This window comes from Pinus tabuliformis, chromosome Q, assembly GCF_031772625.1.
Source record: "Pinus tabuliformis cultivar Carrire ecotype Pingquan chromosome Q, CPIR1, whole genome shotgun sequence".
In the NCBI taxonomy this organism is placed as follows: Eukaryota; Viridiplantae; Streptophyta; class Pinopsida; order Pinales; family Pinaceae; genus Pinus; species Pinus tabuliformis.
Genome location: NC_142296.1, coordinates 87,704,330 through 87,992,687, shown reverse-complemented (window position 1 = coordinate 87,992,687; position 288,358 = coordinate 87,704,330). Strand labels below are relative to the sequence as shown.

At 38.7% G+C, this 288,358-nt stretch overlaps 1 protein-coding gene across 1 annotated transcript; it reads left to right on the top strand.

Annotated features, from left to right (window-relative positions):
- Positions 1 to 98,482: 98,482 nt before the first annotated feature.
- LOC149218380 (AP-2 complex subunit alpha-1-like) lies at positions 98,483 to 284,366 on the top strand. The gene is made up of 27 exons (XM_089383930.1): positions 98,483 to 98,988; positions 126,260 to 126,391; positions 127,569 to 127,694; positions 160,830 to 160,892; positions 160,973 to 161,070; positions 161,181 to 161,388; positions 192,667 to 192,738; positions 192,839 to 192,931; positions 216,181 to 216,282; positions 216,567 to 216,664; positions 218,012 to 218,093; positions 218,263 to 218,351; positions 243,318 to 243,423; positions 243,533 to 243,598; positions 266,884 to 266,990; positions 267,239 to 267,343; positions 267,529 to 267,649; positions 267,817 to 267,990; positions 268,135 to 268,377; positions 273,631 to 273,711; positions 281,954 to 282,118; positions 282,298 to 282,384; positions 282,488 to 282,613; positions 283,055 to 283,135; positions 283,214 to 283,285; positions 283,381 to 283,460; positions 283,570 to 284,366. The coding sequence occupies exons 1-27, from the start codon at positions 98,857 to 98,859 to the stop codon at positions 283,709 to 283,711; spliced, it is 3,051 nt and encodes a 1,016-aa protein (XP_089240056.1). The 5' UTR covers positions 98,483 to 98,856; the 3' UTR covers positions 283,712 to 284,366.
- Positions 284,367 to 288,358: the final 3,992 nt, after the last annotated feature.

Below are 288,358 nucleotides of genomic sequence, written 5' to 3'. Positions count from 1 at the left end.
TACACAATCCCTTATGTTGTTGGGAGGTATAAAGTATATATTCATGGAATAGATTTTCTCGCTCTCTCATATACATTGAACTTGTTTAGTATTAATATTTTTTTTAAAGCATACATTCCAATTCCATAATAAGCATTAAAGAAATTACAAATCTTCCTCATACCTTGAGTTAGAAAGCACACATTAGTGGAATAAGAAATTTAATATTTTATTTACAACCCAAAATGATTTTTTTTACTAAGATTTTTTAAATGCCATGTATCAACTCCATATTAAAAATTAATAATTTACACATCTCCCTCACCATGGAAAGTGAAAATATAAAAAAGTTATATATATATAAATATATCCCCGATTGGGGTGCGAGACAATACATATCAAAAATCCCAATGCATAATGGATTGTGTCTGGATCCCACAACAGATCTCTGCCACCCTCCACATGCTCCACTCGCATGGTATGGTGGCAGTTCGTAGCAAGGTAATTAATTTGAGGAGGAAAGGTGGCAATAAGGCTTCAATGCAGCATGCTCTCGGTCTTTGTGGTGTTCATTCTGGCAAGTTGTCTATTGGTGAATTGGTTCGGTATCAGCGCGACGGAGAGCTTGGTCGGCTTCGACAAGAGGCCGCGTCGGCCCGTTATAGAACTTGGGTTCGCTTTCCGTGGGATTTTCCTAGTTGTCTCGAGTGCTCCGGCAAAGGGCACTCCCTAGCCACTCCCAAGTCCCGGACTTCAGCTCGCTCAAGGCTGCTTGTTAGTCTTTCAGTTAAGTGTTTGCAAGTTGATAGTTAGGTATTTTGAAGTAAACTACATGGCTCGTGCAGCAGCTGGAAAAAGTAGAGGCACCCATGGCTCCAATGGTCATGGGAAACAAGTTAAATCATAACCTTATAATTGAGGTTCCTCCTCTAGTAAACCCCATGGACAGAAGCACGCCTTTCGGATAATTGAGGACACAGCGAGGGCATATCATGCAGGGTCGGCCCCGGTCCGCCAGCTTATAGCTCAATGGGAAGTTGAGCTTAATGAGAAAGCAAGTATTCTTGATCCAAATTTGGAAGAATGGCAGGATTTGGTTCTAGACCCGGGCCACTCCCGGGGTCGCACCTCCCAATACAAGCAGACATTGCACTTGTATTGGATGATGAAAAGCCTCTTGATGAAAGCACTGGAACATATCCCCTCAGGATCAGTCACACAAGCTGCGACAATCCCATATTACAATCAAGATTTTCAGCAGTTAAAATTTCAACTACAACAGCAAAGTGGTTGCCTTAGTCGCATTGAGAGGCACATCCCTTGCATACTACAATCTGAACTCCCCAGATCGACTGCTAAAGATCCGACCCCAATTGATTCTGCAGAAGATGAATAGTCTGATGGTTTAGTTTATAGTATATGCAGTAATTTTTGTATGTCCAGTATTTCCAGTATGTTTATAGTTATCTAGATGTTAGGAAGTTCAAAGACAATCAAACATTGATAGCTTGGATAGATAGACTGATTCTATATTGTTTTTGGATGGCTTATCATGTTGTTAGGTGGCCAACAAATTTGGTTTCCCTCTGGGCAAGTTGAGGCCACCTAACCATTCTGATGATGGATGTATCCTGCCCATTTTTGCGAAAATTAATGAAAAATAAAGGAACTACCAAACTTACAATATGTATATACATATACATATATATATAATGTATATGTATATGTATATTATGAAAAATAAAGGAACTACCAAACTTACAATATGTATATACATATACATATATATATAATGTATATATATATATATATATATATATATATATATACACACACACACACACCATAACGAGAATTTTATGTTAAGTAAAATTTGTGATTTGAGTGCAACAAGCACATCAGAGGTCAAAGTAGGATATAGTTTCCAACTTGGCATGGATAAGAAAGAGCTGCACCCCAAATTGGAACTATAAAATGTCAAATAATCAAAATTATTACATTGCACTGTTCGAAAGTATTAAAAAAAAAAAACACTCAAATTTTTACATACTTTAAACTGCATAAATCCTAAACAACTCGAAAAAACAAACCATCATGGGTTGAGCCCAATTCCATATCCTAAATTGATTCAATTAAATTTGGACCAAGCAATGTGGATAACTGGCTAAAGTGGTGGTTTAAGAGATAATTGAATGCCATTTACCCAATATCACTTGGATTTTCTCCATTGATTAATGAATAACAAATATTTCATCTTCTAATGTCTAAAACTAGGTGTGATACTCAATTAGGACTTCCATGGAGGATGTTATATTGGAAACCATTTTATTATGGTTCAATTGTAAGGAGAGAATTGATTCTTGTATTTGTTGTAACTCATTTTCATTCCCCATGGTTTAAGTGGGGTCTAGCGAGTAATGAAATAGACAAGGGAGAGATAAATACAAATTCATAAGATTGACTAAAGCCTCTAGCCCCTGTAATGCGTCCTCCCACATTTACCCACTTTTACAATCTCTCAAGGGTAAACATGAGATGAGTGTCACTATAATATGACCCGACCTCCAAGTTCAAGTTATGGAAGCGGGGCCGACAAACCAACAACAATTTGACAACATCCCTTAGGGACCACAAACCACTCCATGTGATCAATCCCTAAACTGGAGCCTTTTTCACTGACCTAACTGTATAATCGTGCCCTTAACACTGCCTCCAAGCGGTTGAAACCCTATAACTACACTCACAGGTTTACTTCCATGTAGTTATGACTTAAAATCCCCAGTTCAATGCCAGTGGTTCTGAGATCTAAGCCACTTTTCCAGGCTAGCCTCTAGACCACTGCCCAAAACTACCTATAACTTTCCAGAATGCTATCAAAGGTTATGACAATGCTAATCAATCAAAATCAAGCAAAAACTTGACCTAGAAATGCCTATTCCATGATAGACATTTTGTCAAACATGAAAGCTAAAGGTCATGAATGCATCTATGATCATAAACTGATAGTCTCCAGCTAAGAATAACCAAGAAGCCTCTATTCCTTCTATAGCTAGCTACAATAACACTTATTACACCAAGAAGGCTATATGCCTCTCTAGCTAGCTGATATAACACTTGTTAAACCAAGAAGGCTTTTTGCCCTTTCTAGCTAGTTGCAATAACACTTGTTAGCCCATGTATTCATCAACCATTCAATAACTTATCAAAACATGTTAGGAGCCATAGACAAAATACATCATATAACTAGCATGTAACCAACAAATAACCAGAATAGAAACCATGGTAGATTAGCCATAATATCAACATGTTAACTAGTACAAGCGTTCATAAATCACAATAGGAAAATAGCTCGTATTAACGTATGAAAATGACAACCAAGTCAGGGACTTCCACGTACCACCCAACCATAGATTGGGCTAAACCAAATCTCTCTTTCAGCAAATCACCCTTGCACCATATTCCAAGCATAAATGTGGGATCTCATGGGATGAACTAAGACAAAACCAACGAGGGCTTCCAGAGGCCAAACCACCTCAACCCTCAACCACATGATTCCACCTCCATGGTCCAGAAATCACTAACATCAACTAGATTGATATCTACCCAAGTTGTCCAGGGCTCTAGGAACTAGTAACTCAACCCACAACCTTACAGGGCTCTAGAGCGTTTGTTCCAACCACGGCTCTAGGAACTAGTAACTCAACCTAGTAAGGGATCCAAAGCGTTTTTCCCAACCTACGCCTCCCGGAACTAGTAACTCGACTCAAATTGTAACATAGCTTCTAAAGCATTTATTTCTACGGGAAACCCACAACACCATGGCTATCCAAGAAATGGCAAGACAAGGTTGAAACCACTATCAATCTAGACAAATCTCTATGCTAATGACAAAACATAACCAAGGAACCACGTGCATATATCATGCATCTAAGAATCAACAAGGAAATCACACATGCAACCTATTACCTGCCAAGTATCCCTGTTGTAGTTGTTGATCCAACTATTCCCTTGTGCTCCCTTGATTTCCTTTGCTTTCTTTCTCCCATCCAAGTGAATACTAGAGTGCTCCAAGCATGCTCCAAAAATGTTCTAAGTGTGCAAGAGTCTGAGAGAATGTGAGGATGAAATGAGAGCTCCACTTAAAATTATCAAAAAGGTTGTAACACTGATCAAAAGTTGTGAATTGATTCTCTGAAGCATTTTTATCATTGAGGCCTCTATTTTCTTCATTTTCCTTCATTTTTCCTCTTATTTCCCTTGCATGCAAATATGTATCTCTTCACCTTCCTTTTCTCCTATTTTCCTTTATTTTCATAATTAAAATGTCAATTATTGTCTCTTTGCCTTTTCCAATGCCTTTGTTCATTTCCATAGCCATTATTAATCCACAAGTGATACCCACTATAATGTTTTTCCCACTATTCAGCTTGGAATATGAGTCCCATGACCTTGGTCTTATTTTATTTACATGGAAAATCAACTAGGGGATGTTACAACCCCAAATGCAAGCAAGAGCACAACCAAATATTAACACTCAAAATCACCACAAAAATCAAAACAACTCCCAACTTGCACTTAAGGTTAACAACATAAATCCATATTTGCAAGTGAATTTCCCTAGAGGACTGAGAATGTTTGAATAGTTCTATGAAGGAAAGTCAACCTCTTGTAGAGGAACCAAACTTCACATATTCATCAATTTGTAGCCAATACACAAGAAAACTAATACCATACATTAAAATTAAGGGCACACATGAGACCTGAATTATTGAAGCAGTTTTTCCATCCCATTGATTTTTATTACATATCACACTTCGAAGCTTGAAGTTCCAACTCCAACCTATTAATGATTGAACAATTGCAAATAAGGAGGCATGATAGTAGGCTGAAAAGATAAATTGAGGCTTAGAGAGCCAAAAAACTTCTAAATTTATAACAGAACACAAGAGGGAATTCCCATCCTTGAGAAAGTACAAACTCTAATCCAAAAAGAGCATGGGAACGAAGTTGATTCCATAACTAATTTTGGAATCCTTGACCACACATTTTGATGATCCACTTAAATACTTTGAAAAGCACCATAAAATTATCATCCAATGCATGCATGCCCCTGAAGCTTTACCCCTCAAATTTTCGGTAATGGCGATTAATTACCTCCATCTTATCCACTTGATCTAAGTATAGTCCCACTATAATCCATCCTTGGTGGGGGGGAGATTAACATGAAGGAAAATTCCTGCCAAAATCCCCACTTACCACATTCTCCTTTGCAAAATTGCCATTCAGTTGACCATAAATCAATATCATCGCCTTGCAGATCTCCACATGATTTCTTCCATAAGAACACACCCACCTTCATAATTTCACAATAATGATATGATATCTTGTCCTTGCCCAACCGCAAATTTTCCCTTGATTCCTACATATTATTACTAATGCGAAGGATTTTGCACAAGCCAAGAATTAAGAGAACAAACATAGAAATGACTACCACAGATATCTTTGTACTCCCATCACAAGCAAAAAAGTGGACAACCTTCAAATAATATCTTGATTCCATGTCACATGGTTCATGTTCGAGTTCGGGTTTGGTTTGAGTTCAAATTTTTTTATGAGGTTTACCATTAGGTTCATGTGTATACACGAAGAGCTCTGTTGTACACGAACCTAATGGTAAACCTCATCAAAAAATTCAAACTCAAACCGAACCCGAACTCGAACCTAAACCATGTCGCTCACTAACCAAGACCAGTAAGATAAGAGAATACTTATGTAGGCTATGGGCCACATTGTTGTTAGCCTACATAAGTATTCTCGTATCTTACTGCTCTTGGTTAGTGAGCGACATGGTTCAGGTTCGATTTTGGGTTCAATTTGAGTTCGAAATTTTCTATGAGGTTTACCATTAGGTTAGTGTGTATACCCCAGAGCTATTTGTACTCCCATCACAAGCTCATAGCTCATCTTATCATCCTGAATCTGATGGGAATTTGAGATAGTGAACAAATTTTTGGAAGGATATCTTTGTTTCTTTGTATCTAATAAACATACACAATGGGTCAAGTGGTTGCCTCTGGCTGAATGGTGGTATAACACTTCCTTCCATACTGCAGCAAAAATGACCCCATTTATGGAACTTTATGGATATCATCCACCGTCCATCACATCATCTTTAAAAGAAAATTCTAAGGTTCAAGTATTGGAAGATCACATCGAGCATCAACAACAAGCTCTCAAATTCTTAAAGGATAACCTCACTTTGGCGCAGAATAGAATGAAACAACGGGAAGACCAATATCGTAGCAAAAGAAGTTTTGATGTAGGTGATTGGGTATTTCTATGATTACAACCATACAAACAAATGTCCCTCAAGCAAGCTAAGAATGATAATAAATTATCACCAAAGTATTATGGTTCGTACAAGGTGTTACAAAATATTGGTACTATGGCATACAAATTGGAGCTTCCTTCATCTTCCCGAGTGCACCCAGTTTTCCATATTTCATGCTTAAAGAAGGTTATAGGTGAGAAGATCCTAGTTCAAACAATATTTCCAAAACTTGACGAGGAAGGAAAAATCATATTGGAACTGGAAGCAGTCACAAAAACAAGAAATTGACAGCTACGGAATCGATCAATTTTAGAGTATCTCATCAAGTGGAAGAACTTACCCGCTGAAGATTCCGTAGGGGAGGATGAGAATTTTATACAGAAGCATCCAAAACTACTCAAGCGTTGAGGGCAACACTTTTTGGAGGAGAGGGGCATGTTAGGTCCCTATACTACTAGTGTAACCCCTTATTTTTATTAGTGCAACCCCCTTATTTTATTATTGTGCCCATATAGTCCCCATGTTGTTACTATTATGCCCCATAGAAACCCACTATTGTTATTGTTGTGCCCCTACAATATTATTTGTAACATAATTTATGTTCATAACATTATTGTTATGTAGGCTCTGATTGTATTGGGAGCCCTTAGACTCCTATATATAGAAAGGAGGTCTTGTCCTTTGTATCATCGAATAATTGTCCATTTGTGTAATGTAAAGGAGGTTGCCACTTCGAAGAGGCTGATTTTGAAGTCGTTGATCTATATTTTCTATCTTTTTGTGAGCTGGTTTCATAACATTTTCCCCCTCGAATAAGACTCTAATTATTGGTTTATTATCATTTTTAAGGCAAAAGGATCACAACATTCAGTATCAGAGCTCATGATCCTAGGGTTTTTCTACTTCAAGCAACTCATCGTGGCATTTTTGCTATAATTTTTTCTAGGAGGTTTCAAATGATGAAACTTGACTAAGACTAAGAAGACATCTCAATCACTATCTATCTCAATTTTCAGATCTTTTTTCGCTATTTAGAGATGTGTTCCAAGGAAGTTAGGGTTTTTTAAAGCTCCTAAAATCTATCTCAAACAAGTATGTTCAACATTTTTGCTATAATTTTTTTCTTTTTTGTGGGGCTTCAGACCGTAAAACTTGGACCAAATTGAGGTGCAATCATGGTGAACATCTAGTTCAAGTTATAGATATTGGTTAACTATAATTTCATAGATATGCTCCAAGGAAGTTGTGGTTTATGTATGCTCCATAAATTAGTGTCGAGCAAGTCAGTTTGGCATTTTTTGCTATAAAAAAAAAAAAATGTAAGGTGGTAGAAAGTGAAACTTGGACCATATCTTAGGGAATAGTTGATTCAAATTTCATAATTTGGCTCATAATACTTTCATAGTTATACCCTATGGAAGTTAGGGTTTGTGAACCATCATGAAATAAATTCTAAATGGGCCAGCTTAGTATTTTTGCTATATATTCCTGTCAGGGAATTTCAGACTGTGAAATATTAAGGCTTTTAGAAGACAAATAAAAGTACCTTAGGTAAATTTTCAAAATTATATTTGAAGAAATGGACATGTGAAAAGCTATCCATTTTCAATCGTGGGAGGAGGCTAAAAAATCAACAAGTTTTAGGAAAGTTACTATAACTTTCAGTCGGCACATCAAATTTAGTTCATACTTATAGAATTGCATAAATTCCATATTAGAGTATTATAGAACCATTTTTTGGATCCAAAAGGCCTCAAATATTGGAGATATATCAATAAATCTTTGACCATTACGATATTCTCCAAATTAAGCATTCCTCCAAAGAAAGCTACTACACCAATTAAATCTACTGAAGGCTCATCCTTGACTCATGAAGAAAATGAAGACTTAGAATTTAGGTTATCTCAATTAGAGACGAAAGTTAATGAAATAGATGGTGTTATGTTCAAAAATATGGATTTATCAGGTTCTCAAGAAAATCTTAAAAGATAAATGGAAAAGAAGATGAATGAAAATAAGGAAGGAATAGAAAAGAAGTTGAATGAAAATAAGGAAGAAATGTAAAATTTCAAGGAAAATATACAAAAGTCCAACATGAAAGAAATCAAAGAATTACAAAACAATCTATTAAAAGATATCCCTAAAAGGGATGTGGAAATCCAAGGAAACTAGGAACATAAGGAGAAGCATGGTGTTGAGAATCAATATATTATGGGGAGTATACTATCACAATAGGAGAGCACAAATATTAAATCATAGAACCATAATCATGATTTTTTAATCCAAGATCCACATCATCAGGGCTTCAAGTCAACACCAAGGAACTACTACATTCTGAAGATCGATATGAGGAACTTTGATAGTAATGATCTTGTAACATGGACATTTCAAGTAGAGCAATAATTTGATTTACACTGATTGGCATCCTTACAAAAGGTAAATATTACATCATTGTTTTTAGAACAAGACTAGCATGTACTAAATCAATGGCTTTGTGAAAGGAAAAAGGATTATGTTATAACTTTCTCCATTTTTACAATGGAATTAATAGCACATTGTGGGGATATTAAGAGTAATACATTATTCAATCAATTGGTAAATCTTTGAGAAAGAGGTCCAGTTACAGAGCACATTCAACAATTACAAAAGTTGATTCTCAGAGTAAACCAATTACAAAAGTTGATTCTCAGAGTAAACAATATTTTAGAGTATAATTTGTTAGACATATTTATGGGAACTTTAGGGAAAAGCATCCAACATGAGGTGCATCTCTTTGAACTTAAATCTCTAGAGCGTGCTTTCAATTTGGCATGGAAAGTTGAAAGTAAAAATATGACCACTAGAAAATCACTCACTAGTAAATATAACGAAGATCATGCTTCCTCTCTTAAACCAACAAGGTTGAATCCATGACAAATGGATGAAAGAAGAGAAAATGGATTGTGTTTAAACAATGACAACAAGTGTAGTAAGGGGCGTAAACGCAGTGAGAAGAGATTATTCTATATAGACTGTGAAGATCAAGAAGAGCAAGAAGTGGAATATTCACTGGATCTAAACCTAGAAGAGACCACTCCAACAATTTATTGTCATAAATTGGTCGGCATCACTACTCCACAAACCCTCAAGATATAAGGATATATAAAAAAGTAAAATGTAACAATATTGATTGATTCAAGTAGTGCCCATAACTTCATCAATTAAAAATTTGCCAAAACTTCTCAATTGCTTTGTTTATCCAACAACATAATTTCAATCAATCATTGCAGATGGAGGTAGTGTGGATTGTTCATTGATGATTTGAAAATCGATCGTCCTCTCACACTTTGCAAGTTTTGAGCAATTTGGGTGTTCAAATGGCCACTTATATCAAAACTTCAAGAGTGAATAGCTAATTTTTAAATGAAATTATAGACGAAACAAAATCACATGAAACCCAACATGATGAAAGAGAAGAAGAGAATTACCAAGTGATAACGGAGTTCGCCGAATGTGGAATATTTCTCCAAGCCCTGCACCAATGTCTAGGTCTCTTTATTGATCTCAACAACAAAAGAGTACATTACAAATAATTTACTCATAGAGTAAACCTCCTTCTAGAGTGGCATGTTTCTCCTTCAGAGAACTCTCACTCACAAGTTAATTCACTTTAGCAAAGAAATGATGGTGCCAAAAGAAAAGGACTCTCTCACTAAATGTGGTAATAGTTCCTATTACTCATATTGAAATCAAGAAGCAAAAATTCAACTACTTCAAAATGAAGTGTTGAAATGGTCTTTTTCCACAATCATATTGAGAATAGACTAAAACTAGTTGCTCTAATGAGGAAACAGATGCTGCAGTTGCGTCCAGAAGGCTTGAAAATCTCTGTCTAGGCTCTTTCCGTGCTCAAAACAGTCTCCACATGGCTTCAAAATAGTCTTAATCTACAACACAAAAGGACTTGGCTTTGCAAATTGTTCAACGTGCAATGTTCAACGTGCAATGTTCAAATCACAAAAATAATGTTTCCATTATGTCTAGAACACCTAAAAATCTCATTGTGGAGGCTCTTCTTGGGTTCAAATAAACTGAAAAATGGCCAAGCTAGCCCTCCTTGAACATTTCTTTGCTATATGTCCTGTAAATTGGCAAAAATGGCTAACCAAGCAATGAAATTCACCTTTGACATAACTACCAGCCAATAAATACTCTCGGGATCAATATTGATTCTGCTGCAAATGGTGTAAATTTTTTAACACTCAATTATGCCAATAAGACCTTAAGCGTTGATTTTTAAGCCCTAGTGTCAGTTATATGGAGGCTCATGTGACCAAAGGCCACACACCCACCAACACTCTGCCCTTGGTCATGTTAAAATCCATGTGGCTTGGGGATGGGCCACGCGCCCACCGGCACTCCACCCTTGGTCCTGTTAAAATCCATGTGGCTCGGGGGTGGGCCACGCACCCGCACTAGCCTCTAGAATCCCTGTCATCTGTTGTGCCAAGGTCGTGTACATTCAACATAGAACCTGGGCCAGGGCTAACTGATCAACTCCCACCGCTCCCCCCCCCACCCCCCAACTTTTGCTTCTCCCATGATATTATGGTATGACATGTGACCCAAGGCCAGAGCTAACACCTAGCACCTTTTCCTTGGAACTCAGTCATGATGCACGACATGTGATCTGGGGTTGGGTCCATGTGTCCCATCCCCTCTACCAACTCTCCAAAAACTTGATTTTAAATATATTTGGGCCTCGTGATATAACAAGAACCAATGTTGTGGAGTGGCGGTAAGCCTATTAGTTAATTATGGAGAGGTCATGGGTTCGACCTCAGGGGGGTCGGTTGGTCGACCCAACAAACTTTTGGCATAGAACCCTAGGGTCACATACAGCCCTCCCATTGGGCCATGTGGTGCCTCCTAATTGGGCCATCTCAAAACATAGCAACCAATCACAAATCACCAAATGTCCTCATACAACTGGGTCACGTGTCAACACGTGATTGGCCCATATTTTTGTCGTACTACCCAGTCACCCACTGACATCAGTGCCCCGTCACCTATACGACCTGCCTAGTTAGCATCCCAGTCAACTCTACAAGTTGGCTTTTTAACATTTTGCCAAAAACTTTAGAACGTGATAACTTCAGTCAACCCTACAAGTTGACTTTTTAACTATTTGCAAAAAACTTCAGAACGTGATAACTTTCACATATTGTGTTAGATTGAGGCAATTCAAGTGTCGTTGAAATCAGAATGATGAGATCTATGATTTGGCACCAGTTTCAATGTGATTCTGAGAAATTTTTATGTTTGAGCATATTTTGATCTCCTGGATCATTCCTCCCAACTAGGAACTTTTGGACCACCAAAATTCTGTTTTTACTTAGCAAGTAAGTGAGAGTACAACTCCCTTACTTTCCCGATAACAATCCACCTTGCTTTAATTGGATTGGTACCTTTGAGCCCCACTTGAAGATACTCCACATTTCCTATGCTTGAAGTCCTGATTCTCCCGTCAAGAATTGAGTCTTCCTGCAATTCAGATAAATATTCAGTAGTAAAATATTCAATAGATGGAATATGAACATTCTCTTCATGACCATCTTTCCTTGGCAGCTCATACAATCTTCACCTTGAAGTTTTTCCTTGCTGATATACAACCAAACTTGATCTCCCACTTGGAAATCATGATCAATTTGATGCTTGCCATGCCTTGCTTTGCACTTTGCTTTGCTTTTCTCACGCTGCACTTGTACTCTTTGATGCACTAGCTGCATTTTTTCAATTAAATGCTTGGATTTTTCCACATCACTATGACAGTCTACTGCAAAATCTCTACCAAAGATGAAATACAAAGGAAACTTTAACAAATAACCCAAACAAGCTTCGAATGGAAATACGTGCCTAGATAAGTGCTTGGCACAATTGTAGGCATGCCGAATGTAACAAAAATGCTCGTCCCAAGGTTAAGGATTCTTACCACAATACCCACAAAGTAAATGCATTTTTTTTTACAATATGTAATAAATCTGACTCTTAAATTCCCATACAAATGGACTCATCAACAAGCCAAAATAACATCAAATGTCAAAGAAAACACCATTGCATATAAGTAATTTATTCACAACATCATTTTTACAAAATACCCAGCTGTGGGGATATGAAACATGTGTAATACAAAAGAAATGTAGTATTTAACTAGACAAATAGTCCAACCATTTCTTACCCAACCAGGCTAGGGAGTTTTCTTTCTACATTTTTCTTTCTTCTGGAATTGCTTAGGGAATGGTTATGGTGTACCTTGCATGTTCTTCTAACTTCTCTTTCTCAGGTGATTTCATGACCTGTTTTTCCTTCTTTGGATGAATATGTGGATGCAACTTCCAACATTTCTCGATCCAATGCCCACTTATATTGCAATGAGTACAAATTTTTTTGTGAGCATTTCTTGGCAAAAATGTCTTTGAACTTGGAAGTGGATTTTCCTTCCTAATCTCACTTCCAATCGACATATTAATTTTCTTAACTAATGCTTTCATTTTTTTTCACTTGGATACACAATGGTTAGGTGCATGACAAAAAGTGCAAGGAAACACATTCCACAACATTTTATTCAAATCATCATGTTTCTTATAGTCATAGAAGGATTTTGAATAATCAAGATGTTTATACCTTTTATGATTGTCCTTTGGATTATGAGTCTAGCGAGGAGAACTTGATTGACGAGGACAATTGACTTAATTATTCCTTTGAAGCACTCATCTCTCTTTGGGAATGTTTTGCCATCAATTTCATCGTTATGATATGATACTCCTTCAACTTGGAGTTCTTTCTTCACGAATTTCACACTTGAAGAATTCCTTGACTTTGCAATTTTGGAGCATTCTCCAACTTCTTCTTGAACATATCCCAATCCTTCATGCCGAGGTTGTGGTCTCACCTCAATAGGATTAATGATTATGTGACTATGGATTCCAAGAACCTTACCATTGTATCCCATTTTGGTCAAAAATTTCATACCAATAATCTTGGTGTGTTTCTCAAATGATGCAAAAGAATCATTATCATTATTGAGAGAATGGTTTGAACATAAAGTATCTTTTATCTCCTTTCCTGCTTGCAACTCTTGGTCCTCTTCCTGAAGCTTAGCCATCTCCTCCTTCTTCTCTTTTGTAGATGAAGTGGTAGATGAAGATTCAAGAAAACCACTCTTTTGATTTAACATATAAGCAGTGTTCTTAAATTGACAAAGGGTATAAGCATCAGTCATCCCATGACCACAAACTTGTTGAGTCTTTGGGGAAGCTTCGGTAGTTGAACATTCCCTAGTTTTCTCTTCATTTACATTCTGCAACATCAAGCGCAATTTCTTCTTCTCGTCCTCTATTGCCTCAAGCAATCTTCTTAGTTCCATGTTCTCCACTTGGAGAGAAGAATTCATTTCTTCCAATTCTAGGATCCTTTCATGCTGCAAAATTTCGCCCATGCTTGCAATCTGGTCAGAACCTACTCTGATACCAGTGATTTGAAAATCGATCGTCCTATGACACTTTGCAAGTTTTGATAAATTTGGGTCTTCAAACAATCACTTAAATCATAACTTATTCAAGAGTTAATAGTTAAGTTTTAAATGAACTTAAAGATGAAACACAATCACATGAAACCTAACATGATGAAAGAGAATAAGAGAATAACCAAGTGATAACGGAGTTTATCCAATGTGGACTATGTCTCTGGGCCATGCACCAATGTCTAAGTTGCTTTATTGATCTCAACAACAAAAGAGTACATTAAAAATGTTTGGCTCATAGTGTAAACCTCCTTCTAGAGTGGTGTGTTTCTCCTTCAAAGAACTCTCACTCACAAGTTGACTCACTTTAGCAAAGAAAGGATGACACCAAAAGAAAAGGACTCTCTCACTGAATGTGGCAACAAGTCTTCGTACTCATGTTGAGATCAAAAAGCACAAATCCTACTACTTCAAAAAGAAGTGTTGAAATGGTCTTTTCCCACAATCATATTGAGAATAGACTGAAATTGGCTGCTCTAATGAAGAAACATATGTTGCAGTTGTGTATGGAAGGCTTCAAAATCCTTGTCTAGTCTCTTTTCGTGCTCAAAACGGTCTCCATATGGCCTCAAAACAATCTTTGTCTGCAACACAAAAGGACTTGGATTTGCAAATTTTTCAGCATTCAATGCTCAAATCACAAAAATAATGCTTTCATTGTGTCCAGAACACCCAAAACCCCTGTGTAGGCTCTTCTTGGGCTCAAAAATACTAAAAAATGGCCAAGTTAGGCCTCTTGGAACATTTATTTGTTATTTATCCTACAAATTGGAAAAACTTCCTAACTAGGCAACGAAATTCACCTTTGAACGAACCTCAAGGTGACAAATCTGTTTGGGATCAGTGTTGATTCTTTCGCAAACGATGCAAATTGTCAAACACTTAACCACACAACCTTAAGTGTCGATTTTTAAGCTATGGTGTTGGTTATATGGAGGCTCATGTGGCGAGGGGTACAGGCTAGAGGGCATGCATTCGTCAGCACTCCACCCTTAGTCACGTTCAAATCCATGTGGCCCCATTCTAGGCCACAAGCCCTGTTGTTTGTTGTGCCAAGGTCATGTACATTCAACATATAACCGAAGCCAGGGCTAACCGCTGGCCCCGCTGCTTCCATCTCTTCCACGGTCTTGTGGTATGACATGCGAGCCTGGCCCAGGGCTAACCGCCCGGCCCCGCCTCCTGTTGCTCAGTCATGTTGCATGACATATGATCTAGGGCTGGGGTCATGTGCCCCACCCCTCTGCCAATGCTCCAAAAACTTGATTTTAAATATATACAGCGCTGTGTTATAACAAGAACCAAATTTGTGGCATGGCAGTAAGTCTATCAGTTAATTGTGGAGAGGTCGTGGATTCGATCCCGACAGGGTCGGATGATCAACCCAACAAACTTTTTCCACAAAACCCATGGGCAACATGGCGCCCTTCCATTGGGCCAAGTGGCACCTCCTAATTGGGCCACCTTAAACCATAGCAACCAATCACAAATCGCCAAATGTCCTTGTACGATTGAGCCATGTGTCAAAACATGACTGGCCCATTTATTTTTTGTACTGCCCAGCCACCTGTTGATGTCAGTGCCACGTCACATGTACGACCTACCCAGTCAACCCTGCAATTTAACTTTTTAGTTGTTTTCCAAAAACTTCAAAACATAATAACTTTCACATACGATGTCAGATTGAGGCGATTCAAGCATCGTTAGAATGAGAACAACGAGATCTACAATTTGGCACTAGTTTCAGGAAATTTTGAGCACTTTAATTTTTGAGAATATTTTGATCCTTTAGATCAATTGAAGTGCCATAGTATTAAGCTCAAAATGGGGGAGTATTTGTTGGACAATCGAATGATTGCAATACAAATGGGTGGTTCTCATGTTGTATTAGGTGTCCAATGGTTACAATTATCTAGAACAATGACTTTTAACTTTCAAAATATGTTCATAAGATTTACTTCAGAAGGAAAGGAAATTGAGTTAGAGGTATCCAAGGAAAACCATATAAAGTGATAATATCTAATGGAATGACAGTACTAAAGAAGGGGAAGAAAGCAGTAATGGAACAATTATATCCACTAAATGTTCTAACATCAATACCATCTATGTTAGGAGATCTCCTTAAATCTATCAACAATCATCCCAAGGTATTTAGATTAATGCCTAAGGGTCTTCCACCCAATCATGATCATGACCATATTGATTTACATTTGGGAAGTTTACCAGAGATAAATGAAGAAGGGAAAATTATACTAGAAGTAAGCAATCCTTGAAACAAGGATTAAGGAATCGAGTGACCCAATAATTGTGGAACACATCATCAAACCAAAAAAATTATCAATGGAAGACATGACATGAGAAGATGACTTATTCTTGCAAAATAACTAGCAGTTGGGAAACTATTTAGGAAAAAACATGTTTGAGGCGAAGGGGCATGTTAATCCATATACAAGCCCCATGTTAACCATATAACCTTTTATTAAGCCCTAGATATTGAGTGATTACATTGCTACCCCTCATGATCCCATTTTATTATAATTATACCCTTGTATCTTATATATATAAAGGAGACCTAGTCTTAGAATCATCAATTGTTGTATTGTACATTGTATTCATTGTAAAAAGAGGTTCCCCTCTCGAAGAGGATTGTAATTATTTGTTTCTTATCATTTTTAACGCATAATGATCGTAACATATTTGTGACTGACACTAAAATGTTTTTTTGTTACACACACACACACACACTACATGTCAATTAAACACAAAATGAATTACACATCTCCTTCATACTCAATTTTAATATTAGTATTCCCCAATGGGGGTGAGATCCCAGGATCGCGTGGCTCCTCGTGGCCCATGTCAGTAGTCATGCGGCAAGTAGAAGGGGGATAGGCCCCTTAGTCCCCTCACTTCATTAAGCGATCAAAGGTGAGTAATGTTGAGCGTAAGATACAACCCAGCGCCTCGTCGAGTGTGCGAGGAGATGTTCTAAGGCAATGGATGGGTAATTTGAATGACATTCGTATTAAGGTGGTGGTTCAGCTTCATGCATCTGAGTGGCTTTATGCGCAGCAGCGAAGTCAAAGGAGTCTGGAATTTTGGTTTTGGAGGCATTCAAAGCATTTTCTCTTCAGGTTCGAGCGAGGTTGTCTAGTCCTGTGCTTGTCCCTTGAAGGGTTCCCCTGGATTTTCTGGTCTGGTGCAACGCAGATTGAGGTAACAATAACCACCTAAATTTTTTGGTTCAACTTGAATTTGGAAGGTGTGGGATTCTAGTTCTCTGGTGGGCGTAGAAAGTGGGTGCGCGGGCAAAGTCTCTAGTGGGTTGAGTGGAGCCAAAACATGTGGCTCTTGTGGTTTTCGATACATATTGGGGTAAGGAGAGCTACTCTCTTACAATTCACTGGGTTTGAGTGTCGAAATATTTAGCGATAAGGGTGTTGATGTGATTTGGTTGGGGTGGGGTTCATCTGGACCACTCTGAGCCTGGAATTCGACCACCTTGGCGCTTTATGCAACCACTTCCGCGATGGAACCAATTGGTGGAGTGGTGATGGGTGGCGGGAAACAAGGTGCTTCTCCAGGAGAGGTATTGGTAGTTCACATTCTTTCTCAAATGACAGGAGGGTTTGTATTTCGAAGAGGAGACGGTGGTGGTTCAGAGCCGAGATCGCCTGGTCAATGGGTGGGTGCTCTGGCTTTCCTGTTTGTAGTGACTGTTGTGGTATCGCAAGCCCCTTCAGGATGAGGCCACCCCCGTGACGTGGTCGGTCTTTGCTCCCTGCAAAGCATAGTCAGTGATACATTGTTGGGTGTGTGCTATATTCTTTCCACGACTAACCCCACGCGCGTGGGGGTCACGGGGGGTGATAGCCCCCATGTTCGTTGCGTCGGGCATAGCTGGGGGGTGGCAGCCCCCCCTGTCGGGAGGTTTGAGGGGGGCGATAGCCCCCTCTATGGGGTATGGGGCAGCACCCTGGGAAAAAAAAATAAATAAATAAAAATAAAAAAATTGGACCTTATCTTAGGTAGGTGGACCTACCTATGGTTTTGTGTGTGGTTTTCGCACATGGTTTTGGGCACGATGGTTTTTTTCCCATGGTATTTTGTAGATCCGATCAAGGGAACTATGGTTATGTTCTAATCCAAGGTTAATGGATTGGGGTTTATGGATGCTTTGACATGTATATATATGTATTGTAACATTGAAAGGAATATAATGAAAAATCAATCTGGTCCTGGTTTTGGGATCAAGGGGAAAATCTTTGTGTATATATGTTTTATGTTCTCTGCTCTCGCCAATGTTTATTTTCTGTTTTTAGAATTCATATGCAGGTAACTTTTGTACGGGTTTAAAACATACATTTGGTATCGAAGTTGTTTTGGATTCAAGGGGATGCCTTTGCTGCTAAAGGGTTTTGCTCAGGCCTGTGGTAGACCCTGTTCAGTGGGATATCTACGGGATTGATTCTAGTGGTGAAAGAATATGGCAAGCAATGGAAAGATAAAGATTGAGAAATTTAATGGTCAGAGTTTTTAGTTGTGGAAACTTGAGATGCAGGATCTGCTGGTGGATAAAGATCAGTGGATTGCAGTAGATCCGGGCACTAAACCAACGATAATATCAGTTGAAGACTGAGTGAAGTTCGATCGGAAGGCAAAGAGAAAAATACAGTTGTGTATCTCAGATTCAATATTGTTGAATGTATCATGGGAAGCTTCGGTGAAGGATTTATGGGGCAAGTTAGGGACTTTGTACTAATCTAATTCTATAGCGAATAAATTGTTCCTACGAAAAAGGTTGTATAAGCTGAGGATGATGGATGGAGACTCGGTGACAGCGCATATGAACGCCTTTAATACTGTGGTAAGCCAGTTGTTATCTATTGATATAAAAATTTCATATGAAGATAAGTGCATTAGTTTGTTGTGTTCTCTACCAGATTCGTGGGATATATGGTTGTTGCAATAGGTAGCAATGTGACTGCCTTGTAATTTGATGAAATAATCGCATTCTTGTTGTCAGAGAAGATGAGACAGAAACATACGGAGGGCCAGAATGGTGATGCCTTGTTTGTACGAGGACAATCCCAAGACAAAAAGAAAAATAAATCCTTGAGTGGGAGATCTAAATCTCCAAGAAAACTTGTAAAGGTATGCTAGAAATGCAGAAAGGAAGGGAACTTCAAAAAGGATTGTAGATCTAAATCTCCTGAGAAAGGAAAAGGATATGATTAGGCTCCTTCTGCAAAGGCGAAAACCACCTTAGATGAAGACGGGGATGTGTACTTGGCTTCTTCTTCAAGTACACATGTAGATCATGAGGCATGGTTGATTGAATCAAGTGCATCCTTTCACTTCACTCCCTACAAGGAGTGGTTCTACGAGTATGATAAATAAGATGGTGGTGATGTCTTCTTAGGGAATGACAGGAAGGATAGAATCGTTGGTCGTGGAAAAGTCAAGTTAAAGTTACAAGGTGGAAGGATTAGAACACTTTTAGGTGTTTTGCATATTCCTGCATTGGCCAGAAATCTGATTTTTATAAGCAAGCTTGATGATGCAAGTGTAAAAATAGTGTTTGAGAAAGATGTCTGCAAGATGGTTCGAGGAGCACTAGTATTTATGTGGGGAGTTCGGATTGGAACTGTGTACAGGCTTCAGGGTAGCACTATTATTTATGGGTGCAACAATTATGTGGTTCCTGAAAGTGGAGCAGAAAATCTAGTGGTCTCTGGAGAAAAGACCATGCTATGGCATCAAAGGCTTGGACATATTGGAGAGAAGGGCCTTCGAATACTTCATGGTAATGGTATGGTAGAATGTGTGTATAATTGTTCTCTAGATTTTGATTTATTTGAAAATTGTGTATATGCGAAGCAGAATAGGGTGAGTTTCCCCTCTGGTGCTAAGAGGGCAAAACAGATATTGGAGCTTGTGCACAGTGATGTGTTTGGACCTATATCGGTACCATAACTGGGTAATTTTGTGTACTATGTATCATTTACAGATGACTTCTCAAGGAATACATGGATATATTTCCTTAGGAAGAATTCTGAAGTCTTTGTCAGGTTTAAAGAATTTAAGGCTCTCGTGGAAAACCAGACAGAGAAGAAGATAAAGGTGTTGAAGACAAATAATGGTTGATAGTTTTGCAAGAAGGAATTTGAAGAGTTATGTAAGAAGTGTAGTATAGCATGGTAGAAGACTACTCCATACACACCTCAGCAAAATGGAGTTGCGGAAAGAATGAACAGGACATTGATGGAAAAGGCAAAAAGCATGCTCAGTGGTGCCAGGTTAGGACAAGAATTCTTGACAAAGGCAGTGGAGACTGCATGTTACCTGGTCAACATATCACCTTCATCATCGTTGGAGGATAAGACTCCATACGAGGATCTGTTGGTGGATAAATATCAGTGGATCGCAGTAGATCCGGGTACTAAACTAACGGGAGTGTCTGATGAAGAATGGAAGACGTTGGACCGGAAGGCAAAGAGAACAATACGATTGTGTGTCTTAGATTCAGTATTGTTGAATGTATCAGGGAAAGCTGCGGCCAAGGCTTTGTGGGAAAATTTAGGGACTTTTTACCAATCTAAATCTCTGGTGAATAAACCGTTCCTACAGAAAAAGTTGTATAACCTGAGGATGAAAGATGGAGACTCGGCGACAGAGCATCTGAACGCATTTAATATTGCGGTAAGTTAGTTATTATCTGTTGATATTAAAATTTCAGATGAAGATAAGTGCATCAGTTTGTTGTGTTCTCTACCAAAGTCGTGGGATAGTCTGGTTATCGTAATAGGTAATAATGCAATTGCCTTGCAGTTTGATGAAACAGTCTCATCCTTAGTGACGGAGGAGATGAGACGTAAAAATATGGAGAGCCATAATGGTGATGCCTTATTTGTACAAGGAAGGTCCCAGAATAGAAACAAAAATAAGTCATCGAGTGGGAGATCTAAATCTAGAGGTAGATCTAAATCTCCAGGAAAACCTGTAAAGGTGTGTTGGAAATGCGGAAAGGAAGGGCACTACAAAAGGGACTGTAAATCTAAAGCTCTTGACAAAGGAAAGGGATCTGATGATGCTCCTTCTGAAGAGGCGAAAACCACCTCAGATGAAGGTGGGGATGTGTACTTGGCTTCTTCAAGTACACATGTAGATCAAGAGGCATGGTTGATTGACTCAGGTGCATCCTTTCACTTCACTCCCCATAGAGAGTGGTTTTGCGAGTATGATAAATATGATGGTAGTGATGTCTTCTTGGGGGATGATAGGAAGGCTAGAATCATTGGTCACGGAAAAATTAAGTTGAATTTGCAAGGTGGAAGGATTAGAACACTTCTGGGTGCTCTACATATTCCTGCATTGGCCAGAAATCTGATTTTTGTAAGCAAGTTGGATGATGCAGGTGTAAAAACAATGTTCTAGAAGGATACCTGCGAGATGGTTCGGGGAGCACTGGTATTGATGCAGGGAGTTCGGATTGGAACTCTGTACAAGCTACAAGGTAGCACTATTGTTGATGGGTGCAACAGTTATGTGGTTCCTGAAAGTGGAGCAAAAAATCTAGTGGTCTCTAGAGAAAATACCATGCTATGGAATTAAAGGCTTGGACATATTGGAGATAAGGACCTTCGAATACTTCATAGTAAAGGTATGGTAGAAGGTATGACTAATAGCTTTTTGGATTTTGATTTCTGTGAAAATTGTGTATATGGGAAGCAGAATCAGGTGAGTTTCCCCTCTAGTGGTAAGAGGGTGAAACAAATATTAGAACTTGTGCATAGCGATGTGTGTGGATTTGTGAAGGTTCAATCACTGGGTAAGTATGTGTACTATGTATCATTTATAAATGACTTCTCAAGGAATACATGGATATATTTCCTTAAGAAGAAATCTGAAGTCTTTAACAAGTTTAAGGAATTTAAGGCTCTGGTGGAAAACCAGACATAGAATAAGATAAAGGTGTTGAGGACAGATAATGGTGGAGAGTTTTGCAAGAAGGAATTTGAAGAATTATGTAAGAAGTGTGGTATAGCATAGAAAAAGACTACTCCATACACACCTGAGAAAAATGGAGTTGTAGAAAGAATGAACAAGACGTTGATGGAAAGGGCAAGAAGCATGCTCAGTGTTGTCGGGTTAGGACAGGAATTCTAGGTAGAGGCAGTGGAGATAGCATGTTACCTGGTCAACAGATCACCTTCATCAACGTTGGAGGATAAGACTCCATAAGAGGTATGGACTGGTAAGAAACCCTCTCTTTCACATCTAAGGGTATTTGGATCTGATGCATATGTACATGTTCCAAAGGAGAAAAGAACAAAGTTGGATAGTAAATCTGAAAAGTGCATCTTTATTGGGTATAAGGATGGTTTAAAGGGTTATAAACTTTGGAACCCAGTAACAAGGAAGGTTGTGTACAACCGAGATGTGGTGTTCAGAGAGGTGAAAGATGTTATTAAACGTGAAGTCCAACCAAAGGAACCTGAGAAGATAGAGTTTGAGCTAAAGGAGGAAGAATCAAACTCTACAACATAAGAGGAATCAGAAGATGAACATCCAAAAACTCTGGTTGTGAGAAAAGAAATTCTAGAAAGAAGGCAACCAGAAAGGTATAGTCCATCTACTTTCTGTTCAAATTTTGCTTTATCTATTACTGATGAGGATCCCAAAACTGTGAAGGAAGCAGTAGATTCAAAGGATGGAAAACTCTGGAAAGAGGCCATGGTTGATGAAATGGCATCTTTGCACAAAAATGAGGCTTGGGATCTGGTGGAGTTGTCAGCTAGAAGGAAACCCATTAGCAGCAAATGGGTGTTCAGAAGAAGACAAATGTAGAAGGAAAGGTGGAGAAATACAAAGCTCAGTTGGTAGAAAAAGGTTATTCCTAGGTGTCGGGAATTGATTTTGGTGACTCCTGTTGCCAAGGTAGCTTCTATTAGATTACTTTTATCTGTTGCTGCTGCTTTTGATTTTGAGGTAGAACAGATGGATATGAAGACATCATTTCTTCATGGGGATCTAGAAGAGGAGATCTACATGAAGCAACCTAAAGGCTTTGTGGTGAAGGGTAAGAAAGAACTGGTATGCAAGTTAAAAAAGTCTATGTATGGGTTAAAGCAGTCACCAAGGATGTGGTATCATAAACTTGATACATTTATATGGGGACTTGGCTTCATCGGAAGCAAAGCATATCACTGTGTGTATTTTAAATTAATTGGTGACCGTGTTATTTATCTGGTCTTGTATGTGGATGATATGTTGCTAGTTGGAAATGTCAAGAAATTATCCAGGATTTGAAGACCCAAATGTCCTCCAAATTCGACATGAAAGATATTGGTGCTACAAACTATATTTTGAGCATGGAAATTAAAAGAGATCTAGCAAAGAGGAAGGTCTAGTTAAACCAAAGGAAGTATGTCGAGACAATATTGCATAGGTTTAATATGCAAGACAGTAAACCGATGAAGGTTCCTATTCCTGTAGGTGTAAAGTTATTTGTTGAACAGTGTCCCAAGACACAAGAAGAGGAAGAGGACATGTCCCGTGTTCCATATGCAAGTGCAGTTGGTAGCCTGATGTATGTGATGGTCTGTACTAGACCAAACATTGAACATGCAGTGGGAGTATTGAGCAGGTTTATGTCAAAACCAGGGAAGGAGCATTGGACAGTAGTGAAACGGGTTTTCAAGTATTTGCGTGGCACTACTGATTATGGTTTGTGCTACCAAGGAAGACCAGGATTGGACAGTGTTGGATATTCATGGCTTTGTTGATGCAGACTGGGCAGGAGATCTGGATTAGAGAATATCTACAAGTGGGTATGTGTTTAACCTATTTGGAGGTGCAGTCAGTTGGATGAGTAAGAATCAACTACAGAGGCAAAATACATGGCAGCCACTCATGCAAACAAGGAAGCAGTCTGGTTGTAGAGATTGTGTTCAAGTATGGGGTTAGCACAGGGAGTTATAAGAATAGACTATGATAGTCAAAGTGCAATTTTCTTGGCAAAGAACCTTGCTTACCATTCAAAGACAAAACACTTTGATGTTCAATATCACTTTGTGAGGGATATGATAGAAGACAAAAAGTTGTTGCTGGTAAAGGTAGACACTTTGAAGAATAATGCAGATGCATTGACAAAATTTGTGAGCTTTGAGAAGTTCTCTTGGTGTAGAGAAACAATGGGCGTTGCAGGACTGGATAAATGACTAAGCTCTCTTGTGACCCCTTGTGGAAAGAAAACAACAAGTGGGAGAATGTTGGGATGTGTTATATTATTTCCACAACTAGCTCCCCTAGTTAATCGGGGGGTTTAGGAGGGGGGGAGCCCCCCCCTTAATTGCACAGCGGGGGGGTCACAGAGGGTTTGAGGGGGGCAGTTAGCCCCCCTCTACAGGGTTTGGGGCAGCACCCCGGGGATTTTTTTTTTGGACCCTATATTAGGTAGCCAGACCTACCTATGGTTTTGTGCATGGTTTTTGCGCATGGTTTTGGGTGCGATGGTTTTCGGTCCATGGTATTGGATGCTTCGGAATGTATATATATGTATTGTAACATTGAAAGAAATATAATGAAAAATCAAGCTGGTAGTCCCGGTTTTGGGATCTTGGGGAAAATCTTTGTGTATATGTGTTTTATGTGTTATGCTCTCGCATTGTTTATTTTCTGTTCTTAGAATTAGTATGCAGGTTATTTATGTATGGGGTTAAAACCTACACAAAGGATAAAAGAACCAAGTTGGATAGTAAATCTGAAAGGTGCCTCTTTATTGTGTATAAGGATGGTTTAAAAGGTTATAAGCTTTGAAACCCAAAAACAAGGTAGGTTGTGTATAGTCGCGATGTGTTGTTTAGAGAGGTGAAATATGTTATTAAACATGAAGTCCTACCAAAAGAACCTAAGAAGATAGAGTTTGAATTAAAGGAGGAGGAATCAAACTTTACAGCAGAAACTCCAAACTCCAGCTGTGAGAAGATTAGTTCGAGAAAGAAGGCAACCACAAAAGTATAGTCCATCTGCTTTACGTAAAAATTTTGCTTTATCTATTACTAATGATGATCTCAGAACTGTCAGGGAAGCAGTAGATTCAGAGGATGGCAAACTATGGAAAGAGGCCATGGTTGATGAAATGGAATCTTTGCACAAAAATGAGGCTTGGGATCTGGTGGAGTTGTCGACTGGAAGGAAACCCATTGGTAGCAAATGGGTGTTTAAGAAGAATATGAATGCACAAGGCAAGGTGGAGAAACACAAAGCTTGGTTGGTAGCAAAAGGTTATTCCTAGGTGTTGAGAATTGATTTTGGTGATATTTTTTCTCATGTTTCCAAGGTAGCTTCTATTATATTACTTTTATTTGTTGTTGTTGCTTTTGATTTTGAGATAGAATAGATGGATGTGAAGACAAAACTTCTTTACGGGCTTATGGAAGAAGAGATCTACATGAAGCAACCTGAAGGCTTTGCGGTGAAGGGTAAGAAAGAACTCGTATGCAGGTTAAAAAAGTCTTTCTATGGGTTAAAACATTCACTGAGGATGTGGTATCATAAATTTGATACATATATACAGGGACTTGGCTTCACCAGAAGCAAAGTAGATCATTGTGTGTATTTTAAATTAATTGGTGAACATGTTACTTATTTGGTCTTGTATGTGGATGATATATTGTTGATTGGAAATAACAAAGAAATTATCCAGGAATTGAAGACCCAATTGTCCTCCAAATTTGACATGAAATCTCTTGGCGTTGCAAACTATATTTTGGGCATGGAAATTAAATGGCATCGGGCAAAAATGAAACTTTGGTTAAACCAGAGGAAGTATGTCGAGACAATATTGCAGAGGTTTAATATGCAAGATAGTAAACCGGTGAAGCTTCATATTCTTGTCGATGTAAATTTATCTACTAAATAGTGTCCCAAGACACAAGAAGAGGAAGAGGACATGTCTTGTGTTCCATACGCAAGTGCAGTCAGTAGCCTGATTTATACATTGTACTAGACCAAATATTGCACATGCAATGGGAGTATTGAGCAGGTTTATGTCAAAACCAAGGAAGGAGCATTGGACATCAGTGAAGCGAATTTTCAAGTATTTGTGTGGCACTAGTGATTATGGTATTTGCTACCAAGAAAGATCGGGATTTGATAGATTTTTGGACATTTGTGGATTTGTTGATGCAAACTACGCTGGAGATCTGGATCAGAGAAGATCTACAAGTGCGTATGTATTTAACGTGTTTGGAGGTGCAATCAATTGGATCAGAAAGAGACAGTCTGTAGTGGCACTTTAAACTACAGAGGCAGAATACATGGCAACCAATCATGCAAGCAAGGAAGCAGGCTGGTTGCAGAGATTGTGTTCAAGTATGGGATTGGTACAATGAGCTATAAGGATAGACCGTGACAGCCAAAGTGCAATTTTCTTGGCAAAGAACCCTGCTTATCATTCAAAGACAAAGCATATTGATGTTCAATATCACTTTGTGAGAGATATGATTGAGGACAAAAAGGTGTTTCTGGTAAAGGTGGACACTTTGAAGAATGTTGCAGATGCATTGACGAAGTCTGTGAGCACTAAGAAGTTTTCTTAGTGTAGAGAAACAATGGGTGTTGCAAGGTTGGACCAATGACTAAGCTCTCCTATGGCCCCCTATGGAAAGAAAACAACAAGTGGGGAGAATGTTTGGTGTGTGTTATATTCTTTCCACAACTAGCCCCATGCGCAAGGGGGTCACAGGGGGGGGCTATCACTGATCTGTATATGTACGTGCTTGAGGATTATGTAATTGCAAGTAAATGAAATGAGTTTTAATGGCTATTTAAGTTAAAGTCATACACACATTAAAACATGTATTTAATTCATGAATTGCAGAAAATAGAAGACAATACAACCATAACAGTAACCACAAAACAACAAGTGATGAAAGAGTTCACCCCTACTAGGCTAAGTCTCCTGGTCCAGCTTCCAATGCTTGGCCCTATATCATTATGCTCAATAAAATGGTTATTACAATGAGTTATATTGCTCAAATGGCTTCAAAACTTGCTCCAACAACTTAAGAGCTATCAAAAACCCTTGTCTAGCCTCTTTTTGCTCCCAAAAATCCAAAAAACTGAGAAATTTATGCCTCTTTCTCTCTTTTCCCCAATTCTATAGCTAATCTCCCCATAATTTGGTCCAAACCTGGCATGAACGCCCTAATCGTGGAAACTGCCCACTAAACCTGGCACGATTCTCACTCGACGGGTGAAATTATAGGACAAATAAGGGCACCTCTAAGTCCCCAGTCCCAAGAATTTCGGCCACATGGAGGCCATGTGATTGGGTTAAGCGTTTAAATTTGGAGGCTATGTCTAACCCTTGTTTCCTTCCGCGCTCTTGGTCATGTGGGGTCCCCATGGGACCTGGGGCTAGCCCCCTAAACTCAACTACGTTGGCGGTCATGCTAACTGTTAGGACCTGTCACATGGTAGGTAGCACTGGTGGTTTTGGGCATCGTCTGGTTAACCTGGCAGGTAGCGGCAAGCGGTTCGGGCAGTGTTCACATGCAACGGTTAAGGAAAATGTTGTGTGGGCTGGCAGTTATGGTTATTGTTGTGTGGGCCAAGGTTATATGGTCACTTGGTAGCGGTTAACACAACAGATTTATGGGTGGTGGTTGTGGTTTAATGCCACGGGGGTGGTTATGATACATATGCCCTTGGTCTATTGTGGTTGCCACGTGGGTCGAGCTATGGTCCAACCCCCCGCCCACCCCACCCACGGTCGCGTGGCGCTGGGGTGGCTAGGGGCTAGGCCTTAGCCCGGCCCCCATGCCATATACACCAACCATATACATTAAATATAGTTTTTCGACATTGTTTTAACAAGTCCGACATGTGGTGCAATGGTTAACAGGGCGGTTTGTGTATATGAGGTCGATGGTTCGAATCCGTAGGTCAATCTGACCCTAACCCAATTTTTGTGGCTACCGAGGTGCCACGTGGTAGCCTCTAGTTGGTCCACATCATCACACCACAAACCAAAAAATAACCAATGAAATTTGACCCAGTAAACACCACTGAGAAAATGCCACTTGTCGTGCTACCATTGGCTCCTAAAACCCAGTCACCTTGCATAGTCTGTTAGGTCCCTATAATATTAGTGATTCCCCCATTACTATTGTCATTGTATCCCTTATTATTATTGTTGTGCCCCTATTGTCCCCATATTGTTATTATTGTGCCCCATGGAATCCCTCTATTGTTATTTTTGTGCCTTTATATTATTATTGTCAGGTCGGCTTGGTTATCTTGTGACCCCTTAGACTCTTATATATAGAAAGGAGGTTTTTTCATTTGAATCATCTAAGAATTTTTCATTTGTGTAATGTAAAGGAGGTTGCCCCCTCAAAGAGGCTTATTTCTAAGGCGTTGATCTATCTTTTCTATCTTTTTGTGAGCTAGTTTCATAACAAGTCAGTTGTACACAATGTTGATTGGGCAACCTACACAATATTTGTCTATTTGACAAATCTATCAAAACTCGTTTCTGGGAGAATACGATTTCCATTATCCTCGAAATGAGTTGCAACGGATTCAAAATGACAAGCTCTATTCAACCGTTCCATTTTTGAGCCGTTCCGGCAACTTTCATTTTTGAGCATATTTTTGAGCACTGGATCACTCCTCCCCATTCGAAGCTTTTGTACCCCAAAAGATCTTTATTACCGAACAATTAGATGAGGGTACAACCCCCTCACCCTTTTAGTCTCAATCCATTGGAATTTGCCTGAATTCAACAATTTGAGCTTTTCATGAAAACTGATATTTTTCCTTGATTCTGGAGACCCTGTCTTGCTGTTGTAGATACCATCTTGCTACAATTTCCCAGAATTTGTAGAACAACAAATTGTCCTTGAAGGAACAAACATATTCCTTCCTCAGTCATCAATCAAAGGAAACTTAAACAACTTGAAATTCTTCTCATCTCGAACACTGTCGACATGACGATGTTTAGCTTGTCTTGCCTTGTACTTGGCTCGACTCTTGACCAAGTGTTTTTGCCATTGCCATGCACCATTTTGAAAACCCCAAGAAGAACTTGTGCAACCTATGCCTTCTTTGTCAAATTTCTTTGGAACTTTCTCTTTGACCTTTGCACTCTTTAGCACCGGCATCTTGTTCACATCACTATTCAACAATGATGTATGCTGCTACAATTTTTCCTCATCTTGTTTACCTCTTTTAGGAGGCAACATGTTAGAACCTTGAAAAAACTTATTACAATCATTAGAAACTTCAATGAAATCAAATTGTTCATTTGATGCATCTCCTTAAAAGGCCTCATTCACAGCATTTCTATGCTTGAATATTAACAAAGCAAAATTTTGACTTGCATTCACAACTCTCTTCATTTGTCCTGCATGCATAAGAGACAAACTCATCTTGTTCCTATGTGCTCTAAATATGCACTCACTTCCATTCTTGAACAAGTGGTACTTATTCTCATGGCGATAAAATATTTCTCTCCTATCATAAAGATATGGGCTTCCCAAAACAATACCTGAAATCTCAAGCAGAACTACATCAAGTTCAACTTCGTCAAGAAAGTTTGCATTGATTTCAAATCTTAGGATACACTTCCTTGTCACCTGCAGATTTGCATTTTGACATATCCAGCCTAAAGGATAAGGTCTTGGATGTGCAACGGTTTCTGGATTTAACTTGTTGAAATACTTGGATGTGCAACAGTTTCCAGATTTAACTTCTTGACTAAGTCTTCAAAGATTAAATTTTCTTGAGAACCACTATCAAATAGTGTGTCTATTTTGGTATGCCTTGAAACAACTCTAATATGGACAAGTTCAATTCTTGTTTCATCATCTTGAATATCATTCAAACAACATGAAGAACTAGTGCTTGCTATGTTCTTACCTTTCAAACCCATCGTTGTAACCTTGGTTTCATGTCCTGAATCTGAACCTAAGTCATGTTCTATAATTGCAGTTGTTTTTTCCTTCTCTTTGTTTGTAAGTTTGTTGGGTTTCAACTCTAGATGGAGTTTCCAACAACAGCCTTCGTCATGGCCATTTTTCAAACAATGTTTGCATGTGAGTTTTTCTTTTTCCATTTTAATAGAAGCATTTTTCTTCCCTTTTCCCTTAAACTTACCCTTTCCTTTTTCTCCATACTCAAGGGAACTCTCACTTTTCTCATCTGAGATATTTTTCTCTCTTGCTTCTAGATGTGTGGCTTGAACACAAATGTAGTCTAAATTTGTGGGATTTAACATGAGAATAATGTGCCTAAGATAGTTGTGTAAACCTCCAATATATTTTAACAAAGTGTCTTGAGATGACAAATTTACACCCAATACTAGTGCTCTTATCCTAAAATCTTGAGTATAATGTTGAACACTTTGTCCTTTTCCTTGTCTAAAATTCTTCGAGTCCATAATTGTTTTTTGCATATAAGCTAATGGATAAAACTGTATTCTAAGTGAAATAATAAAATCAATCCAAGAGGTTGAGACCTTACCATATTTTTTCATTTCCTCTTATGTTTTGGCATCCCACCAAATCAATGCAACACTCTCCAACCTTAATAAAGTCAGTTGAATCGTTGTTTCATCATCCTTGATGTTTTGAATCCTGCAATATACTTCAAGTTGACGAACCCAATTATCTAGTCTTTCAGCATTAACCTCACCATTATACATAAGCAATTCGAATTTAATATCAAGTCTCAACAAGGGAGTTTTACCATGTCCCTTTGGAGATTGTGGAGGTGTTTGTGAAGGGGTGGTTGTGGAAGAGGATGAAGATGATTGTGAAGATGAAGGTGAAGATGATGGTGGAGAAGATGGTGATTTGTCACCATTCCCTTTTGAAGGCTTGGAGCTCTCACCCTACAATCTTGTGTTTCTATCTTCATAAAGAACTTTCACCATATCAATCATGTCAAAGAATGGTTTTATGAAAGCCTTCTAATCCTCTAACATATTATCAAGCCCTCCTTCATGTGACATGCTTAGTGAAGCTTCAGGTACAACTTGAGGTGAAACTTGTGGTGGAGACTGTGGCAAATGTGCTCTCCTTTTCCTTGTCCCAACTTGAGAACCTACACCCACAATATTTCCTTCTCCTATCTTGAGCTTCAACCTTGTAAGCATCATAGACACTTGCAAACAATTAAATCCTCACAACAACAAAGAGAACCAATGCTCTGATACCAAACTTGATCTGTATATGTATGTGCTTGAGGATTATGTAAATTGCAAGTAAATGAAATGAGTTTTAATGGTTGTCTAAGTTGAATTCACACGCACACTAAAACATGAATTTAACTCATAAATTCCAGAAAATAGCAGACAATACAACCATAACAGTAACCACAAAACAACAAGTGATGAAGGATTTCACTCCTCCTGGGTTACGTCTCCTGGTCCAACTTCCAATGCTTGATCCTATATTATTATGCTCAATAAAATGGTTATTATAATGAGTTATAGTGCTCAAATGGCTTCAAAACCTGCTCCAACAACTTCACAGCTATCAAAAACCCATGTCTAGCCTCTTTTTGCTTCCAAAAAGCCGAAAAAATGAGAAATCTATGCCTCTTTCTCTCTTTTCCTCAATTATGTAGCTAATCTCCCCACAATTCAGCCCAAACTTGGCACGAGCGCCCCAAACATGGAAATTGCCCAATAAACCTCGCACGATTCCCGCGAGGCAGGTGAAATTATAGGACAGATAAGGGTGCCTTTAAGTCTCCAGTCCCGAAAATTTCGGCCACATCGAGGCCATGTGACCAGGTTAGGTGCCTAAATTTGGGGGCTCTGTCTAGCCCCTGTTTCCTTCTATGCTCCTAGTCATGTGGGGTCCCCATGGGACCTGGGACTGGCCCCCTAAAACCAACTGCGTCGACGGTCATGCTAACTATGAGGATCTGTCACATGGCAGGTAGCACTACGGTTTTGGGTGCGGTTTGGTTAACTTGGCGGGTAGAAGCAGGCAGTTTGGGTGATGTTCACATGAAATTGTTAAGGAAAATGTTGTGTGGGTCGGCAGTTACGATTATTGCCGTGTGGGTCTCGGTTATATGGTCACATGGTAGTGGTTAACACCACGGGTTTATGGGCGGCGGTTGTGGTTTAATGCCACGGGGGCGGTTATGATACATAGGCCCCGGGTCTATTGTGGTTGCCACGTGGGCTGGCCTAAGGTCCAGAACCCCCCCCCGCCCGCAGTTCCGTGGCGCTGGGGTGGCCAGGGGATAGGCCCTAGACCAACCCCCATGCCATATTCACCAACTGTATACAATAAGTATAGTTTTTCGGCATTGTTTTAACAAGTCTGACGTGTGGTGCAATGGTTAACTACTCGGTTTGCGTATATGAGGTCAATGGTTCGAATTCGGCAGAGGTCAATACAACCCTAACCCAATTTTTGTGGCTACTGAGGTGCCACGTGGCAGCCTCTTGCTCGGCCATGTGACAGCCTCCAGTTGGTCCACATCATCATACCACAAACCAAAAATTGACCAATGAAATTTGACCTAGTCAGCACCACTGAGAAAACACCACTTGTCGCGCTGCCACTAGCTTCTGAAGCCCAATCAGCTTATACAGTCAGTAGGCCCAATCAGCTGTACAGACTGTTGACTGGGCAGGTTACACAAGTTTTTTCCCATTTTTGCCTGTTTGACAAATCGATTAGAACTCGTTTCTAGGAGAATACTATGTCCATTTTTTCGCGAAATAAGTTGCGCCAGATTCAGAATGACGAACTCTATTCAGTTGTTCCATTTTCGAGCCATTCCGACAACTTTCATTTTTTAGCACTGGATCAATCCCCCACTCTCCCCCATCGGGGGGTTTGAGGGAAGTGGTAACTTGACGCTACGGGGTCTGTGGTAGCACCCCGGGGAAAAAAAAATTGGACCCTATATTAGGTAGGTGGACCTACCTATGGTTTTGTGCATGGTTTTCACAAACAGTTTTGGGCATGACGGTTTTCCATCCATGGTATTTTGAGATTCGGTCAAGGGAACTACGGTTATGTTCTAATCTAAGGTTAATGGATTGGGTTTTAAGGATGCTTCTTTGGCATTTATATATATGTATTATAACATTGAAAGGAATATAATGAAAAACCAATCTGGTAGTCCCGGTTTTGGGTTCCCAGGGAAAATCTTTGTGTAAATATGTTTTATGCTCTCGTCATTGTTTATTTTCGGTTTTTAGAATTCGTATATAGGTAATTTTTGTACGGGGTTAAAACCTACAGACGTGAAGACCCAGAATTGGTCATCCCACCAGTGAATTCAGGGCAGGAGGGTGTTGGGTCGAGTCGGAGAGGCAAGGTTGCAGGACGTTCCAGGTGGTCGGTTGTTGGTTTGCGAGGGGGACACGGAGGTTGAGGGCAGGCGACGATGAAAGGTGGGCGACCTCCACAAGCTCAGGGGCGAGGAGGAATGAAGCGTGGTGGGAAGAGGAGTCATGGGTCTAGAAACTAGTTGGAAACCAACCCGCAGGAAATTCAACACTATTGCCTGGAGAATTTACGAGAATTAATCTAGCCTTTACTAGATCGGATGGAAACAGCTGAGAGAATCAGAAGGGAGGAACATACAAAGCTGGTAGCCACCCTGGATAGAATGCAGTACTTCCAGTGCTAGGTTTGCGAGCAAGTAGTGGTGGTTTGGCATGGCTAGAACCTGCTCTCCGGAAAGGTGGAAAAGTTGGATTCATGGATGGCTCACCTCAAAGGGCATGTCCAATGTGCCATTCATCCACTGCTTCCTCCAGGAACAACCCCGGATATCCCAGCTTCCATCACTTCTGATGAATAGCATGATCGCAGGTGCCCTCTTGGTATTACTTGTTTTTTGGAGTCGCTGGCCCTCTCGGGTTGGGACTATGTCTCTAACATCCTTTTTGTATTTTTGTCACCTCTTGCATACGGTGGTCAACAAACCTGGTTGAGGTGAGGCCACCTGTTTTTTGAAACTTCGAATGTATATATTTTATGCTAGTTGAATAGAATATATATATATATATATATATATATATATATATATATATATATATATATATATATATATATACATATACATATACATATATATATATATATGAGTGCTAATTTTAGATGTCGCTTGTCAAATCCAAATTGAGTAGTAAAGGAATTGCACCTCCTCTGTACTAAAAAGTAGAAAGCAATTATAAACTTTTTTTTTAATTACTTTATCTCTCTATATAAAGTTGATGTAAAATTAAGGTGGAAATTGAGATATTTTATTTGTGTCCAACATTGAAAGTTTTTTTCATTAATGCAAATATTGTTTTATTATTTTTAAATGCAACGTTACACGACAACATCTACTCCGTATTGGGTTCTAAAGCGCCTCTCAATGCAACTAGGTGCACCATGCCTCCCTCGGATGTGGATACGAATTGATTGGGGGGATTGAACCAAGGACCTCATAATATTTTACATAACATGTTGACATGCTTTGCTAAGTGAGCTACTCGTGGGGACTAATATCGTATTAAAATAATTTAATAAAAAAAAAAAAAAAAAGAAGAAGATAAAATTTAACACATCATAAAATTATATATAAATTATTATAAAATTTAATTTAGAAAGGTTATAGTTAAATTTGACAACTCATTAATACAAAAATTGAGTAGAGAGATTGTTATTTGTAAACCACATTTTTTTTTTCCATCGAAGAATTGAGAGGAGTAGATTCAACATTTTTTCCTATTGCGATACTCACAAAATTTCAAGCACATGAATAAATTCTTAAATATTACTTGCATAATAAAATGTAGAAACAAGCCCGGTGGACAAGTTGAACCATTCTTTTCATGGAGTCTCAAGCAAGTTACCAATAACGAACCAGAGGCTTATGCTCTATTTCAAGCGTTGCTCCAATCCATCTCACTCAATGTCCACAATATAATCATACTAGTGGACTCCAATATTATAATTTGGCATCTTCGTCTTAGTTACACTCCAACATCTTTCAAGCTCAACATCTTATTGAAAAGGATTTGATCCCATTTTAAAATTTTGAATGAGTTCATAATGGTGCATGCTTCGTAGCATAATAATGTGTTGAAAAATGCAACAAGAAATTCTCAATTTGATTTTTCCTTGAATAAATTGAGAAAATTCGAATTTCCACATCAGTTGACGACTTGAATGTAGTTAACTTGTGTGACATAGGTTGTGTCACCCAGTTTACTCAATAAATTCGAGTTGGGGGAGTTAGAGTTCAATTAAGCTTGTGTGATTGCTAATTTGTAGCAATCAAGGTAAGTTATTTCAAGTTGTTTTCAGTTAAACTAATTCTAATTGTTGGAGGAACTAGTGGAAGGTCAGTTGTGTAGTGAGACTTCAGTCTAACTCAGTGATCATCCAGTTAACTGATCAATTAGCCCAAAATACCTAGTGCATGCAAATAATTTGAGTTTCCCAGCTGGGGTGGAGATTCCAAGGCAATGTAACATCAGTTGTAAACTAGTATTGAGTGTACAGGTATTGCATGCAATTAGATGACAAACCTTGGGAATTACACAATCAATTTGAGGAATTTCCTAAATGATAAGGGCCTAATTTCTCAAGGAATTGCGCAAGGAAATAGGGGATTGACTAAGTTTGGGTAAAAGCTTCTCAGTGAACAGATAGATAGGTTATTCACTTGCATGTTGTGCTCAATTGAGCAAAGCAATTGTAATACATCTCTATTCATCATATTAATGCAAGCAGGCATAGGGGTTTTTAGCAGTTGCTTTCCTCTGGAAAAAAATATTGTGTGCATGTGTATCATTTCTCATTGCATGTTTGTGATTGATGTTCTAAATTGTGAATTGAATTCAGTAGAGCAATATAGTAGGTTTGTGTCTTGTGATTTTGATTCAAAATTCATGAGTAATTGCAAATCTACACCATAGTTTCTACATGGTATAAGAGGAGGATTTAGATTAGAGCGGGAATTTCAAAGTTGTTTCTTTGATCTAGGTGGATGTTGGTGGCCACCCACCTATCCCATTTGGACCCCCACAACTGTCTCTTTCAGTCTTTTCAGTTTCCTAAATTGTAGCACAGTTTACTATTTTTAGCAGTTTTTTGGGTCCTAAACTTTCAGAGCCGTTTTGAGGCCCTAAACAATGTTTTTTGGCCCCAAAGTGGTAGTGCTCGGATAGATCTTTCTAACGAGCTATCGTACACATCAAACGGAGATCGTATGCCAAAGTTACGACCTCGGGAAATTGATGTACCAATTTACCCAAACGGGGCCCACAATTTGGTGTTTCATCTTCTAGGGTTAGGTTTTGGGATGTGAAGGGTTTTCCATTGTTTCTCAACAATAAATAGGCCTTCGAGCCTCATTGTAACACAGTTCAAAGGGATGTAGCCACCACATCTCTTCTCAGAGATAAGCTACCATCGCCCTAGCTGGTTTATTTCCATTACTGTTTGTAAGCATATTTCAGTATTTTACATTAATGAAATGAAGTATTATTTCCGCTGCATATATGTGTTTATGGTTATCTCTGTAATTTGTTGCGTTCTTGTTTAAGTCTGGAAAGTGGTATCAGAGCAGTCTGCTTTTTCTCTGTTTTTCTCGGCATGTCCTCAACGAGGTCGGGATATAAGGAGTTAGGGCTTGAACTGGTCGAACCTTTGCAAGACCAGCCTCGCAAATCCCGACGGCCTCCCATGGTGGATGAGAAGAAAGACGAGGGGGCAGGGGATCCTATCAAAATCTTGCTCGAAGAAGCCCTCGAGCGACAACGGAATGCGATGATGGACAGCTTTGCCCAGATCCTTCAGCGGCTACCCAGAAGCGACGCATCGGCTTCCAGCAGCTACTCTGGAAACGCCACGCCCTTTAAGGTACAAGTTAATTTTGAAATCCCCATATTCGAGGGTCAGATAGACGCAGATGTTGTAGATAAATGGTTAAATCTACTAGAGGGTTATTTTTCTATTCATGAATTTTCGAGTCGGGAAAAGATTGTTTTCGCTCTTCTCAAAGCAGCCCCCCATGTCAAGGATTGGTGGGAAACCTACTGTGAGCAGAAGAATGAAAGTACTAGCTCACTATTTTCAGCCGCACCCACTTGGGATTCATTCCGAGATGCCACACCCGCAGCCATACAGTATCGGGTGGCTTCATGAAGGAAGAGATCTCAAAGTTCGCCAGTAGTGCCGCCTTCCCTACAGCATCAAGCCCTTCACAGACGAGGTATTGTGTGTTGTTACACCTTTGGATGTTTGTGATGTACTTTTAAGCCAGCCATACTTGTGGAGGCAACATGGTGTGTATGAGTCAAGGCCTCGCGCTGTCATTATTTCTTTGGGTGATTCATTATACAAGATACCAGAGGTAGCCCCACCTACCGCCACCTCTTTGATCACTACTAAGAAAGGCAGCAAGCTCATCTCCCAGACTACGAAATTCATTTTCTGTCTGGTTCGCTCCCAAAGTAAGGGGAAGATCGTTGCTACATCCATGACCCCCGCAAAGGGTTCCTCCACGCAGCAGCAACAACAAAGGGATACGTCATGACAGAACACAGGAAAAACTTCTCCTCACCCACAGGGGTACCACACAAGTTTCAGGTGGGCGACAGAGTTTGGTTACATCTGCAGAGATAACGCCTTACCAGAGCCCATCAGAAACTCAGACCACTCCGACATGGTCCTTACAGCAGTACCAAGGCTGCAGGCAACAATGCGTTGAAGCATAGCATTCCTCCATTCCTTCGCTTGCACCGAGTGTTCAATGTGGACCGTCGTCGACCATGCTTCCCATCATTTTTGGACACATCAGAGATTGCAGAACAGCTCACCAGAGATCCAGCTCAACAGAATCTTCCTCATCTCAGGAAGGAACTCAACGCAATGGGGACCATTGCTTCCTAACGGGGGAGGAACGATCCAGGTGGATGTTGGTGGCCACCCACCTATCCCATTTGGACCCGCACAACTGTCTCTTTCAGTCTTTTAAGTTCCCAAATTGTAGCACAGTTTACTATTTTTAGTAGTTTTTCGGGTCCTGAACTTCCGGAGCCGTTTTGAGGCCCTAAACGATGTTTTTTGGGAAATCTGGGGGCAACATCGGTGCACCCATGGATCGATGTTGCCCTTCTCAAAGTGGTAGTGCTCAGATAGATCTTTCTAACGAGCTACCGTACGCGTCAAACGAAGATTGTATGCCAAAGTTACGACCTCGGAAAATTGATGTACCAATTTACCCAAACGGGGCCCACAATTCGGTGTTTCATCTTCTAGGGTTATATTTTGGGATGTGAAGGGTTTTCCATTGTTTCTCAACAATAAATAGGCCTTCGAGCCTCATTGTAAGATAGTTCAGAGGGATGTAGCCACCACATCTCTTCTCAGAGATAAGCTACCATCGCCCTAGCTGGTTTATTTCCATTACTGTTTGTAAGCATATTTCAGTGTTTTACATTAATGAAATGAAGTATTATTTCCGTTGCATATCTGTGTTTATGGTTATCTCTGTAATTTGTTGCGTTGTTGTTTAAGTCCGGAAAGTGGTATCAGAGGAGTCTGCTTTTTCTCTATTTTTCTTTGCATGTCCCCAACGAGGTCAGGATATAAGGAGTTAGGGCTTAAACTGGTCGAACCTTTGCAAGACCAGACTCGCAAATCCCGACAGCCTCCCATGGCGGATGAGAAGAAAGACGAGAGGACAGGAGATCCTATCAAAATCTTGCTCGAAGAAGCCCTCGAGCGACAACGGAACACGATGATGGTCAACTTTGCCCAGATCCTTCAGCGACTACCCAGAAGCGACGCATCGGCTTCCAGCAGCTACTCTGGAAACGCCACGCCCTTTAAGGTACAAGTTAATTTTGAAATCCCCATATTCAAGGGTTAGATAGACGCAGATGTCGTAGATAAATGGTTAAATCTGCTAGAGGGTTATTTTTCTATTCATGAATTTTCGAGTCGGGAAAAGATTGTTTTCGCTCTTCTCAAAGTGGCCCCCCACGTCAAGGATTGGTGGGAAACCTACTGTGAGCAGAAGAATGAAAGTATTGGCTCACTATTTTCAGTCGCACCCACTTGGGATTCATTCCGAGATGCCGTCAAGGAGCAGTACTACCCTATCAAAAGCTATGAGGACAAATACATCAAATGGACCACACTGCGGCAAGGACGAGACCAAGATGTGCCAGAGTTCACAAACATTTTTCATACCCTTTGCACACAATTGGGTATCAAAGATTATGAGCTGCATCTGGTACTCAAATACCGCGGCTGCCTACACAGATACATCCAGGAAGAGATGGATTTCCTGAACATCTCCTCGCTCGGCACGGCGTACCGATACGCTGTCAAAATCGAGCAAAAGTTCAAACAGAAAAAGCGAGACTTTGGATCTACAAATCTGAAGCCCAAAGGACAAATCCAAGGCGGGGTGACCCAAGAAAACCCATCGAAGCCACAAGAAAATAACAACACCACAAAGTCGAAGAAGGACACGGGAAAGTGGTGTGAGTTCCACAAGAGCCCCACTCACAACACAAGTGAGTGTCGGACCAAGCAGTCATTGGTGGCTGAGTTGAAGGCTTCTGAATCAGATGCATGTTCCGACCCTGAGCCAGAACCTGACAAGGGGAATGGCAAAGGGAAGCATATCATTGATGCGGATCCCAGCGCCACTGTTGCGACCGCCAAGATCCAAAAAAATGAGCCCGAAAATCCAAAGGAAGGGGAGCGTCTTTTCCACTCACAGATGTGGGTGAAGGGCTTGCCGCTGCAATTCATTGTCGACAGTGGCAGCCAAAAGATCCTCATTTCAGCAGAGGTCATGAAGCGGTTGGGCCTACCAACTACACCATACCCGCAGCCATACAGTATCGGGTGGCTTCATGAAGGACGAGATCTCAAAGTTCGCAAGCAGTGCCGCCTTCCCTACAGCATCAAGCCCTTCACAGACGAGGTATTATGTGATGTTACACCTTTAGATGTTTGTGATGTACTATTAGGCTAGCCATACGTGTGGAGGCGACATGTTGTGTATGAGTCAAGGCCTCGCGCTGTCATTATTTCTTTGGGTGATTCATTATACAAGATACCAGAGGTAGCCCCACCTACCACCACCTCTTTGATCCTTGCTAAGAAAGGCAGCGAGCTCATCTCCCAGACTAGGAAATTCATTTTCTGTCTGGTTCGCTCCCAAAGTAAGGGGAAGATCGTTGCTACATCCATGCCCCCGCAAAGGGTTCCTCCACGCAGCAGCAAAAACAAAGGGATACGGTCATGACAGAACACAGGAACAACTTCTCCTCACCCACAGGGGTAACACACAAGTTTCAGGTGGGCGACAAAGTTTGGTTACATCTTTAGAGAGAACGCCTTACCAGAACTTATCAGAAACTCAGACCACTCCGACATGGTCCTTACAGCAGTACCAAGGCTGCGGGCAACAATGCTTTGAAGCATAGCATTCCTCCATTCCTTCGCTTGCACCGAGTGTTCAATGTGGACCATCGTCGACCATTCTTCCCATCATTTTTGGACACATCAGAGATTACAGAACAGCTCACCAGAGACCCAACTCAGCAGAAGCTTCCTCATCTCAGAAAGGAACTGAACGTAATGGGGACCATTGCTTATTAAGGGGGAGGTATGATCCAAGTGGATGTTGGTGGCCACCCACCTATCCCATTTGGACCCCCACAACTGTCTCTTTCAGTCTTTTCAGTTTCCTAAATTGTAGCACAATTTACTATTTTTAGCAGTTTTTCGGGTCCTGAACTTCCGGAGCCATTTTGAGGCCCTAAACAACGTTTTTTGGGAAATCGAGGGGCAACATCAGTGCATGGATCGAAGTTGCCCTTCCCAAAGTGGTAGTGCTCGGATATATATTTCTAACGAGCTATCGTACGCGTCAAACGGAGATCGTATTCCAAAGTTACGACCCCGGGAAATTAATGTACCAATTTACCCAAACGGGGCCCACAATTTGGCGTTTCATCTTCTAGGGTTAGGTTTTGGGATGTGAAGGGTTTTACATTGTTTCTCAAAAATAAATAGGCCTTCGAGCCTCATTGTAAGACAGTTCAGAGGGATGTAGCCACCGCATCTCTTCTCAGAGATAAGCTACCATCGCCCTAGCTGGTTTATTTCCATTACTGTTTGTAAGCATATTTCAATATTTTACATTAATGAAATGAAATATTATTTCCGTTGCATATCTGTGTTTACGGTTATCTCTATAATTTTTTGCGTTCCTGTTTAAGTCTGGATCATTCTTAGGAGGTACGAATATGCAGTTCAATGTAGCAGGATCTCTTTAGAGTTGGGAATATGAACTTCAATGGACTGAGATTAGAGTATGCCTTGGAAGGAAACTCTAATTTCATGGCATGGAGGTGGTGCTTGATGACAATTGCTTGTTAGAATACATCAAGAGAGATATTGCAAAACCAGCAAAATCTGACGCCTATAACCTAACTGAATGGAAGAAAGATGTAGCCAAGGAAAGGAGAATAAACTTGGAGGGAGTGTGATACCATAATGTCAGAAATATCCAGGGGAAAGAAACTCCTTATGCAATGTGGTAGGGGCTGACAAATCTATTCTAGAATAGCAGCGACCATAGGAAACTGGCGCTCAAGGATAAACATTGAAATATCAAGATGCAAAAGAATGACATTATTTAGCATTATCTGATTAGGTTCACACAAGTTTGTGATGAGATTGCAGGAGTTGGTCTTATTATTTCATATGATGACTTAGTAAGCCTAGCCCTTCTAGGTCTTCCCAAGATTTGGCATAACTACCCTAATTCAGTGAATGGGAGGGAGAAACTATCGATTTGGGAATGCTTATGGTATGATTTGGTACAAGAGGAAATATGGCAGAATACCAAAGATGGAACTTCATCCAAGGGTGAGGATGAATAAAAATTTTCATTGGTTGGAGAACATTATTGTTTGATGATAACCTCGGGAAACATGCACCATTAGTCTTTGTACATTCATCTACAAAATTTGTCATGCCATATGTATCAAAATCTATGAACAAATTTATGCCAAAATAGAAAAATCATCTTCATTCTCTAGAAAAAGCCTTATGACACTCCCATACAAAATAAACACAATCAATATACCATCTTTCACCTCGTCTGCAAAAGCAAGTAGATAATTGTGGAGGCTGTGAAGGATGGCTTCTCTGTCAAATTGCAAGGAGTCAATGTTCGTGAACAACAACATAGGAAAACCGCTAAACTACTTTCAAGGGTGGAGCACATCATGACAATTTTCAACAGATTCTAATGCAGAACTTTGCCTAATGTTATGTACTCTTTTTCAAAGCTCCTCTCTCTGTCTTCATTGTCTCGACTTGTGAACACCTCAATGGAAACAATCTTGCTTCTTGGTAAATTTCCCTTATAAACCAATGTGCAGCTTGCATAGGTGGCATCTTCATAAACCAATTCTTCACACCCTCAATAGACTCCTTCGTCCCTATAAAATAGGTGTTTTTAAAAGCAATGTGATCTAATATTAGATTGAATATCTTCATTCATGTTGATCTATTGTTACTATTAATCATGGATGACCTTCAAATGTAAGGAGAAATTAGTGTCACATAGACGAAGAAGCGATATTTTTCAGTGTGTGGCAAAAGAGGTTGAAAAGGCCATCAAGATGAATTAATTGGGGGAGATAGCATCAATGCAACAATTTATGATTTTAATGATTAAGCATGGTCTCATTTTAGGTTTATCTCTAAGATCCTCACAACATGTGAAATAGAGTACTTCCACGCAAACATGGCACTTACACACACCTACACTAACCTATGTCTACAGCAAGTTAATCTCACATCTCTCTCATAGTCTTATGCCCTTCCATGAGGGAGTTACACCTAGAGCTACCAGATCTAATAGCAAATTAGAGTTATTGCACACAAAAACTATATTACGTATTTTTTATTCAATCAATAATATTAGATATAATTACATTAAGAATTGCTTAAGATAGATAAATTCTCTTAGCTATACAATCCATTTAGTTGAGATAATATCTCAACTGTACACTAATATAGGAGCTAAATCCAATTAACTATCTTATTTTAAAATAATGAAAATTACACAATAACTACAATACAAGTAGGAGATAATTTCTCCAACATTATGTGGAAATTATTGTGTATATTTGCAATTGCTCATGAAGTTTTAATCAAAATCATAAGACACAAACCTACTCTACTACTCTACGAAATTCAATTCACAATTTAGAACATCAATCACAAATATGCAATGAGAAATAATACACATGCACATAGTATTTTTTCCAGGGGAAAGCAATATGCTAAAATCTCCTATGTCTGTTTACATTAATCCGATGAATAGAGATGTATTACAATTTCTTTTCTCAATTGAGCACAATTTACAAATCAATAACCTGCCTCTCTTCTCACTAAGAAACTCTTACCAAGACTTAGTCAATTATTCCTCTGCTTGAGCCCCTATTTCCTTGCACAATTCCTAGAGAAATTATGCCCCTATTATTTAGGAAATTCCTCAAATTGATTGTGTAATTTGCAAGGTTGATCACCTAACTGCATGCAACACCTGTGCAGTCAAGACTAGTCTACAACTGATGTTACACTGCATTGGAATCTCCACCACAATTGGGGAACTTGAATTCTCTGCATGCACTAGCTATTTTGGGTTGATTGATCAGTTAATTGGATGATCATTGAGTTAGATTGAAGTCTCACTACACAACTGACCTTCCACTAGTTCCTCCAATAGTTAGAACTAGTTTAACTGAAAACAACTTGAAATAACTTACCTTGATTGCTACAAATTAGCAATCACACATGCTTAATTGAACTCTAACTCCTCCAACTTGAATTTACTGAGTAAACTGGGTGACACAAGCCATGTCACACAAGCTAACTGCATCCAAGTTGTTCGTTGATGTGGAAATTTAAAATTTTCTCAATTTAGTCAAGGCAAAATCAAATTGAGAATTTCTTGTTGCATTTTTCGACACTCACTCTCAACAAGAAATGGATTATCAACCACCCCTATCATGCACCTGTGGAACTCAAACTTCCCTTTTGACAAGGCCTTTGTCAAAATGTCAGCATCTTGTTCCTCTGTCGGAATATATTGTAGCAACATTATCCACCTATGCACACAATCCCACAAATGGTGATACCAAATATCTATATGCTTGGATCAACCATGAAATACAAGATTCTTAGGGAGCTTGATGCAACTTTGGTTATCATAGTAGATCACAGTTGGATCCATCATCTTACCAAATATTCCTACAAGTATCTTTCTCATCCAAATCGCCTCACATTATGCTTGAATTGTAGCCATGTACTATGTTTCTTTCGAACCAAGTGCCATAGATCCTTGCTTCCTATTTACCAAGAAATCGTTGCAGACCCAACACTAAAAATTCCACCTAATGTACTCTTTCGGTCAGATGGACTCCCTACCCAATCTGCATCTGTGCAGGCACACAACTTCACTCCCTCTGCCCGTTTGTACCATAGTCCAAACTGGGTAGTGCCTCTGAGGTACCGTAAAACATGCTTAACTGCCTTCCAAAATAATTTGGTTGACCTAACCATAGCTTGGCTCAATTGGTTGACTACATAGCACATATCTGGTTGTGTGTTCACAAGATACATTAGTGAACCGACTAACGACCGATAAATAGCAGCATCCACTTCCTCACCTGAAGTGGCATTCTGCTTCCTTTAGTTGGTCGCTAAAGGTGTCTCCATCGATTTACAACTCTCCATGTGGAATTTCTATAATATCTCATTTGCATACTTTCCTTGAGACACAAATAGTTCCCCATCGCCTTGCCATACTTCCAACCTGAGGTATTAGTGCATGAGACCCATGTTCTTCATTTCAAATTCCCTTACAAGATCTGAGCAACTACTCATCACTAATCAAAATCAAATCATCAACATATAAGACAATAATAAGTAATTTACCTTCTACCAAGATGTGATAGAGGTTTGCATCCACTTCACTTTTGTTGAAGCCCAAACTAGTGAGATAATTGTCGATCCTGGTGTACCAAGCACAAGGTGCTTGTTTGAGACCATAGAACGCTTGCTTGAGTCTGCACACATAAGACTCTCTATCAAATGTCTCAAATCATTTTGGTTGCTCGATTTACACCTCCTCTTCAATAACCCCATTGAGAAATGTTATTTTTACATCCATCTGTTGGATCTTCCACCCCATATGCGCAATTGGAGCAAGAATTTCCCTGATGGATGAAAACCTTGCTACAGGAGAAAAGGTATCTTCATAGTCAATTCCCTCAACTTAGGAGAATCCTTTGGCCAAAATTCTGTCCTTATACTTTTCTATGCTTCCATCTACTGCATACTTTACTTTCAAGATCCATCTCGAATGATCCGAATGGAAAATGGCATCCACCCATGGTACTCATCCACCCATGGAATTTACCCATGGTATTGTAAGTGGCATCCACTTATGGTATTCATCTACCCATGGTATTTATCCACCCATGGAATTTACCCATGGTATTGTAAGTGGCATCCACCCATGCTATTTATCCATGGTATTGTAAGTGGAATCCACCAATGGTATTTATCCACCCATGGTATTATAAGTGGCATCCACCCATGCAATTCATTCACCCATGGTATTTACCCACCCATGGAATTTACTTGTGGTATTGTAACTAAAAAAGGTTATAAGTAACAAGTCACATTTTATAAAAGGACAGATTGTCCACCACAATGTAGCGTTTACAATTATTCTCTGTTTTAATTAAAAAAAAAAGTTTCTTTGTGGTTTTGTTTACTGTGTTTGTTCATCTTTTTCTGGCATTTCAAATTATTATTTTTTATCTTGGGGGGGCCTCCCCCTCAATATCTTGGTCAATGGTATCAGAGCATATTACAGCTCAATGGGAATGAGGATTTGAAGCACAATGATGGATGAAACACAAAGCAAAAAAATTCATGCAAGTTCCACGACCTCCATAAATCATTTCAGAAGGTGTAAAATATCTCATTTGAAAGTATTTTCTGTTAGCTCAAATGGGTTTTTTACATAATTTGATTTCGTTTCCCGGTTTGAGAGATATGAGCAATTGAAGTTACATATGTCTAGACCATTTCGTGATCGTGTGTACCATGAGTTTCAGGAATCATTTTCTCACTCCACGGGTCATCAAAGTTTAAGTATCTTATTTCAATGGAAAGATCTCTTCAATACCCCAAACGAGTTTCTGATAGAATTTGATTTCATCACCTGTAGCATAAGTTATCAACAAAGTTGCATCAAGAGTTCTATTGCTAGAAAAAAAAATGTGAAAGAAGCATTTACAACATCTCCTTATATAGGAGAATCTACCAGAAAATCCACCATACTGTTACAGGCAGACTGACAAGCATCACAGTTATGGGTCACCCACAAACCCAAGGTTATGGGTCAACTGCACAATACCCTTGTCATTGAAGTCCATTTGCTAGGCCACACACTGTTAGTATCATAGTTGGTCACAAGCATTACAAGGTATCTCTATCCTCAAATATTCATTTGTCATGGTTATGAGTCATCCACAAACCCACACTTCATCGAAGTCCATTTGCTAGGATGCACACTATTGATATCACAGTTGGTCACAAGCATTACAGGGTATCTCTATCCTCGAATCTTCGTTCATCAAGGTTATTAGTTAACCACACAGAACCCTTCTCTTTAGTGGCTCTTCATACTCAACAAAGGGGCCCCATCAAGGCTCAAGGCTCGAGGAGGGGCCCATAATTAGGAGACCTTGCCTATAAGGAAAGTCAGAAACTCAAGGATGGATCGAAGATCAAGGAAGGCTCAAGGCTTGGGGGCCCCATCAAGGCTTCAACCCGTCGGGAAAGTTCCTTGAGCCTTGGCTTCAACCCATCGGGAAAGTTCCTTGAGCCTTGAGCCTTGATGGGGCCCCAAAGAGCATCCTAATGAGGGGCCTTGATGGGACCCCCAAGCCTTGAGCCTTCCTTGATCTTTGATCCATCCTTGAGTTTCTGACTTTCCTTGTAGGGAGGGTCTCCTAATGAGGGGCCCCTCCTTGAGCCTTGACCCTTGATGGGGCCCCTTTCTAAAGGGTCACAGAAATGTACTTTTTTTAATTGGGTTGCAGGTGCTCAATTCCTCAATCAAATCCAAATTATCTACAATGCATTGTAGCTTACAGATTCTACCCTTAACAGACCTCCCATCAATACCTTCAATATCAAGATCTTGCATTTGAATTGCATGCGGGACAAGTTTAGAATCAGAATTTTGTTGTTGTTGTGTGACAACCAACGTTTTTCCATTGGAGGTCCACAGGATTTCAAGGGACTCTGTAAGCTCATTATGATCCGAATGAGAAACAAGATAAGCTATTTCTTCTTCTTTTTTCATATTCCCAAATGGATTCGGATTTTGAGTGGTCTTCTTCTCTAGTTTTCATATACCCACTTTGATTATCCTTCTCATCACAATCGTTGTTGAGATCATTTTCGTCTTCATCATTATCAACATTTGGATTGAATTCTTCTTCTTTTTCTTCTTCCACATTTCCCTCTTCATCATGTTGATCTGCATTAGCTCCATCTTCAACATTATAATTATCTAATGCTTCACCTTGTTTCGTTCCTTCACTATTGCTACGTCTTCCTCTGCATAACTTTTATTTAGACATGCTAAAACTTTTGCACATGATTTTTCTAATCGCTAAAATGCTTCTTGAATTTTACTAAACTGCTCAACGCATTCAGGATGTGAACATAATGGCACATTTTGCGGCGAACAACGTTCAAAGACCCGCATGATTATATTGTGTGCCATGGATCTGATACCACTGAAGCATAAAAACTGATAGCTTGTAGACTTGAATGTATAAATACACAAGAGGTATTTGTAATAATAATTTATTATATATATATAAATGTATAAGTGATGTTTGTTACAATGAGGACCCGCATATATATCCCTAAATATGTGTCCTTTCGTGACTGGGCATGTCTTTTAGACATGCCTTTTCACTTAACTTAATGACTATTTAACCTAATCAATATTTGATTATTTACTATTTACATTTATTTTATTTATTTTAGTTTTTATGAATTATATTGATAACACAAGAATTCAACTCAAGAGTTACACCTTTACAAAGGTTAGGAGATAGCTTGATGGAGTTCAATCCACAAGATTTGAAAATGATTAGAGATGTTGATCAAGACTCAACGAGACAAAAGACCAAGACAAGTGATCATTAAGGGAGGGTGTTGGAGGTATTAAATCCTACTTGTCTTGTAGTTATTGTATAATATTCATCATTTTAGAATAATATTGTTAGTTAGTTGGATTTAGCTCCTATATTAGTGTATAGTTAAGATATTCTCTCAATTGAATGGATTGTGTAACTAAGATAGTTTATATAACTTAAGAAAATCTTAATGTGTTTATATCTAATATTATTGATTGGATAAAAATAAATAATATAGTTGTTGTGTGCAATAATTTTAAATAATAACTCTATAACAAACCAATTAACAAACAAGGTGACATAATTAGAAATTGGCACCCTCCTTGTAAATGAGATGGTGAGTCACTTGCTAATTTTGTAATATCATGGCATGTGGAGGTGAGCATTGGGGTTGATAAACCATCAAGGAAGTGACATTTGTGTATATGTGAACAACTCCTTTAATGGAGCTATTGAATTTCCAGGCATAAGAATACCAAAATACTAAGACTTAACACTACATGCAAAGTTAGATTTTGTTTCATATCAAGGTTGTATTGGAGAATTTACATTACTAGGATATATAGTATGGAAGTCTTGTTGTTAAAATCAAGATATGATACAGGCTTTTGAACAGCTGGATGCTAATAGCCTAAAATTTTACTTTTTATATCTCTAATGTATTGTCATGCTCTCACGCACAAATTTCTTAACATAATTTTTTAATTACAAAAAAAATAATAATAAAAATAAAGAAATAAATAAAATTAAATAAAATGTAGAAAAAAATACGTAATTGTTGCCTTTGAGGAGTTAGCAACTCCGCCCTTAAATATAAGAGAGTCAATGTTTGGCTAATACCCCTAGTATATTTCTAATCTCTCTCTTTTTTTTCTCTATAATCCTAGCTGGATTTCCATCTCAAATTATTGTGTTTCATTAAAGTAGTGGTGAAATAAAGTGACTCAAATTTATTGAAGAAATGAGAAGAGACACTGAAATGAAAGGAAATTGCGTTGAGGGTTTAGTAGGAGGAACTTGTTCCACTACCTCCTTCGCTTCTATTTATGCTTTTGCTTCATCCTCCTTTGAATTTTCCCTTGATTCCTCTTCTTTCATGTGACATCCCTTGCAAGTTAATTCCCCTTGTAAGCATTGTAAGAAAATCCATGTAATTAGGTAATTATAAATTAAAATGGTTGAGAGAAAGGGACACAGATTCCAAAGTTTGAGGAAGGGAGATTCCTTAAGGAGTCGGTTGTTTTAAATAGCATCCATGTCTTGATGGAGAGGTTATAATGGACCTTACTTTTATTAAATTACATTGAAAGCAAGGACAAGCCCATGTTCATGTTGGGCAAGGAATACAAGCAAAGGAAAAGGACAAAATTAAATGACCAAGTTGTGCTGTCAAGGATGGTTGGTCTGCGTAGACCACTGGGAAAAGGGAAAGAACCATCATGGCCGAGAAGAGGGGGGCACACTCCTTCATTCAACAATAATGACGACAAGAGAAGGGGGGCTACTATTGAAAAAGGCAGAAGAGGTCGAAAGGTTTGGGGAAAGGACATATGTTTCATGTGCATAAGAAAAATACTTTGTGCATGTAGAGGAAACAATTGGAGGTTTAAAGGCTCTCGATGAAGTGATTGGAGGTCGAGAGGCTCCTATTGAAGTTATTGGAGGTCGAGGGGCTCTTGGTAATATTCTTCCATTCATAAGGGGTAGCGTCAACTCAGGGGAAAGAAAGAAAGAAATTCCTCATGAAGAAGGAAGAGATGAGGAAAAAGAAACTTGATAGAATGGGAGAACTCAAACTAAAAAAAAAACTAGCTTGAGAAGCCAAGAGGGTTTACTAGTGAAGGATAGAGAGTAGTAGCTTGTCAAGGACTTATGAAGCCACCGAGAGTGGTTTTCCTTGGACTATAGAAACCACTAGGAGGGTTGTAGACTAATGAAGCTATTGGCCAGGAGAAGGAGTTACTCAGGCACTTGGGGTGGCTGAGGAAACACCAGGTGTGGCCCTAGGCTGGGAATACTGGTGCTAGCACACTAAAGAAAAACCTAACATGGGTTATTTTTGTACTCCCATGATAGTTTTTCCAGTTGAGGAACCTTTCCATGTTGAACTTCCACCCCTATGGTAGCGTGAGGACTAAAGTAAAAACATAGTGTGGCCTTCCTTGGGAACCACTAGGAAGCTAGTGATTTGAAGAACCTATTGATTTATCAGTAGCTTGCCACTGAAGAACCTTCACATATATGCATATTGAGACCTCCTCCTCTTGTAATGGAGCGGTGGCTTGTTTAGGGCTGGAGAAACCACCATGAGTGGCTTGCCCTAGCACTGAAGAAACCACTAAGAAGCTTGTGGTTTTAAGAACCTATTGATTCATCATTAGCTTGCCAGTGAAGAACCTTCCCATGTTATAAGTAAGATTATTCTCATGGCTTAGATATGTGATTCTCTGTGATATAAAAGACCCATGTGGTGAAGCAAACTACGTTCAAGCCCTTTGTCATGACAACGGGAAGTTGTTGAGAATAGTTTAGGGAAGTGAGTCCCTGTGCATTTGGTTATCTGATTGGATGGTGAGTAAAGGTAAGTTACCTTGGAGGCCCCATTTCAGCTGGAATTATTGACTTTACATGGTTTACCACTCCATCCTCAAGCTTTGGAATTTGGCTCTGCGTGACAGTTGCAAGAAAGACTTGGTTGCAGTTTGTCTAAGGTTGGGTGGAGAGATGGAGTCCCACTCTTAGTTGGAAAATTGTTTTGTTGCATAAGATAAGTATCCAATTGTGTTTTATTTTGTTCAAATGTTTTATACATGTGATTTGTATTGGTTTAATGTTGTATTCATAATATGAATCTGGGACATCAATCGTAGATGGGGAATACCAATACTTCGTGCAAAGTTTCTTGAGGAAAGATTTGTTTTCATTTGATTAGTTATGGACTTGATAGTAGTCTTGATAACTGAGTAAAATGTATGAGCAATTCCTTGTCATTAAAATGTTTTATGTGTAAATTTGAGCTTGGGATTTGAGTCCTATGGCGTGTATGTGGATTATCATGTGTATTTACATGTATCTATTATCACTCGGGGTCTAAAATGCTTCCTAAGTCTCTTGAGTCTTTTCTTTTATGCATATGCATAAGAGTACATGTATGTATGTGTGTGTGCGCACAAGGGATGTATTGGCGAGGTTTCCATATGCTTAGGAAGGATAACTCTGAGGAGTTGTGCCAACTAAATTTACATGTATTCATTTATGTTTGTGTGGGTGAAGCCTTAGCACCTTAGAGGAATGGCTTAAACCCCTTTCCAATCCCATGACCAGGCGCAGTGACCAAGTGCTTAGGTAGGAGAAATATGAGTCGTCGAAGAGAAAGCACTTGTAGTGTTGGATGACCTTGATACTTTTTCCCTAGTGTTTTCAAAGAAAGACCCCAAACGAAAATCCCGAGATTTTACTCCCAAGGTGATTTGGTGCAGTGGGATCGGTTGAACACTCAACGCAAATCAACGGAGGAAAATCCTTAATCAAATGTTAATAAGAAAACTCTTGATCACAGGATGGTCGAGCATACGCATGCGCCAAGTGTATTGGTCCATGTGATGGAATGAGATTCATCCTTGGGAGTTATGTTGTCAATAGGCATAGGTGTGATGTCACCCCAGAGGATTTCCTATAGGCGTCTAACAATAATATCATATGGGAAAACAAATTCTAAGAAAGAATAAAGTGCTAGGAGATAGGAAGATGTGTGAAAATTGTCATGGAGATTTTCCCGTCCCGAGTCCTTCTCCCCGAGAGTTTCAAAGGGAGGCACATAAAAAAACCTATATATATATATATATATATATGAATGATAGACCCTGGAGGTTTCAAGTGAAGGAATTGTGGAAAACTCTGAGGATTTTATCTCTAGGAGGACATGGAAAGGGGCCAATGGACACATTTTCATGGCACAAGCAAGCCTCGTAGGCTCTCCGCATCACCCCGAAAGTTAAAAGGGGCTAGGTCACCCCTACAATGTGAATTGCGGCAAAAAGGAAATGATCGAGGGGTAGTATAGAATGTTGGGTCAAGCGAAGGATTAAGACATGTTGGAAGTGGGGTCCACGAGGATCCATACGGTTCTGAAAGGTTTACCCCAAAAGAACTTTCAAGAGACTACAAGAGAAATTCCCGAGAATTTATCTTCGAGATAAAGTGACAGTGAGAGGGTCTGCACTTCATACTACACATGTAATATATGCATATTATCTAATTGGACTTGTTACAGGGTTGCAACTTGGTATGAGTGAGTTGACAACTGCCACATGGGTGATGATGTGGCATATGGATTAGGTATCCACGTGGCTAGATAGATGACGTGGTATTATATGATATGTCAATCTTTGAATGGCCATATCTTTTGATCTGAGAGTCAGATTGGAACAAATTTTATATCATTGGAAAGGTCTTGATGAGACAAATGCAATGATGTCATTGGTTATAAGTTTTGAAAAAGTCAAAAAGGGTCAAAAAATTGAGACCCCATTTCCATGACATGACAATGGGAGTCGGGTCATCATAATAACTACCTCCTTCTACCCTTACTGAGGTTAGGGTTAGTAGAGGGTACGTTACATTTCACCTCTTCTCATTTGCTTCCTCCTCCTATATTCCCACTAAAATAATATTATCTAACTTCACACGGGCCTTTGAAGGTTCAACACCTCCTTTATTTGGAGTTTTTTTAGATTTGTTCCCTTCTTTCTCTACTCCTTTAGTTTTCTTCTTTGTGTCTTTCAGATTTTCAAATATTTGTTTTAGTAGATTTTGCTCAAGGTTAATTTTTTTGAGCCTATTTTAAAACCCTTTTTTTGATGGGGGGTGGTGGGTCCGCTATTTTTCTCCAGACATTGGGAATTTTTTTTGCAAAATATCTATACATGATAGAACTTGCATTTGAAGGGAAATTGCTAGTAATATAAATCTTGCAAGTGGATCCACGCCTCCAAATTGACTTGGAATGCCCTTGGGAGGCCCTTTTCTTGGTTTACTTCCACACATATTCATGCACATGTGAATATATATCCTTTAAGCTTTTCTTTGTCAATGAATTGTCTAAACTTATTCCCAATTTCTCCAAGGGAACTTTCATGCCAAAATATTAGAGTTATATGGGGCAACCTAACCTAAACTTGGGTTGTTGTAATCTCCCTTTTTGAGTTAAAATCAAGAGAATAGGGTGATAAGTAGAATCCCCTAGATCCCATGAAGTATGGTCCAAATTGAAAGATTAAATCACTTGTCCCCTTTTTGGAAAAAGAAATACAAAATAGCCTCTACTTGTTGTAAACATTGAAAATTGGCTTTCTATCATAGGTGTTCAATGCTCTTGTGTCTATGTTTCTATGGCTTTGAGGTTGGGCTACACATCTATAAGCTTCCTAATCAAACCTCTCTCAAACAAAATAAAGACTTTTCTCCTTAATTCTAGGGATGGAAGATCCATCTAAGGTACTTCTTCCAATCATGTGATGAATCTCATTTATTGAGTTGGGGTTTTTGTGGTCGACTTTCAAGAGCTAACAAAAGCCTTGAATGCCTCTATGTTTGAGAGTATTTCAACTTCCATTGTTGGCTTATCAAAATGATGTTTCAAAATAGAAAATTAAAACCCTCATTTATTCCTTAATTTCTTGAACTCGTCAAACTATAATTAGTTGAGAAGGCTACCAATGTGACATATAAGGAAACCCTAAATTCAAAAATTATGCACATCACAAAACAATTTCATTAACTTAGCATTTTGTTATTTCCATGTTAAATAACAATATGGTAATTAGAGTTTGGAGCTTTCTGTGGTGAGTATTTTGATTATGAGAATTCAGAACTTCCACAGTTTTCATTTTGAGTTTTTGATGTTTTGAGTAAATACCATGACCCATCATAAGGAAAAAAACCCGGAGAGAAGAAATGAGAAATGGAGGGATAAATAGGAGAAGGAAGAGAAAAAGATAAAAGAGTCGACCAACACAGTGAAATAAGTTATCTATTGAATATTTCAATTATTTTATTTCTATTTTTAATTTAATAATGATAAATTTAGAAATAAGTCTTTCGGATTAATCACATTGCTAAGATTTGGTCAATGTTTCAAACCAACTAATGTGGTTCATCCTCATTAGTTGGTTTGTAATTGTTAGCCATGCTATGTAACTATGGTTTTGAAGGCCAGAGATAAGCTTGGTCGTAGTGATTATGCTCAAAAGGAGCTCATAGCGGCCATCTTCCTTCTTCTCCTTTATCCTGCTTACTCCCTTTCACCTCCGCTGCCTCTGTTTTTCCTCTAAAACCTAGCATAAACCCCTGTTTCCTCAAGCCCCGAGCGCAAAGCTTAAGCCCCCATAAATCTGTATCCACATGACCCCGCGCTTTGAATAACCCATCGTCACCTTCAATTACAGCCATCGATTGTCGCACACCGATCTAACGGTTCCCCGTCGCACCCGATAGAAAACCTGCACGATTAAATCCCCACCACCCGATCATCTCCACCAGAGATCCAACGACATTCGCTCTTCTCGCACCCACAAACCGATGGAACGATAACATGCGATGGAGAGTGGTTTCCTCTCTCCTCTGCCGCCACGCGTCATGCGCCGAGTGGAATCGCGTGCGTCTGTCCTTTTAACGCGTTATGCCCTAAAGCGGTGTGATCAATACCGCTTACCGCTCCACCTCATGACCCCGCCCGATATCCGCCGTGCACTTTCGCCGCCTGACCATCATTGGATCTGTCCGCCTGAGATCCAACGGCCCATGATCATTCCGCTCCCGCTTCTTCCAATACCCTCCGCCAAGTCATGCCCGCCGTCCATTCTCCCGATCTGATGGCCAATCTTGCCCCTTCATCCGACTTGTCCACTCGCTATGCAGTCCACGTCCCTTGACTGTTTCGTGCACCCGAAGGACGAAGGTGACCGGTCTTCCAGTACCATTTGCAGTTGCTCCTCAACAACCGCATTCAACAGACAGTATGGTCGAGAAGGAAAAGGACAAAGCATGAGCATGTAGCTACATTTAGCAGTTATGGAACTTCATGGATAAGGACACTCCAGCTGCCTAAGAGGACAGCAGAGCACCTGAGGAGATCAAATTCACTCACAGAGACAAGTAAACGCACTCAGAGACTCCATCAAGCAGTTAAATGAAGTTGGTTGTCAGTTATGACCCCTCCATACCTAAAATGGCCAAGTGCCTTTGTAATGAAACTCTATATATACCCAGAAACTAGATGTAATCAGGGTTAATGGTTGACGTTTTGATGTAAGGTTCAACTTCTGGAGACTGTAACTATTTTGACACTTGCAGCGTCTCGTCTTCATTTTTAGCTAATACAAGCTTCTTTTGCTATTAATTGCTCACTTTCCATTTATCTTCTCTTCCAAGTTGTGCCTGATATGCTATATTCCTGAACTCTTGATGTTTAGCATTAGAGTAGCTTTCATCCTATCTCTGTGTTAAAGTCTTGTATGTATCATTGAATGAGTTATTCAGGTTTCTCTTCTTCTGGTGCCAGAGAGCTGTCATCCTGTTTGTGCATTGGTAGATTAGATTTGTAGACTTCTTTACTAGTTGCAGGTGGCCATCACATGGTCTTGTGCATCTGCTGGTGTGGTCAATATTCTCCATATTCACCCAATCTTAAACTGTGAGTAGTTGGTGGTCTAAAGCCTTGTAGTTTGAGGGTGTTCACGCATGTCTGGAGTTAAGCAAAGTAGAAGTGGTTATCTGGCTTGGACAAGCATCATTTCTTCCATTCATCCATTTGCAACAATAAGTTGAATTTATATGTTACCAGGCATCTCCGAGCTACAACCTAGGAGATTTTCTTGGAATCCTAACATAATTGGCGCCGTTTCTGGGGAGAGGAGATTGAAGCTCAACTTCCCTGGGAGAATGACACAGTTCCAGCTTTGATGATAGACAAAGTTTGGACACATTTCTGGTTGTAATCATCTATCTGGTGACTCTACTGGAGGACCAACCTTTGGCGACTCCACATCACAGTTCTGGCTCAGTTTGTGAGGCATACTCAGAGAAATCCTCAGAAATCACCAGCTGACCCTGAGAAGATTGTCAAGCAAAGAAAAGCATCACAGAAAGGATCATCAGGATCAGGTAAGCCTAAACAATCTTATGTATCTCTGCAAGAGGGGCGTATAGCTGAGAATGTATGTGTTGAAGATATAGAGCCTAGCATTGTTAGTGAATAAATACCCTCAAAGATTCATAAATCTCCTCGTTCATTTAGTTCCCCTTTGGATCTCAGTCCAAAGAAAACCTCCCATACAATCCATCATTTTCCTTTGTCTCTGTCATCTATTTCACTGCTCCCTACTGTTCAAACTGCCAATATCCTTCTACCCACCCCAGTCATGGTAGGCCAACAAGCACTCTTAAAGATGGAAAGAATCATAGTTGTTAGGTATGGACCCCTGGTCTTGCCTATTCCTTTGAATGCCATGCCTGCAGGAGAATATAAGAAATACATGCCTAAGTTCACTGGTACAAAGGGAGTAACTGCTGAAGAACACCATGAGTCTTTTTATAGTTATGCTGATAACCTAGATATCAGTGAGGATGATGTGTGGATGAGAGTATTTGTCCAAAGCCTCGATGGAGAGGCTAGAAAGTGGTTCAAAGAACTGGATCCTAGGTCTATAGCAGACATTGAAGCATTAGATGATGTGTTTTTGAAGCATTGGGGAGATAAAAAAGACGTGCTATATTATCATACTAAGTTTGGTAACCTTAAGAGGGAAAATGGGGAATCATTGTCTGATTTCAATAAAATATTCAATCATATGTATAGTAAGATACCGGCTGAGGTAAAGCCTACTCCCACCTATGCCAATGCTTTTGACTCTGATTTCTGCCTGCTTTTGAGAGAAAGAAGATGTGCCACTCTAGCTGAGATGCAAGATGTAGCTTTAGAGGTGGAATCTAATATCATGGCTACAGAGAAAATCAAGGGTCATGCTGATAGAAGGAGGCGGAGAGGTGAGGCTTCTTCTTCCTCTGCTTCATCTTCAGAACCTAAGTTAGACAAAATGACTAAAATGATAGAGTCATTAGCTGTTGAAATATCTAAGCTGAAGGATGAGCAGAGCTCTGGAAAGGCAAGGCTTTCAAACACATTTGCTACAAGAAATCCAATCCATTCAGAAGAGCAAATGGACAATTGCAGACCATTCAGAGGGGTAAAGAGGCCCATGAAGAACAAAGAGTTAAGGCTCCTTTCCAAAATGTAGTCATGGAGGAGGAGCAGTTTGAAGAAGAGGCTGAGATTCATTACATGGAAGATAAGGGCAGTGCTGCCTTTTTGACATTGGTTGCCTATGAAGAATCATTACTCTAGGACCAAACCAGTCAAGAGTGGGAAAGAGAGGTTGTTCTACAGACTAATGAACAACAAAGATATAACCTGAGGTCAAGATCAAGCAATGTCAAGGAGAACCCTGTCTAAAGAGCTGTTGTCCCCACAAAGCACCAGAATATCAAACAGAAAAGGCCAGCAGCTGACCCAGTCATCCTCAAAGCACCAGCTCAAGAGGTAAGAGGTCCTAACAAGGCCCCTTCCCCTTTCAACTTTGAATCAGAAATCCAAAAGTTAAAAATATCTGTGCCTCTGATAAAACTTGCAAGGAGCGAAGTTTTTAGGAAGCCTATCCTTGATGCCCTTGAGCTGAAAGCCACACAAGCCTCTCATGACTATGTAAATTTGCAAGATGATAAGCCTGCAGTTGTGCTTAGCCCAATGACTGAACCCTCTGATAATAGCTCCCCATCATTCTATGTCTCCTTGACCATTCATGACAAAATCCTCCATAACTGCCTGCTGGACACGGGGGCTAGCCACAATCTGATACCAAAAGATTTCATGGAAGAGTTAGGCCTTGATATCACCAAATCATATCATGATTTATTCTCATTTGATTCAAGAAAGGTAAAATGCCTAGGATTAATCAAAGACTTGGCCATTACCCTAACTCAGTTGCCCATGAAGAGCATGATGATGGATATTGTGGTGACAGATGTTCCCCCTAAGTTTGGTATGCTATTGTGCAGAGGATGGATTAAGAGACTAGGTGGGACATTACAGAATGACTTATCTTATGCTACTGTCCCAGTCTTTAGGGGAGAGAGCAGAGATTGTACAGAGAAGCACAACTGGCATACATCATCAGTGATGAGAAGAACCCTTCTAATCATCCCATATATGCTGTGGATACTGATTTTGGAGCATGTATTCTCCAAATTGAAGAATCTCAGAAGGCTTCAATGCAGATCAAGAAACCAGTGAATCAGGATGTGGAAGGAGAACACAGGTTTGGGAGATGTTATTTGATGGAGCATGTTCAAGGGAGACTGCAGGAGCAGGGGTGGTGTTGATATATCCAAAACAAGAAAGCACACATTTGTCTTTTAAGCTCGCTTTCCAAGTCACCAACAATATAGCAGAGTATGAGGCTCTAATATTGGGCCTTAATGCAGCTAAAGACAGAGGAATCAAAAACATAAAAGTGTTTGGAGATGTTGATATCATCATTCAGCAAGTGAACAAAATGTTTCAAGCAAAGCACCCAAGGCTGAAAGCATATAGAGATGAGGTATGGAGACTCAAAGATTCTTTTGATAATTTTTGTATCTCGCACATCCCTAGAGTCAAAAATCAGCTTGTTGATTCCCTTGTTGTGTCTGCTAGCATGTTTATCCCTACCATGCCTCCCAGACTAATTCATGAAGTTCAGATGAAATATAGACCATCCTTGCCTGATAATGTCCAGCATTGGAAAGTTTTTGAAGATGATAATGAAGTGAATAGGTTTCTGCAAGTTGTTGATGAATTCTCTGAAATGCAAATTGATCAAAAGAATGAAGCCTTAGAAGAAAGTTGCCAGTCCCAGCTTAGAGATAAAATTGGCAAAAATAGCATTGTCCAACTACCCAGCAATCACATACCTAAAGGCCTAGTTCCTTTAGAAAAGTTGTTTGACCAAAATGATGCGCCTTATAAGGCTGCCCAAAAAAAAAATCAATCTGCAGTCCATAGGCATAACATAGGGAGTCCAAAACATCCAAGATATGTAAATCTTTCCACCCATCTATCTGCTGCCCAAAGTTCTGAGTACTGCAATTTAATGAAGCAATTTGCTGATGTTTTTGCCTCGGAATATGGCGACCTGAAAACTTATGACAAGAAGATCATCTAGCATAAAATTCCTTTAGATAAAGACACCATCCCTTTCAAGTAGAAGTTGAGACCCATAAACCCTTTGCTCCTCCCTCTGTTTGAAAAAGAAATCAAGAAGTTACTGGCTGCCAAAATCATAGTCCCCCTGAGATATTCAAAGTGGGTAGCCAATTTGGTTGTGGTGAGGAAAAAGAGTGGAGAAATCAGACTCTGTGCTGATTTCAGAAATCTGAACAAGTGTTCCAAAAAGGATAATTATCCTTTGCCTAAGATGGAGCATTTGTTGAAGAAAGTCTCAAGAGCCAAAGTGATGTCTTTCTTGGATGGATTTTCAGGGTATAATCAAGTTGCTTCACATCCAGATGACCAAGAGAAGACTGCATTCACCACTCCTTGGGGCACTTTTATGTATTCCAAGATGCCTTTTGGGCTAATGAATGTTGAAGCCACCTTTCAGAGAGCTATGGATATAGCATTTGTAGGAGAGAAGGATAAGTTTGTTCATGTCTACCTTGATGATATAACAGTGTACTCCAGCAGCCATCAAAACCATTTGCAGCATTTGAAGAAAGTGTTTCTGAAGTGCAGAGGGTTTGGGATTCCAGTCAATCCTAAAAAGTCACAGTTTGCTTTAGAAGAAGGCAAGTTGTTAGGACACATTGTTTCTACTGCAGGTGTCAAAATTGACCCAGAGAGAGTAAGAGCAATACAGACCTTGTCTGTCCCGAGGTCAAAGAAGGATATCCAGTCCTTTCTGGGCAAGATAAATTTTGTAAGGAGGTTTATTCCTAATTTTGCAGAACTTGTAAAACACATTACCTCCATGTTGAAAAAGGGGTCAAAAATCAAATGGACTGATGCAGCAAGAAGATCTTTTGAATCCATCAAGAGAGCTATTATGGAAGCTCCTACTTTGATCAGCCCAGATTATAGCAAGGAGTTCCATATATTTTCGTTTGCCTCTGATGACACCCTTGCAGCAGTTTTGATGCAAGCAAATGAGGAAGGTTCAGAACATCCAGTGGCATTTTTCAGCAAAACATTAAGGGATGCTGAGCTGAGGTATGATATCATTGAAAAACAGGCATATGCTCTTATCAAATCTTTGAAAGCTTTCAGAACTTACATTCTGCATTCCAAGGTAATTGCATATGTTCCCTCTGCTTCAATTAAAGTTATCCTAACGTAGCCATACGCTGATGGAAGAAGAGCTAAATGGATTGCAAAACTGATTGAATATTGAATTCAATATAGAATTGAAGCCCACCAAGCTAGTCAGAGGTCAGGGCCTTGCTAGAATGCTGGACATGAATTTGATGAGCACAAATTCAGAAGATGGTCAGACAGAAGAGGAAACAGTTGAACCAAGGAAAAACCAGTCATTGGCAGAAAATCTAGCTTCTTGTGAATGGTATTCTAACATAGCTCAATTCTTGTTGAAGCTAGAAGTTCCTCCAAGCCTTAATTCAAGCCAAGCTAGAACTATCAAGCTTAGGGCAGCCAAATACTGCATTCATGAGAATCTGCTCTATTGGAGGGATCCCTCTGGGATTCTTTTGAGATGCCTGGACAAAGAACAATCCATGGAGGTTATGTAGCAGTTTCATTCCAGCTTATGCGGAGGGCATCACTATTGGAAAACTACAGCCCACAAGATCCTCAAGGCTGGGTATTATTGGCCCACCTTGTTTGCTAATGTCTTTTCATTTGTTAAATCTTGTGACACGTGCCAAAGATTTGAATGGAAGCAGCAATTGAAGTCCCTGCCCTTAAAGCCAATAAATGCTAGTGGCCCATTTCAGCAGTGGGGTTTGGATTTCATAGGAGAAATCAATCCAAATTCCAGTGGCCAGCACAGATGGATTTTAGTGGCCACTGATTACTTCACTAAATGGATTGAAGCCATTCCTACTAAGAAAGTTGATCACCATGTGGTCATGAAGTTCTTAACAGAGAATATCTTCACTAGATTTGGTTGCCCACATAAATTAGTCACAGAAAATGCAGTAGCCTTCAGAGAAAAATAATTGGTGGACATGTGTGACTCAATGGGCATTGAGCTAGTTCATTCCACCTCATACTACCCTCAAGGCAATGGTCTAGAAGAATCTTCCAACAAAAGCCTGATAAGGATAATTAAAAAGCTGTTGGAAGACAATAAAAAGAATTGGGATTCTAAGCTCAAGTATGCACTGTGGGCTGACAAAGTGACCACCAAGAAATCCACAGGGAATTCTCCATTCAAGCTGGTATATGGCACTGAGGTTGTATTCCCAATTCAGTTGACTCTCCATGTGGAAAAGTTCTTGCAAGAAGAGAAAAATGAGGTAGAGGACATGGCAAAAAGAATCACTGATTTAGTAGAGGTACATCAAATCAGAGAATAGATGGTTGAGAAGTCTACAACAAACCAAAAGAGAATTAAGGAAGCCTTTGATAGGAAGGCAAAGACAGACAATTTTTAGGTTGAAGACTTGATTCTTAAGTGGGATGCACTGAAAGAGAAGAAAGGCAACCACGGGAAGTTTGATGCTCTGTGGACGGGACCTTTTGTCATCACTCAAATCCAAGGGAACAATACTTTCATGCTGCAAAGTATGGAAGGAGAGACAGTTTTTTAATGGCCCAGTAAATGGGCAATTTTTGAAAAATTATATTATTTAAGGTCTTCAGGCCTTAAAGTTAATTACGATCGTCGATTGCCGCACGCCGATCTAACGGTTCCCCGTCACGCCCGATAGAAAACTTGCACGATTAAATCCCCACCGCTCGATCATCTCCGCCGAAGATCCAATGGCATTCGCTCTTCTCGCGCCGACAAACCGATGGAATGATAACGCGCAATGGAGAGTGGTTTCCTCTCTCCTCTGCCGCCACGTGTCATGCGCCGAGTGGAATCGCGCGCATCCGTCCTTTTACCGCCTTATGCCCTAAAGCGGTGCGATCAATACTACTTACCGCTCCACCTCATGACCCCGCCCAATATCCGTCGTGCACTTTCATCACCCGACCACCAATGGATCTGTCCGCCTGAGATCTAACAGCCCACAAACATTCCGCTCCCGCTTCTTCTGATACCCTCTGCCAAGTCATCCCCGCCGTCCATCCTCCCGATCCGACTGCCAATCTTGCCCCTTCATCCGACTCGTCCACTCGCTATGCAGTCCACGTCCCTTGATTGTTCCATGCACCCAAAGGACGAAGGTGACTGTTCTTCCAGTACCATTTGCAGTCGCTCCTTAACAACCGCATTCAACAGACAGTATGGCTGAGAAGGAAAAGGACAAAGCATAAGCATGTAGCTGCATTTAGTAGTTATGGAACTTCATGGATAAGGACACTCCAGCTGCCTGAGAGGACAACAGAGCACCCGAGGAGATCAAATTCACTCACAGAGATAAGTAAACGCACTGAGAGACTCCATCAAGCAGTTAAATGCAGTTGGTGGTCAGTTATGACCCCTCCATACCTAAAATGGCCAAGTGCCTTTGTAATGAAACTCTATATATACCCAAAAACTAGATAAAAGCAGGGTTGATGGTTGATGTTTTGATGTAAGGTTCAACTTCTGGAGACTGTAACTATTCTGACACTTGCAGCGTCTCATCTTCATTTACAGCTAATACAAGCTTCTTTTGTTGTTAATTGCTCACTTTCCATTTATCTTCTCTTCCAAGCTGTGCCTGATATGCTGTATTCCTGAAATCTTGATGTTTAGCATTAGAGTAGCTATCATCCTATCTCTGTGTTAAAGTCTTGTATGTATCATTGAATGAGTTATTCAGGTTTCTCTTCTCCTGGTGCCAGAGAGTTGTCATCCTATTTGTGCATTGGTAGATTAGATTTGCAGACTTCTTTACTGGCTGCAGTCGGCCATCACATGGTATTGTGCATCTGCTGGTGTGGTCAGTATTCTCCATATTCACCCAATCTTAAACTGTGAGTAGTTGGTGGTCTAAAGCCTTGTAGTCTAAGGGTGTTCACGCATGTCTGGAGTTAAGCAAAGTAGAAGTGGTTATCTAGCTTGGACAAGCATCATTTCTTCCATTCATCCATTTACAACAATAAGTTGAATTTATATGTTACCAGGCATCTCCGAGCTATAGCCTAGGAGAGTTTCTTGGAATCCTAACAGAAACGTCGAGCAAATCCTAGCAATGTGATTAATCCAAAAGACTTATTTCTACATTATGGATCACAAAAATCTTAGATCTAACAATGATAAATTTATTTATAAAGTAAATTATTTTATTAAAGCTTAAACTAACTATTTTTATTATAATTTAATAATAAATTCCATATTACTTTTATAATTTAATGATCTAATTACAATAATATTATTATGAATAATAAATCAATTCCATTTTGCTATTATAATTTAATGACCAACATATTAGATAAATTTTTAATCTTATCAATAATATTAATGTGAATAGAGAGGAGTGCTTTAATTTATTTATTTAGTTACTAGGACACTCCTACCTATATAAGAATGAATCTAATAATTTTAAAGGTATATCTTAATTAATCATCTTATGATATAAAAATACCTAGAGCTAATCTTTATATTAATATTCTTAATGCATTATTATAATAGTTAATAAGATAGATAATAAGTTAATAAGCTGCTTTGTTTTTAATATGTGGGGATTTTGGATAAATAAATTGACAAGGGGAGTTTTACTAAATTAGAGGTATTATTAATACGAGGAGGTTTTATTATGATTAATACGAGTTGCTGGTGGTTAGACTACTCTGCTCTGTTTTTGCGGGAACCACGTTTCATACTTGGCTTCTCTCCCCTGTTTTCTCGGACGGCAGTTTTACTGTCGGTTCCCGATGGATGCGGAGGACCTCGTGGACTACGAGGAGGACCCATCTCCCGACCAAGTCATATGGGCATATCAACCTGGCCCCGACAATGGTCCCCGGTCTGTCAATACTCAACAACTAACAGATGCACAATTGATGCCCATCCACCCACGCTCCTTTAGCAAAACGCCCCCACCTGATGTTCATTTTAAAGACCTCCCTGGCTTGGACTGCCCTCCACTTTCTCTGGCTACCCTCAACCTGCTTGGCACCAGCCTTCAATCCTCCCCCACTTTCAACTCACCTTTGGTTTTGCCTCCGCCTCCTTCCATGCCATTGAATGTACCCTCATCCTCCTGTGCTCCGGCTGGACCCTCAATCCCCATAAACCCGGCACATTCTTTCGCCCATCTGGGGTCCTGCAGTTTAAACCCTAACTCTCTGATCCGCTCCGGGTGTTTTAGCTCACCCATCCCAAACCCTAAATCCGCCCAGTCAACCCCCCGCAGCTCCTCTGAGGCATGCAGAAGCCTTCTGAGGGAGCACCCCATGGGCCGGCGCACAGACAAGCAAAAAAGGGAAGGTGCCTCAAGGTCGTGGATACAGACATTAATCTGACCTTCGGTGAGGACGTACCGATGGGAGATGTGGCTGATACGGCGAGGAAGGTTTTAGTTGGGCGTGTGCGTGGAAGAAACTACTCGGTTGAGTGTCTGCGCCATTGGACTATGGAGATTTGGGGTTCACTGTTAAAAGAACTCCCCATCATTAGGGTTTTGGCTCGTGGTTGGTTTGCCCTACGTTTTCACCAAGAGGAGTATACGGATTGGATTCTCTCTCGCTACTGGCACCTTGAGATGGCATCTGTGCTTCTCAAGCGATGGGATCCATTATTTGATCCGGAACGTGAACAGCTGGGAGCGGGACCAATCTGGGTCCGACTGCCAGGGTTACCCATGCAATTTTGGATCCCTCAGGTTTTCAAGCGCATTAGCGACTTACCTTGAACACGATTAGTCCTACGAAAAAATTGGCATCATGACCATGGCCAAGATCCTGGTTCACCTTGATACTAGAGAGGGGCTAGAAGAGAAAATTACACTCCAGTGGAGGCACTTCTCTCGCAAGCAGATCCTAGACTACGAAGGGGTCCCCTTCTGCTGTAGAAGATGCCACAAAGTGGGGCACCTGTACAAAGATTGCCCACTTCTCTCATCTCCGACTTCGGAGACTGCACGAGGGGTCAAACATCGCCGTTTGGAAGAAAGGAACATGAACGATCAGCTACAAGGACAAGCCCCTTCAAAGGATGTTGATGGTGTGTCGACACAGCAGACCAAAGTACCAATAAATTCCTCTCCATCACCTCCTCAGACGCGCTCCAAGTCTGCCATTGGAACGACACCTTCCCTGGGTAATGACTCTATTCCAATAAACTCTGTTATTCTTTCAAATGATATTCCTTCTTCTCTGGTTTTTCCCTCTCCCCCCTACCTCTACTCCGTGCTCTCTCCCCACCATAACATGTAACATCGTCAATCCCCCCCCCCCCCCTCCCCCCCCCCCCTCCATCCCTCCTCCTCCTCCCCCCCCATTCCTCCCCCCCCCCCCCACTACATCGGGGTCCCATACCTACGACCTCCAATCTAGATCATTGCTCATTTCTCCACAGCTTGGTTTGGGTATACCCCCCATCTGCTGATACCAAACCCTCCAGAGGTCGACCATCTAAGATTGCAAAATCCATCAGGTCTGCAGTGGCTGATGTAGCACAGGGTCGACAATCCACTATTGAAAGGGCACTTAGAGCATCTGAGCCCTCTGTATCTGTTCCTCCATGATCTGGCTATCCTTCAACTATAGGGGACTAGCCAACCCCAAAAAGAGATTGGCTCTCAAGCGTTTACTGAACAATTCCAACTGCGACATTCTCTTCCTCCAGGAAACTCTTGGACCTTCCGAACTTATAACCAGAACCCTTCTCTCCCTACTCCCGGGCTGGTATTTCCATGGTTTAGATGATGTGGGTAGATCAGGGGGTCTTGCCTTGGGTATCAACCCCAAATCGATAAAAGCTATTTCTACCTGGGGTGGGAGGGGTTTCTTAAGCATGGATGTTTTTGTGAGAGACCTGGGGATTCATATTTGAGTTATAAACATATATGCACCAAACCAGAATAGGCTCGAATTTTGGCACTCCATTCTGGACAGTCCACTCATTACGGGCTCCACCATCATCAGAGGCGATCTAAATTTTTCTCTTGGGAATGAGGAATCCTGGGGTCATCACTCTCAAATTGACCCTGTGACATATCAGATGGGCTTTCTCCTAGAGAACCATAGACTCATTGATGTCCCCATGTACAAGAAATTACCTACGTGGCACAATAGGAGAACTGGTGATGCAGCCCTAGGAAGGAGGCTGGATAGATTTCTAATTCATGAAGATCTCCTCCGATCCCTCACACTATTCAGACAATGGGTTGGATCGGGAGGACTATCAGATCATTCACCCATTTTTCTACAAGTGTCGGGCCCTTCCAACAAGCCTCATGCTCCATTCAAATTCAACTTTGGCTTCTTAAAAGACCCGGACTATAGCAAACTTGTCTCAGATTTTTGGATTGCTCAACCCCCTCTCGGGGAGCAGATAAAGGCTATTGATTTCTGTGGGCGCCTAAACAAGCTCAGAACTCTTACTATGGATTAGTCAAAAAGGAAAAAAGAAAGGGATGAGCAAACCCTCAAGGATTTAGAAGATCATATTGCCTCCCTAACTGATGAAAAGGGGCTTGGTTTCCTCTCAAGTGATACAAAACTTCATTTAGTTAATCTGGAAACACAGAAAGCAAAGATCTTATTGGAAAAAGAAGAACTATGGAGGCTTAGAAGTAGAGCTATTTGGCTTCAATCTAGTGATGGCAACGCAAAAAAATTTCACAACTTCGCCAATGGTAGGAAAGCTACAAACACCATCTGGCAGCTGCCCATGGAACGGGAAGGCTGGGCTTCCACCCACCCCCAGTTGGCAAGGTTAGATATATCACATTTCAAATATCAGTTCACAACCCCCTCTACCACCACACTACCTGATATCATTAATCTGGTAGGCCACTTCCCTAGATTTGTGGATCCTGATGGCACTGAAAATCTTTTAAAGCCTGTCTCTATGGGGGAGCTAGAGGGCACCCTTAAATGCTTAAAGAAAGACAAAAGTTTAGGCCCAGATGGCTGGCCTGTTGAATTTTACACTGCATTTCTGGATATTTTGGGGCAGGATTTACTTGAGGTCATTGAAGAAAGTAGGCTCTTGGGCCATATCTATACCCCTCTAAATTTTACCTACTTAGCTCTGATCCCTAAGTCCAACTCTCCCGCTTCCTTCAATTACTTCCGACCTATTTCTCTTCGCAATTGTCTATATAAAATCATATCCAAAATTATTGCTAATCGCATCAAGCCCATCCTATATGAGCACATATCCTAGGAACAATTTGCATTTCTTCATCACAAACATATCCAAGAAGCTATTGGCTCGGCCGAGGAAGACCTACATTCAATTAAACTCAAGAAGCTCAAAGGACTGACTCTTAAAATAGATTTAACAAAAGCTTTCGACAAAGTCAGTTGGTTATATATTAGAATGATTTTCACACTTTTGGGATTTCCCCTGGTCTTCACAAACTGGATCATGGGATGCATATCTTCAGTATCATTTGCTATTCTCATCAATGGATCAGTCACTCCCTCCTTCCATATCAATAGGTGCATAAGACAGGGTTGCCCACTATCCCCTCTACTCTTTCTCCTGGTTATGGAAGGCCTGAGTAGATTGATTGATTCTGAAAAGCGAATGGGGAGGCTTAGGGGATTAAAGATCACTGAAAATTTCAATCTAACACACCTCCTCTTTGTGGACGACATCCTCATTTTCCTAAGTGGAGGTGTATAGGACACTACTACCATGAATGAGGTACTAAATCTTTTCAGCAAAGCCACTGGGATGGAGATCAATAGGGGAAATTCTACCATCTCTTTCTCGGAATGCTCTCAGCAGGAAATTCAGCTCTCACTACAAAAATTTCCTTTTCAAGAAAATGATTTAAAGGATGGACTAAAGTTTTTAGGCTTTAGACTCAAGCCTGATGGATACAAAATAGCAGATTGGAATTGGCTTATCACCAAGGTGGAGAAAAGAATTAATATATGGTGTCACCAGTTCCTCTCAAGGGTAGGAAGATTGATTCTCATCAAATTAGTTGTGGAAGCCACACCAGTGTTTTGGATGTCTTTGGCTTGGATTCCGAGGGGAATCCTACACAAAATACAACAAGCTTGCTGCCGATTCCTTTGGAAGGGAAGAAAGGAGGGGAAGCCCTTTGCCTGGGTTAAGTGGAGCAGAATCGCCACTCCCAAAAAATGGGGAGGCTGGGGACTAAAACCATTACCTGCTTTTGCAAAAGCATTGGCGGAAAAACAGGGTTGGCTATTGTTAAAGCACAAAAGCCTCTGGTCAGAGGTTATCACCCATAAATACATTTGGCCCATATCTATCAATGATTGGATAAGATGACCCTCCTGGAGCAAGAAAGGCATCTCTGTCATATGGAGGGCCATCCTCAATACTATGCCCATTATAAAGGATGGACTCATATGGAAAATAGGAAATGGAGCTTCAGTTCCTATTGGGATAGACCCCTGGATCGGAAGTGGGAACTCATATCAACTCCCATCTGAGCTAATAAATCATTTAAACAGCAGAGGCATCAGATTTATTGAACAACTCGACGATCAACAAAACTCTACTTTTCTTTATCAGGCCTGGCACTCTAGGGAGAACTGGAACGTTCCTATGGAATGGGACAGGACATGGCAAATCTTCCTACAAGCCCTTACAGAATCTCATGTCAGATTAAATAATGAAGATGATGAATTTATATGGGGGTTCTCAAAAAAGGGCCAATACTCCTCCAAACATGGCTATGATATCATTATAGCTGATTCAAAACTGGAAAGCATAAAAAGCTGGTGGAAGCCCCTCTGGAAATTGAAAGCTCCACTGCGCACAAGACTACTTGTGTGGAACATTATTGAAAACAAAATCCCCACGGGAACCTATCTCAGAAAGAGGGCTTTTATTGGTCCTACCTGGTGTGTACTCTGTCATCAAGAGGAGGAATCGACTCTGCATCTCTTCCTCTCTTGTCCCATTACAAGATCAATATGGACGCAAGTACTTACAACCTTAAATATGAACAAGAGTTGGCATGGAAATGAGTTACCAGCTGCATGGGATACTTGGTGGGAAGAAGCAATTGAACCAAAGATTAGAAACTTGCCCCTTCTGGTCTCATGGCATATCTGGCTGAAGCGCAATCTCATAATTTTTCAAGACAAACCGGTAAACTGGAATCTGGTCCCTCCGAAAATATGCTCAGCTTATGAGGAATTACCTACGGAAGAAAATACCAATAGACCCAGGATTATAACACAGGAGCAGATTGACAAGTCAATACCTTGGGCCTATTTTGATGGGGCTGCTCAAGCACATGGCTGTGGGGGTGGCATCCTTTTCCATCTCACCGAATCACATTCCTTCCAGATTAGTATGGGTTTGGGCCATGGAACAAATAATCATGCCGAACTGATATCTCTTCGACACCTGATATACTTTGCCATACTTCAACAATGTAGAAATTTACAAATCTATGGGGACTCAAAGAATGTGGTTGACTGGTTTAACAACACTTCCACTTGCAATGCTTATACACTGAGAACTATTATGGATGAAATTGTTTTTTTTTAAACATATTTTGATCATATTTCTTGCTCTCACATCTACAGGGAGCGAAATGAAAGGGCGGACAAGCTTTCGAAAGAAGCGACGAATCGTCCTCTAGGAGAATGGCTGATTATAGAACATACACCAGCAAGAACTTATCAGTACTTCCACAGGCCATACATAGACAGAGAACTACAGAGGGGGGACAGCCCCTAATTTTATCAGAAATTTTTGTTTATAATTTTGTTCATTATACTGGCTGCTAAGTCGTTTGTATATAACAGTTTACACAGTCATCACCTATGGGTGACATTTTGATTTCTTTTTTTTTGAACAAGCACAGTACACCCCTCGGGGTCTTATTGTAATATTTCTATTTTTCAACAGTGGACTTCGGCCACAGTACAACACATGCCCATGGGCATCTACAACATGTAATTTCACCTATAATGAAATTATGATTTTTCTTCTCGGGAAAAAGATTAATATGGGTTTATTAATAAGTGGTGTTATTATAATTATTAATAATTTGACAAGGGAAGCTCAAATAAGGATGATGAGAATAAAGGGGTTGGGGGGGGGGGGGGAACACAAAAGACAGGGGCATTTAAGATGAGTTTAGGGAAGAAATAAGAAAGGGAACCAGCTGTAAGAAGGGAGGGTTATTAAATACTAGTGCAGGGACTAGCGTAGGACTAGGATGATGAGAATAAAGGGGAGGCGAGGGCAGGGTCGTGGATTAGGGGAGGATTGAGAACAACAGGTGTATTAGGGAAGGATAGAGAGGAGGAGAGGGGAAGGGTGAAGAGGGTCAATGGAGAAGGGAATGAGTCGGTATCTGCTCCTAAGGGAGTAAGGGAAACCAACTTCTGCTAACTTCTAAACCCCCATCCCTGTTGAGATTGTGTAGATGTTTTATAATTTCAAGGGCTTCTCGAATTTTTTGCTTGTACTTATGGTTCTCATTGGTGATAATCTTGGTGTCTTCGAGAGAGATATGGTGACAAGTTTTTTCTGAATGTTTTGCTAGGGCTGAGGATTGAGTTCTACCATTTTTGATGTCTGCGCCATGTTCTTTTAGTCTAATTTTAAAAGATCTTCCAGTCTCCCCAATATAACATTTTCCACAAGAACATATGATCTTATAGACTCCCTTCTGCTGGAGGTGATCAGGGCTATCTTTGACTAATTTCATTCTTTGCCTAATGGTTGACAGGGGTTTGAAGGAGGTTTCAATATCCTTCTTTCTGAGTACCCTAGCCAGCTTGTCTGTGACTCCCTGAATGTACAGAAGATGCGCTTTTTTGCTAGCCACATGGGGGCTTGGAACGATATGCTTATCTTTATTTCCGGCTTTTGCTCTTTTTATGTTCTTGATGATGTCTAACTTTTTATATCCTAAGCTAGCAAACACTTTCTTTAAATATTTGATTTCTTCTTTTGTGTGAGCGGAGTCTGATATTCTGAACGCCCTAGTGAACAGAGTCTTGAGAACCCCCATCTTCTGAGCTGGGTGATGGTGAGAGTCAGCATGAAGATAGTTATCAGTGTGTGCTTTCTTTCTGAATACTTTGTGCCCACTATGTCGGTCAACTCTTTTCTCTTTTTCTCATCCTTCTCCTATTTATCCCTCCATTTCTCTTTTCTTCTCTCCAGGTTTCTTCCTTATGATGGGTCATGGTATTGACTCAAAATGTCAAAAACTCAAAATGAAAATTGTGGAAGTTCTGAATTCTCGTAATCAAAATATGGTAATTACTATATTACAATGCAATGAAACAACTAAAAAAAAAATGTTGATGGGAAAGGTAAACCTTGTATAACTTTTACAGGTTGCAATACATATTTCCTTACCCCTATCCTTGATGAAAATCCTTGGGGTTTGATATTAAACTTCTTTAGAAGAAATATCGAAGGGTTGAAAGGAAGGAGGAATGAGTGTAACTGCTAGAATTGTTGCTTATTTGTAAGTCAAGGTTATTATTTAGCTATATATTTATTCTTATTTTCCAATGGTTATGTTAATGTATACAACAATCAAGTAGAAATTGGAGTACATGAGTGTTTGTTTACATAAACTTAGTAAAAAAATGTGCAGCTAAATAATGTCAATTAATTTAGGAAATTTTTAGTCCTTAATCAAAAGGATTTTGTATTGTCGAAAAAAGGAAAAAGAGTTTTGACCTAAATCAAAATAAATTATTATTATAATATTATTTATAATGTATTAATGAAATTCATGAGAAATTATAATTATGAAAAATAATAAAATTATGTAATTTGAAAATATACAAATGTGTATTGAAATTATATAGAAAATTTGATTAAAATTTTAAATTATTAAACAAAAATATCATCATAAAAAAGAAGTTTTATTAGGCATGAAGTTAAGTAAAATTGGGGGTAGTATTTGGTCTCGTGTATGTGATTAGAGCTAGATGTTACTAGAAAGCACATGACCACACAAATGATAGCCTCAGTGATGACAAGAAGGGATACTTATTTTCTCATAGATATTATCTAGGCTGAAATTGTCTTTTGGTTCTAGAGTAGGACATAAAAGTTTTGATTGGCTAAGAGCTTCTCTTACTCATAAAGAAATAGCTTAATAGCATAAAACCCAAAGGCATCTAGTAAGAGTGAAACTATATCTCCTTATATTCCACTAGTGGATCATTTCTATTGAGAAACGAAGCACAATAGAGATAAATGCTTGATTCCTCTTCTTGATAATTACTTGTGAATGTTAGTTCCCTTCTTATCACTTGTTATGTCTTTTTCATCAAGAAATTCTACAAATATACAAAACAAAAAGACCACAAAGAGACAAGAGACACCAAAATTTAGGCAGCTAGGGTGAAACCCCAAGGGGGAAAACCCAACAATCCTTCTCTTATAGAATCAGATCAAAATGAGATATCCAAGACCAAGACCAAAACCAAGTCAACCATAAAGATTCCAAGTCAAAACCTCCTCCAAGCCCCTCCAATAGTCAAAGTCAACGCTGGTTAACCTACTCCAAATATGGTAAAAACAAATAATTTCGGCCTTGTAATAGAGGTTGAATTTTTGCCTTGCAATACCTCATAAATTTTGCATGTGTGAGCTGAAATAGATCAGAAAACTTTGATTTCTTTCTCTCATTTGACTTCCTTCTCTCTCCTTTGACTTTGACCTTCTTCCTCCTATCTAGGTGTAGAAGTAGATGACATGTTGAATGAATGAATTGAATCCAAGAGGTTGAAATTGACTTTTATATATAGTTGTCCTAGAGGGTCGAATAGGTGCCACTGGGACGACCTGTCCAAAGAGGGCCGACTTGAAGATCTCATGGGCTTATGACACATAAATAAATTTGATTTCTTTTTCTTTCAAATGTCCAAATGGGACATGACTCACATAAATATTCTTTTGACTCAAAATAAATCATTTTTACTCTTTTAACTCTAAGCACTAAGAGCATGCTTTAAAATATAAATAAATGAATATATTAAATATAATAAATACAACAATGATAACTTTATATTATGATGACTAACTCTAATTCAAATTTTCAACAATTTCAAGCGACACGGTTTTGCTTAAATGACAATGATGAGGTGACTTGCATTCATAGAATGCGACGAGTGATAATTGTCCTCGCTACTAATTAACAACTTAATTGTCATATGTTTTACCTCGTTAAATATATGCTAAAAAACCCTTTATAATAATTAAAATTAAATTACTTACATGGATGGGGTGATGCATGGGAGACAAGTGGGGGTGCGCCTTGCCACTGTCCCACCCTGAAATTATGGGATGAGATGTGGCAAGATGCCCCCAATGTGTATTAATCACTCCACCACATTATAACGTACTATAACATGAATGCTCAACATCGTTTAGCAACAATTGCCTTGGGATAGGTCACATAATTAATGACTAAATGTTATTGGGGACTAGAAAATCCATGGTTTGCATTCATGTAGAGTCCAAGCCATTGGATGGCCCTATCTTTATTGCCCTCCCCATGCTTGATTATCATTCCATGAGGCTCTCAAATTCAATTTGGCATAAAGGATTCAACCCACAATTGGGTTGTAGACTTTTGTTGGCTTATAATGCACTTGAAATTGAATTATGGCATCGTATGGAAAAAGTCTGCTTGGTTCGAGGCACTTCTGGACATGTATTTTACTAGAAACATTATCTTTCTCACTCTCTTTAGTATGTTTCATCTTTAGTTATCCTAAACCCTTAGCCTCTCTACGAGAATCTCCTTTTCACTTTGGTTTTTCTCCTCTATGGGCTGCATAGTGTTCAACTTTTTCCTCCCTCCCCATATCCCCCCTTTGCCTGCTCCTAGCTTTCTGGATATTTCCTTCAAATTTCAAAGCTTCTCCTCCTTTGGTTCGAATTACAGCCTTTGTTTGTTATCCCTTACCCTCTCACTTTCCCACTTCCATTTTGGTCCCTACCCGTCTTTATTTTCAATCTCTCTAACTTATAACTCCTCGTTCATTGTCTCACTCTCTCCTCAAGCTAACCATGGCTCACCAACAAGCCCGTGTTCATCATGACACTACTTACTTGAGATACACCAAATTTTCCTAACACAATAGGGATCACAACTATCAACCCATCTAAGAAAAGATGGGTTGATTATTAGGGGACATGAGACTATTAGGGGACGACATTGTTTGATCGACAGAGAGATCTTGACTGATGTGGGTGACTAGGTACTTGACATGGATCATACCTCTAGCAGGTACAACCAATATATGTATATTGTTGACATTTATTAGCATATTAAACTTATGATGGGAAGTGTTCTATTAGACTACAGCAAGGCCAAAGAAGACATATTGTTGATGTTGGACAACATGCAACTTACCATACAGTCTCTGGATCATAGACTTGGCCACAACGAAGCACAATTGGGCATCCCTGCAGACTCTAATTGCTCACTCTAGGAGTAGCTAAGAGCATATTGTAGTTGAGGCCTCTGAATCTGATAAGTGTAAATGAAGGTATTTCTTCAATTTTATACTTTTAATTTTCTATTTCAATATATAGTTTATACATTAGATTATGGTCGCTATAAACTATATATATATATATATATATATATATATATATATATATATATATATATATATATATATATATATATATATTGTAAACATTGTAGATATCTATGTATTAACTATTTTCAAAAGTTTTTTACATCCATATTCTCCAAGTAGTCACCTGCCCAAAGGAAACTAGGTGACCACTAGTTAGCGTTAAAACCATTCCAAAATTTGAATAAGTTCATGATAATCCATCCATTATTTCTATGTTGACTGTCTCTACTATTATCGTTGAAGATCAAAACAGACATGCTTATTTCCTTCATCAAATTCAAAATTCAAAAAACAAAACTATCTGGATCTCTAGATTAATCTTCATCAGAGGATGCTATCGGAACGAATGCCTTTGCACTGGGGCCTGGCATCTCGCGTCTATGTTCCAGTTTCCACTTTATCACTGTCAGGGTCTGTTCAATCCTTCCCAGGGCAAGATTGTGCCAGTAAGTCTGTATCTGTATGGTTGCTATTTCCTTGAGAAGTTCTGCACGGACTGGGTCCTTCTCCTTTCTACTTTCCTGTTTATCAAATACTTCTCCTTCCATGTGTTCGTGGTGGAGAGTCATGGCCTGAGCCACGACGTGTTTCACGATCTAGTACTGTTGTAGGGTCTTTTTGAACAACGATTCCCTTCCATTCATTGTCCCAGGGTCCTGCAACATTCCTTCCCATTCTTCCATGGGTATGTCTATGTATCTAAGGTTGTCTCTTAGATCTTGCTCCCAACTGTGAATCTAGTCCCTAACTTCCTTCGGATTTCCTTCCATGTATGAGTCAATGATTGTCTTCATTTGATCTCCGTCAGGTTTCCTGCCCCTTTTCTTTCCCTGGCTGCTAGTTCTTTCTTCTTTCTTGACTATCCTCTTGCTTCTCCTGGGAGCCATTCTTCTTTCAGCTTGGCCTTTAATGACTTTTCCCTTTGCTCTTTGTCCTGTTTCACACTCTTGCCCTATTCTGTTGTGATACCTATCACATAATCAACACATATGTAAGTTGTATCATTTATGTTTATTTTTCGTGGGTCCCCCCCCAACCTCTGGTTTCCCAGCCTCTGGGTTTCTGGCCTCTCGCTTCCCACCCTACTAATTTTGGCTTTGGCTTTGATAATTCTTTGGGTCATGGGGTAACAGTGGTTACTTTTCTTTTCCTAGCCCATGCAGGGATCCCACTCCTACTTGTTTTGCTTATTCTCACCCGAGAGCTCACCCATGGTGTGAGTTAGGCTACTGAGGCCTCCCCTTAGCTTGGTTTTCTCAAGTTTGACGGCAGGGTTTCTACTAGCTGAGTTTTCTACCCTCCCCCTAGGATGCAGCTCCATCCCCCAAGGGTTCTGGCATTTTCTTTCCCAACTTCCCTCATCTAGGGCTATAGGAATTCTTCCTTTTCCTAGTATGTAGTGTGCCAGGAACTCTATTCTAAGGTGGGGGTCGGTAGAATTTGGTTCAGACAGGCCCTTGTTCTCATATTGATTGCCATCTCTCTTAACTGTCTCTCTGTCCCGAGCAGCCGGGAACTCTTCGGAATGTTTTCCTTTCAAACCTTTGAGATTGCTATTACAATTGAAGTGATAATACCAAGTATGCTTACCATACTGCATTCCTGACCTGCTTCTCAAACAATTTACGCTATCAGAGTTTAAGGCTAGAGATATCACATACCCTCTTACCGAGCTTCGTCTTGCTTCCTCCTTCTGCTTCTTCTCGCTGCTTGCTCTTCCTTTCTTGTCACCTTTCTTCGTTCTCGTCTACATGCATATTACCTCTTTCCCCTTTTCCTTGGACTTTATTCCTTTTTCATTCCCTCCTCTTGTCTTTACCGCCAGTTGTCTTGTTTTTTCCTTGGCACGCCTCCCTTCCCTCTTGCCTTGGGATGTTGTCCTCTTGTCCTGTCCACCATCCTGCATTAACTTCTTTCCTCTCCCGGCTGCTCTTGCCATCGAGTCACTGACTCTGCCTTGCCACTTATCATTATTTCGCTTCCCATCCTTGATTTTTTTGTCCTGACCTCTCCTCTACCATTCCTTTCCATCTCTGCCCCCGTACTCTCGGGATTGTCCTTCCTCTACCCTCCTCCGTCATCCTAGCGAACACCGATCTTACCCTGTCCTGCTCCACCTTTGTCCTATAATGTTCCTCGTGTGTCTGTCCTTTTCCCCCTCTGCTTCGGTCTTTTCCGGGGGAATTCTCCAGATGCTCGCTCTTAATCCTGTCTTGTTCTATCATTTGGATCAATTGCTCCATATCCTCTTTTTGGTGGAGATCTTTCGCACTTGCATCTAGTTGCTGATCTCCTTTCATACATCCCCAGTTCGCAAGGCAATCTGCATGAGCATTTCCTTTTCATCTCACATGGGAAGGTATTATGTAGGCTATCCTTCTCAATTGTTGGCTTATTTCTTTAATTATCCATGCGATCTGCCAACTTTGACTCAACTTCTCTATTGGTGCTTTGTGCTGTAATTGTTTGAGTGTGTCTACCACGAGCTTCGAATCTCCTTCTATCTGGAGTTTTTGATACCCTTCTCGGATAGCTATTTCTAAACCCCTGTTCAGCACATGGAATTTTGTCTCATTATTTGATGTGTTTCCACAGTCCATCGCATAAACCCATCGTGTTCTACCTCTGTCATCCCTGAATATTCCTCCTATACCCGCCTCCCCTGGATTCCCTTTTGCCGCTCTGTCAAAGTTTAATTTTGTGAATCCCTGTGGCGGGTTCCTGTAGTGCTCATCTTCTCCAGCTTTTCCAGCCTTATGTTTTCTTCCAGCCATGTCTGTGGTACTTATTTTGATTTGCAAGCGGTTCAGAATACGTGTCTCCATTTGGTCTGCCTTCCAGTCTTCGTCGTTCCACTTCTCGAGGATTATGGTTTCTCTTATGTTCTGTACTGTTTGGCTCCATATTTCCTTCTTAGCTTTTCCGTCTTCCTTGAATATCAACCGATTTCTTGCTTTCCATATGTTCCACAGGAAGAACCCTATGGATATATTCCAAGCTCTATTCAAGATTGCATTATGTACAGTTTACTCCTCCATTTCTCTATAGTTGTAGTTATGCTACTTGTATCTCTGTCTGTAATATCGAAGAGTTGTTGGTGGTTTTGCCACGGGCTATTGCTGCGACAGGAGTTGTTCAGGTGTTCCATTATTTCTTCTTGTTCCTGGCATAGGACGCAGCGCGATGGACCTTGCGTCCCCTTCCTTCTCAACTGGTCCCAGGTTAAGGCTCGCCCATGGGACATTATCCAGGTAAATAACGCTATCTTTGGCCAAGTTTTCATTTTCCAGATTCTATCCCATTTTTTGATTTCCGGGTTGCTGGTGCTACTAGCCTTTATGTAATATCCTTCTGTTGTCATAAAATTCCTTTGATGCGTTTTCCCCATCTTATAATATCCATTCCTTCTTTGACTGCAATTTTCCTTGTCTCCATCTCCTTTTTGTAATTTGCCCACTGTTCTGTTTCTAGTGCTTCTTGCCAGTCCTTTTTCATTTTCCATTTTCTCCAGTATTCGTCCCTTTCAGGCAACCAGTAGTTCCTGGCTGCGTCTTCCTCCATTTGGGTGATTAACTAATGAATATCTTAGAGTTGAGGTTGTTGATGGAGGGTTTCTCTCTGTTGCCATGCCTCATTCCAGAAGTTTGCTTTGTCGCCCTCCCTGATTTCCCAGAAACTATGTTATCTTATCAGGTCCCTATTTGACCTCGTTAAGTTCCAAATTGCGAAGCCTTTCTTTTTTGATTGGCTTCTCAATTTTCCTTCAGGGGATCTGGCCATCTCATATTTCTTTTCCCACAATGTCTTCCATAGATCTTCTCCTCCTTGTATCCATCTCCACCACAGTTTTGCACCCATTACTTGGTTTAGGATATATGGATCTCGCAACCCTAATCCTCCTTTTGTTAGAGATTTGCTCAGCCATTTCCATGAAAGCAACACCCATTTTTTAGTTTTGTTTGTTCCTTGAAATAGAATTTTTTTGAAAATTTCCACCATTTTTTGGCATATTGTTTTTGGAATAGCTTGGCCGGTCATTTGGTATATTGGCATTGATTGGAGGACCGACTTAAGGAGAATGAGGCGACTCGGGGTGTTCAGAGTTCTAAATGTCCAATTGTCCATTTCTTTTTTAATTTTCCCTGTTAAACCTCCCCAGTTAGCAATTCTATTTTTCTTATCACTAAGCTGGACACCTAGATATTTGGTGGGGAACTTCCCTATTTGGAACCCCATTGTTCTAGCTAGGAATGATTGGGAAATCATTGGGGTATTGAAGAAGAAGATTTCTGTTTTATCTTTATTTATCTCTGTACATGATGCTTTTGTAAAATCTCCAAGGATTTCCAATAATTGCTTTGCTTCCTTGAGATTGGCTTGTCCATACATCATGACATCATCTACGACTTGTTGATGTGTAATGGGTAGTTCTTCTCCCCACAATCTAAGGCCTTTTAGCTTTCCAGTATTCACTTTTGCTTTTATTAGTCTACCCAGACCATCAGCAGCTATTTTGAACGAGAATGGGGAAAGAGGGTCCCCTTGTCTAATCCCTCTAGACGGTTTAAAAGTTTTTGTAGGGGTCCCATTTAGCATTATGGACATACTTGGAGTGGTGATCACAGACATTACCCATTATATCCATCTATCATCGAAACCGTAAGCTTTTAGGATTTCTGGAGATATTCCTAGCTTAGCTTGTCGTAAGCTTTAGCTAGGTCGAGTTTGATCATCATTCTTTTGTGTCTTGAATTCTTCAGTGAATGGATCACCTCTTGTGTAACTATGATTCCGTCCACTATCTGTCTCCCTTTCACGAACCCTATTTGTTCCTCGGAAATCAATTCTGGAAGGATAGATTTTAATCTATTCACCATTGTGGTGGCTATGATTTCGTAAATTACATTACATAATGTTATTGGTCTAAAACCTTGAGGTTCATCAGCCTTTTCTATCTTTGGGATCAATGATAAGAAGGTTGCATTCCAAGTTGGGTGCATTCTTTTCGTACATCTCGATTCTTCCACGGCATTTACAATGTCTTGCTTCATAAAGCTCTAGGTTGCTTGGAAGAATTCTGCTGTGTATCCGTCCGGTCCTGGGGATTTGTTCTTTGCCATTGTCTTCACTGTCTCTTCTACCTCTTTTTAAGTTATCACCCTTAGGAGTGCCATGTTCTGTTCTCGATTCACCCTTATGGGTATATATTGACTTATTTTTGTTGTCTCCTCTTCTCTATTTCTTTGCGTCTCAGTCAGGATTCCTTTAAAGTGCTATATCAACAACCTCTCCATCTCCTCTTTCATAGTTAACCTGTTGCCTTGGTTATCTTTTAGAGAAAATATTCTATTATGTTGTCTGTGCTGCTGCATGGCTCTATGGAAGAATTTCGTGTTTCTTTGCCCCTCTTTCAGCGATTGTATTCTTGACTTCTGTCTCCATAAAATTTCCTCTTGTTTTCTTCTTTCCTCCAGCCTATTTAGTACAACTCCTTCTTCCTAAGCTAGTTCCTCTGTTCTCCCATATTCTATTATTTTCTATTGTATTATTTTCATGTCTGTCTGAAGCTTTTCTTGATCTTTTTGAATGTTGCCAAATTCGTCTCTATTCCATTTCTTTATTTTGCCTTTTAGATCCTTTAATCTTAATTGGAGGGTGTGCATCTTGTTCCTTCCTTTTCTTTCAATCTCATTGTTCTGCCACCACTGCTCCATTTTTTCTATGAAGGTTGGTTCTCGCAACCAAAAAGCTTCAAACCTGAAGGGTCTGTTCTTATTTTGACTGTTCATGGCGATTTCTAGTTTTATGGGCCAAAGGTCTGATCCTTGGCATGGAAGGATTGTCGCTTCATAGAAAATGTCTCTCCCTATAAAGTTTTCTATTGATAGAAACCTGTCAAGCCTGGAGGCTATCTTCTTACTTCCTCCTTTGCAGTTGTTCCAAGTGAATTTTCCATTAATGGTATGTATATCAATCATTTTTAGTGTTGACTGTGTTTCTCTAAATCTCTCCATGTCTGGTTCTTCCCTTTGCAATCCCCCTTTATTTTCCTCCTTTGAAGTTGTCATATTAAAATCACCTACTATCAGCGACAATTTTTTTGTGTGCATGTTTCCTAACTATTGCATTTGGAGGAGGAAGTTTCCTCTTTCCACTGTTATATGGGGTCCATAAACTGCCGAGACCAAGAACCAGTCTCTGTGGCCTATAAGTCTAAATCTCCCTGAAAGGATCCTTTTCATTCCTACCCAATAATCTACTGTGACTTCCGCGGGGTTCCATAGGATTGCAATTCCCCCCGCACTACCTTTTGCATCAATTGTCATACATTCATATGTAGGTTTGATTTTTTTTAGAATATCCTCCATTTTCCCCCCTATTATTTTTATTTTTTGTAACAGCATAATTTGGGGTTTTTCTCTTTTGATCCTTTCTGCTAGGTATCTCTGCTTACCTTTGCTATTAAGACCCCAAATGTTCCAGGATGTAATTATCAGTGGTTGGTTGGGGTTGTTTGGTGGAAGACCACTGAGAGCGGTACTACTCTTCCTGTATTAACTAGCATTTCTCCCATAACCTGTATTGACTCCTGAAGGTTTCTTCTACCTCTTTTTTTCCCTCCTTTCGCTTTACTTAGTTGATCTTGGTTATTTTCAGGTTGTATGCTTAGTTGCTCATTTATTCTTGTGTTTCCCTGATCTTGTTTTTCTTTATATGTTTGGAAGGTTTCCCTGTATAATTTTTTATCCTCTTCTGGGATGAACCTTTCGTCCAAGTGTCTCCATTTGTCCAGAAGTTTCCTCAGGATTTCTTCTTCTATCATTGTATCTTCCCCTTTACTGATATCTATTTCCATTACTTCATTTTCCCGGTTCTCCTCCTTTTCCTTTCCTACCTTTTTCGCTGTTTCGCTTTAGGTTTTTCGCTGTGTGCTGTTTGTGTCTTGGCTTGGCCTGCCTTCCTGTTCTCTTTCCTCCTGATAATCCATTACTCGGATCTCTTGATATTCTTCTTCTACATGTAGGATTTCAAACCTGTTTTCCTTATTTGTTTTGGCTGGTTGTTCTTTTCTTCCTTCCTTAGAGGTTTCCTTTGTGGGTTTTTTCCTATATTTATCTCCTAAAACCCTTCATTATCTTCTTGATATTTCATCTGTTGCTTGCTCTTCCGTTCTTCCTCTTTTGCGTTAAGGGGGCATTCCTTGTAAAGGTGCCCATATTCATGGCATTTCTGCATCGGAAAGGGATGTGCTCGTAGTCCAGTGCCTGTTGCCACACCTCCTCATGGTATTCTAGCTCCATTGCCCCTGGAATAGGGTTCACTATGTTCATATAGACACAGATTATTGCATAAGAGGTATATATTCCCTTCTTTTTTGATTCAACTATTTTGACAAAGCTTCCTATGGTATTACCTATTCCTTCTAGAATCTCAGGGTCCCAGAAATCCATTAGTAATCCAAACAATGTTACCCACACTAGAGCTCCTAAGAATTTCTCTTTATCAGGGTCAATAGTTTTTTTTTGAGAGCGTGGAGACCTGGAGCGATGGTGTGCCCATGAAGACCTAGTCTTCTGCCTGCACCTCGACACCTCTGTTATGTGCCCTTAGTCCCCCTGCCCTGTGGCCCCGCGGCCCTGGGCCCTCTGTCTTGCTGCGTTTGTTCCTAAGCTTCTTAGTTGAGAGTCTGCGCTTCTGTGTGGCTCATATGCTGCTGGGAGGGGTTTGAGCTAGGGTTTTCCCACATGGAGGTCTCAGGCTCGCCCTAGGCAGGCCCCCTCCCCCCCGGGCCTTCATCTACTGAAGCCTTCTCTCAGCTCTTGGCCGGTTTGCCGCAGAAGAAAAAGAGTGAAGCAGCCAAGTTTGTCAAGAGGCTCGAGGATATTCTTGAAATCTCCCTGCTGCCAGAGACCCCGATCAAAGTCGCCCTGTCCTTGGCTGAGCGGGCACTCATTGGCCAGTTCACCAGACTATAGCCTTCTCCTAAGTCCACTGAGAACTGGGTCAACAAGAACTGGGTTCCATTGATCAAGAATAACGTCACTTCTTATTTCTTAGGATGAGGGTTTTTCCTCTTCAAATTCACCTCTAAGGACGACAAGGATCTAATCTTCTAGAATGGCCCCCATTTCATGGGCCCGAGGGTCTTTATCTCAACAAATGGACACCGGATTTCGACCTTACAGTCGACGTTCCCACGGCTATCCCGGTGTGGGTCAGGCTTCCAAATTTTCCAGTGCATTGCTGGAACTGGGACTCGCTGAAACACATCAGCAACGCCCTCAGGAAATTCATAGATAGGGCAAACAACAAAGATCAATATGACTGTGCCCGAATCTGCGTAGAAGTAGATCTAGAGGTGGGACTTCCGGAAGCCATCAAAATCAAAGTAGGAAGCTGGACCCATTTGCAGAAGCTAGATTATGAGCAGTTGCCCTTCAAATGCCGAAAATGCCATGTCTACAGTCACTTCGCTAGAGGATGCCCATCCAATGCTGAATCAGATAAGGGTAAATAAGAAGGTTGGAACCAAGTCAAGCAAGCCAAGAAAACCAAAAAGAATGTCGATCCAAATGGAAGAGGCCCCCAGCAGGGCCCTCCTCAGCAACCCCCTTCCATAATGGAGCAAGAAAATAAATTCGCCCCTATAAGCTCGCAAATAGAGGAAACACAGGAAGCAGATATCCAAAAATCGTCCCCCCTCGCAAAAGGTACCCCCTCTCCCAAGGGGGCAAGCCTTACTGAGAGCTCCAAAGGAAACACTATAGAAATCGAGGAAGTTGAGCAAGAATCTGATGGCTCAGAGGAAGAAGGCAAAATAGGAGAATCCCAAGCTTTAGTAAGGAGATCCACAAGAGGCCGCAAAACAAATTGGGAAAAAAGAGAGCAGGAAAATTTCAAAGATAAGCTCCAAGGCAGTGAACCAACTCTAGAAAAACTATTAGCGTCAAAACCAAAGATGGTGAGAAACCAACCCCAAGGCTCCAAGGGAGCCAACCAGAAATACAAATGATGAAGATTGTCTCCTGGAACTGTAGAGGTATGGGGAGCAGAATCAAAGAAGAAGCCATCAGAAGTTTAATAAGGACAGAAGCTCCTGACATACTCCTCATCCAGGAGACCAAACTGGAGGACTCTGTCTTCCTTCAGGTAAGTAAGAAACTCTGGAATAAATGTGAGGCGAAAGCAATCTTAGCCCGAGGGGCTTCCGGTGGGTTGGGCACTCTCTGGAATGCAAGCAAATTCTCAGTCATTTCTGAGACCCTCAATACTCACTGGCTGTTCTTAAAATTGCAGCACTTAGACTCAAAAGAGATTTTTAGTCTCTTCAATGTGTATGTCCCTGTGAACGCTGGGGAAAAAGGCCTGCTGGGAATCCATAAGAAACCAAGCAGACCTCATTAATCTTGAGAATACCATCATTGCCGGAGATCTTAATCTCACTCTCCTGTCAGCAGACAAGAGAGGAGGCAACATTGTTCGCGATCCGGCAAGGGAATGGGCAGAGGACCTTATGCAGGACTAGGATCTGCTGGACATTAAGCCAATTTCTGGCAAGTACACTTGGACTAATAAAAGAATTGGACCCAGTCACATCGCTGCCAGGTTGGACAGATTCTTTCTTCAAAGCTCTTTTCTTCTGCTTGGATTAGAGGCTAGAGTCCACATTCTCCCATGCAACACTTCTGATCATAAACCCATCAAGCTGGAACTCGTGTCTCAACTTGATCTCAGTCCTATTCCCTTCAGATTTAGCCCGCTCTGGGCTAAGGAATTTGACTTCATGCAATTAGTTAAGGGCATTTGGTTGCAGCAGGTCAAAGGCTCCCCCTTTTTCGTCTAGGAGGAGAAGCTCAGAAGCGTGAAAAGGGATTTGAAAAGTTAGGCCAAATCTCTACCCAATCCAGCCAACGAAAGGAAAAAAATTCAACGCACACTGGAAATTCACCATCTCCAGGCTGAAAAAGCTGACATAACAAAAGAGATTCTAGATAAAGAAGCCCAGCTCCAGCAAAACTATCACAAGGCTTGTCTAGCTGAGGAAGAATACTGGAGGCTTAAGTCACGTAGCCTCTGGCTTAAAGCAGGGGACAAGAACTCTTCCTTCTTTCACAAACAAGCTCAGGCAAGGAAATGTACCAACTCCATCTCCAAAATCAAAGATGGCACTACCATCCACAAGGATAATACAAACATAAAAAAAGCAGCCTCCTTTCATTTTAAAAGTCTGTATAGTGAAGATATAAATCTTGACCAAAACTCTGATATGATGGATGTGGTCCCCTCCTTGATTACTGCTGAAATGAACCATCTCCTCGAAGCTAAAGTCACCAAGAATGAAGTCAAGGATGCCCTCTTTTCCATGGACCCAAACAAAGCCCCTGGGCCGGATGGATTCTCAGCTAGATTCCTCCAAATTTGTTGGTCGATTGTGGAAAAAGATCTTTACAAAATGGTTCTAAAGTCCCAAGTTTTCTAGAAAATCGGAGGTAGCACGAACTCCGCTTTTCTTGCTCTCATCCCCAAAGAGAAAGGAGCCAACTCCTTCAACAGGTTTCGCCCTATTTCGCTTTGTAATATTGGTTACAAATTGATTACCAAAGTTATCGCTAATAGATTGAAGCTCATCCTCCCCAAAATCATTCTGGAAAGCCAAGGAGGCTTCATTCAAGGTAGATAGATTGTGGACAATTTCATTCTGGTCCAAGAGGCAATCCACTCAAGTTTGAGCCGCAATGAAAAAGGTATGGTTGTCAAACTTGATTTAGCAAATGCATTTGATCGAGTTAGGCATAGTTTTCTGTTGAAAGTCTTACATAAGCTTGGATTTGGCGAGAAATTTATAAACTGGATTTGGGCTTTCATTTCGGAGCCTTGGATTGCCCCGTTAGTAAATGGCAGAGCTGCTGATTTTTTCAAAGCCACAAGAGGGCTCAGGTAGGGGTGCCCTCTCTCACCACTTTTATTTGTTCTTCAAGCCTCAATCCTCAGTTTTTATTTAGACAAAAAAAATGATGGATTAGGAAATCGCTGGGCTCTTCATAGCAAGAGGCGTTAAAAACATAAATCATGCCCTCTTTGTGGATGACACCTTGTTATTAGGAGTTGCTTCTGTGCTCATGGCCTCCAGATTTAAAGGAGTTCTGGATGAGTTTTGTATGGTCTCGGGAAGCAGTCTAAACTATGGCAAATGTCATATCTATTGCTGGAACACCACTCCCAGCTTGCTCAACTCCATTTCCAGAACCTTTGGCTTCACAGCTTCCTCAAATTGGACTTCCTTCAAGTACTTGGGCCTCCCTGTTTTTCTCAAAAGAGCCTACAGCAGAGATTGGCTCCCCCAATTGGAGAAATTCAAGATCAAATTGCTTGCTTGGGGCTTTTCCTGGCTTAACATTGCTGGTAAGTCTGTTCTCATAAAATCTATTCTTAACAGCCTTCCCTTATTTCAGTTTTCTGTCCTTCTTGCTCCCACTGGCATTCTCAGAAAAATGGAGGAGATCACTCGAAATTTTTTTTGGAAGGGGGGTAAGCAGAATGAGAAAAAGATTCCGCTAGTCAACTGGGAATCCATCTCCAAACCTCTATTGGAAGGAGGCTTGAATTTCAAAAATCTTGGCATCCATAATATTGCAATGGGAGCTAAATTAATCTGGAGAATTATTGCTCCTAACCCTGGCTGGGCGCAATTAGCTCTTTGGAAAAAATATTTCAAAGGCCAGCGCTCCCGCTGCCTAGATCACCCTCAGACGCATCCAAATACGCCCTTTCTGAAGCTCTGTATCAAAACCTGCCCTCTCATCAATGCTCATGCCTACTGGATTCCCGGTAATGGAAAAAGGATCAACCTCTGGACAGACAGGATAATGAATAATGAGCCGTTGGGAGACTGTAGCTCACTCCAAGCGCTGCGCAGATGGATGAACGAGACAGGAATGCGTTCCCTGTGGGACATTTCCGTCTGGAAAGATTCACGTTGGGCTGGCTGGAATCTTCAAACGCCCCCAGAATTGTTTATGGAGCGCGAGATCCTGTTATCCAAGCTCCACGGCTTGGCTCCAACGCTGGCACGAAATCGTGACTCAAGAGGATGGGGTGCGCAGGCTGGTGGATACACAGTAGCTCATGGTTACGCCAAGCTATGTGAGTGCCCTCATGTGGCCATGAACCCAGAACCATGGAAAGGGATATGGCATAATCCCTCCTTGCCAAAAATCGACTTCTTCAACTGGCTGCTATGCCACTCAAAAATTTTGACTGATGATAATCTTAAGAAGCGAGGTTTCCACAGCGCTTCAAGGTGCAGCCTTTGTAAGGAAAACCAGGAGAGCATAACTCACCTGATGCTTGAATGCACTTTCACAATGCATATTTGGACCGAGCTGCTGGGATGTTTGAGCTCCAGCTTTGCTTTACCTTCCTCCATTCCTGATCTTTTTGCTAAATGGCTGCAAAGGTATCCTAGTCCCCCTCCAAAAAATAAAACTATCAGAGCTGCTTGGTCTATTCTTCCTAAAATTATCTATTGGCAGGTTTGGCTTGAGCGAAATAAAAGGATCTTCAGAAACCACGATTAGGATGCCAAGCTCGTGGTAGTTAAGATTAAATCCCAGTTAAAAGAGTGCCTGAGAGAGTATAAAGATGATTTAAGCCTAAGCCAACAAGATATAAATTGGGGCTCTTCTCTTGATCTTCAGTTCCAAAAAATTGCAAATAGTATCTCCCTCCCCAAAGATTGGCAAATAAGAGTTACATCAAAAGAGTTTCAGGGATGGATTACAAATCAGTCGAGACACTCTCTGTTTTTCGATGGGGCCGCAAAGGGAAATCCTGGAAGAGCTGGCGCTGGAGGTGTCATATTGAATCCAAATGGTATAAGGATCCACAGTTTCGCCTGGGGTCTGGGCATCACTTCTAGCATTCAAGCTAAGGCTTTGTCTCTTTTCCCAGGGCTCAAGCTTTTGAAAGTGCTGAACATCAGGGAGGCTAATGTAATTAGGGACTCTCAAGTTATCATTAACACTATGGTGACACATGCTAAGCCAACGAAACCTAAGGCTTGCAAGGCTGATTTTCAAAATAACAGATCTCGGAGACTCATTCCAGAAATTGAATTTCTACCACGTGTTGAGAGCTAATAACAAGGAGGCAGACATCGAAGCCAACAAAGCAGCCCTTCTTATGGTTGGAGCTTTGCTTAGAGGTAGATAGGAAACATGGGAATCAATTCCTTAATTTAGAGAGCTATTATGTTTTACTGCCTATTGTTAAATCAATATGTATGTATCCACAAACTTGGGAAAATTTCTGAAATTAACCACATAGTAGCAACTAAAAAGAGATATGAGCTAAGCATAAATAGCATGGCCTTGCAAGGTTGTGCGGTACTCGTGGAATTAGGCTCTCCTTTTGTAATCCGCTTTTTGGCATTAAGGCCAAGTATCTAATATATCCACTATCCGTTTCTGTGAAAAAAAACATTCCTCCCAATACCTCATGAATAAACCTGCATTATTATGAAAATATGGACCATTTTCAAACACTCTTTCTTTATCTTGCAAGGTTGAGAAGATTACCATAAAGAAGCCTCGTGCGCCTAGCTTCAACTCTATGTGGCCTTAGGGTTGCCATTTCTGTTGTATCCATCTTGTTAGGTCTTTTTCTGACGGCCATACGCCGATGAACTTGCATATTAATGCGTGGTCCTTCATATAGCTTCTATAGCGCTCAAGTTTATTCATGGGAATAACAAATCTCGGTTTTTCCGCTGCACACGGTAAGCATTTGCCTTTACTTCCTGCCTGCCATCTTGCTCCGAGGACAGGTCCTTGTGTCTTTATTTCCTCCTCCAGTTTGTTGTTGCTCGTTCCTTCTCCTGCCGCTGCATCTCTATAGGAGGGGATCTCTCCCCTCCTGTCTTCCTCTGTCATTACTGTGCTCTCTTGGTTTCAATGCCGCTTATCTCCCTGTTTTCGAGGTTTTCCGCGCCGCCTACCTCATGGCCGCATGACCATTCATGGTGCAGAGCTCAAAAAACCTCATGTGTTCTAATACTTCTATGATTGTTATAAACTATATATTGAATTAGAAAACTAAAAGCATAAAATTGAAGAAATACTCTAATTGCTAACCCTAGGAATAGCTAAGAGCATATTGCAGTTAAGGCCTCTAAATCTGATAAATGTAAATAAAATTCTTACATAACCTAATTACACACCAGTTTCTTTTGTAAATTATTAGATATCAATAAACTATTTAAATAATTTCTTTTCAAATTTCAATTTTGTATATGATCATTAAAAAAAAACTAACCATAATTATTTATTCTATAATTATAATTATAATTTTGTCATGGTTAATAAAAACTAGTAAAAATTTAGAAAATGTTTCATAGTGAAAAAAAAACCAATGCAAGTACCACGGAGGGATGGGAATCGTAACGTATGGGCACAACCTTTTCTCAATACCAAAATCAAAGGGGTGGGTAGACATAAATGTGTCGTTTAATGTTAAAGTGGTTACAAAGTCGAACATGTATTTGAAAGTATGATGTTTGTCAATTCCACCTTTTAGTGATAGGCATTTGAATTGACTATTTTTTTGATTTTGTGCGACAGCCAATATATACGTTAACCATGAACATATTATATAATGTGTATGGAATAGATGATGTTGTATTTTTATTTGTTAATAAATAAATAAAAAGATTAATGCAATGAAAATATTTTTATTTGGTCAAAATAAAATAATAATAAAAATAACTTTATTGTGTTGAGAGGCGTTATAGAGATGTAATATAATGTTTAACATTTTGACTAAGTCAAATAAAATTAAATAAAAATATTAATATAATGTAATGTAATCATTTTAACTCCGTAAAAAAACATAACCCTATAAACATAAAATAATAATAAAAATAAAAATAACCCATGGTATTAGCTCATTGTATTCATGTGGAATATAGCTTATTTAAAGAGGGAAATTAACCAACCTAGATCCATCTTAACTCTTGATCTAACAAATGTCTAGAGGGATCTCTTGAGATACAAACCTTTTTTAGAATGAAAAGAGATTTGATCCCTCTCTGAGCTTGGTAGGTCAGGAGTAAAACAATAATAAAAATAAAATTAACTCATGTTATTCATGTGGAATATAGTGAAAATAAAAAGGTAAACAAAAAAAAAAACTTTAGAAAGAAAGAGCAGGGATCCAATACCTACTAATACTCTAGCTATCGTCTCTATTAAGGTTAACATGCCTCTTTTCAATTTCTAAGGCCGCTCTAAATTTACAATGATGAAAATGGTCAATCCTAGCAATAACCTTAGCCTCTTCTATGCAAATGTGATGATTGGTCTTTTCTGCATGTTTTGCCAAAGCGGAGGAACGAGACCTCCCATGCTTGATGTCCGCGACATGCTCACAAATCCTTTGATTTATTTATCGACCAATGTCACCAATATAAGGAGTCTCGCAGGAACAAAGAATGACATAAACACCCTTCCCATCCTTGGGGTTAACCGGGTCCTTAACAGAACAAAGCAAACTCTAAATAGTGTTAAAGGGCCTAAAAGAAGAAGGAATCTTATGTTCTTTCAAGATCCTTGTGATTTTATCCATGGTCCCCTGAATAAAATGAAGATGAAAACTGGAAAACTGATCTTTGGGATCAATCTTATTCTTAGGACCCTTTTTAGCATTAAGGAAAGCTCTGAGACCTTGGGACCTGCTATAACCATTCCTATTAAAAACTTTAAGGAGGTGGGGTTTTTCATCTTCGAGGTGATTTTCATCAGAAACTCGCAACGTCTGAGTGGCTAAGATGCTGAGAACAACTAGTTTTTGAGCAGGGAAATGATGGGAACTAACATGAATATATTGCTTTGTGTGAGTTTTCTTCTGAAAAACCCGATGAGAGAAAGAATTGTCATCCTCTTTTGAAATAAGAACATCAAGAAAAGGTAGGTTGCCATCAACTTCAAATTCCATGGTTAACTTTATGGAATTCGATCGATTATTAAGATGGTGGTGAAACTACTCCAACTTTTCTTTACCATGAGACCAGACAACACAAGTGTCATCCACAAACCTTTTCCAAAGTATGGGTTGGTATAGAGCAGATGACAAGGCCTTGGATTCAAAATCCTCCATGAAGAGATTGGTCACAATGGGGGAAAGGGGAGAACCCATAGCAGCAACACAGGTTTGTTCATAAAATTCACAGTCGAAACTAAAGAAAGTAGAGGTGAGACAAATTTTAACTAAAAAGGCAGTATGAAGATCCGTAATGTGATTGATAACATCAATGGCCTCATTAATAGGGATATTAGTGAATAAGAAGACCAAATTGAAACTCACCAGCTTATCATTTAGATCAATTCTAAAACCCTTTAACTCGTTAATAAACGATGATGAATCTTTAACAAAGGATTCAGTCTGGCCAACAAGAGGTTTGAGCTTATTAGCAAGATATTTCACGAGAAGATAAGTCGACCCTCCTATAGTGTTGACTATGGGGCATAGGGGGACCCCTTCCTTATGGATCTTGGGGAGACCATAGATCCTAGGAGTGAGAGGGTTGCTCCTAATAAGCTTCTTACTAAGGGAGTTAACATCGCTACTAGATTTTATGGTTAGAGCAACTATTTTTTAAATCTTTTTTAAGGGATTCTTAACAAGATTTTTGTAGCTCCTGCTATTACATAGGTGACCTAACATCTTTTCTCGATAATCCTCCTTGTTAAGGATGATAGCCGCACCCGCTTTGTCAGCTTTTAGAAGACTATGTCCTTGTTGTGGTTCAAGGCTTTGAGAGCTTCAAACTCAGGTTTGCTAAGGTTGTTATTAGGGGTTTAGCCTTTCTCAGGATAACTGCGCAATCTTGCCTAATAATATCTTTATTAATATCCGGTAAATCCTTAATCCTGAATTCAATGTCACAGATAATATCATGCACACGAATTTTTCTCAGAGCTACAACAAAGTTTAAACCCTTTACAAAAGGATGAGGAGGGTGTAATGCTAAGACTTCCTGGGAGGTCACCCATCCGAGTACTACTCTAGCCCAAGCGCACTTAACTGCAAAGTTTTGATGGGATCCAATGCATGAACGCTAGCATGTTACATTTTGATTTAGTCAAAATAAAATAAAATAAAAATAAAAATATATTTTAAAGATGATAATTATAATTGGAATTATCAATAAAACATTTTACTGGTCAAATTATATAAAATTAAAAATGAAAAAAAAGAGCATAAAATTAATAATTATTTATATTTATAATTATAATTAATAAGTAAACCAGTCTAGATTCATCTTAACTCTAAACCTATCAAGAGCCGAGAGGGATCAAATCTCTTTTCACTCTAAAAAATTTGCATTTCAAGAGATTTAATTCCTCTCAACACATGGTAAATCGAGAGTTAAGATGGATCTAGACTAAGTAAAAATGATTATTCAATGTAGAAAAATAAATGTTTTTCATTGGTTTAAATTTGAAACTGGAATATTTAATTTAAATAACACTAAATAACATAGCAATCACAAATTAAATTGTCACTAGCTAAAAAAATTTATTAATAAAATTTAAAATTTAAAATAAAATTATTAATATTAAAATTTATAAATAAAATTAATAATATTATAATAACACAATATAATAATAATTTTCAAATTTAAAATAATAATAATAATAATAATAAGAAATATAAAAAATATATATATAAAATTAATAATGAGAGATTAAAAAAAATTATATATATATATATTAATTTAAATGAAAAATATATTTTTATTTAAAATATGTAAATAAATAGTCATTTTAAATTTATAAATTTTATTTTAATTATATATTAATAAAAAATACGTATTACCTTACACTTATCTATTCTATAGGTTAATAAGCAATTTTCGTACTAGGTGATGTGGATGATGCTCAATTGATTCCATTCTTGATGTATTCTGACTTTTAACTTTGTATTTTTCAATGAGAACTTTAAACATCACAACGTTAATCATTATAAATTTTTTGATATGCATAAATTGGTGGTATTCTTAAAAATTTATTTGTAATATTTTTATGTCATAATTTTTTTTGGTTGAGTCACGACGATTTTGAATCTTGAATTTCATGTTTTATATAATATTTTATAACATAAATTATAATTTATTTGTTTTTTATGGATAATTTTATACTATAAGTATAAATATTTATTTTTAATAACAATAAATATTATAGTAATTACAAAGGTTAGTTTAGTTGATTGATTCCTTGTTGTTAAAACATATTTGCTATTGAGAGGTTACAGGTTTAATTTTTTCAACATTCTCAGAGTTAGGCTTTATCGCTGAGCCGACAAGAAGTGATCCTTTCAAGTAGATCTATCGGGTACAATTATTTTGTGGACGTAGTGGTCACCGATCTTCGAGGACTGTGAATGATATGGGATAAGGGATCACTCTCTATGTAACAATTTGGTTGCTAAAGTCTATGAAGGTGTACATACTCTACCCTCTTTAGATTTGAACTTATAACCTTTTAGAGAAAACACACATTCTTAATCATCAAATCCATTTAAGTGGTAAGTGGTACGCATGCTCTTCTTGAATTAAATATGTGATTTATGAGAATAATCACATGTTAACTATTAGGTTCACTCATGCATATCATTCTAACAAAGTATAATGAGATAAAAATAAAGTCCAACAAACCATTTCTAACCATATGTTGGGAATCAAACCTTGGTTAATAGTAGAAAGTCCCATCAATCAATAATTGGACCTTAGTTAAGTTGATAGAAAATATGGTCATGACAAAGTGTAACAATTGTTGAAAATGGTTGTTATTGATGTTAAAGGTTGTATAAATGAAAGAGAAACATACATAGTCGAATTGCGTATTTCGAGACATGTTCAACGATATATGGCACACCTTTTGGAAACATTGTTTTTGGATTTTTTTATGCCCCATTTAGATACCCTATCTTTGAATGCATTTTTACTCCAATTACCTAGCTCAAATGAGAGCATAATATATATGGTTGGAAAGATTATTCCGAGACCTTTCCAACAATATATGGCACTCCCTCTAACTCCTCACGGTTGAGGAGAAATGATTTTTGAATATTCATTATACATTTTTCTAGTCGCATAACTTAGCCTAGCCAGTAGACAAGTCGACCCAGTCTAGACCCCAAATGCACTATAAATAGGCATGAGAAGGAGCATTTCTAGCCACTCACTCGAGAAAATCAGTTTTGTTTTAAGGTAGTGAAGGAGCAGGTATGACATTCATGTCTGATGAACCAAAGGGAAAATAAGTGAAGCCGAGTTTTAGTTGAGTTGGAGGAATTTTTGTGGGATATATTTATGGCCCTACTTGGTCTATAAAATGGTTTTTGGCACACTTTTTGAGAAGGTTTTTGGTTATGGTTTGAATGAGGCCAAATTTTTCAGTGGAGGAGGTCGAATTTTGGTATGATCTATAGGTTGAGTTTTAGCCCTATTGAAGATTGAAGTTGCAGTCTTGTTATAGACCAATTCCTAGTCTGGTCTTTGAGGTGGGCAACTATGTTGGAGAACTATTACAAGGATCTTTGGATGTTAAGTTTGGTTGGCTAAGGCAGTGTCAAGGGAGTTATTAGCTAAAGTAGTTGAGATGATGATAAGACCGAACCTATTGTGGGCAGAGGTGCAGTAAGAATAGGGCTATCATGGACAATTTTTGTGATAGGCCTATGAGATGCATAAGGTGAGTCTTTAGTGCAAACATTTATAGGCCATAGGAAACATACCTTCAAGGTTGAAATGGCATATTTTGGTTCCAAGTGTGTCGGAAAGCCTTGTGTATCAGAAATAAATCTATAGTGTTTAGTATAAGCTGTGAGGTGGCTAGACTTTCTCATTGAGCATATAATAAGCCTAAGTAGTGACAGTTGAACAATGAACAACAATGGTTGAGGACATTGAAGTGTCAGATAGGAAGACATATTTTTTATCAAATGCAAATAAATGACATGTAGGAAATCAAGTATAAGAAGCCTAGTTAAAGAGCATAAAGTTAAGGTGTATGGGTCAAGTGGTTATGATCAAGCTTGAAGGCACAAACCTGAGAGTTGCATGGTTAGATGGCATCTCACTAAAGAATTTGTTGAGGACCATAAGTTATTAATGGTAGATCTAAGGAACAACTTGAAGACGTAGTTTGATGCCTACAATTTGTTGTGTTTGTGCTTAGTTGGGGGGATTGGTGTATCCTATGGGTTGGTGCCTACATTTGTTGAGTTGGTGCTTAGCTAGGGAAATGAAATCCATTGTAGGTTGGTGCTTACTAAAGTTGTAAGTTGGTGCTTGCTTTGTACAAGGAAGTTTACACAATATTTACAAAGAAAAATTGTATGTGTGTTTCTTATGTAAATATCCGTGTTTCATGACTTGTGTGCATCAAATGTTTTAAAAGATAAAAATAGCTAAAAATAATGAAATATTTATTCACCCCCCCATAAGTATTTCCAACAACAATTAGTGTTCAATCTTGAGGATGACAAAAAAGTGGTTTTTGATTTGCTTATGTGTATACAAGTAGTGCGATGCAAACTTCAACAATCGACAACCACATTTGAGTGCCCTATTGACAACCTTAGGAGCTAGAGGAACTCATGATAATTGAACCTTGGCCATTGGTGAAAACCTCTAATTCCTCAAAACTAGTGGATCCAACCCGTCTTGTTGAAATGAGTTCAATAGCGTACACAAAAGAAGCATACTTAAAGGAGAATGTGTCTCGGCTTTAAATTTAGGACAAAAAATCTAACCCATAGGTGCAATTTTGATGCTATCATATTCAAGATTTCAAAGAAGAAAGGTCTCACTCATGTTGATTTTTCAAAGGTCTTCTAGCTGATAATTACTTCCAATGATACTCACGTTAAAAACCTTTCATATTCACATTAATCATTAAGTAATTACATAGAAGATCTTTGATAATAAACAATAGGATCATAAAGAGACAACAAAACAGAAAACACAAGATATTTTACCCTAGGAAAACCCACATGGGGGAAAAACCCAGTAACGTTTTTTTAGAGAAACTGTTCATATCAACAAGAGATACATCTAAACCTTCAAGTCAAATTGATTAGTAACATAACCCTGGTCACACCTAGTCAAACAACCCTGGTCTCTCCTCCATAATTCAACCTCCTACCCAGAATTCGACCTTTTGTCTAACATAGATCCGCATCAAATAAATCATCTACTTGAGAGATACTTTAATCTGCCTCATAAAACTTCTTCTATTACAGGAACTTGGGTTCCCTCCTGCTCCTTCACTAATGTACAAAGGATCCGAATTTTGTTGCCAAGAGGAGAGATGAATGACACACACACACACACACACATATAGTGATCTTGATGACTAAATGGGTGTCTCTTTAGCTTGGGCTTGATTTGACTATGGGAGGGCTGACTTGATCTGTTTGGAGCCAAAATCCAAATTTCAAAAATCATTTCTTTTGAAACCGACATGAAGAACATGTCTTTTACTTATTTTCATATATTTTAAGGGCTAGAATATTAATATGAAAACCAGCTGTAGCTACAAAATTCAACAACCCAAAGCACTGGATAGTTTCCCATTCATATTATGTATATGAAATATTATCATGTTCAATTGTTGAAGATAATTTAACATTGTAAGTGCCAATTAATGTCTGCGTTCTTGTTATGCCATGTGTTGCAAGAATGCATGGGAAATAATGCTCATGGTAATGGTTGACATCAGTGGTGTGTGTACAAGGCACAAAGGTGAACATATATAGCCTATTGAAGTGAAATGTGTTCACTATTGAAGTGTGCATGTGCATGTTATTGTAGCGTGTGTACAAAGTTGTCAAACATGGCACATAATGTTAAAATTTGATGTACCAATGTCAAGGCTTGATGTGCATGGTGGTTGCCTCTCAATCTCGTTGGAGCCACCAAGGGCACTATGATTTTGCTAGAGTAAAGGTAGTATTTGTTAAAGAAGGCCAACATGGCAAATAACCACTTTTTGGGACATATGATGTTTTGAATTAAATACTCATACACAAATAATGCAATACAAGCCTCACATATTCAACTACTGCCTTTAGGTGTTCCATGGCAACCTTGGGGGTCATAAACCCTCATAAGAATTGGACCTTTTTCATTGGTGGAAAACTCCTAATTCCTCCCCACTAGTCTCCCTTACCCCTCTTGGTGAAACACATTCACTGTCACAAGTAAAATATAAGTAAAATTGAGGATAAATATGTGTTGGCTCTACATTCAAGACAAAAGTTCTCGCTTAGTAGGTACAAATTATGTGTTGATTTATTCAATATTTCAGAAAGGAAAGGGCTCACTCAAAGCATTAGATGGTTCACACTCATATTATGTGCATCGTAAATGATCATGTGCAATTATTTAATACAATATAATGTCTTGAGTGTAAATAATTGTTCACCTTCTTGGTGCACATGCATTGTTGTCAATATGCAAGCATAACTATCATCATGTTAATGATTGATATAATCGGTGGTTGCATATAATGTAGAGGTGGGCGTACACAATGTGCCAAAGTGTACATGTGCCATTGTTGAAATGTGCATGTAGACACTATTGAACATTGTACACACAATTAAAACTTGATGTGCCAAACACTTTGGAGGTTTCATGGGCATTGAGGTTGCCTTTGGAACCAATTAAGGCCACTAAGGCATTGTGATGTTGGGAGCACATGTATTGGCTTGATCAAAGAAGACCAAGGGGGTGGGTGAACATTTTTGGCATACATTGACATTTGTGTGAAATACTTAGATGTCCAAAAGGCTTTGAATTCAATGGTGAAAAGTGATGAGTTTTTCAATGGATAAAGATCCACTATGGTGTGCCTCATAATGCCTTAGCCCTAGCTAAATCACAAAAACCTGGCCTAAATTACTATAGTGAATTACCACTTCATATAGGTTAAAAAAAAAAAAAAGAGATCACTCGAAAAGGAAAGATGAATTAAGGAGTTGATACCTTCGATAATGGAAAAATACAATATTTCGCTAAAGGATATCGTTTAATGTTTTCTCTGGCGTCAAAAAAAGAATGATTAGAACAGCGAAAATTAAAAAGGTATTGGCCCGATCATTCGCAACGGCCTTTAATTTAATTCGTGGCGGTCCCGGGTTCAACACCGCGGCCCGCCCCAAAGACTAAGGTCACATGAACAAAAGAATCCCTTTAAAGCCACGGCGGCTGCGGGGCCTTTGACAACCTTGATACAGTCAAAAACATCTCCCCTATTCCGCTAATATATAGCTACAGGGCCGTCCTTATAGCTATGGTAATTACCGTCTTCCTCCTGCGAGCTCACCTAACTCGAGAGTTAATACATGAATAATAATAACAATAACCGGGTCATGACGAAATACACAAAAAGGGCTAAGGGCGAAAAAAATTGAAAACACCCAATTGGCAAAAAGTCTTCTTTCCCATGGTTGCAGACTCTTCTTCTTCATAGGAGGGAGGGCGGAGTGGAGACGAATGCAATCGGTTAGGGCATTGGATGATGATGACAATGATGTTCTGGTAGGAAAATCCATGGTATTATGCGGTTTTACCTTCGGATCTGAGGAGCAGCTGTCGGGTGTTCATTAATCCCTACTATAGAGAATTGCTTGATTGATCTGTGGATTGGATCGGCCGGGTGAAGATGGCTCTGTCCGGGATGAGAGGGCTGTCGGTCTTTATAAGCGATGTAAGGAACTGTCAGAACAAGGAGCAGGAGCGCCAGAGAGTTGACAAAGAGCTGGGCAACATCAGGACTCGGTTCAAAAATGAACGGGTAAGTCTTTGTGTTTCTCGATTCCTCTCATTTTCTATTTCAATTGAAATATTGTTAGGTTTTCGTTTCCTGCGAAATGCCAAAATCTCCGCCGATCTAGGGGAAATCCACACTCAAAGCACAGGGGAAATTGCGTTCAAAGCCATCGGATGGGGTTTAATTTGTTTATTTTATTTATTTTAAGCAGTGTGATTTCTGAGCTAGGGCCATTATCATGTTCATTATGTAAAAAGAAAGCGATGCAAAGGACAAAAGGCTAGGGCGACTTTCAACAGATTTATATCTTAAAAGTAGTTTTAATGCTTCATCAATTTAAATCAGGGTATCGGTGTGCAAGTACATTAAGTGACAAACTGTCTGAACCCATAGAAACTGACCGAAATGTAGCTTAGGATGGCAGTTTGAAGAAATCTTGTTGCGTCAAGAGAATCAGGGTGATCTACATACCAGCTCTGCGTGGCCGAATCCGTCAATGCTTTGAGTAATTGTGCGTTGGATTTAAACTTTACGCTGGGTGCATTGAATACGGACACTAGCACAAACCCATCTAAACCCGAACATAGGTTTGATATGCTGCTTGAGGTTGTGAAGCCATGAGATGCATATCTCAAGTTCACACAAATTCATATGTATCAAATATTGGAATTCAACCTCAACACATGCGTGCCTTGAAGATGGAGTCTGGACACCAGCACAAAACTATCTAGACCTGAACCCAGACTTGATATGCAGCTTGAGCTTGTGAAGCTATGGAGATGAATATATCAAGTCCAAACAAATTTTTGTAGCAAATATTAGAATTCAACCTCTGTAGTTGGGTGCTTTGGATTCACGTAGTATGTAGGATGCGTTGAGTATGGACACTAGTACAGACCCATCTAGATTCTAAACCCATACCCAGGTTTGGTATGCAGATTGAGGTTGTAAAGTCACGGAGATTCATATCTTAAGTTCACACAAATTCCTAAGAATCAAATAATGGAACTTAACCTCAATATTTGGCTACTTTGGATTCAAATGGTACGTTGGGTGCGTTGAATGGGACACCAGCACAAACTTATCTAAACCCGAACCCAAGTTTTGATATGCAGCTTGAGGTTGCAAAGCTATGATGATGCATATCTCAAGTTCACACAATTATCAAATATTGGAATTCAACCTTAATGTGCATATCGGATTCAAGTTTAGATGGGTCTATGCTAGTTGAAATTTGGTGCAAAGTTTTTGAACTTGATCTGGGTATATGTTGGGACAGAGCTCCGTTAGGTGCTGTAGAAGTTGAGTGAAACATGGATCGAAGTTAGTTATTCTGAACATTAATGAATCATTTATAGCATAGGGACGTCTGAAATTGGTTAGTGCATATGTTGGGTTGAATGGAACCACAACCATTTTCTCTATAAATGCATGGATTCTTGTTGTGTTTGACAATTGAGGATCCCTTGTACTGCAGTTGCAATTGTGCACTGATTTAGTCATTATGTTGCTGCTTCCTTCACGGTTAATTCCTTAGACACCTTCCAGGCTTAAGCACTTAATTTCAAAATATATAGTAATTATATGGATGGTAACCATGCCAGTTGTTTTGGTGCAATACTAGGTGACATGTTCAAACACATACATTGTCCAGAGCTGGTTCTTCAAAGGTGATTTATTACAATATTTTACAGTGTGGTTCATTGTTTTCACTTTGATTTCACTATAAAGCATGTGGACTAAGAGATCTGGTTGGGTTGTTTAAAGGCTTCCCTTTGTGTTTTGGTGTGTCAACATCTATGCTCATTGCCACTATGTAGACAGAAAGAGCAAGTAATGCTAAAAACCAGTTCTTGTAATGGTTGGTCAAAATTTCAACAACATATAATCCACATTGCAAAGCAAACCGACTTTATAGGTCCAGCATGAATGACATAAAACTATGTTTTTCAAAATTGGAAGGGCTCAATAAAGCTGCCTTCCCATCTTTGTAAGCGTATTTTTTCCATGGATAATCAATCTAGCCTTGGTTACATGCTTCTTATTAATGGAATTATTGGCCAAGCTTTTAAGGGAAGACTTCCCTATATTGACCACGGGAATTGTTTTGTTACTTCAGAACTTGTGACGTTGGATGCAATTTGTTATCTTATCACTTTCAACTTTCAAGGGCTCTTCTTTTGATAAGCTCCATTTTGTGGTCGAGTTTCGGTTGAATTTTATTTGCTTTGATTTTTTTGTGTTACATGGGGACACTCCCCCAAAGTTGAGGACACATTCCCTGTGCCTATGAGATGCTGGGACACCTTTTGAAACATTTCCTATTGTCCTCCAAGTTGTGAAACATTAAGTGAAATGTTTTTCCAAGAATGAGGGATGTTTCACATGGGAGTGGGGTCACCTAAGTTCTCCCCAATGAAAAGCAGGACATGTGGGCACCCCCACAATTTACTCCTTCAATTTTTTTGAAAAAAAGATAAAAATTGGAAAAAAAGAGAAACCTAAACCTAATCCTATAATAACCTATGACCAATTTCCCCATGTCTATTTTTCATTTGAATTTACAATGGTGAATCAGTATTGGTGAACTTCAATCACAATTAAGCTTTAGATGTATCATTAATCATTTTATGTTTTCATATATTTTGATTTTCTTAATAAATTTTACAAATGGGTCACCTGTGTTAGGGACCTTAATGCCCCCCATGTGCCCCACATGTTGCACCCTATAACTCAAGGGTGTCTCCACATGTCCAGTGTATTCCCCCGTTCTCGTGTCCCCATGTCTTGAGAACTTCTTGGGACATTGGAATTTTTTAATTTATGGGCCAACATTGTTGGTAGCATTGTTGATGCACATCCCCTTAATGTTTCACTTTATAAGAAGAACTCAAGCAACATGTCTTTACTACTATGTATAAAATTATCTTGAGAATTCATAATTTCCCAAATAGAATGAAAGCATGACCCTAAATGGTCCAAATTGGTAGCAAAGCAACATGGTCCACTTAAGTTGGTAGTGATGCAACTGGCTCGCGATTTTTTGGCCTAGCTGACGTTTGTCGATTTTTACTGATATTTTGATGGTATCTTGATTTTGCAGATGTGTTCCAATTTTTGCTGATATTTTCCTGAGTTTTTGGTTTTCCGGACCCTTGTCGATTTATCCTGATGCCGATGTTCACAACGTTGATTACTAGAGAATTAGTCCATTTTTTAATAAATTTTACAAATGGGTTCCTCGTGTTAGGGACCTTGATTGCCCGCCTTATGCCCCACATGGTGCACACTAAAATTGTGGGGTGTTGTTGAATTTTGTAGCCATGGTTGGTCTTCATAATATTCTTAGCCCTTGATGTATTTGTAATGATAAATATAAAACATGTTCTTCATGGCATTGTCAAAAGAGAAATTTTAAGGCATGTTCTTCATATCCTTTTCAAAAGAGAATTTGAATTTTGAAAATCGAATTTTTTGCTCCAAAGAGGCCAAGTCTACCCTCCTCCTAGTCAAGTCGACATAGTCAAAGAGACACCCATTTGGCTAGCTAGAAAGGCACTCAACCTCCTCTCCATGGCACGATTCAGATCACACACAAGAAGATATCTTTGTTCATTCAAGCGAAGGAGGAGGCTAGGAGGACAAAGAAGTATGAAGATCTCTCTCTCATTTGACTTCACACGTGTGGTATTCTCTCTGCTGTTATCCTCGCATGTGTGGTATTCTCTCTGCTGTTGTCCTCGCACGTGTGGTATTCTCTCTGCTGTTGTCCTCGCACATGTGGAATAAAAGGATTGAATTTTTGAAGTATGTCAGAGCAACAAGACTGCAAATCTTGGGTGTAGAAGAAAGCCAAATTTCTTCCCTAACAAATTAGATTAGGCTGAGGTTCTTGGGCAGTTGTTTGACTTGACTAGGAGGGAGTTGGACCAGGTTTGACCAAGTCTACTTTGTCGGTTAGTTTGATCTTGTGTATGACTAGGAGATCTAGGTGTGTCTCTTGTTGAACTGAACAATTTCTTTAAGGAAAAGGTTGTTGGGTTTTTCCCCCATGTGGATTTTCCCAGGGTAAAATGTTTGTGTTCTTGTATGGCTGTCTTTTTATGATCCTATTGGCATTCGGTTTCAAGCATCTACTTGAGATCTTTTGTGTAATTGCTCTATGATGAATATGAATGCAAGATAAGAGTAACTAAAGAAATCAGAAGAAGTAATTATCAGTTTAGAAGATCCTATGAAAAATCAACAAGTGTCTCCACATGCCCAATATATTTCGTCGTTCTCATGTTCCCATGTCTTGAAAACTTGTTGGGACATTGGATTTTTTTAATTTATGGGCCATCATTGTTGGTAGCATTGTTAATGCACACCCACTTAACGATTCACTTTATAAAAAGAACTCAAGCGTCATGTTTTTATTACTATGTATAAGATTATCTTGAGAATTTAGAAATTTTCAAATAGATTGAAGGCATGACCCTAAATGGTCCAAAATGGTAGCAAGGAAACATGGTCCAAGTGGGTAGTGATGCAACTGGTGGGGGGGGGAATGGTTATGACATGCTATTAGATTTATTACGACATAATTACTCCATAGGCTCAAAGAAAAGATACACAATTATTAAGTCTACTAGAGAGATCATGTTTATCATCAACAAGGCCTTGCCCTTGATTTTTGATATTACCTTCTTTTCCATCTCCTACTAATTTTAATTCATTCGAAGAAAGATTCTCAAGGGTATGACGTGTAGGGCATAGTTTTTTCCTTCTTTTTCTTATGCAAATTGTTTTGGGAGAGTAGTGGACACGCCATAAAACTAATAACTTTACATTTCTCTGGGGTTGAAATAGGTGACAATCATTTTACGGGGGACATCATTAAAGACCTCTAACTAATAGTTTGTATAGCATAATTTTGCCCCTTTTTAGAGGTAGCAAGACTTTTCCAACGCTATTAAGTTTTCCATTTAGAAAGTAGATATTCCTTAGCCCTAGTATATCGAAGTAGTGAAAAATAAAACCAAAACTTCTACTATACTCTTGAGAAATGTCTCTAAGGGGTTTTCAATTGCCATTGATTAAAGTCAAACACGAAATTCAATCTATGTAAAATAAAAATCTTTTTGCGATAATTGGTTAAAATGCTTCTTTCTTATGCAAACTCCAAGAGATTGTTAATTTTCAAGGATGTTTTGAAACTGTTTGCACTGTGCTTGGAGTACTTCATGAGATTTGTGGTACATGGTGTATGTTCAGCCCCTACATGCTTCGAGATGGAGTAGCACATGAGAGATAGTCCTAGATGAATTTTCATGGTTGAGATAGCTTGCTGAGTGGATTCTTGACTTCAAATGGTTGGTTGCTTAGTATTCTTCCCTTAGGAATTGGAGTTCTCTTGATAGTTTGGTGGATGCCCCTTATTGGGGCCCCATGAAGGATCCACTTGCTTGGAGAACACCGTACATAGGATGAGGAGCATTATGTAGTGTGGAGGAGGGCATTAGTGCCTAGTTGGCATTTGGCAACTTTGATTCTTGTTTGGAGTATTGGAAATGTCCCAGAGATGCTTAGGACTTCGATAATGGTTGTTAGCTTAGTATTCTTTCCTTAGGCGTTGGAGTTCTCTTGACAATTTGGTGGACACCCTTTATTGGGGCGCCATGAAGGATCCCCTTGGAGAATGCCCTACATGGGATGAGGAGCATTGTGTAATGTTGAGGAGGGAATTAGCACCTAGTTGGCATGTGCTAGCTTTGATTCTTGTTTGGAGTATTGAAGATGCCTTGGGGATGCTTTGGACTTTGACAATGTATTGTAGCCAACCATATTTATGAGAGGAATCATTAATAAAGGAAACAAAATATGGACTACTTGTTAACGAACTAGATGACATAGGCTCACAACCATGGGAGTGTATGAACTCATGAATTTCTCTTGACCTCCACTCTTGATCTAAGTTTATTTAATGGCTTGGAGAATTTCGACACAATCCATTGACTAAGACTACGAACTCGAAGGGGGAATGCATACAACCCTTACCATTCCAGTTATTTGATACAAAAACTAAATCTCCTTGAGGTTGTTGCAATGAAGTCCTAAATTAACTTATCGAAGGCTTTGTGGATATCTGATTACATGAAAAGCGCTGGCCTTCTTTCCACTTTGGCAAAGTTCATGGCTTCATGCACTTATGATGAAACTAGTTGACATTAGCTACAATTTTTCTCTTTAAAGAAACCCCTAGTACTCTTTCCAATAAACACATTTGCGCCCATTTACTATTAGATTGTAATATCCCAAGGGTATTTTTTCCCTTTGGGTTCTAATGTGACTAGGGTTTTTCCACAAATTAAATTATGCAACAACAATGGACATCCATATATTCTTTTAACAATAGGTATGCATGAATGATATAAAGACTCAACAACAATATGGTTCTCATAAACCACAATAAATTAGGGTTGATCTTCCAATGAATAGTCCACCAATATAGTCGCAATCTGCAATATCAATAAATTTAGTAAACAACAACAATAACAATCCTACACCACTTGATAGGGAAATGAAGCTAGGGTTTGCGGGAGTTCTAAAAATGGCTAAACCAATGAAGGAACACGATATCAATGAATTGTCTGTGAGATTGTATTGCGAGGCAAATGAAGCGAGTCTTTGTTGGGACAACGATGCCAAAGTTCAGAGTGCAATTTTTTTTGTGGTGTAGCATTGTCGAAGATTGTTGTGCCAGATTTGCCATTTTGTGATCGCATGGAGGCCTCTTGTGCGAAGCTAGATTTGACTGTCTCCGGTTGCGAGAGATGCATTGACGGTAGTCGCACAAAGAGTGATGGTGTTGTTGATGAGGAAAATGATGCCCAAAACCAAGTGGTTTCGCATGCCACCAGCTACTTGGGACTGCCTCTTAGTTGTTCTTCTACCGATCAAGAAGAGGAATTGTTTGGCGATGATCGACACAACAAGCCCCCTTTCGAAAGCCCTTAGGGCTGTGAGTTTAGATCAATGCGCACATAGCCTCGACTACTCTTTGGATGCCGCAAATCTATCCGAAAAAACCTCTTCTTATCGGTTTGGTTTGAGTGGAGGGTTAGAAGAGTTGGAACAGGGGGAAGGCTTTCATATTTTATTAAGACCCTCAACAGGAAGTCCCTCCTTTTTCAGATCTCTAGCTTGGACTATGTGGTGAATCTCAAGCAAAGTATAGAGAATTGGTTGGGCTAGCCGGCAGATATACAACATCTTCTTCACAAAGGGAAGCAACTTCAGGATCTATCCTAGCTGTAGGATTACAACATCTCAAGAAATTCTACGATTGCCTTGACTTAAGGTTGCGTGGGGGTGCTTCAGGATCTAGGAACCGAGGAGTTTCGGTCTCCTATAAAGATGTGATGCGGGGCAAGGGATCTATTCCATCAGATCTGTCACAATACAATCCTGGACCTTACATTGTTGAACAACAACAACAAGTGTTTGCCATGGAGGTAAACCTAATAGAGGTAAATCAACTTTTTTTTGTTCTTCAATCCAGGGCAGTGATTTGCAGATTGAATGGTTTTTGGTCCAGGTCTGATGCTTTGCATCAACGAGGTTTTACAACCTAGACAAGCAACTGTGACATATACCTATGCTCAAAAGGCTTCTTCATTTTGTTGAAAATAGTAGCGAGTGAACATCTTCTCTGGTTTGTGCCTTAACCAGAAAGACCCCGATCTGCCTTCCCTTGATCATGGATGAGTTCTTGGAGATTGTGAATTCATTCATAGCGTTGGAGGAACAATTATGTGGACCTTCTTCAGTTTGACTACAGGTTCGAGTTTGGAAGAGGACGAGTTGGGAGGTTCAGTCTTGATTGAAGCAAGGACAAGTTAGAGAACCAATTAGACTCAGTTAACTAGTTAATCACAACTCAACTTCTAAATTTGTAACTTGTCCAATTTTAGCGTGGATCGAATTGATAGAAGGAGGACAAAGGCACAAATTGTATTCATTATTGTATCTGCGAATTTGTGTGTGAGAGATATTTGTTGTGGTAGCGTATCTCGGAGGAGCCAATACACAAGATTGAAGAGAGCCTTTCTTGTGGTAGAATTGCACTAGGAAATAAGGCAATTTATGGGCTAGGAAATAGGAGCGAACCCTAAATAAATAATAGGAACCTCTGCGCTAGGAAATAGGGAGACTTGTGCGCAAGGAAATAGTGTTGTCTCAGTGCAAGGAAGTAGGAGCAAGGGTCGAGTGTTTGCAGGGTGTGTCCAGTTAGTACAACAGAGGACAAATGTGTTCTCAGGGTGACAGTTTTCCTTGTAAGAGATTAGATTGCTCAAACTCTATCAATAAAATACTACAACAAAGAAGAGGGTTTTCCCAAGACAAATAATTGTGTGACTGCATTTTTATCTTTATGTTTAATTTCGTTGCTTATAAGTATTAAGAAATTATGTCTTGGTGAAAGAAAGTAGTTTCAAAATATTCATCTAAGCAATTGCAAAATTTCGTGGAAAATTAACACATTGTTTAGTTTGATACCCAAGAAGATTTTGAGAGAATATTGAAAGAAGGGCCCTAGTTTTGGGGAAATGCAGGGCTCTTCATTACCCCTTGGTTCCAAGATTTTGATGCCACAACAATGGTGGTCTCAACAATGCCAGTATGGGTGAGGCTACCAAATCTTCCCCTTCCATTCTGGCATCATAAGGTCCACCAGGAAATTGGAAACACTCTGGGGTCATTCAAAAAGATGGACAACAAGAGAACAGAGAAAGGGTTATTTAAATTTGTTAGAATTTGTGTAGAAATAGACCTACGTCAATGTCCATGTGATCGCATTCAGCGGAAACATAAAAACTTCTAGGGGACACAACTTTTGGATTATGAAAATACGACATTCAGATGCCAATCATGTTACCAAATAGGACACTTGCAGGACACATGCCCTCAGGCAAAAAAGCTCCCAAAAAAGAAAAAGGGGTAGGCTCGTAAAACAAGAGGTTGGCAACCTTCCGATTCCTACCTCACGGAGGAATAAGAAGGGGAAATTATAGAGAACCATCCAAACCAAGAAAATGGGGGTTCGTAGGTCCAGAATGGCAACACAACCCACACGCAGAATGTTACAGAATCATAAGTGATCAAAGAATCAGAACAACAGAAAAATGAGGCACACGAAGAGGATGGAATGGTGGGCACAAAGAGAGCCCATGCTTCGGAAAGTTTCGACTTAGACAATGAACACCCACTAAAGACAATTGTGAATGATTTGGCAATCATTCATGTGGACCATTTTGCAGGAGGATGGCAGAAGGTCCAGAAAAAGAAAGGAAAGAAAGGGAAGATAAGTGATTTTTATATCACCTAATCTTCTCCTTTATATTTTCTATCTTCAGCTTTTCTCTTTGTTTCTGAGCCGTAAGGATGGTCATATTGAATGCTTTTAGCATCTGCAAAATGTAATTTTGTTCCTTCTCATCAAAAGTTGAAACGAAATTATGCGTTTTTTCCAATGTTGCACTAATCGTTATCGGGATTAAATCGTCGTGGGGAAAAATCGGAAAAATTTGTAAAAATCGGGAAAAAATCGGTAAAAATCGGGAAAAAATCGTAACATGCAAAAATATTCATTTTTTTTTTCAATTTTTTTAATATCTAAAACATCTAGAACATAAAATAAATACATTGACACATAAATATGATAAAAGAACTAATATATAAGATGTTTAATATCATTCTAGTGCCACATCACACATAACAGTGAATCATGTCCTGAATAGTAAGTCCCGACTCATGACTCCCAACTCAGCCTCAAAATATCAACAAAAAATATAATAGTGTATCTCATATCATGAGTCATAATGTCATATACAATGAAATGAACCAAATAATTAAAGTCTAATACTACTGATTTCCTTTGCCCCTCTAGATGTGGATGTTGGTGGAGTTGGCAGTAGACTCTGCTGTGCTCTAGAAGCTGAAAAACTAGGAGCTATAGGAGGTAGACCACGTCCTCTACTAGTGACAGGGGTAGCTTGGGTCACCTCCTCCTCCTCATAATATTTTTTTTTTTTGGTTTGTTTGTTTGTTTTCCCAAAATATCGCGATTTTTCATAAAAATCGGGCAAATTTTTTTATTATTATTTTATTTAATTGGCCGATAATATCGCGAAATTTAAAAAATTGCGATTTTACGATTTTATCGCAATAAAATCGCGATTAGTGCAACACTGGTTTTTTCCTTTTGGAAAAAAGAAACAATCCTACACCACTTCAATCAACTTGCATATGAAATTACTACTTGATTTAAGCCTGGTAGTGCCCAAACTTGCCGAAGATCAGTCAATTAATGATTGGTTTGATGTGTTGTCCTTAGAAATACACCAGAGGAACTTTACTGTCCGCCAAGCTTGAAATGGGACTGGCCGCGGGCAGTCTATGCCCTAAATCATCCTCACGAGGGTCTGGCTTGCTCTGTTGTAGATGACCGCAATCATAGAAAATGACAACCCTGGAAGCTGGCTTCAGATTCATCCTAGATACCATGTTGACCTCAGATGGAGAGTGAATTCTTGCTTTGACCCTTGGTTGAAGTTTCTATACTTCGCTGCTCCAAGAACCTCAGAGTGTCATGGGAAACCTCACTGTCGCAGGGAAAGAACCTTCTTTGGTCTATGGGTGCCCTAGCAGGCCGCTACAGGGAGTTTGATAGGATGTCTGGGTGCCCTAATGCTGCCATAGAGGAACTTACTTGTTGCACAAACAACCCTGACTCACATTCAAATTGGGCTCTTTACTGCCACTGTTATCACTTAATACCTTTGTTGTCAACTTGAAGGGTTAATTTGGAAGGGTTTCCTCAGGGATGAACCTTCGTTGGTCTTGAAGTAGTGCTAGTTGATCTAGAAATTACCCACAGAAAACTTGACATTGTTAGCCAGACAGATCCAAGTGTTTTCCAAGAAGAGATGCCATGCCAGAACAAAGAAAAGAGGTGTCTAGGTAGGGTGGGATCAACTCCTCTGAAACTAAACGGGATTTGCTAGGGTGGGATCACATGCACTGAAACTAATCAAGAAGAAGGGATCTTACTCAGAGCCTCAGGCTCGAGAAATACAAAGACAATTCAATCCAATTCAATGTTGAAAAGTGATTCCAACTCCCCTTTATTTATAGATTTCCTCATAGGGTTTTCTCCTCCTTAATCAATTGTGAGTGGTTCATGTGCAACCTCCAATATGGGCTTTTTGCCCCAGCTATCCAAAAATTTACCCATTGTTGCCCCAAAACATTGGATAATTGGGTTTTCCCCTTTATCAAAGACTATAGCCTACAGGGTTGGATAGGCTATTCCATCCTCCCGCAGACAATTAATCCATAGGGGACATTACAGTCTCCCCTTCCTGAGATTTCTTGTCCCCAAGCAATGGCAAACCTGGGTGCTGCAAAATTTGCCCTTCTATCTCTAGGAATGGGAATTCCTCTTCAATTTTTACAGCATCCTTCCTTAGTTTTTGCAGCCCAATAATTAACATGCTGGTGGGGGATGTTATCAGGGCATAGCCACTGATTTCACTTGCCAAATCACAGGTGAAAAGTGTGCAGCTGTGTGCTACTACTGAAGTGATTTTGATTTCATACTAAGTTCCTACCCCTGGCATAGTAGCAATCTTTAATGGTTTTAGAAATAAATTGCAGGAAGTCGATCCTCTTTCTGGTGGTAATAAGTTCACATTAGTTTCCATCAGTTGTCTATGCTTTTCTGTTGCCCCCACATCACTTGAAAGTGACCCACTTCCATTTTTAAAGTGCTGTTGTCTGACCATGTTAAGAATGATTTGGCAGCCTGTAGTACAATCATAGCTCCCTTCTTCTTCGAGATAAACTGAGAATTCACTTCACTTTTACGGACCAGATTTCCCGTTTTCATAGATTCTGCTATCATAAGATAATTGCCAGCACAATGAACTGCATCAATATTGTAAACATTGAGTGCAATAACAGTTCCATAACATAATTTGGTACGTAGTTCAAGGGTATGATGCCCTTTTAGAAAATCAACAGCTTTTGCCACCAGGTTCTGTAAACAATGGCTTTTACACAAAACAGAAAATTTGTGCTGATAGAACTTAGCATTTTCCCTATTTATTTATGTTGCCACATAACTTTTCCCTTGCTTTTTACGGTGCTTCTTACAGTCAGTATGTCTTGTGTTCCCCCCTTTTATAAGAATGCCATCAACTTATAGAGAATCTGCTGCTGTGATCAGATTTTGTTTGGGTTCTTTGTCATTAGTCACTGACCTGTTTTTGCCAACTGTCTTTTCCATATTTGTGCAATCCCTGATCTGTCCTGTGTAGTTCCAATGAGCTTTTCCCTGAGTGCAGATTCGGGACAAAATATATCTGATCTTCACAGAAGATGATCTCATCTTCTACCATGTACCTATCATCATGGATGAATCCGTCCAACAATTCGCAGGCAAACTTATTTTTGGGGCACTCTACTAAGAGGTGGGCTCTCCAATCTCTCAAGAATGTGCATATGTCATGTTCAACATCTTCTTTGCATTCCGGCTCATAAGCTTGAAAGCTGCTACTTGACAATCTGGGGCTTGTACTACTACAAGCTGCCATGCAAATTACTTTGTCCTGCTTACATATGACCTCCATTTGCTTGGTTGTCACAACTCGGGAGCCATCATTGGTCATGCCTCTTAGTACTACCTTGCTGCCATTTGGCTCTTGGAATTCCATTTCCATTGCTTGATAATTCTTTACGAATCTTCCTAGAGTGTACAACCATTGTCCTCCCAACACCACATTATCTACTAATTCTATCACATAAAAATCATCAGTAAGTGTATACTTACCTAATGTGACGCCCAAACGTGGAACTGCCTGTGTGCATGTCATATTGTACCTCCCATCAACTGCCCTCTCTTCGAAACCTTCAAATTCTTGGGTAGGGATGCCTCTCCTTACCACCATGGCTGCATCAATGAAGTTGTACGTTGCTCCACCATCAATCAATGCTATGATTCGTTGTCCTCATATGACAACCTTGATTTTGAAGGTGTGATATTTAGCGACTCTTGAGAGAGTGATGATATTACCTCCTTCAATTTTTGGATGCGGCTTTCCCTTAGCCTCTTGCAGGGGCAGTTGTTCTTAAAAAATGCTAGGCTCCTTACTTTGTGCCAGTGTCGTGTCATTTTCATTGTTGATATCAGACACTACTTCAATGTAGTGAATCTTTCCCTTTCCCAGACATCGATGACCAGGCTCCCATGGCTCTGTAGGGATTTACAAAGTAAGTTCCTCAGACAGAACACCAAAGGACACCGCTCACAAACAGATCACAGATCAATACACCAATATTCTTGACGTGGTTAAAACCCTCAAATAGGGAAACAGTCCACGACCTGAGCCAACGCGGCCACTTCAGGCAATTTATTAATAAAAGAATGAAAATTTACATAAGCTTCTCTCATGAACAGTTACCCTACAAATGACCCTCCATGCTCTTTAAATAGAGATCATGGACCAATCGGGTGTTTAGCCACAGATCAAGTGTCGGTAATACCGAGGAGAGAATGAACCGTCAGATCACTACATATCGTGACTGTCGGATTGTAAGTTATAAAAGTACATAGTAAAGAAACACACTTTACCTAACTCCACACTAGACCAAATTGTAGTTAACTATTTCCTATGTGTCGGAATATCCTAACAGGCTCCTTGCAAGTGAAACAAAGCTTCTTCCTTCTAATCTTGTTTCAAGTTTCTTCCTCCAACCGAAACTTCTTGGTTTCGTCTTTCTGATATGTCTTTTTGTCCTTGGCCATTGGAGGGATTTGAGGTATGGATGGAGTCTTCGCTTTTGGTGCAACACCTCCCATATCTTGAGTCTTGGTGATGGCCTCCGACAGGGTAGTGGCTTGAAGGCCTTGACCCAACCATGTAGGTGTTTGGCTAACCCTTCCGAGAAAAGCATAATTAATCATTGTTCGGATATGTTTGTCACCATGACTGCTATTCATACGAATTTTGCGATGTAAGTCTTTGGTGTTCTGATTTGTTTGAGTTGTGCTAACTCTCTAAAATGTATATCAAGATCCTTCCGATCAAATCGTTCTATCAAAATTTGGGTAAATTCCACATAAGAGGTTATCTCAGAGTGCCCCAAGGTGACCAGTCCATGATACCACCATTCACGTGCCTCCCCTTCCAAGTGTAATGTGGCAAATTGGATAGCGTCTGCTTCTTGCATGGGATTTAGTTCGAAATATGTGTCCAATTTTTGCACCCAAGTCGTTGTTGAACATTTGGTTGATCCATCGAAGTAGGGAATGTGAAAATTCCTTGAAATGCAACCACTGGAATTAATTCTGCTAACTGATTATTCAGTTTATTAATTTAGTGATTAATATCGAATTAATCACACTGCGATTTCTTCACAAAATAAATAAACATCACAGAAATAAAAATGCTGGTGTTATCCATGATAACCCCTATAAATAATTTGTTAGTTTGATTAATTATTTGTATCTTTCCACTGCTTTTCCGAAAGAGGTTGCTGTGTTTTGCAAATTGGAGATTAAAGAAGGAAGGACAGATCCAGTCTAATTTGTTTTGGAGAAATTCCCATATTCTCTAAAAAACCCATTTCTTTCACAAACCCCATTTTTTTGTTTGTATATCCTTCTAGTTGCAAATCCATTTAATATTTCAACTCTAGCCGAAATCCATTTAATATTTCAACTCTAGCCCTGTTCCCCATTCACTTTTATTTGTTTTTCATAAATCATGCCCCATTCTTTTTATTATATATATTGCATTATATATAATATAAACCCTGCACCACTTCCGCTGCAAATAAACTGGACTCGCAGGCCAGGTGTCAGCATATCGCACAAATCATAAGTCCCTCCTCCGCCGATATCGCAAAGTTCTATCTCCCCTCTCCGATTGCGATATCGCATAAGTCTCGTCACTACTCCTCCTCTGATATCGCAAGTTCATCCTGTTGATTGCGATATCGTAAGTCACAAGGTCCTCCTTTGCCGAACTCCCTTCCGACTTGCGAATGTGATGGACTCGAAAAGTTATGCATTATGGTTGTGTGAAATTTCAGTTCCGACATATTGGGAAATCACCATAAATCAATGTTAACACCGCTTCTTCCTTCCCAATGGAGATATGTGAAGTCCTGGTTCTGGATGCGATATGATATGTGTTGAGCTTTATTAGAGTTTCGTGTCCGGACAATCGGTGAACACTATGGAATATGGTAAAAGGCCCCCCTCCTGTATTGCGATTGTGATAACAACAGGCTCGGATCAACGACCTAGATTGAATCAGCTCGGAACAATGACCCAGATCAATGAAAATTAAAATATCCATTTCGCTTCCACTCAGTGGGATAGCGAGGGTGTTTTTCGGCATATATCCAGTAACATGGTCATCAAACAGAATGCAGAGAAAAGAGGACAGTGAGACACAGAGGAGAGTGAAGGAACTTTCAAACACGTTTTAATCAACAAACAACACGCCTACCAACAGGACAAACAATATTACTCATTTAAAGGCCCAAAAGCAACACTGCAGGATTTGAAATGCCGAATGTTCTGAATTTCCACAAATACAGTGCCAACATTACAAACAGTTGCAATTTTTTTCCTAAATTATTGTAACAGTTAGATAAATTTTGTTTAGATGCGACTCCTATTTGTATTCAAACTTTGTTAAAACAGAAAATCTCTATGAAAACTTTGTTAGTTAAAAAAAGCAGGAACAAGTCTCTAGAACAATGAGTTGAATTTGGCCCAAGTGACAAGATATGTAAAGAGATCTTTTCTCTATAAATAAGTAGATTTTCGACTCTGAGAGGGGATGGAGAATGTGAGGAATTGACCTTCTATAATATTTTGATCTTTTAATAGAAAATTTGTAGCAACTCTGTTTTTGTACCTGAGATTCATGTCATGGCTTTTATGGGTTTTTATCATATTGTTTGAAGTTTTACATAGTATTTTGATTACTTGGAAATCTGTCAAACTGCTCCAATTTCCTTCATTTACTGTGTATGACTGTGGGTGTTTATTTGTATCATTTTCAAAGCCATAGATGCCTCAACTTCCATTAAACACTGTTGTTGATCATAATTTGTTTTAATTTGACTCCATGCCCAATGGTGGCAGTCATCACATTTTTCTTCACCTACAAAATCATAAAAAGAGATCAGAGTTAGTCATCTGAATTTTGAGTTTATCACAATCATTTATAAATATTTTGAGAGAGCCTTCTTATGTAAAAATCTCTGTTTTCCCACCCCGGTTTTCAGTTTCTCCTTATTTCTCCCATGTAGTTAAATGCCCATTCCCATAACCATACATTTAACAGACTGAAAAAAATAAATATTGCTGAAAACACAAATTCTGGAAATTTTTCAGAATGCTGGAAATTGCAGAATTAAAAATCAGCAATCAAAAACAGCCATTAAAACACATTAAAACACTGATATTTTTGGTCAACTTGACCCTGGAAAAACCCCCTACAACTCTTGGGGAAAACCAGTTTGAGAGCTCTTCTTTATTTCTGAAAATTGCCTTTTTACAGTGAGAATTATTCAGCAAAAAATCAGCAAGCAAATTTACAACTTATCTCCTTTCCCATGCCTCACAGCAATCTGGAAATTACAGCAAACATGACAGCAATAAATGCTGTACGGCCTCCGTTTTGTGTGCAGAAAAATCAGCAAACTGCTCCTCGATTTTTGTGCAAAAATTTGCCTTTCACTATGTGCTGAATCAGCTGTACAAATCTGCTCAACTGCTGCCTTGGAATGTGTGCCAAGCTGCTGTCTCCTTCTCCTCCCTGCTCAGAAATCTCTCTTGCTCTCTTGCTCTCCTTCTCCCAATCTGCTCATGAAAGAATGAATGACCTTTTCCTCCTTTAATATAACTCCAAGTGACTTTTGGGTGATCCAAGTGACTTTTGGGTGATCTCTAAATCCAATGGCTGAAATAGATTTAGATCAATGGTTGAGATTAAATGCTCATTTAAATCTCACTTTCTATTTTTTAATTCACCCCACTTTAATAAAGACCCACTTAGTCATTTATTTCCAAAGTCACTTTTCCTTTCTAATTTTTCATTTACTTTAAAATTAGACTTAGTAACTTTATCACTTAAAGTCACTTTTAAATTAGATTTAACTTTATAAAATTATAAAGTCACTTTAGGAGAAAAATTAAATTCTTTTGGACACTTTTCCCTAGGCCAAAGATCAAAGCCTAAGGGAACCACCTGTTCTCCGGTACCAAATTTCAACACTCCCTCTTACCGAGGAAGGTGTTCCTCACCACACCCATCTTGTCTCTGAAGTAGACATGCTTGCCCCGTGGTAAGGCTTTGGTAAGGATATCTGCAACCTGCTCATCAGTGGAAATATACTCAAGCTTCACAGCTCCCTTCTGAACATAGTCTCTGATGAAACGATATCTGATCCCGATATGCTTTGACCTGTCATGAAATACTGGATTCTCCGTGAGTTTAATGCAACTCTGATTATCACAGTAAATCACTGAAGGTCTCAACGGCTGACCAAATAAGCCAAACAACATCTTGCGAAGCTAGATAGCCTCACAACTAGCTAGACTGGCTGCCATATACTCTACTTCCGCTGAACTCAGTGCTACTGACTGCTGCTTCCGGCTGAACCATGACACTACTGCTGAACCCAACCCAAAACAACACCCTGAAGTGCTCTTCCTATCAGAAGCACAACCTGCCCAATCAGAATCAGTGTACGCTGCCAATCTCACTCCATCTCCCTGCCTGTAGTCCAGACCATAATCCACTGTCCCCTGCAAGTACCGCAAAATGTGTTTTGCAGCCACCCAGTGAACCTTCCTAGGCTCACACATAAACTGACTCATCGTGTTGACTGCAAAACAGATATCTGGTCTAGTGTTGACCAAATACATCAAGGAACCAATCCGCTGCCTGTACAATGTGGGATCCACCAACTCGGAATCTGAAGCATGAAGCTTCTTCCAGTTGGTGATCATCGGTGTCGACATGGGTCTACAATCCTCCATGTGGAATCTGCTAAGGATGTCCACAATATACTTCCCTTGCCCCAGGAAGAAATGCCCCTCCTCCTGCCACACCTCCAAACCCAAAAAGTAATGCATCAAGCCGATGTCCTTCATCTCAAACTCCGCCGCAAGATCTCTCTTACAGTGCTCTATGAGTCTCTCTGCACCTGTAATGATCAAGTCATCCACATACAGCATCAGAATGAGAGGCTCCTCACCAATCACAATAAAGTAAAGGTTCGGATCTGCCTCACTCTTTGTGAAACCCATCCCCTGCAAGTATGCATCTATCCTGGAGTACCAAGCTCTGGGAGCTTGCTTCAGGCCATAAAGGGCCTTCTTCAATCTGCACACATGGGACTCCTTCCCATGCACCTCAAAGCCCTGTGGCTGCTCAATGTACACCTCCTCCTGTATAAAGCCATTGAGAAATGCGGTCTTCACATCCATCTGGTGGATCTTCCAACCCATCTCTGCTGCTATCGATATAATGGAGCGGATCGAAGTATATCGAGCCACGGGAGCGAAGGTCTCCTCATAATCAACTCCCTCTACCTGGGAGAACCCTGTAGCCACAAACCTCGCTTTGAATTTCTCAATGCTGCCATCTGCAGCATGCTTTACCTTGTAAAGCCATCTGGAAGTAACCACGGATTTGCCCTCAGGCCTCGGCACCACCTCCCAAACATCATTCTTCATGATAGAAGAATAATGATATTCATATCAATGATTATGCTTTGCAACTTTTCAATTCAAACCCAATTGTCATAGTGGACTCAATTTAGAAATTATATTTTATATTTATAAGTTTTTAAGACCCTGACATCCCCACATGTTTCCTAAAAATTGGTGGGGAGCTTTTGCATCGGTCGCTCCCGCATATCCTCACTACCTCGCCCCCTCGTCCCGGAACCTTGATGGAACATTGTCCTTTCCAGCCTAGTGGTAACAACGAGAAACTGAGAAATGCTAGCACACACACAAAAATTGTGATACCATTATTTTTGGACAAAAGTCCCTGGAGAAACCCAATTTGGGAGAACTGGTGCAATAGTGAGGGTTTTTATTATTATGCAACAACGAAAAATTCTGAGCATAACTGGATGCCCAAATTGGCAATCCTCTACAAGATAAACTGACTATAAAAATTAGTGACACAAAGTTTGTCTCACCTGACACTGATCCAGCTCCAAAATTGGCACTAATTGGGCTTCACGAAACCTCTGCGTCACCCCTACTCAGGCATTAGAACGCTCTGCCTGGAAACTGCAACTGATCTAGCCGTCTACTCAACTCAACTTTTGAGAATGATTCGTTGGCTCCTTCTAGAAATTCTCGCTACCTCCAATAACTAAATCAACCCTCTGACTGGCCAAATCGAGCTCTACCTCTTAAGCTTCTATGCAGCCCCTACGTAACCCCACTGAAGAAACTCAGCCTTTCTGTAGCTGACTCTCCGGAATTGGAAAACTTCCTTCGGACTCACTGTCTCTGCCCCTTTGATACCTACTACTTGATCTCCCCTCCTAAATCACTTGCACTGGAAAATCGAACTGTTTAGATCACTGAGTATCTGCAACTGGTGTATTCTCCATCTACCCATCGACCTCTTCTTATAATCTCTAGTTCGGACTCCAATGACCACGATTAAATCTTAATTTATGGTTGAGATCATCTTCAAGTCGATTTGTGTGAGTTTCTAGAGAATTCTCACATTTCTCAATTAATTGCTATTAATTAATCGATTTCCCTAAATTAGACATAGGAATTTTTAATTATCAATCAATTAATTTAATTGAGTTGTTTCTAGATGGAATTTCCAAAAATGATTTCTGGGTTTTGGAGAACTCTCGTGTTTTAGCCTCTCCGTAAAGTCTCGAGACTAGAACATCATCCGATGCTACAAAAACTAACAGGGAATAGCTAACTTCTCCATTTTGTTCGTTAGATCCTAATTTTGTTATGCTTTGGGCTTATTCCTGTTCTTAATATTGCTGTATTCGTTGAACGTCATGTGTGCTTGAACATCTTCTCCCAATGCTCCATATTGTCGAAAATATTCTATAAAGTCATTTTGTTCTGATGCGCCTTGGTTTGCTGTCACTTGATTATCCAAGAACTGAGGCAGTAGGGCCTATGGTTACTTCCATTGGTTGCCCTTGTGTTGTATTGTGCAAAAGAGCCAGGATTATGGCTACTGCTCCTTTCAACACCAATCTTGTTACCAAATTAGCAGCGTTGTTGCCAATGTTGTTCAGATTTCCCAAAGCTATAATGAGTTGCCTTATTTGCTGTTGTTGTTGGGCTATTTGTTGCTGCCCTTGCATTAATCACTGTAGGCTATTTGCTGTTGTTCTTGAATCATCACATGCAAAAAATCTCTAGGATCTTGTTCTTCTTGACCTTTGTTATCCCCCATAGCTGAATTGTGGGTGATCCTCCTTCTTACTATAATGTTGTTTGTATCTTTTGGAAGCATACAAGGTTCATACTCTCACAAGCTGGCAGGATGCACAACTTTTATACCACTGTAATATCCTAGGGGTATTTTTCCCTTAGGGTTCTAGTGTGACTAGGGTTTTTCCACAAATTAAATTATGCAATACCAATGGACATTCATTTATTCTTTTAATAGTGGGCATGCATGAATGAGGTAAGGACTATCAATTGCAATATGATTCTCACAAACCACAATAAATTAGGGTTGATCACCCAAAGAACAGTATGTCTAACCAATCCACTTGGTCCACCAATAACTTCTCTTGAATGGCGTGCAACGCACACTATTAAATGTTGTTCGTACTTTACCTTTTTCTTGCACCATTAAATCACTCTTTCAGCTTGCTGCAACAAATTTCTCCTTCAGATTTTTTCTCCAACTCTCAGCTTCCTTTCTCCAATCTGCTCATGAAGAATGAATGCAGTCTCTCTTTTCTTTTCCCCCTTTTGTTTCCCTAAATGACTTTTGGGCAACCCTAAGATCTTATGGCTCAAATTCATTTAGATTAAGGGATGAGAATAAATGTGCGTTTAATTCTCACTTTCTATTTTTTAACCCACCCATTAAATAAAGTACCCACATTGTACTTTATGTCTAAAGTCACTTTTCACTTTATAATTTAACATTGACTTTACCACTTATAAAGTCACATTCACTTTATAAAGTTACACTTAGGAAAATAATTATTTTGGACACTTTTCCCTAGGTAGAGACTAACGCATGGGAAACCACTTGTCTAAGGTACATTAAAAATCAACACCCCCTCTTACCGAGGAAAGTGTTTCTCACCACACCCATCTTGTCCTTGAAATGGACATGCTTGCCTCTTGGCAAGGACTTCATGAGAACATTGGCCACCTGCTCATCTGTCGATATATACTCCAGCTTCACTGCCCCCTTCTGAACATAGTCCCTGATGAAATGATATTAGATGTCAATGTGTTTTGATCTATCATGAAACACTGGATTCTCCGTGAGTTTAATGCGACTCTGATTATCAGAGTGAATAACCGTCAGTCTCAACTCTTGATCAAATAGGCCATACAACAACTTGCAAAGCCAAATGACCTCACAACTAGCCTGGCTAGCAGCCATATACTCAGCCTCAGAAGAGCTCAAAGCAACTGACTTTTGCTTTTGACTGAACCACAACACAACTGTCGAACCCAATTCGAAGCAACAACTTGAAGTGCTTTTCTTGTCAGAAGCACACCCTGCCCAATCTGAATTTGTGTAACTTGCCAACCTCACTCCATCTCCTCGCCTATAGTCTAGACCATAATCAACAGTCCCCTACATGTAGCTAAGAATGTGCTTTGCAGCTAACCAGTGCACCCTCCTGGGCTCAACCATGAACTAGCTAAGTGTGTTCACTGCAAAGCATATGTTTGGCCTAGTGTTGACCAGATACATCAAGGACCCAATAAGCTGCCTATACAATGGGGGATGCACCAAACTAGAATCTGAAGCATGAAGCTTCTTCTAGTTGGTGATCATAGGTGTAGACACGGGTCTACAGTTTGCCATGTGAAATCTGCGCAACGCATCCACAACACACTACCCTTGCCCCAGAAAGGTATGCCCCTCCTCCTGCCACACCAATAGCTATCAAATCATCACGTACGTGTTTGACCCTGCCAAGATAATGAACTACACTTTCAGCCTTTGTCATCTTGATGTTCTTCAATTGTTCTTTGAGTGCCATCTTCCTGCTCACATTGGTACTTTGATAGAGAGTGGTTAGAGTTGTCCACATCTGATATGCATATGTGTTTCCTCTCACCTGAGGAACCACATGATCCTTCAGACTGTCCATCAAAATCTTTTTTGCCTTTGCATTATTTTTTGTGAATTCAACAAGTTCATCTGCAGCAGTAGGAATTACAACCACTTGCCACACTATGTCCCAAATTGCTGCCTCCTCAAACACTGTTTGAATTCTGTCCTTCCAAACGACATAGTTGGATATCCCATCCAGTCTGTCCTCTATCCTTAAGAACATGGCCATGACTGCTACCTAAAATTTACAAAACCAAGAAAATGGAGAAATGAACTTTCCAGCGCCTTGCTGTCCCAAAAGTTCAATGTGCGTGAAATTCCACCTTGTTGTCCCAAAAATTCAGTTTGCTGTCCAAAAATTCAGTTTGTTGTCCAAACCATTGTTCTCTGTCCCAAATTACTGTCTGCTATTTAAACTGCGATTTTCAGCGTGTAGCTCTGATACCATGTTGAAATTTGTTGACAAAAACTCTGTGTGTATTTTTATGTGTGTTGCTGGTTTGTTTATGTCCATATTTATTTTCAGCATGTGTTGACAGTGCCATGTGTTTTAATCTGGAAATTTCATTTCTAGAATTCTATATGTTGAATGTATGTTTATGGAAAAGGGCATTTAACTGAATGGGAGTGATAAGGTGAAACTAAAACCGGGTTGGAATTGCAGGAAACTTTTTAGTCATCAAATTTCAACATCAATTAATGATTGGTTTGATGTGCTGTGCTTAGAAATACACTAGGGAAACTTTGCCGTCCACCAAGCTTGAAATGGGACTGGTTGTAGGCAGTTTATGCCCTAAATCATCCTCAGGAGGGCCCGAATTTCTCTGCTGTAGATGACCGCAATCATAAAAGAGGATGACCCTAGAAGCTAGCTTCAAATTTGTCCTAGATACCACATTCATGACCTTGGAAGGTGGACTCTTGCTTTGGCCCTTGGTTCCGCACTTCACTGATCTGAGAACCTCAAATGGCCGTGGGAAACCTCACTGTCGTAGGGAAAGAACCTTGTCTAGTTTGGGAGTGCCCTAGCAGGCTACTGCAGGGAGTTTGATAAGAGGTCCGGGTGCCTACTATTGCCATAGAAGAACTTACTTGTTGCACAAACAACCCTGGCTCGCATTCAAATTGGGCTTTGTACTACCGCTGTTATCACAAAATACCTTTGACATCAACTTGAAGGGTTAATTCAGAAGGGTTCCCTCAGGGACGAACCTCCACTGGGCTTGAAGTAGTGTTGGTTGATCTAGAAATTACCCACAAAAAACTTTACTCTATTAGCCAGAGAGATCTAAGTGGTTTCCAAGAAGAGATGCTGTGCCAGAACAAAGAAAAGAGGTGTCTTGTTAGGGTGGGATCAATTCCACCGAAACTAGAAGGGATTAACTAGGGTGGGATCACCTCCACCAAAACTAATCAAGGAGGGTTCTTAAAACCCTCAGAGCCTCAGGGTCAAGAAATATATAGAAAATCCAATCCAATTCGATGAGGACAAAATGATTCCAACTCCCATTTATTTGTAGATTTCTTAGATTTCTTCATGGGGTTTTCTCCTCCTTAATCAAATGTGAGGGGTTCAGGTGCAACCCCACAATTTTGGCATTTTGCCCTAGCTACCCCAAAATTTACCCAATGTTGTCCCAAAACATTGGATAATGGGGTTTCCACCTTTATCAAAGACTATAGCTTACAGGGTTGGATAGGCTATTCTGTTCTCCTTCGGGCAATTAATCCATAGGACCATAGGGGACATTACATAGGTCTGGTACTGTTAAATTATGGTATGTTCTATGCTTAGAGTAGTTTACTTCTTTTCTTCTTATTAGCCACAGATTAGCGATCACATATACGTTAAGTAGAATGCAGATAGAACATTAAACGATCAACAGAAAACAAGCCAAGACAAAAGACACAAGATGTGGCGGCTAGCCAAGGACAAACCCCAATGCGGGGAAATCCTTTGATCAAATCTTCTTTTCTCTTCAATAGTTCAGTAGAGAGAAATAGTACAAAATCAGAATTCTGTAATTTTGTATCAGCAGCAACAAACCCTAGATCAGCAAAGTCAAACTTGGTCAAACGAGTTGAAATTGACCTCCAATATGCTTGGTCAATTTCCAGTCAGCTAGCCTTCGAACAGCTTGAAGAAACAGCCCTTGAACAGCCCCAAAAACACAGTCAAACTGCTGTTGACTGAGGTCAACCTGCTGCCCAAAACTAGGGCAGTCAACGCTGGTCAAACCTGTGGATGGATTGCCTTGATTTTTGTGCCCAAAACTGTGGCCTGCCTAGGAGAGGCAGCCACACCAAAACCGCACCCTTGATGAGTCAACGCAGGTCAAAGATGCCTTCAGCTGCCTCAGTGAAACTCGGTCAACGCAGTCAACAATTTCTGCCTCCTCTTTCAGCTTGCATCTTCTTGCTTCCCACGTGTGAGATATCCTCTTCCTTGTGCATACCCAATCATACAAGGAGAGAGAAGAATGAGAGATGATGAGATGATTTGAAATGAATCAATCTCACTTGTATTTATATGATTTGTGCCACACATTTAGTTGCTGGCCGACCTTGACAATTTGTCAAGTAGTTACAAATAAATCCATATCTCCATAAATATTTGTCGGGATTGGATGATCTTTAGATCAATCCTACACCTCTCGACAAGAGGAATCTAGGAAAAATATCAGCTGCCATAAATGAGGTGACCCACATGGAGTTTGGCTCTAGTTGCCAATTTTAACGGGTAAGATCTTATTATTTGCATTATTGGTGCACACACAATGAAAGATAAGTTTCTTAGTGGCCAACAAATGACCACAAAAGTAGGTCAATGGGACTAAAATAGTACATCTAGTGTAAGTACAAAGAGGGAGTGCCAAAGCAACTCCTATATCCATGCTATCAAAAGCAAAAAGATAGGTATCTAAGTATTAAGCTAACCAAAAGAAAATATAAGAGAAGACTGAAGTACAAGAGATGCTAAATGTAGAAACTAGGTGCAGTACAAAAGAGAGGATATTCCATGTTGCATGTCTCTATCCTCATTTTTATGTGGTTCCAATGGAGAATACATGGTCATCAAAGTCATTTTCAAAAGATTGTCTAACTAGCCACTGTCATTTATATGATAACTTATTAATTACTAGTGAGCGATTCTTCCATCCAAACAACTCATAGATAATGTCCATATGGTCCCTGTGCATAGGTGACCCACATGGAGTTTGGCTCTAGTTGCCAATTTTAACGGGTAAGATCTTATTATTTGCATTATTGGTGTACACACAATGAAAGATAAGTTTCTTAGTGGCCAACAAATGACCACAAAAGTAGGTCAATGGGACTAAAATAGTACATCTAGTGTAAGTACAAAGAGGGAGTGCCAAAGCAACTCCTATATCCATGCTATCAAAAGCAAAAAGATAGGTATCTAAGTATCTAGCTAACCAAAAGAAAATATAAGAGAAGACTGAAGTACAAGAGATGCTAAATGTAGAAACTAGGTGCAGTACAAAAGAGAGGATATTCCATGTTGCATGTCTCTATCCTCATTTTTATGTGGTTCCAATGGAGAATACATGGTCATCAAAGTCATTTTCAAAAGATTGTCTAACTAGCCACTGTCATTTATATGATAACTTATTAATTACTAGTGAGCGATTCTTCCATCCAAACAACTCATAGATAATGTCCATATGGTCCCTGTGCATTCCAGTGCAAGAATATGAAATTTTACTCATCAATGGAAGCTTGTTCAAGATATAACGACCTCAAGTGTTGGGGGAGTTGTCATGGACTGTCATTGCTTGCTCATGATCTTACATCATTTTCCCCTTAGTTTGGGGTTCTCTCCTGATGTGATTATTAGATATTGTATTGGATGCTTCTTTTTGATTGAGGAGTGCTCTTGTTCTTCCCCTCTTACAATCATGGGTCCATGCAACTACGTTTGTGTACACTACAATTATGTTCTGATATTGACCGGTATCTATCCTAACTATTGAGAGCTTCACCCTCATGAATCAACACTAAATGTCGAGTTAAGTGCCACAAGGACTTTTCCTGATTGCTTGGATCCCTATATGTCCTTGACTATGTTTTCTAATTGATGTTCTAAGTAGCATGTAGAAAATTAATTTTCTTCCCTATTCAATACTACCTGCTTGAAAGCCTAAATCGTGACTTGCGTCATCTGTCTCTCGTTGTGACTCTCTGACATAATTCTGCAGTTTTTCTGCAACATCTAGTTGATTTTAACCTTTTTTATGGAATTGGCTCCATTAGGAAATTTTCAAATTACTCTTCTTTTCCCATCCTTATTTTCATGTTTCTTGTTTATCCCTATAAGTTTATTATTCTATGGATTTTTTCCTAAACTTCCATCTTATGAGAAAAAATGGTGTTTTGATGTTGCTTTAGTCAGTAAACCTTGGATTTTTGTCTCCAATATATTTCCTCTCTAGTGAAGACTTGATCTATGCTAGAAAAAACGTATTTCTCCTCTTGAAAGGTCCTGTGTAGTTTCTTACCTCATTATACTTTCCTAAATGCCGACCAATTTTGCTTCCATATTTTTGTTCTCCTAAGGATATTGCAAAAGGTGTGGTTTTACAAAACCTTTAACTTTGCTTTTAATCTTATGTACAACTTTATACACTTTTGTTGCCCTTTTTTGTTCTTCTTTCCTCGACTTGGTTGCAACATTAGACATGAAGTCAAGGCATGTTGTTTTTGCAATTAACTCGTTATTCCAAATTGCATAAATCATGCATGAAGTGATGGTATCCTGTGGCAAACATAACGTTGATGTGGATTACAAGGTGAAAAGTAGATCATGTTACAATTCAATTTGTTTGTAAATTTGCAATAGTCATTAAATGCACGTTATTAATCTTAATGTGTATGCTTTCTGGCAGGGTTTGACACCATATGACAAGAAGAAATATGTCTGGAAGATGCTTTACATTTATATGCTTGGTTATGATGTAGACTTTGGTCATATGGGGAATGTTTCACTTATATCTGCTCCTAAATATCTAGAGAAACAGGTATTGCTATCCCTTTTTTCTTAATGAATTTTTTGTCCTCTGTGGCCTCCTACAAGTTGGTTTCAGTCAACTTATCTTATCTTTTATACTGATATCATTGTGTTTTGGATTTTTTTCTTTTTGCTTTTCACTGCTTGCACTTAAATCCATATTACTGGAAATAAGAAGTGCAGGCAGAATGCAAATGCCAAATGCAAATTTTCCAGGCTTGAAAATAATAGATTTTTGTGGATAGGAAATACAAATATGGAAGCTATAAAGTTGCTAGAAATATTTCATAATTTGAGACCGAACATAGAATTACGCTTTCATTAAAGGTCAAGACCTCAAAAGCAGACAAGAAAGAATTGGTGGTTTGACTGTGGTTTCCTTGTGTAAAGGCAGTTATAGCCTTAATGTGAAAGGCTGTGGCAAATAAATAGACCAAAAAGTGTCTACAAATGCATTTTGCATATTGGACATATGCAGAATGCATACTGCATCTGCATTGTAATATCTGGTGACAAAGGTCTATGCATGTCTAGTCACTTAGAATGAATACTCTGACATTGAAAAGAATCTAATGCTCATCTCATAAATGTCCACGAAGTTGAGAAACAAGTGATTTGTCATCCTGGCATTTATGTCAAATTTAATTTAAACTTCAGAGTATCTTGCTTACTTTATAGTTCAGTATAACAGGGCAGACCAAAGTAATCTGTGAGATTAATGGCAGTTTTTTGTTAAGTGTCCAGCTTGATAATTCTTGGGGCATAACTACATTGACATATAAGATCAATGAATGGTTTTTCCAATTCCACTGCCTGTTAATTCCTTGATGTACATAATTGATAACTATAAATTTTTTGGGATTAATTCATGGCACACCATTCATGTACCCTCTACCTAAAAGCTATTCACTTCAAGCTATTGTAAAAAATATTAATAATTTATTTCTCCTTAGTCATTTCAGCATTACAAAGGATAACTTGGCATACCCACAGTAATGAGCTTGTTTGTCTTCTCGGTGACAATGATATTTTGTAGGCTACGTCTTCAATTGCAACTAAAGATAGCAGTACAACTATTGGACTTCTATAATTTCATATATTGCCAATATGTTCATTTATATATGATTAACTAACATCCACGTACTTTGCAAGCTATTCATGACTTTAATGGATATGCATTTTTACAGGTTGGATACATTGTGACTTCATGCTTATTAAATGAGAATCATGACTTCTTACGATTGGTTATCAATACTGTCCGCAATGATATCATTGGGCGGAATGAGATGTTTCAGTGTTTGGCACTTACAATGGTAAGATCTTGTCTTGGAAGCCCTATTTTTAAATAAATTAAGTTGCTAGGCAGGAAAATATTTGACCTCTATTCATTTGTATTTGGAGTAAGCTACAAAATCAATGTTTGACCATTATCTTAAAAATTTATAACAAGGATAGATAGTTGTGTTGCCTAAAGGTCGAGTTTTGATTGAGGATAATAACCTTGGTTTGGGTATTGATTTCAAAGAGGGTTCTTTACCCTACTAAAGGATTTATTAACATCTTGCTTAAACTAATTTGGTTTATCAGACATGTTAAGCCCCTTTGGGAGAGGGAAACCAACTACATGACAGTATTCAATCAAATTCTTCTAGCCTTTCTGTATTACTCTGTTTGGGTAAGGAAGATTTGGTGGAGGGTAGTCAGAAAGGTGAAGCAGAGCTGCAAAGGCACTATAATGGAGTTGGAACAAGATAATCAGCGCAGAAGGATTTATTAGCGTCTTGCTTAAACTAATTTGGTTTATTGGACATGTTAAGCCCCTTTGGGGGAGGGAAACCAACTACTAGACATTATTCAATCAAATTTCTTCTAGCTTTTCTGTATTACTCTGTTTGTGTAAGGAAGATTTGGTGGAGGGTAGTCAGAAAGGTGAAGCAGAGCTGCAAAGGCACTATAATAGAGTTGGAACAAGATAATCAGAGCAGAAGGGATTGGTTGCAAGTCATCTAGGGCTTGTTCCAGTTCATTGTGATTCTCCTCTTTACATTTCTTACAGTATTTTGAAGTCTACCTGTAGTCTACTTTAAGGAAAATATAATGGTGTAGATATTTCTTCTAATCTACTAGAATCATTTATGTGTTCCGGAGTTTCATAAAAGTTTCTCTTTAAAAGGAGTGCAATTCGTCTTTTTGTTTTTTTTGTTGGTTCCTTCAAAAAATAATGTAATTTTGTTAAGAAAAATAACTGTCCTTTTACATTTTTACATATAAATATCCTAAATTATATGTCCCTGCATTGACTGAAATAAGTATGAAGATATTCAATGGAATGTTCTTACACCTGCTCCTGTATAATCTAAGCTCTTTCTTCCATGAGGAGTCCTCCTTTTGAAAGATCATCAACTACCTTGTTCCTTTTTATGTAGGCATGGTAAAATGACTGTGAATTAAAAGTTATCCAAACCAGCTGAATCTCCTCATAAATAGGCTACATATTAAATTCTACAAAGAATTTGTCCCATTCATCTGGTTTACCACAATGAGAGTTTTGCCAAAGATTTGTAATTTTTGGGTACCTTTATCAGCTGACAGACTGACAATATTAGCAGCAGCTTTAAAGTCATCAGCTCAAACTTATTGTTTGTTACTAGCTTTAAAATATACAACATGATGCTCATCTAGATGTATAACTGTGTCAGCTCCACAAACAGAGGATCCCCTTGACAAGCCCAATAGAAATAAGCCTATTCACCACCCTTATCAATCTGTTCCTCAGATACTTGGCTTTGGGATTTGTCCTTTGTAATCTGTGGAAAACTACTGAAATAGACATACTCTGTACTGCACACTGAATAGGAGACATCATGCTACCTGCAAAAGTCTGTACGACGTGTGATGACCAGAAACTCCAGGAACATATCAAACGCAATGTTTGGACTTTTTAACAGCAGAGTTATTACACCTCTTATTCTAAGTTACCAGGATTCGGATATGGATACGGATCTAGATCTGAATTCGCTAGATTTTTGAAAATTTAGGATCCGGATGTGACAAGGATACGTCAAGTACAAAAAATATAATAATATTTTTAAAAAACCGCTTTTAGAGTTAAAAAATCAAATCCATTTATAAATCACAACATTTAGATCTGAAATCATTAGATATATTATAAATATGAAGACTGAAACATGAAATGATACATCCTCCCTCATACAAAAAAGATAATAGTAAGTACAAAAATGAGTGTCTCATCCATGATCACTCTACTAATATGATAATGTGCATGTGTAGTAGGTTTAACTACATATCCTGAAATGGATCTACATTCTCTTCTGCATATTGCATCTCTACATCATGAATTGATGATGGGGGTTCTGGAATGTAGAAAGTTGCATCGGTAAGCTAGACTGGTGGTAGAACAATATCCTCAAGTAGGTTGAGATGAGTCATGGCATTCAATGTCATGTTCAAGTTAGAGATCTCAGGCTTCACATCCCACATCTTGCTCAAACCTTTTTTATACTCTGGTTCAACATGTGATAGAACACAGAGTTTGGAATGAACATACACAAGAACCTCAGCCTTTGCCACTTCCAACTTGTTTCTCTTCACTTAATGGATGAAGCCATATATACTCCAATTCCTCTCAGTTGATGAGAAACTAACAACCTAGTGGCTAGAGTCGAGAGATGAATGCAATCTCCACTATGGAAGCCCCACCAAGTAATAGGAGCAAGATGCCCGCAATCATCCATAGCTACTGGATCTGAGAAGCTACCGTTAAATTGTACAAACCCTTCAAATTCTTGACGTACCTCCATTGCAAGTCCCACATCTCTAGACATTTCCCTCAAAGTTGTTTTGTAATCTTGTACCACTTCAGGATCCTTGTTTGGCGTTGTTCTACCAGGTAAAGACAAAATTTTGGAATGATAATATTTGAGGTGCATTGCATAGGCTAAAATGTGTAATGGTGTGTTCATTTTGTTCCACTTTTTGGTAACTATGTCCTTCACTTCATAATAAAATGTTTCACAAGGGTCATTTTCACTTGCCTTGATAATTTCCCTTATCCTCTGTAGCATACTATCAATGTTTTCATAAACTTTTTCCAAGCAAGGTTTATCTGTGTCAAATGACCTGATCAAGGTCAAGATTGGTTCAATAAACTATAGAAGGTATTGGATCTTGTCCCACCATGCATTATCAAGAATGATAGACTTTATTTTTTGCCTTTTATCAGAAGTGAAAGTCCTCTATGATTCCCAAAGAGGGTCAATGACCATTGCTTGCAATGCTTGTTTGACATCCACAAACCTCTTTATGATAAGAGTATGGGAGGCAAAACGGGTTTCAACAACCTACAAGTTTAAAAAAGTCAAATCTCAAATGAGAAATCATATCTAAATTTTTAATAAAATTAAGAATTTCCAATACAAATAATATTGATTAAAAAAATAGTACCTTTAGTAGCTCCAACTTTGCAAAACCTCGATATATGGCTTGAGACATTAAATGATTGGTTATGAATATTTGGATTTCTTTTCCTGCTACATATATTTCATTAATCCATTCAATCTCACCAATATTGGTAAAAGCATAAGGTTCAATGAATGTACTGCACATAGAGTCCAAAATATGTGATCATATTGACCCTCCACAATCAAATATGCAACTTTACAAACCTGTGCGTTGTCTGTAATGACTTGGACAACATTATGTGGCCCCACACTTTTTATTTCGTCAATAAGAATTGTGGATATGAAAGATGCATCTTTTTTCATTTCACTGCAATCAACAACCTTCAAAAACATTGCCCCTTTGGGGCATATTGCAATAACATTAATTAATGGGCAATTTCTTTGGTCTCTCCATCAATAAAAAATGATGGACACCCTTCTTTCTGCTCTTGGATCCTGGATTGATTGTAGTTGTCTATCCACGGATTGTCTCTCTGATGCCAACAAAGTAGTGCGGACCTTTTTATATCCAGGGATTTTGTACCCTTTTGATGCTTCATTAACGCCTCAATCATTTGTTGACAATATGGGAAATGCACCAAATTGAATGCTAGCTCATTTGCATAGATGCAACGAGCTACATGTTGATCGACTGTATCTCTACTTCGATTTTTGAGAGCTGCTTCAAGAGGGCCTTTTATTAGTTGTGGCAATAGGCCTAGATAGAAATGGAGGCCTAGTTGTAGAGCTTTGCAAGGGTGTTTTGCCTTAGCAAGCTTCCTATCAACAATATCTTGCAAAGATACATACAATTTATTTTTTGCAGGACTCAAACCTTGGTCAGGTTTGCCATTTGCATCTTTTGGCCCAGTGCATACTTGCACCCCTGTGTTAGTTTGTCCTGTCAGATGGGCCTATACTCTGGTATATGAACCATTTTTGATATATTGGCATTCATTGCACTTCCATTTATATGAACCGCCTCCGCGATTTTTTCCAATAATCTCCACATACTGCCATAAAGGAGATTTTGGGTCTGTTTTGATGATTTCCCTTTCACTTTGCAGCGATGGTTCCATTTCTATAGGTTGTAGGCTATAATGTGTGAACGCATATATGAGAAAATCCAAAATTCAAACTATTATGGATACACAAAATAAAAAATTAAAATTCATAAAAATAAAAAACAAAAATAAATAAAATTGAAAATTAAATTACATAAAGATTATTTTAATTAAAATGCACATTATAATTAAATTATACACATATACGAAGTGTGATAGATGAATCCGGGGCACATAAGGTCTGCAACTTGAGCTAGGGTTGGTGTTGGCATTAGGGTTTTGACTTTGGGTACCATGGCGAGACGCGCAAGGGGAGTGCTGCTCCCTCCTACAGTCAGGTAGTTACAGATAGAAGTAAGGAGGCGGGAAAGCAACGTTTCAAAAAACCTCAGGAGAAGGAAATAGGGGCAAGAAGCACGGGAACATTGGGAAGAAACAGACTTTAGGCACAGGAAGGGGATTAGCAGGAAACAAGTAAGGAGAAGGAGAATGAAGGTAGTAGTGAAAAACCTACTTCCATAAGGACAACTGGGGCCTGCAAACCCAAGTCGAGCATAATCCTCCAGGTCATCTTGAGCGATCTAGCGCTTCAAGCGCATAGGGATCATATGACATAACATGCGATCATATGCAAATTTATGGGGATGTGGCCAACGGAGAGGGCGTTGCACGTGTGGATAAGCAGCCATTGGAAACCAAAGGGGGAAATACATCTCCATCTGGGATCTAAGGGCTTCTTCACAGTGGTGTTCATGAGCCTAGAGGATAAAGATAGTGTTCGAAGGGGGACCATATTTCTACGCTGCTGTAGGACTCTACATGCAACCATGGATGATGAACTTTCTCCTAGAATGCGAAACATTCACATCGATACCGGTATGGATTAGACCATACTCACGTCCTCTGGATTATTGGCTACCAGAATCTCTGAAAACAATAGGCAACAAGCTGGGGCATTTTCTAAAGATATCAGAGGCGACTCTGAAAGGAAAATATATCTCCTTCGCCCGAATATGTGTGGAAATGGACTTATTTGGAGCCCTTCTGGAAACGATAATTTTAGAAGTTTATGATGAAGAATGGGTGCAAACAGTGGACTATGAGCATATCCCATTTAGGTGCCGCAAATGCCATGAACATGGGCATTTATTCAGAGACTGCCCAACAAACATCATGGAAGGAAATGTGAAAACTACTGCGGATAAAAATCACGAGGGTTTCACCAAGGTTGGGGGCAAAGGGAAAGGTGGAAAGCGTTCACAAAAGAAGATCAATGAGGATAGACATACAAGACACAATAGCTTCAAGATCCTAGAGGAAGAAGAGGGGAACAAAGAAACAATCCAGGATATGGAGAACACAATCAATGAGAAGGAAAAGGAAGCTGACATGGAGGATATCACAGTAAACAACCAGCAAAAGGATGATATGCCAAGTAGTATGGAGATAAGTAGGGACCATGAGATGACTCCAAGTGAAGCGGGAACAGAGGACCATGAACTGTAGGAGATTCTAGATAGGGAAAATCTAGATCTAGAATTTTTTTTGGAACAAGGGATGACCATAGGAGTGGACTCCCTGCCAAAAGAGGATTATGACAGAGTTCAACAGCTCTTTCTATGGAGATCACAATCGAAGGGAGCTGGAGTCAAAAGAAATCATGAAAGCCAGGAGCACAGTGGGGTCAAAATGATGGAGAATATACAGGCACAATCTCCAAAGAACTCAGGTAGGAAAAGAGGAAGAAAAAGACAGAATGAGTTGCTGAACGAATGTGGGAAACTCTTGATTAACTCAGGTAAGATGAAAGATCTCACCAGTTATTCCTTTACAAACCTTTCTTGATGAAGCTCACAACCTAGAATATTAGAGGCATAGGAAATAGAAGGAAGCAAAGAAATCTCAGTAATAGAATAAAAGAAGAAAAACCAGATATGGTCTTTATTCAAGAGACAAAATGTTCGATGGATAAGATAAGGAAAATTCATAATAAATGGTTAATCAAGTATGAGTATCTGGAGGTTAAAGCAAACAACTCAGCGGGAGGGATTCTCACGCTGTGGGATCCCCAAAAATTTGGAATCCTGGATGCTGAAGCATCCAGGAACTATCTCTCTTTGGTATGTCAACCTTTAGGGGATCAGAAGATATACATGATCACAAATGTCTATGGACCTCAAAAGCAAGAAGACAAACTCAAGCTTCTCACCTCCCTTGAGGATCTAAGAGCAAGACACCTCAATATGCCCTGGATAGTGGCAGGGGATTTCAATATGATAATATCTCTTACAGAGAAAAAGGGCGGTATTAGACAGCTTGGCAGAGATTCCATGGCCTTCCAGAACTTCATAATGAACATGGGGCTAGTGGACACTGAAACATTGAATGGGACCTTCACCTGGAACAACAAGAGGGGAGGGGTTTCACAAGTAGCCTCTAAACTAGACAGATTCATTATTTTAGAGGACCTCTTTCTCTCAGGCCCTGCCATAACAACTTCTATTCTCCCCTTTGGAGGTTCGGACCATTGGCCTGTTTAGTTGGAAGCCTCTTTTATGGGTACATCAAGAAACAAACTTTTTAGGTTTGAAAATACCTGGCTCTCTCACCCTGAATTCACTAGCAATATTGAAAAATGGTGGAAAGAGGATTTGAACATTCAAGGCACTAGAATGTTCCTGCTCCAACAGAGACTTAAACATATCAAATCTAGGCTTAAAGACTGGAACAAGAAGGAATTTGGCAATATCTTCAAAGCCAAAACAGACGCTGAGAAGAAACTACAGGAGATTAATTAGATCTGCATCATAGAGGGCTTTACTGAGGAACAAAAAAAGCTAGTTGAATCTCTGCAGGAAGAGTGGGAAGACCGGTGCTTGCAAGAGGAGATTTTCTTGAGACAAAAATCAAGGGTGCAGTGGATTGGAGAGGGAGAAAGAAATACGAAGTTCTTTTATAAATCCACCATGGATAACAGGGCACACAACAAAATCACAAAGCTCAAATATTCTCAAGGGATAGAACTCGTCTCTCACAAAGATAAGGAATCAGTTCTTGCACAACACTTCATTAGTATAGCAGAGGAGCCTCTCGAGGATAGATCCAGATACATCAACCTTTTCACAACAAAATCACAAAGCTCAAAGATTCTCAAGGGATAGAACTCGTCTCTCACAAAGACATGGAATCAGTTCTTGTACAACACTTCATTAGTATAGCAGAGGAGCCTCTTGAGGATAGATCCAAATATATCAACCTTTTCACTCAGTATATTCCTCAGCTGGTTACCAGAGAGGACAACCACAATCTTAACAAACCAGTGTTGGAAGAGGAAGTTAGTGAAGTGATCAATGAAATGCAGAATGGAAAAGCCCTAGGCCCGGATGGGTTCAATGTTGACTTCTTCAAAGCCTGCTGGAAAACAGTCAAACAGGACATCCTTGAGGTGGTGGAAGACTCAAGAAAGTCCAAAAGAGTTCTGAAGGCTCTTAATGCTTCCTTCATAGCTCTGATCCCAAAACAGGAAAAATCTATGACTCCGGATGCTTTCAGACCCATAGCCTTATGTAATGTGGTGTATAAAATTATTTCGAAGGTGATTGCTAATAGACTCAAGCCCCTTTTACCAGCTCTCATCTCAGAGGAGCAAATGGGCTATGTGGAAGGAAGACAAATCCTCAACAACATTATACAAGCTCATGAGGTGGTACATTCTCTCAAAAGCAACAAACAAGCAGGTATGATCATTCAGCTGGACCTAGCGAAAGCTTACGATAAAATAAGTTGGTCTTATATAAGGGCAGTTCTAAAAGCCTTTGGCTTCGACCAAAACTGGATAAGATGGGTTATGGCACTAGTTACCACAACCAATTTTTCCATCCTGCTTAATGGCGCTCCTTCAAGAACCTTCACACCCTCCAGAGGTCTTAGACAAGGGGATCCGCTCTCACCCTTCCTCTTTGTTCTCATGATGGAAGGGCTAGGCAGAGGGATCAAAATGGCAAATGTTGAAGGAAGAATTCAGGGTATTAGACTCACCTTGGATGGAGCGGCAAATACTCATCAACAATTTGTGGATGATACAATGTTGCAGGGCACACCCACAGTCAGGGAAGCAAGAGCGATCAAACATATCTTGAATGATTTTGCTATGGCAGCCGGCATAGAGGTAAGCCTCAACAAATCAAAAGTTTTTTCTTTAACACTGACCTTGCTATTCAGAGAAACATCACCAGAATTCTTGGATTTCAAAGGGGCCAGCTACCTTCCAAGTATCTGGGCATACCTCTTACAGATAAACCTCTAAGTAAGGGAGTGTGGGAGCCAATTATAAATAAAATTCAGGACAAGATCAGGAAATGGACATGCAGGTCTTGAAATTTGGCAGGCTGCCTTGTGCTCACATAGGCTGTCTTGCAGGCAATTCCCGTTTTCATGTTCACATCTCTTCCTGCTCCTAAAGGAGTCAAGCAGCAAATCAGGAGCATACAAAGGGATTTTCTATGGGGCAGAGGAGAAGAGAAAAAGAAATGGGCTTTAGTGGCGTGGGACAAGATCTGCAAACCCAAGAGCCACGGTGGTTTGGGGCTTCATGACCCTGAAACCATTAGCAGAGTTTCAGGAGCCAAACTCTGGTGGAGATGGATCAAGGGCTAAGCTTTGGAAACAAAAATATGCCAAGCATTGGCAAGAGAAGGATCACATTCGAATGTCTGGGAATATTAAGGGCTCCCACATTTGGAACCTTGCCTGGGAAAATAAAGGTATTTTTCAACAACATAGTTTCTGGGAGATTCGAGCTGGGAACCTTGCGCGATTTTGGGAGGATAACTGGCAGCAGGAACCCAACTTGTATAAGGATGAGTTAGCAGCTCTCAAGAATGATACTGATAACAAAGGTCTACTTTTGGTAAATGACTTCTGGGATCTGGGAAGGATCAATGGAAAATGGAGAATATGGAAGGATCTAGGCTATAGTGAAGAGAGCCATCTGAAGGCCCAGGCAGACTCTCTCGCTCAGGATCTAGAGCATAGAAGGATTCTGGTATCCTCCTTGCCTGACCAACTAAGATGGGGAAGGAACACTGAAGGAAACTTTAACCTCAAAGAAGCTAAACAAATAGTCACAGGATTTAACTACCAAAACACTGACCTAGGTTGGAAGAATCTTTGGAGAAGCCCCCACTAGATGAAAATAAAGTTATTTATTTGGCTAGTTCATCAAAGGAAAATTTTAACTTGGGAGAATCTCATAAAAAAAGGTTTCACTGGACTATCCAAATGTTACCTTTATGGCTCTCAAGAGGAAACGATGGGTCACCTTCTCAATCTCTGCCCTTTCACCTCAATCGTGTGGGAGTGGGTGGCTTCAATCTTCAAGCAAACTGATCGGGACAGACTCAGCATATCCAACACTTTGAAGAATTGGAGGAAAAACTTCTCAGGGAATGAAATCATTAATAAACCCTGGAATCTGGTTCCAGGCTTTGTCATCTGGGACGTTTGGAAAGAACGCAATAGTCGAATCTTCAAGAACAAAGCTAGCAAACCCCAGAACATAATTGATCAAATCTTAAGGCAGCTCAAAGACACAGTCAAAAGCTTGCTGAGGAATCTTCTTAAGGACCCTCCTCTGCCCCAAGATGCGTGCATACTACTACATCTGGGTCTCCAATCTATAAGCCCACAGAGCATACTCAAGCGGGTGAACCAAGTAAATGAAGATACAAATATTTGGAAACCTCCTCCACATGGCTTTTTAAAAGTCAATATAGATGAAGCTTCTAAGGGCAACCTAGGGTTAGTTGGTTTTGGGGGTGTTATAAGAGATGAATAGGGACGAATAAGGGAAATTTTTCATGGCCACTTAGGGAAATGCACCAACAACATGGTGGAACTCATGGCCTTAGAGCAATGGCTGGAAATCTTGGTGAACTCAAATTCACACAGTGTCATCATGGAAGCAGATTCATAATTGATTATCAGAGCAGCCAAGAAATTATGCAATGGAACATCACCAGACAAAGTTTTGAAACACTGGAGGCTTTCTCAGGTCTTTCACCGTATTTATACCCACCTGCAAACCTTAAAAACGATAAACTTTGTCCATGTGAAAAGAAAAGCTAACATGTTAGCAGATCTTCTGGCGAATGAAGGAGTGATTAGTAAGGACAGGGACACTCGGCACGTTTGGGAGCTCTTACCCCCGGGAAAACTGTTCGAGGATTGTCTCCGTCAGGCTGCCAAAGATAGCGATCGATGGAACGACAGGATGGACTGCTGAGGCTTAGGAGACAGGCAGAAGCGCAGGAAGGCTTAGGGAGATAGGCGGAAGTCCTCAGTTTGCTTGGTGATTGGCAGCAATCCACTGACTGCACTGATACTAGCATTCCAGCGGAGTTGAATGGATGGTTGAGGACAGAGGAGGAAGATCAAGGACATAATGGCATGAAGACTGATTTTGGACAATTAGATCTTGATTGCAATAGATCTACGATGGTCGGGCGAGGAAGATACCCGAAGGTTAACGAGCAGAAGTAGGTTAATGAAACCCACAAGTGGATTTTGGGCGAGGAAAATACTGTAAACGATATTTCTCCGTTGGCTCCGACTCCACTCACATAGTGACACGTAGCCACAAGGTGAGAGTTGGAAACCGCTTTATCGGGTGTATTTGGTGTGCGCAAGTTGGTCGTGCGAAATTCATGTGAGTCGTCAGATCTGGGAGAGCGAGATCAACGGTAGATGTACGAGGCGCAAGTTCCAAAGGTGGGAAGGTTTGTGACCGTTGATTAGGATATAGATCCACGGTGGAGAAGTGTCATAGATTCTTCGGTGGGGCAAATCTCAACCTTTATTGAAAACTCTGGTTTGTAGTGTTTTGAGATCCGGTTGGTCAATAGCGGTTACAGAAGAACCGCGAGTGGATTTAGGGCGGAGGAAAGGAACAACTTTTCGGGCAGATTTGGAGTGCGCAATTTAATCGTGCAAAATCGATATAAGCTGTTCGATCTAGGGGACAATGATTGACGGCTGACAGTTGAGAGCTTGTTCCGCAGTCAGGAAGTGCTTTGATAGTTGGATCCTATTTTGATCAACGGTTTAGAATGGCCGAAGTTTGCTCAGTTGGGCGGACGTCAAACATGTTTAACTGAGGTTTTAGGCACCGTCGGGTCCAGAGCAGTGGTCTGAAGCTTAGTGGAAGCCTTTCAGTGGTTAGTGGTTGATTGAGAGACCTTTGGAGTTTATTACTCCTTCCTGTTTTATAGGTTTTGTAAGCCCGAGGATTTTGGTTTGTTTCCTGTTGTTGGCAGTCCCACAATAGACTGGTTCCTGTGCTGGTCTATGCTTTTGCATAGGCGTGTAATATATGTATTGTACGAGAACGGTTAATAAAAGGATTCACTCTTACTTGACAAAAAATAAAAATAAAAATTATACACATTATAGTCATTTAAATTATGTGATTAAATTAAATTAAATTATACACATTAAAATATACATGATAATATATATCATTATATCTAGGAAGTCGATTGATTAAAAAAGCCTTGGATTATGTCAAAAATATCGTTATATCTAGAAGCCGAGTTCGTTATACTATGGTGTTCAATCAAGTTCCTTTCACAAGTTCATGTTCTTCTACAGGATTCTGGTGTGTACTATCTGAAACGTTGCAAATTCTTTATGGTAAGGTCGAACCCAGTCAGCATGCCATCTCTGTGGAACATACGTTGTCAAAGATGAATTAAGTTTGTGGTTTCTCAGAACATAGAGCTTCTGGAATGAATGGTTTCTCAGAACACAGAGCTTCAATAGAACAACTCAGCTGGTAAGTATTGCCCACTGATATGTTGAGCCTTGGATGGTTTATAATTACCTCTACTCGTCTTTCAGTGTTGAGCCTTATGGTTACAACCCTCAATGTTGGTAAGGTTGGATTCCCTGTAGTGGTTATCATTTGGGTGGGGTGGTCTATGGTCTTGCTTTTTACCAAAGCTAATTTTTATATCAATCGAATACCAGTAGGCGGGGATAGAGTCGAAGTTGTTGACAAAGTTATGCAAACACAGTCTCCTGAATAATTAGGTCGGTTCTAACTTCTAAAAACAAACAAAAGTCAACAATTCTAAAGTTCCAAACCTGAGTGGGTTGTTGACTAGTGAATGCTTCTCAGTTGCGTTGTTGTTGACTCTTGCTATCCTTGTGTGGCTGACAAAAGAGCGTTGTTGATATCTAGTATCTGTTGCTATTTGTTGTTGGTTGACAAACTCGTGGAACAAGACAAAGAGGGACTACAAATCGAATTAAGAAAAAAAACCTAAAAACAAAAAACCGTAGTGCAATTAACATTCAAATCTGAGCTTACTTTAAACGGGATCTGTTTCCAACCTAAAGGATATGTTTCCAACTTATGGGGATCCACCAAGTTGCCGTTTCCTAGACGAATCAAAGCGGATCCGGATCTAATTCGTGGATCCGCGGATCTTAGACCCCAAGTTGTCGGGTCCGGTAACTTAGCTCTTATGTAATCCTTCTTCAATTCTATTGCCATCCCATACCATCCTTATACCAATTATTTTCTCTAGTTCTTTCCACACCTGCTCTTATATATGAGCAAGACATTAGCTTATGATTAATAGTCTCATTGATTCCTTACATAGGATGCACCATCCTGGACCATGTATGCCTCCTTTTCGCAATTATTTTTAGGGCTAACCGCATAGATATCCATGCCTTTAGTGGGTGTTTAAATTTTCAAATGACCCTCCACCATTAGGCCTGATCCCTCCAATCTTCTGTCGTTCATATGGTCTAATAATTTAATTTATTAGTGACCCCTCTTGCAGGGCCTTGCCCCCTAGATGATCTCACATCATCCCTCACTCAAGCATGACTAGATCTAAGAGCGAACACATCTTTCACATTCTTTAATATCTTTCCCTTCCAAGCCTGGAATGTCGACTTGTATCCATCCTTGCCTCCAAATTGTGATTAATACTATATGTGCTACTTGATGAAGAAAAAAATAGATACTTCATGTGGGGAACCTTAATCAAACCCTAAGACGGTTTGAAATTTTCATTACAACCTCCCTGTGGTTCTGTGACAATCCACAGTCTCATCCTATTCCCTATCCTCCTTGATAACCATTGACCAATTATTGGGAATGATAGTTTTATACCCCGTTCTAGATAATTGAAGATTGCTACCTTTTGTTTGGAGACCTGATCCTGTTAAACGATGTTAGAGGAGGAAGGGTTCAACTAAATTTAGTAGGTGCACTAAATTTGGCAGACGAACCCACAAGTGGGCCAAAGGCGTAGTTTTACTTTTTCTCTTTATTTTAACTTAAGAAAATTTTAATGTTCCTATAGTCAAGAAGTAAAATGATCTTAGCCATCCTTTGAGATTTAATCTCACCTATTCATGGAGATGGTGGGCCTAGGTTGACTTCAAAGGAGGGAAAAGGGTGCGTGCTTGGCTCATTATCAACTAGATAGCTTGTGTGTTTAGCTCAAGAGGGAGAACGGTGTTGAGTTCAACGCTTAGGGTTTTCATATCAACACACTAGGCTAGAAAGAGAGGCCAAAATACTTAACAATATTTTCCAGCCAGCGTACACTTCAATGAGAGTTGCATTCAACTGAGGAGAAGGGCCATACAAGCCTGTACGAGTCCATACAATGCACATGCAGGGAGGCGGAGTAGGAAAGAAGTGTGCAATTCAGTTGTGTTATGGGTTAACAGAGTGAAGGGAAGTTTTCCCTTATACTTGTAATCAATTTCTAATATTTTGCTAAGCATAATAAGAGCAACACACAAGTTTTGCAGGTTCCCCCATTTGGGGTTTCCCTGGTAAAAATTTTGGTTTTAAATTTCTGAATGTGCTTGTGTCTTCAATTTTATTTTTCCGCTACAAATAGTTCAATTAGGAAACTCGGTATATTTGATGAATGTATGTTGAAAGTTCAATTTCAGTTCTTTTCACTTCAGAAAATTCATTGAATTAGTTGTCAGGTTTAAAAATTCTTACATGTTATTAGAGCGAGTCTCTGATTGAAGACCAGAAGTGTGTTTATTTCCTAGGAGCAACTTAAAAGGCAGAAAAGGGCATAGTTATCAGAGGGACTTGCACTAGGGTTTACTAGAACCAACTCTACGCAAGACCCTCAATAGCTGGCCCAACACAATAAGGATGCAAAGGCTAGAAGAATTATCCTTGAAGGAGTCAAGGATCACATCATACCTCACCTGTTTGGAAAAAAGACAACTTAGGCTACGTGGACAACTATTTTAGGGCTGTACCAGGGTTCGAGTGAGGCCGAAAAGCTGGTACTTAGAGATAAACTCAAAAATATCAAAATGGCGAAGTCTGAGTACGTGGACTCATATCTCACCAGATTCACCCATGTGAGGGATGAGTTAACTGGAGGTGGGGTGATAGTCTCAGACAAATACCTTGTTAGCTTTGCTCTATTGGGTTTTCGCAAGTCATGGGAAAACTTCACTGATGCAGTAAGTGGTAGAGAGAAGCTTCTAGATTAGGAGCGACTATGGAGTGATTGCGTGCAAGAGGAGACCCAAAAGCAGACAAAATTTGGGTCTCATACGTAGACTGAGGAAGAGGAAAACTTTGCCCTAGTTGGAAAAAGGGGGCAAGGCCAAGGGCAAGAAAAATGCAGGAGGGGTCGAGTCCATTTCAAGAGGCAAGAAGAAGAAAGACCTTAGCAAAATAAAGTGCTTCTCTTGTCATCAGTTTGGGCACTATTCGACCAAGTGTCCAAACATGAAGAAGGGGTTCAAGAAGGACGATGTGGCAGCATTAACAGAGGTGGAGGAGTTCACCTCTCAGTTTGAGAGGGATTTCTCACTCACAACTTGCATGGAAAGCTCAGTGACCAGTAGCGTATGGCATATTGATAGTGGAGCATCCTATCATATAACTGGGAACAAGGGATATTTCAGCTAGTTGACAGAGAAGGACATGTAATTTTTCATAGAGATGGGAGATCATGGCAGGTACATAGCCAAGGGCGTGGGTACTGCCAAGTTTGAGAGGGAGTCAAGAAATCATCTCTACCTTAGAGATGTCATCTATGCCCTAGGGTTGAAGAAAAACCTTGTTTTAATCTCAACCTTGGAGAACAAGGCTTATGAGGTTATCTTCAGCAAAGGAAAGGCCTTTATCAAGCCTTTCAACTTCGGAGTAGCTAAGTAGATTGGAGTTAGGGTGAAGAACCTCTACAGGCTACAGTTTGAGACAACCACGACCTTGAGTAACAGAGGAGTTAGTGAGCAAAGCTGTGACCTAGGGGAGCTTTGGCATAGGCGTATGGGTCACTTACACCATGGAGTGCTGAAGATCTTGAGAGAGATTGCCACAAGGCTGCCACAATGCAACGTAGATCAACATGACGTGTGCAAGGGCATCACACTTGGTAAGTATGCCAAGACGTCCTTCTCCAACAGAGACAACAGGGCCAAGAGTATTTTAGAGCTGGTACATTTAGATTTTGTGGACCATTTTCCTCTCCATCCCTCATGGGATATAGAAACTTTGTTAGCTTCATTGATGACCACTTGAGAAAGACGTGGATCTTATTCATGAAGAAGAAAGATCAGACCTTCTCGAAGTTCGTGGAGTTCAAAACCTTGGCCGAAAACCAGACTAGTAGGAAGATCAAGGCGCCGAGGTTGGACAATGGTGGAGAGTACATCTCCAACGCTTTAAATGACTTGTGTGCCATGGAGGGCAACAGGAGAGATCTCATCGCACCTCATAGCCCTCAATAGAATGGAGTGGCTGAGCACAAGAACCAGAGCATTGTTGGAGCGGCTAGGGCCATGTTGCATGACCAGGGGTTGCTAATATTTCTATGGGTAGAGGCATGCAACACTGCAGTCTTTTTGTAGAACAGGAGTCCACACATGGCGCTAGGCAAAGTCACACTAGAGGAGGCTTTTATGGGCAAGAAGCTTGACTTGTCTCACTTCTGAATCTTTGGCAGCCTTGTTGACTGCCATTTGTCTTTTGATAACCGAAAGAAGCTAGAGCCCACCACAAAAAAGGAATTTTCATGGGCTACAACAAGACATCTAAGGCATACAGGGTGTATATTCCAGCACTCAAGAAGATAGTGATCAGGTGTGATGTGAGATTTGAGGAGGAAAGGGCTCTTAGGAAGTCCTTGGGAGCGTGAGCGAGGTGTAGCACAGGGGGAGGAGCAACAGGCTCCCAAGCAGGAGGCTCAACCAGCCCCTTAGACTTCATCATAACCAGTTATTGGGCAGGACGAGAAGCACACAGATGAGGAGAAAGTACAAGAATAGGAGGAGAGAGTAGAGCTAGAGGGGCCCACTCAGCCAGTGACTCCCAGTGCAGGGAGAGGACGAGCGAGGTGGGCAAATCAATAGATTAGGGAGGCTTGGGAGAGAGTTGAAGCCCCCAACTCCACATTCGGACAAAGTAAACAACCACAGAGATATACGAGGTACATGGCACTTACGATTGAAGTGATAGACTCAGAGCCTTCTTGCTATAAGGAGGCAACTTCTCAGCAGACATGGCGAGATGCCATGGTGGAGGAGTATTCCTCTAACATGCATAATGATGTTTGGGAGATTGTGACAATACTAGTTGGCAAATCAGTGGTTGGCGGACGTTGGGTATACAAGATTAAGCACAAAATAGATCAGAGTGTAGAGAAGTGTAAGGTTAGATTCGTGGCCAAAGGGTTCTTCTATGGCGAAGGGAAAGAATATGACAAGACATTCGCACTAGTGGCCCGATACTCGTCCATTAAGACCATTTTGGCGATTGCAACGCAGATGGGGTGGAAGGTCCACCAAATGGACGTGAATACTACCTCCCTTAATGGAATTGTTGAGGAAGAGATATATGTTGAGCAGCCTGAGGGGTTCGACAATAGAGACACACATGTTTGTTGGTCGAAGAGAGCTCTTTCTGGGCCCAACAAGCACAGAGGGCCATGGTATGCTAGGATTAGGCTTTGCCAAGAGTGAAGCTTGTTGGAAATACTAAGAGGGGGGTGAATCAATATTTCTTAACAATTAACACTTTATTAATCTTTTTCAGAGCATTAGTTAATCTTCAGTTATTATTATTATTATTGTTCAGTGAGAGCAGTAAACAACAATGCAAAAATAGAGACAGTAGGCACAAGATTTTTAGGTGGAAAACCCCTTCCGGGTCAAAAACCACGGAACACTTTTTTAATAAGTTCTTTAATCTCCAGCCCCAACTGAAAAGAAGGCTACAACTTCCTAGAACTCTAGAAAAGAATTCTTCTCCAGCTCCCACTAGAAGGATGCCCCAATGTCCTGGTTTTATTAGCAGTCAGTTGCAAGGATGCCCCAACACCCTAGTGAGCCACAACTCACCCTAGCACTACCCTAACACCCTGAAGTGTTTATAGGCCCTAACCTGAAGGTGACTTCATTCACTTGCCTAGCACCACCCTACTGCCCTATAAAGACAAAAAATAAATACAAAAGTGTGGACTCCCGTGCCAGGGGCAATGATCCACATTACACCGATATTACAATGATTTCCTTTGACTAGCTGACACACTAGGACCTAAACCCCTGACCCAACAGACTAAGAACCCTTGTCCCAACTACAAACCAAATCCCTTTTCCCAAAACAAATTTGCCTTCTTCTACTCTAGGCAATGCTACAAACTTTTATAATTACATTGATGTACACTGTTTGACTTCAATTGACAAAAGGACTCTATCTACAAAGCTTACAAGGCTTGACAACTGCTGATCAGATTATCCTTGATGCTGATGATGAATCTTGCTGCTGTTCTGACTTGTTCTTGTATTGTTGTTACTGCTTCTGCCTTTTACTGCTTTTTTATGTTGATCCCTTTGCTATGTCCCTTGAATGTTGTTCCTTGGACTGCTATCCTTAAGGGTCTGCTGCAACTTGGATGTCTTGAGCCAATTTTACCTGCAAAAGGAGTAGCGCCAAGACGAATCTGAATACCCAAAAGGAAATAAAAGCATATGACCCCTTAACCAAACCTTACCTTTGCCTGCAAAAGAGAATATCAAGTGGATCCTATGATAGAGCAAAAACTATATTATAAATAGACCTTCAATGCAAAAGCAAAACACTTGTGGCATTTTTTCTCAACAGTTATGAACTTCTGAAAAATGTAAAGTAAGGTTGCAAATGTGTCCTAGAAGTGAATCAAAAGAGGTACAGCAGAATCTAATTAACACCTACCAAATGTGACAAGGAAACAGTAATACCTTACGGACTGAATATTAATGGAAATCTAAAACAACAACAAAAAACACCCTAATTTGAACCCAAGAAAGTTGCCAAAACAAGTGTCAAATGAGAAATTTACCTGGATATTTTACTGCTACATTTATTTATAATTCTGAACTGAAGCTTGATTGTTCATCCATCATAAGTTGGGTAATCCTTGCTTCCTGTCAACTGTAAATGTATTGCTGTAGCTTTGACTTCTTGGTAAACAGTTCTCAAACTTAATTCTTTTGATCAGTGACCGAACTGCTAGCTCTATAAAGTCGGCTTGATTTCTAGGCAGAGCTCATCTATTAATATGTCCAAAACTCATGTTCAGAGATTGTTTTACACAAATCTAGAATGAACCTTGTTTATCTTGTAACTTAAGATTGTAGGCTGCATGATAATCTCCTTCTTCGGTGGTTTAGAATCATCAAGAAATCAACTTATGTGTATAGTGGTAATGCCCTAGGTGAGAGGCCTGATCTCAACAAAGATTGCAGACTATACCTTAATAGATTGACCGCAGAAATGAAAGCTACTCTTAATCAAAGCCTTGCAATGGATGGAGTCCCCAAATTCTTTGCTGCCCTGATCTCTTTACCAAAATTTATTGCTCATATATATTGCAGATATCGTTGACATGGTTAAGATGTCATAATAGTCTTCGTTGTTAGAGATTAAGCCTTTCCATGTTTAAATCAAAGTCTTTACCTTTGCTGTCCAGCAATAGATGCCCTAATGAAAGGGCTGAAGTCACAGGGATGCCAAAAACATTGTGCACAATCAACCTTAGTCCTTTGTTTTGATTTGATGCTTGGACTGGACCAGACTTTAACTTCACTGTCTTTACTGTGAGGAAACTAGGAAGATACAGAGTCATAGGTCTACAACGTAATCCTGCAATAGCTGACACATGAACCTCCAAGGCTAGTACCTTCGCTCTTCAACAGGTTACCAATGTAGATGACACACGAAAGTCTGCTCCTGCAATAAAAAATGCCCGATGAATCACCCAAACTGAACCCCAGCCCTCCTAAAGATGTCTGCGATAATGCTGCTTAGGGTATCCAAAAATTGCAGAGTGTGTACTCAACAGATCATATCGTTATTGCTTATAAGTTATCATTGATGGTGTATTAGACTCCTTTTTATAGAAAGAAGGTGAGTTAAGGAGGGTATCAAAAGTGAAAGTTGGAGGCTTCATAAGATCTTGAAACAATTAAAATTTAAATAATAAGCACCTTATGTACTAAGGAAAGAGGGCCGCTGGCCATGAGGAGGATGATTAAAATATTCTTCCTTATTTAAAATAATAAGGGACACTCCCTATGGATGAATAAACATTTTAATACTCTATCAAACTAATATAATTTCATTAATATCAATAAATAATAATAACTAACCCTTAAGAACTCTATTCAATATTCCACTAGAAATTTGAAATCAATGATTGACTTAGTGCATGTGTTCCTACCAAGATTGTGAAGTCAATGATTGGGTTATTGCCTTTGGATCTTGAAGATATTCAACTTATACACAATGAGATTGCGACAAGAATCATTGTCATATATTGACAACCGTAGGTGAATAAGGTGTCATGTCACTACCCCCTGGGGTTTTAGCCCACAAAACTAGGTTTTCAACTTCAAACTCAATTTTCTCTCAAACTAGAAGGAACCACAGGCCATACCATATATCAACAACATCTCGTCGAGGAGAAGTTGTTTAGAAGGATCATGACACGATATTCCATGCATTGCCATGTCAAATTTGCCATTGAAGATCAGGGTAGCTCTTGGTGCTGCTTGGGTTGACATCAATGACAACCACCTATCAACAACCCTAACTTGTATTATATCGTGGTTGGGGTGCAACCTCTCATTCTTATGGTGTATGTTGATGACTTGAAAGTTGACACTGACAAGGGATGAGAAGCTCATCAGTGACTGCAAGAAGGGATCTTGCAAAGGAGTTTGAGATGAAGGATATAGGGCTAATGCACAATTTCCTTGGGTTGGAGGTATGGCAGGGTGATGGGGATTTCTTCTTGGGATAGGGCAGGTACATGCAAGAGATTCTCAAGAAGTTCCACATGCAGGAGTGTAGGCCCATGACCACACCTCTAGTCACAAACTGGAGGGGAAGGTGGATGCTATCGGAGCAGAGCAAGTTGATTCTACACTTTACAGGCAACTCATAGGGTCGTTGATGTATCCGGTGAACACACGACCAAACATTTGCTTTGTAGTCAACCAATTGAGCTGGTTCATGGTTGAGCCAACCAAAGTGAATTGGGTTGCTGCCAAGCACGTGTTGAGGTATCTCATGGGCACAATAGATTATGAGTTGTTGTACAGGCAGGGTGATGGTGTGAGGCTTCAGGGCTTCATAGAGGCAGAGGGGGTTCGACAGACAGGAAGAGCACTTCAGGTTGTACCTTTAGTGTTGGATCAACAACTGTTTCCTGGTTCAGTAGGAAGCAAAGATGGAATTGAGCTCAACCGAGGCTGAGTATATGGTTGTTAGCCTGACAACTTGTGAGGCCATATGGTTGAGCAAGCAATTTGTTGGGTTGTTCAGTCAGAAATGGGGCCCACAGTCATACATTGTCATAATTAGCGCTGCATCAAGCTCTCTGAAAAAATTCTAGTGTTTCATGACCATGCCAAGCACATTGAGATGCGGTACCTCCATATTAGGGATTGTGTTCAGTGAGGTAAAGTTAGGCTCCAGTACATGCCTACAGACGAGCAACCAACTGTGATTTTGACCAAGGCATTGGCAAGGGGCAGATTTGTCTACTTCAGAGATAAATTTGTTGTAGTACAAAACACCTTCTGTTCTAACAGGGAGTGTTAAATGGATCCAGAGGAGGAAGGGTTCAACTAAATTTATCAGGTGCACTAAATTTGTTAGACGGACCCATAGGTGGGCTAAAGGCACAATTTTACTTTTTCTCTTTATTTTGACTTAGTAAAATTTTAAAATTTTCATATAGTCAAAAAGCGAAATGATCTTGGCCATCCATTGAGATTCAATCTCAGCCATTTGTGGAGATGGTGGGCCCAGGTCGACTTCAAAGGAGGGAAAAGGTTGTAGACTTGGTTCATTATGCACTAGACAACTTGTGTTTTCAGCTCGACAGAGAAGGGTGTTCATTTCAGCGCCCAGGGTTTTCAGATCAGTGCACTAAGGTAGAAAGAGAGGCCGAACAACCTCAGAGTATTTTCCAGCGAGTGTACACTTCAACCAGGGCTGCATTCAGCTGCGCAAAAGGGAGGCACAACCTTTACGAGTCTGTACAATGCACACATAGGGAGGCTGAGTAGGAAAGAAGTGCGCAGTTTAGTTGTGTGTGGGTTAGCAGGGTGAAGAGAAATTTTCCTTCATACTTGTAATCAATTTCTGAAGATTTTGCAGAGCATACTAAGAAGAACACATAGGTTTGCATGTTTTCCTAGTTGGGGTTTCCTGGGTAAAATTTCTGGTGTTAAATTTTTGAATGTGCTTGTGTCTTCAATTTTATTTTTCCGCAGCAAATAACTCAGTTAGTAAACTTAGTATATTTGATGAATGTATGTTGAAAGTTCAGCTTCAGTTCTTTTCACTTCAGAAAATTCATTGAATTAGTTGTTGGGTTTTAAAAGTCTAATAGATCCATTCAAAAAGTGGCATAATTCTTTAGTGATCTTGAAGGGCTATGAATTGATCATTCTCAATAATTGGTCAATGGTTATTATGGAGGATGGGAATGGAGGGGAGTGCAAATTATCTTGAAATTTACATCCCAGGCAACCATAAAAGCATTAGCATACAACAATTAGCTTCTATCAAACTATGGAATTTATTCAGGATTGGCTTTTTTGAAGATGAGGATAAAATGAATCAAATAAGTACCATGTTGGAGTTACATATCATCATTATTGTTTGGAAGGAAACAATCTTTATTCATGTCAGGCCATGAGGTAACTCCTCAAATCAATTGTTGCTTATTCATTAGGATTCCTCATATTTATATACACAAGGGAGTGACTCTTGGGTTTCACCTCCAGATGACTATTCATTTTCCATTATTTACTATTTACATTATTTACAAATGTTCACCCAATCTCCATGATTAGGTGTCAATATTCCCCTCATTAATCTGAAGGGATGTTGGTGACTCCAAGCATCGTTATGAATCTTTCAAGCTTTTCTCTTCCAAGCGCTTTGGTGAAGATGTCTTCAATCTGCTCATTAGTAGAACAATGGCGTAGATGGATTGTCTTGGCCTCAACATGATGTCGAATTAGATGGTATTTTGTATTTATGTGCTTCGTTCGATCATCGAACTTTGTGTTCTTGGCCAACTTTATTGCAGAGGTGTTGTCAATCATGAGTGGAGTTGAATGTACTTGTTTTACTTGCAAATCATCCAAAATTTTCCTGAGCCACACAACTTCTTTTGTTGCCAAAGCTACTGCCACATATTTTGCCTTTGTTGTGGAATCTACTGGAACTGATTGTTTGCGTGATCTCCAGGAGACAACTCCTGATCCAAGACTCATAGCATAACTAGAAGTAGATACCTCAGTTTCTTTGTCTCCCTCGAAGTCTGAATTAGAGTATCCAATTAGGCTGAAGTTGCCCACCTGTGTATACTTGAGTCCAAAGTCTTGAGTTCCCTTCAAGTACTTTAGGACTCTTTTTGTAGCAGACCAATGTCCCTTACAAGGCTTTTGCATAAACCTAGAGAGGATTCGAACAACAAACGAAATGTCTGGTCTGGTAGTAGTCAGGTAGTTGAGACTTCCTACAAGTTGTATATACTTTGTTGCATCCTCAAATTCTATTCCTTCAATGGATGTGAGCTTTAAGTTTTGTTCTATTAGAGTAGTTAGAGGATCACACTCAGCCATGCCAAACCTGTTCAATAGATCTCCACTGTACTTCTTTTGAGAGAGGATATAGACTTCGGATGTTGAGTTACTTCAATACCAAGATAGTAGTGAACATAGCCCAAGTCAATCATTTCAAAACCTTTCCTCAATTCCTTCTTTATAGATGCAATGTAGCTCTCATTGTTCGCTGTCTAAGTTGCACGAAACGGGGAAACGGGTACGAGTTTCTAAAACGGGAAGCGATACGAAACGCGACCTCCCCAAATTTTGGAAACGGGGAAACACGAATATATATATATATATATATATATATGAAAATATATATATATATGTGTGTGTGTGTGTGTGTGCAATCATAAAGCATAAATGATACATTATAATTTAATACACTTAAACATTAAGATTTAATTTACATCACATTTACTCATGAATGATCACATAATGAAAATAAAAATATCGGAATATGCAAAAGCGACGTTTATTATATATCCAAATCTCAAAATTAGCCTTTATTTATATTAATATATGAGGCTGCAAGTACAATAAAGACTATAAGGCTGCAAGAGAGAGATCCAAATCAGGATTTTTTGCATCCACATCCCATTCTTTAGAAGGACCACTGTTGTATTGGGAGTCTCCTCCTACATAGTCGAACGACCTTAGTGCTCTTGATTAAATACACGTTTCATACCCTAGTACCTTACATGATCTTGATTATTGGGAGTTTCCCCTGCATAGAGGGCTTGATTCTCTTGATTAAATACAAGTTCCATACCTTAGTACATGATAAAATCCAATGGAAACATTGCAATCCCCCCAATCCTGAAATCCTGAAAAACAAATAAGTCTGCTGGATTTTGAGTGAGATCTAAAATTCTACTTTCTCCATATGAAATCCAATGAGGGCGAAACCACTCTCAAACATCCTGAGTCATTTCATGGTAATGTTAAAAATTTAAGTAAAAGGATGAAAATGAAAAATAAAGGAGAATATCACTTTTACTTTAAGAATTTAACATTACCATGAACTGCATATGCCTCAAACTTCCTGATGAACTGCAACACTAGGGCAAAAATTCACTTTTATAACTTTAGACACACATATAAAAGTCACTAACATACCCTAAAAGTAAATTAGAAAACAAATAAAAAAAATAAAAAAAAAAACACAAGTTAATGAGGAAACGTGGGTCGTACGGCCTTGAAACGCGTTTCCGGCCGTACTGGCCACGTTTTCGTTTCGGGAAACATGGCAGTACGGCCGGAAACGCGTTTCACGGCCGTACCAAACGCGTTTCCGCATTTCGTACCCGTTTCCGTACGGAAACGGACCTCTATGCCACGTTTCCTGCAACATAGTTCGCTGTCATCAAAAGTTCATCTGCGTATATGTTAATTTTAGGTATGTTCTATGCTAGAGTAATTTATTTTCATAGTTAGCTCAATATCTTTTCCAGATTAGCAATCATATCAACATTAAAGTAAACTGCAGATAGAACATAAATATAAATCGCAGAAGACAAGCCAAGACAAGAGGACACAAGATGTGGTGCTAGCCAGGGAAAAACCCCAATGTGGGGAAACCCTTGATAAATTCTTCTTCTATGTTCTTTAATAGTTCAGCAGAGAAAGAGAGAGAGATAGTACATTTACAACAGAAGTCAACACTTTGACTTTCTATATCTACATGAGATCAGTTGAAGACATGCTGCTTCAACTGATTCTCCAAGGTGACTGCTTCACCTATCATAGTGTTGCATTTCGTCACTGTGCTGCACCTAGTCACTGAGCTGCTCCCATCACCATGCTGCAATTGATCATCATGCTGCACTTTATTATGTTGTTCTTCATCGTCTTAGTGCTGCACCCAAATATCACTGAGTTGTTCTCAACATCATGGATCTGCACCCAAAGTTGTACTCATCGCTGATGTGTACTCAATGATTGCTATGTTGTATTTCATCATTAGTTGTACCACTGTGATGATCATAACTGCACCTTACTATACTATATGATTATGATCCTAGTCTCTTTGATGAGACTGACACTCTTTACTGAGGTGATCACTGTTTCTTTCATCACTGCATATTGGAACATCATTTGATACTCCACGTCACTGCTGTACAAGATGTTTGTATTGCCATAAGGATTTCACCGAGATCTATATCTTAGGACTGCTGTGTGAGATAACACAGTCCCTTCGTCCGAGATTTTCATCCAGCTGAGATCCTTACAAGTATGTCGAGGCCATGTGATATACCTATACAGATATGAATGTTAAGACATAGATGTTGGGATGTTACCCTTGTCACTTCTTGTAATTCAGATCACTGTTTGTATTATGCAATAGATACGTTACTTGGATCATCTTCATACTGCTATCCAATATGCTTAAGTAGCTACAGAAGAACCACTGAGATCTGGTGTCAAGACTGCTTCTTTCCATAAACAACCTTGGATTTTACCACGCTGTCACCTACAGCTACGTGGCATTAACACAGATCCTTCACGCTGTAGTATAACTTCTTTGCTGTGGTTAGGTCCAACCTTCTAGCTGTTACTTAGGGTCCCTTTCAAGCTGAGATTAGGTCTCTTCTAACTGCGGTTTTAGGCTTCCTTTTAGGGCCTCACAAATTGCAGCTAGGTGTGCTGTGTAAGGCCTTTTTATGACAATAAATAGAAGCCTCTAAGAACTGCATATGTGACTCTCTTGACAACATATTTTGTCTCGTCCTGAAGCTGCGTATTAGGGTCTAATAGACTGTGGATTTAGTCCTCTTAGAGCAGCTGATAAGAGTCTCTTCTTTAGCTGCGATTAGGGCTTCTCCTTACAGCGGATTAGGGTCTCTTCTAGACCTGTGGCTAGGGGACTTTAGGACTATGGCTAGGGTAACAACTACTGCGGCTAAGGCATCAGCTACTGCGGCTATGGCATCATTTACTTAGCCCAGCGTACTCTTAGTGTCTCTCCTTCACCAAAGACCCAAAGACGTGGAGAGGAGGAGATCACATGAAGAGTGTGTCACCTCAAATGACTTCAAGTCCCCTTCTATTTATACTAGAACGTAGATGATGAATAGACATGACTATTGGGCTTCTGAGCCTACATAAGATGCTGGACGACTTGACAATTTGTTTTATAACACAAATAAATTCATAACTCCATGAATACTTATCGGAATTGGATGATCTTTAGATCAATCCTACACCTGTCGATGAGAGGGATCCAAGAAAAATATCAGCTTCCATTAATAAGATGACCCACATGGAGTTTGGCCCTAGTTGCCAATTTTAACACTCCCTCTCAACTAGGGAGAACTCCATCCGCTGATCCATATGTCCAACGTACTATCTCTGCCATTAGTACCCTGCACTGCTCAACTCCGCTCTACGAAGCTCTGCTCTGCTCAACTCTGCTCGGCTTAGCTCTGCTCGGCTCAGCTCTGAACTATGAAGAAGAAGAAGAAGAAGAAGAAGAAGAAGTAGAAGAAGAAGTGATTGAGGATGTATCATACCATCCTCCACGGACCCGAAGTCAGTCTCAGAGTGTGTACCACTGGTCCCAGACCAGTCTTCTACCGACTCTAAGTCAGTGTCATAGTGAGTACCACTCTCACTGGTCCCAGACTAGTATCATTGATCCCAGATCAATGAAGGTAATCTTAGCATATGGAGTACGGTAGATACGACGATGCGTCCATCGATAGATCTACTATGGTCCCTATCCTCATTTCCCTGCTCATTGATCAGATGAGAGGTACTTCCCATGAGTCCCGGACTGCATGGGTAGGATGCCTCAACAGGAGAACTAATCATCCTGTCCACAGGAGAACGAATCATCCTGTCCAGTGGATGCCACAAAGAACTAATCATCCTGGCCTACAGGAGAACGAATCATCCTGATCCACAATCGCCAAGGAGAACGAATCATCCTATCCAGTGGATGCCACAGAGAACTAATCATCCTGGCCTACAGGAGAACGAATCATCCTGATCCACAATCGCCATGGAGAACGAATCATCCAGGTCCACAGGAGAACTAATCATCCTGTTCCATAGTCGCCACAGGGTGTCACAGGGGAAGGTTGAATCTGTCATCCTGTACATAGTGCACCACCAGGGGAGGGTGAGTTGCCCAGTTGTCATATGTTTCTCCAGTAAGTACCCCAAGCCCCCCAGAGCTCAATGCATGCAACATGCAGGACCCTTATAAGAAGGTCTCTCAACAACTTCAAGTCGTTCGGGAAAGTCACAGATTTGACCTTTCCCCGGGGCTTTGACAAAATGTCTGTGACCTGTACATTAGTCTCAATGCGATGGAGCCTCCTTGCTCATCGACTTACCATATCCCATATAAGGCAGTATATGATGTCTATTTGCTAGAGCAATCATCAAATACGGGATTCCTCCAACCTCTGGTTGTCACAAAGAATCACAGTGCACATTGTTTTTGTGTAGTGGGATTTGGCAGTATGGTGCATCAGGGTCTCAGATTTGAGGACAGATTGGATGGAGTATCCAACTTCTGTTCATGGTGTGAGAGGATAACAGTGGCCGAGGAGGAGCAAGGGGTGTGGGAGTTTGTTGATAATGTCCTAGATGCACCCATTGACCCTAAGCAATTGTCTCAGCATAACAAGAAGGATACCGAGGCATGAAGAATCATCTTGGAGGGAGTCAAAGACCACATTATTCCTCACCTAACTAGGAAGAAGACAACCAAAGCCATGTGGACAATTGTCATTGGTCTTTACGGGGTTCGAGCGAGCTAGGAAGTTGGTATTGAAGGACGAGCTCAGGAACATTAAACTGTCCAAGTCAGATTCTATGGTGTCTTACCTCATCAAATTTATCGAAGTAAGGGAAGAGCTGGCAGGTGTGGGCGAGACAATTCTAGATAGAGATTTGGTGAATTTTGCTCTGTTGGGTTTCACCAAATCGTGGCAAGCCTTCACGGTTGGGATCTATGCTAGAGAAAAACTTCTAGATTGGGAGCGATTATGGAGTGACTGTGTCCAAGAGAAGATTTGCAGACAAGCTCAATCTGGGTCACGTGTTAAGATCTAGGAAGATGAAGAAATTTTTTCCCTTGCCAGCAAAGGGGGCGAGAAAAAGAAAAAGGATCTCAACAAGATCAAGTGCTTTTTGTGCCACCAGTTTGGGCATCATGCTATTGAATGCCCTAACAAGAATAAGGGGTCCAAGAAGGACCAAGTAGCATCCTTTGCAGAGATATATGAGTTCTCTTCTCATTTTGAGAAGAAGTTTTCACTCATTGCTTGCATGGCAAGCTCAGTGGCTACCAGTTTATGGTATGCAGACAACAATGCATCTTGTCATATGACGCGTAACAAGAAGTATTTCTGCAAATTGTTAGAAAGGGACATGTAGTTCGACATTGAGATGGGAGATGATGTGAAGTACTGGGTCGAGGGTATTGGTATAGTTCGATTTGAGAGGGAGTCTGGAAACTCTTTGAATCTCAGAGATGTCCTTTAAGTACATTGGGCTCAAGAAGAATCTCATTTTAGTTTCAACATTGGAAGATAAGCGGTACGAGGTGACCTTCAAACAAGGTAGGGTTTTTATAAAACCCTTAGACACCAATGTGGCTAAGCAGATTGGGGTTAGGCATAAGAGCCTGTACAAATTGCAGTTTGAGACAACTGCAACATTAACCAACAGAGGGAGCCATGACTCAAGTAGGGAGCTTGGGGAGTTGTGGCATAAGTGCATGGGGCATCTGCATAATAGTGCGCTGAAGATTCTCAAGGAGATAATGATAGGGCTGCCACAATGAAACATGGATTAGTATGAGGTGCGCAAGGTTGCACACTTGGCAAGTATGCTAAAACCTCTTTTCCTAGCAAAGATAACAAGGCCAAGGGTATCTTGGACCTCGTTCATTCAAATGTTTGTGGTCTTTTCTCTACAATATTACTCAATGGGTACAAGTATTATGTCACCTTCATGATCACTCAAGAAAGACCTAGATATTTTTCATGAAAAAGAAGGATGAAATCTTCTCGAAGTTTCTAGAGTATAAGGCCCTGGTTGAGAGCCATACTGTTAAGACAATCAAGGCATTGAGGTTTGATAATGGTTGAGTGTACACCTTGAATGCATTCAAAGAGTTGTGTGCCAAGGAGGGCATCATGAGGGAGTTGACTACACCATATAATCCTCAGCAGAACAGGGTGGCAAAGAGCAAGAACAAGACCATAGTTGGAGTAGCCAAAGCTATGTTGCATGATCAGGGGCTACCCAAGTTTCTTTTGGTTGAGGCATGCCATACAACGATTTTCTTGTAGAATCAAAGCCCACACAGAGTGTTGGGGCGAGTTACACCAGAGGAGGCATTTACAGGGAAGAAACCATATGTGTCACTTTTCTAGATATTTGGTAGCCTAGTGTACTGCCATGTACCAATAGAGAAAAGGAAGAAGTTGGAGCCCACAACAGAGAAGGGCATCTTCGTGGGCTACAACGATATATCCAAGGCATATAGGGTGTATATACCAACACTCAAGAAGACAATCATCAGGAGAGATGTAAATTTTGAGGGCTGAAGGGCTTTGAGCAAGTCCTTAGAGTGTGAGAAAGCTACAATACAAGAGGAGTAGGAGGTTCAACCAACACCTTAAACTACAACTGTACATGTTGATAAGTAGGCCGTGTAGCATGAGGATGAGGGGGCCACGTAGTTGGAGGAGAGAGTGGAGCTTGCTAAGGAAATGACTCCTAGCACATGGAGAAGGAGAGTGAGATGGGTAGATGAACTAATATAGGAGGCGTAGAAACAAGTTGGCGCTCCTAGTAGATCAGTTCGACGAAGCAGACAACCACAAAGGTACACATGATATATGGCACTTATGATGGAGTTGTTGGATGCTGAGCCTTACAGTTATCAAGAGGCAGCCACTCAACATGTGTGGAGAGATTCCATGGTGGAGTATGCCTCCATCATGAAGAATGATGTTTGGGAGGTGGTGTTGAGGCCATCTGTGGTGGGCTCTCGCTGGGTCTACAAGATCAAGCATAGGGCTGATGGGAGCATCGAGAAATATAAGATAAGATTTGTGGCAAAGGGTTTCTCGCAGGTAGAGGGGATCGATTATGATGAGAGCTTTGCCCTAGTGGCTAGATATTTGTCTATTAGGGCTATTGCAATTCGTATGGGGTGGAAGATCCACCAGATGGATGTCAAAATAACATTCCTCAATGGGGTTGTTGAGGAAGAGATTTATATTGAACAATTGGAGGGGTTTGAGACATGCAACAAGGATACTCATGTTTGTAGACTAAAGAGAGCCTTGTATGGGCTCAAACAGGCTCCAAGGGCATGGTATGCTTGGATTCACAATTACCTTCAAGGATTGGGCTTTACCAAGAGTGAAGCGAACCCCAACCTCTTCTACATTGTTGTTAGAGGTGAGCTGCTTATTTTGGTGTTATAGGAGGACGGTATGATTTTAATAGGCACATATAAGCTCATCTAGGAGTGCAAGAGAGATCTTGTAGGCGAGTTTGAGATGGAGGATATGGAGCTGATGCACTACTTCCTTGGGCTCGAGGTTTGGCGGGGTGATGGGAAGATCTTCTTGGGACAAGGGAAATATGCCTTGAAGTTTCTGAGGAGATTTCACATGCAGGGTTGTAGGCCCATGACCATACCTCTAGTCACAAAATGGAGGAAGTTGGATACATCCAGATTGGAGCGAGTAGGTCCTTTACTTTACTGACAGTAAGTAGGGTTGCTTAAGTATTTGGTAAACACGCGGCCAAACATATGTTTTGCAGTTAACTCTTTGAGCCAGTTTATGGTCGAGCCTACTAGAGCGCATTGGGTTGCTTCCAAGCACGTATTGAGATATCTTAGGGGGACAGTAGAGTATGGATTGTGGTATAGATAGGTTGATGGGGTGAGGCTTGAGGGCTTCATTGAAGTAGATTGGGCAGGGAGCTCCTCAAATGGGAAGAGCACATCGGGATGCACATTCAATGTTGGATCAACAACTGTTTTTTGGTTCAGCCGGAAGCAGAGATCAATTGCATTGTGCTCCGTTGAGGCCGAGCATGGTTGCCAGTTTGGCAGGGTGTGAAGCTATGTGGTTGAGGAAGCTTCTCATGGGCTTATTTGGGATAGAGTTGGAGCCCACCGTGATCCATTGTGACAAGCGGAGCTGCATTAAGCTCTCCGAAAATACAGTGTTTCATGATCGCCCAAAGCACATCGACATACATTATCATCACATCAGGGATATTGTTCGGAGAGGTATAGTTACACTCCAATACATACCAACAAAGGAGCAGACAACAAACATTCTTACCAAGGCATTCCTAGGGAACAGATTTGTTTAACTCAAAGATAAGTTGGGTGTAGTGCAAAACACCTTTCTCTCTAAGAGGGAGTGTTGATTGGAGTAGAGAAGTAAGGGTTCTGCTTCCCTAGGTGCTAAGGTTAGTAGAGGGACCCACAAGTTGGACTTAGGAAAATTTAAAAATCGTAAGTTAACTTATGATTTAATCTCAGCCCTTTATCAAGATCTAATCTCAGCCGTTGAGAGTGAAGGAGGGGCTTGGGTCAAAATTATAAGAGGAGATAGAGTGAGTAAGTGGCTAGTTAGTTGAGCACAAGCAGTGTGTCAGGTCAGGGAAGGGAGAGAATAGGGTTTTAGCAGATCGCTTAGCTTCAATGACCAAGAAGGAGATTGAGTGAGGGATGAGCTGCTCTTATAGCCTTAGTGCAGTGATTTCATTCTCATGTGTACGCAGGAAGGGAGATCTGCGCATCCTACAGCTTGCATGTGTTTGCAGACAGGCAGATCTGTGCGGCCATTTGGCAGATCGAGTGCGCAGTAGGGAGATCAATCTATCTTGGAAGCAGATTGGTTGTTTTCCTGTGGTGAAAGGGAAGTTTTCCCTTGCTGTAAATTTTCTAAAGATTGCTGTCTTGTTGAAGATAATAAAAGACACAAAGTTTGCAGGTTTTCCCCGAAGTTGGGGTTTCCTGCGTATATCTTGTGTTCGATGTGTTGAATGTGTTTGTCTTCTGATTTATTTATTTTTCTTTGTGCATTTTAAGTTAGAAAACTCAATTTAAGTTTCCGGAACGACTGTTGTTTGTATTTCTGGTTTTATACTTAGAAAATTGTGAATCAGTTACTGGGTGTTAAGGAAATCTAACAAGGTTCATTGAAGTGAATGAAATATCATTAATTTTCAGTAATCTAAAGATTATAAATTATACAGGCATTTATGGTTTCATCGGATGTTCTCAGCATGGAATATTGAATTACATGTATTCAAGTAGTCTCTAAATGGGATATTCTTCATGAGATGCAAGGTTATAATGGGTAACAGGTCTAATTGCATTGATGCTGATATTCATGGGGTGGATGCAGAGGTTATAATTGCATTTTGAGGTCAAACCCGTGAGGAGATCTGTCATGGGTGTACTAGTCAAATTGAAACCTACTCTCTTAAGCAAAAGTATATTCATATATGTTTGTCATGTTAAGATCAGATATATGATATTGCCCCAGCTTAGAGAATGGAGCAAGTATCTGACTTTTGTTTATGTTTAGAAAATTAGATGTTTAGCAGTTGATTGATGTTTCACTTAATGAACTTCTGTGCAAATCACTGCACGCTTGATGGTGGGAGAAAGTTTTGGTATAGTGATGTCACTCTAGCTTGCTTGTAAATTGATTTCTGCATATGAATCCCTAATGTATCTATGCTCTTATTGCAGGTGGGAAATATTGGTGGGAAAGAGTTTGCCGAGTCATTAGCTCCTGATGTTCAAAAATTACTGGTAAATTAAGCTGTTATGACTATAACACAATTTGTTCTGGCTAGATGGCAATAATGTGAGATACTTTGCATATTTGTCAGATTTCAAATGGCCCCAGGCCACTTGTCAGGAAGAAAGCTGCTCTTTGTCTTCTACGCTTGTACAGAAAGAATCCAGATGTTGTCAATGTAGAGGGTTGGTGAGTTAAAAGACTTTTGAAATACTTAAATCTAAATTTCAGACTACATCCCTTTTGCATGGAATCCATTTGTGTTCTAATCTGACCACACCTCTATGATATGCAAGCAGGTCAGATCGCATGGCACAGCTGCTTGATGAGCGTGATCTTGGCGTTCTTACTGCTGTGACGAGTCTTCTTGTAGCTTTAGTTTCAAACAACCATGATAGTTACTGGAGCTGTGTACCAAAATGTGTGAAAGTTTTAGAAAGACTTGCAAGAAGCCAAGATATTCCACAGGAGTATACTTACTATGGAATACCAAGCCCATGGCTGCAGGTTTGATCCTAAAACTCATGTATTATTATTTGTCATTACTGAACAGAAAGTATAATGACATTGCATTATCTTAATACGAATCTCCTATCAGATCGATTTTTACTTGTTTCATGCCTGGTAGGTACTGATATCAATTTTTGTTAAGTTACAATAAGTTTTGAAGATCTAAGAGATTTAGAATCAAGAACAATCATGGTTCAAAAACTTATGTTGAAAATTCAAATTTAAGTATCATGAATTCTGAAATCAGATGTACAATATTAATATTAAAACAAATAGCAATTCATTGTATCTGAAATAAGTCTTCTGTTAATGTGTATTTTTTATTATAATTTTTTGTTTCCGTCAGGTTTCAATGCATGTATTTTTTGTATGTTTCTACAGCCCGTTAGCGGATAGTGGGATTCGTTTGTATCTCTCATAATGTAATTTGGCACCAAAATGGTACTGGAGGTTGTCCCATCTATTCCTCTCTGTGTGTGTAATGCATGTGAATTCTCTGAATGGTTCCATGTGTATCTGAAAGAGTATCCTTGACACTGCAATAGATATTCAAATATGTAATTAGACTCTGAGATGCAAGTCCACTGGTTGATGTTCTTGCAAATATCCCCTTCAAATGCTAACTTGTAAATTATCAAGAATGTGCCTCTTGTTTATGATTTGAATGTTCTGATCATTTCATGGATGATGCGCATGTAAGTATTTTGGACATGTCTATTAATAATATGTTTTCCAATAACTTTCATTGTTAATATTCTTAGCATTCCGTGATCACCCACTTGTGTCCTGGTAGATCTGCTGTGAATTCCATGGCCTTTGTCAAATGCTTAAAAGTGCTTGCAAGATTTTGATATGCATGTCCTTAGGCTAATTTACGAGTGCCCCTCCCTTTATTTGCACAGTTATATTGTGAACCGTTACATGTTTTTGTCGATAAATTTATATTGTTTGATTGAAGATTTTGCAAAAAATTTCCATGGGTCATATTCTTGGTTCCCTATCAACTTTTAAAGAGACATTATCTCAAGATATGGTCAACTTTTGGTACATTGCTAAACTTGTATTAGAAATTACACTTAAAAGAGTAGCATCTAATATTTGGACTTGAATATGTATATGGTACACATTGGGAAGTATCTTATCATATATATTATGGATATTTACAGGATAATATATTTATGTGGATAGGTGTTTTTTTATGATTTTTTTTAGCGGACAATAGTCTGGTTACTCCAGGTCTTTGATTTAATCTTGCTTAAAAACCGCCCAAATCACTTTCCATCTGTCAGCTGTAGTGACATTTTAAATACTGATATACTTTACATGTTTGCCAGCCGCTCATTTTTGCATGATGACTTTTTGTTCTCTAGGTCAGGTTTCTCCATGACATTAGAAAGGCCAACATCTGCTAGTGTTTCAAAGTTCAATAGTCAGTGTTGATGTTTTGATTCATCTTCCTACTCGATGGAGGTTGGAATCTAAATTCTTCATACTTGATGCGAAGACAACCATCTGCCAAAAGTTTAATAGCCTTTCAGATCACCATCAAGTTGTCACTCTCTTGCTTGCTTTGGACCTACGCGTTGGTTCATCCTGAAGATATCTAATCTTCATTTTGACAATGAATGGTGGATTTCATTGTTTCCAACACACAGGAAATAATTAAGTATAACTTAGTCTAGTGCATAGTTCGGTAAAGTGTGTTTCTTTAGTATGTACTTTTTGTAACTTACAATCTGATAGTCACGATATGTTCTAGACATGAAGTGATCTGACGGTTCATTCTCTCCTCGGTATTACCAACATTTGATCCGTGACTTAACACTCGATTGGTCCATGATATCTATGTAAAGAACACGGAGGGTCATTTGTTAGGTGACCGTTCATGAGAGAAGCTTATGTAAATTTTCTTTCTTTTATATTAGTAAATTGCCTGAAGTGGCCACATTGGCTCAGGCCGTGGACTATTTCCCTCTTTGAGGGTTTTAATCACGTCAAAAATACTGGTGTACTGATCTGTGATCTATACGTGAATGATGTACTTATCTAAGGAACTTACCCTGTAAATTCCTACAGAGTATCAAAGCTATTCGAGGGCCGCATCCTTTTGTCATCCAAATCCGAAGCCGATAAACTGCATCCGACTGTCGTTTCCTAGATCCACTGTTTTTGACCGCTTGTGGGCTGAGAGGACTGCTCTATTGTGTTAGGAGCATTTGTTATATTGAAGAACCCCTTTCGTTTCATGCGAAAAAGTTTCTGGTAGCGCTAACTACGTCAGCTTTAAGATCTGGAGGTATATAATCTTTATTTGCAGTTATAGTCATTTATCTCTCTGTTTATTTCGGTCTATAGTCATCTATATTTTTTTTTTATATTACCGGATCTATATCTTTTATTTCTACATATGCTCTTTGCCTCGTGACTCTATGCGATCTGGGGAAACCAGAAATTGAAAGAAAAGATTTTTCTCATGCTTATACTCTTTTTTGCTGCGCCTTAGTGTGATCTTGGAAAATCAGAAACATTGAGGAAAATATCTAGTTTCCGGCCAAATCTAACTTTAAGCCATAAGGTTTGGATACTTTTGCGTGTTCGTTTGGTTTGTGTGGGCTTTTTTCTTGTTTTGCAGGCAAAAGGAGTTTTACAAGTAAGCACGCACCCCAAAGCTTCAGTGAGCAACCCCCCCCGCCTTTCCTCCTTTCCAAAAATGACTAACCTTTTAAACTAGCTCACTTGGTCTAAAGTTACTTTATGAGAATAGAGGTCTTGGGTTCAAGTCTTTTTTTTCGTTGAGTTACTTTTTCAAAAAACACATGTAACTTATGTTTTAAAGTTACTTTATGTAAAAGTGTTCTCACCCATTATAAAAATTGAGTTACGTATAATTCTAAAGTCACTTCATCTTTTATTTAAGTTACAATTTAGTGGATAATTCATAAAGTATCATTGTAAAATGACTTTCACTTGTTTATAAAAGTGGGTCACATAAAGTAATTTTTTTTTTTTAAGTGAGCTAATTAATTAGATTAAGCTGGCGGGGGGGGGGGGGGGGGTTTAATATAACATGATCATCCACTTTTGAACATTCACATGGTTTGTTGGCATCTTCAACAAATTTCTTCAAAAAGCCATAACTTCTTCATCGGGAAGCCATTTTCAGAGCCGTTTTTTTGAATTGGTCTAATTTTTCGAGATCTTTCCATTGGAACACTTAGTTTCAACATATACTACAATTTATTTTAAAATGAAAAGTCCATGCCTAGTTATTTTTGGCGGCACCAACTACCTCCAATGGCTATCCTATATCGTGGATTTACTGAGAAGTAAAGGTCTTTATAGAATAGCCTCAGACCAAGAGTCTAAACCTAAAGATGAAGATAAGCAAGCCAAATGGGAAAATAAGGAAGATCAAGCATGTGGGTTGATAGGAATGTCTATTTCTCTAGACTTTTGATTCCACATAAATTGATATCCCCGATAAAGCAATGAAATAACTCAATAAAGTTTTTGGAATTAAAAATGAAATTAGAGCCCATCAACTCGAAAATAAGTTGCTTACGTTGGACCCCAATAATGTTTCTTGCATTGAAGATTTTTTGTCCAAGTTCAAGACCCGTAGACTTCTCTTGGAAGGTGTTAAGGTTAAGAAAGAAGATGGTAGCCTTATCTATTCCATTCTTACTAAGTTAGGACTAGCCTACTTTGTGTTTGTTTCCACCTTACATTCTACTAGAGAAGCCTTTATTTCTCAAGGACAAGACTACAGGTCCCCCTCTTTTGATGTCTTTTGTGATTCTTTAATAAGGGAGCAAGAAAAACTTTTACATCTTGGTCTTCTTAAAATTGGAAACTCTTCTAAGAAAGCCTTAGCAACATAGCAACAACCAAGTTCAAAGAATCCTAAGAAGCAACTTCCTAAAATGAATGGTCCTAGACTTGTTGAAAAATCTTGGGCATTTAGAAATTAATGTGATTCTTCTTAACATGATAACAGTTTGTGAAGTTCTTTTGCAATTTTATCTTAGCTTGATCTTCATATCATTATTAGTGTGTGTTTGCTTCATCAAATTGCTATCAAAATAAAAGAGACGAACACAAAATATATGGCTTTCTGCCACAGCAAAAACCTCTCCCTCTTGGAGAGGAAAACCCACACAAAATTCTTCTTATAGAGATTCCAATTGACGAATACCAATAGCATGACCCTTGACACATTTTGCCACTCCAAGACCAAGCCATCAATCCTCTTCTCTGTCACTGCTGAGATCATCATGATTGCTGCACCATTGAAGCTATTACTGCTGCATCACTGAAATATTCACTGCTTCTTCTTCATCATGTCACTGAAATCTCTTGTCTTCATTGAGATCATGACCTTCAAGACCGGGATCATAACTGAGATAGGATCATGACTGTACATGTGCCACTATGAGATCCTTTTCATCATCATGTTGAAACTGTGATGATCCTTGTCATTCCTTCTCATTATAATGAGACTGATCTTCCTTGTCACTGCTTCTCCTAATTATGCTAAGACTATGGTATTACTCCTTCTCATTATGAAGACACCGTGATACTGCTCTTCCTCATTGCACCGAGGTTGTGATAGTCACTGAGATTAGCACTGTGTCTGTACTTTCACCAAGGCTAAGATCTCCTTGCACTGAGATCTACTTTAGTGATGCCGAGACTGTATCATGTAGGAATTTACAGGGGAGAAGGTTTCAGTGTAGTCAATTCCTTCAACTTGTGAAAAACCTTTAGCAACAAGACGAGCTTTATGTTTATCAACTTTCCCATCTGGTCCATACTTGGTTCTGTAAACCCATTTGCATCTAACAAGTTTTTGTCCCTTTGGTAGAGGAACAAGATCCCATGTATCATTTGCCAATAATGAATGATATTCTTCATTCATAGCTGCTTCCCAATCTGGATGGCCTGAAGCTTCCGCAAAGGTGTCAGGATCATAATTTACTGGAGCTTGAGCCAGTAAAGAAGAGGCTCTGTCAAACTGAGAACGTGTGCGTCGCTGATCTGTAGGATCACCGACAAGATCACCTGCTGCATCTCGAGTAGCACGAACCCATTTTGGAAGCTGAGGAGCTGAAGGAGGATCCTGAAATGGTGGGGGAGGATTTTCATCCTCGCTTTCATCATCTGAAGAAGAAATATTTTCAAAAGTAGAAGAGATAGGGAGAGGTGGCACATCCGCCGGACTAGGCTCGCAGGCCGATATATTTTCATCAAATTTTACATCTCTTCTAATGATAACATTTTTGGACTTAAATGGAATAAGTCTATAGCCTTTGACATCTTCAGAATATCCAACAAAAGTACATTTTTCACTCTTAGGTTCTAAAGCTTTATGCTTTTCATCTAGAATATGGGCCCACGCTTCACTTCCAAAAACACGAAAGTGACTTACATCTGGTTTGATTGAGCTCCATGCTTCTTCTGGAGTGATATTCTTTAAAGCCTTAGTAGGAGTGCGATTTATTATGTAATTTGCACAGTTAATTGCTTCTGCCCAAAAACTAAGACCAAGTCCTTTAGATTGTAGCATACAATTAGCCATTTCCTTTAAGGTGCGATTCTTCCTTTAAGCTACACCATTTTGTTGTGGAGTATAGGGAACAGTATGTTGCATTTGAATTCCATTCTCAGTGCAAAAGTTGATGAATGTGTTTTTAACATATTCTCCGCCATTATCAGATCTTAGCTTAAGAATTTGATGTCCAGATTGTTTTTCAACAAAGGCCTTGAAGGCCAAAAATGTGTTAAATACTTCACTCTTGAGTTTTAAGAAGTATACCCAAGTGCGTTTGGAGAAATCATCTATAAAAGTTAAGAAATACTTGCAGCCAGAGAATGAAACAACTGGAAGTGGACCACATAAATCACTATGCACAAGCTGTAAAGGTGCTGAGGCGTGCCAAGAGGCACTTTTTTCAAAACTGTCCCGATGATGTTTTCCGAGTACACATTCGGAACAAACACCATCTCTGCAAGATACCATAGGAAGACCTGTCACCATATTTTCTTTACATAGATGTTGAAGGGAGCGATAGTTTAAGTGACCAAATCGCTCATGCCAAAGTTTGCTCACTTCATCGTTATGAGCAACAAATACTGAGGGAAGATTTGATGACCCAAAGTTGTGAAACTTATACAACCTTGTAGAATCATCAGCGATGCCAGTAGCTAAAATTTGTTTAGGATCTCTTAGGTCCTTGATTACACATCATGAGGTGAAAATTCAACGATTTTACCTTCACCTGAATGAGTTATCTGATATACAGATAGAAGGTTGCAGGATAAGGTTGGAACACATAATACATCATTAAATTGACCATTCTCTAGATGAACAGTTCCAGTCCCTACAACACAAAGAGATCTATCATCACCAACATATATTTTTGGTGTTACAATCATTTAAAGAAGAAAACATGGCTTTGTTTTTGGCCATGTGATAAGAAGCTCCAGAATCAATGAGCCACTCATGAGAATGAGAAGAAGAAGATACATTTAGTGCATAGCCAGACCGAGATGCTTGACAAAAGTGCCATTCCTGAAGATGAAGTTGAAGTTGAAGATTGCTCCAAATGGATGTTATGTTTCTTCATCGCTGCTTCCAAGGCTTCCATCTTCTTAAAGCATTTGGATTCTAAGTGGCCATCTCGATTACAAAAGTTGCAATGTCTATCAGTGTTCTTCCATTTGTTTTTATTTGTCTTATCATTTTGTTGAAATGATTTTTCATTTTGAGGCTGAGATTGCTTAGGACCCTTGTTTGGTTTAGGACCATTCTTTTTAGGATATGACTTCTTAGGATTCTTTGAATTTGGTTGCTGCTGGGCGGCTAATGCTTTCTTGGAAGAGTTTCCAAGATTAAGAAGACCAAGGTGTAAGAGTTTTTCTTGTTCTCTTATTAAAGAATCACAAAAAGAGTCAAAGGAAGGAGACTTGTAGTCTGTTCCTTGAGAAATGAAGGCTTCTCTTGTAGAATGGAAGGTGGAAACAAACACAGAGTAGGCTGGTCCCAACTTAGTAAGAATGGAATAGATAAGGTTACTATCTTCTTTCTTAACCTTAACACCTTCCAAGAGATATCTAAGGGTCTTGAACTTGGACAAGAAATCTTCAATGCAAGAGAAATTATTAGGGTCCAATGTAAGCAACTCATTTTCAAGTTGATGGGCTCTAAGTTCATTTTTAATCCCAAAAACTTTATTGATTTGTTTCATTGCTTCATCAGGAGTATCAAGTTCTGCAATATGGAATCTAAGATCTGGAGAAATAGACATCCCTATCAATCCACGTGCTTGATCTTGCCTATTTTCCCATTTAGCAGCCTTATCTTCATCCTTCGGTTTCTTTTCTTGGCCTGAGGCTATTTTGTAGAGACCTTTACTTCTAAGTAAATCCTCAATGTAGGACAACCATTGGAAGTAGTTGGTGCTGTCAAGGGTAACTTGGTATTGACTTTCCATTTCAACGGAAACTGAAGCTAAAGATGTTGAAACTAAGTGTTCCAATGGATAGATCTCGAAAAATTAGGCTGTTTTAAAAAAAACGGCTCTGAAAATGGCTTCCGGATGAAGAAGTTATGGCTTTTGGAAAAAAAGTTGTTGAAGATGCCGACGAAGTGCGGGAATGTGCGGAAATGAAAAATCCGCCCTCACAAAAAGGAGATTTGAACCCAAGACCTCTACTCTCTTAAAATAGCTTTGAACCAATTGAGCTATACAAAAAATTTGAGAGAGAGAGAGAGAGGGGGGGGGGGGTGCTTTGGGTTGCGTACTTGCTTTGAGAAAGCTCTTTTTTCCTACAAAACAAAAAAACACAAAACCCAACACGGACATGCAAAGAAAACGAACCTTACGGCTCGAAGTTAGTTTTACCCGAAAACTAAATATTTTCAAAAATGAACCTTGCGGCTCAAAGTTAGCTTTAGCCAGAAACTAAATATTTTCCTCAATGTTTCTGATTTTCCGAGATCACACTAAGGCGCAGGGAAAAGAGCATACGCATGAGAAAAATCCTTCCTTTCTGTTTCTGATTTGCCCAGATCGCATAGAGTCGCAGGGCAAAGAGCATACGCAGAAATGAAAGGTATAGATCCGGTAATAAAAAAGGCTAAATAAACCGAAACCGAAATAAACAGAGAGAAAATAACTGTAAACTGCAAATAAACACTGTATACCTCCAGATCTAAAAAATGATGCAGCTAGGGCTACCGAAAACCTTTTTGCGTGAAACGAAAGGGGTTCCTCACTGGAACAGATGCTCCCAACACAATAGAGCAGTCCTCTCGGCCCGAAAGCAGTCAGAAACAGTAGATCTAGGAAACGGCAGTCGGATGCAGTGCTACCGACTTCAGATTTGGATCACCAACGGACGCGGCGCTCAAATAGCTCTGATACCATGTAGGAATTTACAGGGTAAGTTCCTCAGACAGAACACCAAAGGACACCGCTCACAACCAGATCACAGATCAATACACCAGTATTTTTGACGTGGTTAAAACCCTCAAAGAGGGAAACAGTCCACGGCCTGAGCCAACGCGGCCACTTCAGGCAATTTATTAATAAAAGAATGAAAATTTACATATGCTTCTCTCATAGACGGATTACCCTACAAATGACCCTCCATGCGCTTTAAATAGAAATCATGGACCAATCGGGTGTCAAGCCACGGATCAAGTGTCGGTAATACTGAGGAGAGAATGAACCGTCGGATCACTACATATCGTGACCGTCGGATTGTAAGTTACAAAATGTACAAGGTAAAGAAACACACTTTACCTAACTCTATACCTAACTCTATACTAGACCAAGTTGTATTTAACTATTTCCTATGTGTCGGAATATCCTAACATATCATCTCCTCACAATGATGCCTAGACTGTGACTGCGTATGGAATAAGTGCCTAGATAATGCACTATTGTGAGAGCATCGAGATACATGTAATACTCTTCACTGTAATGCCGAGGCTATACCTCTATTTACCTATGCGAAAATTACAGTGATACCATTCCATTCGTGGTCCCGATCTACTGTCTTCCTATAATGCGAGGTCTCCTTCCTACTCCTATCCATGGAGACCTAGTCTACCTGCACCTTATACCCATCCGAGGTGCAGTCAGACCCTTAAACACTTGCCCTAATGCAATGCGGATATGCTCCTTCTGTACATACGAAATCTCAGAGAGAAATGTGAGTTTTATCCTTAGCATTAACGGATACCCTAGATGGGTATTTATAGTTGTTTGTGCCTCTATATTGAGCCGACTTGAACTTGTGAACCGACATGTCTTTTATCCAAGGCGACATGACTGCCATTTATGTATTTAATTTAATATTGAAGCCGACTTGAAGAGTTTCTTATCAATTTGCTTGTAGACTTCTTGAGCTTGCCAATGGAGGATTGTTCTTGGTCTTGGAGGGCTGCTTTAGCTTGAATACATTTTACATAAGCTCATGAAGAGCTTCTTCATACATGACTTAGCTGACCTATTTGAAGCATATTTCAGGAGCATATAGGAACCCTAACTTCCTCAGAGCATATCTCATAAATTATAGCAATCCGGAGTTTGAAATTTCTACCACAGGTACATGAAGATCTTGCCTCCATCGTCTCCAAGTTTAATGCTCTGAAACACCCCAAAAGAAAAGTTATAGCAAAAATGTCATGCTAACTTGTTTGAAGCAGATTTCAGGAGCATTCATGAAGCCTAACTTCCTCAGAGCATATTTATGAAATTATAGCAAATCAAATTTTGAAATTTCTACGACAGGTATACAAAGATCTTGCCTCCATTTCGTCCAAGATTCGCAGTTTGAAACATCATAGAAGAAAAGTTATAGTGAAAAATTCCAAGATGATTCACTCACTTCACAAATCACATTTTTAACTCTATCTCTAAGACTCCAAGTGTATTCCTTAGCTTTTGTTGTGCACCTTAGATCTCTTCTTGCTTTGATGATATTCAAATGCACTCACCCATCCTTTATTTATAGTGTTTCTACGTTCACTTATGGGGTTGATTTGTAAAATTGGCTGGGCTGACCTGTACTTTATGGTTGTACTGACTTGACGAAATCTTTCATATCTCCTCATTTCTATTGAGTTAGGGGGAGTGCCATATATTGTTGGAAAGGTCTCAAAATAAGCTATTCAACCATATATCTTATGCTCCCATTTGAGTTAGGTATGTAGAGTAAAATTGCCTCCAAAGGTAGGGTATCCAAATTGGGAATCAAGAAAATGTTAGGTATCCAAACAATAGTTCCAACATTTTTCATATTGCAATCTTTATCTTGGACATATGTAGTCTCCCCCCATCTTTGACATCAATCATAATAATATTTCCAACAAAGTTGTTAATTAGATTTTCGAAAACTGAATTCTCACTTCATTTTCTACTCTTGCATGCAAATCATTAGTCACTTGCACTTCATTCATAGACCCAGCAGGCCTACATACTTTTTTCGGAGATGTCTTTCCATATGTGTTTTTATTTACTTTCATTTATCAAATTACCAATGATTTTCCCATTATGTGAACCCAAAAAGGTTGTGTGTATAATATATTTCTTATTCCTGTTTGTTTTTATGAGATCATACCATGACGGTGATATTCAATAGTCACCATGCAATCTCATGCATTCTCAATGGATTGAATGTCCATTGGTGTATTCTTAATGGATTGAGTTACACATTTCCATGGACAATGGTTGCGATATTGGGTTGAATCCTACATTTCAAAGCCTTGCCTCAACTTGATAAGGACCGCCGAGTCATAAGCGAAGTTGAGTTAATAGTCTACCATATGGATGATGTATTTTATCAGGCACTATATAGAAGTATGGGCCTCTATCCTGAGAAGTTTGATTGATGAGTCCCTTTAGGTACTAGGGAAATGGAAGTTGAGTTAAGATTACCTTGTATGATATTGATGATATTTTCCTTGATGAGATCCAAAAAAATTATAAAATTTTGTTTAAAAACAATCAAGCCTTGGTCATTTGTCCAGATGGAAATTAAGGATGGCATTATTTAACTTCTTTTTAATCTCCATTATTTGGCTTTTGTATGGGATCAAGAATGATGGAAAGGAGAGCTTCTTGGGCTTTTTCTTTGTTAACTAAGGGTTCATACATCAAATATCTTGAATGCTCATACACTACATTTAGGATTTCATGGAAGGTCGAAACAACAATGCCATTGAGAAGAGTGATCTTTGTCAAAATGATTTGAGTTCCTCCTTTTCTTTGTCTTAAGATGGAAAGACTTGGAGTTTCTATGTTTGTTCTTGAGTGATATGCTTTTATGATTTTATCTAGTATCTTTTCTTGATATGAGGCTATTCATAGTTGGACATTGTCATTCCTCTTCTCTTGAAGAAGGGATTATATGTGCCTTGCTTAATCTATCCTGATTCAAGCTGCAACTAACTTTGACTTTGCTTTCTTTCTTAATCTATCCTGATTCAAGCTGCAACTAACTTTGACTTTGCTTTCTTTCTTTTTGAATGTAGATCAAATAATATGATTTTTTTACCATAACTTAATATCACTATTGAGATGCTTACTCTTGGGTTCCCATTTGTAAGAGTAGGATTGTTATTTTTTTAAGAAGTTGCCCATGATTCCGTAATTGTTTTGATGAATATTTCATTTTCAAGCTAGAGGGGTTAGATCTTGAAAGGAATTAAACCCATAGTGTTGGGAGAGGATAAAATGAGAAATGGGCGAGTAGGTAGATGAGAAAGGGACGATAAAAGAAGAAATTGAGAGATTTGTGTGAGAGGTGTCATCCTAGACCAGGAACCTATCAAGCCTTTCAACGTTGAAACTTGGATAGACAATTTTTTTTTTTCATGTAAATTTCCCCCTTTTTGGCTTGACGTTAGAGAAATACATTGTATTGAATTATATCCTAGACATATTCATTATAAGGATCCTAATTCTTGAATAATAGATCCCCATTATTTTTCTTTGAATCTAAGATGTATATTGAAATCACCAACTATAACTTTGTTGAGAAGAGGGGAAAAGGAGAGAGACCCCAAAAGGAGATCAATCATCTTTTTGAGGTAGTTATTTGTTTTAAAGCATTTATTATTTGGAAAGGGAGGGAAGATTTGGTTAACTTGTGATTAGAGCTAGACCTCAAGCAGACCCTCTTAATTAAAGGATATCTCTTTGAAAATTTTCACGAAAATTGCCTTCAATTTTATTATCTCTTACCAAACTTGATTATATTTTTTGGGGAAGAATCACAAACATTTTCTCTTTTCTTCTTTGGGGTTTCCCAACCTCTATAGTTCCATGATTGAAACTTTATTATTTTGTAGGTTTTGATGTCTTACTTGTTTCAAATGTTTGGCTCAAGGACATTTGTTTCTTGAGAGGCTTATATTTAACTATCTTGATTTGTCTTTCTTCATTTTAGCTCTTTTGACTATATTTTCTTTTGACATTTTTTATTAATGTAAAAAAGTGCGCCATGACAACAACCATCACAAGCTAAGGTCTGTGGGCAAAGAAGCCCCACCTAGGTAAACTTTTCCATGTAGAGCAACAAAGAAAACATAATGAAACACAATAAACATGTCTACTAGCCAAAGGGAGATGTCATATTCGTGAGTTACCTACATTAGGAGGGGGTAGGGCCTTTGTCCTCAGAGGCAGTCTCGATCCATAAATTGTAGGCAGAAGATTGGTTGGAGGGGACTTCTGTCTATAATCACCCTGTGTTGGCCTTTTAGATCACTCTAGTCCAAAGATGGTCAATTAGATTTTTAGAAACTTGACTAATCAAAGGACTCTTAAGCTTGTAGTGAAACTTAGTTGCTTTTCTTTTATTGACCTCAACAAACTACTTTACTTGCCCTATGTCGAGGTCGATGAACATTAGAAGTTTTAGAGCGAGCGTAATGTACTCACTGGTGTTCCTCTCGAGGGCTTTGCTCATAGTATAGGTTGTGCATGTCTAATTGTCTATAAGTTCATGCAATGTACCGTGTCTAGTGATGCTCCTTAGGAGTATACCTTGTTTAAGGCAATTTTGTTGAAAATTTCGCAGCTCAGGGATGAATTCCTAAAAACAGCAAGTCTCAAGTTTGAATTTCCAAAAATAGTAAATCACTTTGCATTAATTTGTAATCAGGGATTGTTGATGGAAAATCCCTTCTGATCATCAATCAATCCTAATAGTTCAATTTCAATTTAATCATCAATATTATCATTAATATTATTGCTATTATTTTTATGATACTACTATATTATTATTAAAAAGAAATTCATGTCTCTCAATCATGGCTCTCAATAATGTTCTCTTGCACTCTCATTAATTCTCCTATTTGCTATTGAAAGCATAACCAAAATCAGAGTACTTTCTTGTTTTTCCCTTTCTAGTCCGTCTCTTGCAGATTCTTGTGCCAACTGGTTGGTTGATAGTGGTGCTTCAAGGCACTTTACTGGTTATAAAGAAGTGCTCTCAAATCTGGTTGAGAGGGAGAATAATCTGAAAATTATACTTGGAGATAATTCTACATATCGTATAAAGGGATCTTGTTCTGTTTCTTTTTATTTGGATCAAGAAGTTTTGTATGTACCTGGTTTAAAATTAAGGTGTTGCATGTGTTTGATAATTATGTTTTTGATATTTGTTGATGCATGTAAAATGAAAGAATAGTTTTACTTTTGTTTATGGATGTGCAAGAAAGTGTTGTCTTGAAAAGAAGTATAATGCATAGAAGGTTATGAAAGGATAGCTGATAGAAATTGAATGTTTAAGACAAATTGATTTTTATTCTCTCGCATTATATGGGAAATGACATAATCTTATGGGTTTTGGTAATTTTGATATTAGAGTTTATTGACAATAGTGGTTGGAGGTACAGATCATGACTTTTGCAAAAGATGGAATGACTGTTTCCTAAACTAACCTATTTTGTAGTGAACAAAGATGGATTATAACTAATATCATCGCAGGCAATGAAGTCAATTTTTATAATTATTATTACATACGTTCACTCAGGGATCAAGATTTGAAGATTTATATAAAATCAATGAAAGACCTATCCATGCATTTATTCATGATATGTAATCATTAATATAGACCGTGGCACCAAAAGTTCACTCATCTTCACTATTAAGCAATACCTCATGTGAGAAAGATGGTTTCCGAAATACCTGAGATTAGAGTGGATCATGATGGAGTTTTCCATGTGGTGTTCAACAAGATGTGTTTCTTCTGTTAATGACACGTGTCTGATGAACAATGGTAACTTATAGAGGCCAAATTAAGAGGGAGCTAACAACTTCCTTCAATCCCCATTAAAAAAAGTATTTGCAAGTTGTATGTTGTTTATTTGTGTCACTGCTCTTCTTTAGATTTATCTTTATAGATCTTTGATTATTCTTCTTGCATGAGTATTTGAATGATTCTTTCACTAACTTCTTGATGAGGATGCGATCAAGAAAAACAAATTCTGAAGATCATCAGGGTGCAGAATGTTGAAGAATCTAGGGCAATTAGAGTTAATGAGATTCCTCTAGCATGATAACTACTTATGAAGTAATTTAATTTTTCTTTTTAGCAAATTCTTCACTTTTTCTTATTAGAGTGTGTCTTCTTATATTCATCAAATAGTTACCAAAGACAAAAGAGACAAGAACACACAATGTTGGCTTATTGCCAGGGCCAAAACCTCTCACTCTTTGAGAGGAAAACAAGCACAAAATTCTTCTTATAGAGATTCCAATTGACAAATTCCAAGCCCATGACCCTTGACCTATTAAGCCACTCCAAGACGAAGACACCAATCCTCTTCTTTGTCACTGTTGAGATCGTCATCATCACTGTTGCTTCATTGAGGTCATTATTATTGCACCACAAAGGTCATTTGTTATGAATATAATTCATAATAAGTAAATAAATAAAATAAATGTAAATATTAAATAATCAAATATTGATTATGTTAAATGGTCATTAAGTTAAGTGAAAAGACATGTCTAAAAGACATGCCCAGTCACGAAAGGACACCTTTAGGTATATATATGCAGGTCCTCATTGTAACATTCATCACTTGTATAATTTTTATATATTAATAAATTATTAATTCAAATATCTTCATGTATTTTTACGTTTAAGTCAACAAGTTATCAGTTTTTATGCTTCAGTGGTATCAGAGCCATGGCGCACAATATAATCATGCAGGTCTTTGAACGTTGTTCGCCGCACAATGTGCCATTACGTTCACGTCTTGAATGTGTTGAACAATTTAGTAAAATTCAAGAAGCATTTTAGCATTTAGAAAAATCATTTGCAGAAGTTAAAGCATGTCTAAAGGAAATCGATAATAAGGAAGATAATAGCAGTAGTGAAGAGTTTGATGTAGACATTATGTGTGATGATGATAAGTCTGACAATGAAGTTGAGACCATGAAGGATCTCAGTGATTCTAAACTAACCCCCTCCCATATTGACAGAGACGAGTTTGGTGAAAACTATAAGCAGAAGGTGATGATTGAACAAAAAAATAGTGGGCAACCCCCATAGTCACCAAGGAACTTAGAAGATATTGATGTTTCTGATGATATAGTTGAGGGAGAAGAGATCAACAAAATCGCCCAACATTACATTGGAAAGATAACATCTGATGGTGAAGATGACACTGACATGGCTGTAGATATTGATTTGATACATTGTGAGGGAGAAATCAAATCACCTGAAGGGAAAATAACCATTTCTGCGGAACATCGTAAAAGAGAAGATATTCTTAGTTCGATGGTTGTTCCAGGATCCAACAATGCACCTCTGGATGAAAACAATTCGTCAAAGGAGAATCCAATTGGCAAGACTCTGCAAAAATCTGAAAAGATGCCTAAAACCATTTCTAAGCATGGTCGTGATAGTAATCAAAGTCAGATAGGATCTGAAAAGTATAGCTCAAGACAGGATAACATAATTTGAGCAGAAAAGAAGGATGAGTTGGATTTAGATATGAGAAGAAATCGAGATGTCACCTTATCTCAATCCCTCTTTGAATCTCTTGCTAGACTTGAAATTACCTCTAATAGAAGAGATCTTGAGACACGATAGGTTGCAAAAGTGATGAACAAAGAAAGGTTTACAAATGCTAACTCTGAAAGGGCTTTTGAACATGCAACTCTTGTGGGAAGCTCTGCCCATGATGAAGATACCTTCAAGGGACATGCTTCTACGAGGGCTCAGATTGCTTTTGCTAAAGATTTGGATGATGCTGAAAGTTTTGATCAACATCTTGATGGACATCAGTCATATCAAAGTCCTTTTGATTCTAATTCAAGAACAAAGGTTCCAGATGTTATGTAGGGTTCTGGGAGGTATGCCGACTATTTAAATAAAGTAGGTAAACTAAATGACAGAGCATCAAGACCAGCGAATGAAAGCGACATCTCCACTGCCAAAAGCTCTAGTATGGAAGACAAAAATTCAAGATATGAAATGACACTCAAGACTGCACCAGATGATGATGTAGTGGCTAAAGAAAAATTCAATAATTCCAATTTTTCAAAGGAGAGTGAAAATGCAGAAAGATACAAGCCCATTGATTCACAATGCAAACGGCCTGTGGACCTAAGTGGGAGAAAGGATGCAAGATCATTGGGATTATCAGTTATGCGCAATGCATCAAAGGACACCAAGAATGTTGAGATTAAGAAACCACCACCTTCAGCTCTAAGAGCGAGTGTAGCAGCTGCTTTAGTATTCAAAACAATAGTAAAGACTGAGCTAAGAGTTGCTGTAATATCTGATTATGATGGAGGAGATTCTAATGAACAGTTGCAGGCTGCTATTGCAGCAAGAGATGAGCGATTAAGTTCATTTGCTTTGATTGGTATACCTTTTCTTGCAATGATGTTTTCTGAAAGATGTTCATTGCTTAATCAGAGCAGAGGTGTACGCGCTGATCCCACTCCTATTCTAGAGGACCTTCATTGGCTTCTACTAATATCTGGGCATGTCCATGCTAACTCTGGTGATGGAGAGACTCCATTGGTTCCAGAGACAATACAAGTTCAATTTTTGGATTTAAGAGAACAAAGAATCATCCAGTAGTGGATCTATCTCGATGTATTATTGATTTGGCAGAACAAAGTTTGGATTCAAATATGCGAGAAGCAATTTTCAGTCCTCGGCTAATGGAGGCAGTGGTATGGTTTTTTGCAAGGTGGACTGGTACATATTTAATGCCACGTGATGCTGGTAGGGAACCATATTGTACGCCTGGTCAGGAAGGTGAAAGGCATCCTGAAATGTAGCTTGGAAGGAGTGGCCTTCTAAAGGTATTTGGAGAAGAAAAGCAAGGGAAAGTTTTGCTTGAACTCTTATTCCCATTGCCATTATGACATTGACCTTATGGCCTGGAGAGCGAAACCTGTAGGAAATCACATGTTTCCAGCTTCTACCTGCCTTGGTTCGACGACGAAATATATGTGTTCACCATGTAATACTGGATCCATGGAAAGAACTTTCAAAAGCCCTTGCAAATGAAAGAAACCTGTTTCAGTTACAACACGCCTTCAACGACCACTTGTAGAGATTCTTTGCAGCTCTGCTTGGGGAATGGATGGTATTAGGCTATATCGATTTTATGCTTCCCCTCATTGCAGAGCAACCACGCAAGTGCCAACCGTTTTTGTGTTGCCGCCGGTTAATCGGAAGGCCTCGACCCCGACATCGGACAAAATCACCAACCATTTTTGTGTTGCCGCAGGTCAACAGGCAGGCCTCGGCCCACTCTCCACTTCCCGTTCGAGCTGCCAAACAACCCTGTCAGTTTATTTGTTCCCATAGGCTGATAGCCCATTCCACGTCGAAAAATTCCGTTGTTCCCTATTCCATTGTTCCTCTCCTTTTAATAGTTGACTGTCGCTGTTTTAATATTTGTGGTTTCCACCGTCACCGTGTTGCTCTCTCCAACGAGAAAAGTATTCCGCTCAACTGTCATGCCAATTGCATGATTTCGTTCGAAGTTTGCTGAATTGGTTGCTGTTGCCTTTTCTAACAGCCTTTTCACACTTCTAGCTAGACATTAGTTTGACCAAACGGCAAGGCACCACATCAATTCGATTATTAATGGTTAATTATTATATATTTATAATATATAGCTATATTACATTACAAATATTTAAAAAATTTATTAGAGTTATAAAAAAATTAGAGTTATATAAAAAAATTAGAATTATTACAAAAAAAATTAGAGTTATATATAAAGTAAAAAAAAATAGTTATTAAAAAATATGATAACCTTGGATTCAGGACAGTGTTACCAAGCGAATTATATAGGCAGAGGTGCCAATGGAGTCGAGTTATTTATGCCGAGATGACAAATGCAAATTGAAGGCAACTGTTGACAATAAACTTTGAAGACAAAGCTTTTGAAGAAAGGGGCTATGTTATGAATATAATTCATAACAAGTAAATAAATAAAATAAATGTAAATATTAAATAATCAAATATTGATTATGTTAAATAGTCATTAAGTTAAGTGAAAAGGCATGTCTAAAAGACATGCTCAGTCACAAAAGGACACCTGCTTAGGTATATATATGCAGGTCCTCATTGTAACATTCATCACTTGTATAATTTTTACGTTTAAGTCAACAAGTTATTAGTTTTTATGCTTCATCATTACAATTGTATTGTTGTTGTACCTCCACCTATATCATTGCTGCACTCTCACTGAGATCATCACCATGTCAACTTGGTCTCTATACTGACCTTGTCTTCATCGAGATCATGACTGTGTTTACATGAGCACTTCTATGCTGAGAATATAGTTGCACCAAGACAAAGAGTATCACTGTATGATCACCGAGATCCTTATCATTACAATGAGACTGTGACTGGGAGCATGCCGAGAGTGTATTATCCTCTTCATAACAAGTATGTTGAGACTGTGTATGCTACTGTGGGATCATTGTGATACTCCTTCCACAAACAAGCCGAGACAGGAATAGTGAGATTACATTTAGAATGTATGTCGAAACAATGAGGATTATCGAGCTCCTTCTCATCACATATATGCAAAGACAGTTGATATCCACTGGGACTGTGATAGTATTCTTCCTGCATCGAGATCTTTCCTACACCGAGATTGTTTCAGAGACATCCAAAATTGTGTCCTCCTATAATGCGGATTGCAGACCCTTGTACATGTCCGAGATTTCAGAGATCCGAGATACTGTACATATCCGAAGTTGCAAAGATGTTCGAAATTATCTGATTGTAATTCTGAACTTACACGCCTATGTATAGTGGTTTGACCCACATATTAAGTCGACATAACATAGTGAACTGTTGTGTCTCATTTTTGAGCCGACATGACTGCTTTTACATCGTTTTGCTGACCGACTTCTTGAAGAGGATTGTGCTTGTCTTGGAGCGATGATCTAGACACTGTTTATGACTCAAATATATTTTTCTCATGCTCAAGAAGAGATGCTTCATACATGAAATTGATCTTTTGACATATTAATAAATCCTAAGGCTCTCAATGGGAGCCACTAATAAATAAACCTCTTGCTCATGAAACCCATGTAGCAAGGCATACAAAAATAATTTTGTTCTCTTTATTGCATCATTTACAAAGATCATGTAAAAGGGAGTTAGCTTGTAAATTTGAAATGAAATATCTTCATTTGATGCACTACTTTATGGGTGTTGAAATATGGTAAAAGCCTGGTGAGATTTTCTTTTCTCAAGGAAAATATGTTGTCAAGTTGCTATAAAGATTTGGTTTGACAGAACGTAAATGCATGAATACTCCAATGGAGGTGAACTTCAAAAAGATGTGTGGTAAAACTACAGGCCCTTATTTGGCAAATCCTTCTGATTATCGACAACTGATTGGGCATTGATGTTCTTAGTGAACACTAGACCAGTCATATGTTTTACGGTCAATATTCTGAGCCAAAATACGATTAAGCCATTACATGCCCACTGGATTGTTGCAAAGCATGTGTTGAGATACCTACAAGGGACTATCAATCTTGGATTGAGATAGTCCCTTGTGGCTAAAAGTGTAAGACTTTCATGGATATACTGATGTTAATTGGGCTGGTAACTCTATTGATAGAAAGAGCACTTCTAGGTGCTGCTTTAGCTTGGGATCTGCCATGATCTCTTGGACGAGCAGAAAATAGAACTCTGTTGCATTGATTACAACTGAAGCTGAGTACATTGTTGCTAGCATGGCTACCTGTGAGGCAGTTTGACTAAGAAATCTTTTTGGGGAACTATTTGAGCAAGTTCCAGACACGACAATTATATTTTGTGACAATAAGAGTGGGATTTGTCTTGCATACAATCCTGTGTTCCTTGACAAGTCCAAGCACATTGAGATCAAATATCATTATATCTTGGACATGGTGCAAAGAGGAGCAATGAAGCTCCATCATATTTTGAATGATGATCAAATAGCTGACATTCTTACGAAGCCTTTACCGAAAGGAAAGTTCTTGGTTTTTAGAGAGCAGCTTGGACTTATGGTCGTGACCCTTTCGAGAAGCAGTCACAACTGTTCGAGAACACTGAGCTGCCGTCCCCCCTGTCAAAGCTCACAGGATTAGGGAATGATGCCAGAAAGCTCATGAGGATGCGAGACCTCTTGTGTAGTGTGTGTGTGCCACAAGAGTAAGCCTTAGTATGCAATTGAGCCACACTCTTGGACGTGGGAAGAGCCACTTATCTGGCCAATTGGTGTAGTGAGACGTGTTTGTGTGACTTGTCTAGGATGCAGGTGTTCCACCACTTGACATTTAATGAAACTTGGTTGTGCGAGATCCTTGTCTTGTGTTTACAAGTGGATCCCCCCAAGCAGAGATGAGACCTTGTTGTGCGAGATCCTTGTCATGTGTTGACAAGTGGACCTCTCCAAATAGAGATGAGACTTGGTTGTGCGAGATCCTTGTCATGTGTGGACATGTGGATCCCCCCAATTAGAGATGAGACTTGATTGTGCGAGATCCTTGTCATACGTTGGCAAATGGCAACCCCCTAAAGTGAATATAGGGTGATAGATTAGTCTCCTCTATTGTCTGTGGATATAGGGTGGTAGTTGGAGCTCCCTTGTGATGATTCTTCTTCATTAGAGTGAGACATCATTGTTCCCGATGATATAGAGTAGAGATGAACAAAGATGAACAAAGAAAGCATAGACCTTTTGTTGGAGAAAGAAATTCCTACCGAGATGAGAGGGAGTGTTGAAAATTTGGTAGCTTAGGGATGAATTTCTAAAACTAGAAAGTGTCAAGTATTACTTTCCAAAAACAGTAAATCACCTTGCATTAATTTGTAATCACATATTGTTGATGGAAAATCCCTTCTGATCATCATTCAATCCTAATAGTTCAATTTCGACTTAATCATCAATATTATCATTAATATTATTATTATTCTTATGATACTATTATATTATTATCAAAAAGAAATTCAAGTCTCTCAATAATGTTCTCTTATAATCTCATTAATGTTCTTACCTCTCTTACTTCCATTAAAAAACTTGTCATAAAATATTCCTCTTACGCATGTCATAAAAGATTCCTCTTACAAGGATGACATGTAAGATTTCTCTTACACAATCATTAAAGGCATGTCATAAAAGATTCCTCTCACCGTCTCATTTAAGGCATGTGTTGCCTCCATAATGGAATTCTAATTGTCTCTCCTTAATGGCATGAGTTACTCTTCCCTTAAAGGCAAATGTAGATCCTCCTCAAGGCATGTGTATTGCTCCTCCTTTATGTCAATAATTCATTGCTCCTCTTATATATGTGGGTCTCATATCAGCTCACCTCACTTACTTGTGCATTGTGAATTCAAACTTTAGAGAGTTTTGACTATTGGAGAGACATGAAGGAGATTACGACAGAGGGAGACTTGGAGAGTAAGAGTAGAACTTGGTGAGCCAAGGTTGATTATGTGTTTGCTTCATTTGCTGCTACCAGTGATTTCATGTTACAACTTGTTCATATTTTGGTGAACTTTTTCATTCTCTTGATCTCTCATTGTACTTTGTATCTCTGCTGAACTATTGATATCTAATAGAAGAAGAATCTGGATGGGTTTTCCCCTTGTGGGTTTTGCCCTGGTCATTGGACCTAAATTCTTTGTGTCTCATTGTGTTCTTGGTTGTCTTCTATTGTGCATATGGTTTATGTTTTATCTACGATTGCTTAACTAATATTGCAACATAAAGAAGTTTTTTAATAAGTGGTTGTTACAACATAGTGATAGAACATCAGAATTTCAACATGGTATCGGAGCTTTGGTGAAGACAAGCTCAAAAAGACAAACTCCATTTGCAGCTCTTTTTCTGCTGGAATATCTCTTGCTGTCCTCTCCATTTACAATTTATTATTATTATTATTATTTATTTATTTATCAAATTCTGTTGGAATATCTCTTGTTATCTCTTCTACTTGCAACTCATTTTTCCGCTGAAATATCCCTTTTCATTTGCTGCTAAAATATCACTTGTTGCCCCTTCTTTCTTACTGCTGAAGATCTTATTTGTTGCTCCTTGCTACTGAAATAATATCTTATTTGTTGTCATATTTGCTACTGAAAGTAGAACCAACATCATAGTACTTTCTTGTTTCTGCTCTTTCTAGTTAGTCTCCTACAGATTCTTGTGACAACTGGTTGGTTGATAGTGGTGCTTCAAGGCACTTTACTTGTTATAAAGAAGTTCTCTCAAATCTGGTTGAGAGGGAGACAAATCTGAAAATTATGCATGGAGATAATTCTACATATCGTATAAAGGGATTTGGTTCTGTTTCTTTTTATCTGGATCAATAAGTTTTGTATGTACTTAGTTTAAAAGTAAGGTGTTGCATGTGTTTGATAATTATGGTTTTGGTATTTATTGGTGCATGTAAAAGTAAACAATAGAAGTGGCTCACTATTCCTTGGAGAAGTGGATCCCATTGCAACTTAATCTAGGCTTCCATGGTTTTTTGACTTGGCTAGTAGCCATTAAACTTTCGTATCGAAGTGTTCTCATAGAAAAATCATGCTATGGAGATGGGAGATCCAAGTTTACATTTAATTTCATTTTGCCATCTCTTTTCTTTGGAAATGTAGAATTAGCGATGTTTCTTTCATGCTTGGATTTTTTGCAACATCCTCTACAAGGGATTTGAAAGCATAAGCAACTTGTTCTAAAGGATGTGACTAACATCCTTTGATTTGTCTCTCCTAGAAGTGGAGCATCCTTTGATTCTTCCTTATTAGACTCCCCAACACCATGCTCCAGCCTCCAACAACTCTTGTGCATCCTCCATGATAGGCATCTCTGTCTCCACCCTCCATGAACTCGTTCTGTGAATCATATCCAATGAAATGGCATTTGTGTCAGGTACTTTGTTTATATGCCTCACCCACAACTTGAGATTGGAGTAGACATAGCACATATCATTGAGGTGGTGGACATCTAACCTGCATGAGGACTATTTTGTAATTGGAGGATGCGGTCCCATGGACATATACCATAAATTAAATCAATGAAATTATAAAAAAATTAAAATTTAATTTGAATATTTCCAAGCTGTTGCACTTCTTGGAGTGTATCTTCTCAAAGACACTCCAGTTGCACTCAGATATTGAAGAATTGCAGGTTTGACCCAACACCCGAATGACAAGTTTTTACAACTTTAGGACTCTTCTGCCATAGTTTGCTCGCCAAACATCTACAAGAAATAAATGCAAAGGATTCAAGGGAAAGACGAGACTTATATTTCCATTGAGTAACAAATAGATTGAAAGGATATACATTGAAATTTGAAACAAATTTTACTTATAGCTTGGCATCTGAGCAGTCTTATCTTGGATAACCATATCATACCCAATTGTCCCAACACTTAGTTATATATCTCAATTTGTTAATGAAATGTCTAAATGTTCAGTGCAAATCAACACCATATTCTGAACGCATCAGAAAAATCCATGCATAACCTCTGCATGAAACCTAAATCTTCATGCATGAGTATGTGGGCTTGAAGCAGAGCCCTATTGCATCGAATGAATGATAGAGGGTGTTGTTCCATGGCACATCAATCACATCCCATATCTTGTCTCGTGTATTGAATCCCTCTTTGTCCTTTGTCATCATAGTACTAATGGATAGCTTCCATGGCGTCATACAAGTAACCCATTGTGGGCTTCTCACAATCAAGATTTGAAGAACCTTTACCATGTTGAAGTTTTTAGCTGGGACCAGTGTCTTCCACATTGACTTGGTGTCTAGCATATGGGAGAATGTCCAAAAGTGGTCCCTAAGACATTAACTTTATTTTATAAAATTAAAGTGACTCTTGTGCATTATTAATGAATGAAATGTTTTTGAAATGATTCAAGTTGTGATAATGAGAGATTATATCACAACCATAGATCTCATTCGCCAAGGATTTAATTTGAGCCATTAGATCTTAGGGTTAGGTAAAATTCGTTATGATGAGACATAAAAGGAGTTTCTAGGGAAAGACACAATATTATTCAATTCATTTTTTGAATGAGAGAGAGAGCAAAGAAGAGCAGTAGAAAGAGGAGAGGAGCAACAAGGAGCACACAAACCAAGGAGAACACACAACATTTATTGCAGTCATTGCACAAATTTCAAGGCAGTGTTTTTGCACAAAAATCGAGGAAGCTTGGCACATATTTTGAGGCATATTTCTGTACAGAAATTAAGGGTTTTGGCACAGATTACGAGGCTATATTTTCTGCATAGAAATCAAGGGTTTTGACACAAATTTCAAGGTAGTCCCTTCTGCACAGAAATAGTCTTGGCACAAATTTTGAGGTGGTGAAATGGCTCAAAATTTGAGATAAGTACAATGAATTGTTACTGAAAATGAAATTCGCTGTAAACTCATTTTATTTTTTCTGGTGGCTCATTATAAAAATTCTCTCTTTACTGGTTTTCCCTTCAGGGTTTTCTTAGGGGCATTGCCTGGAAATTTCTGTCATTTAATGTGCTTATTTTCCCTATTTTCTTCTCAGCATTTGCAGTAAATGATTCAATGTCTATCCATTCATAAGTTCAGTTTTTGAATGCATTTGTGTATGAGAATTAAATGCTAGCATCAAGAAACTGAGAAACTTATTGAGATAGGAAACCGTGATTGGGTCAAATTAAAATTTACATACCAAAGGTTCCTTGATAGAAAACAACTCCATGCACATCTGAAAACTTTGATTTTGTCTCACATGTTGCACTATGGCTTGCGCATCCACTTTAGTGCCATAGACACAAGCATTCCACTCATTTGAGAGAAACATCCTATACGAATCCAGCATAAAATTGTGGAGAGATTGAAGAGAAATGAAGCTAGTTGTGGCATGCGTGATAGTAGGATAGAGCAACTTCTTACCCCTTGTGAACTGTCTCATGAGTGTCAGAACAAATGTATGATTGTATATATATTTAGCAACACTCTTAGCTGGCCCAATAATTTCCTTGATCCAAGGAATTTTGCCCATGTCCTCTAGCATCAAATCAATGCAATGGGCGATAAAAGGAGTCCAATATAAGCTCAGATACATCTCCATGAACATTCTTGCTAGCAACAACATAATTAGTAGCATTGTCCCTAATGACTTAGACAACATACTACAGAGCTATCTCCTAGATGAGGTTATCCAATAACTCCCATGTTAAATGCATATCTTTAACATATGCAGGTGCATCAATAGATTTGATAAATGTTGCCCCTTGGGATAATTAACTAAGAAATTGACAATGGACCTGCCCTTCCCAACTATGCAGCCATCTGACATAATTGTACATCTTGTTGTCTCCTATGATTCCTTTAGCTCGCCCAAACACTCTATGCTATCAAGCTTCTCCCCTTGAAGGAGAGGCCCTCTCAAGTCATTATAAGAAAGGCCCTGGTACCCTAGACCAAGAATGGTAGAAACTTCAAATGTGGAATGGGTTGTTCTTGGCAATGTTGAATGGTATGTCACTCCATAGATAACATTTTACCACAATTTTTTTAGCCTCCTCCTTTGATTTCACCATTGATTGAATAGAAAGTTGTCCCCTAGGCACGAACCTTCGCACAAAGAAAGGTGAGGACACCAAGGGGCTAGGCATTTTGGAATCTGAGCCTAAGAATTGGCTTTCCCCCACTCTTGAGAAGCTTGTAGATCTATTTGCAAGTGCAAGCCTCATTTCTTCCCTTTGATCTCTCTTCTTTGCATTTCAAAAATGGATGGATTTGCAATGTGGACAATTTTTGGGGTGGATGCTGGGAAAATCAACACTACATTCACTGGGATTTCGGCAAGGTGGAATTTAGCCTCATTCTTACAAATGCTTAGATGGTGTCAATGAGAACTATAGATTTCCCCTTGTTTTCTTGACGCAAAATGGTCATGCTAGCCTTCCCCTTAGCAAATACACAAATGAACTTCAAAACACTGAACCAATGCTTTAAATTGTGTTTGAAAAGAGTAGGGCTATAATTTCGGTTTGACTCACGATAGATACAAAATTACTGTGATAATTTGAAAGCGGAAAATTATTGCGATTATTAATGATGATATTATCGTCGACTTGAAATTTATCATCATTATCTTGATAATTCTGATGCATGTGCGATAAATGCAACACTGGTATTCACAACTTCTAAGAGATTGTTGAAGTTATCCATATTTCCTTCACACTTTTATTGTCCATGGGACAATGAATTAGATCTAGCTCAATAGTCAGAGTGATCAACATGGGGGCTGATGGATGAGGTTTTATTAGATACATCCATAAACCCTTGGTTCGAAGAAGGCCATTAATTTGGTTTGCCCAAACATCATAATTAGCCCCATTCAATTAGGCAGTAGGCCATTTTCAGTTCACCAGATTCCAAAAACAACAAAGAAGCTTATGTAGAGTCTTCAAAAAATCACTTTGATAGGCACAAGAAAAGAGAGGTACCAACAACTCCAGGGAACTAAATTTGTAGCAAAAGAGGAGAGTGAACTGGTAGGAAAAGAGGGGTTTAAACTTTAAACCCTAGAGAAACTCAAGGTTTTTCAGAAAACAAATACGCAGCAAAAGAGTGGAGTGTATAGGCTTTAAAAGAGGTTTTTACACCCTTGGAAAACCCTAGAAAGATGTATTGGCCTTAAAAAATTGAGGTTGAATTGAATCAATGTTATCAGAACTGGACTAGTAGGCACCCCAAAATGAAACTGTATAGAAACTAGAAACAAAATGGAACACAAAACCGTTCGACCAATATGTGTGTGTGTATGTGTGCATCCATTTGAATCCAAAGTTCAAATTATCATACATAAATATGCAATGTTTCTTATGTATATAGTAGGTAAGGGTGTATATAACCAAAATATCATTGATATCAAGTTGAGATTCACAAATGAATCGAACTGAACAATAACCAACACAATTTTTGCAATGAAGAAAGAGATAAACAACACTAGGGCAGCCAAAAGAGGCACAACCCTAGAGAGATAGATCTACCAAAAATGGAGAGTACAATGCTTTATGGTTCGACAAAATAGTTGGAAATGTAACTAGTTTCGGTCTTCATAATTGTTATTGTGCTCATTTCAATATGTATCTTATGTAACGAACAAAAGAAGAAAGAAAAAGTTACTATTTTAAAGCATGGGTTTCATGCTTATTATTGATGGTCTTCTAGGTAAAAGCATGTTATTCATGCTACTAGGGTTTGTTAGGTCATAAGATTTATTGTCGTGAGTCAAGAGATTCAACAACATGATTATAAGACCCTTTCGGGTAAGATGTAACTCGTAAAAGAATTTATTTTGAGTCTAGAAGGTCCTAGAAACCTCCAAAGTGTAAGTTGGCCCTGGCAGCTTCAAGTCGCCCAAAAGGAGGGAATTCGACCCCTTGGAAAGGCTATAAATGCAGGGGGCTTCAATTTCATTTGACACACTCACTCACACAAGTTCGATCTCTCAAGAAGAAGTTTAAACTGAAGCTGTGAGAAGCAAGAGAGGAAGAGCGAAGGTCTAGAAGACAAGGAGAATCGATGAAGAAGGAAAGTCTATTTTTGGGCTCTATCTCTCTCATACGTACGAAATCTAGGGTTTTTGCAACTTCTAGGAAGGTTGAAATTGCAGGTCCGAATTGTAGGAGATCAAGTTGCAGGATCGATTTGCTGGAAGAGCGAATGTACTGATTTGACTTCGTTGTTCTTGGGAAACATCATATTGCTCAAGTAAGACCTCTTAAAGAACTGTCTTAGGGGTTCTGCAACATCAACAAAGCCGAAGTTGCAGTTAGAAGCTGGCTGATGCAGGATTGAACCTTGTTGATCTGATCTTATTGGAAGGGTTTCTTGAAGGGCTAACTTGGTACTTGGAGGAAGGACTTAGTCTAGGGTTTGGGTCTTGGTTTTCTCATTTGAAGCAGATTCTACACGAAGAGGAGATTATTCTGGGTTTTCCCCTTGGAGGGGTTTTACCTTGGCTTGGATCCTAATTTTTGTGTCCATTGTTTTTACTATTTGTTCTTGATAGTTGTTTGGTGAAGAATAACCAATAAAGAAAACACAAGACAATAAATAAAGTTCACAAGCAATTATTAAGGTTAAGGAAAATATGAATTGATAGCTGCCATAGTGCATTTTCCAACATAAACAACTTGTATAAGAATCAAAAAATGATAACAATATGTGAAAATATAAACATGAGTTGTGTACGGAAAACTAAAGAGGTAGGGGGCTTTCCCCCAGGAGGGGTTATGGATCTACATTGAATTAAATAGGTTGTGTATAACCAAACCTAGAAATATAATAGAGATGTACAAATAATGTTGGCCATGGTCAAATGTGAAAATATTGTTGGAATTTGGGTAGGTCAGAAGGTTTTTCTAAGAGAAGGAAACCCACCGAAAGTGAGTTGGTTGGGCAAGTTACCCAATTGGTTGGGGTTTTGACCCAAATTTGTGGGTTTGGATCCAAGTCAATTAATTATTTATTCTAATTTATGGTTAAACGGTTGAGTGGGAATAACCTTAAAGGGCCAATGGTTCCCCAAATAACCTAAAGGAAAACTATAAATAGGAGGCCAAAGGACTTTCACTTGTGGAGAGAGGGAGGCTAAAGGACCTAGCTGCAAATCTGCCTTACAGGAGCTGCAGTAGCAAGGAGGCCGAGTTTCTCCATGATCTGATCAGCTAAAGGAGCCGCTACCAAAAGGGAGGAGGCTGAGTAGGAGGATCTAGCCACAGTGCTGGAAGGTCATATCTGCAAGGAGAAAGTCAGATTTGATTGCTGGAAGGTCATAACTGCAAGGAGAAAGTCAGATTTTGAGTGTTGGAAGGTCATATCTGCAAGGATAAAGTCAGATTTGAGTGCTGGAAGGTCATATCTGCAAGGAGAAAGTCAGATTTGAGTGCTAGAAGGTCAGATCAGTGTTATTGAAACCAAACCAGAATTAGCAGAACTGGCCGGTAAGATCAGTATGGGTTCAAAATTGGCCTGGTTCGGGATCAGTTTTGTGTGGTTTGTATCTGTGCAGGCCAACATAAAAATTTTGCCTTTTATTTTTTTATTTTTTCATTACGTTGGCCCACTTCTAATTCTGCCTAGGGTCCTCAACCTAATAGTAAAAGTGTCATTTTCCTTCATCTTTCATTTTCATCTTTTTACTTAAATTTTTAACATTACCATGAAATGACTTAGCATTTTTGAGAGTGGTTTCAACCTCATTGGATTTCATATGGAGAAATTAGAAGTTTAGATCTCACTCAAAATCCATCAAATTTAATAGTTTTTCAGGATTTCAAGATCCCAGTATTGCAACGTCATAGATGTCCATATTGGGATCTTCATCATTAATATGACCCTCTAGGCATTAAAATAAGAGAAAAAATGTCGCATGTAAAGTCAATATTTTGTTTGAGTGGGATACATTTTTAGTAGAGTCATGATAGAGGAGTTTGACAACCAATGCCACTAACATCAAAGTACAACTAAGTGGACTTGATTGTGGGGGAAAACTCCACAGTTAAGCGCGCTTGAGCCAGAGGCGATTTGGGATGGGTGACCTCCCAGGAAGTCCTGGTTACCGGGTGCAAACCCCGGAAGTGATGATTGACGCTATGTGATTCATTTCACTAGTTTCAATCCCACTTCTTCACCTCTGTGAGCATCACCCGATGCAATGAGTGCTAAGTGGACTATTCAAAAATCATGAGAAATCAGTCAGTTACGACTACCTCTCATGGAAATGGTCATAGATGAATGACTTACTTAACGCTGTTGAATCCCAAAATGATATCTAACATTTTATATTTTTCGTTGTCCAATTATGTCTATATCGTGTTGGCCAAGTGCATAACCTATTCTATTGAAAACAATAAACTCTGAGGTTAGGCTGGATGATATATGGATGTGCAGAAGGCAATTTTTTGGACAGTGGACTCAAATTTCTATTTGAGACTACTAAACCACTAATTTCTTGTACTTGAAGCTGTCATGCTTTTTCCCTCAATTTGATGAGGCTTTTGCATTATTTCAGACGGAAAAATCTGCATTTGTATTAGTAAAATTAAACTACATTCCTCATATGCTATTACATGCCCTTTTTTCCCTACTGCTAAAAAATGTTCATAGTGTCTATCCACTTGACCATTGACTCTGACTGTTGAAAGTTTTAAACTGATTACTGACTGTATATATTTGACCTGATAAAAAAGTTACATTTACATTACTATAACTTTTAATATGACAAAAAACTTAAAAAGCTTTAGCCACCACTGAAGCCCTTTAAGGCCACAAATTTTGTTGAGATTTAAGAGTCTTGCCGTCTCTGACTTCCACCAGCTGAACTTCACCCAAAGGCACATTTGAACCTCTGCCTGCTGATTCAGTCAGCTCTCTAGAGGTATGGCAAATAGAAAAGGATTCAAAGACTGAAGCTAACTCTTTTAGATTTGTTGCCAGATCCATTAAGTCCAGATTATAAATCTGCTGCTTACTAGTCATCCAGTTTACCATTACTGATAAGTCCCTATAAACTTGTATTATTTGTAATGAGTTTTTTTCATTATTACAATCACTTTGTTCTTTATTCTACTTCTTCAATTTTCCAACTTGTTTAAGTACCATTAATTTTTATTATCTGGATTTGTTGGTTCCTTTCAATGGCTCCATTTTTAAAGTGTGATGTTTAATGACTAGATAATCTATTCATGATGACACACTTGACAAAATGACTGAACAGGTTAAGACAATGAGGGCACTTCAGTATTTTCCAACGATTGAGGATCCCAACATCAGAAGGTCATTATTTGAGGTTAGTATTGGAGAAACAAAGGCTTGAATTTCTTCATTGTAATACTGTTGTTATATCTTGATATTTTTACTAATTTTATCAATATTTTTGACTGCTTCAGGTTCTTCAGCGCATTTTGATGGGCACAGATGTTGTGAAGAATGTAAACAAAAATAATGCATCACATGCTGTGCTGTTTGAGGCCCTTGCTTTGGTATGCCTCGACACTGATTATTATTTTGGAATTTTTGTCTAATAAGTTTTTAATCTTTAACAGATAAAGTGGGCAAATGCCAACAACAAAACTATGAAGAGAGTAGTATAGCAATGGAATGGATCCAAAAAGGAAGGATTCCTTACTATATGGAGATATAGTTAAATCACTTTCATTCAGTTTCTTGCATTAGCATATTCTATCTATGCTTTTGTTGCTTACTTAAAAATTAGTTGAGACAGATGTTGAGACAATCTGTAATGTAATCACTAAAATTGGACATTTCTGTGAGTGCAATGAGACATTTGAGAGAACACTACTTCATTGATACAACACTAATTTTACAAGGAGAACCTATGTTTGACATATAGAATTATACGTAGATGCACAACAGTAACGCATTGCTTCAATTTCTTGAAGGGATCCTGTTCATAGCCATGAACTTCATGATAGTTGGAGTCAATTGCCAACAAACCCTTTGTCATCTTGTCCTAATCAATCATGGGTGATCTCATGAAAGCAAAATGCACATAATTGTAATTACAATACCAATAAGATAAGTAACAAATGGAACCGTTTAACAATAGAGAAACCAAAGTTGATCTTCAGAATGATAGGTAAAGGCCCAATATAACGACGACACCTCATTATTTCTAGTGGAGACTGTTCATAGCTATGAACTTCATGATTGTTGGAGTTAACTGTCAACCACTCCTCCTGATGCAATTGTAGTCAAACTTTGGAGGTCTAATTACAGAATGACGTGCATAGATTCTAATTACAATGCTAATAATGTTAAATTTTGAATACCAGAAAGATTTATTTTCTCACAACAATTTATTTTACCCCTAACAATTTATTTATTTACCCAAATAAACACTGAATCACCAAAGAATAAAATCACTAGTATTTTTAACTTCTAGAAATAAATATATGCAGCAGAAATAAACCAGAGAGATCAATCACAGATTGCAAAGTAATTCACCCACAACAATTCTCTGTCATTTAATTATCTATAAGATTTGGGTTTTCCGACCCATAGAGATACAAGGAAAAACGCAAAATCTTGGAACCTGTGACATGGCTTCCTTATAATGAATTCATCCCAAAGAACTCGACCTCTAGGAAATCATCTTCTAGATGCAATCGGCGTGGAGAACTCTGCCCAAGTACTCAACCAACAACTCGACTTGCGGCCTCCTTGCATGCCACTAATGTGCACTAGGGAAAACTCGGCCTTCCAACAACTCGGCTTCCTCTAGATAAAATCGATCTCTTCCAACAACTCGACCCTGCAATCTCCTCCTACTCGGCCTCCTGGATTTGCCCCAATCCGATGACACTTCTCCTTCTCTGCGCTCCTGGTCCATAGAGCCACTTGCACTTAGAAAAAATCACTTTTTCTGAATGTGACTCACTCACACAACTTGTGTCTTCACCTCCTCGCTGGCTCCCTTGATAATCTTCATTAAGTCCAAATCCCTAACCTAATCTCCCTATTAGAATCATCTTGGAGATCAATGGTTGAGTCTTGGGCACAAAAAATTACAAAATCATTACATATGCTCATTTACATCTCATGACCATGCACCCCTCACCTCTTTGCTTTGATTATGTATCTCATGATCATGCACGCCTCTTTGCTTTAACTCTTTAAATAAAGTCTTTCTTGAAGTGAATAATCTGAACTTTAATAAATTCTTAATTCATGCACATTTGATATGCAAAACCTTAAAATAATTGATGCAGGTCCACTAGCGTTGGAATTTTACCGTCACATTTAATTCCAGGCTTAAATAATTTCAGAATTAACCACTTTTACTTTTCCCATTTCACTTCTCTTTCACCATTTTCTTTAACTTAATTGATAAAAAAACATTTCAGTTTTTTCTTTTTTTCTTTTCTTCCATTTCTTTTATAAAGCATTGAGAAATATTTATTTTTATTTGTTTTCAATAAGAAAAAACACAGCTTTCATTGATAAAATTTGTTTCATTTACATTGTTCTTCATCTATTTCCATCAAAATTCACTACATGCCACCTTATATTTACAGCCTGTCCAATCTATAATCTTTTCTTTACAGGCTATATTTACAGCCTGAAATATTTTCTTTACCAATTCCAATATAATTCTTTAAATACCTTTCATATTCCACCACAATTTGATGCAATTGTCATTCACTTGATGCTTACCAACTTCTTGCACATTCTTCCTCTTGGAAATTTTGTGACGAGGGTTTTCCTCTTATTAGATTTGACGTTTCTTTGTTTCTCCTCTTCATGATCACCTTTCTCTTGGTTTTCCATTGTACTTATTCCCAGACACAAAGCTACTCGTTGTGGAGTTAATATAAAAAATCAAGGAAATATACTCACCTTGCTAGTCAAGATACTGTATTCCGTAAAATGTCTTTATTGCCCATTTCCACTTAAATTTTACAAATCCTTGTACAGAGTTAAAAAACCCCATGATTTTTTTTTTACAAATACTTCAAAACCTTAAACATGAGAGTTAAATCCTGGGCAATCTTGGCTGCTTTTAAAGTTTGAACCAACAATCTCTCACTAAATTAACATTCTTTATATTTAATTTTACTACAATCTTTCTCATCTTACATTAAGATCCTGTTACAACAAGATTTAATTATTTTTTTTACAGTTTTCAACATGTTTCAGTCAATGCCCAAACTCATGTACCTCAAAATGCTCCATTCTCCACGAGCAAATTTTTTTATGTGCATATTCTTCTTCACTAAAGAGCATCCATGTGCAATCGAGGTTCAAAAATTTTTGCAGTCAAGATCAAAACTCCCCACTTGCAGATCTTTGATAGGCATCTTCTTGAATCTTCAATCTCAAATTTGCACACCCTTTGATACCACTGTTGGAAGTGAATTCAACTTTTATTAAGAATGATGTACATATAAATACAACATACAAACTGTTGGATTCAACTTCCAAGGTTTCCTGGACATGCAGTAACTGTCCACTAGAACCCTAACAGATTAGGTGTCCAACAGAAGACAAGAAGACAATGAGCCCAAACAGAAGAACAAGTCATCTATCTTCCCTTGTTCAAGTGACTACAGAATCCTGAGATCAATCCGAGTTTCTGTGTTGATTTTCTGAGGTGGAATCTGAAGTTTCTAAGGTAAAGTGCAAGCTTTCTGTGGCAGAGAAAGAGGCTGAAATTTGGCCCTAGTACAGACCTGTAGTAGACCTTGACCAAGAGCATTTGTGGACATTTTTACTTGGAATTTTGTGGAGGGTCGACTTGGCACTTGTTGGACTATCATCTTTCTATCATGCTGGTCAGTTTGTCTATGACTTTGATATCTCTTGTTGAATTAATTCTCTAAGGCAAGATTTGCTGGTTTTTACCCGAAGTGGGTTTTCACCCCAAGTAGGTTTTCCTAGGGTAAAACATTATGTTGATTCTGTGATCTTTACTTTTCTTATTTTTTTATGGTTGAAGTTCTGAAGTATAATTGCTTGATGAAGAAGTTGTAAATGCTAAAAGAAGATACATAATCATCACAAATAATTATCACTGTTCAGAAATAAGTGCTAGTCTACATTGCACTTGATTCTTTAACATGGTATTAGAGCTTTGGTGAAGAAAGAAAAATGAAGATTACACCTTGTTGAATGTCTCTCTCTCGATATCTCTTATCTCAATGCCCAAGAATTCTGAGCAAATGGTTCCCTCTTACAAGGAAGGAAACAAACTTGAAGGAGCATCAAGCTTCAAAGCATGGGGGAAAATGATTGATCTTGTCCTAGAAGAACATGAAGTTTTCCAATATGTCCAAGGCAAAGTACCTCAGCCAAATGAAAATGACGCTGCAGGGAAAGCGAAGTTTAGGAAGGGTGAGGTCAAGGCTCAAAGAATTCTATTTGAGTCTCTCAAGGACCATTTAATCCCCGTCATTTCAGAATTGGCCACATCAAAGGAAGTATATGATTAATTTGTACTCAATCAACAACATTGGTCAAAAGATGTCCTTAAGGAATCAACTCCATGATACTAAGATGTCAAAAGATGAATCTGTGGCCTCCTACTTCATGAAGATAACACACATAAAAGATCAGCGCCAAAGCATTGGTGAAGTCATTTATGAATCTGAATTGATCACTACAACAATCAATGGATTACCAGAATTATAGGATGCATTTGCCATTGGCATCTGTGCTAGAAAGGATACTCCAAGTTTTGAAGAATTGTGGACCTCTTGTTCTCAAGAGGAATCTAGGCTTATAGCTAAAGGAAAGATCCAAAGTCCCGATGAAGAAGAATCTCAATCTTTTGCTGCAAGATCTAGAAGGAATAATGGAAGGAAGAAGTTTGGCTCTCAAAATAAAAATGCAGATAGAAGACCCAATTCACAAGGAAAGAGAGACTTGTCAAAAGTCCAATGTTTTGGATGTCACAAATTTGGACATTATAGAAATAATTGTCCTAATGCATCGAACGATAAGAAGAGGTAGGGTAGCGATGATGATGAACATCCTTATCAGAAGAAATCCAAGAATGATACTACAAAAGCTTTAGCTGCTAATGATAAGGACTTCTTTTACTAGAATTGCTGCAGGTAGCCTAGGAGCAAGAGGGCGCTGAAGGGGTCTCTCACATAAAAAGAGAAGTCATGTGGCTTATGCTATGAGCCCTTCTTAGAAGTAATTTTTAAACCCTAGAAATCCAAAATTCTTGATAAGAAAGCCCTAGGGCTTGTGGATAAAACCCTAAAACTAGACCTAGGTCAACGTTTCTACTGAAAGAAGTAACCCTAGCTCGTGAAAGGAAGGAATGACATCATAAGAACCTACTTGCAAGAAATATTAGATGAAGAGGGAGCTGACATTTTCTTTTCCAAAAGATAAGTATTTTTTATCTTTCTTCCTTAATTATTAATGTTGTTTTTACTAGCAGTTGGCCTCTTGTCTTTGTATCTTTTGCGTGTTTATAATTGTTCCTCCATGGCCTCCTACTGAGGATTGTAGGTACGTGTTGAAGGTTGCCGATGCTCTGACAGGAGATGGAAGAATGAAGCAAAGCATGCGATAAGAGGACTTTGCCAGAATCATGGTTTATGTTGAGCAATATTGTATTAGATGAATTTTGAGCCCAAAAGAAGCAAACATATTAGCAAAGGTTGAAGTATGCCCTTGATGTAAGTTGAAAAGAAGTCAATGATGACTTCCAAGTCAAGTATTACAGGGCATTACACACATATGTCTATTCTATAGCGAAGGAAGACGAGAAGATAAGGAGCCCAAAAAGAAGAAGGTCAAGTCATTTATCTGCCCTCGCTCAGGTGACTACATAAGGCCGAGATCAGTCTGAGTTTATGTGTTGATTTTTTGAGGTCGAATCCGAAGTTTATAAGGTAAAGTGCGAGCTTTCTGTGGCATAGAGAGAGGCAAAAAATCGGCCCTAGTACGAACCTATGGCAGACCTTGACCAAGAACACTTGTGGACAATTTGTGGACATTTTGACTTGGATTTTTGTGGAGGGGCGAGTTGGCACTTCTTGGACTATCATCTTGCTATCATGCTCGTCAGTTTGTGTATGGATTTGATATCTCTTGTTGAATTAATTCTCTAAGGAAAGAATTGCTAGGCTTTTACCCCAAGTGGGTTTTCCCAGGGTAAAACATTGTGATGAGTCTGTGCATTGTGATCTCTACTTTCCTTATTCTTGTATGGTTGAAGTTTTGAAGTATAATTGTTTGATGAAGAAGTTGTAAATGCTAAAAGAAGATACACAATCATCACAAGTAAGTATAATTGTTTGATGAAGAAGTTGTAAATGCTAAAAGAAGATACATAATCATCACAAGTAATTATCACTGTTAAGAAATAAGTGTTAGTCTACATTGCACTTGATTCTTCAACATAGTATTAGAGCTTTAATGAAGAAAGAAAGTTGAAGATGACACCTTGTTGAATCTCTCTCTCTCAAGGAAGATATCTCTTATATCTGTGTCCAAGAATTGTGAGCAAATGGTTGCCTCTTACAAGGAAGGAAGCAAACTTGAAAGAGCATCAAACTTCAAAGCAAGGGGGAAGAGGATTTATATTGTTCTAGAAGGACATAAAGTTTTGCATTATGTCCGAGGCAAAGTACCTCAACCAAATGAAAATGAAGCTACAGGGAAAGCGAAGTTTAGGAAAGGTGAGGTGAAGGCTCAAAGAATTCTATTTGAATTTCTCAAGGACCATTTATTCCCATTCGTTTCAAAATTGGCCACATCAAAGGAATTATATGATACTCTTGTTAATTTGTACTCAATCAACAACATTGGTCAAAAGATGTGCTTAAGGAATCAACCCATCTGGTGCAAGTAAGAATCAATCCGTGAATACCACTCTCTCGGTTCATTCTTCAGCCCATACAAGGCCTTCTTCAATCTGCTTACATTTGAATCTCTTTGATGCACCTCAAATCCCTGTGGCTCCCCGATATATACCTCCGCCTGTATGATCCCATTGAGAAAAACGATCTTCATATCCATCTGGTGGATCTTCCAAACCATCTCTGCTGTAATGCGGATCACTGCTCTAATCACAGTGTATTGAGCCAATGGTGCGAATGTCTTGTCATAGTCAACTCTCTCTACTTATGAGAATCCTGGAGCCGCAAAACAAGCTTTGTACTTCTTGATGCTGCATTCACAACATATTTGACCCTGTAAAGTCATCTTGAAGTCACCGCTGATTTTCCCTCAGCCGTAGGCACAATCTCCTACTCATCATTTTTCGTGATGGAAGCAATACTCTTCCACCATGGCATCTCTTGAGACTTGATGGCCTGCAACCTCCTCATAACTTTAATGCTTGGACTCCACAATGCTACTCACCATAGCCGAATAGCCACCAAACCTCTCTGGTGGTTTGCTGTCCCTAACTGACCACTTGGGATTTTCCACTGTCTCCTGGCCTTCCTGCAAGGTTTCACGAAGCCATTTAGACTTCCTCTTCCATGAGGTAGCCTCTTGAACTGGGGTGGGTATATCCTCCTCTGTAATTGGTAACCTTGATGATGATGCCCTTGTGGTCTGTGGTGAACCTATACTTTGGGAACTTGTGCCCTATGATCCAGTAATTGTTGATTTGGGGTAGAATTGGATGCATTTTAGCCACGAAATTTGGTGGAGAGGTTGGGACACATGAGATCTCCAATACCTAGAAAGGGTTTGGGCAGATTCTAAACAGATAAGGAGATATTAAAATAATTAATATTTTTAATGGAGTCTCGAAGTCTAAACTTAGGGAAAATAAAATATTAATGTGTATTAATATGAATCTGTGTTATAATGGTCCAAAAAGACATGGATCAAGCTAGATCTAATCTTAGCCATTGATTAGGGACTTAATCTCGGTCGTTGAAATGTCAACAGAAAAAGTATAAGAGGAGGCTTGAGGGGCACTTGGAGAACATACCGAGGGAGACCAGTCAGTTCAATTTTTGGAGCAGGGTTTGTTGAGAAATTGAACCAGTGGTCTGGAGAGCAGTCAGGAGGCAGCAAGTGCCAAGTACGAAACTGAGAGACGGGAGATCAGTGCAGAAGAGGCAGATGTAGAGCTAGGGGAAGCCACGCAGAGGCAGCAGAGACTACGCAGAAGGGCCTGCGTCATCCATGCAGATGCTGCAGGAGTGACACAGAAGCCGAGAGAGGCTGCGCAGAGCCTCAGTAGGCTGACACAGAGGGTTTCAGGCTGACGCAGAGGGTTTCAGGTTGACGCAAAGGGTTTTAGGCTATAGCAGAGGTCAGTAGGGCCTACGCTAGGTTTAGGAAAGTGCTGGAAGTTTGTCTATCTATGGGTAAGCCAGTTTGGCACCCTGTTGTACAAGAAAATTGCTGAATAATAAAATCCCCCCTTGTTGCACCGGTTTTCCCACATTGGGTTTTTCCAGGGACATTAGTCCAAAATAACTGTCTCAGTGTGTGCATCTTTTTGTTTCTGTATTACGATGTGATATCTGCAACAATATTTATTTTAATGTTTGTTGAAGTAATTTCATGAATAACTTATGATGAAATAAGTAGGAGAAGTAAATCAGTTGCTGTAGTGATAGAATTTTCACATGGTACCAGAGCAAGTAATCAGAGACAGAAAGGGAAAACCAGTTATGGGTTGAGACCACGATGTAGAGGCATCCACCTCAAGGGACTCACGCAGATTTTCAGAAGATTGCATAAGAGAGAGAGATTTCGATTTCTCTATGTTGGCTTCCAGGTTGGAAGAAGAAGTGGCGTGCATGACTAGTGCTGCATTATCAGAAGTATGGTATATAGATAGTGGAGCCTCGTGGCATATGACGGGAATCGGGGAGTGTTTCTTAGAATATCGAGAAGAGAAGATGAACTTTCAGTTCACCATGGGGAACAAGGCAAAGTGTACTCCAGTAGGAAAGGGTACCATAGTTTTCAGACAGAATTGGGAGAGCAGTTCCATGCCACAAATGTGCTGCATGTGCTAGGGTTGGGGATGAACTTACATTCCGTGTCACAACTACAAGGCAAAGGCTATGACGTCTACTTCATCAAGGAAAAGGTATACGTCAAACACCCGAGCTGGAAAAAGAAAGTGCAGATTGGGATCAGAAGTAATCGGTTGTACAAATTACAACTAGAATCTCTAATGGCACTAATAGGCAGTCATGGGGACAAAGACTTGAAAATCTATGGCACAGAAGGATGGGTCACTGCACCATGGAGCTCTGAGAATTCTCAGGAGCACTGTAATAGGAGTTCCAGATTTGAGTATGGAACGAGATGATGTATGCAGGGGATGCACTCTAGGAAAGTATGCCAAGGCGACATTTCCTAGGAGCAACCACAGGGCCAAGAGTGTACTAGGATTGATACACTCAGATATCTGCGGACCTATGTTCGTCAAAGCTCTCAGCGGTGCCGAGTATTTCCTTACTTTCATTGATGACCACTCGAGGAAAACTTGGATCTATTTTTTGAAAACCAAGGGTGAGGTTTTCAGTCGATTCAATGAGTTCAAGGCTCTAGTGGAGAATCTGATAGGTAAGAAAATAAAAGTCTTGCGCTCAGATAATGGTGGATAATGTCGATAAGGACTTCACTGATTTTTGCGCTAAGGAGGGCATTAGAAGAGAGTGGACAACTCCCTACAATCCAGAGCAGAATGGGGAGGCAGAAAGGAAAAACAGGACTATTGTAGAAGCAGCTAGGGCCATGCTATATGATCAGGATATGCCAAAATTCCTGTGGGTAGAAGCATGCAACACAACTGTCTACGTTCAGAACAGGCTTCCTCATCGGGCATTGGGCAAGATTACTCCAGAGAAAGTCTTCACTGGGAAGACACCTGAAGTCGGTCATTTCAGGATATTTGGGAGTTTTGCATATTGTCGCATACTCGAAGAAAAGAGGTAGAAGCTGGATCACATTGCAGAAAAGGGGTATCTGGAAAGATATAGCGAGAACACTAAGGCATACAGGATCTATCTTCCAGGGAGCAGGAAGGTAGTAGTATGACAAGATGTAAAGTTCATGGAGGATAGAACTTTCAGAAGATCTCGCGAAATGCCTTTCAAGGAGCAGTCGAAGGAGGATCCATTGGTCATGCCTCTTCAACCAACGGAAGTGAAGAATCCTTCCTCAGATCAGGAAGATTCTTAGGATGAGGAAGAGGAGCAAACAAAAGAAGTTGTTGGTAGAGGAAGAACCAACAGGGAACTTCGTCAGATTATGCGTGATGCAGAGAACTTCATCAGAGAGCTAAGAAACAATAAAAGGGAGTGAAAATAGCCAGACATGTATCAGGCGTTAGTAGCTCAGGATGGAGAGCGTACCAGCTTCAAGGAGGCAACTCAACATCAGGTCTGGCTAGATGTGATGGTGGAGTATAACTCTGTAATGGTAAACGATGTTTAGGAGGTGGTGTCAAGGCCTCATGATAGATCTGTGGTAGGTTCAAGATGGATCTACAAGATCAAATATGCTGCGGATGGCAGTATTGAAAAATACAAGGTCAGGTTTGTGGTTAAGGGGTATGCTCAAAAGGAAGGGATTGACTATGAGGAAACCTTCGCCCTAGTAGCCAGGTATACATCTATTAGGACTGTGATATCTCTTGCAGCCTAGATGGGATGGGAGATCCATTAGATGGATGTCAAGATGACATTTTTGAACGGGGTAATAGAAGAAGAAGTACACATTGAACAACCAGAGGGCTTTGAAACTCATGAGAAGAAGTCTCATGTATGCAGACTGAAGAAAACCTTGTATGGGCTGAAGCGGGCACTAAGAGCGTGGTATGGTTGAATAGATGGCTACTTGCAAAGGATGGGGTTTGTCAAGAGTGATGCGGATCCGAATCTCTACTGTCTGGTCATAGAGAGTGAGCCACTTATCTTAGTATTATATGTGGATGATCTCTTCTTGAGAGGATCATCTAGACACATTGAATACTGCAAGAAGAATCTAGCCATAGAGTTCGATATGAAGGATTTGGGACGAATGCACTATTTTCTGGGGTTGGAAGTTTGGCAGTAGAAAGGAGAAATCTTCCTTAGGCAAGGAAGGTATGCTACAAAAATTCTAAAAATGTTCGGGATGGGAGACTGTAGACCTATTGCTACGACAATGATCACCCACTGGAAGAAGATTGATGCATCAGAAGCCAAGGATGTCGATTCCACCCTATACCGATAGCTCATAGGGTCCCTGATGTATCTAGTCAATACCAGGCCGGATATTTGCTACGCTGTCAACACCCTCAGTGAGTTCATGGTGGAACCAAAGAGGGCTCACTGGGCAACAGCCAAGCACGTTCTTAGGTATTTACAGGGAACAATTGATTATGGGCTCTTGTACAACAAGGGGAAGGATATCAGGTTGAGTGGATTTAATGATGCTGATTGGGCAGGAAGTTTAGTGGATCGGAAAAGTACCTCTCGGTACTGTTTCAACATTGGATCAGGAATAACGTCCTAGTGCCAGTAGGAAACAAAAGTTCTTGGCTCTGATCTCGTCTGAGGCAGAATATATGGCAGCAAGCACAACTTCGTGTGAGGGCATATGGCTTAGAAAACTGCTTGTAAACCTATTCAGAAAAAATATGGAGGCAACCAGGATCATGTGTGATAATCAGAGTTGCATCAAACTCTCTGAGAATCCAATATTTCATGATAGGTCAAAGCATATTGATATCCGGTGTCACTTTGTTAGAGATTGTGTCCAACGTGGAGCTATACAGTTGGGCTACACTCCTACAGGGGAACAAGTGGCAGATATCCTCACCAAGGCCCTTGGAAAATCAAAATTTGACTACTTCAGGGAAAAGATGGGGATGGTAAAGAACCCCTTTCAGAAGTAGTGTGTTAGCAACACGAATGAAGAGGGAGTTGCAGTGCAGATGTATTGTTGGGAGAAAGGACCAACAACATCACAGATGCAGATGGAGTTGCAATGTAGATGCAGTGTTGGGAGAAAGGACCAACAACAACACAGATACAGAGGAAGGTGCAGTGCTGGGAGAAAGGACCAGCAGCAACACGGATGCAGAGGGAGTTGTCGTATAGATGCAGCGGTGGCAGTGGAAGAACCATGGGTAGCAGTACAGGGTGTAACAGTGCAGAGGATGTTGGGTAGGGAGGCCTAGCATCAGCATAGGTACCGATGCCGGATGATCAGAGTAATACTCAGTGAGGAGTATTGCTAGAGCACAGTCCTCGCTAAGAGGGAGTGTTGATTTGGTGTAGCATTGGATGTGCTCTAGCCACGAAATTTGGTGGAGAGGTTTGGGAACATGAGATCTCCAATACCCAGAAAGGGTTTGGGCAGATTCTAAACAGATCAGGAGATATTAAAATAATTAATATTTTTAATGGAGTCCCTAAGTCTAAACGTAGGGAAAATAAAATATTAATGTGTAATAATATGAATCTGTGTTGGAATGGTCCAAAAAGACATGGATAAAGCTAGATCTAATCTTAGTTGTTGATTAGGGACTTAATCTCTGTCGTTGAAATGTCAATAGAAAAAGTATAAGAGGAGGCTTGAGGGGCACTTAGAGAACATACTGAGGGAGACCAGTCAGTTCAATTTCTGGAGCAGGGTTTGTTGAGAAATTGAACCAGTGATCTGGAGAGCAGTCAGGACGCAGCAAGTATGGAACAGAGAGACGGGAGATCAACGCAGAAGAGGCAGACACAGAGCCAGATGAAGCCACACAGAGGCAACAAAGACTGCGTAGAGTTAGAAGGGCCTGCGTCATCCACGCAAAAGCTGGAAGAGTGATGCAGAAGCCTAGAGAGGATGCAGACAGCCTCAGTAGGCTGACGTAGAGGGTTTCAGGCTGTAGCCGAGGTCAGTAGGGCCTACGTTGGGTTTAGGAAAGTGCTGGAAGTTTGTCTATCTATGGGTAAGCCAGTTTGGCACCCTGTTGTACAAGAAAATTGCTGAATAATAAAATCCTCCCTTGCTGCACCGGTTTTCCCACATTGGGTTTTTCTGGGGACATTTGTCCAAAATAATTGTGTCAATGTGTGCATCTTTTTGTTTATGTATTACAATGTGATATCTACAACAATACTTATTTTAATGTTTGTTGAAGTAATTTTATGAATAACTTATAATGAAATAAGTAGGAAAAGTAAATCAGTTGCTGCAGTGATAGAATTTTCACAGTAACCTGTGGATTTGTCATCCCTGAAGTCTGTGAACCACTAGACCCCTGTGATCGTGCCCTTGTGGTGAACCTCGTTGTTGCGCACAACTCTACTGTGTACCTTGCTGTTCTACATGATCCGAATCTTTCGACTGTGTCAAGGCTCACCTCCTCGAACCTCACATCATACCTTACCACCACCTTCCTCAAGGCTAGAATATAGATTTGATAAGCCTTTGAGGTCTTGTTGTACCTAGCAAAAATGCCCTTTTTTTTTTTTTTTTTCCGTGGGCATATATGAATATGTAAGGCACACAAAAATCCTAATGTGCCCTACCTCTGACTTCCTTCTAGTGAAAGCCTCCTTAGGAGTCTTGCTTCCCAAAACTGTGTGGACTCCTGTTCTGTAGATATACTGTAGTGTTGCAAGCCTCTTTCCATAAGAAAAATGGTAACCCCTAATCATGTAACATGGCTCTCGCAGCCCAAACTATGGCCCCTTTCTTCCTCTCAGCAACCCCATTTTGCTGTGGGGTGGAAGGAATTCTCCACTCTCTCCTGATGCCTGCACTAGCACAAAAATCTCTGAATTTATGGGAGGTGTTCTCACCCCCAATATTAGACCTCAAGATCTTGATCTTTACTCCCCTTCTGGTTCTCCATGAGAGCTCTGAACTCTCGAAACCTCCTAAAGACCTCATCTTTGGTCTTCAAGAAAAAGATCTAGGCCTTCTTAGGGTAGTCATCAATGAAAGTGATATAATACTAATAACCATTCAAAGAAGATGAAGACATAGGACCACATATATCTGAATGAATCAAGTCTAGGATACTGCTCACCTTGATGTCACTACTTCGAAAGGTTGTCTTGGTGTCCTTTCCCAATGCACACCCACTGCACAGATCATGATGCTTCGTGCCAAATACCGGTACACTTGTAACCTCCCTCAGAATGCGCAAAGCCCCATGATGCAAGTGTGCCATCCTCTTGTGCCATAGATCACATAAATCACTATTGTTGGTAGTGGATATCAATGCTCTTGTCAGCTGAAACTTAAGTCTGTACAACTTCTCAAAGCAGACTCCAATCGCTTTCGCCAAAGTGATGCTGGATCCCTTGGGATACACGAGGATTTTACCATCATGGAGCACCACAACGTATCTCCTGTCCTCAATAGTAGATATAGAAATGAGCTTCTTCTTCAGCCCTGAACCATACAAGACCTCTATCACTTTCAAGTTTCAAGGGAGTTTGTGACTCCCTTTGAAAGGATATGATCCCCACACCAACTGCTCTAATTGTAGAGTCATCACCCAACACTGCCTCCTGATCGCTGTATCTCACAACCAAATTTGTGAAGTGCTCTTTGACATCCATCATGTGGCATGAAGCTCCATTGTCTAAGTACCACACTTGAAGGTTAAGTCTATGACAAGGCTCAAACTATCTGACAAACTCATCTATCTCCACAGAAGATAACGTTCTTCTTCTTTCCCTTCTTGTTGGGACATTGAAAGGCATAGTGCCCCATTTTATGGCAAGCAAAACATCTCACTTTGTTCATGTCCTTCTCTTGTGTCTTTTATTTCACTTTTTGCTTGGTGTTGGTTCGTGTAGCTCAGACAGGTGTTCTAGACTTGGATGGTGTCTCCAATACCTAGAAAAAGTTTTTAAGGGAAATTTTCTTAATTATAATTAATTAGCCAGTTTAATTATTTTCCTAAGTCTAACTTAGGAACAATGGTTAATTAATTGGGATTAATTGAGGCAAGTCGATTTTCCTCTAGTGACTTCTAAAAAAGTCATTTGACGGTGTCAAGATGATCTTAGCCATCGATTGGGATTAGATCATGGCCGTTGATTACTGAACGAGAGATTATAAGAGAAGATTGATGGGCATTTGGAGAATACATTCGTGTGACAGATTTGCAGTGATGGCAAGGGCGTAGTGACTCAGTGATAACGTGGAGGACACCAACAATATGTTTTTAACAAGAGAAATTGAGGAGAGAATTTTCAAAGAAATTCTTCACAGAGATTCTAGTTTTCCGATAGAAGGAAGGAGGCCGAATTATTCTACAAGAGGGAGATTGATTGAGCTAGTGCAAATTGCCAGTTTATCTAGTGTGAGTGGCTGGAGCTATAGATCGATTTCTAGTTGTCAGAGATAGTTGTTGAAGGAAGTGCAAGTGGCTTTAGTGTGTTGTTGGAGGTAGTATATTTGTCGGAATAATTTTAGAGTGGCTGAGCGAGTTCCAGGAGGACACTGTGCGCATTTCCAGTCTGCCAATGCAAATTTCTGGAGGAGGTGCGAATTGCATAAAGAGGGCCAAGTTGGTTTACAAAAAGGAAATCGTTGATTTCCAATTCGATTTTGCTAGTAGAAGTGAAGGAAAAACATTGCTGGAGCTTTGCAAGTGTTAGGCAAGTAGTTGATGTAATCCTTGATTTGTTGAAGAATTAATAGTATAAACACTCATCTGCAGAACTGGTTTTCCCCACATTTGTCCAAAATATCGATGCATATTATTTTATGTGTGTGTTATTTTTTCAGTTCCTGTGATTTAGTTTTGGTGAAGTTGCAATGGTGTTATATTCAATATTTTCTGCATAAAATTTGTAGAAGACGAATAATCTATTTTACAGATAGTTGAAAATAATAACTAGTAACTGCGACCATATTAAAAATTTCACATAGTATCAAAGCAGATCTGAGGGCAGAAGAAGCTCAACGCAAGCACATGTTGTGAGCTGTGTTGGATCTATTAGTACAACTCACAACATATAGGAAGGAAGATGCTAAAGTGAGAAGAATAATATTTGATGGTGTTAGGGACCATATTGTTTCGCATATTGTAGAATTAGATACAACGAAGAAGATGTGGGATGCCATCCTGAATCTATACTAGAATTCTACCACAATCAGGAGGTTGATTCTCAGAGAAAAGTTAAGAAGCACCTGGAGGAATAAGGGTTTAGAGTCTAGACGTTGTTTCCTACCTCACCAGGCTTAGACTTGTCAGGGATAAGTTAGCTTGTCAGGGATGACGAGCTACTATGAGTAGCCTTGAATGAGTTTACTAAGCAGTGGTATGTCTTCGTTCAAGTCATCAATGGACAAGACACCTTACCGTGTTGGGATTTACAATGGAGTGATTTCACTCGGGAGGATCTTAGACTAAGTCTTGTCAGTAGTAGCAATAGTAAAACTCAGAAGAGTGAGGTGGAAAATGAAAACATGGCACTGTAAGTTTTACTTGATTCATGTTTCTTTGTAGAAATCCTTAAACTTGTTGGAGGTATACTCGCCCCCATTGTCTGATCTTAGGACCTTGACCTTCTTCCCAATCTTGTTCTCCACAAGAGCTTTGAACTCCTGAAATCCACTTAAGACCTCATCCTTGGCCTTCAGGGAGTCAATCCATGTCCTCCAAGAATAGTCATATATGAATATGATAAAATAGTTGTTGCTTGAGATAGACTCCATTGACATAGGACCATAGATGTCAGAATGCACCAATTCCAACACACCCTTGCACCTGGTCTCACGGCAGAAATGCTGCCTTGGACTACTTGCCAAGCAAATATCCCTTACACACACCATCATGATCTATACAAAACTTTGAAAAACCAATGACCATCTCCCATAACAATGGTAGAGCCTTGTAGTGTAGATGTCCTGTCTTCCTATGCCAATTCTCACTCTGGTTGTCATTGCTATGTACTAGAGCTTTCGTTGGCTGTCCTCTCAACAAATACAGGTTATTCTCCCTACTGCCCATAACTCGCCTCACGCTAGGATTAGCCCCTTTCAGCTTGACAACTACCTCAACTCTCGTGAAATTGACCTTGAGTCTTCTGCCCTCCATGGCCAAAACTGAGAGTAAATTCTTTTCCAACACAAGTACATACATTACTTCCTCCACTTCCATTAGACTCCTTGAGTCTAGCTGGAATTGTATGCTACCAATGCCCTCCACTGCGTACTTGGTGTTGTCACATAGCTCCACATGTAGACCTCTATGCTCCTTGGCCATATTGGTGAAGGTATCACGAGATCTCATCATTTGACGAGATGCTTCACTATCCACAAATGACACACCTCTTATATTAGTGCTAGAAAGTGTAGAAGTTTTAAGTTTCCTGTAGACCTCCCCAATTTCAGTTGCTTTGCATATGGTTTAGTGCCCATAATCTCAGATCATGCTTATATATATATATATATAAACTTAATGCAAATTTAAAAGAAACATTAAATGACTACTCTACTTTTCTTTCACGTTTAACTTAACAACTGGTAAAAACATTTAACAAGCACACACATAAATGAGACACTATGATTTTCGGTCAATTTCTGACCTAATTTTACAATGCTCAACTCAAACAGCATAGCCTATCAGAGATAAAATATGCACTTCTCTATTTTGTAATTGATTGAAATGCTGAACAATTGTTAACCCTGTTGAAAGTTGGAAAAACACTAATTTCTACTTTATTCATGGGAGGTTCCATGGGTCAGAGTTCATGACCAAACATCTGGTCACATAGTATTTGTTCTAGGTGTTGATTTTCTCCGGAGCGTAGATCAGTCGTATTAGTTGTTTTCTTGGTCATTGGTGCTGTTGAAAACGTAGATGAGTTATGTTGATAACAAAGTTTTCAACTATTGTTGTTGGGATTTGAGATGAGTAAAATCATCCTTTCATGAAGTTTATTGTTTAGGACAATTGCTTGGTCGTAAAGTCTAGAGCAAATGTTCTGAGGAGACTGTGGGCAACTTCTGCATGCCTAGACACATAGGGCTATGCAGAATTACCTGCCCAAGCTACAAACATTAACAATAGTTTGGGCATCCATTATACTAGTTAGTGCACATGCAAGAGGGCAAGTAATGGAGTCAACTTGCTATTGTAATGAGAATGATTTTGAGTTTCGAATGGTGAATAAATGGACCACAGAGGTTGTGGAGTTACTAGGTCCTTTGCTAGAGGAGCCATTGTTCGGTGTCCTTAAGAGTAGTGTTTTAAAATTTGGCCGAGCCGACCGAGCTGGACCCCTGGCCGGGCTAGCTCGGTAGAAAAACTGGTTCAGTGGCCGGTTTGTTACCGAACCGATCGAGTCGGACCACTGGCCTGTTTGTTACATTGTTTTAAGATTCGGTCGGCTCGGAACCGATTCGGCTGAGTTGGCCCGAGTCAAGGCCTCACCGGGTCGACTCGGCCAATGAACTGGTTCGGTCGCCCGGGTTATTACCGAGCTGGCCGAGTCCGAGCCTACTCGACCAGGTTGGATGACAGTGGCCCGTGAATTAAAAAACAATGATTTTTTTTAATTTTTTTGCTTTTGGGGTACTCCAAGGTTTTCACGATGATACCTTATGGTTTTTTGTCCCTAAATATGTTTATCTCACTTGATCTTGAGAGGTTTGTTTTGTTGGTATCACATATGTGGTAGAGATTCCTTAGGGATAGCTTCATTCTTCTTCAAATGCTTCAAATAGGTTCTTTGCCCCTTTCTTAAAGCAAACCTAACTTTGTGGCCCCAACCTTGGCCCTCCAAAGATGAGCATCGAGCCTTGAGTTGATTCCACATGGTGATACACCCCTTGATGACCCTCCAAATGCTAAAACACTAAACTTAAAAGCTTGAACGTTGGACTATTTGATGATATGCCCAAATGGACTGAAGATGCCGCCTGGCTGGCCTTGACCCTATTTTGGTGGATGTTGCCTTCTTCCAAAGCACAGATGAGGATGGCTATCATTGAGATGACTTTGGAGGGCTAGCACATCCCTCTTTGATGCCAATGCTTACCCTTAGGGGTGCCATGTCACTCACATGCTTGAAAAGGGTGACATAGGGTCTCTCCTAGATGGCATCATGGTGGAGGATGCACGTTTTGAAGATGTACACATGCACTTTGGGACTTTCTTGGAGTGAGGAACACTCTTGGACCCTTGTATTAGTTCCTTGATGACTTACAATCTATTTTGGAGGATAACACCATTTCAAGCCTCCTTGGTTTATGTGTTTTTGTTTTGATCTCTATATCATCATCATGTATGTATTGGACAGTGCACTGGGTGCCATTTTGATATAATGGATATATTCATGAGCCTACTTTGATCATATGTTGTCTTCTATCTATATTCTAATGCTGTGTTTGGAAACATGAATGAAAATCTTTAAAATTATGTTTTTTTATAAAAAAATAAATATTTAATGTATTTTTTACAACGACCGAGTCATTGGAATCAAGCCGACCGAGTCGATACCGAGTCTATACCAAGTCGGAGTCGGAGTTGACCCTCAGCCGAGTCGAAGTCGGAGTCGGAGTTTTAAAACATTGGTTTGTTAAGGTGTTGCGGTTGGTGGATGGGGAAAGATTGGCTATGGGCTTCATTTATGAGGCTATGGATCAAGAAAGGAGCAAATCAAGGCAACATCCAAGGATAGCGTGGCTAGTACTGGTGCCTACTATGTTATCGGATCCGCAGTGGTAAAGAGAAGGAAACACGGATCCTCGCATCCAAACTGGATTTGGATTTGGATCCGCCTGGATCCATGTATGATCCGCTAGGCTAGCGTTTCAGCGTCAAACGAAACATTTCCCTGTTTTTTGGAGACGATTTAACTGGTTTGGTTGCAGATTTCGGTGGTTTTGAAGATGGAATGGGTGTTCATAGCGCACTGCGGGAGGTTGGCTAGTCGAGCCACTAAAACATCGCGTGGTTGGGGCAACAACACAATGCATGAGGTGTAACTGTGAGATGTTGCGTGGTCGGGGTGTCAGCAGCGCGTCACACGGTCAACACCATAATGTTGCTTGGTCGGGGCTGTGGGCAGCACAACGACGGTGACTCCGGCTGGAGAGGGTGTAGGCATTGGTTAAAGTTTTTTTATTACGTCTTTTTAATAATTTTAATTAATTTTTTATTATATTCAATATATATAATTATTAATATTTCATTTACATAAATTTATAATGTTAATTATAAATCAAGTATAATATTAAAAAATAAATATTAACATTATTAGCTAATATAATATTAAATAGTAATATATTTAATTTATATTTATAATATTAATTTATATTATAAATTAAATATTATTAATATTTAATTTATACACATATAATTTATTAATGTGTAATTTATAATTTTAACAACATATATTTAATTTATATATAGTTTTGTTAATATTTAATTTATATTAATGTTTTAATTTATAGTTTTATATATTAATTAATTAATGTTTAATTTGAGATTAAAAAACATATATTGCTACTTTTGTATGGTTTTAATTTATATCTAACTATAAAGCAGAGTGAAGGAACAAATATCAATAAAGACCCAAAATCTCCTTTGTGATAGTATGTGGAAATCTTGGCAAAAATGTTGGGGATGGTTCATATAAATGGAGATGTAGTGAAAGCAATAGCATTCCAAATGGCTCATACACTAAGGCCCATCTCACTGGGCAAACTAAAATAAGTGTGTTAGTATGCACCTACTTTATATTATCATATTAGTAGAGTGACCACTCATTTTTGTATTACTGCTATCATTTTTGTATGAGGCAGCATGCATTATTTCAGTGTTTAGATTCATAAATAATTTAATGATTTAGTTTTAATGTTGTGACTTAGTAATGGTTTTGATTTAGAACTATGTTTTCTAAAATATAAAAAATATTATTATATTTTTTTGTACTTGCCATATCCTCACCGTATCCAGATCCTGGCTTTTCAAAAAACCAACAGATCCATATCTGAATCCGTATCTGTATCTTGGTAACTTAGGTTTTACAGTTTACTTTTGTTGTAGAGGCCATTTAGAGCCTCCTTGGTTATGTGTTTTTATTTTGATCTCTATATCATGTATGTATTGGACATTGCATTGGGTGCCATTTTGATATAATGGATATATTCATGAGCCTACTTTGATCATATTGTGACTTCTCTCTATATTCTAATGCTTTGTGTTTGGAAACATGAATGAAAATCTTTGAAATTATGTTTTTTCATAGAAAAATAAATATTTAATGTATTTTTTACAACGACTGAGTCATTGAAATCAAACCGGCCAAGTCGATACCGCGTCAGAGTCAGAGTCGACCCTCAACTAGTTCCGAACCCGAGTCAGAGTATTTGTGTGATACATGAGTGATTATCATACATTGGAAAGGGTTAGTGTAGTTTTTGAACATATAGCAACCATTTTTGAAGAAATTTACAGGATGTAGAAGAGAAGTGCTAAATTCAAATTGGTCTTTCTCAAGATTTTGAGTTAGTGTTATTTGTTCTTTTCAACTCAGTTTGTGGGTAGTTTGTTGACCGTTTAATTCTGGCAGCGATGGTTGTGGAAGGCCAACTAATGTTTCTTAGGTTCCTTAGTTTCTGGAAGGCCATCATTATACGGAGTATGAATGCCGTGTTTCTCATGAGGAGAGTCTTGTAGATAATGCCTTTGATTTTGCATTATCATATGTTGGAATTAATATACCCATATTGGCTGAAATCTGTTGATTCTCATCTTTGGAATCAAATGTTTTGAATGTGTGCGTTGAGAATTTTCCAGACATGATTTCATAGTCAGCTTTTTAATTACTCCTTCAAAATCGGCTTTTCATTCCTTTGAAAAACTTAGAAGGAAACCTCAACAAGTGACCCATTAGAAAAACAGCACGAGATGGTTACTGAAATCACCCCAAACTGAGCGGAACAACTTTCCGTACTACTGCATGGAACAACTGTATGTACTCTATGGCAGGCTGTGCACTGCCCAGAATAATGTCTTTCCTGGTTGCCTGCTCTCTCTCTCTAACCTGCTCACCTGTTCAACTGTGGTTAAAGCCTCTATTTTGACGTGTTTTTATACTTTTAGTTGAGTATCTGTTTTTTGAGATTTCTCATAGTCTAAGTCATGCATGAGATACACTTTTGAGACTCAACTGCTAAATATAAGACTTCCACTTTTTTTTAATAACTAGAGCGAAGTAAAATTACCTTTTCAAAAATAGAATTATTTTATGAAAATATCTAGAACTACTTCTCATATGTTCACACTAAACTTTTGTGGAAGTTCCTGTTCAAGCTATAATTCTCAACACTGTTGTACACAGTGCGAATTATAAAGGTGTCTGATGGCTACATGCCCTTGTTGCAATACTTTCCTAAGTATGATGACTTGTAAACTTGGCACAGGAATTATAATTTAGGAGCTAAATTAATGATCCCACTTTTTAGTCTTTACTCACAAGTCATATTTAAGTTTTTAATGGGAATCCTAACAATATAAACCTAAGTTACACAGTATCATGACTTGTAAACGTTGCACGGGAATTATAATTTAAGATCCAAGTTAATGGTCGCTCTTTTAAATCTCTACTCACAAGTCACATTTAAGTTTTTAATGTGAGCCCTAATGATATACACCTAAGTTACACAGTATGGGGAAATGTATATGCAATTGAGCAAGGAATTTACCATACATTAATTCCTATAGATGATTACATTATGCAACTTTCCGAAAATTGAAACCAGACTTTATAAATAAGGCTTTATATGCCAGGCTACATGTTCCAAACATTCAAATACGACATGAGCTAAAACAGAATGGTCATCGATCCCATCTTCATCTGAATTAAGAAGAATAGAACAAAATGCATGTTCACTGGTGTATCGTCAATTGGAAGGAGTGTTTTCAGTACCTCTTTTAGTTTCCTCAATACTTAGTGCAGTTAGAGGCAGTGACATGTTGGGTTATTAAAGGTCCATATCCCAGTATTTGCAAGGCCCAGTTGTATATTCTGGATCCCTACGAAATGCAAGGTGAAGGTTGGAATGCACAAAGACGAGATCCTTGGCCTTTTGTGACCCTGACCTGCTGCATTTCGTGGAATGAATAAAACTGTCTATATATTTCAAAAGTCTACTTCATGGAATTGTGACATTTGAATCATGATTTAATTACAACGGACATCTAATTGGCATTGATTAATACTTTCAAATTTCAAATGTTCTAAATTGCACTGGTCTGTACATTCCTTCGATTGAGTTTCCTAGATCGGATATACAGAAAGCATAGTCATAATAGTAAAATTAATATGTTTTGCCAAATTGCATATGTTTGAAACTTGGATAATTGATTAATTATAGAAGGCAGTTGCCAATTTGCTGTATACTTAATATAATTCTCTAAAGTAAATTAAATTGATACCTGCAGATAGGTTTTGGAATTTTTTTACACAAAAAGCAAGAAAATGTTGCTACCTATCTAATCGTGATTTATAGAACTATTGTTATTATTATTATTTTCCGAAAAATATCTCATGGGATCCCTCCCCTCTTTCCCAAAATATCTATAGATGCAGGGTGGCGCAACCAGCTGCGGTAGCAGCTGGTAATGTTTGAACTTGTGATCTATGGCCTCACTGAAGGCAGCATGCCTTGTGCAAATAGTTCAACCAATTGAGCTAACCATGTGACTATTGATTTATGCATAAAGATACTTGTAGCTTTTTATTGAGTAGTTTTCTGTATTTTGGAATGGGAAAAGTGTCATTATCCTGAACTCTAAATGCTCTTGATTCAGGTGATGCATCTTGATGCTGAAAAGGAGATGATGTCCCAGTGTGTTGCTTTGCTTGGGAAGTTTATAGCTGTGCGGGAACCTAACATTCGATATCTTGGGCTGGTAAGATTTTAAACTGGTTACTGCTTTGTTTGAAACCTCAAGGCTTTCCAAGTAAACCATGCTTATAGTATTCACAAAACTAATAAAGGTTAATGCTCAGCCATTAACCATGAAACTGTTGACAAAGATGAAAGTTTTATTCACTGGTCTGCTGTAGAGAATCACTTGTTTGATTAGTATGTTAGAAGAAGCATTTTTGTAACAAATTGACAAACATGACAATTATGCGGCATGGAAATATTTAAGTTATCATGTTCATGGTTTTTATTTTTTTGTTCTTGCAGGAAAATATGACTAGAATGTTGATGGTAACAGATGTTCATGAGAGCATTAAAAGGCACCAAGCTCAAATTATTACTTCTTTAAAAGATCCCGATATAAGGTAATCATTGATGGACTGGTAGTTTTTTAAATATGGAAAATTATTATTAAGGAAAAAAACAGTGTTCCATGGAGATCTACTCTCAGGGGTTTGGGATGCGCCCCCCAGGCTCCCTGCATTCTCTGACTGGGGAGTATCCCTTATGCTCTCCACGCTCCATGGATTTGGGGACCTAATTGGGAATGTCTCCCGTTCCATATCTTTTCATTGTTATTTTTTGTTGTGACAATCTTACTCTTTAATATTTAAATTTTAAGCGATGATGAATGTAATTATATGGTGTATCATTGCATTTCCTTTTGATTTGGATATTGATGGTTTACCACGAGAAGTACAATGATTTTTCTATTTTAAATACCACTTCTAAATTATGTAATTTCAAATTAGTGTAAGGATGTTGTTGTTTGTAATTTTTTTTGTGAAATACATATCCCAGGGAGGTTGGTACATAGAGTAAACTGGATTCTGCACAAGGTCGAGGCTTTGTCAACATGGGTTAAGGTCATTACAACAATATACTCACTAAGAGCTCAACATGTCACTTGCGGGAATTGAACCTTGGTGGGGAGAATAACACTTCTGATCTCAGCTTTTCAGGCTAGACTCAAATGGCATGTTGTTGTTTCTATATATATGTGTGTTTGTGGTTGATTAAATTACACAAAAAATTATCTTTTTTTCTTTTTATATTTTTTTATAATTGGAATTTGTTCTTTTATATTTAATATATGGAGTAAGGTGCTCTATATTGGTGATCCAAATGCCCCTTGTGTTTCCTCCTTAAATTTAGAGGTTTTCTCCACACATCCCCAAGTTGAAACCCTGCACTCCGGAAACCTGCTGGAACATCGGAAAAAAGGGGCAAGTTTGATGTGTGTTCAGGTTTTAATAGAAGTTCTGTTCAATTTTGCTCATGTAATAGTAAAATTTCAAGTTACCTATTATTCATGATTGTGATCATCCAAAAATGATTCATAACTTTATTTCATGTAAAAGCTGAATTCTCTGAGTTTTGGAAAACTATTACTTGAAGTTTGTAGGCAATAGTTAAAATATGCATCTTGATTTTTACATTCACATTTAACTGAAATCTGAAGTTATGTCAGATGTTCATGCATGATGTCTAGTGTTTGCTTCAAATTCTGCAGGTAGATTAGGAATCTATTCAATTTTTTCCTTTTCAATACCGGTTCATCTAGGTTGCCTTAAATGCTGTTGTGTTTACTCCATGGCACTAACTATCTAGGCTTCTTGTAGGCAAGGGAGGTAGATGTTGGTCTAAGAAATGCATGGTGTAAAAATTGGTTTTTCTGTTAATCTCTAAGGACAATGGGATTGAAAATGCAGTATAAGGAGACGAGCTTTGGATTTGTTATATGGGATGTGTGATGTTACCAATGCGAAGGATATAGTTGAAGAGCTTTTACAGGTAATCTCTATGGTAATTTAAGTTGAAAGATAATTTTCTTAGGTTACATTTTATAATGTTGGTAGGTCTTTCCACAGTTATGTAAACTATGTATTTGTTTTCTGAATGTTATCCATTTTATTTGAAATATTTTACCATAGGTATTCATGTTTCACATTTACATATGCAGTATCTTACGACGGCTGACTTTGCAATACGAGAGGAATTAGCTCTCAAGGCTGCAATACTTGCTGAGAAGTTTGCACCCGATCTTTCATGGTAGGATTGCGAACTATATCGTTGGATGTTGTTATGTTAGCCCTTGTTGAGTACATTTTGTTTTGTTACCCGTTCCTGGTTTTTCGGTATGCTTTTGATGTAGTGCTGTAGGTCATTTTTTCTTTTTTTTTTTGTTTGAAGTTGTGAATATTCGTGTTAATGACACATTGTCTGCCAATGTTTACCTGTATTTTAAAATTTTCCTTTTGTGTTGTTCAGATTCACTGTGGCTATAAGCTTAAAGCGTTATGCTAATGCTGTCACATGAATTTATAATATAGACAATATGATGTTGTGCTGGTGTCAGCAAACTTTGCATTGCCATGTAGAAGTACGCTTTGTATGGGGCTTGAAGAGAGATTATGTTGTGTCCTTTTGTTTTTTGACATCAGCTTCTGGGGATCTTTAGTTCCATAAGTTCATTCTTATGAAGAGAGCAGCAATGCTTATTCAGAAACAAAACATTATGCTTACTTTTGAATACATTTCCTTACTGTTAGGGCTGCCCAGTGAACACTTGCATGGAAAGCTGTTGGCACTAGTGTTATGATCTTTGTCCATCACCATGTCCAGCCTACTTGCGTGGTCATGACATTATTGGATTCATGTTTTTTTATTTTATTTTCTTGGTATTTTGTATTTGATCCTTTTTGTAAAATAGGATCTGTTTCCGATACAAGTGGTTCTGGATCCCAGTGACAGAATCATGGCAGATCTACCCCCATCCCCTTTTGCTTCCTTTGAAGAACATTTAACATCATCATCTCCAGGAACAAGTGAGTACACAAATTGCATAGATATTATATGCTAACTTGATCAAAATTTGAGCAATTTGTCCCCTAGTGCTCCAGTTAAGCACTTTAGAGTTAGCATTAGATTAGTTGTGATCAGCATGTTTTTTTTGGTAACTAGAATGAGCCTAGTCTAGGGCCAGTCCGTCTATTGGATGGAAGAATGATCTACCCACAGTGGGATGGCTATCGCCAGGATTGTGGGAAGTTAGGTCGAACTTGGACACCCCTTGGGAATCTGGGATAGTTTAATTCCCCACAAAGTGGCTTCCATCCTCAACCCCTTCCATGAGGTTTGAACCTGAGACCTAGTGGGGACTAAACCCCACTCAAACCAACTGGTCTACACCTCATGGTTGTTGTGAAATCATGTTTATATCAATTTTATATTTTAGTAGTTTTGTGCAACGTGTTGTCTTCAGTGTAGTCTGTCGTCTAGAGAACTGTATCTCTCATCTAAAAGGTTAAAATTCACATGCAAATTGTCTTTCCGTATTCAATGGTCTCTCTTTGTATTTAGCCATTGTCACTGATGTGTTGTCATAGACTTGTAATCTGAATTAGAAGGGTTCACACTGCACAGTTTTCCACTATTAGTAGGTTTTGTCTCTCCTCTTGCAATTAGAGGAATTGATTTTACTTCTCATCATTCTCCATCATGGCTCCATATTATTTCGGTGTTAAGCCTGAATATTTTATGATGCTATCTGCTAGCAATTGCAGTCATTAAATCTTCAGCACGTTTGGTGGTCTTGTTTCATTCCCCAGTTGGCACTGTGAGTATGAGAGCTAAACAACTGATATATTTTAAATTCATAGTTCATTTCTTTATTTAATTTTTTCAATATAGAAGTTTAATTTTAAATATATAAATATAAAAAAATCAGGGTTAGGGTTCTGATTCTCTGATTCCTAATTTTTGAACAAGTGCTGAATCTGCACCAGATTCTTCTGCCAATTCTGATTGCATCCAGGGTTTGTATATTTTTGAATTACTTCTTCACGATACCTTCAATTGTTTGGGGTGGTGGGAAGAGGTGGGCATCATCTTCTCAAGGAAGGCACTCTCCTTTTAAACTAACATTGTATGGAGCTTCTCAAAGCTTGGTGCTTTATACCCTTAATTACCAGGATACTGCTATGGTTCCGCCATAATTTTGAAAAGGCAGGATATGTATTTGGGATATTGCTGGGAAATGGAAAGTACCAAAAAATATAAAAATATTTTATAATTAAAAGAAAACAAAATTCAAAGTGAAGTCTCTAAACCATTTCCGAATTACAATGTAGGAAGTTATAACCAAAAAAGGAGAGTTCTCGTGCATATTAGGATAATATTGGTATTAGCCATCCATGTACCATAACTGATCAGTTATAACAATCATGGATTATCATGGATATGGATCCACCAGACTTTTGAAAAGCCAGGATCTAAACACTGCTGGGGAATGGAAAGTACCAAAAAATATAAATTATTTTTATGATTAAAAGAAAATAATAAGACAACCATTCCAGAATCACAATGTAAGAACTATAAGTTATGACCAGGAAGGAGAGTTCATATGCATATTAGTATTAGCCATCCATGTACCATTACTGATAAGCTGCTAAGTTATAACTTATAAGTTATAACCACCATTGATTATTGATAATTTTGAAGACCATTTCAATATTAGCATGAAGCAGGTCACGACAGCAATTTTGCGAGCCATATCCACATGTCGAAACCAGCAGTGGATGAAGTGGGTTTTTCACCCATGAATAAATAACAGTGAGTGAAAATGAGTAACAGCGTAGTGCATAAGGAGAGAATAAGGAACGTCCAATAATATGTTATGAGCTTTAACTTCTGGTGACATTAATTAAAGTGTTGTTTGTAGTATGTACTAATGACCTACATTGGTTATAAGTTGGCTATATGAGTGGTGGTTAAATAACTTATTCCATGACATAAAAAAGAAAACCATTTTGATGTACTTGATGACTCCTCCATTACGAAATTTGATCGAGCTGCCATTTACTGAAATTAGGTGGGTATTTGAGCATAAGATTTGTGTCTTCTCTGTAGAAGATAAGTTGCCATTACCATGTCTTCTCAGTGTCACCATTTCCCAAGTATGATTGAGTCGTCAATGTAGTGACTGTTTGATTCATTCAATCTTGCTTTACTAGCACTCACTAGTTTGAGCCACCATATATACCTTGATCGAGCACTGTCTCGACTCTTTACTTCTCAAGCCATAGCTTCTCATTTTAGTCTACCATAATCTCTGAGCATACACTAGTTTGTAGCCAGAGGGTTCAGGGCATGGACATTGGGTTTGGTATCTGTACAATGGCATACAGTAATTTATAGCCATGGGGTTTCGGAGCCTGGACATAGAGTTTGGTGTCTGTAGAATGGTGGGTTAGAATAGCCAAAATAGATAAACTAGAGCAACTAGAACAAAATAGAACAAACTAGGTAGCGATATGCTAAATTGCGCTGGTTGGTTGTAGTATTCCCATGGGTCTGCTGTTCATGCTGTACTGTAAAATAACAGTGTCTATCCCCTCTGTAGGCTGTCTTTCATCCCTTTTCCATGCTTTCTCCACATCCCTCATCCTCTTCCCCTTCCTTTGACCCCTTTCCCTCCCCAATAATAATTATTTGTCTGCTACATATCTCTCTTCTTCCTTTCATCACTGTGGGTTCCCTGGAATCCAACCAGAACAATAAGAAACAGCCACAGTTTGCTCAGATTGCGAGTGTCCAAATTGTACAACATATAGGAATAGAGAGCAGAGACCCTAATATGCATATCCTAACTCAGTTGCAAATGACGGGCAATCCAAAATTGGAATGCAGACTGTGAGGATTTGTGAAGAGATTGGAACAACTTGTAACAATGAGCTACTATAAACTGCAAGCAGAAGTTCATTGATTTTCCAAAAGGGTTTCAGAGGTATAGTTAGAAAACCTTATCCTCAAACATATAGTTTAGGATTCTGGAACTCAAGAAAGTTTCCAACCTCTAGGTGACTCTCTTCATGCTGAACTCCTGGACCCCAAAAACAAACTGAAACCTAAATTAATTCATAGGTATAGGTGGTTTGTAGGAGAGACAAGGCCCCACCTCAAGCAGAGGTAGAGGAAGTGGAACAAGCTTAAGCTAATTGAGGAATGTTCTAAGTGGTCGTGTGAATTAATTTGAAGGTTTGAGGACTTGCCACCTCGGCTTCATTACATGCTAATCAGATGCAAGCATGGATTTTTTTTTTGCAAGACATCTTTAGCCTCCCAGAGCTTAGCCCTAGGCCTGAGAGTGCATGGTACAATTCTGAATCCACTACATTCTTCCTTGGATTTGAGACCATGGGAGATGGACTGTGAGATCTCAGAGTGAAGCAGGGACTCTTTGCAAATCTCCATAAAATTGGTTGATCTTACTTGCTTCCAGGTTGGAGAACTTAAAAATGGTGGGTTGGAGTAGCAGTGGCTTGAAAAGCATTGAAATGGGTAGTCATTTCGAGATATCAGAGCGATGATTCTGGTTTCTCCTCCCCTGGGGTATTCCTGGATAGGGTCTACGAAATGTTGCCCTTGGCATGGCGCGTGTGGAGTTTCTGGCATCTTATTCGAGTGCTGGAAGGTCCACATGGTCCTCTCTAAGGCCACTTTATGATGGACTTATGCTCTCATATATTCTTCATCTCATTGAAACCCAGGCAGGTCCTTTTTGGACTACACTAGGCTATCTATGCTATCACTCACTTTCAGTTTGCAGGCAGGAGACACAAGGTACTGGTGGGGTTAGGGGTTCAGTTGGTATTGCTTGTTATATTAGGTCTTCACTCTAGGGTAGTCACCATGATCAGCTTTGATGAGTTGGCTTGTTTCATGTTGGTCTGGATCAATGGCATGTCATCCGTTCCTTGTGACATCTTCAGTGTGGTCTTCTATTTGCGCCCTACTTCAGTAGGTTATGCTTTTGAGAGGGTTTCTAGTGGGGACCCCTACATGAAGATAGTCCGTGTTTGGAGAATTAATACATGTAAGTTTTATGAATGATAAGCTTGTATTGACATTAACTTTGAAGAGAATTTGAACATAACAATTTAATGTGTGGTAGTAGCCCGTGTCTTTTTTTTTTTCTAAATGATTTTCTAGAAAATTTCATGTTGCGGAGCATCTGCTGTTCAAGATGGCAATAGGGCAGTCAATTGTTGGATCCTTTTGGTGTATTTAAAATCCTTAAAAATAGATAGTTTATCCCATATAATGTTGGATGGAAAAGAAAAGTTTAATGGTTAGGATTTAAAATCATGGAAACGGGAGATGCTTCCTAAATTTGAATATAGATGTTTGGGCAAACTTGTGTTGGGAAAAAGATGCAGAGTCAAACTGATATGGATGCGCAAGTGACATATGATGCAAAGAGTTGAGAAGCCATGGCGTTGATGAAGCTCTTGGTAATGAATGAGATGCTTCCTAATGTTCAAGGTGATTGTGATGCATTTGCCTTTTGGGAGATATTACAAGACACACAGAAATGTCAGACAAATGTAAAGCTTTGTTTCTTAAAAATATGTTGTTGTCAGTTAAAATGGAGGAGTTTGATTTCTTGCAAGATCATTTACTAAAAATCAAGGATCTTAGAGCTCAGTTTAAATGAAATGAAAAAAAATGATAGAAGATATGGTGGTTATAACTTGAAATGTTTGCTGTCCTTCAATGCAAATTATTTTGAGGGTTTAAACATTACTAGTAGTGATATAATTATGACATTTGAGTGGTTGAGCGCTAAGATCTAGTAACAAGATAGATGGAGAATTAAGTTTGGTTATAACAGTGGAGTTGAGGCTTCTAATGTGGCACCTGTAGCAAAATTTAAGAGCAAGGGCAACAAATAGAGATAAGTAAATGATGGAAATAAATCTCCTGAGTCATATAAATGTAGAAAAGCTATTAAATGTTTTTATTGTGGTAGGTTAAGGCATATAAATGGTGTATGTCGGAAGTAGTTGTAGGATCTAATGCACGACCAAGGGCATTCTTCAATTGATCAATTTGGAAATAAATATGGTAATGTGGCTGGACACATGAAGGAGGAAGTGTTTTTTGAGTTCATGGCAATAAACATGGATTCAAAGAGTGGTAAGAATGATTTGTCTGTTGATATAGGGGCATCCAGATGTTTTACTAACAATAATGATTGGGATGTTGATATTTTAAGAGGTTAAAGTTGAATCTGATTTGTTGTGTTGAATGGCGAAAAAGAATAAAGGGTTAGAGGAAAGGGAACTTTGTACTTCAACTAAGAGGTGAGAATGTAATGATTAAAGATGTATATTATGTTCCTTGTTTGCAGAAATATCTATTCTCAATTAGTAGTATAATGAAGCATAGTCCACACTTAGACATACATTTTAGTGATAATAGGTGTTCTATTGTTGATGAGAATAGCAAAAGGATGGTTCCGATGGGTGTGGAAGAACATACTATCTGTTCAACAGAAACATGGCAGTAATTTCACCCAAAACTTAACTGCTATAGTCTATACGAAGATGCTCAGGGATGTTGAAGATGGAATGGTCGAATGTGATAGTGCTTCCTCAAGGAAGCAAACCCAAAGTTATGACATGTTGAAGTATTAAAGGTGAGTTCAGTGAACAAGCTAATCTCTATGTCAATGGTGGAAAGGCTAATTGTTCATCCTGTTGAAGGAAATGTAACTAGGTTCGGTCTTCATAAATGTACTTTTGATATTTATATTTATTCAAGAAAAGAAATATTACTTTTATAAGAAATGTCAATGAGTTTCTTGCTCATTGAAGTAGGTCTAGCACATGTCAAAGTGCTATAGGTGAGTCAAAAGAATTATGTTGAAGACTGTAAGGGTATGTTACATTATGTATATTTATTATTTATGTATAAAAGTCAAAGAAGACACCTCCAAGCAAAGCCAAGTCTCCTCCTAGCAAAGACACCATCAAAAGAAGCAATGGCACCATTAAAAGCACCTATCAGAGCAAAGAAAGTCAAGTCGGCCTCAAAGCAGCAACTCGGCCTAAAGGAGGGACAATCCTCTATATATAGAGGCTTTCCACTCTAAAGATAGCGAAGATCATCTCTGAAATCAGTGAGCAAGTGCAGTCAATTAAAAGGTGGAAAAGTCAAGTTTAAGGGAGCCTCTAGAGCAGCGAAGAAGGAGAAAATATATCCGAAATATAAAGGATTGTTTTAGGGTGAATTGCAGCCACATGTGCGAGGAATAGAAGGGCTGACTACGGTTACTACAGCAGCAACATTGAAGTTGCTTATTTATCATCGTTTGGGCTTCAAACTAGGCCTACTAGGTCTCCTATACAAGCAAAGAAGGAAGGACCTCAAGCAAAGGAAAAAGGAACCATAAAACTTCAACAAGAACTCTCACACGTGCGAGTATTAGGGCTGTTGTGCTGTCACACTAAGCCTAACATTATACATCAAGAAGGGACTCGTTTGATCAAGAGAAGGAAGGAATATTCTTAGTTAAAGGAGATCACTAAAGATAAGTATCTCTTCTAGAAAGACTACTAATAGTGGAAGAAAGAACGATGTGCCGGAAGGAGGATGAAGTGCCTGGGAGCAAAGTGCTGGAAGAATGTGGACAAAGTGCCGGGAAGACAGTGTAGAGGGAAAGAAGGACTTGACTTGTGCTTGGAGGATCTTCTAGTCAAGGGTCTAGGGTTTGGCATTGATCAAGAAAGAAGCTTCAATAAGAGAAAACTTACTGAAGGGTTTTCCTCTTAAGGGAAGAGAGGCTTTGGCCCTGACAGAGAGCCAACCTCTTGTGTTATTGTTTTATGTTTTGATAGCAGTTTGATGAAGCACACACACATGCATTAATAAGCAAAGAAGAAGATTAAGCTAACAAAGATAATTTGTAAGCAAATTGTTATCTTGTCATGAAGAATCACTCTACATCTAATTGCCTTAGATTCTTCAACATGGTATCAGAGCTAAGGTGATGCATCAAGGAAAGGGAAACTCAAGAACACTCATCAAGGAAAGGCATCTACAAGGTTGGAGAATCAAGCCAAATCTACTCAAAGAAAAGAAGGCCTACCATCTATCATTCATCAAGGAAGACTACACAGCAAGAAGAAGAGCCTTACACAAAGGCACCTACAAAGAAGAGAAGATAAAAAAGGGACGTACATCATTTACAAGTTACCAAGCAAATCTCTTCATCAAGTCAAGTCCACTTGGAGAAGGCAACTTGAAGAACATCAACATCCTAGGAAGGCAAGCCATCAAGTCTTCAAGGAGGAAGCAAATCCATTACATCTCAAAATCTATCAAGTAAGTATATGTCCCCTTCTGAATATACATCAATGTCTTTTTGCAAGGAAAGCAACAAATTGGTAGGTACCAATAACTTTCTTGGATGGAAGAAGATGATTGATTTACTTCTCAAGGAGAATGAACTTCTAGAACATGTCAAAGGGAATATCACTATCCCTGCTAAGGAAAAAACCCAACCCTTAGCAAAGTACAATAAGGATGAGACAATAGCTCAAAGGATTCTAATAGAATCTATTAAGGACTCTCTCATTCCTTATGTCTCCAAATTGGAGACATCAAAAGAAATTTATGATAAGCTAGTAGAGCTATTCTCGGTATCCACAGTCGGAGAAGTGATATCTCTAAGAAATGAATTGTACAAGTTGAAGATATCAAAGGAAGGAATAACTCCCTACTTCATGAAGATCTCTGAGATGAGGCGATCAACTCAAGAGCTTGGGGAAGTCATGTTTGACAGAGAAATGACAACTGTAGTACTCAATGCTCTACCTGAGGATTGTGGCAACTTCACATTAAGCATATATGCCAAGAAGGAAGCAACCACACTCAGTGAAATGTGGTCTCTATGCAAGACAGAGGAAACCATACTTGAAGCGAAGGAAGATGTGGGATCAAAGCAACAATCATTTGGTACCATGGCCAAGAGAAAGGGAAAATTTGGCAAATTTGGTCCACGAAGAACAAACAACAAAGATAGGTCCAAAATCCAATGCTATGGATGCCAAGAATATGGACACTACAAAAGGAATTGTCCTAAGCTTAAGAAGGACAACAACAACAAAAGAAAGAGGGAAGAACAACAACAAAAGAAAGAGGGAAGAAACTCACATGACTCAAGAGGTGAAAGAAGAAGAAAAGAAGCAAAAGAAGGAAGATCGTCCAAATCTCTACTATGGCTAAGTCAAACTCTTTACTTCAAGTCTTCTTTCAAGGTTTTGAGTAGGATAGGAGCATGGAGGAATAAAATGAAATTGCATTACTAGAACCATATTCTAGAATCTAGAAGCATGAAGTGCATAGAGTTTTAGATACTCATGAAGAAGTAGCATTTATAATGAGAATAAAATGCATGGTTAGAAATATCTTCTAGAATATAGGAGCATGGTAGATATAACTCAAGATATTCATGTAGAAGGCGCATACCTAGTATAGGACCTCATCCACGATGAAATAAGATTGATAATGATTAAGAATCGTAGAAGGCCTCCATCATCAAAAGAAAAGAAACGTTTGCAAGACAAGGGTCTTTAAGATCCTATGATGGAATCTTCAAAAGAAGGTTCATGAACCAAAGTAAATGTCTCATTGGGAATCCCATTCATAGGATTCAATAAAAGGATGATATGCAGGCAAGCTAAGATGAAGCAAGAAGGGCCACACCAAGGACAACCAAATGAAGCTAAGATGATCAAAGGAGAATCAAGATGAGGTATGTATGCATCAAAGTTTAGTCATGTTACCATTTATTGAGTCATTGGAATAGTTCTATAACATGATCAAGTACGAAAGAATCTCTTTCACCAATGACATGCTCGAAGGCATGTACTACAATGTAATAAAGGTCAACAAAAGGATATGCTCACATGAGGAGTATAAGATTGTTGACTAAGAAGCAAGAAGAAATGCTGACTAGTCCAGGAAGCAAGCAATGAAGAAGTGCTCTCATGGAGCATAAGGTGGTTGATCAATTTATCCAAAGAGAAGCAAACAAAGAAAGAGCTCAAGCATGTGAAGAACACCATGATCATCGAGATCACTATCTGACAAAAATAATTTGGAGATATCTTCCAAAAGAAGGCAGGACAAATTTGACAAAGAAAGGAAGGACCCTTGACAGCTATGAAGGCCTTGGAGATATTTAAGATGCAGATAACTGATTCCACTCTACCAAGATGTCGTGATGAAGAAGCCATCCAACAAAAGAAAAGGCAATGATGAAGCAATATTAGGATGAAGTCATGATGGGCTACTAGGTTGAAGCGTGTAAACAAGCAAGTACAAAGAAGCATCCATGAGAAGTGTAGTCCGAAGCATGGACATATGACAAAGGAGTAGCCAGATGACAAGAAAACCTGATGTATGACAAGAAAGCCGCTTTCCACGAAGGAAGCAATGACATGAAAAACCAGGAAGGAAAGTGATTGATGGATGGTGCCCTACCTAGAAGAAGTTCGAACAAAGACTTCATCACAACAAAGAAAGGAAGGAGATCAAGCAACTAAAGGACCCATAGAAAAGAAGTTGTTGATGAATGAAAGAGTCCCTAGTTAAGAGGGAGCTCTGACAAGTCCCTAATCAAGAGGGAGTTTTGGATCACCCCTGATTACAAAGGAGTGACAATTGTGTTTTTCCATTTCATGGGTCATGCACTAGACCAGGACTAACAACCGTAAGTCTAGATGAAGGCCATGTATTGAAATTTAGACACAAGATAGACACCACATTCTTGTCTTCACTCGGGAAGAAAGAATGGCAGGGTTGGGTAATCATCTGGCATCCGATACTCTTTGAGGATGTGTAGGGCATCCAAGACAAGAGTAGGCAAGAGGACTGATATTCTTTGAGGGTTGGGAACCCAAGACAAGAATAGTCCTAGAAGGTCATACTCAGTGAACACCCGAGTGGGTATGTACCTTGAGAGACAATGACTAAGGTGTCTAAAATTAGTTGGTCTCGCCAACATTGTGCTATGATCTATTGAGAGATAAAGCTGTCAGTCAAGGCATTGTTGAGGAAACAATGTTGGCTATTATGATGCTATAACATATGGATTGCAATTCCGGTTTCTCTTATGTGAATTCTTCAAGATTGAAACATAGCCAAACACCTTGTAATGTTGTATGGATACCTCCCTAGTTACAAGGGAGTGTTGAAGGAAATGTAACTAGGTTCGGTCTTCATAAATGTACTTTTGATATTTGTATTTATTCAAGAAAAGAAATATTATTTTTATAATAAATGCCAATGAGTTTCTTGCTCATTGAACTAGGTCTAGTATATGTCATAGTGCTATAGGTGAGTCAAAGAGTCAAAAGAATTATGTTGAAGACCTTAAGGGTATGTTACATTATGTATATTTATGTATAAAAGTCAAAGAAGACACCTCCAAGTAAAGTCAAGTCTCCTCTTAGCAAAGACACCATCAAAAGAGGCAATGGCACCATTAAAAGCATCTATCGCAGCAAAGAATGTCAAGTCAGCCTCAAAGCAGCAAGTCGGCTTAAAGGAGGGACAATCCTCTATATATAGAGGCTGTCCACTCCTCTAAAGATAGCGAAAATCATCTCTGAAATCAGCGAGCAAGTGCAGTCAATTAAAAGGTGGAAAAGTTGAGTTTAAGGGAGCCTCTAGAGAAACGAAGAAGGAGAAAATATATTCGAAATATAAAGGACTGTTTTAGGGTGAATTGCAACCACATGTGCGAGGAATAGAAGCGCTGACTGCGGTCACTACAGCAGCAACATTGAAGTTGCTTATTTATCATCATTTGGGCTTCAAACTAGGCCTACTAGGCCTCCTATACAAGCAAAGAAGTAAGGACCTCAAGCGAAGGAAAAAGGAACCATAGAACTTCAACAAGAAAAACCACATGTGCGAGTATTAGGGCTGCTGTGCTGTCACACTAAGACTAACATTATACATCAAGAAGGGACTCAGTTGATCGAGAGAAGGAAGGATCATTCTTAGTTAAAGGAGATCACTAAAGATAAGTATCTCTTCTAGAAAGACTACTAATAGTGGAAGGAAGAACGAAGTGCCAGAAGGAGGACGAAGTACCAGAGGAAAGTGGACAAAGTGTCGGGAAGCCATAGTGCAGAGAAAAGGAAGGACTTGACTTGTGCTTGGAGGATCTTCTAGTCAAGGGTCTAGGGTTTGACATTGATCAAGAAGGAAGCTTCAATAAGAGAAAACTTATCGAAGGGTTTTCCTCTCAAGAGAAGAGAGGTTTTGGCCCTGGCAGAGATTCAACATCTTGTGTTCTTGTTTTATGTTTTAATAGCAGTTTGATGAAGCACACACACATGCATTAATAAGCAAAGAAGAAGATTAAGCTAACAAAGAGAAATTGTAAAAAGACTTCACAAATTGTTATCTTGTCACGAAGAATCACTCTACACCTTATTGCCCTAGATTCTTCAACACATCCAACATGGCCACCTAATCCGTTAAGGTTATGGTGAATAGTTACTAAAGTCCAAGAAACCTTGGAAATTGAATCCAACGGTTTCAATTTTGTATTTATATGTACTTCATTATTAATTAAAATTGATTTCGTTTCCAATAGTGATTCCAAATGTGGCATCATAGCAATGGTATATCTGACCTGTTGAATAACTTGAGCACCTAGTTTTGTGGCCTTCTGCAAACATTGCAATACTCCCTTCATGTCTAAATTTGTGCAAGCAATCTACGTAAGCCCTATCTTTGTGGAAGACCAAGGGAGTGGTCTTTTGCAAACATTGCAATACTCCCTTCATGTCTAAATCCGTGCAAGCAATCTATGTAAGCCCTATCTTTGTGGAAGACCAAGGGAGAGGCGACAACGCTGGATTGGATCAGTGAATGAATCACAATTGGTGAAAGAATCTCCTGACTCTGAATTTTGATGAGTTGATCTCTTGCTGCAAAGCTGTCAATGTTTTTGGCGTAAGAATAATAATTCTTGGTGTCTTTTTCAATGTTTGTTAATTTAATGGGCCCATCAATTATTAATAATGGTTGATTAAGGTTTGTATTTCTGAATGATGAAAGATGTACAAGTTTCATAAAAAGTTTTGACAAGAATGCATTTTGAGGAGCGTATAGCCTGGAAACGGATGAAACGGAAAATGGTGAAGTAGGTGATGAAGTCACAACCAGAGGGCATGCACCACATTAGAGCGACAACCATGGTGAGTCATAACAATGACGACGAGTTGTGGCTAGTTCATTAGATCTTTTGAAGAACTCTATCATTGTACTTTATTGGAAGTACATTTTATGAGTACATATTCTAAACGCTGGTCCACATCTATGATTATTTGAAGTAGTATTTTCAAAGCTTCTTTGCAAAGTTTTAATTTTTGTCTTTCTTTATTCACTCACAATGCTTCTCGCGAATGCTAGATAACCATACAAAACTCTCTTTTGCTGGTTTGTTTCCTCTTGAAATATCTGGGCGATCTCCACATTACCAATACCAATCCAACGACCATCCTTGTTCTTGGCAAGTCTCGTGTTCTCAATGATCACTATGGGAGGCCAGACAAATCTCTGTACCTCTAAATCTTTGGATTAGCGGCAGTGCCTAAAATTAGAGATAGTGTCGTGCCAGATTGTGCGTTGAGGGATGGCTTATCTAATACCATATTGTATTTCACTTGCTACCACGTTGATCAACTCGACAACGGAGAGCTTGGTGTGTATGATATTCATTAAACCAAGTTGGAATACCAAAGAGTTCTCTCGATGTGGCCTAGAATGAGAAGGGTTGTTTTTAGTATTTACTGTGTAGTGAGAGAGGCAATTACAAAAATCAAGTTGGTGGTCCTCAAGCCTTAAGAGTGATTGATATAGAGAGCAACGTGTCTGGAATGACTGCCACAACAACCGTGAATTACTGATAAGGCGAGACGTTATGAGGTGAGATGCTGACAATTTTTTTGTTTGTTGTATTTGTATTTTGCATCGAAAAAAGAAAGAAAGAAAAGCTTATGCGTTGATTGCCCGTGTGTTATCGTTGTGAGAGGATGTTAAAAGGAGAAGATGCGACATTATTCTCGCGACAGACATTGTTCACAAGAGGACAAGCACGAAGTGCTGTTTCTAAAAAATGAAAACATGTTTCCATGAGAAAGAAGACCAATGCAATGGAGTAAGTTAAGTGGAGTAAGTAAACGTTTTTTGGTTTGTCTGCCAGAGGCCCAGAGCTACCTCTGCCTCGACCTGTGTAGAATGTTCAGCTGAAGCAAGAAGGTGCTCAATCATGAGCTGTAGTTTATACAACAAAACACGGTATTAATTTCTATAAATGCGAGGATTGAATCTTCTTATGTTTTTATGCTAGAAGCTGGCCTTCTTTCCGTTTAGACAAATAGACAGATTTGCCTCTCACGCTTGCCTCTGGCCAAGTCAATATGGTACTCCCTCAACATAGTCTTTGATAACTGTCTAGTGGATGAGAAAGGCTGTGCATGGATCAACCTCAATGTGGCTGTGATTAAGGTTAGCCGTCATCCTAATGGAGCACAAGATACACCTGTTGTTCACCATATCACTGAGAAAGTCATAATTATGTTGGTCCAATAGCTCAATGTGATTCTCTATATACTGCAATCTATTTCATTTTTGGATGGATATTTGAATGTCCTGTGAACAATTTTATTATAGTGGTTTGTTTGAGAAATGGGTATGTAGGTAGTTTGACTGTGATTTAGCAGCAGATTGATGGTAGTTTATGTAATCCCCTAGATTTTGATTCTCAATGCATTACTTAATCACACAAGGGTTAGTACACTACTATTTAGCTTTGGTGGAATATGTTTTTGGTCATGATGTTTTAGATTTTCAGGTTTAAGACATTACAAAAGAATCAAATATGGAGTATAATCACATGTATTTTAGGGAGGAGTCTTTTATATTGCAATGATTTCTACTTGGTTTGGACCAGTGTTTGATTTTAAAGAATCTTTCAACATCAAGAATCTTTCACTGGTTAATTGAAAGGATATTTTAACCAAAGGTTGCTGAGATCGTTCAAGCCCGACTCCCTTATTCATCTTTCAATTTTTTTTACGCGGAAAATATTTGACACAAGAACAATTGACGTTTGATTATTAGAATGGTCAATATACATAATGTACAAGTGTCACATATGCAATGTATATGTCTTGTGCATGAACAGGTAGAATCCCTACACAATTCCGATGATTTTGTTTTGGGTTGCTTGTGGGCTTTTGTATTGTAAGTGGGTGCGCTTTCTGTTGAAGTTGACACCCTTAATTTTTTGAGCTTGAGTTATTGGAAAATGGCTCGAATCACTAATGTATGAGGCTTACTGAACAATCTAATACTCTCTATTGTTCATAACACAATCATAATAAAAAAACACACTCTCTTTGACATTTGAACTTGTTTGCAAAACACACAAGACAAGATCGAGCTTTCGCAACTCAAATATTAGCTACAACAAGATGAGCTACATTAGAGAAGTCGTGATTTTGAACTAGGTCTTGTTTAGAACAAATCCCTTTTTGAGTTTGACTTCCATCAACAATCTGAGATTAGTTAGATTTGTGAGGTCATTTCAAGAGCAGATTTGCATAAAGATGCAGAGGTTAAGCCTGCACTTACCAAGCCCATCATTAGACCTTGGGAAGTTGTTGTTAATAATAGGAAAAGAATCAGTCTTGGATATGACAAGGATGTGTTCTTTCATGTTCCAAACTATTCCAAGCCCATCCAATTTTGCAGTGTTGGGTTTCTTTAGGATGATTCATCTTCACTTGCTCCTTGTTGCCACCTCGCTTAGACACCTAAGTTAATGTGGGAAAAATCCTCAATCGCACTAGGTGTGGCCTTGGTGGCAAAGCTCAGAGAAGGCGCTGTCACGTAATCTCGACTCTCTCTGTCTAGGCTTTCTCCTAGTTAAAGCCAAACAGGGTGGACCCTAAGGATGGATTCTAAAGGAAGACTTGTTAAGGTAACAAGTTCTAGGAGATAGTTAGTACAATTAGAACATTCACCATTCAACAACTTGAAAGATAGCTTGAAAGCAAATAAGTGATAAGCAAGTTCAGATAACCATGGGCATGTAAGTATCAACAATGTAGATAAAGCAAATGAATTTAAACAAGATAAATCCTGCAAGAAAATTATATGTGAGTTAGACCAGTGCCAATATAATTGCAAGAAATAATATGCTCAAAGTGAAATCATAATACTTGTATGTAGAAAGTGTCTTTCAAGATATGATAAATTGCAAGAATGGAAAATTACTAAACAAGCGTTAGTACAAGAGATATTGAACTGAGAGCAATAAGATACCACTTGCACAAGGAAAGCTTGTACTTGGAAAGAAATGCTCAAGTAAAATATAACAACATCAAGTAGCCGTGAACAAAATCTTAGATAACAATTACAATGATATTGCAAGTAATATAGAAAAGCCCACAAATCAAATTGATGCAAAATGAGATGATGCCAAGTTAGACTTGTGTTAATTTTTCATATTGTTCTATGTTGTATCAATTAGTTTAGCCCTATTTCACACTTCAATTAGCAATATTTCCAATTACAATTAGTCTTTCCATTCATCAACAGTAATTGAAGATATAACAATAAATGCAATGACAAAGGAGGCAATCAACACATCAACAAGAGACATCAGATTTGGTCAAAGACTAGGAAAAAACCCCACAAGGGGGAAAACCCTTTGAAATTATACTTGTATTAGGTTGTCATAAAATGTTCAACAGAGAGTACAATGAGCCCAATACAATATCCAACAAAATAATCCAATACAAATCTGAAACAAACTTCCAAAGTCATTGTGGTACAGAGAGAAACCCTTCAGCTTTTGGTCGACTGTGGTCAACTTCAGTCAAATACGAAACCCTAGCTCAAAACCCCAGTCGCTCCCTTCAGGTTGACATGTGTGCGACTGAAGCTTCCTAGTTGCTCTCTTGGCCCCTATAAGCATGTGATTGTGGTCGATTTAGCCCAGTGACATGCGAGTGACGAGAAAATAGAAACCCTAATTTGTACGAGCCACAAACTTGAAACTTGTGACCTCGTGCGAGCTTCCTCCGTTGAATTTGTGCGAACCAATTCAGAAAGAAGAGAAGAAGATGCTTGATTGATGTCCAAATGAGCTCTAAGTCACTTGTATTTATAGGCTTTCATGGATGTCCAATAATGTCCATTTGATGTTGAGGCCGACCTATCCAAATGTGTATGTGTGGGTACATAAATTCAAAAACCAACTTCTGCTTGTCCAAATGAGGTGATCTTTAGGTCAATTTTGGTCCTCTCGAAAAGAGGAATTCAATGCCATCATCATCTCCATCATATGAGCTGTCCAAGGTGGAATTTGACTGTAGTTGAGATATTGAAATGATAGGAATAAGATACCACTTGCAAAAGGAAAGCTTGTACTTGGAAATAAATGCTCAAGTAAAATTTAACAACATCAAGTAGCCATGAGCAAAGGCTTAGATAACAAGTACATGATATTGCAAGTAATATAGAAAAGCCCACAAATCAAATTGATGCAAAATGAGATGATACCAAGTTAGACTATGTGAGATGCAAGTTATCTTGGTTAATTTTAATCTCAATGCCTAATCTATGGTGAGAAATTTCCCTTTCAAATTCTTACAAGGTAAAAATTGGGGTGAGTCACAAGGAAGATGGGTTGAGGAGGCACGAGTCCATCGTTAATGATACCTTTCCCAAGATCCTTGCAATCCACGTCCCTTTGTTCCTACAAGGGGACAAAGCCACCATGATAACTGCGAGGTCACGTGTTTTAACCTTACTCCGTACACAAGTGAAAGAAAAATAACAGAATTTTGTCCTAAAAATGCAAATTCTAACTCTAATGTGCAAATGCCTAAATGGTTAATGCAATTTGTTTCAAATAAGAGAATGGTGACAAGATGCTCCAAGTAAAAATGAACTTGTGATCAAGATTGTATTCAAGCACAAATTGACATGTAAAAGTAACCAATGAAGCATGTACCAATAAACATGAAACAATGCCAATGAGAAAGGACTAGATCAATAGTTAAAGAAACAACTCAAATTTGCCAATGAAATAAATGAAAGTGCTATGCCTTTGCTTGTTGTGTATTGAGATAACTTAGCCAAATGGGAAATAGATTGCACAACACAAGGTACAAGTAAATGGCAAATGAGATTTGAAAGTTAGAAAAATGGAAGAATTATGTGATCAAGCAACTAATGGAAATGAAGATTAGGTACTCCACATGGAACTAAATTAGTTTCACGAAAAAATAGAATTACGATAACACATGAATGATGCATGCAAATAAGAAAAGATATTAGTTGAGCAAATTAGATCTAAGCCAAAGAAAACTAACCACCCAAGAAGAATTCCTCCCTCTAAATGAGGAGTTGTGGGATGCCATGGGAAAATCCTAAGCTCTCTAAAAAAGTCAGATTTCTTTTATTAAAAAGAAGTTACAAAAGAGAATAGCCCTTCAAAAGACCTAAAAAAACACTAAAGGATGATCTTTACAATAGCTGCTTGAAACGTAGACGATAGATATCCTCCTTGGTAGAACAAGGTTGATTGCAAGTGAGGCACAAAGAAGAGCCTCCAAATTTGAAAGTTAAAGGACTGTTTACATCCAAGATCAACCTGCAAGAAATAAGATGGTTTTCACAAGAGGGAGAGAGGTAAGCCTCCTTAGTCCACAACCTTCACAAGAGGAATAGGCTGCCTCAAAGAGCTCATGACCCAGCAGAAAAATGTCCTCAAAGAGATCACGGCCTAGGCAAGATTGGCTCAATATTAACACAGTCTGCAAGAAAAGGATCAGTAGTTTCAGCCCTGCATTCCCTCAATCCTGCCAACAAAAGGTGAGCCAAACCCTCAACAAAACTATGATTTTTCTCTGCAAAATAAGCCCTCAATGTTAGTTGAAAACACCAAAAATGAGAGATCAATATATTTAAATAATCTACAAAGGTAGACCAAGGAATAAGAGCAAGACTCCTCTCCTTTCCTAGCCTACAACATGCTCATATTAGCAAATATAATCAATGTAAGCACAACACTTAAAAGAAATGATTTAAATGGAATAGACTTGACCACAAGACCGAGGCAAAGAGATCCTGCAAAAATAGTCAATAGAAATTTGGGATATCACAATGTGGGGTCTTCCATGTTCGTGCTCAAGAGTGGGTTGATTCCTCCAAGAATGTCTCCTCACACTTAAGACTTGATCCATTTTTTTTTTCTACAAAACTTCAATTAGAATCATAGATCCACATGGGTTAGAAAAATACAACGAGAAGGAAATCTTAGAGATTTATATGAAAATCGACTAAAACATTGCTTATCTAGAATAACTCTCTAAAAGCAAATGCTAGTGTAAGATAGCTCTATACTAACAAATCTTTAGCAAGCATATGGAAATAACATACACAACATTACCAATAGAAAATAAAGCTCACGATCAAGAATTATACCACATCCATAGAAGAATAACACCTCATAGTTGAACCTCAATGCCTTTTATTGCATTAAAGTGTAAGTGTACAAAGCATGATAATCTCCCCAAGCACAAGAGCTTGTTTTGTCATTGGAGAATAGGAGCCAATGTCTCATTTAAATAGAAGAATGGGAGCAAATCCCATTGGAGAAACTCTAATGCCAAGTGGAGGAGTAAATCTCAAGGCAAATTCGAATTTGCTGATTGGAGCTCCAAATGCCAAGTGTAGAAACCAAATTTCCTCATGCCCATGTGCAAAAATCATTTTCCCTGCTGTATATGCCAAGTGTGGAGTGTTTTGGGTGAGATGGGAGAGCAATTCCACTAATTTTTCAACCAACAAACCTATGGAATGACACCTCTGCAATCTAGTCACCAAACTGGCCAACGTTGAAGCTTAGAACTGTTGTAGATGTTGCCTGTCAATTTTGTGTGCATACGAGTGTGAAGTTGGGTGGAATATGTGGAGACATAGTCCCATAGTATAGTGGGTGCATTATTCCTTAATGTTCTCAACCAAATATTGCCAAAGGATATTCCACTATGCGTTGATCTCTAAATAAAATTGATTTGTCAAATATGCAATGCGTACCATCACATTTGGCCCACACTTTAATTTCCCATGTGCTTTAATCCATGTGCCAATGGGGTGCCCACTTAACCTCCAACTTGTCATCTTAAAGTGTGTCTTAGTAGAATGTTGAGGAGTAGAGGTCCAATTTTGACTACTCATACCCCTTACAACTTCTCTAGACATCACTTATTAAAATTTTTATAAAAAAATATTAATAAGAAATTAGTCACTTACGACTACCTCTCATGGAAATGGTCATACGTGAATGACTTACTTAATGAGAAATTAGTCACTTACGACTACCTCTCATGGAAATGGTCATACGTGAATGACTTACTTAACGTAGTTGAATCCCAAAAATGATATCTAATATAATGCACTGCGTAAACCCCCTATACTTAAATTAAAAATCTCATCTAGTGGGAAATTTTAATAATTTAAAAAATGACACCTACACCCAATCAAATTTTGCGAAATTTTACGAGTGATCTAACATGGTAATATACATTGACTCTAGATGCTAGGACACACCTAAGGCCTTGCTATCAAGCCGCACTCTAGCTTTGGGGTTATTACCAGGAGAAAAAACTCAATTAATTATTAAGTGCAGAAAAGCACAAATAATTAACCAAAGCAAAAAATACTCCCTAGGGTGAACTGACTTGATAACAAAATCCTAAGCGACCTAAGCCTGTTACATGGTTCTATTTCATCAAGCTAGCATCACATTTACAATATCCCCGTAGGGCTGCAGATTCTGAGTATAATAAAGAAGAAGAGAGAGAAGAAGGGGCTTAAAAGCCTTGATGATATCTGGAACTCTATAAGTGCAGGAATGCTTTGACATATCCTTGGGCATGGAGTCTTCAAAGGGTTTTCAGGTGTGACTTTAGTGGTCAACACTCTTGTTTCCACAACCACAACAGATTGTCAGATGCCAACATTATTATTGAGTTGGCCATGCGAAAGATCAGTGTTTTTATTTTCACCCTTGTGAGCATTGTGGTAAGCACACTCATCATTTAGGCAGATGTTCCAGAAACAAGACTCCTGCAAGAATGAAGATATGTTGGTCATACAACAAAATTTGTTCTTGAGTATTGACTAGTCTTGTAGCAAAGATTTCTTCATCTTGTTAACTTGTATCTAATGGGGGGAATTGATGGTCAATTACCAACTTCGAAGATTTATCAAGTGAGCCTGTGAGCCACATCCTGAACCATAGCTAGCTACCAGAGCTTAGGGCTAGATTCAGCCATAGCCAGTTTCAGAGTTGTAGCCAGAGACAAAGTCATGCTACAAAAGACTTAGATTTCTGCTACTTGTGGTCATCTTCAAAGCAGCATTAGTTTGTGGTCATCATCAGGGAGCACTTCCACTAGCATAAGACTTCAACTTTTAGCCAGATTTGGAATTGTTCTAGGAATTGCTTTGAGCTTTAGTTCCAGAGTCGGTGTTCAGCCTTGAACCACCAACGGTAGAGATGTCGAGTTCTCCCACCTTTTGGTTTGTGGTCTTCCTTAAAAACCACCATTTTAGAGAGCTCATTCAGCCATTGGCTGCCATGCATTCTTTCACTTTAGCTCTCTTCTTGGACTGATATACATCCCTTCGTATTAAGGGGGGAAATGTTGGACACCTAATTCATTAGGGTCATGGTGAACAGTTACTAAAGTCCAAGAAACCTTGCAAGTTGAATCCAACAGTTTCAATGTTGTATATATATGTACATCATTCTTAATTAAAGTTGAATTCATTTCCAACAGTGAGTCCAACACAACATGGACTCTTGTCCTACAATGGTCATAGTTCATTTCCAATATCTCTTTTATCTTGTGAATAACCAACATCTTGCTTGTCCAAATGTTTTGGCTTCTTGTATTTTGAACAAGCATGTAAAATGACAATTATGTTACTGTGTTAGAAGGAAAGTTAAAAGTAGTTTCCCAGTATTCTCCATCTCTTGACATTGTCAAACTGTCTCGTTTATTGGTGTTTTGATGATATTTGATACAACAAATCTGACATTGTCCTATGTTTCTCATGCTGTAAGCATTTTGCCAACACGTGTCTCTTTCCTACACATTCGAAGATGAATCATGACATTAGATGATCGATATTAGTCTCTAAATTTCAGTTAGATGTTTCTCATCATGATCTAATTATTATATTTTGTTGATCACTGATGGTTATTTTGATTATCTATAATAAATAAGAACTCTCTCTCTCTCTCTCTCTCTCTCTATATATATATATATATATATATATATATAATTCAGTCTCTCTCCACTATTTACTCTGTAAACGTGTACCTTATATATATATAGTAGAAATGGTACAGAATTACATCTTTTGTACATGATGAGTCACCATAGTTTGGACATTAATAGTACCCCTATATATATATATATATATATAGTAGAAATGGTACAGAATTACATCTTTTGCACATGATGAGTCATCATGTTTGGACAATAATAGTACCCCTATGTGACAATTTAATGTCCAAAATACTTGGAATATAATGAAATCTGTCGAGGATAAAATATATATGTGTGTGTGTATATTGACTAAATTTATGAGAAATTGATATGAACATATTACAAATGTGGGCCCCGTAGATACACCTAAGCTGGAGTCCCCTTTTGTTAAGAGTCATGCCCTTTCATTAAGATGTGTCTCCCGTATATACACCTAAGCTGGAGTTCCCTTTTGTGAAGAGTCATGCCCTTTCATTAGGATGTGTCTCTTTACTAATTATTAATTACTATATATATTATTAAATATGTATGTTTATTTCATTGCCATCACATTTAGAAATGCTTTGTCCTCAAAACATATTTATGGAAGGTATTGATGTCTTTTTCCTTGGATCATAATGTCTTCGCTTCGTTTGTTGGTCTTGGAGTTGTCATGGTTGATGATATGAATCTTTGAGCGTTGCGCAAAATTGTTGAATTGTAAAAGGATATGATCATTGTTATTAAATCCTTTGCGAAACATTGCACTTCCACGATGAATTGCTATCATGAGACTTAATTGCCCCAACATCAATATTTTTCAGTAAATAAGTTAGTTGTTTCTGTCCTTAGTGATATTGATATATTGACTGGTTAAGATATTTACTCTTATGATTTGTATGTTGATAAGGAATTCTTGTAACATGATTTTTCCTTATCATGCTAGTAGCATTTTCTTAGTTTACTTTCGATGTATAATTTTCTTCACACACCAATGTTGCTTGGTTGGTAGCTTGATCTTCACTTAGAATTTCCACTGTTTGTACTTTGACATCTGAAATTTGGATTTGTTTTAATTTAACTAGGTTGGCATTTTCTTGAGATGTGATATTTTACTGTGTCTATATTTGTTCGCTTTTCCTCAACTTGGATTTTTTATCTGAGGACCTTGATGCTCCCTTCTATATGAGTGGTTCTAGCATGTTTCCCAGTGCCTTTTTGTAATGCTTAACCTTCCAGTCAAGTCATGACTATGATAGTTGAGGCAAGATTTTTTTTATTTATTAATTCTATCTATGATAACATTGTCAATTTCTTTTCCATCTTTGATGTTGACCTTTGATTTTTTTTTAAGGTCTTTTGATGAGGGTACTATCGAATTTGATTTTATTGTAATGTCTTGAAATGCCATCATCTTCTTTCTATAGGGAAACATCAAAACCAAGTTAAACCGAGAATTATGTCATTCTCTCCTTTATACATATTTGCAGCATTGAATTGAGATATACATAGTCAGTAATTGCCACTTGCAAGTCCTTAATTTCATATTGTTTCTTGGATTTGAATCTGATTTTCCTCATGGTTTATGCTGAGAATGGTATTAAATTTAATCAATGTTGCGAACATCGCACTGGGGGTTAAATTGGTGAGGGTCCAAAATCAGAAAAATCGGTAAAAATCAGCAAAAAATCGGCAAAATTAAATGAAATGTAAAAAATTTTAAAAAATTAAAAATACAAAAATCAAGATTTTTTGGGAAAAATCGGGATTTTTTCAAAATGAAAAAAAATGCCGATTTAATCGTTTCAGGCAAAAAACCGCGATCAAATTGCGATTTTTGCAACAGTGTTGTTAATCTCTTTTCTTGATTATTACCTTTAAATTAATATAATTTGATTACAAATGAGGGCTCCATATATATACCTAAGTAGGAGTGCCATTTCATTAACAGTCATATCCTTTTAGTAGACACATGTTCTTTCATTAGGATATGCCTCTTTACTAATTATTAATTATTAGTTATTGATACATATTTGTATTGTTACACCCTAGTAGATTAGTTGATGTAACCACCTAATTTCTAACAATAATATTAAACATTCTTTGCATTGTTTAGTAGTCACTCATACAGTTTATGTATAAACATTAACGACTCTGTAACATAATGTGTAAGCATAAATTTTGTGACTATCACTGTAACATCTTTCTGTTTTAAAGTGTAACTTTTCCTCTACATATTTTTCTTCAGAAAGGTGGCTTGCATTTCATGTAATATTCAATTGTTCATGATTTTTTAATGGTTTTTAGTAGCAATATTTGCAAATTTAAACTTGTATGATCTGTTAATGGTTTCTGATGAACAGTTCTTTTTGAGAACGTTCATAGAAATTTGTCCATGCCAAATGGAAAGAAACATTTCTGAGGATGTTGCCAATTGCATACCTTTTTATTTTTACTGTTAAAACTATATGTACCTATTTGTGATGCATGTGAATATTCTTTTTCTAAATCTTATGACGTGTTACATGGCATGCCAAACTGACACATCTTTGTCAATGTATCCTGTAAATTTGTAATGTGTATTTTAACTCCATCTCATCTTTTCAGCCCTCCATTTCAGAAGTTGTTATTTTTAAAGTAATTCTAGGTTGTCTTGATGATATAATATGAGGATTGGATGGTATACCATTAGAGAAGGTTTTGTTACTTAACTTACTTTCAATTGCTTTAAGACACAATATTGATGCAGATTAAATATATGGAATGTAATCAAAATCTGTTGCTTATGAATGATATTTTATGATATCATCAGGTATGTTGATGTGATACTTCAGTTGATAGACAAGGCAGGCGATTTCATAAGTGATGATATATGGTTTCGAGTGGTGCAGTTTGTCACAAATAATGAAGATTTGCAGGTCTATCATTTATGCCATGCAGCTGTTTTGAGATTGAATTTTGTTTGGTTTATAGATGGAGTGGCTTTTTAGTTTTTTGAGATGCTTATGCAACTTGTTGCTTGCACAGCCATATGCTGCAGCAAAGGCGCGAGAGTACCTTGACAAGCCTGCTGTGCATGAAACCATGGTGAAGGTGAGTAATGCTGGGAGATTGTTTTGTTTATAAGCACACAGATATACATGGAATAATTCAAGTGATCAGCGAGTTAAGTTGACTGATTAAGCTGCATGTCAGACATCTGGAGAAGAAATTAGTTACTTCTTTCATCGATATTATCATATTTCCAAAACTGAATCTCTGTTCTTTGTGCAGCCTGTAACTGTAATGCTTTTAATAGAGTAGCATTAAGAGCTGCCTTTGCAGTCCCATTATGTACTGATACTGGATGTACTTTTAGGTACCTTTGACCTTCTTACTGTGGTCATTCGTTTGACATTTGATAAAATTATCTTAGCCTAGCTTATTATCCTGGAGTAAAAATGTATGTAGACATTCAAAGAAATTAAGAACTAAGGAAATTGTATCAATGTCCAAGCTTGATAATGTAGTCGTTTTGAGTAATAAATCGTGAAGACATTAAGGTGAGTTGACTAAGGATAGATAGAAGTCAGGAAGTTGCAGAAGAAACTAATTACCTCCTTCATAGATAATTGCAAAAATGATTTTTGTTGATATTTCTTCCTGTAATTATAGTTCTGCTGAACAGTCTTGGAATGACAAAGCATGAAGGGACTAGAAGAAATATCAAATAAATAAATTAAGAAATTGTATGTGTCCAAGGTGGTTAAAGTTGTCAATGTGACCAATAAATTATGAATGCATTACAGTTTCAAAGGAGTGCATTATGTTGAAGAATGTAACTAGTGTCGGTCTGCATAATTGTATTTGACTCATGATATAATGTATTTGTTAAAAAAAGAAAAATAATTTTTATCGTAAAATATTGACTTATTGAAGTATGGGTTTCATGCTTGGGTCAATGGTCAATAGGTCAAAGCCTCCTTTGTAGGCCTCTAGGTTTATGTCAAGAGTCATAGTCTTTGTCTGGACCCTCCTTGGGCTTTGGAAAGTCAACAAAGAGAATTCATTGAGTAAAAATGTCATGTTTTCCTTCTCCACCAAGTTGGCCTCAAAGAGAGAACAAGTCAGCTTCATGAAGAATTCAGCCAGCTCAAAGAGACTATAAATTAAAAGGTATTCGACCTAGATGATGATATATATAGTATATACCGAGCAATTCAAGTTTGCAATTTGGGTAGAAGGAAAAGTGCGAAGTTAAGAAGAAAAGGAGATGAAATCTTAAGCATCCGAGATGCTGCTTCTATGTTAGGCCCCTATACTACTAGTGTAACCCCTTATTGTTATTAGTATAACCCACTTATTATATTGATGTACCCATGTAGTGCCCATATTGTTACTATTGTGCCCCATAGAAGTCCACTATGGTTATTATTGTGCCCTTACATTATTATTGTTATGTCGGCTCTGATTATGTTATGACCCCTTAGACTCCTATATATAGAAAGGAGGTCTTTTCATTTGTATCATCCAAGAATTGTTCATTTATGTAATGTAAAGGAGGTTGCCCCCTCGAAGAGGCTGAATTCTAAGGCGTTGATCTATCTTTTCTATCTTTTCTTGAGCTGGTTTCATAACATTTGGTATCAGAGCTTTGAATTCTAGGGTTTCGCTGCTCCAAACAGGTCATCGTGGCAATTTCGCTATAACTTTTGTTCTGCGACGTTTCAGAAGTTGCAAAAAAAGCCCATTTGAGAAGAAATCGCGTTGAACCTCGGGTCCGAATTTCAAAGCTTTTCATGCTATATTTGCGGAGATATGATTTGAGGAATTTGGTCTTTTTGCAGACTCTTGAATTACATTCCAAACAGGTGACCTGGGGAAAATCGTCATGACTTTCTCTCTGGGGATCGGATTGAAATTTTGTAAGAAGGTACAGAAAGAGGACGGACTGGAGTTTCTTGTATGCATTTTTCAGATCCAAAGGTCAAAACAGTGACAAGTGGCACGTCGTACAAGTTTGCTCTACTGAACTAGTCTATAATCAAGTCGCTGTGGGAAATTGTGCATAACTCTTTCTTAGGGAATCCAATTGGGATCAGACTGGTGGCATTGGAAAGAGGACATAGAAGGCTACTATAGATCGCAATTTCAGAACTTAAAGATCTGAAAGTACAGAGTTACAGTCGTTTCAAGGTCGAGCTCCTAAAATCAAGAAAAAACAAGATGAGGAAGTTTGATGGCAAGGATCCGGTAAATTGGATACTTCAGATGGAGCAATATTTTGATCTACATTGTGTACAACTGTTACAAAAGGTATGTATTGCATCTTCATATTTAGAACCAGATCAATTTTTATGGTAAGAAGGGCTTTGTTCTCGTAAACAACTTGTTACGTGGTCAATTTTCACGGAAGAAATGATAGCACATTATGAGGATACAAAGAGCAACACCTTTTTTGGAGTAACACCACAACAATTGGAAAGAGTAAAAGGGCTTTGTGACATAGTGGAAAGAAAAATTACGGAAACCAGGAAGCGTACCCCTCACAACTGTATAGATGGAAGTGTTGTTTCTCCTAGCCTTCCACAACCTACAAGGGTTACACCACAACAATTGGAAGAAAAAAGAGAAAAAGGGCTTTGTTACAATTGTGATAGCAAATGCACTAGAGGTCATAAGTGTGCTGAGAAGAAATTATTTTACATAGAATATGAAGAGGAGGAAGAAAAGGATCAAGAAACATCAAAAGAAGAAGATATATGCCAGGACCCCACCCCAGAGAAAGAAGAAATGAATTAGACCATATCTTGTAAAGCATTGGCAAGAATTATCACTCCTCAAACTCTCAAGATAGAAGGACATATCAAGAAGAAAAATGTGCAAGAAGTGAAAACTCACATCAAGAAAGAAGAAATGAGTCCAACCATTTCTTGTAATTCATTGTTGGAAATTACCACTTCTCAAACTATCAAGATAGAAGGACATATCAAGAAGAAAAATGTTCAAGAAGTGAAAGATCACATCGAGCATCAAGAAATGAATCCGACCATATCTTGTAAAGGATTGGAAGAAATTACCACTCAAACTCTAGAGATAGAAGGACATATCAAGAAGAAAAAGGTTCAAGCAGTGAAAGATCACATCGAGCATCAACAACAAGTTCTCCAACTTTTAAAGGATAACACCACTTGGTGCAAAATCAAACAAAACAACGGGTAGATAAATTTCGTAGTGAAAAATGTTTTGATGTAGGTGATTGGGTATTTTTACTGCTACATCTCAAGCAAGCTATTTATGAGAAGGAAATGTTGGCAATACTACATGCACTTAAAAAATGGCGACCTTACCGAATGGGAAGACTCTTCAAGGATGAGGATGTGGAAGCATTGTTTTGTGCTATTTATATTATCCAACCAGATTGGATAAACGAAGCAAGGGATGAATGGAAGAAGGATGAAGAAGTATGGCCACTTATTCAAAAGTTGCAAAAGATCCCAATTCAAACAATATTGCCAGAAATTGAAGAGGAAGGAAAAATCATATTGGAACGTGGAGCAGCCACAGAAACAAGAACTTACCCGCTGAAGATTCCACATGGGAGGACAAGAATTTTATACAGAAGCATCAAGAACTACTCAAGCGTTGAGGACAATGCTTTTTGAAGGAGAGGGGCATGTTAGGCCCCTATACTACTAGTGTAACCCCTTATTGTTATTAGTATAACCCACTTACTATATTGATGTACCCATGTAGTGCCCATATTGTTACTATTGTGCCCCATAGAAGCCCACTATGGTTATTATTGTGCCCTTACATTATTATTGTTATGTCGGCTCTGATTATGTTATGACCCCTTAGACTCCTATATATAGAAAGGAGGTCTTTTCATTTGTATCATCCAAGAATTGTTCATTTATGTAATGTAAAGGAGGTTGCCCCGTCGAAGAGGCCGAATTCTAAGGCGTTGATCTATCTTTTCTATCTTTTCTTGAGCTGGTTTCATAACATTCTGCCACACATGCTACTACAGGACCAAGATATTTTGAGATGTTGCAGGTCAGATATGGCTACTACAGGTCTGAGGTCCGAGGTATCTGAGATGTTTCTAGATGAAGTTGCACTTATGACTTGGTTTGATTTTTGGAAAGATTGATGAAGTATCGCTATTGAAGGCTGACTTGGTGGAGGAAATGTCTCTGTTGAGTCTAAAGGGTCTTGGTTGTCTCAGTCTGATTTGAAATTATTAGCGGAAGAGTTTGACTGGGTTTTCCTTTTCATGGGGGTTTTGCCATGGCTGAGTACCTATATCTGGTGCCCTTTTGTCTTTGATAATATTCATGTTTTGGTAGTTGTTTGATGATGAAGAACATAATGATTATAAGTAGTAGAAGAATCTAATTAAAGAAGCAAAATAACATCACAAGCATCTATCAAGTTAAGAGAAATCATTTTAATTAGCTGCCCTAAGGATTTCTCAACACATTAATCATGTCTATTCACAAAGTGTTGAAATGGGAGGATAAAGGAATGGACCTATACAATTATTGCCTTAAAAAATGAACTTAAGTTGACTGCTGGAAGGAGGTTGGGTTGTGTGAAAATGTTCGATCATCATCATCTAAGCAGCATCAATCATCATGTGCATCATGCACAACTATAAATGCACTCATTGTCTGGGGAACATCTATGTTTATTCCTTAATACCAGATCAGATGTAGTTTATCTCAGCAATTTACAGAAAACCTAGAAAAATATTTTACCCACATAAAATTTCTGAAATTGCTGTAAAATAAATACCCTGGTATTTTAATTGCTGAAAATTAATTTGCAGCGGAAATAACAAAAGAAATCAGACATAAACAGCAGAGGAATGACACAGAACAATCCTCTTTCACTTTTATATTAATCAAGAAAATTAGGGTCAGACCCTCAGAGAATTTTACACAAATTTATCAGCTGTAGCAAAACCTGTAACTCAGACTGCTGTAGGAAATTGATCAGCCTGCTGTAGGAGGAAATTGGCTTCTGAAATTAGTCAGAATTTTGGCCCCTCTGCAATAAATTCGGCTTCTTTACCCTGCTGTATGGCCCTGTTCCAGCGCTGTAAGACACCATTTTCCACCCCCTAACTCAGCCTCCTCAAGCCTGTATGGCCTGCACACACGTGGGCTCAGGTGGCTGCTAAATCGACCTATAATCAACAAATAACCTTGCCTTCTTTCTGGCTGTACTCGGCCCCCTCTCTCATCCACTTGGTTCTTTTCGACCTCCACTGAACAAAAGTCCTGCCTCTCTTCAGTCAAGTCGAGCAGCTCTTGAGAAACTCCCAGTCCCAATCATTCAACACTAGAATGTATCACTCACCCTTGTCCTTATACTTTTCAAAAGGGTGCAATACCATGGGTCTATGTCTTCATCCTCTCCTTAGGCTACTTTATAATTTTCCAAGGATAAATCCTTAAGTTACGTAAATAATTAATTATTTATCCTTAGATAAAACATTAGCCCAAGTCCACATTGATCACTTAAATTAATCAATGTACTTTTCCTATCTTAGGAAGGAAATCATATTAGTTGCTCCTCATGAACAACCACATAAAGAGGACACCCTTCCATGTTGAAAATGTAACTAGTTTTGGTCTTCATATTTGTTGTTGTACTCATTTCAATATGTATCCTATGTAACAAACAAAAGAAGAACAGGAAAAAATATTATTTTTAAACTAAGTCACATGACACGATGATACGGGACACAGAGGACACATAAATACGAGTATTCGACATGAGACACACAACCTCGGAATAGGACACGGGGGACATGTTATATATATATATATATTAAAAACGCTGAAATATAGTGCCTGAGCCATATCTTTTAGAAATTAGAACATCTACATATATGAATCATAATGGTATTTATTTAGTAATTTAGTATTTACAATTTTACAATTTTAGAACCAGTTAGTTTATTAATTTACTACATCAATGATGTTCACAATTCAATGTTCATTGTTCATGTTATTAACAATTGTTCAAGCCTAAGTTGCATGAAACGGGGAAACAGGGACGAGTTTCCGAAACGGGAAGCGATACGAAAGGCGACCTCCCCAAATTTTGGAAACGGGGAAATGCGAATATATATATATATATATATATATATATATATATATATATAGGACATTTAAGAAATATGTACAATCGTAAAGCATATATGATACATTCTAATTTATTACATTATGATAAAATTGTCAATTGTCAATGCATAAACTATAAGTCTCTAAATTTACATCACATTTACTCATGAATGATCACATAATGAAAATAGAAATATCCAAAATCAGCCACGAGAAATTTCTAATTTCTTGTCTCGTGCTTGATTGGGAGTCTCCTCCTACATAGTCAAATGACCTTAGTGCTCTTGATTAAATACAAGTTTCATACCCTAGTACCCTACATGCTCTTCATTATTGGGAGTCTCCCCTGCATAGAGGGCTTGGTTCTCTTGATTAAATACAAGTTCCATACCTTAGTACATGATAAAATCCAATGGAAACATTGCAATCCCCTAAATCCTGAAAAACATATAAGTCTGCTGGATTTTGAGTGAGATGTAAAATTCTACTTTCTCCATATGAAATCCAATGAGGGTGAAACCACTCTCACATCCTGAGTCATTTCATGGTAATGTTAAAAATTTAAGTAAAAGGATGAAAATGAAAAATAGAGGAGAATATCACTTTTACTTTAAGAATTTAACATTACCATGAATTGCATATCAACACTAGGACAAAAGTTCACTTTTATAACTTTAGACAGGCATCTAGAAGCAACTAGAAGTCACTAGGATAACTTAAAAATAAATTAGAAAACAAACTAAATTTAAAACAAACAAAAAACACAAGTAAAACGCTGAAACGTGAGTCGTACGGCCCTGAAACGCGTTTCAGGCCGTACTGGCCACGTTTCAGTTTCGGGAAACGTGGCAGTACGGCCTGAAACGCGTTTCAGGGCCGTACCAAACGCGTTTCAGCATTTCGTACCCGTTTCCGTACGGAAACGCCCCCTGCCCTACGTTTCCTGCAACATAGGTTCAAGCACATAAGAAACTAGAAATTTAGAAATATCATGATCGATAAAATAAAATTAGAAATTTAGAAGTAGAACTTAGATATTAAAACCATAAATTGCAAAGTTTTCATTAAGTCATCAAAATCAAAATGTATTACATAGATACCGAGGGAATGCCATTGAAAAACGCAAAATAGAGGAGATACAAAATAGGTAGGAATATCATAGCTCATCAGTGGTATTGGTCATGACTCACTAGTCACAACTCTATCAATAGTCTGGGTCCTCCATGTCATAATCACCATCACTGCCACTGGCATTTGACTCTGCTCCATCCTCCTGCTCTATGCCGAATCCAAGATCTCATGCTGCATTTGTTGGTGTGGAGTATGACCCCTCAAGAGACTCATCCTCAAAAATGATTGGCTCTAGCATTCGTTTATTAATACCATGTTGGCTAGCACCTCACGAACAAACACGGAATTGCGGAAAAAATGGAAAAAAAATCAAGATGCGACACTTTTTACTTTGGGATTTTAGTGGGACACGTGTCCTAAAATCAGGACATGTTAGGACATGTGCTGGCACGGCCCAAACACGTGTCCTGATTTTAGGACACGTTGAAAAAAGTGTTGAACACATTTTATGGGATGTGTCATGTCCGACAAGCGAAATATGAGACACGGGACCCCTAAGGACGTGTCCTGTGACTTAGTTTTTAAAGTATGGGCTTCATGCTCATTATTGATGGTCTTCTAGGTAAAAGCATGTTCTTCTGGCTTCTAGGCTTTGTTAGGTCTTAGGATTTATTTTCATGAGTCAAAGGAGTCAACATCATGTTCAAATTGCACTCCTTGCGCAGTTTGAATTTCTGTAACATTGCAATTACACTCCACCAACTCTAACATATCGCAGCCCAAAGTCCACTGTACCTCTCAAGTACTTGAGCACATGCTTCGTTGCCACAAAATGAACCCTCCTCGACTCCACAATGAATTGGCTAAGTGTATTATTGCTGCTACTCTATGGAGATGTACTGTAATCTCACAACACTTCTCTAGACCTTGTCTTTAATGAAGTGGTAATAGATCTCTATATGCTTGAACTTGTCATGAAACATAGGATTTTCAAAGAGTTTAAAGCAACTTTGATTATCACTGTGAGTCACTGTGGGCCCCATCTCAAGACCAAATGACCCTGAGAGCATCTTGCGAAGCCATATGGTCTCACAACTCACTAAACTCACTACCATGTACTTTGCCTTTGTTGAGCTAAGTGCCACTGAGTGCCGCTTCCCGCTATACCATGAGATCATAGCTAATCCCATGCTGAAACAACATTCAAAAGTAGATTTACTGCCCATTGCACTCCCTGCCCAGTTTGAATTTCTGTAGGCTTGCAATTACACTCCACCAACTCTGACATATCACAGCCCAAAGTCCACTGTACCTCTCAAGTACTTGAGCACATGCTTCGTTGCCACCAAATGAACCCTCCTCGACTCCACCATGAATTGGCTAAGTATATTCGTTGCTACTACTCTATGGAGATGTACTGTAATCTCACAACACATCTCTAGACCTTGTCTTTGATGAAGTGATACCTGATCTCTATATGCTTGAACTTGTCATGAAACATAGGATTTTCAAAGAGTTTAATGCAACTTTGATTATCACTGTGAATCACCGTGGGCCCCATCTCAAGACCAAGTAACCCTAAGAGCATCTTGTGAAGCCATATGGTCTCACAACTCACTAAACTCGCTACCATGTACTATGCCTTTGCTGAGCTAAGTGCTATTGAGTGCTGCTTCCTGCTATAACATGAGATCATAACTAATCCCATGTTGAAACAACATTCGAAAGTAGATTTCTTACCCATTGCACTCCCTGCCCAGCGTGAATTTCTGTAGGCTTGCAATTACACTCCACCAAGTCTGACATATCGTAGCCCAAAGTCGACTGTACCTTTCAAGTACTTGAGCGCATGCTTCGTTGCCACCGAATGAATCCTCCTTGACTCCATCATGAATTGGCTAAGTGTATTCACATTAAAGAAAATATCTAGCCTAGTGCTAACCAAATACATCAAAGAGCCTATCAATTGCCAATACAATGTGAAATCCACCAACAACCACAAAAGTTCTCAACATTTGCAAGTTGGTGATTAGAAGTGTAGACATAGGCCCACAATTGTCCATCCTAAACCTCCTCAGAATCTCAACTGAATACTAACCCTACCCAAGGAAAATATCTCTTGGCTATTGCTATATGTACAATCCCAAAAAGTAATGTATCAAGCCTATCTCCTTCATCTCAAACTCGGAAGCAAGGTACTCCTTGCACATATCTAGGAGCCTCTATGATCCTATTAAGAAGAGGTCATCAACACACAATACCAAGATAAGCGGCTCATCCTCAACAAGTACCTAGGTTACCGGAAACGGCTGCCTGAACACCAGAAACGCCGTTTTACGTTTCTGATACGTATGCAGTACGGAAACGGCAAAAAAACGGCAGAAAAACGTTTTGGGTGCCGTTTTTATGTTTTGGAAACGGGCCGTTTTTTTCCTAGCCGTTTTCCAGGAGTTTGAGGTTGCCTCACTCTTGGTAAAGCCCAAACCAAGAAGATATCCATCAATCTTGTCATACCATGCGTGCAAAGCCTGGCTCAACCCATAAAGTCCTTTAACCTGCATACATGTGACTCCCTATCATGCACCTCAAAGCCCTGAGGCTGCTCATTATACACCTCTTCCTCAATCACCTCATTGAGGAAGGCAATCTTCACATCCATCTAATGTGTCCTCCTTTCCATCTCTGAAGCAATGGAAATAAGTAACTTAATAGATGCATATCTGGTAGCAGGAGCAAATGTCTCCTTATAGTCCACTCCCTCCTTCTGGTAGAACCCTCTTTCGAAAAATCTCACGTTTTACTTCTTAACACTGCCATTTGCTACATGCTACATGTACTTGTTGTAGATCCATCGAGAAGCGAGCACCAAATTTCCCTTTGGCCTCAACACCATGCCCCCCACATCATTTCTCATGATGGAGCTATACTCCACCATGGAATCACTCTAGACCTGCTGCTTTGCTGCCTCCTCAAAGGTAGAAGGCTCAAACTCACTGATGTTGCTCGTCGATGCCAAATAATTGGAGAACCTGACTGGTGATTTACTCTCCTGAAAAGTTCTGCTAGAAACCTGCACATGCTCCTCAACATTCGTCAAGGTTTTCTCGGCCCATCTCAGCCTTCTCTTGATAGAGCTCGAAGGAGCCTCTCACTCCTCATCTTGATCTAAATGTTGTGTCCTTGCTGTTGGTGCTATTGGTCCTTGCTCAACCTTAAGGGTCTCTCTCTCTTGATCCTCAACCTCTGTGGACTCTATGTTATGAGAGCTCCTAAATCTCCTATCCTCATCGAATTTGATGTCTCGTCTAATGACGGTTGTCCTTTGTTCTGGAATGTTGACCCTGTAGGTCTTTGAGACCTCACTGTAGCCCACAAAAATTCGCTTATCTGATGAGGGTTCTAGCTTAGTCCTCTTCTTTGTAGAAATGTGGACATAAACTGGACTACCCATGATTTGCAAATGACTTACCTTCAGTCTCTCTCTTGTAAATATCTCCTCAAGAGTCTTGTCTTCCAAAACCCTGTGAGGTCCACTGTTTTGCAAGTAAACAACTGTATTGCAGGCCTCTTCCCGCAAAAGCATAGGCAAGTCTTGAGCATATATCATTTCCTTCTTTGCCCTCACTATGGTCCTGTTGCAACCCCATTTTGGTGAGGGTTTTAAGCCACTGTGAGTTCCTTCTTGATTCCTGCCTCCCTGCAGAAATCTTGAAAGTCATTGGAGGTATACTCGCCCGCATTATTAAATCTCAATACCTTAAACTTCTTCCTAGTCTAGTTCTGCACGAGCTTTGAACTTTTGAAATCAATTGAAGACCTCACCCTTGGTCTCCAGGAAGTAGATCCAAGTCTCCTCAAGACTTGGAATAGTTATTTATGGATGTCACAAAGTAGCTAGACCCATAACCTAAATCTAGCTCCTGGATACATCATTAAGATCTGAAGAATATCTATTGATGCATCCCCTGATGATGGACTCACTTGGTAGTCCGAAACGTTGGGTTCACTAAAACTCTATAACAAATCTTCCTCCTATCTAAAAGCTATCATCACCTGTATGGATTCATTATTTAACAACATCAAATCCTACCATGGAAGGGATATGAGGGACAACACATCACAATTCGAGAAATTAAGATAATCCAGAGCTAAACTCAGTTCCAATCTAAATTTTCTTAAAAATTGTAGAGATAACAATCTCATTCCTAAATTTGCTATCTGCAAACATCCTCTCCGGTTAGGCAGAAATCTGTCCAGTTTCAAAAAATTAAGTGAAACCCTAGTTAGAAATGAAATCAAATGGGTTAGGTCTAAATTAGTGAAAACCTCTCAGAAACTTTATTCAGCTCATCTATACCTTTCCTCACATATCAGACAAGATCTATGGCAATCCTTGGATGCCATTACATTTATAAAATCTGATAAATGGTTAATTAGGGACAACATCCAGAAATTAAAGAAACTGAATAATCTGCGCTATGTTTATGAAGAACACAACCAGTGCTCTCATAGATACCATGCTTATTCCAGTTTATACGTCCCTTAGAACTGTAATCTTGATGTGCAACAAAATCCGCTTAATGTCAACCACTCCTCATCTTCTGATAACATTCCTCTTCTGGCTAGAACATAAATAAGCAGCGCTTTGAAAAATAAGGATTGCAATGGGTGTATGGTCAACAAGCAAGAATACATAATGGAAGAAAACGGTTGGGATATAAATGCCATAATCCCCAACAACACTACGCAAACCAGTTTTCCAAGCATTAAAAACCACGCAGTTACAGGTATCACAATTCTGCTTGATGGGACAACAAACAATGGCTCACCAATTGAAGTTATGAAAATTCAATGGCATAAAACTCTGATGAAAAACAATGCAGATATAACAAGCACGGATAATATCAATCCAAACATTAAGAACAACGCAGAGAGCCCTAACAGCACTGCGCAATCTGGTTTTGAATTAATGGATAATCCCAAAAAAAGCAGCAACACGCAAGATGAAATAAATTATGTGGTGATGACACAAAATGTAAGCAACATGAACAGAATCGCCAGATCTCCGAATCTCTCCAGAACGCAGTCGACTCCGACTCATTCCAGCTCCAGCTCCTCATCTCATGTCATCACAATTCCGCCTGATGTGACAGCAAACATTGGGCCTATAAACAACGCAACAATAGTTCAAGGGCATAGAACTCTAAAAGAAAACAGCGCAGACATAAATATAAGCATGGATAATATCAAGAGCTTGCCAAACAGCCCATCTACCAACTTAAAAACTCTAACCACTCATCCCAATCAAAGTAAGATAGCAGAAAAAGCTCAGGTCATTAACTTATCAGATATAACCCTTGATTATGCAACTGAATCCATCTTGAAAAAAGGTCTAAATTTTGCCATAACCCCAAACAAAATACCTGTGGAAGAAGTCATCAGTAATGTTGAAGTAGCTATTAAAAACCTAGATATAGCAAAAAGTGAAGAAATCAGACAAGATATTGCTAAAATTCTAAGAACTTCTAAACCTCCTGCATCTAACATTTCCGTAGAAGAAAAAAGAGCTCTAAACAACCTCAGAAAAAATAAAAGCATAGTCATCCTAAAGGCTGATAAGGGCAACACAACTGTAATTATGAATAGAATCGATTATGACATTAAAATGGAAGAACATCTAAACAATAGTGGATGCTATAAAATTATTAAGAAGGATCCTAGTGAAAAAATAATGCGCGAAGTTATTAAGAGAATTAAAGAATCATCTTTGGATGATGTCACAAAAAAGAAAATCATCCCTAATAGTTCCATTACTCCTAGAATTTATGGGGCGCCTAAAGTCCATAAACCTAACATACCCCTCAGACCTATAGTGAATACCATAGGTTCCCCTACTTACCTTCTCGCCAAATACCTAGCCAAAAAACTTAGACCCCTGTCTGGTAATACCCCTTCTTATATTAAAGACTCCTATTCTTTTGTTCAATGAATTAATAACATAGAAATGAAAGACGAAGATCTTATGGTTAGCTTTGACATTGTATCCCTTTATACCATGATTCCTATTGATGAAGCTATTGAGATCATGAGAAACATCACTGATAAAGAAACTGTGGACCTTTTGGAGCTGTGCTTGAAATCCTCTTACTTCAGTTTCAAAGGAAAATTTTATGAACAAACACATGGTGTGGCTATGGGCTCTCCTCTATCCCCCATAATTGCCAACATCTTAATGGAGCACTTTGAACAAAACACTCTTAGGTCATTTCCATACACCCCTGCTGAATGGAAAAGGTTTGTAGATGACATATTTGGCAAGTGGAGTCATGGAAAAGAAAAACTTGACCTATTCCTCAATCATCTAAATAGCCTATCTAACCATATAAAATTCGCTATTGAAATTGAAAAGAACAACCAGCTTCCCTTTCTTGATATCCTTCTAACAAAAAGAAATGGGTCTCTTGGTTTCCAAGTTTATAGAAAGAAAACCCATACAGAGAGATATCTTCATGCAAATTCCCATCACCACCCTAAACAAAAGATTGGCATCATTAGGACCCTAACCACTAGGGCGGCCAGAATATCTGATCATGACCATTTAAATGATGAACTCAACCATCTACACAAAGTGTTTTAACTAAATGGCTACAATAGAAATACCATTAAGAAAGCTATGCACCTATCTCTAATCAAGAATAACAAGGACATGAAAAATCAAAATTTATCAACTCCTAAGGTCTCCCTGCCTTACATAAAAGGCACCACTGATAAAATTACTAAAATTCTTAATAAACATAACATCAATGTAGCATTCACCCCTACTAACACCATTAGTCAATTAATCAGCTCAGTCAAGGATCCCATAAACCCTAATCTACAAAAAGGTGTTTATGTGATTCCTTGCTCATGCGGTAAGGAATATATAGGTGAAACTGGTAGGTCTCTTAATATTAGGATTAAAGAACACGCGGCCGACCTAAGAAGAGATAGGACCTCTAAATCAGCCTTAGCAGAACATGTTCACTCTTCCTCTCATTACATCTGCATGGAAGAGGTCAAACTGGTTAGAAAAGAGGACCACTATCTTAGAAGGAAAATCAAAGAAGCCATAGAAATAGAAAAAAGGAAGAACAATTTGAACCAGGACGATGGACTAAAACTAAGTAACACGTGGAAACCTTTACTTGAAAATCTTAAAAATCAATAATTAACCCTTATCCCTTAAATTAACCTATTCCCTCCTCTCTTAAAAATATCAATATAATAATCACCAAAAACATCAATCCTCATATCATCATCATCATAAACATAAATTAGTAGTGATTAATTCACCCATAATCAATTGATAACATTAAACAATGAAAATTACATCTAGGATTGATAGATAATATTATAGCATTAACTCACCAAATCTATTAGGATTTATTAATTAAAAATTAAATAAATTTATCAAGTAAATAAAATCAATAAATAATTAAACACGAAATAAATACATAAAATTAGAGACATATTAACAAATAATAAATAATTAAAACTAATAAATTAATTTTAATTAATCAGACAAATTAGATTACTAGTTAAAAACATTAATAAAAGTGATTAATCTAATTATATATATCTATATATATATATCAATTAATTTTACATTAAAGAAATAAACATAACAATTAATCAACAAACTAAAAATTAATCAATTAATCAAACTAACAAGTGAATAATACAATAAATTAATAAACATATTAATAAAGAATAATTAATAAAATTATTTAATTAATCAACCCTTTTAATTAATTAATCAACCCTTTTAATTAATTAATCAACCCTTAATTAATTAATTAATCAAATTGATAAATTAATTAATCAATCAAATTAATTAATTAATTAATAAATCAATTAATTAATTAATAAATCAATTAAACCATATATTTAAATAAAATTAATAAACATAGTAAGTAAATAATAAAATCAATTAAGTTATAAACCGATTAATTAGTTAATTAAAAAAATCATAGTAAATAAATTAAATAAAGAATATTAATTAATTAATTAATTAAATGAAAATCTAGCTGACCTATTTTCTTACATCTTTTCTTCAATTTCTTATATATATAACCTAAATCTAGCTCCTGGATACATCATTAAGATCTGAAGAATATCTATTGACACATCCCCTGATGATGGACTCACTTGGTAGTCCGAAACGTTGGGTTCACTAAAACTCTATAACAGGTCATTCCTCCTATCTAAAGAACCATTACCCATAAAGCGCTGCCCAAGAATGTTGAGTTTGACAGAAGCCATAACCGTGACAACTGAGTGAAGGTATCGACGGGCTCCACTATACCATGTTGATATCTCCACGTTATCCCACCTCCTGACAGTTTATTTACTTCAAGAACTGGTTTGACATCCCCATCCACTCTCATGAATGAACAAATCATACTCAAACACCAGGAGCAGGGGTAATTGGATGCTAGCATGGGTCACTGCCTTTGTTGCATCGTAGGCAAGCAACCGCCGTACTAGGAAGGGCTGGGTCTCACTCCATCTTACAACGAAGTAGACCTCAGTTTCAAACTTCTTTGAGAATGATAGCAGGAAGTTTAATCCCACCAGCAGCAGGGGTGCACTCCTAAATAGGGATAATAACCATCTCCATGCAGTACCACCACAAGCCAAGGTTTCTTCAGAGGAAAGACCATTATGCTGGTGGAAATTAAGGCCCACATGCAGCTATATGGGAGGGGATTGCCACGCCACCCCTCTCGTAATTGCAGTGGGAGGCCGCGGGATGGCGAGCTCCCCTCCCAATCTCCTCTGACAAGTGTCTGTGTACCCAGATTGGGGGATTTTTCATTCCAACTTTTATAAATGTTAGTTTTTTTTTTTCTTTCAAATTTTTTGTGCCCTACATTCAAACTCCAATCATTGCATTGAAGACAAAATGCTGAGGCATTTGGACCATATGTGGGAATATGGTGAAACTGGGTGAGGGGTGGGGTAGGGTTGAATAGACAAATTTTGAATTGCAAGTTGTGTGGGAAGCATATGTTAGAGGGCATCAACTGATTGAAATGCCATTCAGGGCAAATTTCAATACAAAATATAGAACTTTGCCCAAATGTAGTCTAAAATTCATTCGTAAGGCCATTAAATCGCTCCAAGATAAAGATGAAACCCAAGATAACAAGGCAATTGTGAGAAGTCAAATTGCGAGGGGAGGAGTGGGGGTAAGTGAGAGTGCTTCTTCAACATCGGCTTCCACATTCACAGTGCCCAACTCCCGAACTACCTCATCATTTTTTGTTCCTATAACCACACTTGGTGCACAACCTTTTGTTAGGTTGACACTTGATAAGGAAGAAGTTGACGGCCTGGCGAGTAGGTTTTTTCTATGGAATGACATTCCTTTCAACATTGCCAAGAACAATCCATTCTACCGGCCTATGTGTTGTTGCTATTGTTGGCCTGGGGTACAAATCCTCTTCCTATGATGAGTTGAGAGGGCCTATTCTTAAAAATGAAAAGGTCCATTGCATTACTAGATTAGAGGAGTTTAAGGCATCATGGGAACATTGGATGCACAATGATGTTGGATGGTTGGATTGATTAGTAGGGTAGGATCCTTATTAACTTCTTGGTTAGTTGTCCCGAGGGGGCAATGTTTATAAAATTTGTTGATGTATTTGCACATATCAAAGATGAACACGTATTATGTGAGTTGTTGGACATCTTCATTTAGGGGAAGGGTCTACATAATGTTGTCCAATTCATAATAGGAAATGCTGCAAATTATTTTGTTGCTGGTGGGTTGGTTATGGAGAGGTATCCTAACTTGTTTTGGACACCTTGTGCCGAACATTGTATTGACTTGATGTTAAGAGGATATTGGGAAGATTTCTTTTGTGAGGGATATTGTTGAATCATCCAAGAGTATAACAAAATTTATATATAATCATGCATTTGTGCTTAGCTTGATGAGAAGATTCACTAATAACAAGGAGTTGGTGCGTCATTTCGTTACACAGTTTGCCACTAGTTTCATATCTCTTCAATCTATGTTGAATTCTATATGGGATATGAAAACCCTGTTTCATTCACCAGAGTGACATGCTTTATCTTTTAGCTACAAAAATATAGGGAGTGGCCATATGCAGACTAATTTCATATTAGGAGAGCTTTCGGGCAGGAGTGGAGGAGGTTGTGCCATTTTCAAACCTTTGGTAAAGGTTCTTTGATTGGTTGATGGAGATAAGCCCGCAATGGACTACTTGCATGAGGCCATGGATAGGGCCAAAGAAGCCATCCATGCCTATTATGAAAATAAAGGGGATGAGGGGTTTGAGAAACAATAGTTGATATGGAGAGTGATTGATGAGCGATGGAATAATACCCTCCATTGCCCCATTCATACTGTAGGGATCTACCTCAACCACACATTTTCTTCCTCTTGTTGTTTCAGATTTAATGTTGAGGTGATGGATGGAATCCTCACTTGTGTTGAGAGGATGGTGCCATCTGAGCACACATGTGAAGAGATTTCTAGAGAAATGGAGATATATATGTTGGCAGGTGGCACATTTAGCTTTAGCATGGCTATTAAGGATAGAAAGACCAAAATGCCAAGTAAGCTTCAGTTTGTTTCAAATTTCATGGTCTCTTCATAATTTGCTTCAAGTCTTAAATTTCATTGTATTTTCTTATGTTTCTCATATTTGTTTTAACTTTTAGATACCTGGTTGACAAGCTATGGTGGTGGAGTACCCAATCTCCAAAAGCTTGCCATTCAAGTGCTCAAGCAAACATGTAGTTCCTCTAGATGCGCGCACAACTGGAGTGTATTTGAAAATATACACACCTAGAAGCGCAAGAGGTTAAAAAATTTCAAATTTAAATTTTGAATTCATTATAAATTAATTTATTATTTTTAATATTAAATCTTATAATTATTAATTTGAAATTTATGACCCTCATACAGATTGGAGTCCCAATGCCTTAATGACATAGTTTACATCTACTACAATCTCTGAATGTGGGTGAGGCAACTTCAGAAAACCCTTGATGTGGATGCCATTTCATTGGATTAGATTGACACCACTGCTGCATGGAGTGTTGAGATCAAGAAGCTTGTCATGGAATCGGTCCTTGATTGGTTAGAGGAGGAGGCACTAGAGGAGGTAGCAACCGCGAGGGAGAGAGATGTAGAGGAGGAGGAGGAGGTGGAGGAGGAGCAACAGGAGGAGGAGGTGAAATCACTTAGCATGATCAACAATAGAGGACATCAAAGGCTACATCATATTTCTTCCTCTAGAGGATATCAGAGTCCAATTCCAGCCCCACTATCTTCTTCCTCTAGAGGAAAAGCCATTACCTTTTCTTGTAAAAAGGGTAGAGGAATTCACTAGTTTAAGTTAACTAATCTGATTGTAGATGACTCATGATGATGCGATACATCTATTATAATTTTTTTAGATATTCTGACTCTTAAGGCTGGGCTGTGGTGTTGTCATTCATGCCAACATCAAGCCTTGAATGCTTTTAATATTCGTCTAAGGAAGCATTGATTAGAAGCTCCATTGATCAAGAAACCCTGGAATGATGAGGAGCTCTTGCGGTGTGGCCATGATGCGTCACGTTTGATGAGGAATTTGGTTGTGAGGATCAATAAATTGGCAGACAAGTCCATCTTCACTTGATTCTCGTCATCGTGTCGATTCCAACAGTAGGTGGCACGCTCCATAACTCCTCACGGTTGAGGAGATATGCCTCGTTAAAGTTGGAGCACCATTTTGTGGTCAAGAAGCCCCAAAGAAGATGTTGCAAGCAACCTATAGATTGGTTTATTTGTGGCATTTTTGTTTCAAAAATTAAATTAAATTAATGATGGGCTTGCCCTAGTCAATTTCGCTTGCAAAAGAAGACATGGTCAAGGCCAAAATAATTATGAATTGAAAGTGAGTCGGCCTACAAAAGCAAATTGAATTTTGGCTCCAAAAATAATTCAAATTAGTTTATGAAAGGGTTGGCTCCATAACCTCTTGAATAGGTCGGCCTGCCCCTCTAGAAATATCTTCGGCCTCTATAAATAGTGCTTGTCTGCCCCCCAATTGAACCATCTTGCATACACTTGATTTGATAGATCTCTGTGGTTTTATGAGGCCTGGTATAGTCACACACATCTGGAGTTTAGACCAAATTTTTTGAGCTTAAAGATTGATCTTTATGGTATTTGTTTTCACTGAACAGAGGCTGTTATAGAGACGTCTATGCACAAGCCTGAGGCAATTTCACTTTTTTTTTTTTGAGGCCATCCGAGCCTTTCTGAGGTCAATTGAGGCTGAATCCTAACAATTTTTGAGGTATCCTTTTATGTAAAACAATGTTGCGCGAATTGTATTCGTATAAGACTCGTTTAGCTATTGACTCGGCGACCCGTATAAGTCTAGCTATTGACTCGACGACCTGTATAAGACTTGTCTAGTTATTGACTTGGCAACCTTTATAAGACTCGGGAACAACCGGTATGAGAGTTGTATAAGCATTTTCTTCCCTTTATTTTCCCTTTCCCTCCACCTGATCTCAAAAAGTAAATAAATAAAAAAAAAGAAATTTGAGGGTCTTGACGGGGCCTTATGTGGGTCTTCACGAGTTTAATGCAATTCTTATGCGGGTAGATGAGTTTAATATGGGTCAACGTGGGTACGGGTAAGAAGCACAGGTTCTATGCGAGTGACCCGTTTCACTATAAGACCCGTCAAGACCAGTGGGTCTTGATGGGTCTTATAATGGTGGTGGTTCATGGATGTAGAATATTCGATGGCTTCAACAGTCCCTTTTCTGAGGACAGTCGCTGTGATTCTGAGGCCTATCTCTGCGGGCTAATTTTGGACTTGTTGCAGACCTTTTTGAGGCTCAGGTTTAGGGTTTACTGAGGCCAGATCTATGGACCTGTTTCACACCTTTTGGAGGATTTTGGTGGCTTATCTCAGCATACCTTCTGTGGCTATCCGAGCTGTCTTTTATGGATCAGTAGGCAATAATTTTTTGAGGCATGTTTGAAGCACATCCTTGAGGCCTATTCAATCCTTCTTTTGGCAAGATCCGAGACCATCCTGAGGCAAAGTTTGCGCTGGACCTGTGGAAATTCGGACCAGGCTTAAAAGGAGTTCCTTTGGTCAAAATTCTCCATTACCTTGGGGAGGTTTCTTTGCTGGCTCATCTCCTCTGAAGCAGATGTTTTTCGGCCTCATTTAAGCCCTATTTCTGAGGTATAAATCTGGGCTCCTTGAGGCCCCATCGGTGACTGATACTTGCACTACCTGAGGCTGATCTGTGGTATTTTTTCTGAGTATCTCTGTGGCTGGAACTGAATCACTCTAAGGGCTGATCCATGACAGTTTGAAGACCAGACCTCTGGTGTATTGGAGGCTTGTCTTTTCTGAGGCTAGTACTAGACCAAACATGTAACTATTCTGAGGCTGAGTCTCAGTTAGATCTAAGGTTTGCTTCTATGACTTAATTTGTTTCTTGCTGAGATGTTCCCAAGATATACTTCAGCTTTGCTCAAAATTGTATAGAAGGTTATATGAAGGACCGTTTGAAGGGTTGTTCTTCTCCTGTTCTGAGACATCTTCTGACTTTGCTTGCACTGATTAGGATCTGAATAAGACCACAATAAAAATCTGATCCTAAAACACTAAATCAAAGGCAAAGCATAGTCAGTACCTCTATTGGCAAATTCAAGGTACAGAAGTCATTGACTAAATCAGAAGTGAGATGGCAAGAATCTGAGCTAAAGAGAGGTAGATTCAAAGTCTGGTTAGATATCAATTCAAGAAGCGATCATATGAAGCATATGAGTAGATAGTTTGGTCCTGAGAGCATCCGAGGCATCAGGTATGATCTGTTATGATTTGAAAGCCGTAAGAGTTTGTACTAGAACCATTAAGAGACAGTTCTGAAGTTGAAGGTCTGATAAAGTTTGGCTAAGCATACATCAGTTAACGGTCAATTGAGAAGACCGTTGAATCATGTATCTATGATACTATAGTATTATGTAAGGTTTATGTCACTATTTGTTGATGCAAGATGCCATATGAACATATTGCATATGCTATTGAGGATAGAGCTCAGTGTGACTATGGTTGAACCAGAGTCTGCAATAACAGAATATGCCCTTGAGGTCTAAGAAAATATGCTACTAGGGTTTCATCTCACATTGAGCAAAAGATCTGATTGATGAGCAGAGAGGGATATGGTTGACAGTAAGCCTGGTGCTGATAGGTTTTGCCAGTGTATTGATGCGGAGAAAGGTTTTGTTTAGCTAGACAGTAAGCATGTGTTTGAGAGTGTCGTTTTATGTCGTTCAGGAGCAGAGGCTGATCAGAGTGATGTATATAAGCTAATACACTGATGCTGGGATTATGTCGGTCTATATGTCTTGAGGGTATACTGTCTCCAGGGTTTGCATTGTGCAGTTGGTATATTGCAGCAGAACAGCAGTCATTGTTGACTATGAAAGGATTGTTGCTAGGGTTTGAAGAGCATGATGAAAGTATCAGGGATTGTTGAGCAGTGCTAGGATTTCACAAGTATTGTATTGCAGAGACCAAGATTGGTTATGGACTGTTGGGCAAAAGCAGAGGCAGTGAAATTGCAGAGGTATATTGGTAGCAGTGACAGTACAATGATGACAGTGACCTAGCATAGTGGCAAATAATCTATCTTATCTTAAGGGTAGTGCAAGGTGGAGATTGGAGTCTCCTTCAGGTTGGAGTCTGAGAACACTTCAGGGTGGCAGGTTGGAGCATGTGCATGGTGTTGGAGCATCCTTTCAGTTGGAGTTCATAAAGCTAGGGTGTTGGAGTGTCCTTCTAGTTGGAGCTGGCAAATTAGGGTTTTGAAGCATATTTTCAGTTGGAGATAATAAATCAGGGGGTTGGAGCCTCCTTCCAGTTGCTGTTGGAGAACCTTGGAAGTTGGAGCTTCCTATTGATGTAATCTTTAAAGACCTATATTTAAAGCATTTGGTGGTTTTTCTCCCAAAAGGGTGTCCACCTAAAAATATCGTGTCTACTGTCTTTGATATTGTGCATTGTTGAATGGCATTGTTGATTTATGTTTTGATCTAATGCCAATGTTAATTAATGCTATGAAGATTAAAAATTAACTAATTGAAATGAAATTCTGATTCACCCCCTCTCACTATTTCCAACATGAGTCAGGACTCAGGATTCTGGACATGATTCATTGTTGATATGTGATGGAGCACTAGATTTCTTATACATCTTATCTATTAGTTTTCTTTCATATTTGTGTGGCAATGCATTTATCTGTATGTTGTGGATACTTTCGATGCCAAAAAATTGTAAAAAAGAATATTTTTGTTAGTTATTTTTTAATAATTATGCCGACTTTTTCCCGATTTTTACAATTTTTTTTCAAACTCTTGCCGATTTATTCCTGATGCCAACTTTTTCAACATTGATCTGAAAATGAGGTGATCCTATGACTCTGACCTCTGTAGATGGCAAAGCTGGCATATCCTATTTCGACGAGAATAGAGGTGTTTGATCTTTCAGTGATACAATGTCTTATTACATAGTAAGAGGTGGACTATGTTATGTAACTCCTGAATAGTAAATACTTTACTGTTTATTTCTTAATATTCATTAAGTTATGGTTAAATCACTTTATTAAACAAACTCTACCTTAGTTATTAGTCATGATTTTACTACATGGAAAAATTACAGCTATGTGATAGCTATGACCATTATTATCTAACAGGGACAAATTATTAAGCCATGGGGATGACTGAATCCCGTTTCCAGTTTTTTATTATTATTTAATTTTATTATCTGCAATGGACAGCTATATCAAATATTTTTTCTGCTGTTTGAATATGTACTCATGATTTACAAACTTAAATAATGCAGCAATAGGGTCGGTAAAATGAGTTGTTGGTCAGAAAATAGTGCAAACTTTTGATTGTTATATGCATAAGGCTTATCTGTGTTAATGTATTTTAGCAACATTTGAAAATATGCTCATATGTAATGTTCCCTCATTCAGGGTACTTACATTTTATTAGTGTGCTAGTAATTTTTAGGGAAGTAGCTATGAGTTATTCAAAATCCACCTATGATATCTACTATTCTAGCCCTTGAGCTAAATATTCATATTTACTTACAGGTCGGTGCATATCTGCTTGGAGAGTATAGTCATCTCTTAGCCAGAAGACCTGGTTGCAGCCCAAAGGAAATATTTGCTATCATTCATGACAAACTCCCAACTGTGTCGTAAGTTTGTTTGTTTTTTTGAGATGGTTTATTATTTCCGTCTTCTTATTTTCCTGCTAACTGTAAAGCAACTAAAATATAATATATGTTTGCCCTCTGAATTCATGACAAACTCCCAACTGTTTCGTAAGTTTGTTGGTTTTTTGATATGGTTTATTGTTTTCATCTTCTTATTTTCCTGGTAGTAGTCAAAGCAAATAAGATATAATTTATGTTTGCCCTCCGAATACTTATAATTTTGGGTGCAGAATCCCTACTGTTGCAATTCTTCTTTCAACATATGCAAAGATACTGATGCACACACAACCTCCAGATCCAGAACTGAAAGAACATGTCTGGGCAGTTTTCAGCAAGTAAGACTAACTTTGTTTTGGGCCTTACTTTCTTTTCAACTTTCGTTTGTTTCCGTTGTATCATGTTGCAGAGGCCCATTTTATTGGTAAATCAATTATATCAGGTTTTTTCATGTCTCCCAAAATTTAAGCTATTTGTTTGCAGCACAAGAGTTAACAAACATGTAATCTTAATGGGTGTACAGGTATGAAAGCTATATTGATGTAGAAATACAACAGCGAGCAGTGGAATATTTTGCTCTAAGTCAGAAAGGACCAGTCCTGATGGACATATTGGCTGAAATGCCCAAATTTCCTGAACGCCAGGTATGATGGAGATTGGAAAACATTTTGATCTGTGGTGTTAACTTGTATGCTCTATATCCATCATTAAAAAGGCTTTAGGGGGTCTATTTCTTGATCTATTAGATTGCCCTCTATCAAAATGGGGCTCCAGTTGAACTTGCTATTGAAGTTTATCACATTTTTGTCAGTCTGCATTATTGAGGAGAGCAGAAGATACAGAGGGTGATGCAGCTGAGCTCAGTGCTACAAAATTGAGATTGCAGCAGCAAATGTCAAATGCACTGGTTGTTTCAGATCAGCGGCCTGCTAATGGATCTCTACCTACTGGAAAGATAAAGATGCCTGTAGCATCTCATACTATGGTAAGGAATTTGACATGACCATTAATTCTTCGTGATAATGCATACCTTGACACTCAAGCAGTAACCATTTTTTGGGATTTGTAATGGAACTATAACTATATCACTAAGGTATACTGGTGTGTTCTCATATTTTTATCTCTACAGGAAATTGCTGTAGTAGAGCCAGAAATCCAGCAGGCTAATGGGGTCATTTCGAAGCCGGATTCTCTAACTGCACCACCACCAGCAGCTGACCTCCTAGGCGATCTTCTGGGTACACTTGCTATTGAAGCTCCTCCCGGTCCAGTCGATTCAACTCAAGCTAGTTCTGTTTTGGTAAATGAAGGTCCAACTGGGCCTTCGGATTTATCACTTGTAATTCTTGGTGAAGAGTCTACTTCAGTCCAGGTATTTATGGTTTTGATAGTGCAGATTTGTGAGGCATAGTTCTAACTTCTATAGGACAGTTATCCTTGTGACACAACTTATATTCTAAACTATCAATTATCTCTTTCTGTAGTTTGGTATATTGCATCCCTTTGCCTTGATAGGTTACAACTCACGAGTAATGAAAGAAACTTGTCATACTTGTTTTGATGCAAATGTACTATTATGGTTTATTTTGGATATGAAGATCACATTCTGCTATTTTGGATATAAAGATCACATTTCCAGGTAGAGTATGGTGTAAAGTAGAGTCTGGATGATTACTGTATTTTGAAAATCAAGTGTTTACTGTTTGGTTAATTAGAAATAGGACAAGGGAGAAAACGCTGGACAGAGTGGCTTATTAAAAGTGAAAACCATATTGTACATGCTCTTGTTAATTTATAGTGTACACGCAAAGCAGACAATAAGAAAGACTGTATGAAACATTAATTTTATGAATGATGCAGCAATAATGCATTACATTCTCTCATATACATCATCTCAGGGTACAAATTGTGATATTTCAAATTTGTAATGCCCTCAGGAAGCTAATGTCCCATGAATATATGACATGCTGGACATGCGACATGCAGAGCTAGGAGGGCATGTCTCATTTCTCATCGCTCTCAGCATAGCATACTGTGGGTACTTTGGCTTTTTGCTTTACATAAACTGTTGCTGGTGTACCTGAAATCAGGGTACTGTAACCAAAATCTAGGCATGTCTCTGAATTGGGGCAGGGTATTTTTGGGTACTTCTGGGTACAACCATGCCCATACTGAGTAACGAAATCCTGCCCCCAGATGTGTACCCCTGTAACAGAAACTTTTATTTATTTTAAAATATTATTAAAGACTATAATAGGCAACCCACCAAATCCCTGGTGCAAGTCCTTGTTAGAGATCTTGTTGTTTATGATTATATACTAAAAAGCAGTGTTGCGAAAATCATTATTGGGAAAAATTGGAAAAAATCGTAAAAATCGGGAAATAATCGTGAAAAAAATCGTAAAATACAAAAATATTCATTTTTTTTCAATTTTTTTTAATATCTAAAGCATCTACAACATAAAATAAATACATTGACACATAAATATGATAAAAGAACTAACATATAAGATGTGTAATATCATTTCTAGTGCTACATCACACATAACAATGAATCATTGTCCTGAATAGTAAGTCCTGACTCCTGAGTCCCAACTCAGCCTCAAAATATCAACAAAAAATATAATAATGTATCTCATATCATGAGTCATAATGTCATATACAATGAAATGAACAAAATAACTAAAGTCTAATACTACTTATTTTCTCTGGCCCTCTTGCGAGAAAATGCAATCGCTTTCCCTTTCCCTCTAGATGTAGATGCCGATGGAGTTGGTAGTGGACTCTGCTGTACTCTAGAACCTGAAGAAGTAGGAGCTAGAGGAGGTAGACCACGTCCTCTACTAGTGGCAGGGGTAGCCCGCGTAGGTGGTGTCACCTCCTCCTCCTCCCCCCCCTCTACGTCTTCCACTACCTCCTGCTCTAACCAATCATCGACAGACTCCATGAGAGGCCTCTCGACTTCAACCCTCCATGCAACAATGGTGTCAATCCCATCCAATGAGATGGCCTCCATATCAGGTATCCTCTCAAGTTGCCTCACCCACAATCGAAGATTGTAGTAGACGTACACCATGTCATTAAGTCGCTGGGACTCCAACCTGTACAAAGATCATAAAATAATAATTATAAAAAAATATTGTTTAATGAATTCAAAAAGTTAATTGGAAATTTGCACTATTTTAAGTTTTAAGTTTAACATGTTGCGTTTCTTGTTGTGTATTTTTTCAAATACACTCCAGTTGCGCTTGCATTCTGAGGAGCTACATGTTTGGCCGAGGATTCGAATGGAAAGCTTTTGCAGATGGGGTACCCTGGCAACATAGATTCTCCACCATGCATCTAAAACAAAATTACAAATAGAATTTTAAATAAACATAAGAAAAAAATGAAATTTGAAAGTTGAAGCAAAGTATGAAGTTATGAACTTGAAGAGAATGAAATTTGAAACAAACTAAAAAATACTTGGCATTTTAGTTGTCCTATCAGTCACAACCATCTCAAAGCCAAATGTGCCACCTGCCATCTTATATATCTCCATTTCTTTGGAGATTTCTACACGTTCTGCTGGAGATCGCACCATCCTTTGAACACAGGTTAAGAATCCATCCATGATCTCAACATCAAATACGAACCCACATGGGAAAAAAAATGTGGGGTTCAGGTAGATCCCTGCAGACGATGGAGTGTGTTGTTCCATCGTTCATCAGTCACTTCTCATATGAGGAATTGTTTCTGAAACCCTTCATCTCCCTTATCATCATAGTAGGCCCGAATGGATTCTTTGGCCCTGTCCATGGCCTTATACAAATAGCCCATTGCGGGCTTCTCACCATCAACTAATCGAAGAACATTTACCAATGGTTCAGTAACGATGCACACCTTCTGCACTCCCGCTCAGAAGTCTTCCTGGTATGAAACTAATCTGCATATGGCCTCTCCCTCTGATTTGCGGCTCATTGTCAAAGCATGCCACTCCTCTGAAAGAAACATTCTCTTCACATCCCACATCGAATTCAAGAGGGATTGAAGCGATATGAAATTGGTGGCAAACTGTGTAATGGCAGGACGCACCAACTCCTTGTTGTTGGTGAATTTTTTCATCAAGCTAAGCACAAATGTATGATTATATATAAATTTTGTAATGCTTTTTGATGAGACAACAATATCTTTGACAAAAGAAATTTTTCCTATGTCCTCCAACATCAAATTAATACAATGTGCAGCGCAAGGTGTCCAAAATAAAGTAGGATGCCTCTCCATAAGAATTTTGCCAGCAACAACATAATCTGCAGCATTGTCCATTACTTGGACAACATGTTTTGCACCCACCTCCAAAATAAACACATCTAGCAAATCACATAAAGTTTTTGCATCATTGGCATGTGAAGATGCATCAACATATTTCATAAACATTGTCCCCTTGGGACAATTAACCAAGAAGTTTATAAGGGTTCTCCCTTTTTGGTCGGTCCAACCATCTGACATCACAGTGCATCCAGTTTGTGCCTATGATGGCATAAACTCCTCCAACCTTTTCATCTTGAAGAATGCGGCCTCTAAAGTCATCGTAAGAAGGGATTTTGTACCCTGGGCCAACAATTGCAATAACATCAACAACAGGCTGGAAAAATGGATTATTGGAATGCTAAAAGGAATATCACTCCAAAGGAGAAACTTGCTCAACAACTTGTCAGCTTGTTCTTTCTCAGTTTTTTTAAGCATTGAAGTGATAGATGGTTGTGAACCAGGCGTGGTTCTAGGAACAAAAAATGATGTGGTAGCTACAGGGTTGGTTGTAGACATTGATGCTGAAGTAGAACCAGTGCCATTTCCATATTCACCTGAGCTTAACACCCTCCCTGCTAGTTGTTTTTTCACTTCTGCTTTGACTACTCTCTCTTGCTCTAATTCTTTCAATGATCTCATGGCTCTTCGGATGATTTCCGCATTTGTATTTTCGCAAGGCCCTACATCATGTTCAGGGATTTTTACAAGGTGATACTTCAATCTATAAACCCTCCCTGACATATGCTGCCCACACAACTTGCAAGACAAGTTGAATCTATCAAACCCTCCATTAGGTTCACCAAATTCCCACAGAGGGTCCAATTTCCTTGGCATGTTTGTAACTTGGTTGAACTCTTGAGTTTTAATGTAAGATGAAGTTTGAACTTTGAAGTTGAACCTACGACACAATAAGAATTGCAAGTTACAAAAATAAAAAAAAAATTACATACATGACATGATGACACAACACATTGAATTTTTGACAATTTAACAAACAAAAAAACCTCAATTCAATCCAAAATGAACTCTCTCCACTCTATGCAACAAAAATGAAAAAAAAACACTATCAAATCCACTAAAAAATCTTTGATAAACAATGGGTTATAGAAACCCAAGCAAAACAAGAAAAAAATCAAAACAAAATGGCCAAATTTGGTTCCCATACCTGGAAACCACAGTTTGCCGGAGAAATTTGCTCCAAAGATGAAGTTCTCTTGCTAAATCTCCAAGCTTCCTCATCCTCTGCCCTAGTAGACGCCTTCCAGGGTTCCTCTCCTTCTAAACTCTCAATCCACGCTACTGTCTGTTCAAAATGACAGAATAAAATCATGTTTTCCATTTAAAAAATGTGCTGTCCGCAACCCCCATGATAACTTCCGATCAAATTGCGATAACTTCGAAATTATCGCGATTTTTTCACCGATTTTTTGGAAAAATACCGCGTAGTAATCAGGCGATAATATTAGCATTTTAAAAACTCGCAATTTTTTATTGTTATCGCAATAATATCATGATTTTCGCAACACTGCTAAGAAGGATGCTACTTGCTAGTCTTTGGGGGAATTTATATTTGTGGATGGCATACATAATGGCTGATATTTTCCTCAGACTATGCCTTGTGATACCTTGTTGCTGAATACTGTAATGCCAAGGCCTACAATATGGTAGATTTTTAGTGATACTATAATTTATTTTTCTCCTATCTTGAACATTTCTTAGTGACAAGATGCCCCCAGATTCCCTTTTCCAAAATTGTATAACACAAAACCATATCTCCACTGTCTTGTGCTATTCCAAAATTCCACACTTCAGCTGCACTTTTAAGGTTGGCATACATGCTTTTAAAATATATATTGTACATTATTCTTATACCAGATTAGCTAACTGGATTGGAAACAACTCAGGATAAGGTATAGCATGAGAACTGTGAACTGAAGACGGTCAGAGATATCATGTTTAAAAATTACCTTTCATATCTATAGTTCGGGAATTCAGTGATTAATAATATGCCCTTTCCAAATGTGGCAGTACACAATTGCATATGGATTAATTTAAAGAAATGACAAAAATATTGATAGTCAAACTACTGAGGTCCTATATCCAGATAGTCTTGAATGTAGATCAATAACAATAGTGGCGCTTCCTTTTGGCTTTGTCATAAGAATCTCGTGTATTCATTCATTTGAAATGTCGAAACATTTTCTGCCTAATTAGTTTTGAAATCATTACATATGCATATATGGAAAGTGGCATGCTGTATCTTCATTCTGCTATTAGAGTACTGCAGCATAAAAAATGGTATAAGTTCTTACCCATGAATATCTGTCTAATGCAGCCAATTGGGAGCATTACTGAGCGTTTTCAAGGTTTATGCCTAAAAGATAGCGGTGTCCTCTATGAAGACCCCTTTATTCAGGTATTACATCTGATACATGCTCCTCTGTTTCCTGTAATAGATGTTCCAGCAAACTTGTTGCATCGTGGGATTCCTACATAAAATATAAATACAGACAATTTTATCTGAAATTTTCAATATTCATTTTTATTAGTATGCTGCTATTTAAGTTTGGAACTCAGGCTGAAAAGGCAATAGATCATCTACAATTGCCTTTGCTGTTGGTCTAAATTGAAAATTGCCATGAAATTATTTACTTGGAACAATGTTACATTTATCGTTATTGGGAATTTATTGCCAGTGGTCCAAAATTTAAATTATCGTCTATATTGGAAATTATTAGGTAACTTGAAAAAAATACAATATATATTATATATATTTTTTTCAATTTTTAACTTTTAAAGCAACACCAACATTAAACAAACATATCACAACATAAATATGAAAATAAAATTGATATAGAAGATGCATAATATGTCAAGTGGTACATCAGATATCGATACTGAAACATGGTATTTGTCCTGAGTCCTGACTCCTGAGTCCTAATATCTGACAGGATGATACAAAGTCACATGAAAACATCAATAAATGAATCTCATGCATGAATCATGGCAATGAAAATAGCAGATCTCCTGTTGTTTGCTTCATGGAAAATGGTCTCAACATGCTCAACAATGTTATAAGAACTCGACCAAAAGATTGGTCAGCCAAAAAATATGTACAATATTCAAGTTTTGAAAAGAAAATTCATGTGCATTCTATGAATCCAAACCATTATACACAAATATGCAATGTTTCTTGTGTATATAAGTAGAAATTGCACCGAGAGGTGCAAATGAACTCCGATAGGTGTGGGGGGAATGTGGAAGGAAACTATCTCCTTGTGCGACATGTCAGGCTACATCATCGATGTCACCTTATGGGGTGCGCAATGCCACACTGAAGGGAAAGAACTTTCTAACCTCCAAACCTCAGGAACCACTCTAGTCCTTGCAATCAAAGGGGGTAGTGTCAAGGGAGATGTTTTATTATGTGGAAGGTGAGTGAACGATGGTAATAGTGATGTGGTTTGGGTGGTGCAAGTGTCTGACTTGCATTTAAGTGCTTACCATCGAGAGTGATCAGAGGACTTTAAGAAATTGTTAGCCCAAAGATGAAACACATAGATAAACAATAGTGAGGTAAGCAAACACACACGAGGACTTACACAGGGGTTCTTCCAAGTTTTGTACTCTAACATACATTTGCACATTAGGAAATTTGATCCATTAACACTTAATAGATCCATAATTAAAATAAATATATAATACATATTGTATTATAAGAAAATATCTCCCCTATAATAAACTTGGGCAGTAAAGTACTTTTCAGTATGATAAAATAATTATTTTAAAAAATAAATACTATATGAACGATAATTTTGAAACTCAATGCATAAAAAACCTAATCAACTACTTTATTTAACTTTAAAGTATACGTTGATCGAAAGAGCATTTGGAGAGCATATTAATAAAGAGCATGGAGAGTGTATTATGGGCAGCATATTATATTTTGGAGAGCATGTTTTTCCATTACACCTTAAAGGGTATCGAACCATGGATACCTTTCATTATCATAAATCATTATTTAAAGGCATATGCAGGCCACATCAATGTCATAGTGAATATTGGTAATACATGTAAAGAGGAAATGGCCCCAACCACATTGAAGGTTGGTTCTCTGAAAGATGCTACAAAATGTGTATCTAAAATGGATCAAGTTGAACGTTGTCTGTGGCTCTTGAGGAATTTTTAATTAATTATGAAGATAGTTTTCCAAGGATAGTGCCAACTCATGGTGCTTCTTTTCAAGGAAGACCATATATCATTGGGGTTAGCACTGCATCAAGGAAACAATCGACACCTTAGCACACAAAAATATGCTAGGCAATTTCTCAAAGAAGATTATTTGACATATTTAGCAATGTTTGCATTTCAAATTCGTTTCATAGATTATTGAACATTGAATTCCCTCCCTGTTCGGATCACTCAACCCCTGCTTGTTGTCTATGATCAAATCATTTGAATTGCTGCGAGCTCTGTTCAATGGAGATTGACTGCATGCTTGATTGTAGTTAGAAGGACCTAGGCCAATTGTTTGGTGCTTGAACTCATGAAATGTCAAATGGAGGCGTCATGTTCTTATGCTCAATGGGTTGCCGCAACTCGACGCCTGCAAAGAATCGACCGAGTGCAGAGTGCGAACATTATGGTGCCAACTTATGGTAAGACCTTATCTCCATGGTAAATGTCTGTAAACAAATCACCTTGAAATATCCAAACCAAAACAAATATTTCATTTCACAAATAGGTAAATCTTGTTTAGTGAAAGGAATCGTTGGGACGGAAAGCAAAGACAAATTCAATCTGCATTGCTACTTTTTTGGGTACATTGATTGTTAGGACCCTCACATCCCGATGTGCCTTTAGGCGTTTCATTGAGGCCTGGTTTATGAGCTTCGAAATAAAGAGTGTAGCAGGGAGAAACAAAGGTGCGAGCAGAAGGCCAAGAAGAATCAATGCATGTAGCTTTCCAGACGAGGATGAGAGCAGCTAAAAGTCCAGGAGCAACAAATACACACCCATGACTATGGCGAATCCGTAGGACATTACCGGTAAGAATGGTCTCTGTAGCGAGAGTAGGCAGACCGTGGCAGGAACCTTGACGTTGAAGAGAAGGAAAAGGGATTTGGTGGGGGGAGCTATTGCAGTTTGGATGGAGGTGTAAACTGCCACGCTCAACCCCACGTAACTGGTGGAGAGCCCCAATGCGAAGCAACAACATGTGAGACAGACGACGAATTCTCCAGGGGGTGAATTGTCCACGCGTCAAATTTTAACAGAGAGGAGGAAGAAAAATAAATATGTAGGATTGGTTGGGATGAATAATGTTTGCCCAACCAACTCCATAGAGAAAACTCCTTTCGGTGTAACAAGTAAGGATACATATAACCAAAATAAAACACCAAGTGCATTCCATCTTTGAATAAGAATACATCAAAGAAAGAGTGCTCCAAGTGCCCCCTAGAGTAAAACATAAATAAATCATGCTACATAAATTAGCTACATAACATTAAAATCATTGCGTATATTGGGATCCCCCTTATCAATGTCACTCTCTAAGCATTAAAATAAGATAGAAAAAGCCTAACCAGCCTAATCAGTGAAGGGTACATTGCCAGGTCATGGTACTTTTTTTCAGTGAAGACCATATATCGTTGGGGTTAGCATTGCATCAAGGAAACAATTGACACCTAAGCACCAATGTTTTAAAACTCCGACTCCGACTTTGACTCGGCTGAGGGTCGACTCCGACTCGGTATCGACTCGACCGGCTCGATTTCAATGACTCGGTCGTTGTAAAAAATACATTAAATATTTATTTTTATAAAAACACATAATTTTAAAGATTTTCATTCATGTTTCCAAACACACAGCATTAGAATATAGATAGAAGACAACGTATGATCAAAGTAGGCTCATGAATATATCCATTATATCAAAATGGCACCTAGTGCACTGTCCAATACATACATGATGATGATATAGAGATCAAAACAAAAACACATAACCAAGGAGGCTAGAAATGGCCTCAACAACAAAAGTCTGTGACCAGTACTACTGGCTACTGCTAGAGTTGCCAACATCATCTGGCTCAGTGTTACTTGGGAGTGGGAGCGAAAGTGGGGAGCGGGAGCGAATCCCATAGGAGTTCGACAACCAATGTCACTAACATCAAAGTACATAGAGGGATTGGTGCTCTTGATTAAATACGAGTTGCATACCCTAATACATGACAAAATTCAATGGAAACATTGCAATGCCCCAATGCTGAAATCCTGAAAAACTGATAAGTCTGCTGGATTTTGAATGAAATCTAAAATTCTACTTTCTCCATATGAAATCCAATGAGGTCGGAACCACTCTCAAACATCCCGAGTCATTTCATGGTAATGTTAAAAATTTAAGTAAAAGTCCTTTTACTTTAAGAATTTAATATTACCATGAATAGCATATCAATACTAGGGATTAGAGTCAGACAGGGAAGCCTAGGGAGTCCCCCACACTCAGAAAAAAAAAGCGGTTTTTTGGGGTTCACTGGCTGCTGTCCGTAACTCGTCCGGGTTGACACAGACTCGGCCGAGCCGGTCGAGTTGTGTAACAACTCAGCCGACACGGTATTAACCCGGCCAGCCGAACCGGTTCAATGGCCGGGTCAAATTTTTTTTTACCGACTCGGATCAACTCGGCCGAGTCTGTTTAGAGCCGGCCGCGTTTAAAAACACTGCTAAGCACACAAAAATATGCTAAGCAATTTTTCAAAGAATATTATTCGACATATTTGTCAATGTTTGCATTTTGAATTCGTTTCATAGATTACTGAACGTCGAATTACCTCCTTGTTCGAATCGCTCAACCCTGGCATATTGTCTACGATCAAATCAGTTGAATCGCTGCGAGCCCTGTTCAATGGAGATTGGTTGCATGCTTGACTGTATCCATAAGGACCTACGCCAATTGTTTGGTGCTTGAGCTCATGAAATGTCAAATGGAGGTGTCATGTTCTTATGCGCAATGGGTCGCCACAACTCGACGCTTGCAAAGAACCAACTGAGTGCAGAGTGCGAACACTGTGGTGCCAACTTATGGTAAGACCTTATCTCCCTAGTAAACGACTGTAAACAAATCACCTTCAAATGTCCAAACCAAAATAAATATTTCATTTCACAAATAGGTAAATCTTGTTTGGTGAAAGGAATCGTGGGACGGAAAGCAGAGACAAATTCAATCTGCATTGCTACTTTTTCAGGTACATTGATTGTTAGGACCCTCACATCCCGACATGGTTGCAGGTGTTTCATCGAGGCCTGGTTTCTGAGCTTTGAAATAAAGGGCGTAGTAGGGAGAGACAAAGGTGCGAGCAAAAGGCCAAGAAAAATCAATGCATGTAGCTTGCTAGACAAGGAAGAGAGCGGCTAAAAGTCCAGGAGCAACAAATACACACCCGTGATTATGGCGACTCTGTCGGACATTACCGGTAAGAATGGCCTCTGTAGCGAGAGTAGGCACACTGTGGCAGGAACCTCGACGTTGAAGGGCAGGAAAAGGGATTTGATGGGGGGAGCTATTGCGGTTTGAATGGAGGTGTAAATCGCCGCACTCAACCCCACGTCATTGGTGGAGAGCCCCAACGCAAAGCAACGACGACTTCTCCAGGTGGTGAATTTTCCACGCGTCAAATTTTAACAGAGAGGAGGAAGAAAATAGAGATCTAGGATTGGCTGGGATGAACAATGTTTGCCCAACCAACTCCATAGAGAAAACGCCTTTCGGCGTAACAAGTATGGATGAATATAACCAAAATAAAACACCAAGTGCATTCCATCTTTGAATCAGAATACATCAAAGAAAGATCGCTCTAAGTGGCCCCTAGAGTAAAAAATAAATAAATCATGCTACATAAATTAACTACATAACACCAAAATCATTGCGTATATTGGGATCCCCCTTACCAATATCATTCTCCAAGCATCAAAATAAGATAGAAAAAGCTTAACCAGCCTAATCAGTGATTTGGCTTGAGTGAAGGGTACATTTTTACTAGGGTCATGAAGGAGGGGTTCAATCAATGCCCACCAACATTGCGGTACATAGAGGGCTTGGTGCTCTTGCTTAAATGTCAGTTTTCATACCCTCATACATCACAGAATCCAGTAGAAACATTGCAATCCTGCCAATCCTGAAATGCTGAAACTTTTAAGTATGCTAAATTTTGAATGGCATCTAAAATTGTACTTTCTCTATATGAAATCCAATGAGGTTTGAACCACTCCCAAACATCCTGAAACAATTAATGGTAATATTAATATTCTAAGTAACTTTTACTTCAAGAATTTAATACTCCATTAACTACTAGGGTATGTATCTCATTGAAATGGATGTAGGGAAATGAAAACAACAGATTTTGCCTTGTTTACTTGATAGAAAATAGTCATGGTATCCTTGGAGTTCAAACCCCTAACTCGCTGTTAAAAGATTGAGAGCTAAATGACTAAGAAATTGGTTATCAAATATCAAGTGATAATGACAAAGACAGGGCAATAATTTCCAAAATATCGCCATAATTGTCTAAATTATCATGATAAATTGAAATTATAGCAATAATTTCAAAAGGGAAAATTATCGTAAAGACAGGGCAATAATTTCCAAACTATCGCCATAATTGTCTAAATTATCATGATAAATTGAAATTATAGCAATAATTTCAAAAGGGAAAGTTATCGTGATATATACTGGTGATATTATCACTATAGTTTTGATAATATCGTGATAAGTGCAACACTGATTTGGAAGGCCTAGTTGTATTTGTCATAGTCAGTCTCTTTGAGATACAGTAGTTCTGTTATTTTGAGTTGAAATCCCATTTCTGAAGAGAAAAATATATTAATGCAAGTAGCAGAAATGAATGGTAAAATTGTGTGACTGGTCAAAATGTTTATGCATCACCACTTCATCTTTCTCTTATGAATAGAGCATATCATTTGTTGATGAATTCTGATCAGTCAAATACTTTAGTCATTGGGCTTTGCTTTGACTACAGAAAAGAAAAGGTTCACTAAATTCAAATTACAGTAGAATGTGGTTTCATAGTTACCGGGACAACTTTTGATCCAGGGGAACGTGATATAAACATGTCTTCAAGAGCATTTACAAATTTACCTGGACATTTGAATCCTCTACTGTTTCAAATAGGACTGGAGATATCTGTATCGGGATACCATGTGTGGTGGTAGGTTTTTCATGAGTTCCTGTAGAAAAAGGAGCATCTGTATGGCACTAGGTGGCAATCTTGACTGTCCTTGGTTGAGACAGAAACTAAACCTCACAAAAACTGTGGGTCTAAAAATCTAACAGTGTGGAACCTGCACTTGCACACAAGAAGCTTCTAAAGAATGTTCCAATAGGTCGATAGCATGACAGGCTTTTGATAAGGGAATTCTTTTGAACTAGATTGTCCCCGACTGTAATGGACCACGAAATTTGTATTCAGGAATAACTGGATTGTTGTTTTCTATATCCCATGTTTCTTCCAATCAGTAATCAAGTGTGATTTGAGACTGGCTCTTTATAGAGTCATAGCCATCATATTAATGGGGAATGAGGTCATGAACAAGGGATATCCTATTGTGGCTTATTAAGCATGGATTTGGTGATTTACCTTCTTGCCTATTATAGTGGCCAAGCAATTGTGACTGTTGAAATTCATCTCTCATCTGCATCTGAGCCGGGAGCCTTTGTTTCATCCAAGCTAGTGGTTATAACTTGGAAAATATAGTAACTGTCATCTTTCTCTTCTTTTGTGTCAGTTTGCTACTTTGTTTCATCCAAGCTACTGTTATAACTTGGAAAATATAATAATTGTCATCTTTCTCTTCTTTTGTCTCAGTTTGCTACTTTGCTGACGGTCTCGTTTCAGGCCAAGAAAAGACCATCGAAAATCTTCTTCTGCAATATTCCATTAATGAAGATATGCTTGGTTTTAGTGATGAAATTGAGTTTGCATGGGTAATGTAGGCGGGTGAAACATCTTTTATAGTTTACATCTGTGTATTTTACATTTTTGCTCAAAAGAGCAAAAAAGGGTTATGAAATATAAATGTAGATGTTGCTGTTTGAAAATTCTTCTAAAGCATGATTGATGCGTTTAAGGTGATATGCAGCAAATGTAGAAGTTTGTGAAGCTTCCAAGTTATCTCTGAATCTCTGTTCAATCTCACATAAGAATCTGACTATCAATTTTTCTGTGAATTTCTGGTTAAAGCACATGAACTGACATGAAATCCTGATAAGTCACTTATCTGATATCATATTCCATGGCCATGAGTTTTGATTTGACTCGTTCTTAATGTCTTACTGAATATGTTCTTAAAGGTATGCAATGGGTACATTTCTATTTGCTGTAGCCTGGTTTGATTTAACATTATGAATTTATTTAAAATTTAGACATAGATGTTACCTTTGCTTGTGTTTTCTACAGAATTTGTTATTATAGATCCAGGTTTTCAGATTTGTGTATCTCATAGGAACATAGTCAGAATGCGACTGCAGCTGACTTGTTGAAAATGGGTCTTTTTATTACTGTAAATCATGTATACATATTCTTATTTGTATATGGCTTTCATTCTCTGCATGCAATTGTTGATTGAAATGCCTATTGTGTACAGATAGGTTTAAAGGCTGAATGGCGAGCTCATCATGGACGTCTTGTCCTCTTCTTGGGCAACAAGAATACTTCAACACTATCTTATGTTCAAGCTGTCATTTTGCCGCCTGCACATTTAAAAATGCAGCTTTCACATGTTCCTGATACAATTCCTCCGAGAGCTCAGGTAGGCACAACCATGTTGAGATGTTGTAGATGTTACATTGATTTGTTCTCTTATAAACAAATTTAATGAGTACCAGAAGCTGCTTGGTCTTTTCGACAATAAATTTTAGTTTCCTTGGTTTTGAAGATCTTTGAGGTTTTGTCTATAATAATCTAAACCCTCTTATATTGCTGGTGCAGGTGCAGTGTCCACTTGAAGTTGTGAATCTACGAGCTAGCAGAGATGTGGCAGTTCTAGACTTCTCCTATAAAAATAACGCTATTCCAGTATGACAAACTCTCTCATTTGTAAATCTTTTAATATAGTATGTATCTGATCTTGCACAAGGAATTTTGGGAATGTGGCACAACTTCTTTTTCTTTGTTGCAGGTAAATGTCAAGCTACGGTTGCCTGTCGTCTTCAACAAATTTCTACAACCTATATCTATGTCTGTTGATGACTTTTTCCCTCAATGGAGAGCACTTGCTGGCCCACCAATGAAGCTGCAAGAAGTGGTAGGTATCTTCAATATATGTGGGGGATACAGTTCTATGGAAATTCACCTTTTTAAAATAAGCAGTCTGTGTGTCTATGTTGCATGAGCTAAAATTAAGGAAATATATTGTTTGGAATACTTTGGATCATATTTTTCCAAATATATAGGTGTACCGTGTACCAAATGCTTCTTAAAATTTCTTGTCTTAATGACTTTGCGATTATACACTCTAGTAGTCCATAATGGCTTGTAAGAATAGTTGGTATGGTGTTCAGTAAAGCTGCCAAATGTTTCTGGCTATTCTTGTTTTAAGTCCATTTATCTCACACAAAGTTTTCTAGTGCTGATTTGAGGCTGTGCTGTCATTTCACAGTCTTCTAGTGCTGATTTGAAGCTGTACTGGATCTAGCAGTTTATGTTGATGATCTCTAACTTGAAGAATTGATTATTTTAAATACAGGTCAGAGGTGTGAAGCCTCTGTCAATTTCTGAAATGGCAAATCTATTCAACAGCCTTCGGATAACTGTTTCTCCAGGACTTGTGAGTATGGTTCTCTGTATGTATTTTCACAATATCTTGTTTCTCTTTGGTAGATTGACTGCGTATATTCTCTTGCAGGATCCCAATCCTAACAATTTAGTTGCAAGTACCACATTTTATTCTGAGGCTCCAAGAGCCACACTTTGCTTGGTACACCTAAGTTCGCAGTACAACTATTTTTATTTTTCATTTCTCTAGTTTTCCCAAGAAATACTGTTCTTATGCCATGTTTTTTGATGCACCAGCTTAGAGTTGAAACAGACCCATCTGACAGAACACAATTGCGGATGACTGTTGCATCATCTGATCCCATCACGACATTTGAGTAAGCTATCTGTCAATGATATTTGATGATATATCTTTTGACCAATGTTGATCCATGCAAGAATCTTAAAATGCACTTACCTGGTATTTTATTTTGCATTCAATTATAGGTTTAAGGAATTTATTAAGGAGCAGCTTGTCAACATTCCTACAGCTCCTCCTGCAACTCGCGTAGCTCCATCACTACCTCCACCAGCTGCAGTACCATCTGTTATTACAGATCCTGCAGATGTTCTTGCTGGTTTAATTTAGAATGCATTTCATCTCAATGGGTATGGTCTATTTGTTATCTCTGAGTATACCAATTATGGTTTACAGATCCTGCAGCTGTTCTCTCTGGTTAATTTAGATTGCATTTCATCTCATCAGTGGATATGGGCTAATTGTTCTCTCCGATATTCCAAGTATATATGAGCTCTTTGAGTGGCCTCATGTCAGTGGTGTGCTGTCTAATTTCAAAGTCTTGAATTTTGAACGGCTACCTAGGAGAAAATTGGTGCAATGCAAGTGCTCGCGGAGAAGATTAAGAGCATAGTGAATTTTAACAGAATCAGGAGTGATATTTCGAATCCATTCAGTTCTACTGAGATGCATTTGGGGTGAGTTATCAGAGCTTCTTCGTTCAGTATCACATCCTTGTCTCGAATCATTAGCCATGTGAGTATTTTTTTATTTGTAATTCTCAGCACAGGTTCCTGTGGGGACCTTCTGTATTTTGAAGTTTGAGAAGTAGGCTATGCAAGGTTATGAGTGACCATCATTGTAATAGTTTGTCATTTCCAATTAGTTCAATATTTATTCAATAAAATCAGGAGGACCAAATGAATCATTTGGTAAGAACTAGTAGTTGATGTTCAACTTTGCAACTAATTTTGTATTTTTAAAATTTCTTGTTTTCTTGTTTATATATCCGTGGGTGTGTGTGCCATACATGGAAGAATTTAATTTGCAACCCCTTCTGAGAAAGAAAGTTAAAACAGAACCAAATGAATTGTTTGGTAAATAATAGCTGATAAAGTCATTCAACCATCTTTATGGTTTAAGGAAATCTATCTATTCTCTCAACATACAATTCAGCATTTTTTATAGACCTATATCATTATATGAATGTCTTTAATCTGCACTGGCTATGAGGAAACTTGCCTACCAATTACTTGCGTCTAACATCACAAGGGAAAGTAAAGGAAAGGTGCATGCATGTTTAAAATGAAGAAATAATAAAATATGAAGGTTCTTATTTATCTGTTTCCGTACTGCGAAGCAAAGTAGTGAGCCTAGTGCGGATGTGGAAGGTACAGGTCAGAAGCCTTCTCGTTGATGCATAGGATACTAAAGTACTGATGGCTTGCAAATCAATAATTATGTGAAATTGGTAAATTTTTGCCAAGAAATACGTCTATAATGTATATAATCCTTTAATTAAAGTATTATTAAGAAGTGAGGAATTGGTAGCATGCTTATTATAATCTATTGCTCATGTTTATGTTTGTTAATATGCACTGTTTCTTGGCTACAAAATTACCACTTGATTTTTAATCTCCCCGAGTATTCCACGTACTTGTTCATCTTTTATGCATGTACACTCGGATAATATAGATTCAAATTAGCATGCATATTAGATCCTCATAATGAGAAAAAAGCTTGAGTGGAGAAAATTACCTGCGGGATACTCTCTTATCCAAGCTTGTCAAGAATTACCCATGTTGAAGTGCTCTGTTTTTCCTATTACCTATAGCATAGAAGGTTCTTTATATGATAGTCGCAGTAATAGCAATCGGAAAGGGGCTGGAGTTGGCTTTTTTATAAATAGTCCAATTCTTATTGGTGAGAAATTTAATCATATTTCAGATATAAATGTGTACGAGGGCCAAGATTTAGGCTAATACGATTTAATAGAATAGCTGGCATGCATTCAAATTGCAAAGGTATCTAGAAGTAAATGTAATGAAGAGCTGGAACTAAATCTGTCATTAAAAAGCACCAAAGGACCAGACTGACCTTATTCACGAGAATTCTATCTGGCGAGTCTGAAGAGAATTGAAGAGTTTGGGCACAATACTAGCAATCCAATCATATATTCACACAGGAAATAATAAAGAGGCATGTGAATATAATAAGAGTTGTGCTAGAATTGTACACAAGTTGTACACTCATTTGTATTATTGTTGTTGATGATGATGATTAATGTCCACTTAACAGAGTAGAGAGAGTGACTGTTTACACATGTTCAGTATACTAAATCTCATCAGAAAGGCAATAAAAACTTTCACCAAAATCAGAATTACTGGATTTGCCTTAGAGCACCCACATCTGCATTCTATTCTCTCCCCAAGAGTCTTGAAATATTGGTTTTGTAATGGATTTTTATTTAATCTTTTGTATTTTGTATTGGATCTGTTTTCTGAAGTTGGATCCAGTTTTGGGATAAGTGGATCCTGTTAAGAAACATAACTGTCGAAGATTTACCCTCTAGCTGCATGTTTTGAACAATTTTTACCATTTGCAGGGACAGTCAGCACACAATTTACATAATAATTATGTGCTAACTTCATCGAAATTTGAGTGATTTGTTAACACGTTCCCTGGTTGAGCACTTTAAAGTTTAAAGTTAGTTTTGGACTAGTGATAATCCTGTTTATATCAACGCTGTATTTTAGTATTTTTGTACATTGAATTGCATTTAATGGTCTCTCTTCTAGAGCTGTAGCTGTCATCTGAAAGGTTAAAGTTAACATTCAATACGTTGTTCTATATTTAATGAGTCTGTATCCAGCCATCACCACTCTTGCATTGGCATAGTTTCATACATTTTTCTACTACCTGTAAGTTTTCTCTCGTGAAATTAGAGGGATTGATTTTATTTCATAGCTCATACTATTTGGGTGTTATAGCCTGAATATTTTGATGATGCTATATGCTTGCAGTTGCAGCCATTATATATTTTAGAAAACTTGGTGGCTTTGTCTCATTCTTCAGTTGACAATATGAGTATGAAAGCTAAATAATTGATTTTCTTGAATTCATATTTTATTTCATTTTTTATTGTAAAAATTTAATTCTAAAATATATTTCTAAAAGAAATAGGGGTTAGGGCTTTGATTCACTGATTTCTAATTTCTGAACGAGTGTGAAATTGGCACCAGATTTTTCTGTGAATTCCAATTGCAACGGTGATTTGTGTAATTTCTTCGTAATTCTTCAAATGGCACGGGCGGCATTGGTGGAAAATACCAGAGAAGGTGCTAGAAAATAAATAAGTAATTGTATCCCGTGTATTCAAATTTCAACACTCTGCCCCTATCAAATAATATATGATTTGTATGAGCAACCATTAAATTCCAAATTCTATTTTGTAATACGAATGAATAGCTTCAAATTTCAACACCTAAGTTATCTGAAATGACATGATTTGTGCGAGTAACTGTAAAAAACAATTATATTTTTCTTTATTTTCAGAAGATAACATTTCAGAAGATGTTGACAATGATGCACTCTTGATATGAACAGCTTTTAATATAACATGGGCATGCATTTAACATTTTAGAAGATGTTGACAACGATGCACTCTTTTTCAGACATACGATCTTTAGGATGTCAATAATCTTAATATGCCAGTAATTTTGTTGAAAATTTAACATGAAAGTGTTAAAATGAATTGTCAACAATTGTTTGACAAAGGTGGTTAATGAAGTACATGCATCAGAAGGCCTTGCCAATTTAGATGTTGGCGTTGGGGTGCATCTCTTACCCTAGTAACATCTCTCACTTTGGTACTACAATTGCTTGAATGTGCCATCTTTTATTACTCTGGTCTCTTTGTGATTGTATTTGTGAAGCCTTCATTTCAAGCTTATTGAAGATACAGATATATCCGTGGAAAATAATTTTCAGCAATAATGTGTTTGTGACGCTTTTCTAGTTGCAAGTTTATTGAAATGTATCCATTGAAGATATTGTTTTTTGATAATTTGACTGCTATCACACACTTTCAGAGACATGCGTACATAACAATATTATAGATTTATTTTTACATTATTAAAGTTCATATAAGCTTTATTGACATTATTCAATAAATTAAGTACGAGACATTGTGTAATAAAATTTCGAAACAATGTAACAATGATTTGTTCATCTGATGCTTTGGTTGATGTTCTTGTTTATGCTGCAAGAGTAGGATCATTTCATTCTGTGATAGTCACATTAAACTACACCTTATAAATTAATCACATTTGAAGCCAGTTGTTAGAGAGCGGTAGAATTTCCTTGCAATGCTTTGCGATCTGTGTTTCCAAATATATACATTTCTCTATTATCCTTGAACCTAATTTGTTCTAACCTTTACGTGAGAGTACCTTGTTTTTGGTTTTTTTTTAATCTAGGATAATCGGGAGTACCTTATTATGTTATCAACTTATATTCGTAGCAAGTAAAGGTTGATTGTGGGTTTAAGACTTTGCACCATTGGCTTTTAGGCGGGTTCGTGTGCTAAATGGGTTGAATCTTGTTTTCTTATTGATGTGACATGATGGGCTTATCCATTTCAGTTTTCCTAAGTTCTCATTGCTAGTTGATTCTTCAAACTTTGCACCATTTCACCTTGTTTGATGATAATATGTCTTTCTGGTTTATATGCCTTGTGTTATTGCCTTACCTCAACCCAATAGCGTTTAGATTGTAGACCTAAAATATTGTCTTTGAATTACATCATAAACCATAAATATATATTTCCTTACAACCTATACTTGTACTAAGCTTTTCAATTGAAGTACCTATTTTTATTTTCATATTATCGGTTGATTTGCATGCCTTTGCATGGTTTTAGTTTGTAAACCTTCTTAAATGTTTTTCTTTGAAGCATCTTGTCAATTATAAATAGTTGTTGCCCAACCACCTATATCT

Excerpts from the sequence above, each read along its gene's own strand:
- LOC149218380 (XM_089383930.1), top strand. The coding sequence starts at position 98,857 with ATGGCTCTGTCCGGGATGAGAGGGCTGTCGGTCTTTATAAGCGATGTA. Across the intron at positions 160,893-160,972 it reads CTGATGTTCAAAAATTACTG|ATTTCAAATGGCCCCAGGCC; the intron begins GTAAATTAAGCT and ends CATATTTGTCAG. Across the intron at positions 282,614-283,054 it reads CAATGAAGCTGCAAGAAGTG|GTCAGAGGTGTGAAGCCTCT; the intron begins GTAGGTATCTTC and ends TTTTAAATACAG.